Genomic DNA, 209,614 nt, shown 5'->3' with positions numbered 1-209,614 from the left:
CTGAGCACAAGGCTCACATGATTATGACTGGCTTTCCCGCCATGTGGCAGCTTACTTTCACAGCTCCAGAATCATCTTCTTTCTCTAGGCTAAAGAATTTATTTCTTTCTCAGGAGGAAATAATGTATCAGCGTTAAACAGAGAGTTAAGCAATTAAACTTAACTGTATTGCTGTTGAGAGGCTCAGCTGAGCTCTTTCAAACAGCCTCCACACTGCCTGCCTCTGGGAGGACAGCTGGAGTGACTAATGCTGCCTGGAGTGGAGCTCACAACTGTAACCACTGTAACAAAATCCAGAAGCAGAAAGAACAGCTCTTTTCAAATACCTAAAAGCAACAAAAGCTCACGTAGCTTTGTGATGTGCAAAATGCCTGTTGGCTCACATAGGTGACAAGGTGCTGGGGGTTGATGCTGGCCCAATCCCAGGCACCCACCAAAGCCACTCAGTCCCCTCTGCAGCTGGACAGAGGAGCAAAAATTTAGCAAAGGCTTTGTGGGTTGAGATAAGAACAGGGAGAGATCCCTCAGCAAATGCCATCATGGGCAAAACAAGCTCAACTTAGAGATACGAAGTGAACTTATTACTAACAAAATCAGAGCAGAATAATGAGATGTAAAACAAGCCCTTAAAAACACCTTCCCCCCCACCCCTCCCTGATTCCCAGCTCTGCCTCCTACCACAGCAGCACAAGGAGTCAGGGAATGGGAATTATGGTCAGTTCACCCATGGTTTCTGTTCAAGGGGAGGAGTCCTTCCCCTGCTGCACTGTGGGATCCTTCTCACAGGAGACAGTTCACTGAGAAATTCTCCAATGTGGTTCCATCTCATGAGCAGCAGCTCCCTGTGAACTGCTGCCATATGAGTCCATCCCATGGGCAACAGTCCTCCTCAACCTGCTGCAGCATGGGTCACACTCCCATGCTGGGTTGCAGTCCTCCAGGGACAGGCTGCTCCAGCGTGGGAGCAGGGCCCCTCTCCCCACAGGTCACCCACAGGATTCACAGCCTCCTCTCAGGCATCCACCTGCTCCAGTGTGGGCACATCTACAGGCTGTGGGTGGATCTCTGCGTCTCCCATGGACCCCAGGGGCTGCAGGGCACAGCTGCCTCACCATGCTCTGCACCCCAGACTGCAGGGGAATCTCAGTTCTGGTGCCTGGAGCACCTCCTCCCCCTCCTTCTGCATTGACCCTGCTGGCTGCAGAGTTGGTCTCTCACATGTTCTCACCCCACTTTTCTCTTGCTGCAATTGCAACTGTGCAATAACTTTTGCTTTGATTTAATCTTAAATCTGTTATCACAGCAGCATTACCACCATTTCAAAGGGGACCAGCTTTGGCCAGTGGCACATCCATCTTAAGAGCCACCAGGGATTGGCTCTGCTGGACATGGAGGAAGCTTCTGGCAGCTTCTCACAGAAGGCACCCCTGTAGCCACTCCTGCTACCAAAAACCCAGGCCAAGCAAACTCAATACACAGGGGCACCTGCAAGGGTTTGTGAGCTGGATGCCTGTCCTGTCCATGCTGGTGGCCACTGCTGGCACAGCCTGGAACGGGACAGGGGCAGCTGGGGCAGCTGCACCTGCCTAGTGCTGAGGAGGTGCTGGCCACCACTGAAGCATTTTGAGGGCTTTCCTCTGGCAGCAGTGTGGCCCTGTAAAGTGGATGCTCATTGCCTGCTTAAAAAAAAAATCTCTTGGGGTGATGGCATGTGAAAAGAGTGATATTGTCCCCAAAAGGAGTGATTTTGTTACCTGCTCTGTTGTGAGAAATGAGGTATGGCAAGGGACAATGACTAGAAAATTCACTTCAAAAGTGTACTTCTGGTCTGAACTATAATTGTTTTATAAATCCAACCATTTGAGTGGCAATGCAGTGCAGTGATGGAGCCAAGGTATGGGGCTCATAAATCAATTATTACACAGGTATTCAAGTTGTCCTTTGGGAGATGTAGAATACAATTCAGCCAGTGGCTTGTAGTTGATCTGACCAATCAGACCTGATGCTAGGCCTTAGTACAAGAAAAATTCTTCTCTAAATTCAAGAGTTTTTTCTGCATACAACTTTCATTTAAAAATGTATGTGTGGTCTCTTTAGCTGTGTGATTTGCAGTGGTGTTTTTGCAGTGTCATGGATATGAGAAAGTAACAGGTAACAGCTTTTATTGGACTAGATAGAGATGGGGATGGTTGTAGGCACACAGAGTTTGGGAAAGGCTTTAATGCAAAAAACATTAAACAATTTTGTATGCTGCAAAGACATTCAGAGGAAAGCAAATATTAAATGCCACTGTTGAAACACATGTTAGCTAGATATGAGAACAAGAGAGTCAATCCTGGAAAAAATATACCTTTTTATTTGTGGAAAACAATCTTTCTTCTCCATTCCAGCTATCCTCTTGCAGACTAACTTCTGTCTAGAAACTACTTAGCCAGCATAAAAAAATTATTTGTATATTACTTCTGGCATCTCTTAAAACAAGCTTTATGACTGTCCAGCTTATGATGTTAAGACTGAGTCTCCTGTGTTTTTCAAAATCTAAACAGATTTTAACTGCATTTGGTTTCCCTGCACCATGAGGAGGGGAAAACACATTTTATCTAGGCATGGTGCTTGTGTCAGGAATCACTGCAAGGGGATGCTTTATGCAGAAAGTTAATAGCAATCCTGAAATGTTTAATGTGATATGGAAAGAATTTCATTCCCTTCAAACAGGAAACATCACCAGGCTAAAACATCTGTTGCTTTTATGCATAGCTTTTGTTTCCAAATCCTTGCTATAAAAGCAATATGCAGATGTGTTAAGGAAAGAAACCATGTGTCTTAAAATTAATTTTCAATGTTCCTGTTAACTTTACATCTCTCTTCCTCCATTATTAGATTTTTTTTGGCTATGTGAATTCAAGCCTGCATTAGCCAGTGGATTATGCTATTTTAATCACTGGTAAATCACAGTGCTGCAACCTGTGATTAGGTCTAAGCACACACTCCAGCACTGTTCACCTCAGTTAAAGGAAAGGAGTAAATCCTGGGCTGCCTGAGGACCACGGGACTGATGTGGTGCTGAACTGGCCACTCTTACTTCTCGCTAGCAGGTGGAGTTATTTGCACAGTCCTGGGTGATGTTCATGTTGTGTGACCAAGACTCCTAGTGAGGAAAGGAAGGCTGTGTGGAGGCAGCAGGGGAAGCAAAGTCATCTTCACTGCAAGTAAGTAATGGGGAAAAGTGTCAGTGTTTTTGTCTGTACTCTCAAGCTGGGCAAAAGGGCAAGGAACAGCCATACCAGCTTCACACATCTCACGCCCAGGGGATTTTATAAATTCAGCAGAGACTCTGGCTTGGAAACAGGTCCTGCCTCACCAGAGCTGACTTGCTGGTGTCATCTAACAGGGCAAATCACACCAAAGTTCCTGGCTGCTTGAGAATGAGAAGAGCTGTCCTGGGGGAGCATGGATTGTGCCACAAGGGTCCGCCAAACAGATACACAGCTGGCAGGGAGGTTATCTTTACAATTTCATTAGGTGAAAAATGAACCTTGGAAATGCTTTTGGAGAGAAGAGAGGATCCCAGCCAGTCCATCCTTTTGTCCCAACTTTGTCCATCCTTTTGCATTTTGTCACCTTTCCTGTCCAGACCTCCCAAAATGTCACTTGGAGAAGATGTGACAGCCTTACTCTCCTTACTTGTCAGTTCCTGTGAGTCTTTGGGGCAGCAGGTCATACAGGCCTCTAGACTGACCTGTAACCAGCCCCACAGCTGTACAGTTGATTTGGGGGATTCATTATTTTAAAGCATTGATTTCAAGCATTGAGGCTACAAGCTATTACCCTAATCCCCAGGCTGAGGTAAACAACAGAAAGCTACTGACTACATTCTCTGCATAGGATAAAAATGCAAACTATTGCATTTCTATAGCACACCTTAATCCCGTTTTTCATTAAAACCTTCCCACATGGAAACAGCTTATTCTTATGGTGCAAAGGATGACTTCTTAGGCTGATTTATAAACTGGTTTTACTATTCTTAAGGAATCTGAATCTGCATATTCAGGGACAATATAATCTATTTTTTTAGGGTAACAAGTTTGTACAATTTACTTTTCTTTCAGGGAGGAGTGTAAATAGCATCTCTCATTTTCCATTTAACAAAAAATAGCCTTTATCCTTCATCATGTCCTTCCTCCTCGTGCTCAGCCAGCCTCTTTCTAGAAGAGTGGGAAATTCACAGATTTTGCTTGGGAGGCAATGAAAAGATTAACTAAATATCAAAGACATACCCAGTTTTGAAATGAGTCATGTTTCTACAGTGTCTGTGCCTCCTAATTCACTACTCTCAGTTTCATTCTGGATGAGACCCACAAACTCATCAAATATGTTACTACAAAAATAAAGAGGAATTACTGCTAAATGGGCTGGGAGCTTTCACTTTAAGTGTTAGTCCTCACCAAGTCACTCATAACGGAAGTTGTGATAATAGCTTCTGGCATTTTGTAGGAATTTAATGGTATGCAGAAATAGTGAGCTGTGGGGAACTGGAATGGAGAAGGAGATGTGCCCTACATTCCTTAAAAAAAAAAAAAGAAAGAAAGAAAAAAGAGAAAGCAAACTAACTCTTTAATATCTTTAAATACTTTTAATGATCAACAGTCATGTTCAACACAAATCCTTTTTAATTACAAGTGAGTTGTTCTGACAGGACTTAATGCTTATCAAAAGGACAATGTTTAGTTATTTAAATATTATAATCACAAGAAAAAAATCTGTTATAGCCAATGTGAGCTTTTCCCAAAAAGCAGAGACCAGAACAGAGTACCAAAGAGAATTGAAAAGAAAATATATTAATTGCTTAAAGAGAGAGAAACATTTTGAAAAATAATTGAAGTCAAATGGGCTTTATTTTTTTGTCAAAGAAAAGCTTTCTGTTTTACGTAAATATGTTAGTTAAGATATTTCCTTTTTGGGAATTGTAACACACAGTACTCCAGTTAAGTCAGAGGAAATTCTGCAGGTTCTGGCCTACCAAGATAAGAAACTTGAGGAATAGTGTCAACAGTAAGAGTTACAGTGAGTAGATGTGGTGGTAATTGGTGTTCAGGGGCCAAATATACTATCTGAAATCTCAGTAGTTAATCTCCTTGATGGGGATTTTGACTTTGCAAATGTACTTCCATGCTTTAAGTTATTTTTAAGAAGAGAGTGTTAACTGTGTTTACTTTTACATGTTCAAAAGCAGACGATATTATTTGCTTAGAATGCTGAATTCCCTGTTGTTGAGAGTACAGTGGTTTTGGGATTCTAACTGTGAGCACTTGGGCTCAACAAGTTTGGTCTTAGAAAATGAACTAATGTTGTGGCCTCTTGTGTAGAGACCTGAGACAGGACATGAATTTCCCTGTGCTCATATTTGCCATTACTCCTTCCCCCGCTCCACTGAAATTAAACCACTTCACACGAGCTGGGAATTTCAATTTTGAAGTCATACAGAGGGAAAAGGAATTAATTCAGGACACAAGTAATGAAGAGCCTGAATGGTGTTTGGAAGCAGGGTGGGGCTGGCAGTGTGTGGCTGCAGAAGGGCAGCTCCGCAGTAGCACTGCAGGTTCTCTCTACTTTGCAGGCTGGGCTGTGGTGCTAGGGTGGGTGAAGGTTGAGAAGAAAGATTGTCCTTACATTCCCTGTCAGACCTTGCTCCTCTGGGAACTGTCAGCACTGAAAAAACCCTTGCAGCTTCCTAAGGATATCATGATTTCAGTAGAAGTGAGGGAAATGATGGTACAAACAACTCATCCCTGCCTATCAGGATCAGTAAGAAGATTTTTGAATATTAAAACGCAGACACCTTGTTGGAAAGTATCAATTGCCATCTGACTTGCTTTGTTAATTTTCTTTTTCTTTGCATTAAAATTCTCAAGCAAAGCAAATTCATTCTGCCAGTTTAAACTGAGAACTGACACCTTTCAGAATTTACTCTGTTTCTCTGTCACCCTCATTTCTTGGTCTTCCCTCTGATTGCTCCCGGGAAGAACCCAGTGCTCCTCCACAACTGGGAGGGAGAACACAGATTAGGGCTAGCCCTGACAAGGGTCAGACTGGACTGTGATGGATGAGGACAGGCAGGGTGCAGCAGCTTCCCTTCTATTGCCTTCCCATGAGCAGTTCCTGATTCTTTTCCTGCCCACACCACCAGCCCTGGTGTCGGACTGCCTGCTCCACCACGGCCACCCCTGTAACTCCCCCTGGGCTGCTCTGTAGGACAAGTAACAAGAGCTGATCCTGGGTGATTATGTGGGGAGTTATTTCCACAGGCTTTTGTCCTGCTTTGTTTTGGGATATTTTTTTCTGGTTTGGGTTTGCCTTCCCCCCCCCCCCAATTTAAAAATTAAGCCAGAGCTGATGAAACAAACCAAAGCCACAGACAAAATGCTTTGAACAGATGTAGCTGGCTGTGCCTTGTGAATAATTTTTTTTTCAAAAAAAAGTCTGAAATAAGCATTCTTCAGTTCTGCTGTTCTGTAGCTATTCTGAAATTTCATGTGGAAGACAAGGCTTTTGACCTCAAGTCCTATAAATCCACTCCAGAAAGTGGATCTAACTCAGCATAGATGAAAACTTTCCATTTTCAGTGTCCCCAAAAGTGCAGCACAGTTCAGTCCAGCACAACACAGGTAAACAAGGTGCTGTGAGACTAACCATGAGAACAGCCAAGCTGTGACTGGGACCTGTGCTGCACAGCATTGGTGTTTGAGTCTTATGGAAAAATTTATGAAGCATCTTGGCTGACAGTCAGTCCCATCTTGGAAAGATTTTGTTTCGTCTATGCTCAATTTTCCATGGAGATTTGAGACTTCACTATTTTATTCATTTCCATTTGCAAATAATGTATATATTTGCCTCATTTGTTTAGCTTCTAGAAATATACTAACTGGAAGAAATACTAGAGGGTTTCAGCTAGCCAGGGGCATAGTACACAGCTGACTTGGTGACAATGGTGATGAAATACATACTGCTCCAAAACGTTACAAGGGCAAGGTGAAGAGAGATGATCTTCTGAATCTTCAGCTTTCTTACCTTACCCTAAGAATCCCTACCTTTCTTAAAAGTAAGAATAAAACAAAGACATACTGGCTTGCAGTTTTCTTTTCCAGTTGTATTTGTTGGGTAACTATGGTTATTCCAAGGTACCCATCTTTAAATGTGTCTTCTAGACATCGTCTCAGTATAAATAATTTCTGCTGCCTCACAGATGGCCAAAAAGTAATTGAAATCAAATATTGTTTTCTGAGTTCCTGTCCATTATCTCTGAGATCTTCTTGTGTTTTTCAAGAGTAGTTGGTTTTTCTTGCAATTTCCTTCTGTGGACCAATAGCACTTTATTGATAAGCTCATAAAGAGCTGAAACACAGTCTTGCCAAAACACGTGTGCATTCACCTACAATTCTTACATTGGTCTCTAATTTCACTTTGCCCTCTAGTGCCCATTCTGGGGGTTTTTTTCTGTGCTGCCAAGTACTGTTTTGATTGAAATACATCAAAAAAGAATTTTATTTGGTGATGAGATTTTTAAAGACAGCTATAAATTAAAAAGAAAACTTAATGATATGAGAGTTTCTGAACAACTAGTTGGCCATAAAGTAACATATTCCCATTGCAGACATGTAAGGCAATAAAAATTGGAATCCCTCATGAGAGAGCAGTTGAAAAATATTTCAAGCTATTTCCAAATTTTGGTAAAAATAAGACCATTTCGATAACAGTTTAGTGCATTGCAAAAGCCACCCAAGGATATCAGAACCAGAAGGGTAAGTAGGCTGAATGTAATTTTATTATATAGGTTTGAAGAAGTACAAAAAACAAACAAGCAACAGAAATGAGATTTGAAACAGTCCCAAGGTGGATCCATTTCAAGTGCTATTAGTTACAAAGCCCAGGAAATATGTATTTTGCTGTAACATTAGTGGCAGGGTGTCACCAGGTGGAAAAATTACTCTGATAATTTACTGTGGTTTATTTATTTATTTATTTATTTATTTATTTATTTTTGTTGTGAATCATGGTGAAGTTGCTAGCTTGATTTATTTCTGGTATTTCAGCTTCATCCATGAGATCCATATCTCCCATCTCTTCTGTACCTTGCATCCATGAGTGGTAGGGAGGACAATATGTACACCCTGCAAAAGAGACCTGTGTCATAGACGTGGTACTGAGACCCCATGCACCATTGCTGCTGCTCATACCAATCCATTTTTTGCTGAGATGCACCTATCAGTGCACCTCCCCTTTCAGTGATACTCTTTAAAATCACTGGAGATCAGGAAAAGCTTTATAGTGTTTTTTTACCTGATGCTTAAACCAGCCTCTGGCAATTTCAGCCCTCCAGGACTAACACCACCCTCTTTTGGGAGACACAGATGTGCTCTCTCCTCTGTTTCTTTATGCCAGACCAGAAACCTGTGCCAAATGTACATCAGGGTGGCCACAGAGAGACTTACTATGCTTTTTCTAAAGTTGTTGGGGTTTTAGCAAACTTTTGACTATATTCTTTGGGTAAAAGAGCCTTGGTATGTTCCCCCCATTACTAACATAGAGCAAGTGGTTAAGGAAAGCACACCATTTGAAATGGAGTTGCCCAGGGACAATTTCCCAAGGGTAAAATCCAGGCCCAGTTTATTGCAAGCTGTTTTAAAGAATTTGATTATATTGTAATTACTACTGAAGGCTGTGTGGTTTGGAGGGGAAATTAATTGCAGTAGCAAGGGCTGTACATTTCTGAGGTTCAGTTTGTGAGCAGAGGCAGATTTCATGCAGCGATGGTGAATTTTGGTGAATTTCGGTGATGGTGAGTGGATGGTGAATTTTGAGACTGCAGTAGCCAGTATGAATATACCCATGAGCAAGCAGAGTGCCACAGGCAGATGTGGCTTTAGGGTACTTTTACATAGGAAAGTTAATTCAAATATTCTTATGAAAGAAGTTGAAGTGAATTGGAAACACTGCAGCAAGGAGCAAAAGCATCACCCCCAAATAGTTAGAGGCAAGCATATTTCAATTAAAAGTAACACTGTCCAATTGGGAAGTTACTACAGAAGCAGTAACTACTGCAAAAAATATACTATGTAGACAAATCTTTCTAGAATTATTTTACGTCTTTGAACAAAGTAAATGTTGGAATTACTCAAATGTAAAAAAATTCACATGCCAGGAATAGAAGACACAAACTTTTAAGGAAAAATGCGTTTTCTCAACCTAAGTCAGGACCACTTAAATAAACAATGTACTTCTTTATCTCTGAAGCAGTCTGCATCAGTACAAATCTAGCAGTTCCTGTAAGGCTCAGGTTGTGTAGTTCATTCACAAATATGTGATTCTCTACACGTAGGTGAAATAGAGATGGAAAGTAGCAGCATGTTTTCTCAGCAGAAAATACTGTAAGATGTCACTATCTGTTTAAGGTTGCAGTCTCTTCCTAGCAAGTACCCCTCACTGAAAATTCATATGGATTAATTTATAGCTAGAGTAGACACCTTGCTTACCAAGGAAAGGAATTACATTACATTGAATAATGCAGCACATTTCCAAAAGTAAATTTCAGAAGCATAATTATTTAAATACAATAAAAATTTACCAGGCGCAATGCCACAAGATAGATAATAGAATAAATAACAAATGTTATTTATAATATTTATTTATAAATGTTATAAATTATGTGAGGTTAAATTCTTTGTACCTTAGTTTTTAAGCTTCCTTGTCACCTTATCAATCAATTGGAGGCATCTCCTCATTTCTGCACGGCTGATCTCCCAAGAGCACAGGTCATGTTGTTTGTCTTCAAGAAAACAGTCAATTTTTTGGAAGTACTTCTTCAGTTTCAGCCTGCTGACTTCTTTACTCCAACAGTAGTGTGTGTGCTTTTTGATTACACATGTCTCCAATTGCTCAATAAGCTGATAAAGTCCATTCTGGAACTGATCCAAAGCTGTCCCATCCCAAGCAGCTAGAGTCACATTTTTGCTAAAGATATAGAAGATATGTTGGAAGATCTCTTCGATGGCAAGTCCAACAGTCTCTTTCTGCTTGGGTTGCAGAACCTGCGTAGGAAATCTGAAGGATCTTTTCTCTCTTAAACATTGTTGAGGAAACTTTTTGCTCATTTTATCCAAAAGTCGCAGGCTGTTCTCAACCACTTTTCTTTGCTGCAAAGGGAGGTGGTTGCATTGAAGGCTGGAGATGATGGTGGTGCATGACAGCATGAGGCCAATTTGTATCCAGCAAAAAGCATTCATGATAAAGACAAACTGTAATGTTCCTCCTGTCCTGTGTATAAATTCTGAGTGTTAGGCTGGGTGCTTTAAAATCATTGGTAGACTCCCATTTCTTCAAACCTTGACATTTAATTGTTCTGTGGGAGAAGTTTGCTTTCATCGTTTTTTGGTTTTTAAGGTTTTCCCCCTTGTGTATGCTTTTGACATCACTTTCATTTTCTGCTTTATGACTTCATAGTCCTTTTTTTGTTTTGCTACTTTCTTTTTATTTCAGCTGGGTATTAGCATGCAATACATATATGTTATATTATTTATTCTCTCTACTACTAAAATTCTGTAGGATGTATAACAAGAATTTGAATTAAAGAGTTACAGAAATACTAATTTTCTTAATATTCCAGCAGTGGAAGAACATGCTTAAAGCTGAAATAAAGTAACATTGTCAATGATGGGTCAGGGACCTGCTGAATACTACTACCATGCTGTCTCCTATAGCATGGTTTATACTTCCAAGCTTCAGTTAAGCTTTCTCTCCTTATTTTCTTTCAGCAAAAATATCTTCTTCCTCCTCACCTTTATTTCTTAGGATTGTTTAGACTCAAAGGATGGATACATATCATTTGGAGGTGCGTGGCTGTGGGGATGTGCGTGTGTGGTGTGTGTGTGTATGTGTGTGTGTATAAAAATGTCTATTAAAATGGGTGTTTTGATACATAAACACAGCTAATTAAATGAAGCCTTGATCTCACTCAGAGGCTGTAAATGCCATGCAAATACAAGCACTGACATGAGAAGAAGTTACATACTTGGATGAAATACTCTTTTTTTCCCCATATTAATAACTGAGCAATTATTAATATCAGCGCCAATTGAATTCAGATCTAAATTCTAACATTAAATGGGAGGAGAATGAATAGGGATGACAAAAAGTACAATTCAGCCATTTGCTTTCCCATGCTACATAACAGAGGCGGTTAGGATTACCACAGTCCTTTGGGATATCTGCCCCCTGTTCTTTATTGTATTTTGATGAAAGCTAGTCTTAAATTGCCATTTTGGTGCCTCCCCTGCCTCCTGTAAATATATACCTAATTGCAAAAGCATAAGTCTGTAGGTGATACTGTCAGGATGAAGGGGTCAGGTAGAATGGTTTTTCAGTCTGAGACCTGGCTGTGTGTTTGTTGCAAAAAGAGTATAGAAGACTGGCAGAAAATAAATCCCCTTGGTTTCCAGCTGGTCCCCAGAGAACAGAGGGGCTGAATGCAGCTGGGCTTAATTTCTGATTAGAACCAACTTGTCACTCGAGGTCTTGTCACACTCAGTGAGATCCCAGATGCACCAACGGTGTGGGTTATGCTGTAAGTCTGGTCTCATTCGCAATCACAGAGTTCTAAATAGAGCAGTTCACTGATTCAACATAGTCTGGCCAGGTCAAATGAGCACTTTCAAGAACCTAGGTGCACCAGTAGTTCAGTTTATTGGGGCATCAGGTTATAGTTTCTTGTTAGATTTCCAGAGACATGTTCTCTAGACATGAAAGAAGTGTTCAGTGCAGTGGACAGGTGTTCCCAGGTATGCTCTGACACAGCTGGATGTGCAAATCTTGCCAAAGAGGTGTCCCTGCTTTGGGGAGGAGAGAGGAGCAAGCCCATTGACTTGTCTGCAAGGTGCTCGTGTTCTCATTCTTTGCCATGAAGGATTTCAAATACCAGTTTATACATCTGGGAGAAGTGAAGGTGAGACTGTAGCCAAACACCCTGTTACTACCACCATGAATGCAGAGAGTAGGCACCCCTTTATATGGTAATGAGGGATACAGAGAAAGAGATTACAAAACCTGTGGGTTTTGGGCAAGGGTGAAACAGAACACAATAGGGACACCTTGGTGGCACTCCCTCCTCCACATGTCCAGTTGCAGCAGTAAGGGTCAGCTACAATCCTGATGACCTGTCATCCCATCACAGGCCATCATGCCCACAGCTATCTCTTCATGAAATACCTCATGGCATATCTCATGGCTGTAAGCCTCATTCCTACATTCCTATTTTTGTTCTGTTGTTGCACCCACTGCTGTGTGGTTGGCTTCTTTCCCAGTCTGGTAGTCACTCCAAGCAGATTGATGACACTCTTTTAGAGCTTCTTTTATGTTCAGCATGTAGGTATTTGGAAGGCTTTAGAAGGTTGCTTAAGCAATCTTGGACTGGATGTACTGCCAGCGTAAGGAAAAATATATCCCCTATCACCTATGACAATAAAGAGTAACAACATCACAGTGGGATACAAAAAGTGTAACAGGGGACCAAATATTTTCTTTTTATTTATGAATGGAAATGTTTATTACTTTGGAAAACTGGCCTGAAGTGCATCAGTATAAAATCAGTAAAAAAATGTGTACTTCAAGAAAATTATTACATAATGCTGCAACAATTTCCACAAATTATACACAAGTGTTTTTCCAAAACTGTAATCATTATATAAGTTTAATCCTTCTAGTGATTTAAACAGATAAACTTCGTCATATTCATTATATCTCCCAGACATTCCAATTCTTTCTTTCCTTTTGCAAAACAGTTTTGTCCAGGATTCCTTCTTAGTGAGGTGCTGGGAATACCATCCTGAGTGTCACAAAGGGAAAAGCAGAGATGGTCTCTTCCATATTTCTTAAATTTCCAGGGCTTATCTGGGCAGCCTGTTCCAGTGCCTCACAACATCACCTAAAGAATTTCTTCCTAATATCTAATCTAAAAATACCCTCTTTCAACCTAAAGCCATTGCCCCCTGTCTTACTACTACATTTTCTTGTCAAAAGTCCTTCTCCAGCTTCTTTGTAGACTCCCTTTAGGTAAAGGAGGGTGCTGTAAGGTCACCCCAAAGTCTTCTCCAGGCTGAGCAACCACAGCTGCTTCAGCCTTTCTTCATAGGAGAGCTCCTCCATCTCACTGATCATCTTTGTGGCACTCCTCTGGACTTGATCAAACAGGTCCCTGTCCTTCCTGGAAGCCATGGATGCCCCATCCCTGAAAATATTCAAGGCCAGGTTGGATGGAGCTCTGAGCAACCTGGTCTAGTAGAAGGTGTTCCTGCCCATGGCAAGTGGGGTTGGAGCTAGATGACCACAGGATCGCAGAATCACTTACATTGGAAAAGACCTCTGAGGTCATTGAGTCCAACCTTCAACCAATCACCACCTTGTTAACTACACCACAGCACCAGGGTCCCCATCCAGTGTTTTCTTGAACACCTCTAGGGATGGTGACTTCACTACCACCCTGAGCAGTCTATTCCAGTGCTTACCAACCCTTTCCATGAGGAAATTCTTCCTGATGTCTAGCCTGAACCTGAGGCTGTGTCCTCTCGTCCTGTCACGAGTTGTCTGCGAGAACAATCCCAGCTGGCTACACCCTCCTTTCAGGCAATTGCAGAGAGCAACAAGGTCACCCCGGAGCCTCCTTTTCTCCAGGCTAAGCACCTCCAGCTCCCTCAGCTGCTCCTCACTGAACTTAGAAGGTTCCTTTCAATCCAAACCACTCTCTCACCTCTAAGAGAGAAGACTGGCATACATAGCTGTGATGGAAAGCATAATGGAGAAAAACATTTTCTTTCAACATGGGCAGTGTCAAGAGGAGTGACCCTCCTCTGGACTCTCTCCAGCAGGTCCCTGTCCCTCCTGTGCTGGGGTCCCAGAGCTGGATGCAGTGTTCCAGGTGGGGTCTCAGCAGAGCAGAGCAGAGCAGAGCAGAGGGGCAGAATCCCCTCCCTGGTCCTGCTGCCCACTGCTCTGGATGCAGCCCAGCATACAGTTGGGTTTCTGGGCTGCGAGTGCACACTGTTGCCTCATGTTCAACTTTTTAGCCATGAGAACCCACAAGTCCTCCTCTGCAGGGGTACTCTCAGTGAATTCACTTCCCACTCTGTGCTCATGTCTGGGATTGCCCTGGTCCATGTGCAGCACCTTGCACTTGGATTTGTTGAACTGTATGATGCTCTTGTGGGCCCACTTCTCAGGTTTGTCCCATTTCCTCCGTATAGCATCCCATCCTTTTGCTTTTGTGTCACATGTACCTCTCAGTTTCATGTCATCTGCCAACATGCTGAGCATGCACTCGATCTCACTGTCTATTTGTAAAGATCCTGTCTTCCAGCTCAGGGGGCCGAGTACCCAGAGGTCAACTGGTCTTACTGTTAAAGACTGAGGCAAAAAAGGCTTTCAGTACCTCAGCCTTTCCTTACCACTTGTCACAATGTTTCCGCAGGAATCCAGTGAAGTTCTGCCTCTCCATCCTGGTTGGGGTGGATGATCCCTGAGGGAAATGCGCCCCTGCCGCTGCCCGTTCCCGGGCTGCGCTGCAAGCCAGGCGGCTCCGGTGGCAGCGCGCAGGTGTCGCCAGCGCCTCCCGCCGACAGCTGCCAGCCCCGGACGGTGTCCCCGCCTCGGGAACAGGCTCGTGTGCCGCGATAATCCCGATGGCCGCGGTACGGACCGGTCTCAAACAGCCTCTCTAAGGAGAGCGACCCCTTTGCTGCGTTACACCGCGTTTAAATCGATACATTTATTGTGCTCTGTGTATTGATACCACATGTTTGTATTATATTGGTATCATCTTTATCAATGATCTGGGAAGGGAACAAGTGCCCCCTCAGTACGTTTGCAGGTGGCACTAAGTTGATCTGCAGAGCACTCTGGGCAGGCTGGATCCATGGCAAGGACAGTGGCATGGGGTTCAACATGACCAAGTACCAGGTCCTGCCCTTGTGAACCCCTTCTTGCTGGGTCACAACAGCACCAAACAGCGCCACAGCCTGAGGCCAGAGTGATGGAAAGCTGCCTGGCAGAAAGGATCTGGGGATGCTGGTGACAGCAGCTGAACACGAGCCAGGGCGTGCCCAGGTGGCCAAGAAGGCCAATGGCATCCTGGTCTGGATCAGCAATAGTGTGGCCAGCTGGACCAGGGCAGGGATTGTCCCCCTGTACTCAGCACTGGTGAGGCCACACCTCGAGTGCTGTGTTCAGTCCTGAGCCCCTCACTGCAGGACAGACACTGTCCAGAAAAGGGCCACAGAGCTGATGAGTGCCTAGAGCACAAATCCTGCGAGGAGCAGCTGAGGGAGCTGGGGGTGTTTAGCCTGGAGAAAAGGAGGCTTACGGGTGCCCTTGTTGGTCTCTACAAGGGGGCTGTAGCAAGGTGGGGTTTGGTCTCTTCGCCCAGGTAACAAGTGACAGGACAAGAGGACATAGCCTCCAGGTGCACCAGGGGAGCACCTTTAGATTGGATATTAGCAAAAATCTGTTCACAGAAAGGGCTGCCAGGCATTAAACTGCATTAAACTGCCCAGGGAAGTGGCTAAGTCATCATCTCTGTAGGAGTTTAAAAGACGTGTCAATGTCCTAGGGACATGGTTTAGTGGTGTGCTTAGCACTGTTCAGTTTATGGTGCGACTTGATGATCTTGGAGGTCTTTTCCAACCTAAATGATTCTACATGTGAGTAGCACAAGTTTCCTCATCTGCTATGCATCCCTCCTATTGCTTCAACAAGAAAATTCTACCTTTTTTAAGAGAGTGTCACAGAATCATGGACTTCCTGAGATGGAAGGGACCCATCCACAAGGATCATTGGGTCTACCTCCAGGCCCTGCACAGGATTCCCCAAGAGTCACACCAGGTACCTGAGAGCATTATCCAAACACTTCTTGAACTCTGTCAGGCTGGTGCTGTGACCACCTCCCACGGGAGCCTGTTCCAGTCAGTGCTTAACCACTCTCTAGGTGAAGAACATTTTCCTAATACATAATCATATAATGGTTGGAAGGCATTTTATTTTTAGAAGACCATTAGAGAACCATCTTTCATACTGTATGATCAAAATAAATTTTTCTCTATGACCCTTTAAAGAATTTTTATTGTATAAGGATACAGAGCAGAAATGGTGAGGCAGAACTTAATACTCTAAAAGGCAAGTCCCTTGCAGGAATTCCACCATTTTGTATCAGTTTTAAATCACAGCAGATTTTAAAATTATGTTCAGAACAGTGTGAAGCACATCAACAATGATGTTTCTTAGCTACTTGAACAGAAGAGAGGAGACAGTGAACTGAAACATTACTCATGGAAGTCAGCAACTCTTGACTAATACTGTTCAAAAGAAAAATGAGATACACAAGGCTTGTCTAGAATATATACTTTATTATTTGCAGTTTGTGTAAATTTTAATAAGTGACTGAATTTCTACACCATTTTCTCTGTTTAAGCACATCCTGGTCTTTTCCAACCACCCAGTCAATTGCACCTTTATTATGTACAGTCAGTATTTATGAATATTGCATATGCATCTATGAACTTAGAAAAATAACATGCAAGGAAAATTGTTACCATGAAACTGATAAAAAATAAAGATAGGTAAAACAGTCAATCCCCTTTTTAGTGTGTTATGGCTTTGCACCAAGTATCAGATGTCAAAACAAACGGCTTCAGATGCTTCTTGTTAAAGGCACTTACTGTTCTTCAAATACACTTTCACATTTAGTTCTATTGCATTAGGAAGTGTATCTCTGGGATCATACTTTCATAACACAGCAGAACAGTCCAAAAAGGCAGCATTAATAAAAAGGAAAAAGGGGGGCTTATATTAAAATATGAAAATACCAAGAATTAACACAAACTTTAAGGATTTGGTCCTTATAAAACAGGCAACAGCATTCAGGCAATAGTGATTTCTTTTCATAGATGCTGACGAAATAATATCCCCAAAAAACGAACTCTTCCAGTTCCAGTGTATAGATATGTCTGAGTTGAGTAGCGTACCCTCTTAACACCACCCCCAGTAAAAATATAGCTCTTCAAGACTAACTACTGCTCCACTTTGGCTGCGAAGGAAGAAACCTCAAAAGAGTGTTAGACATGGACATACTAGCAAGCCTACAACTCCGTGTCTCTGTATCTGGCTGTCTGTCCATAATAGCCCTTCTTTGAGTGGTCTGCTAGCTGCCGGCGGTACTCCTCCTCCTCCTCCTCCGCTTCGCTGCCGTAACTGACTCGGTTCTCCAGGTAAGGTCTGACAGGAGGCTTCTGGGGCTCAGGAGGCCTGGAGCTAACACAGCAGCATGGGGAAGAAGAGATCATGTCTATTTCCATTACGAAAAACTGAGAAACAGTTGTACTTAATATCTGCTTCATGGCCACATACGGCTTAGAAAGACAGATGGAGCAAATGAAACCCTCTCTAGCCCATAAAAAACTACATGAATATGGTAAACCTATCTGGAAAGGCACATCATTTCCATCAAGCTGGAGGATGATGCTCCGATTTGATCTACTCAACCTACCTGGAAGAAGGCTAAATTTAAAATTTTTAAACACCCCTGCCCACACACAGACATCAATAGCTTTACAGCACTCTATCCCCTGAGCAGAGAGGTTTTCAGCCTTGCTACTACCCCTAATGACATTTCCTTTAATTAGTTTTGCACAGGAGTTTCTCTACACCTGCTTCTTCTTTTGCATCCTCAGTCTTGTGTTGCAAAGTCCAAAGACTTCTGTGACATTTCTTAAACTGGTAGCCTTTTCAATCAAGGCTCTCACAGAGGCTCTTAGCCTTAAAAGTGGGCAGAAATAACCACACATTTGCTTTTTATACACTGTGGTGCTATACATTTGACATGCCATTAAGCAGATATAGAAAAATAGAATCTCTCAAGGGAGGCTATTTCCTCAGTTTCAAAGCCCATGATTTTTGCAATCTATGTTCTAGAAAAACAAGATGGTATTGTCCTTACATCTTTCTCCCAGGGCTTAAATACTCCCTTCTAGGCAAATCATTAACATTCCTGTGAAAAGCCAACAACACTGATTTCTGCAACATAAGCAAACACTCTGCAAATGTGGTGAAAGATTTTAATTACTTTTATAAAGCTTCCAATGCTATAAAAAAGTATGCTTTCCTGAACTTGCCAAGAAATCTTGAAAATAACAGTTTTCCATTTTTGCATTTTAGATTATTTAGTGTGACATCAAAGCATTTGACTTGCTAGAAAAAAAAGTCCTATTTCTATTGGCTATTACTAAGATGCAAGAAAAGCTGAAGACTCCTGAAGAGCAGAAAACAAAACGCATGATACACTGTGTTAGCTCTTGCATGGGTGACTGCTCAAGTCATAGAAATGTGCAGTGTGTAGGGTAAGATGGTGCAGTGGTCAACCCATCCAGAACTCAATTTTAATGGAAGACTACTACTACTTTCATGAGACTTGATGGGTGACCTGGGACAACTTTCATCCTTAGTTTCCCTAACCGTACCACATCGCTGTAAAGAATAAGCATTTAAGTAATTAAGTGTCATTAGAGCAGCAATTATTTGTTAGGATGGACCAACAGGCATCAAGTATCTAGCACAGATAGAATGGACATCAGAGGATATGAATGCAGGCAAACTTCTGTTTAACAATGATTGGTGCAAAAAGCTGGCTCTGCAAATATGTCAGTGAAAGAATACAGTGTTTCTTGCTAGATGACTCAAATAAGCTCAATGACCTTACTATGAATGAAATAAAAGAACAAAAAACCCTGAAACAAGTTCACTGAAGAGTTCACTAAAATTTTGCCCCATCTTTACAATAATCTTTGAAGAACCACAACAAAATGATATACCAATGCAGGATGACTTGTATGAACAAAAACTGGCAAGATCAGTTTCCCTCCTGCTAGTGGCATCAAGAGTCAAGACAGAATGCTTGGAACTGGATACACCTTACCTCATTGGCTGGGGCCAGTTCTGTTCTGACTTCTGTGTTTTGACAGGGACAGCATAAATATCCGGATGCTTCTGGGCTATTTCAATCTTTAAAAGAAAGTAGAAGAAAATAATTTTTCTTTTTAACTCTATCCATTATACTAGGATCTAGGATCTAGCAGGTCACAGCTACATCTGAAACAATTAAAGCAGAAATTGATAACATGCTATCGGTGTTCCAACAATTATAACATCTTTTGCTATAGTAGTAATTCAAAACACACTTGAGAACAATGGATTGCCAAAAGCAACAGGATTATTATAAGCCAGGTTTTTAAAGTTACAACAGGAAACCTTAAAATATGACCTCTTTTTATATAAAAATCCACACAGCTGTATGTCTCTATGTGTGGTTTCCCAAACTTCTCCCTCCAAAAGCAATACAGTGCAAAGGGTATGATTTTAATTTTCAGGACTCTGGCTGTTCTATAGGTCACAAAACACAGGAGAGGGAAAATGCATCTCTTCATACCCTGGCATTTTGGGCCTCTTGTAGCTCTTGCATTCTTTGCATCCTTGCCTTGTGATCCATCTCCTCGAATATTTTTACTTTCCTCAGGACTGATTTTGGAGTATTTTCTTGTTCGCTTCCTTCCTCTTCCAACTTTGCCTCCTCCTCCTCCTCCTCTGCAGGCAGGACTGTTGGCTGAGAGTTTCTCAGAATGGGACGCCCAAAGACAGGTTTTGCAGAAACAGGTGGTGGTGGTGGTGCTTTAGCTGATACAGTTGAAGTCTCACTGCTGACAGCAACGTTACTCAGTTTGGAGTCATAGTTCTTGGGGAAGTCATACGGATCCTCTTTGTTTTGTAATTTTCCCTGCAAGTATAAAACCCACAAAGTTTACGTCAGCAACTTTATAATTTTAGTTTCAAAAGAGGGCTTAAATATGAAAGTAATCATTTTGCCTATGTGTTTGACAGTGTCAAACTTCATATAATGTAACACTTGAAAAATATTTGAACTGCTGCAACATTTTGGCCAAATGCTCATAGACTACACATCAGCCTATAGAAGACTATGACATTTAGACTTGTTTGTCCTATTTTTTAAGCATTACAGAGCTCTGTGTGTTAGAGCACAGCACAGAGAAAACTGATGTCTCAAATAATTTTTCACTACTACTTAATGTGGACTATCATGACCTGAAATTTAGAAGCGTACAGAACCCAATTCTGTTTTATATTCTAATTTTATTTTCTTTGCACATGTCCGACTCTGCACTATCTTCATTGTCAAGGCACACTTGGACTGTATTTTGAATACTTGAAGTATATGAGGGCACCAGTCCTCACAAAGAAAGGACTTTGGGGTCAGGTGAATTCAGAAATTTCTAGAATAGAACTTAGTGTTCAAACACTACAGTTTTTTCCCTCCTGCATAATTCCTGAGCAATGTTTAAATAAACAGTTAACCCAAATTTCTAGCGATGGTCAGGCAGTAGATTCTGGTTTTTTGCTTCACAGTTATAGCCATCAGACTTGTTTTTCCTGCTGATTAGCCTACTTTTGATCTTCCTGAGCTAAAAAAGTGCCTCTCAGTTTGTTAGTAGACACACAAAGGAATTTTACTCTTATTCCATATGGAAATTAGATATCGGAGATCACATATATTCGAGAAGAACTGTTACGCAGTAAGTCTTCTTTATGCTCGATCCTGCAACAGTTTCAGTCATTCCTTCTCTCCGCACTTAAAATCTTTTCTAGTCTCTGATCATCTCTATTGCTCTTTCCATTGTGCCACCCTCGAGAATTCCCCAGAAAGAGGACTTTTGTATTCAGACTTGTTTCTATAAATTTACCTTAGGTGGTTCAGGCTTGAATGCTGGAGGTGGACTTGGGTCTCTAAGGATCTCCCTGCTACCAGCTTTTCTCAACTGAGCCCTTGGTTCTGGAGTAAACTTTTTTAAACTCTGTGAAAGAAAATAAGAGATAAAATCACTGCAGTAGCTGGTAATTCAAACGTTTTTCCTCTCTCTCAAGTTTACAGTCTGGGGAACAGTAACCAGGAGTCAAAAGACTGCCAGTAACCTGACTACAGTTACTGCATATGTAATTGAAAAGCTCAAAGTGACGAGACATCATCAGGAAATCTATAAAGCTAGGCAGAAGAGCAAAGCTATTATTATTTTTGCTCTTCACAGTGTAACTCTGTAACACCAACAGAAGCAAGATAAATCTGCAGTTAAAAAACTGCCCTCTGATTTTTAAGCCATACATAAAGGGTTTTTGGAAAGCCCAATGGCCAGTCCTACTGAGAAATCCAACCATCTCACCTCCTCGTGATGCACAGGTTCAGAGGAGCGGCTAACAGATGAAATCCTTGGTTCCTCTGAAGGCTCATCAAGTTCATTGTCAGTGTATGCACCACCTTCTCCATCTGTATCCTCCAGGTCACTGATCAGCCGACTGTCACAGCTCAAATAGTCAGCACCCATGGCAGTAAGGTAAGACATACGATCATCTGCATCATCTTCCATGCCCTCCATCTAGAGAAAAGCCAGGAAGAATCAAGGAATAAAGATTCAATAAATTAGAATTAAAGTCCAGTTAAGACTCAACGTCAGGCCAAACAAACCCTTAGGAATGACTTTGCAGAACTGAAAGAAACTAATGCAGAATCACAACAAAAAGTCCTGTAAAAGTTTATACCGCATCATAATTCTCCCCTAGCCACAGCATTAGTAATGAAAGCTCCGAAGTGTAACAGAAAGAATAACATTTTTTGGCTATAGACAGACATCAACTGACTATTTGTTTAACCTATCTACCACTGGAAAATGAAATTTTAAACAATTTTCACTGGCAAGAGATACTTTGAGACATCTGTATAGCTTGACAGACTATGGACTGACTGTTTACCTTTCCTTCCGATACCCATACTGCTTCTCCTTGCTGTTGCTGAATTGTGTCCTTCAGGCTACCATACCAGCTATCGTTAGCTGAATTCAAATTAATGGTTGCTGTAAAAATTGAAGGAAAAAGTAAACACACACAGTAAATGGAATGCAATCCTTATTAATTCTTTGCTCTTTAACACTTTTCGGTTTAGGTACGTGAGAATGTTGAACAGCCACTTCATTTAGATAATTGACAGATACATGGTATTTTTATTTTATTGCTGGTCCATTTCCAAGCTTATTAAATCATTATCTTTTAATGACAGTACACCAGCTCACAATTTCTTTTGCATTAGGATTTGGCAAAACAAGGAATTTTGAAAAAATTCAAGGAAGGCATTACTCATGACCATACCTTCACATTCTTTTAGTTCCAGCCTGCATGAATTAATATGCAGAGTAATAAATAGCTGTCTCGAGACTCACACAGTCACATATTCTCTTAGTAAGCAGGTTAAACAAACATTCTTCCTTACCTGTAAAAAGGTGGGGACAAGTTTTCTTCAGTTTGTTTGCTTGCTCAAAAAGTTTTCTCGAGCTCTTGTTTGATGTAGGACACAGCCTTTGTCTCATGGTCTTCACACCCTGCTTACTGTCTGGGTTAAAGAAGACCACAATTGGAAACCACTGGGTGTAATTTAGCAGGTCCACTGCTTTAGGAGTGACATCCAGCAGAGCATGTTTATCCTGTTAACAAGAAAGGCCAGTCAATGTGGCGCATGTGCGAACAAGTGGAGGTGACTGGAACGTGGGATCCTAGGAAAACCAGGATATTTGTGTCCAAATAAGACCACAACTTGTGGGATGTATTCCCACAGTTATATCACATTTAGAATGTTATGACTAAGTAGAACATCGCATGACAGTAAAGTCTCCATGGCAAATTCAGAAAGCGTATAGTAAAACAGATTCTTGTCTGTCCAAATTTAGAATGGACTAGAGAAGAAAAATGTGATTTCTAACATCAGGTTCAAAGCTATAAAAATTACCAAAATTGCTGTTGAACAATTTCAAAACAGCTCTATCATTAAGCTTATTACAGAAATAGACAGAGTGAAAATTTGAGTACTCTGCAAGTTTTAGGAGCAAGCAAATCAAACAACATGCCTTTGGGCATACGCAATTTTCAGAGAAATGCCCTACCTGCTCAATGATTTGCCTCACAGTATTCAAGCGCACTACCCCAGTTGACTTCTCTGAACCTGCATCTCTGGGTTCTGTCTCTGCAAAGACAACATTTTAGCTTATCTAGAGAGGCCAAGCAGCTGTGATTATTAAGTTATCAATTCTCTCAGTTAAAGATGGAAAAGACACTAAGAGGACAACTTACTCGCTGTTTGGTACAGGTGAGGCAAATCATTTGACAACTTCTCCATAGCGACATCTGCAATAGGGCCAAATATCACCACAGGTCTCTTAAAACCAGCTGAAAGAAAAATATTTGGAGAAAAGAGAAGTCTGATGAGACTGGTTTTATATGTAACCAACAAGACCCCCAGTTACTATGCAAAGTTAAGTTGAAGGTATTAAAAATGTATTTAAAAAAATTTATTCCTCAGAAGTTTGTGCAACAGCATAATACAGAAAGCTACTTTTATCAGCTGAGAAAGTAAAGAGACTGTTTTAACAGCTTGCTTATGAAATTATATTTAGAAGATTCTACATCTGAAAATGTACAGCAGATCTTAATTCATCTTTCCATCCATCAAAACTGCATGAACCTTGACACAGTAGGTTTTGAGTGAATAAAGACACAAATGATAAAGCAACTGCAATGCATCTTGAAGAAACAAAGAAATGCAAAACTATGTTATTGCTCATGTCAAAGCAAGTGCAAACACAGTTCTCAGAGTTAACGCAGGAATGCCATTACCCCATGTCTTCATCTTGGTATCTGGGATCTCCTTTAAAATACTCTTTACTGTTTGTTTTGCTCCAGAATACTGCCATGTGCTAATAACTGAAAATCAGCTTGACCTGCTCAACATCACTAGTAATACAGCTAGTTTACAGTCACGGAGATAGACCACATGAATGACAATTACATTTGGACAATCTGCTGAAAATACCTGGGTTCTATTTGCTCTCAAGCTAACGTTGAAGTGGTGTTTATGAAGATTGGGATTGATCTTGGGCATATGAATTTTACTTTCAGAGCTAGCCAAGGAGCATCTGAGGAAACAAACAAAGCCCCGCTGTTTCATCCCTTTTTCATTTTAAACCTTGAAACTGGTGGGTGTAATTTGGAGACATGAGCAAACAACCATAGTTTAAAAGGGTAAAAAGCTTTCTCTTAGAGTAACTAATGGTATCCAGAAATTTCCACTCTGAGGAAAACCTCATCCCTTCCTAATTTATCATGAGGAGTTAGAAATCATTTTCTTAGCTGACCAAACATTTGGATGCTAAAGCAGCCAGCAATAAATGGGGAGCAGGCTCAAAGCAGTTTCACTTACCTTCACGTAACTGAACGCGCTCGTAGGCTGGGAATTTTGTGCTCACAGACACAATAGCTGTCAGATCTTCACGACTCTTTCTCAGATTCTTCTTCGCTCCAGATCGCTGGCCACGTGTTCTCCAGAAGTCTGCCCTATCACTTGAGCCATCTTTTTGGGCATTTTGAACACTGGCCATCTGTTCAGCTCTGACAGACAAAGCAGAGAGCACAGAATTAGTCACAGAGGGCAAGGGTGCTTTCACTGAAGAAAATGGATTTTGAATTTGCAATAAGTAATTTGCCAGTTAGATAGGAAGGAATGGAGGTAAAAGCAGACAAGTTCAGGTGCCTTTGCCTTGGACCAAACACATTGTCAGAATGCCCTGACTTGCCACAGCTAAAAGTTGCTGGGCAGGAATGAGTCCTGAGCTCTTAAACTCGTCACTCACAGAAGCATAAATGAACACAAATGCAAAGAGGTCGTGAGAGAGGGCAGCCCAGAACTGAAGACCTAAGAAATTACTGCCGCTATTCTCTTCTCCATTAGGCTTCATAAGTTAAGTTGCTATGGCATAGAAACAAAGGCTGGTTTGGCCAGATCAATTAACCAAGAGGAGAAAATGCGCTTACCAGGAAACAGACAGGTAAGTCACATAAGAAGCACATTTTGTAACTTGCTGTGCCATGAAATCGTGAGCTTTTTCTTCCACCATAAAACCACAACCACATCAAGAACTTAAAAGCTACAGTCTAAAAACACTCTAGTGGGGCTTTTTTTTCTGATTAGTTCTAACACTTTTACTCACTGTACATATTTGAACACATTTTATTACCTCCCATGAATTTTAACCAGGAAAGCATATTAAAGCAAAAATGTTGCTGTGGTTCACTCAATATTTCACACAAAAATACAGACTACAGCGCCCAAAAAAAAAAATTGCCTCAGAATAAATACTTAAAACACTCTCCATAAGGATTTACATAAGAAATTCAAGCACTGCAGTTCTTCTAAAAGATTAATCATCAGAGTATTCTTGCACAGAGAGTCATGAGCTTCCTAAGGTGAAGGGGTTTTGTTTGTCTAGTATTTTTGTTTGGTTGGGGTTTTTTGTTTGCTTTGATTTAATTTGCTGGGGGTGTACAGACAAAGAAGGCAGGGGAAAAAGCAAACGCAAAACAGAAATAGGACCCACCACCCATTTTCTGGAAGAGGAACTGAAGCAGCTAGTGATCAAAGCTTGATTGATTGCAGGGACAGAAACTCTAGGTCTGTGCTGCAAATACATGACCTAGTATGTAGATAACACCACCCTCTCTCATTGTCTCGTTGCATAATACCATGCTTCTAAAATCTGCAGTTTTTACAAGTCTTACAAAAGTAAAGGCAAAATAATTTATTCATTATTGTAGAGGGGAATAAAAAGGAGGAAAGGTATGACATATGAAGCAAAAATAACTTGGGGGGTAGGGAGAATCTTACTTACAATAATGGGTAGGAGGACATGGTGCCACCTTACCTGCTCTTATTTGGAATGAGGCCCTTTTCCAGTTCATTTCCAATTCTCACAGCCAGCCAGTTTCCCAGTTTGCCATCATACAGTGTATCAACTACTCTAAAGATCTCCCCTCGGGTGAATGCTAAGCTCTGCGGTGACTCTTTTTCACACTCGAAGTGACTCCTGATGAAGAACGAATCTCCTCTGCCACAGGCCATGATGTCTCTGTAGACTAAAACAATACCTCTCTTTTAGTTTCTATTTTTTTACACTCAAAAGAAAGATTAGGCTGTGGTTCTAGAGAATACAGCTTTGAAATTCTAAATGTCTGCTCACGAAGATGTAAAAACTAGACATTCATTCACATTCACATTCATTGCTCTACACCCACTTATCAGGAGTGTTCCATACTGTATGTGCACAGCCCTTACAGCTCTGGGGCAAGGAGGAACTTGCACATTCCAAATGCAAAAGACAGCTATGGCACTACAGTCTTGCAGGAGGCTGTGTCTCCCAACATGAAAGCAAGAGGCTTTGCTTGCTCCTTAACTGTTCATCAATAAAACTGTCCATTTGCTGCTGACCAAATCCTTTAGGACTGCCAAGGCACAGCAGAAAAGGAATGCTAACAGCAGATCTTCTGCCAGCTGCTACAGACAGAAGAGCAGAAGAAAAAACAGTACCTTTCCATTTTTCAGTATTAAGAGTTGCTTTTTGCTAGTAATGAAAGACATGGAGACATACTCTGAAAAACACATCACACATGCAGCCTTGTACGCATGGAATACAGCTACCTTCTCAACTACTGAAAAGGAGAGTAACTAAAATGCTATCAAAAGTAAGTACGAGAGAGATTATTTGTGGTTTCACTGACAAAGCACAGCTTAAAAACTTCGTAGATACACATACATTCTTTTCAAAGCACCTACCTTCATATTTGCTTTGAGCCAAAATGGTCACAGTTTCACCTTTGGGAATTTCTAAGAGATACAAAACAGCATCTTCCCGAACAATGCCTCTGAAGTCTTGAGTGTTCACCTATATACCAAAAAAAAAACCCCACAACTACTGAAAAATCAACCATAAAAGGAATAACCACAGATTTTTCTTTCATCTGAAAATATCTTAAGTATTCTCTTCCCTTATTACAGGTATATTTTTTAAAAAAGTCAATACAATTGTCTCTTGTGAATATTTATTTCTGCTACTAACAGTAATCTTTTGGAAATAACTAGGTTCTGGATGTACACTGCTAGATTGCTTCTTCAACTTTAACAGCCTCCAGAAGGGGCAAGAGAAAAGAGGTAGAAAGAAAATTACATTAGCCTTCCATGTGAATTTTCAGAAAAAAAGCAGAATGAAGGGATTAAGTGGCACAGATGATATAAATCAGCAACCAGAAAAATAAATCACCATAACCCAAAAAAACTGGAGAAAGATGAAAAAAGAAAATTACAATGGTTACAATTTTTCCCCTTTAAAGACTACGAGGAAGCATTCTAAAAAAAAGAATTAGTGTCCCATTTTTCATCATTTTTTCTTGATTAATATTTAACTACTCCTTCCACAACACTGTAAACAAACTAAAGCTTTGTATAGAATTCTCCTTCAAAAATTCATTTCTGTAAGATCCCTCTACCACATATACACCCTCCCAAAGCAGTAATTTGATTTTCTAAGCTCATGACTTCTCCCACACTTCCACTAAGAACCAAATCAGGATATACAGAAACTATTTGCATTTCAGAGACACATATTCATACCTTAAGAATCTGATCTCCTTCCTGCAGTCCCTCCTGATCAGCTGAGGTACCTTCTTGAATTCCAGCAATAAATATCCCTACATCATTTCCACCAGCCAGTCGTAGACCCACACTGTCCCCTTTCTTGAATCTCACCATTTTTGTATTAGGACTACAAGATTTACAGACAGAAAAAGGAAGTAAGGCCAGATATTAGGTATATAAAAATATTAGGATGCCAAAAGAAAAAAAATTGCAACCTCTCAGCAATATTATATTAATAATATTCTTATCCCCTTCCTTTTACTAGATAGGCTACATTTACCCAGATAACTCTACAGTGAAGACAGGAAGCAGAGAATTTGCATTTTTCAGAGTAGAAACTGAACTAGGAAGAGTGACTAAGTGGCATGCACAGATTTGACTGAGCAGGGAAACAGGTCCCTGCTTTTGAAGCCCCAAAGTATTTCCCTACCTATGGTATCCTCTCTCATATGAACACCTGGGGGTTTTGTGAAAAGAAGACTGAGTTATGAGTAATCATACTCATTGTTTTCTCCTCTATATTCTAAAGAACTGTTACATGAATTAAACTGATGCCTATTTTCTTTACTGTTAAACATGTTCATTAGAAGTCTTCTAATTTTCTTGTTATGAGAAATATTTCCAAGTATAATCTACTGATATATTAACAATCAGCCCTTTCACATTGCAGTGGGAGAGACTACTGGACTAGACTCAGCTTTTTTGCTCTCAGAAAAGCTGTATGCCTGAGTGACCTTCCAACACAGAGGACACTACTTATCTGTCAGCCATTCTCAGTAATACCCTAAGCCTGTATTATAAATTCCACTTCACCAAAATAATCACTTGATTAATTTGCACATCAATGACAACATATGCAGGGTCCAACCCAGAAGAGATCTGAGAAGAAAATAAACCAAGCTACAGAACATTTTCAAAACCTTGTCATTAGGCTTCTCCTTACAATCCCAACACTCCTACACCTTCAATTTCTGTATTTGGAAGCTCTCAAAAGAAAACACATAAATTCATTTCCTTTAATAAAAATAAAATAAAATTCTTGCACATGGTCCCATGCAAGCCCAGAAGCACAGGGTGTTCTATATCTTTCAGACAGATTCCAGGCAGATATTTCTAAAACTAAGCTGAACTCAAATATCATTAGTTAGAAGCCATGTCAGCTCTTGTCAGCATTAAGCTATGAACAGAGTATCACTCCAAATGAGAGAAAGAAGCCAAACCCATGCAGCCAAGAATCACGTCCTGGTAACTGGAAGAATACTGAGTGCAAAAGAACTCAGTGCCATCTTACCCATATATTGCTTCATCTTCTGGGCTTGGTTTAAGAAACGTTCGTGTAACTGCTTTTGGCTGAGGCACTAATTGTAAAAAATAAAAAAGACAAAAGAAGTTACTGAGATATTGAAAAAGTCACAAATGGCAGCAATTTTTAGCTATCAGATAGCAATCAAACTCTCCACGCCAAAGATTAATACAGATTTAAAAATCAAGCATGTCTGACAAAAATCCATTTATTTATATTTTTTTTAGTTTTTTAAAAATAAAGAAGAGTTCAGGGAAGGAATACACAACTCTTTCAGGCAAGCTAGATCAGACTTCATCCATCTGCTTAGAGCAACAGGCTAACAGCACATGTTCTAGGAGAGTACTTGCTTTTTTCAGGTGGTAATACTAATAAGCAAGGGCCATCAAATAATGTCAAGTGTTTCTTCCCTGCACATCCAAGCAAAGACAAACCTCTTCTCTGTGTGTCAGGGTGGGGCTGACATTACAAGCATACCAGCTTTGTCAGCATGGTTGAGGGAACAGACATTCTGTGACCAGGGGAAAAAAAGGCAACCATAACCTTCAGACTCTGACCTGCTGGTTCATCTTGGTATTTCAGTTCTTTGTTTGAGTCTACAGCTGTAACAGCAGAAGCAGCAATGTCACCAGTTGATTTGAATGGAGTAGGCATTGCTCCCATTCTGGACATCCTGCTGGAGGGATCATCTTTTGCACTGAAAGAAAGAAATACAGTGTAATGAAACCAGAGAAGAATGCATACATTTTAGTAACTGCTTTGACAAGCATGAGAAAAATTAACTAGAGAAGAGCATTTCTTACTTTGGTTTATCTTTCAGTTTTTCATTGGATGAATGTGAATCTAGATCAGAATGCTGTAATCTGTCATCTTGAGGGGAGAATGATCTGTTTGACTCTATTTCAGAAATATCTGTAAAGAGAGTGGCAATTCAAGCAATGCAGGATTTGTTTACACTATCTGCTCAGCTGATCACCACATATATTTACAAAGTTTTCACATATAGCATATACTGAACCTTTCACCCCACTCTCATTTCAAAGATTTGACTAAGGTTCAAAAAGAGCCTTTTGGGGCTTCCACCCCTCTACTCTCCCCAGAATATTTCAGGAAGGTTTCCCACCACCTTTAGGAAACACACTCACATCACACAACTACTTCAAGCATCCCACAGATGTGTTAGTTAGTGTTAGTAGGCTTTTATTTGAGGTGTCATGGAAGTTTCCAAATCAAAGACGACCTTCATATCAACAGTTCTTACATCATTGCCCTTCAGTGGCAAAGGAAACAAGAATGGCCCTCAGATCTGAACTGCAGGTCAGACTTCACAGTAAAACCTGCCAAAAGTTCCAGCCCATAAGTTCCAGCCCAAAAGTTCCTTTTCTGACACCAGAAAAGCTAGTATCTTGTTCCAAATAATGTAGCATCCTGTTCCCCAAAACTTTCTGAGCCCTTCCCAAAGCAAGATTACGCTGAGATACAGCTCATACACCTGTAAAGAACAGGTACTGGGAATAGAAACCAGTTATCCAAGGGCACTTAATTTCCTCTTGTCCTGACATTTCTTACTCCATTTGAATGCTGCCATGAATCTAAATACCCTCAGAAGGAGAGACCAGTCCAATGCACTTGGTTTTAAAACTTTTATTAAAGTAACTGATTTGCTTGTTCCAAGAAGACTGATTTTGCCAGAGCAACATTGGTTCTTTTATCTCTGCCCCTTCCCAAAATGTAATTATGTGGTTACTACAAAATTATTTTCACCTAAAGGAAGGGGACACTGTTGCTTAATTGGCTATTGCTTAGGTTTGTTTGTGTTTTATTCTTTTTCATAAAGAACCTAATATCACTCTACCGCAGCAAAACAATGTAAGCTCCACTTTGTCCTTGCACAGAGTCCAGAACTCTGGATCCACATTAAACCTCACCATCCATTTCTGAGTCACTGTCGTTCAACGAAGGAATGTTGAGCAGCGTCTGCTTTCGGTCCCTGAGAACAACCAGCTGGAGTTTCCCACGTGATTTCTCAATCAGTTTTCGGGCATCAGCTAAAGACATGTTCTCTGTCACTGTACCATTGATCTGGACATAAAAAGGCAACAATAACATAGCAGTCCACATTGTGCTCAAGTTTAATAGTGAACTTGACTGCAACATGACTTAGTTCATAATAACCACTGTAACCAGTGCCTGCCAGACTGCTAGCAGTAAAAAACCAGAACAGACCTTGAGAATGATATCTCCTTCATGAAGGTTGCCATCTTTGGTTGCTAGGCCAGTACGAGTCATTTCTTTTATGAAGATCTGACTTCCAAGACGAAGTCCATATTCTGGAACAAGTAAGATAATCCACTGTAGTTTAAAAGATGAGTGAGGATGCACTTTTTAAAAAACCACAGTGTACACACATCAAACACCATTTTATATACCATGAGAGGAAAAAAAAAAAAGAAAATACCATAGACCTAGTAAACCCACTTCACCTGAAGCCAAGTCTCCAATATCTGTGCTGCCATCACAATATGAAAAAGCAACAGTCCAAAACAAATTGCAGTTGGATGACTGGTCTGCACCTTCAGCAGCAAAATGATGCCTTTGTTCTGCAGCTGCTTATTAACATGTTGGACTAGATTCTCTCTGATTCATATTTTGCATGACATAGAGGGGTAAAAGGGTCAAAAAGCACTAACAGAGGTATTTCTTTTTATCAGTTGCTGCATGCTGACCCTGTCCTATCTGTACTCCAGGAAAGGCCTTGATTGTTTCAGGCAAAGGATTTTTTTTTCACTCCCCTTCCCCATTTTTCCTCTGTGATCTAAGTTACTTGGGTCATATATTTTCTACTTAAAAAGAAAGATGACACCCTTAAAACACATGCATCCTAGAACAACAGAATGTTGTTCTGCTTTAAAAGATCACCACATTTCAGCAAGCCTGCAAAGTAGCCATATGAATGGCAGAATATCATTACAATACAGCTAACTTTTAATAAAAGTTAACAAATGCACCTTAAATTTCTCTTTATTTGTATACATATCTGCATTATCTTTACAAGTGAAAACCTTGCATGCAGAGGAATAAGAGGAAGAAGAAAAATGTATTCTTGCCAGAGTCATTGGAAAAAGAGATTAGCTCTTGCATACAAAGTTTAATTAGCAAAAATTCTTACAAATTACAACAGGGCAGACAAGGAAAAAACCCAACAAGCACATCCAACCCCTCTAGAAATAAACCATCACCCTCCCCCCAAAAAAACCAACCAAACAACCAAACAAAAAACACCAGAAAAGGATGCACAACTTAATCTCAGATATGCTTTCCAGGACAAGTCTTAATTTCACAGCACACAAAAGGTCAGGCTTTTGGCTTTCATTTACACACTCCAGGACTCAGCAAAGAAAGGCTGAAATGCTGCTATTTCAGTACTTCACCTGCTGCTTTTTCAATATTCTTTAACGACCAGAACCCAACAAACTTTATTATTAAAGGCAGAGTCTACTCTTCACCCTGTGTAGCTAACCCTTTTGTAGAAGTGACAAGTGTAATCTGAGTCATGATCAGATCCATCAGGGTCTATCAGAACCAGAAGAAAAGGGCAGAGGAAATGGTAAACTAAGGACACAGCGGCTTGAAAAGACTGAAATTATGTGGGTGAACAAATCTTTGTTCAAAGGTAAAGTTGAAGGTGCTGGGGAAAAATCATCCCAAATCAGCTAGGAAGAATGAATGAACTTAAACCACCAGTTAGAAAAGTCCACATTTAACCTCTAAAAGCAGAAAGCAATTCAACTCTTTTCCTTTCCTCACCAAAAACCATGCTCTATTAGAAGTTGATTCCTCTCCTCCCCTACTAGACCCACCTTCATTGTGTCTGCCTTTTGTTAAGAGAACACTGATTGGTGCAGTCTGATCCTGCTGTCCCGTGTACTCATGCTGGTGGTGTATCTCAGGCGAAGGACTGCGGGAACAAAGCCTGTCCCGACTACGACTTCTCATTTCCCTCCCATATCTAGGATCAGCTGAAGACCCATGACTGTAACTGGGTGGGCTGTAGTCTCCTCTGTAGTCCCGTTCATAGCCACCATCCCTGTCGATGCTCCTTCCCCTGCTCCAATCTCTTCGGTAGTCTCGATCCAAGCTCCTGTCAACGCTCCTACCACGACTTCGATCGCGGCTGTAGCTGCATTCCCTGTCACGGTCTCTGCTTCGGTTACGCCCTCGCTCTTGCTCATCTCTGTAGCTCTGATCCAGGCTGTTCCCCCAGCTTTGGCTGCGCCCTCCATTTCCACTGTGCCAGCTTCGCTCACTATAGCCACTTCGAGCACTTTTGCCATCAAATTCTGCATGGTCATCCATGACATCTAAAGCTCTGTCCTCGTAGTCAAGGGACGGGCTTCTCTTCAACGCAGCAGCCTGCACTTTCCTTGGTCTTTTCACTACCTGTTCAGTACAATATGAAACAAGTAAACATACAAAAAGCCTTTCAAAGATCAGAAGGTGAAATCGAACAGATGAATCTTCTTCATGTTTCAAATAGAGTTTGGGGAAAAAAGAAGAGCAATGTTCTATTTATTACTGGACAGGATCTGTGTATGTAGAATATCATTTGCCTCTTCTCTTCTGTACCACTAGTTATTCAGTAAAATAAACAAAGAGGACGTACATTTTATTCTCAGTTTTTCAACAAGATAACTCTGTGATACTGTTGAAAAATTTCCATTTATTTTACCTGCAGAAACTGTATCTTTGTACTATTTATTCTATACTTTGTATCTTGCAGGGGACTGCTTTGCTTTATGCCTTTAAAATACACTTAATAGAGGAAAACCTAAATCTTGACTGGTTATGCACACACATACCACTGTACACTGAATACATTTGGAATTTACTTACAATGGTGGCCACTTTTCCACTTTTCCTAAGCTGCTGAACTGCAAAAGAATGTAGAACATTTTCCATCGGTGTCCCATTAACTATGACCACTCGGTCATTTTCTCTGCAAACAGGGGGAGGAAGAGAAAAAAGGGGATTTAAGAGGGGTTCATCATGAAAACAGCAGAACAAAATTTCCTTTTCTTTTTCAGAGGGAACCTATGGATTTCATTCAGTTTAAGAAGGAGTTTTGCTTTAGAACTGTTTGCTATAATAAACACCACAGTATCTGAATACCAGAAGCAGCTTTTGATAACATCTAACAATTAGACTTTGAGCAACACTGTGTATCTTTGTATGCACTGTGTTCAGCTTATGTGCCTTGCCATAATGTTTTTTTAAAGAATATTTGTGATGAGTACTAATTTTATTTTTTTTTTTTAGTTCTTTCAAGACTCCTAGTTTTTTACACCTAGTGCTGGACTTCTTCCACATTTCACGAAAGCTTCGAACTGCTGCAGCCATACTAGTATTTAGGCAAATATTGACAAGTACAACTGCAGTATACTTTTCTGAAAGTCTGGTGTTCAGGTCCCATGTACTCTGTAGAAAGGTGATTGGGGGGAAAAAGCCCCAACAAAACTGTAATGCACATGAAGTCCTCCCTGCACTAAAACACAGGCCAACTGAGATTACTAACTCATCTATTCAGACGTCCAGCATATGAGATGGACAAAACAACACCTAACTCAGTCAGCCCTATGAAATAGCACCATAAGGCTGATTAATTTAAACCCATAAATTTCATAAATGCATTTCAACACAAAAAGTGCAAAAGATTAGAAGAAACCCAAATTACCACTCCTCATACTCCTCACATTAGTTTTTTTTCTGGTGACTCTTTAGTTACTAACCTTACAGTCAGCATTAGCTCAACTTATTACTGGTTACTTTGCCATTTTCTGCTAGATAAAAGAAATTTTTGGTACCAACTATTTTATCTTCATTATAATCAAATCACATCACAATCTCCTTTTTAAATACCAAGATTATATACTCTAAGCCTCCATTTTTAAGGCACTCTAACTCCTAAATTTTCATGCCTCTTTTCATACTCTTCCAATTCCTTTTAGTGGATGAGTATGCCAGAACAGCATGCCATATTCCAGTATCACTTTCATCCAGATGTATGCATGAATTAAAATAGCTCTCTGGACACTCCATACATCCAAAGGCAGTACTGAACTTAATACTGTAATATTACACCAAGAGGTCCATCTGCTTCTACTCATTTTACCCTAAAAAGATGACACAATTGTATTTCCCATACACTCTGAAGGTTAGGCCTATATTCCTTGATTTGTTTGAGCTCTGCCTTCATTTTTCTTCAGAATGTGTTTTGTCTGAAAATGCCCACATATCTTGGTACTGGCTTTGCCATCATCAGTTTATCTGCAATCTTTCATAATTTGTGGATGTGATTTTATTCCCAAATCACAGGTGATTATGGAACAAGGATGATGACAGCAGTGGTGTGCAGGGATCACTGCTACAAAATGTAGGATTTGTATACTTATGTTAAAAATGGTTTGTTACTTGCTTTACAATATCCCTTTTATTCAGTTATTCAATAACAACTCCCACACTAGCCATTTCATTACCTGACCAAAAATTAATGTTTGGCAAAAGGAACAGAATCTACCCTCTTGAATTATTATTACTGCACAATTATTTGGCAGCAATTCTTTCAAAGGTCAAAGTATGAGAAAATGATGGAGGATAGAAACTCTCAGCCTACGGATTTAAAATTATTTATCTATGATAGATGCTGCCTCACCAAGGATGAAGTTACCAGAAAGACAAAGAAACTCTTTATTTCTGTAATTTTTTTAATTTCAGATATAAAATAAATATTTAGAAAATCTTCTTTGGGCTGATTTAAGTCATTCTTGGAAACTAATGATTAACCACTACACATGTCTACCAGAGGAGGAACAATGAGGATGTTTTAAGATACTAAATATTTACATTGTTTCTCTACATGAAATTCAATCTTGAAAGAAACACACTCAACAGTTAAAGAATTTTTAAAAACACTGAAATTTAATGTCTTACTAAACAGCAACTAACACTGCTATGTATAATTTACTTGTTTTGTTACTTGGGGTTTTTTTGTTTTTTTTTAAAGAGACATCTAGATTTTCAAGAGGGCACTAAAACTTGAGGGGATTAAATCACCAGCATTTCAACCAAGTCTGTCCAAAGGTTTTATGTATTCTACAGCCACGACCCTGAAAATGCCAGACATAGAAGAGATTGCTTACTGAAGTAATCCATCTGCTGGACCACCTGGGAGAACATCCGAAATGACTATCGATGTTTCACCATTTTCAAAATGAGGGTTATCTCTGCCTCCAGAAACTGCAATCCCAAATCCTCGTTTTGAATCCTTTACAAGAAAACCAAATACAACAAAACTTGAATTACATTGTCAGGAATTTGGACAGGGAGAAAGCAGCAGAACATGAACATTCCTGTGATGACACTCTAAGTGGGTACTATTTTAAGTATGATAGTTGCATGTGGAGTGCTGCAGAAGCACACAGTACCTCTAGATTTAAGAAAGATTGTGTTTACACATCTATGTAACCAAATGACAAGTTCTTTTCTTCCAAGACTTTTACAGCCTCATGATTATAAGTAATTAAGTAAAGAACTCACTAAATTTGCCTGCATTTTGCTTTACCATCCCACAGGTTATTCATACCAAATCTACTGTGAGGTAAATCTATTTTGTTAGTGATGCTTGGGAAAGTGGAACAGCTTTCCAAGGATCTCATCTTTCTTATGATTGCTAAGTAGTTTGTAAGAACTACTTACTCCTCAATCAAACTAAACAAGATCATGGTTGATTACAAAGAGCAAGTAGTGAACCTGTGCATTGTCTATAATCCTCTTCTGTCACTATCAGCTGTTTTACACATGTAAATAATGTCAAACCTGTCATTACATAAATCATAGAAGTCCTAAGAAGGCAACCATAAAATCAAAGAAATGTTTCACAGAATGCCAAGGAAGCATGTTGATAGCTCTAAACCTGACAACTGTTTGCATAACTGAACTGCTGACAACAAGGTGAGCACAAAACCACACAAGTTTAATTTTATCAGCTATTTAACATGCACATCATATCACTAAAAAAACCCAAATTATGCTACATTTGAACAAAATATTTTAACACAGTGGCAAAGTAATACATCAAATTAAGGTAATGATTTTCCCCCAGCTCACACTCAGCATGTGTATAGTAAATCATATGCCAACTCATGTTCCACTAATGCTGACATTAAGTGATTATTTCTTTGAGGAGGGAAAAAAGCAATGTGATTTTCTTTTAAAACAGCACTTCACTTGCTACACCTCAGTTTTACAGGAAGCAGTTCAATGCTTTACACCAAAACAATACCAGTTCAAAATAACAGAAAAATTCAATGGCAGTGGCTGATACAGCAAGTTCAGTAGTCCTTTGCCATCTCAGTAGCCTAAGTCTGTCTCTGTGGTAAAGAAGTAATGCTCATTTACACAATATCTGAGATCTAAAATGCTGGAAATTACAGGAACTAAGATCTTCTTCTGCGGTGTTTCTCCTGTCTACCTCTGTAACCTAAAAACCAACCCTTTTCCACATGAAACAAGCTATGTAGAAAAGATTGCTATTTCACCTTGGGTAATTCAAGTTTCAGTTTATTGGAGAAGATCTGAAAAGAAACTTAGGCAGCTCAGTACAGGCTGCTCACTGAACCCAGAATATCAGAACAGCTGGGAAGACCACCAGCAGCAAAGCCAAAGTGCACACCTTGTACTATGGCGTGGCAGCCTAGCTATTAAAAAATACAGACACAAGTGGTCTGCTTTCTTTAATTCAAAAGGACTCCACTTGATGAGATACTTCCTGTTTTCTTAAAGGAACTGTTCAAAGTGACACCTAAAGTCCACCTGTTTTCCATGTTTTAATGACAGTGGTTTTCCACTGGATTCTACCGTGGTAGATATTAAAGTAAATTACAAAAATAAAATCAGTGGAACCCTGTTCAGTGATTATTACAAAGCTTGGACATTAACCGCGAACTGCTTGATAGAACCATCTGTTTTATTTTTAAGGCTCTTCAGTAATGAATTTAGCTATGTGGTTGACATGTGGTATATTACACTGTCATTAGAAAGACCAAACAGTAGCAAATATAGCACTTACATTGTTAATTGAATTTACTCTTAACATTAAAGAGTCATGCTATTGTATGAGTAGCAACTAAGCCTTAAAATAAAAAACATATCTGATTTGGACAATTAATTAATCCTATTCTAGACTCAGATAGTCCTAATAACATCTATTGCAAAACATATTCAGAGTAAACCAGTACTTGAATATTTGAAAACTAAAAATATAACAGGCACTCACTCACCTTTTGTAAGGTCACTGTGTACTGTTCCCATATCAGCTCTTCCATGCCTGGGGCCTGTTGCACACAGAAACCAATTAGTAAAACACACAGCATACAACTATTTAAATTAAAATGTGAAAAACCCCACTAAAACACAGGTTTAAAAATAATATGCATATTCTGATATTTTGGGAGAATTAGTATGAAATCTATGTATTTCAATAAATGACAATTTTTCTTTAAAAAGGCAAAAATATATTAATAGGTCCAGGGTGGTAGAATCCCTTCACGTTTCACTGATTTAACAGCTCATTCTGATTTTCTGGAAAAGCCTTATTCAGCAAAAGCATTTAATTCAGATCAATTAGCATTCTATAGCTCTGATTCAAACACACAAAATACTTATAGAAAACCTTTCAGTCCCAGTATGCAGTAAGATTTGCAGTTGAAACTGAGGGTTTCAAAATGAACTAGACTTCAGATGTCTTTCTTCTTGTTCATGTGGATTTAACAAAATGTTTTGTCCACTATGAATTACATAACTAAATATTTAGGTTCCCATCAAGGAATTAAATTTCACAGGAAAACAAAACACAATATATCACTATACAGTACAGGTATAGCCATTTCTGTGACACTTCTGAGAAACATTTTTTTCCACATGTCCAGTTAAAACTGATCACAAACTTTATCTTATATGATATAACCAGAAATTTTTCCAAGATCACAGCTTAAAATATAATACAGAATAATCACCCGGCTGTGATGCAGCATATAGTACACAGCCAGCCCCTTCAGTGCCTGCCCTGTAAAACCAGGAGAAAAATGAGCCACATTTAACACACTGCGAACATTTCAAAATGGAAAGCATCCATTGCACAAGAAAAATCCAGGCATTGTATAAGTATGTGCATGCACATACTCAAGCCACAGGTTGTTTTTTGTTAATGGAAGTGGCCTTCCTTTATCTCAGAAAATTGACTTACAGACAGAACCTGAGTTCAGGCCAAATGGACTTTTTAAAGGCATCACAGGGATTACTGACAACTAAACTCCTGAGCAGTAGACAGAGAAGTGACACAAGAAGGTATGCCTGTACTTTAAGGCATCCCTTGTATTTTCGGAGTAAGACTTCTGGCAGTGCACAACTGTTCAGCAAGCTATGGATGTTATTTCTCACATGCAAAAAAACCCCTTGATGCATAGCTCCAGTTGATTCTGCACACCCCAAAGAGGAACTAGATTTACATTTTCCATTGCACATTAACTTAAAAATAAGTCTGGCTCAGAGATCCTGAGAGAATATGCAAAACATTCAGCATTTTTACCAGGAATTTTACAACATTGAACAGTGTTAAATTTCCACTGTTCTGCCAGAAAATGAACAATGCTTTCCAGTTTCCAGAACCTCTGGGGTCTAATTAAAAAAAAAATTAAAAATAGATGTAGGAGATGATGGCTTATATTAAAAATACATAAAAGTAATTGTTTCTAAATTTTGACTTGTTTAGATCAGACAAGAATGTGAATACTATTAGTATTAAAACACATATATCTGGGGGTCAGTGTTGAATGTGCTGAATCACAGAGAAATTATTTGATCTGATACTCCCATTTAACCAGCTGACATGTCTAAGCTTTCAGCTATCTGAAACTGAACTGTCTCACTAGATATATTGCCTTACACAGAGAATCTTTTCCACAAGTGAAAAATTCCTCCTTAACTAAGCTCTTTTTTTGAACTGCTGTGATGCTGCCGTAAATGGAAGCAACTAGGCTGGCTTGTCTGGCATGTAGGAAACAGTTTACCTACAAATGACCCTTGGCTATACCATTACAGTCCTGCTTTTCTACACCATCTTTTTAAGCTCTGCAAAAAATGAGTCTGTGCTGAAGAGAGGCCTCGGTGTAATTTAAATTCCAGCTGACTTCACTGAATAAAGTTTTAGAAATGAAAATCAGTACCAAATGATGGGTAAATTTTGAAGGACAAGCAGGTGGGTTCAAATTTTGTAGAAGCAGTGAAGATGGAAAATCTTTTCCATCCTCCTCACAGTAAAAAAGCCTCAACAACGTACACATGTAACATGAACATCACTTAAATTCAGTTTGCACTGTATGCAGCTTCTACCAGCACTACCTCCCAGCCAAGAATACTGAGGCCAGCTCTGAGCAAGTGCAGGAGCAAGGCAGGAAGAATGCAGTCAAGAAGAGCTTACTACCCATGGGGACAAAGAAAGGCCTGAGAAATGACTGCTTATTCAGTATAACACCGCAGGAAAAGGACTGAGGAAAGCATTGTAAAGGTCTCACAGATGGATGTAAGGGTATGAAACAGGAAACTTACGGGAATTTCCTTCCAGAAAACTAGGCCTTCCATGAGCAGGGGCATAAGTATAACCTTGTGCACAAGTGGAGAGATGTATTGGGTAGTAAATCAAAGCATCACAAGCCTACAGAATTAAGTTTACTTTGCTCTGACAAATAAGTCTCATAGTCAAAAACGTAAGTAGTAAGAATGAAAGAGAAACTACTGCCTACAGACACTGTAATTAAGGACATGCAAGATGCTGAGCCTACAGTATCATCTCATTTTTGCCTAGAAAAAGTTCCTCATAGTACCAACAACTGTTTCAGGTACATTCCATGTAAATTTTGGGTGTTTATTTTTACCTTGAAACTGCTACTGAAAATTAAATAGAAGATAATTAAGCAATTCACTTCTAAATTCACAAAAATTTGTTAAAGTAATCCATTTTTTGAAACTGCTGCTTGGGAAACTGTCTCCCATTTGCTGTATGCTACATTAGGGAAGGAAAGCACACTATGTACTTGCAAAGCTGATTTTGTACAATGTAATTACCAAGACAACACAACTACTTCTGCTGTACTGATAAAACAATGCAGGCTCTGCAACACAGTTCAGAGAACTGAATGGTCACCTTGGAAGCCCATAAGGCAAAAACAATCTCTAAACAATAATCCCTTTAACATTATAAAATGTACTGCTGCTTGCCATTGTCACAATGCTAACCCATACCGTCAGATTAATGGAGAAGACAGAGAGGGAGAGACTACAAATATTACAAATCATCAGTCGGGGACTTGATCAAAACTAATATCTAAGTCTCCCCCCGAATTGTGAAATTCCTGTACTCCACATTTAATGATGTGACTCTCCTCTGAATGCATCAAGTGATGAGTTATGAAAAGCCTTCATCACCTTGCCAATTTCTTCATACTTCATCTGTAAGGAAACACAAAGGGATCCTGAGCAGCTTGTGCATCCCTTACAGGATCGCAGTTTCACTGCAAGATTGCACACCAAAACACTGGAGAGAGAAATGCAGGCAAAATGGTTAAGAACCCCACCTCCAGTTACTAACAGTAACTGTTTTACAAGTCCACCCAGGTTTCACACAGACAACAGGCTACCTGCAGTAAATGCAAATTACTGTAATTAGCTAGTCTAAATTCATTAGGGACTAAAGTCAGTCCATTTCTAATTAGAACACTATAGTTGGGATTTGCTTAAATCTGTCTAATACTCATATCCTAAAATGACAGGTGCTTTCCACATACCCAAAATAGACTGCTTAGCAGAATCTTTGGCAGGAAACTAGTCAAAGTGCTAAAATCGCCTGTGTGCTACAAACAGGCAGCTGTTGCAGCTCTAACTGGCAGACATCAGAGATTTATGCAATTACTTGCTACAGAGAGATCACCGAAGACAACTTCATTCACGCTGAAAGAAGAACAAAACCAGAAGACCTGCCACAACAATCATCTGGCTATAAAAGTGAGTTGGAGAGGGGAGGGATGCACGAGGAGAGGAGGGGAAGAAAAGACTTGGAGCAAGATGCAACAAAAAGCAACTCACGTGCCCTTTCAAAATCCCCAACTTTTTGACTGCATGTGACCACATTCTCTGCAGAGCTTGAGCTGTCTTCATTGTTGCAGGATATAATCTGTGCGGGAACGCCGTACATCCCGTCTTTTCATCTGTTTCCACCACTCAACATGGTTATGTAATTCTAATACAATAGTGGCCTACATACTCAAACAAATCCTGCCGTCAGTTTCACACAGAAACACATCAAAACCACAGCAGGGAAATGTACTGTGAGTTTCACTAACTCCCACTTTAAGAGATCCCAGGAAAATTCAGTGCTGTAATCTTATGTTTGTTTGCTTTTAAATAAAGTGTCAGAAACAGATCACTATGCAGCACCTCATTCTTCTTCCAAGCACATACAGGTTAACCCCACCAGGAACCTAATTCAAACTTAAAAGGAAAAAGACCTAAGAAGCACAGTGCAGATGATTTGAAAATTCATATATTGACTATAATATTTTACACTTTTTGCAGAACTGTGTAGGGTTGGCTCCAGCAAGCAAAAAATGAAATAGAGACAAAATTATAATCACTGCGAAGAACAGTGTTTGCCCTCAAACATTTAGCAAGGTATTTGTAAGAATGATAAGCTAATCATACAGCCAAACAGATAAGTTACTTTATTGGAAAATAGGTCATGCTATCACTCCCATTTATGCTGCATGAATGCTGTGAAATTTAAGCCTCAAGTGAACTTTTCCCCTAGACTTTATGTAAGTTTCACAGGCAGTGAACAGATAGGAACACATGCCAAGTTCTGTACACAATGCTAACCAAAACCTCCACGCACAGATTGCATTTTGCACTAATAGAACAGTTTTAACTCCTGAAGAGTATTAATTCGGACAGCAGTGGAAAACGTGAAGGGTTGTGTTGTTTGTTTTCTGTTTGGCTGTTTGTTTGGGTTTGGGGTTTTTTTTGGGGGGGGAGGGGGTCGCTGTAAAGGGACAGTGCATGTGTTCAAGTTCTTCCATTCAAAAAGAAGACTTAATTCAGCAATCTGTGTTTTGACTGTGGCCCCATCTCTGCACTAGCCAGCAGAACTTTGATGAACAGAGGGTGCCCCTTCATCATTGAGCTGCCAAGAGTGAATGCCAAGGGGATCCACGAGATGCACACTGACTCCAGCCCCTGACTTGGGCTTCCCACTTGGATGTGAGTAGGAGTTTTATTAGAGTTTGGTCAAAATAGTTTAGAGTCTCCATCCACATTTCTAAAGAGCAAACACGTTCGTCTCAACAGACTCACATTCACAGCTTCCAAAACTGTTGTTTATTTATTTATTTATTTTTACAAAAAGGGCAGGAAAAAGAAACAAATATAAGTATGTCTTTGAGACTTCTCTAACCCTGTTTTCTTTGCTTTTCTGCCTTCCCCCTTTGCCTTGAAAAAGCTTCAAAAGCACTCCAAACAGAGAAAAAAAAGACTGCTATGACATTGAGAATAAAAATGGCGAAACATCGTCTGTAAGCTGTAGCAGTTATAACAGCAATGACTCTTTTTTCTTTGTTTTGGACTATCTTCTCCTCTACATGAACATAATGAGCAAAACAGATGGACTGACTCAACCAAAATTTAAAATGAAATGTTCCTGAAAGAAAATTGAAAAAAATAATCAGGACATCTAGGAATATTGCTGTAAGTTAAGAGACCAGATGAAGGTGTTTGCATTTGGATGTTTCATTCTGAAGGAAAACAGTATCTCCAGAATAGAAATTCTTCCATTCAATTTTCTTTACATGAGATGGAAAGATTTTTATTTTTTTTAACTAATAAACAGGCATTGTCCCAGACACTGTCCTTTCACCTTGCCTGCATATCTCTTTACAAAAGCTAACTATAAAGGGAAAACATAGCCTAACTGCACTCCTAGCACAAGATTACAAAAGCAATTACAACCCTTTTACATATCACACCTATTATCCACAGGCATTTAAAGATGAAACTCTTTTTAAAAGCAAGATCAATTCCAATTACAGATACACACTCTGGTTCTTTCTGGGAGTCTATTCTGAGACAATAAAATGTTTGTGAATCATGTGGGGAAAGAAAACTAAGCATGATGATGTGGTTTATAAACTGAGAATGTGAAAAGAAAAAGAGATCTCTCAGAAAACTCAACAGAGCAACCTCAGAACATCACAACAAAATGTTACATCTCACCACTCACCCTGGTGGAAGTTTTATACCTAGCACTATGTTTTGACCTCTTCCTCTACAGTGAAGGGATGCTTCCCCACACATAATCTATACAAGGCTGTCTAAGCAAGCAGAAAGGGCACCTGAAATGGTCTTGTTGGCTCCCCTATGGAAGTGACACAAAAAAAGTGTTCTTTGCCCTCCACGTTTTCCTGTCCCCCTTCATCTGCTACTGTTGACTAAAGCATAGACACATTGAAAGCTGAGTCTAAGTTTTCCCTAAGACAGACTCCTACAACAAAGATGATCACGAACTCAAAGCTTAACTGAAAGCCACCCAAGTGTGAAAAACAGAGGGGCAGGGACTCTTCTGGCCGCTGACAGGAGCAGCCAGGTGCAGGGACTCTGAAGCTGCATCAAGACATCATTGGTATTCTTGGTCTCAAAGACCAGGTACACTACCAGGGGAATCAGAAACTGCCCTTACATGTCACCTGCCCTCATAAAGGCAATTACGACAGACAAAAAAGGATGGCCCCAGATTTACAGGCTTTCAAAGATCCTGATCCTCTTCAATATCTGGACAACGCTAAAGAAATGCCCTCTATAGGGTGTGGAGGCTCAGGGAAATGAGAAGCAATCTGAACCTCTGTTTGTGCTGTGAAGGACCACACCTCCTCATTTTCATCTGTCTGCCACAGCCTAGGTTATCAAAGATGTCTACAAAACGATGATGATGTAAGACAAGTTGCACAGCCAGAGCTTACAAGTATTCTTAACATAGTGAAAAGTGACTGAAGAGGAAGAGGACCTTCACCAGACCCTTTCCCTGCAGTGTGGAAGCCACTTGGAAGAAGTCTCCAACTGACATGTTTCCATGAAATATCTGAGTATGACACAGCAGATCTTTCATTAGGATCCAGGAAAATGAGTAAATACCACTTTTACCCATGGATCTTTCACAGTACAGCCAACATCTCACACAAAAGGAGGTACCTTATTTTCTACCGATAAATGCTCTGATTCAGAGAAGTATATCTTATTTTTCATATAGATTCCTGCACCAATACAGCAACTCCCACAAGAATAAAAGATCCTCCTAAAGAAACAGGTTCCCAGAATGATGGATGGCTCACAATAAAGGAAGAGAAGTGATAAAAAATGGTTTGTAAACGATATCCACTAGAAGTAACACATAATTGCTCTTCAACAATGGCAGAAACTCCTTCTCCTTCCTCCTAAGGGCACGAGTAAGAAATGTAAAGGACAGCTCCATGTTAAAAGATCATAAATTCCACTTTCCCATTCCAGTAAAATCAAAATGGTTGTTAACATCACAGTGGGTCATATTATCAGGATGCAGGAAGTTGGGGAAAAAAATCACATACTGCACAAGTAAGTATACTTCTGCACTGGAATGGGAGCTTTTGAAGGAGAAGAAAAAAAAATCATATGAAATGAGTAGTGCAGACAATCTTTTTCCCTTTAATAGAAAATTATCAATTACATTACATAAGGTTTGCTTTCACCTAAATTACTCAACAAGAACAAATATTAGTGAAATACTTTTGCTCTACTGGCAAGGTAACAAACGCATTCATCAGCGACCTGCTCTAGTGAAAGTTGTCCCTCTCATGGCAAAACACATGGAATTAGATTATCTTTAAGGTCCCTTCCAACCCAAATAATTCTGTGATTCTGTGTATTATCAGACTTCATGTGATAAACATTTTTTTACAAAATGCATATAGATACAGCAATCTGAAGGGCTGCCTAAAAAGACCTAAAGAAAACATAAATTGAGCATAATGTTTCTAAAAAACTGTTTTCCACAGATTTTGTAAGTTGAACACCACTATACAGAAACACAAACCATTTTTCATGGAAAAGAAGTGATATTGTTAAACACTTTCCTTAATCATATTTCACTCAAAAATTATACCATTCACTTGCTATAAATGGTAAATTCAATCCTAAAATAGTACTGGCAAATACTGCATGAAGTACAACAAGCCTATTCTGGGCATTCACAGACCAATCTTTACTTCTTAAGTGTCATGAAAACGTTTAGAACTATCAAATGTCAACAAAGCAATAATGAAGGGGTCTTTTGTTTTACTTCTTTCAGGAATAGTATGAATCCATCATGAACAATGCCCACAGTCATTACTTGACACTGTGCTCAGCACTATCTCACTACGAATTTTGCTTCCAGTTAGCAAAACTACTACTTACAAAATACCCAGTACTAAGGCTCTCAGCTGCAGAGCCAAGAGCATAATTTAGGTTTCTTGACTTCAAGTCAAGTAGCTGTCTCCCCTGAAAGGTGTTGTGCAAGGAAGCCAACACAAAGATTTCCTCCATTTGTGTCAAATACAAATCTCACAAGAGAACCTCCCCTGTAATCGGAAAACAGGGATCAGCCTTCTCCCATTGTGGGAGTTTTAGCCAGCTAACAGTTGAGGAAAAATTCTAGGGTGGCAGAACCTGCATTCATTTCTACCTCCTGTTGCATTATGGCACAACAGTTTCCACACTGCAAATGGAGCTAGAATCCACTCCTATCCAGAACTGGGGAGATGAAGGGCAAGAGCACTGTTCACCAGACTATTGAGAATATTAATGGACAAATGCATCTAGGTCTCATTTGCATTGTAGCCTTGATATTAACATTCACAGCATAATGCCCCAGATCTCCCAGTGCACAAAAAATTGTTTAACGAATAAGCCCAAGGGGATGGAAAAAGGTTGCACATACAGAGAAGATCTATGCTGATCTGGATCTTTGACAAGCCGTGTGCTTTTTAATGCAAAACATATCACTTCATCTATCTCACAGCATTTCAATGACAAACAATGCTTAATGTAATGAAGGATATCACACAATCCGCTTGGGGCAGCAGCCCCTGCAGTAGCATTCTTCCAATGGCTCACAGCATCCCCAACTGAGAGAATTTTTGCAGAAATTTGCCCAAGCACAGGAAAAAAACACACATAATAATAGAAGCATAGGATTTGAGTTTTGTACATATTTAATTTTTCTGCAATTCCAAAATAGAAAGGGACTAACTTGGACACTGAAATGAAGATCATAAAAAATGTGCCATAAGGCATCATTTTGCTGGGTTATGGCATAAAATACATAATCTCTGGATAGTTTTATTTGTTTTGTTTCAACTCTGTATTAAACAAACACCTCAATAAAAATGGGGAGGCTGCACATACAAACATGAGTAATGCATATACTAGACTCTTTGGGGAAGGAAAAAAAAAGCAACTTCTTTTTACGTATTTTTTTTTCTGTTCAAGACAGTAAGATACTGTCTAGGAAAACTATATTTCCTATATATTTTTAAAAGACATTTACCATTTATACGGAACATTTTTAGAAGGCAGGACTTCTGAAAAGGACTTTTCTTTAAGCGCTTTTAAAGGAAGAAAATGGAGAATGAGGATTTTCTTAAAATATTTTGAGGTCAAGTCAAAATTCACCTTAGAAATAGCTTATGGAAATCTAAGGGGGGGGGGGTTGCATTTTTAATTTGTTTGTTTGCTTGTGTTCTAGTTGCTTTCTTCTCCTCAGACTTGTCGAAGTTTCCTTGCCTCTAAAACCGGGCACCGTTGGAAGGTTCTCAGGAGACCAACACTCTTTTTCATCTTTGGCTATGCAGTTGTTTCTTCCCAAACACACAACCTCATAGGCTGGGTACAGCTTCACGTAGTATGAACTAAACAAATTCTGACCATTCCAATTTCCACACTCCTCCTGCTTATTTACATGCAGCCCGTGACTCACTCTGTGAATTCTGCTGTTTAGCTCTTTAAAGCAAGCCAAGGCAGCTTTCTAAAGCCACAAAAAACCTGCTCATTTTTTTCCTCACTGAATTACTCTCTTGCCATTTTTCTGAGCTGAACTGGCAGGCCAAGGGACATGGCAGAATAAATATTAGAACTCTGCACCTAAGATCAACTCAGACAACAGATGAGGCTCCATTTTTAGGGATGTAGCAGGAAAACAAGATTTTAGGAAAGGGACGGATTAAATCATAGAATTATTTAGGTTGGAAATGGCCTTCAAGATCACGTAGTCCAGCTGTTAACACTGCCAGGTTCACCACAAAACTGCATCCCTAAGAGTATACCTACATGGTTTTTAAATACCTCCAGGGATGCGGACTCAACCACAACCCTCGGGAACTGGTTCCATTGTTTGATAACCTTTTCTATGAAGAAACTTTTCCTAATATTCAATCTAAACCTCCTTCTGGCACAACTTAAGCCTATGTTCTCTCATTTTGTCACTAGCTGTCTGGGGTAAGAGACTGATCCCAGCTGGCTACACCCTCCTTTCAGGCAGTTGCAGAGAGTGACAGGATCACCTCCGAGCTTCCTCTTCTCCAGGCTTCCTCTTCTCCCTCAGCTGCTCCTTGCAGGACTTGTGCTGCAGATGCTACACCAGCTCCGTTGTCCTTCTCTGGACATGCTCCAGCCCCTCAATGTCTTTCTTGGAGCGAAGGGCCCAATACTGAACACAGGATTCGAAGTATGGCCTCACCAGTGCTGAATACAAGGGGACAATCACTGCCCAGCTCCGGCTCACCACACTAGTGCTGATACAGGCCAGGATGCCATTAGCTTTCTTGGCCAAGTGGACATACCCCGGCTCATGTTTAGCTGCTGTCAACCAACAGCCCCAGGCCCTTTTCTGCTGGCCATTTCCCAGCCACTCTGCTCCTAGCCTGTGTTGCTGCTTGGGGTTCTGATCACAGTGTAGGACCTGTCCTTTGGTCTTGTTGAAGCTCATGGATCGAGCCTGCCCAGATCCCTGTACAGAGCCTTCCTACCCTCCAGCACATCAACATTGCTGCCCAACTTAGTGTCATCCATCCAGATCATCAATTAACATATTAAACAGGACAGGACCCAGTACTGAGCCCTGATGAACACAACTTGTTACTGGCAATCAGCTGGATTTAACCCCATTCACCACTATTCTTTGGGACTAGCCATCTAGTCAGGGGCATGGAAACAAACAGGAAAAAAAACCCTTTTAATGCAAAAAAGACAGGAAAACAGACATTCCCAAGTGGCTTTAAGACTACTTAAAAAGTATGAGGAGAATATATTATACATTTATTGATTGTCCCATTCTATTCTAAGCTGACGTGGCCTCAGTTCAAGTCCTGTGTGCAGTTTTGGGCACCACAATACTTAGAAAGATATAAAGCTATTAGAAACCATCCAAAGAAGAGTCACAAAGATGGTGAAGGGCCTTGAGGGGAAGCCATATGAGAACCAGCTGTGGGCTTATGCTTGGACCAAGACCCAGAACTTGGTCTGTTCAGCCTGGAGGAGACTGAGGACAGACCTTATTGCAGTCTGCAACTTCCTTGTGAGTACAAGTGGATGGGTAGGCACAGATCTCTTCTTTCTAGTGAGCAGTGACAGGACCTGAGGGAATGGCCTGACGTTGTGTGAGGGGAGATGTAGGTTGGACAGTATAAAACTGTTGCTCACCCAGGGGGTGCTTGGGCACTGAACAGCCTCTTCAGGGAAGTGGTCACAGCACCACCCTGACAGAGTTCAAGGAGTGTTTGGAAAATTGTCTCAGGCACATGGTGTGACCCTTGGGGGTGCCCTGTGCAGTGCAAAAGGTATTTTTTCATCTATACACATACACACGCTAAATATATCTGGCCCCACGGCACAGACGAGCAGAAAGCAAGCCCGCTTCCTTCCCCCCACCCTGCATGCTGCATGCTACAATGGCTCACAAGCACCAGGAGCAGCGCTGTCCCTTCCTGCTGAATCTGCAGGGCCCTTTACAGCCTGAAGCAGACCCCACCAAGAGCAGCAGTCACCCCAGCGCAGCAGTGCGGCCGTGCAGCAGTGCAGCTGCGCAGCAGTCACCCCCAGCGCAGCAGTCACCCCCAGCGCAGCAGTCACCCCCAGCGCAGCAGTCACCCCCAACGCAGCCGTGCAGCCGTGCAGCCGTGCCCCGCGCTCCGGCGGGAACGCCGCGGTTGTGCGAGCGGCGGCAGCGGCAGTGCCCCGCGCGGCCGGCAGGGGGCTCCGGCGGCGCTCCGCTGGCCGCTCTGCCGCCCGAAGGATTGCCAGCGCTACCATCGGCACAAGGCAAAAATAAAAACACTGAGAATTCTCATCAGGCCAAAATCCTATTGCAAAACTTTCCTAGTAAAGAGGACAGAAAACGTGGTCATTTTCCAATGAAAACAAATTTGTTAGGTGCTTCTTGCTCGCTCTCTTTCATCTCAAACACGTACCCCGTCATCACACAGTTGGAGTTGGGTTGTTTGGTTTGGTTTTTCATTGATTGCAGTTTTACTAAGCGCCTTTTCACCACATTTATTTCAAGAATTAATCGCACTGTTTATAAAGAGGAAATAAACCTATTCCCCATGCAGTTCCATGTTCTGAAAAAAAGAGAAACATCTGGTACTCCAAAGATAAACCACGCACAAATGTGCACAGAGACTCCAAGGCACCGTGAAAACAGGTAGCTGGAAATCAGCAGTGCTTCATTTTAGTACTTAACAATAAAGAGCAGAGCTATAGTTACATGTTCAGAGAAACCTTTTCTTCCAAACTACTTTTCACCTGAACTTAAGCAGTTTACACTTTCAGAGAGTACTGTAAGGTTATTTAAGGTCCTGATTTTGCTGACATAGAAGAATAATTTCTCATTACACCTGAAAAGTAAACAACACACACACACACAGATTTTCTAAAATTAATTCACCTGTATTTCACAGTACCTGTGATCTCTGCAACAGTTAATAATTTGAATTAAGTATGCAGAATTTACTAGGAATTCTGTGGTGTCTTTTAAAAACTGTGATGCTTATTGAAGAAACTAATATTTTTAGCAGAGATTTCCAGTCTCATTCCCTCTTTAATAACTGTGGAAGGGGGTTACCTACAAAAGCAGCCACCTGAACTACTTTGGTGCTACCAGGAGCACATCAACATTTACCATGATCAGAGGCAGAGATAGGGTAATGGTGAGAAGGGCAAGAAGCAGTATTATGCAGCAGAGTGTAACAAGTTCCAAACATTAAAACTCAGCATCAATTCACAACCCCCATATGTTATGTCAATTGAAAGTACACACATAAGACTTTTCTGGAACGAGTGGAAGGCATGAATGGAGTAGTTTGCACTTGTTACAGCTTCTACAGACTTCTACTGCTTACATATGCATCACTGAAAACCAGTACAGTATCCTATTAAAATGAAACAAAAGCCAGTTCAGGATGAAGAGGGGAAAAGAAAGAAACTGGTTGAATTCAAAACACAGCTGAAATATACTCATGTCTTACCTACTGATAACCTAAAGCTCAGAAATTCAGTTTAGATCTATTCCAGGAGCAAGTTCTCTTCTCTAACTTTAGCCCAACAACAGTCCTATCATTGCCCTGGTAAAACTTTTCCAGTGTTCCCCCAACAGGAAGCAATTAATTCTTCAAAATTTGTGAGGAAACTGCTTCAACTGAAATAGTAAACTGAAGCTTGGGAAAAAAAAAACCAAAACAGATCCCATTTCCCTGTCCCCCGCCTCTACTTCCTCCCCAGTTAAATTATTTTAACTTTCAGAAAACAGGTTTTGCCTCTTGAGAAATAACACTCTAGCAACTAATATTTTTTTCATTAAAGTTTTCTTCCTTTTCACATATTGCTTCACAGAGGATAGCCAGAAGGTGTTTTTCCCAAGTGTTCTAGGACATACAGCACCAGTTCAGTGGAGGAGCCACTGGGGAAATGGCAATTTACTCTCCCATAGGTGTTGAAGGAGCTCTAAAGAAAACAAACCTCACCTCCTGAGGCACAGAATTTGCCCAATCTTGCAGTAAAGTAGATTTCTCCACCACCCCTTTTTGAAAAACTCAGCAAGGCTTGAGGAGATAAAAACCTGGAAGCCAAGTGATTTCAGCTGAAAATCAGAATTAATCTAGGTAAAAGGCTGACAGATCAAGTGTACTTGAATGTTTGATATGTATATACACACTGGAAAGTGAAGAGTTTATTTGCAGTTTCATTTTCTGAATGTTTTTGCTAGACTTTGACCCTGTCACACAGATCATGGTGCTAGGAAGGTTTTTTGTACACACTACAAGAAGGTAACACTGCTGAAGGGACAGTTCACCTGATCAACACTAGCTTTAAAGGCTGTCTCTAACTCAGCCATCCCCATTCATTTTGATTGTAAACCTAACACATTTCTTTGCAGTCACACTCTTTCTGTACCTTCTGGTGCTTGGGATGCCCAGACAAATGAAGTCTGAGAATCAAAATGCTACAGCAGATTGTGCATAAGCTGAGTTCAAGAGGACCCTTTTTTCTTGGCATAATAAAGAAGAAATTTAGAAGTTTGCTATTTTGTGATTGCAGTATCAGGATTCGATGGTGAGGTAAATTAAATTCAGTAGGTTTACATAATCAATTTCATTAAGTTAGATTTTATTAAGAAAAAAATTAACTGTGGAATAAAGTGCAGCCACCATTCCTGATGTGCCTCATTTAATGAATTATTTATTCTCTAAATAAATAAAGAATAAGCATAGCTAAAACATAGCTTTTACTCTTGTGGCATTTTTAAACAAAAATAAAACCCAAAAACAGCAACAAAAAAACCCAACCAACCAACCAACCACAACAACAAAAACCACAACAAAAAGACACCCACCAAAGCACCACATGCATGACATTGTCCAAAGTTCTAATTATAATTTTATTCAACTTCAGTGGTACACTTTGTACTGGCACTTTTTGAATGCTTCATTTTCCTGCATCTGTATTCAAAAGCAAACCAAGCAGTAGAAGTGACCAACTCTAGCACCAACAGATTACTATTCCATTGGTTATTCAACACCTGCAACTCTGGAATCTGAGAAAAACAAGCTGGGTACCTGACTACCACTTCCTGCAACTGGTTTTTAGAAGGCCAATTCATTACTGGGATACAATCCAATCAGGCCCGCATTTATATTTAATCATCCAGTCATAATGCAAGACAATTCAAACAATGGTGCAATTGTTAGTTTCCAAGCTTCATCCCAAACCAGATTTTCTTTCCCTGTTAAGGTTTCTAGTAACCTTTGTTCTCACTCTATTAATAGAAGAATGATATGCTGTATCCTTGGAAGCATTTTACTTTTAGTCAAGCATTCCTGTGTGTATGTTTAGTGTAAGTATGTAATCTTACTACACACTGTCACATTAGCTTTATTTTCTTGGCTGAAGGAAATAAACCTGAATATAGCTCTGAGTAATGCATAAAATTTAACGGTACATTTGATCATATCTAAGCTTAAAACCCCATAAAATTCACATATAGAATGCATTTCATACAACTACCAATGCCATATCACAAACCTCGCAGAACACAAATGCCAAATTGAAGGTCACACTGATACACAAGGTAGATAAAGGAAAGCTTCAAATGCATTTAAGTTTCCAAAACAGTAAGAACCTAATTCAACTTGCTATTAAAAAAAAATAGAAATTTGACCATATACCAAAACTCTATAAAATCTAGCTGTTTTGAGCTTGAAGTCATACTTTCAGCATCATTCGTATACATGCCACAATGGACAGTTCGATATATTAGCCAAATTTTCACTGTTTTCCAGTCACACTAGTCATACCAATCTACGTTCCTTTCCTTCTACCACCACGCTCCTGCCTTCAAGGTCTTAAGCAACTCACCTGTCCCTCTCAAGATGTCTCAACAGTCTGCTCAGTCATGCCAGAGAGCATTGCTGAAGTTCATTCCTAAACTTTAACATGTCTTGCACGTACAGAAAATGAAAACAAAATCTGTTGAAAAAGGGAGTTTAGCAATTTTTATTTCATCCAGACAGTGACATGCACAGACGCAAATGAAAATCTGGAGATTGCATTTGAAGGGTTTAGGTCTGTAAGTTTTATATTGATACCCCTCATAGTATATTTGGAAGAAGAGGAAACAAATAATCACCCAGCCCCTCCCAATACCTCAAATACCATGAGACAGTGGATTAAGCCAGCTGCACCTGCTTCAGTAGAACACATTCAGAATCCCTTTACTCACAGCAAAGTTTCCTCCTCAGAGCCTCCAAATGACTATTATTCTTTTTTCAAACAACAAAATTAATCATATAGCCACAGCTCTGAATTTTTCTGGGACAGTGTCACCAGCAACCTATCATCCAACATAAAGCAGTATTACACTAAAATTCACCCGTACCTGGAACACTGATAAAACACTTTGAGGTAAGAAAGCAACAAAAGGGCAGATGAGAATGGTGAAATTTTTCCACTCCTTCCCCTCAATCCTTTTGCAAGGCTGGATGTGAACTAAAAGTATACCACGCAGTTATGCACACTGTATGCATGACTTTGCTAACATCTGAACACACTGTTATAAAGAACTTACCACATATGCCTCCAGCTTATGCAGCAATTACTCCTACCAAAAATGTTAATGACAGCAGTCAACAAACAAGCAGTAAATCAACCCAAGAGGAAGAGGGGTGAAGTCAGCTGCCCCTTTTCTTTAGTATCAAGACAGTGACTTTCACGAGTCTGGTTCATTCCTATAACACTAATCCGAGTTTATCTGCAGCCATTCTTGCTTCACTTGAAAGGATGCCAGCAGAATATTTTAAAACTAGAGCCCTTGATGCAATATTTCTACCAAGTCAACCAAGTTCACATGCACGTAACATCAATGTAAGTAACTTCAGACATCACTCCAACCATTAAATGAAGCCAAACTCACACATCCCTATGAAATAGGGCCATTTCCACTGAACTGCAAACTGAGTACACAAAGAATAAGCTAACTAGAACAAGCTCAGCAAGTGACAGAAAAAATTTTATTGCTCCTTTTGCAACTTTCACAAACCACATGAGGCTTTGAAAAGAACTAAGGAAGAAAACAAGAGAATCCTTTTGCATATGAGGCTGAAGGGAAACTAAACAGCTCGGAATCATTAAGGTTTAGAAATGCTTCCATTAAATTACCACCCAGAGCAAATCTCATTTTGGTAGCCACTAAAAGTTCATTCTCAATCGAGATTTGGAATAGAAAATTTTCTTCTTGTGGTCTGAACCACATAAAAGAGCATTATATACTTCAAGAACCTTCTGACACACAAAGCAGAAGCAAACCATAATAAAATGTTCTGCTTTTTTCTCATCTGAAAGAAAATGAAGTTATGTACTTGCATAGAGATGAATAAGCTCTAAAAAAATCTAAAACCAATTTAATCCTTTTTTCAAATTACTGCGATCCAAGAATTTCAGTCCATCCTTATTGCTGCAGACGACATTAGGAATTTATCTACTGGTTTCTACAAGATAAAGCAGGAAAAGAAAGCTTAGAAAAGAAGCTGAAAATTAGGTCAAAGTATAAAACCAGGAGAGAGAAATTAATAGATAGCATTTAACTAATTAAATTCTATGGTTCACCACCACAGTAACATTAAATAGACATCACAATAACCTGTCAAACAAAAAGCCATTCAGAAAATGACAAAACATACTTATGACAACCACATATGTCAGAACTGGAGTATAAGTATTTCACATACACCAAAAGGACAGCAAGGAGGGATATATCAACAATACTCTGGTACAGGGGCTCTCACATTCTACCAAAAATTTAACAAGTGTCTCTGAGTTATACAACCCCTCCCCTTCTCACACTGTGCTAACTGATCCTTAAATCTTTCAGGTGCATTGGGCATTGCACATGAACAGCCAGGAAAGAATTATCACCAAATGGGAGTTGAGTGCACAGCAGCTATTGGAAACGTCAGTAGGCATCCACCTGCAATCAAAGGCTGACATTGGGATTTTTTGCCCTAATGTAACACATAATGAGGTAAAGCACATACAAGTATTTGTCAACTGCCAGCAACTGAAAGGGAGTTCCTGCCAAAGTACCAAGTCAAAAACAGCATCCCCACTGTAAGACTTCTAGGAAACTAAGCGTTAGAAAACAAAAATTTACAGTCAAACTATAATAATTACTTAGCCCACAGACAAAAGAATGCAAGTACAGTTCCACACAGAAAAAGGAGGTCTTATGCATCATCTAAGGAGCCTGCACACACATGCTACCAATTAGCTATGCTACTGTCACTTCAATTGCTTTAATAATGTATCAGCTCTACAAACAGAATAACCAAAACCACTGACCAATCTTTATTTCTGGAATAAGAATTACTTAGGAAAACAAAGAAATAAAGCATGTAAGTTATTTTTCATCCTGTTCTGTAACTCCTCAAAAAGCTTCTGAATACTGGCTGGACAGAAGAATCCTCAGCCATGGCCATTAAAAGAAACACACATTATCCACTAGGTTTTTGCAAGTGCTGGAACATAGAAAGAAGAGCAACCAGTGCCAAGCACTGACCCTGGCAGCAAGCTGCTCAGTTCAGTCAAAGGCCAACAATTTGCCTCTCACAGCTTTGTTTGTGGAGCCTAGAATGACAGTCTAGCTGGACATCCTGCATTCTCTCTGAAAAGCTCATACTGACTCAGAATCATAAGGGGTGAGTATCTGGAATGCTCTCTCATCACAGAATAGGCACGCATGTGCAAGCAAAAGATAGAGCAGGCTAAGTATATACATACTATTAAGTAATAAATAAATGAATAATAAATAAGTGCACCATTTCTTGTAGCTGTATTCAGATGCTGTAGATCAGAAGTGGTTTCTTTCCAAGGTGGCTTTTTTTTTTTAATACTGTGTTTTTTGACAAGAACCATCCAAAACTCAGTTATGAAACACTCACACAGAATTGTTTATCAGAACTAGAGACTCCAGCAGCAGAATACACAAAAAGATACTGCTCTCTGATTACTTAATAGGGCACAAGACACAAACACCTAGAAAGCTGCTGCTGACTATCTGCCTTTTCAGTTAACTGCTAGAACTGCAGGCTGTGAAGGAGCATTTTCTTCTTTACTCTGTTTTGAGGATGTGGGATAGAAATGCCTGAGGATTTCATGAAGGCATCTCTCCTACTATTTAGTAAGTTAGATGATGTTTTTGTTCTCACAAAGCATTGAGAAAAAATGCATTTACATATTGTTTTCCACTGTACACTCCGGTCAGGATGCACTCAGGAACATAATTCTGCCTTAAGGCTGGTATTTGCAGTACATGTCTGTCCTATCAGCACAGATCACATTAAAGTCTTGGAGAGTTCTTCATCTTCACGGTAAGAAATACATTCCATATTGGTTTTAAAAAATGAACTGATTTTAAGTTCATTTGAAGTTTTAACACAGCCATGAATTACAGTCAGAATTCGTAGTACAGTTATAAATTTTATATTGTTTGCACAGCTTTATTAGGAAAAATAAAGAGGGAGATAGAACTCACAGTGTAGTATCTCTCCGGATTATTTCCCTCTCTTTTTCTACAAGATAATGAGCAAACCAATATCCTTATGAGAGAAATGGAATTATGGCCTTATTAGTAACTGTATTATAAGGAATATAGCCATTGCAGTAGCTACACAGACAATGTCTCCCTACTTAAGTTCAGTCCACATAAGAAACACGAGCTTTCTCACAGCCTCACACAATAGCCAGAAGAAAAGATCAGCTAAAGCTCCCATTTTGCTGACAGAGAAGCTGGCGCTGAATTCATAGCCAACACAACCTACTTCCATACTGCATGGACTCGCAGCTGTGAAACAAAAAGAAGCTTTATCTAAATCAATTAATTCTTACTTCTTTACATGAAAGGCAATCCCTAAAATGGTTTGAAGACCAAACACTCAGTTGAGACCTGACAACCCACACTTTTTGCCAAGCCAGTACTGCCATTAACTTCCAAACAATTTCACCAATACTGATAAAAACAGACCAAGAAAAGGTTGCTATTTGAAACAAATGGAAGGAGACAGACAACACAGTCTGGCAGTACAACATTTGTTGGAATACACTGCAAAGTGTCTTACTTCAGGAATCATTCCATACTGACTAGAGTTTTGTTTAAATGGAGTATTTAACCTATAGCCATTTCAAGTGTACATCTGTAAATTCAGGCTTTGTAACTCCTGTAGCTCAAAAGTGCAGGAGTTAGACTTTCCATCCACCTCAGAACACCACATGTAAACCTCATCCCCAAGAGACTCATGCAAGGCAAGTCACCAGCACATTATTATAGTTGTTTCTATTTCTCTCACCAGAGCCGTCAGCAAATGATTACACCTACTTACCAAATGTACTGCAGCAACAGTGTCAAATACACTGGGATCTGTGTCAAAGAGCTTACAAGATGGATTAAGAAGAGATGAAACGCTCAAATACAGGTGAGGATGAAGATAACAGAACAAGAAGGGTGGAGTAAGTTACCACATCAACTGCACAACCTCTGTGGCCAGAAAAACCCCAACCAAACAAAACCAACAACAAACAAAACCCAAACCATCCAACAAAAAAACAACTCAAACACAGAGAGTCTGGAAATAATCACATAAAACAATCAACCGGTAGTTCACCGATGGCCAGTAAATACCACTAACATATGCAACATGGGACACTATCTAACACAAATAGATTTCATATACTACAAAGAATACTCTGTACTGATTATTCAACAAGCCACTAAACAAAATATGAGGCTTAAATAAGTGTTTATGGCTTCCATCCACATTCTCGTGGGTCTTGGGGAAGTGACTACAGATAAATTCTTTTTCTGCATGCCAGCACGCACACCACACCACCCCTTCACTCCTAATAGATGCTGCTTGCTACTCCATAGCCACATTAATTGCTGCAGTTCAGCAACTTACAGTCTCAAAAAAAAAAAAGAAAAAAAAGAAAAAAAAAACCAAAAAATAAAGAAAAAAACCCGGGACCAGTGAGAGGGAGAAGCAGGTTTTCTTTATCAAACTTGTGAATTTGTTCCTCCACAGAAACTGGGGTATTTTCGGATAAGACACTGACCTGAGCCCAACCAGTATTTAAAATACAAAATTACGTATCGCCTTCGGGCACCGCAGGAACCGGCCAGCGCTGCGGAGGACAGGCTGTCTCCCCGCTCCCACTTAACTGGAAAAAACACGGTATTCCCACCGCCCTCGGCTCCAGCATTGTCTCCGGCAGCCCGCGCCGGTGGGAAGCGCGGAGCGAACCCGCAGCCCGCGCTAAGCGGGTCCTCCCGCATCACACGCGCGTTCTCCGCCGCAGGGCGGGTGGTCCCGTCCCGTCCCGTCCCGGCTCGGCTCGGCTCTGCTTGGGTCGGCGATGCCTCGCGGCCGCAGGTGAGTCCGACGGGTTAGACACACACCTGTGGGCCGCTGCTACCCGCGCCCCCCGCCTCTCCCCTCCCCTCCCGTCCCGTCCCCTGGGGCCCCCGGCCGGGGCAGGGTGCCGACGGGGAGCCAGCCGGAGGAGGAGCGCGGTGGGTGCCGGCGATGTTACCGACCTGCTCCGCCCCCGCCGCGGGCTCCCGCGGGCCGCTCCCGGCGGAGCCCTGCGTCGCTCCCATAGTAACATCGCCGGGCCTGCCGCCCGCGGCCCGGGGGCTGGCGGTCCGTCCCGGCAGCCTCGGGAATGCTTCTCCCGCCTCCGGCCCGCCACGGAACCGGCCGGGCCGCCGGCGAGGGGCTGCGGCGGAGCCCCGCGGGGGCGGCCGGAGCCCGGCAGGACAAAGCCGGCTCTGAGCAGCCCTCCACAGAGAGACTTTGTCCTGCCGGGGCCCGGCCGCCCCCGCCGCCAGCCAATCATGCCTGCAAACGCCCCGGGGAGGCAAAAAACACTTCCATTCTCCCTGGGAAGAAAAGAATTGTTATTCTCCATTTAGAAAAATATTTCTTGTGTTCCTGCCCTTGGCAGCGGCCAGCAGCCGACGCCTGTCACAGGGTAAACGGGAGCGATGGGCCCGCGGCACAAGCCCGGGCAGCATTTCTGACGTGAGGCTTTCGGACAGTAGCCACAGCCCTGTCCTGTCCAAGGGGCATGCGTCCGTCACATCCACCTTTTCTGCTGGTGTGTTTTTAGGAGGACATGGATGTGAAATCCCCCTCACAGCTGGTGGACTCCTCACGTCCACAGCCTTGGTCAGATTTCCTTCCCACCACCTCACGGCCTTCCATATCAGTCCTGAAAGTCCACACCGCTGGTATTAATTCAGAGGCCAAATTGCTTGGTTTGGAGGCTGTAAATACATATTCTAAAACAAGCACGTTATTGAGTTAAATATTCTCAAAAGCTTGCAGAAATGAGTGGTCACTAAAAGCACTCAGGAAGAGAAGATGGGCAGAAATTCAACCACATTATATTCAGAAATAAAGACCTTTTTCCCCCAAGTGCTGCTGTCTTCCTGTATTTATGCTATTTTGGGTGGATGAGGCAATACTTGAATCAACTCTTGGAAGGAAGAAAATAAGAATGAGAACCAACTGTAAGGGAAGATCTTTCTTAAGCCAATGTTTTTAAAAAAAGTGCAAACAGCCTGTTACTTTGTATAGTCTACCCTCAATTTTGAAGAGAAAAAGCTCAAAAAATGCCAAAGCATGAACTTTGCTCTTCTTTAATCTTGTTCCTCCTCTCAGTTTTACAAGTGAGTGATACCATACAACAGATTTTTGCAACACTAGCAGTCTGGTGTATGAACAAAATCATATGCAAGGACTACTTGCAAAAATGAAGGACAGGAGGCCAGGTTCTTCACACACAGAGGATCCTGTGACAGCTGCTGGCATCAAGAACTTCTCCATGAGATACAGCATGGCAAGGCAAAACAGCTGTCATTCTCCATACTAGTGCACACCTCTGCAAACTGGAGGCAACTTTCCAAATAGCACTGGCAACGTCAGCATAGACTGTTATGTCACAGCATCAGCAGAGAAATCCACTGCCCAGTACTTGTTGAAATGACATGATACAATGAAAACCACATGATTTTGCTGCAGACAATTACACAGTTTTAGGTGCAAGAACAACATTTGTTTTAAGATGGATGGCAATATGTTTTTTTAAAAGAAGCATTTGTCAGACATGAGGTGGGACAGGGAATGGAAAAGCCATCAGATCCCTGTGACTGCAGTCTCTTAACACACATACCAAGTTTGTGGCGGCATGAAGTAGAGCACCTCCTGAAGCTGCTTCTGTCCAACACAGATTCTGGCAAAAGATGAAGAGCTACCACTTGATTCCCCCACTACACACAGCTTCTTGGGGAATGCAGGCAGTGCCAGTCAGAGCAATCTAAGGGTCTGCCTATCATGTCCAAGGCCAAGAAGGATTATTTCGTGTTCCAGACAAAAGCTGTGGCTTGACCTAAAGCCTCCTTTTGGCAAGTTCTGTGACTTCATCAAAGCCACGAGGTGTTATCACTAATAGAGGCTATACTTCCCTGAGCTGTAGGGCAGCAACCAAGGTTAACACACTTAGCTAGCCTGAGGTAAGCATAACACAGACGCAGGAACTGACCACAGTTATGCAAGCCAGATAGGCTGGTTTTCAATCCCTTACCACAAAACACCATCTGGGAAGGGCCTATCAGTTTGTCTCCATTTTGTTTCCTGCAATAACAGATGGAAAATAATTCATGTGGGTTTATGAAAGTATTTTCCATGTTTGTCCATAAAATTTCTCACTTGTAAGAGCAGAGTATACATTTCCTTCTTTCTTACTTTTTTTTCTCAAACTAAACAGCTGCTCTGCCACAATGGGCATATAAATCATACCATACCAGCCTGCAAATGTGAACACTAAGTGGCCTCTAGCGCTCATGCTCACTCTAGAGCTTGGCCAAATGCCCAGACGCTCATAGCGATGGCATGGACTGATGTAAGAAACAGTGTAGTAATGATTGCAAAGTTTCTTATCCTGCAACTGAGCCACCAAGAACAAACTTTCAGGCCTGCTCTACAAAGATGTCCTCCCAGGATAGATATGCAGGTAGGCCTTATGAAGGGAAGATGTTGCCAGCTAAACAGCAAATGAAAGAATACAAGATACTGGTGTAAACAGTGTGGAGAATTGTGAGAAATCCTCCAGCACGTCAAGTTTCTGCCTCCTGTGGTAGGAAAAGGGAGAACAGGTTCTCAAAGCATTCAATTCACCTAACAGCTATTCCAGGGGAGGACAGCATCTCCATTCTCTTCCCTTGCAAACCAAAGGAAAACAAAACCAAACCCCTGAACTGCAGCTCAGAGAAACACATAATTTACATTTAGATATAATCTCTCCTTCTCCTCAGCTTCCCTGAAACACCACAAGACACCCCAATGTCAATACAGAATACTTATAAACAAGCCAAAACACACCTAGGACAGCAACACAAGCAGGAGAGGGGGAGGAGGCCCAGCCAAATGATCTGATGTGTCCGTGCAGGACTCTGAGCACCCTGAGTGTTTGGAGGCATGGCTGCATGCACATTTCACTCATTGGTCTCCCTTTGTAATAGGAGGTGCAGGTCCAGTTGTAGTCAGTCCTGGAAGGGATACTGCATCATGAAGAGTACAGGCTGGGCACCAGCACCATGTCAAAATTATATGAACTGGGCTACAAATTTGCAGCTGTGTTCTCTGCAGTACTTAGGACCAGCTATTCTGCATATGCAATACCTGCACAAAGCAGCATCATCTGCAGGGCATTTCATGGAACGTTTTGTAGGTGTACAGAAATTTAAAATTAACTTCAATGACAAGATGATTGGTATTAACTTTATGAAAAACATGCAAATCATTTTCAGCAAACACATTTCCCGTTGAGATTTTCAGTTTAAGTAATCAAGGGAGACATTGTTTGCCTACAATCAGATTGAATCTATGGTCTGCGCAACACTAATTTGGAGTGATCACTTGCTGCAGCCTGAGTCATGCAAAACCTAGGACATATTCCATAAATTATCTAATGCTACTGTGAATGAAGCAGTTGTGCCACTTCCAGCATCCACAGAGGGAACACCTACTTAACACTACACTACAGGATGCAAATTTAAAAGAGGCAGCTACCTCTCACAGTTACTCCAGCCAACCGAGTAAGGCTATTCTGCAACCTTGCCTGCAGCAACCATGTTGTGCTTCAGGTTCTCTCCGCCTCCTCTCCACCATTAAAGCCTTTTAACCTGTCCCTCTGACAATCAATTATTCTTCTGTTTCTTTAAATGTTAAAGTTCAACACTTGGTAGTGCTGCTAGACAGCATGGCAAATAGGTAACCTCCTTAAAGAGCTGGGAACTGATTTCAGAAAGAGATGCTGGGAATGTAGGCTGCTAGTCCAGTTGTTGAACTATCAGAACACAGATGCCAATTCTGTTCTTGTTTTTAAGCAAGCGTTCATGATCCTGTCATGAGAGACACTGTAGAAGTTTCTAAAAATACCATGTTGCCAAACAGCCTTTCCCCCATCCCTTCCAGGCAATCTCTTTAGACTGCCATTTGTCATCAGCCTGCAAAATCACACAAATCAGTCAGCCCAGTCCTACTTAAATGATTCATAAATCCAATTACGTCTGCTTTATATAGTAAGCTGGGCCCTAACAGATTCAACCTTCAGGATTAGAGGATGTGTAGGTAGGCTGACCTCTGACTCTCGACCTGCTCAGGAGCTACATACATGTGGTTCAAACATGCAGTTCCAACCCGGGGCTGTCACATATATGGCACAGTAATCTTAATCTCTGTCTTGGGGAGTCTGGAGAAGAGACACCTTGAATACTATCTCAGCACTTGCTATTGTGGGTAGAAGTGAGTCCATCAGAGGGTCACCAAGATGGTGGGGGCTGAAGCACTGGCCCAGCAAGAGGAAGATGTGGCAGCTGGGTTTGTTTAGCCTGGAGGAAGGATGCCATCAGGACGCTCAACAGCAGCCCATTGGTGTTGATGGGAAGAGATTGAAGAGATGAGGCCAGGTTCTTAGCAGTAGTGAGAGGTGGATAAGAGACAATGGGCCAAAATTCAAAACAAGACAAGTTCAAATGTACATGAGGAGAAAAGATTTTCCCCATGCAGACAGACGAACCATGGACCTACTGCAGAGAAGCTGTACGCTCTTTGTCCTTGGAAGTTTCCAAACCCAACTGGGTAAAGCCCCAAGCAACTTGTTCTGATCTCATAGCTGACCCTACTTTGGGCAAGAGGTTGCACTAGAAACCTCCTGAGGTCCCTTTCCACCTGAATTATCCTATCATTCTGGAGTTACTGCATGACTCAAGTGCCATCTTAAACCAGAATGACGCAATTATTATCCTGCCCCTTGTCTCCACTTCCAAAGTACAACTTGTGATTGTGCAACATAAAGATTTTCGCATGCAGCTGCAGGGTCTGGTCTGTTGGCTGTGTCTGGTCTAGTGCAAGGATGAACAGCTACACCCACTTTCCAAGTCTCAAAGCAGCAATACTAAGGCTGCTATTTTAGAAAGCATAGATGTCCTGAGAAGAAACACAGAGCCCAACATAAACAGCATCCCACACTTCGTACATATGTTTTATGGGGTAATCAACAGAGTAAAATCCTCTGTCACTAACGAGACCACCTATTTTGATGTTCTCAAGGGCAGGATATTTTTAACTTTTTAAGCCTAGACATAGAGATTTACCTAGACACCTCAAACTCATGAAAATTTTAAAATGTAGATAAAGATTTAGAGCAAGAAGCAGCACTGTTCTAAGCCAACCATAAGCTCAGTTTCAAGTTCACAAAAAAATTTGAAACACTGCTACACACTGAACAACTAAGAACACCATTAGACATTAACAGTATGAAACATAGCAATGGATATATTTATTTATAATGTAATGTAATGTATATTTTCCTCAACAGTTTTGGACAGTCATCAGTTCTATTAGATCTCACACATTACAAGTTTATTCTGCTAAAAACAAGAAGACTGCTTGCTTTGTTGCTACTTTCTTTTCTTTTTTTAGCAAAGAATATGCCAATTAAAAATATAGATGTATAGTACATTCATAGGATAGCTAAAACAGCAGAAGAATATCCAGAGATTTTGGTAACAGTTAATAAAAATTACAGTTGGGAGAAAAAGAAATATAGTCTATTTGTTCTGAACACATTTTTATCTGAGCAATGTTTTAAATTACACTGCAGTGCCTTGAAAATCACACTAGTAAGGCAGGCAAATAAAATAGTTAGAACAAAAATAAAATAGTCAGAACAAAAAACTGCTAGAGAGCAAAACAGGGTCTTAACAGTGACTCTACCCGAACACACACACACCATCCCATCTCCTCCTCCACAGACTGCAAATTGAAACAACTTTCCTTGGCATATGCACTTCAACCTCTACTACTTTAGAAGCTACAAAAACTAGTACCGTTATTCTAAAGAATGAAATAAAAATGTAGTTTAAACAAGTCCAAACCACAAAAGTATGTACTGTTTCTCTCCCCAAACACCATATAAAAGTGTGTATCAACACTTGAAAGGAAATCTCTTCCCCAGCACCAACTTGTTCATTTTAAACAGCAAGCACATTCTGTTTGAACATTCATTTTGCTTACATCTCATTTCCTTCCTCTCTTCTCTGTGTTTCTTAATTACTCCTGGCAAGGCCGTGAAACAGTGCTCTGCTTTTAGCAATTTATCTGCCTTTACCCACTCTAAGTCAAGCCCTACGATATCAAAAACTTTACCATGGTAATCAACTGTTATGGCTCAAATTAATTAAGACAACACAATAAAGACAACAAAGATCCCATTCTCATGGAGATAATTTTGCTTATTAAAAACAAGCAAAAGAATATGCAGATTACACAAGACGAAACATACACAAAGACGTGTTACTTTTTTCTTGATATAGGGGTTAATTTAAAAAACAAAGCTCCAGACAGCAGTTCTTTAGCCAAGTTAGTTCTTTAGAGCACTAAAACTATGCTTCAAAGTTCTGCCTCTCCCCATCCTATTTATACTGGCAAACCTCCTGCTGACGAACTTATTAAGAAACAAAGCAGTTCTGCAGCCCTATTCAGTAACAGCAAGGTCCCAGCTAGGGTACTAATGCCCACTTTTGGGTGCTGTTTTTCACAAATTTCTGAAACGAGCTGGCAAGAGTCCAAAGGAGAACAGCAATCAGGGAAAAAGCAGATGGGCACAGCCATACCAGTCATTCACTTGCCACTCTTACAACTCCTAGAAGCTCACAGGCAACGTAGCTGGATGCACCTTCTGAGCCATTCTGACCTTGTTGATAAATGGTTCTGGAGTTTCTCTTGCTAAGAGCTGAGTTTGCAACTATCCACATTCCCTGGTGTTTGCAAAGTTTGCATACCCTACCACTGAAACCTTTTGTTTAGAGGAAAATGTCAGAGGCTGCTAGAGACTTAGACTGACACACTCCTGCCTAGCTATATTTCACTGACATTTTCATATTGAATTTTCCCTCACTCCCAGAAAATTAAACAGAGAAGTAGCTTTGGTTAAGTATGTCACAAATTAGAAAGTCAGGACAACTGATATCCACATTTCTAAGTAAATGACAAAAGCAGAAATAAGATATTAATCTCAAGAATAAAAGTTAAGTCAATTATAGTTTTGCAAAACATCAGCATAAAAACCTTTTCCTCTCTTAAAATCATCATCTATTAATGATCGAACAAGCTAAGCATGTTCGATCAACACATAAAACCAAGGACACATTTTATAGTCCTTCTGGAAGCACTTGAGAAAAGGTTTCAAAAGCAAGGTTAATATGCCAAAAGGATTATATTTACCTTAATGATGTACTGTAAGAAAATATGCAGCAAAACAACTCTCCCTGTGTGTGGCTATTCTGTTTCCCAGGACTGACTGAGTCACTAAGCAACTCCCATTAATATTACCCTTTGTGCTTAAAGTAATTTATTTATCCCCAAGTCCATGCTAAATATTTATATTTGCTGAAGACATCATCATAGATTACATCCATTCTTTACCAATGTTTAGTTAACAGATGAACTAGTACAGGCCTGTGCATTATTATTTGCATAACTTTAGCAGAATATTGACTTCATTGCAGAAACCTCTCCTCTTCTGGAGGCCTGTTGTACATCATCAAGCTTTCAGCAAATGTGCATGTAATCATTTTAAGTTTCTCAGAAAATCCAAGAGAACTAGTTCTAATTTCACTGTATTACTGTAGAGTTTTAAGAACAATTTCTTAAAACCTTATAAAAACATAGCTAAAAGTATATACATCTTAGCTAGCACATGACAAGAATACATCATTTTAAAGTAACAGGCAGGTCTAACCGATGCAATTTGACTAGTACCTTGGAAGGAATGACGATTTTTGAGTGCCGCTGTCGACTTGCGGTGTGATGCTTTGGGTTTGAGGTACAGCTGTGCTCCCAGTCCCACTCACAAGGAGAGGGGAGTGCAGTAGTTTGCTCCCTGAAAAACAAAGTTTCATTTTAAGTCACATATAACCACAAAAGAGCAATTGTGAAGCCTGGAACACTGAAGTCCTAGAGATAAAGAGGATATGAAATGTATTTCCCTGATTAGTTTGGCATGCTTTAGCTTCCCCAGCAATCAAGTGTAAATAGTGCTTGAAAAATGTAGATACTCAGCAATATTTACACACAAGCCTGCATACAAAGCAATCAATGCATTTTTTGCCAATGAAATAGGGTATTGACAGGAAGCATACTTATAGTCACTTTGTTGCAATGGTCCCTTCCACAAGCAATCTGGCTTTTTGTTTCAATTTAGTTTTCATCACAGTGTTCAGCTTGAACAAGACTGTACACAGGAAAGTTAGCAACAGCCTTGCATCTTGAGCATAACCTCAGTAGGAGCAATTGGATACATGAGCTCCAATGACATTTGGTGATAACTTAAGAACTTCAGTTGCCAAATGATAGAAAGAAAATAATTCCCAATGTAATCTTCTATCCTCCTTCCAATGCTCAAAAGGCTTTAGCTACCCCTCTTGGGCACAAGTAGCATGTTAGCTTCCATTCAGCATGTCTCTAATAGGGCTCCCCCTCTCCCTAACCCCTTGTCTAGTCCTTGATTATCCTCGGAAGGAAAAGACAAAATGAATGGTTTAACTAAGACGAAGAAGGAACTTTTGACAGAAATAGAAACAAGCCAGTGGTTGCGGTTTGTTGGTGGTTCTTGTTTTGTTTTTAAAAGAAAACCAACACACAACTCAATAAGTTTAATTGCTCTCTCTCAAAAACATCTTTCCAAAGTGTCCATCTTCAAAGGAGGGCCAGACTTCCCTAGAAAAGTACATTAGCCATACTTTTAGCAAGTTTGAGTTTGTTTGCTTGTTCCCCCGCACCCCCACAACATATAGGTGTTTTTTCATTGTGGCTGATACTCCATGAGCCATTTCTAGACAGCTTGAGAGCTGTAAGAAAGAGATCCTGAAAGAATTCTGCAGAACTTCCCCAACTGTCTGCAAGTCTGGCCCAAGTTTTGATGTGTCTTATGTGTGACACCCACTTCTTGCTGAGCACAAATATAATGAGGTCACAGGTTCAAAAAAGCAAAATTAAAACTTCTAAAGTATTAAAAAAATACATTTTGTTTCAGATTAACATTTTAAAACATGCAGCAATGCAAGCACCTGCCAGACATCACATTGAAACTAGAAGGTTATTTTCTCCCATGCTCTTCCAGCACAGAAATACCTTTCTAAAAGTAAACTGTTTTAAATCAAGTCATGGTCTCAGAAGTCACAAAACAAAAAGATGCTTAATGCGAGGTTATATGACCACCAAAGAACAGCACAAGCTATACTGTGTATTATGGACATACTTCAGCTTTATTGTTCCAGGCTGTGCACAAAATACCATTCTGGAGGCTGCAGAAAAGTCACACAAGCAAGCTAAACCAAACTACCACTGATGTCATCATTTTCCTTTTATCAAAAATTATAAAAATCAATCTATCTGTCACAGAAATCACATCATTATTCCAAGTAAAGATGGAAGTAGAAAAACTTAACTTTTTAATGTCTTTGATATGAAAATATAAATTAATATCTTAGCAAAAGAATGTATTTGTCTTTGCTGCTTTCTTTCGTACAGTAGTCTGGGTTTTTGAGCAGAATTCTCACACAGTTCAAGCAATGGCTCAGAACCTAGCATCACAGTCTAGTGCTATTTTTTATTTTAGCAGATGCTAAAAAAAAATAAAGAAAGTGTTTAATTGTGCACCTGAATTTGTGCAATGAGGAGCTGACAGACAAGGATCTGTATACCCTATATTCAGTATTAGTTTATGGGAAGTGTTTCATTATGTTACAGTTTTTTCCTATATACAGACACACTTTTATAACATTTTTTTTTAAAGAATGTGAGAGGGTACCTCTAGAATTCAAGTGATGATAAGCTGATGTTAGCAAAGTGAGTTATTAATGTGTTTATTCCAGTTGTATAGAATAAGCACTATGTAGCTACAAAAAGAACAACTTTTTTTTTCTCAACTTGGTTTACTTTGCTACAATTGCTGGTTACCAACCTTTATGTCCCTGAAAGTTTTAATAAAAACGTAAAAGGGTTCCCTCTTACAGTCCAATGACAACTGCTTTTCTGAAACTGTTGGAATGGCAAATCCAAACATAATCCAAACACATCTTAACCAGCTTGAAATTCCAAGTGTGTACAACAATCACATTAACTGAACCTCTCCCTGAAAGCAGGGAGATGTCTGAATAAGAATGCTGGAAATAAAAACAAATTTTAACAGTGTATTTTGTACTTTGATACTGACGAATACTCAATAGTAGATGAAAGACAAACAGTCACAGTTCCAAAAGAAATAGACATTACAGTTAATAAGTTTCATTTTTAGATGGCTTGGTTCAAGCTATGACTCTGGCCAGACTAACCTACTTGAAAACTAAGACGAATTCTACAAGAAATATCATTACTTTCCAACACAGCTTCTCAAAATAGCAGGAGCAATCATGAACCATTTTATCAACACAAAAAAAGCAACTGAAAAAATCAAAGAGATTCGCATGCAGATAATTTACATGAAACAATCAAAGGAAGTCACAGTGTAAGACACTGCTGTCCCAAGTCCAAATAGACTATACCGAGAATCCCTTTTAATAGGCAGGTTTTTGACAAAAAGTCCTACAAGCACTCGCTAACACGACTCTGGAAATTTAGGACCAACTTGAAGAACGGTTGTGTTAATAAAAAGGCACAAAACTGTTTCCATCCGTGCATTTTCTAGACTAGTTTTTGTGGTTCTGGTGAGAGATCTGAAGAAAAACCCTATAAAAACAATATGGTACACAGAAGTTTATTTGCTTTTACTGTTGCTACCACCACTAAAGAAAGCGCTTTTGTGGAAAAATTACAGGATAAATCTGAATTCAGTTATAGTCAAAAAGCCACAATTATAATCCAAGTTTTTCTTTGAAGTCTCGCTTACACAGAACTATTCCAAACCAATAGAAACATACTAATTGGTCTTGGACAAAAGCCTCTCATATTTTGCACTCCTCTGCAATGTCTGAAACAAGGTGACAATATTTTATTGTACTACAAAAATACAAGAGACCAGAAGGACTGTGAAGACACCCACCCATCCGTGCTAGTCATACAGGGCAGGTGGGAGAGAACAATAATCACGTTTCCCACACAATGTACATTTTTGGTGGAAACAGATACACACAGAAGGATTTTTCTGAAGCCTGATACTCAGGTTGTGTGGTACAAGAAAGTACTCTGAATTGTTTTTAACAAAATCAGAAAAACCTTCCTGTAGGGAAACAGTATTCCTAAGTATGATGAACTCCTGCTTCTAAGCAGAGAAGTCAAGTTGCCTGAACAGACAAAAGTGTTTTCCTTTTCCCATTTTAGAAACTGCTTCTCTGATAGATAAAAATTAAAATATGCATATTTTTATGTAGGGAGAGGGGAAACATACACATACACACATCAGGTCAGTAGAAAGCAAGAAATTATAAAATAGCCATTTCATTTTTATTCTGATTAGTATACATGTGTTTATCTTTTCTGTTCTTCAGCAAACTCCTGATTTAGAAATCACACCTTCTCCTACTTATTTTTATAGCCAAGGTCAGGTACTACACAGAAATCTCTAATGAAACTGCTAAGTTCAACCACAACTGCTGAAGATACAGAGCTTGGAAGGTACAAAAAAAAAAAGATTACCTGTTTTATGAATAATTCTCCTCTTTCTGATAAGAAGTTTTAAAATGCATGATTCAAGGTGAGCACAATTTTTCCCATAGTTACTCACTGATTGCTTTTTAACACTTACCCTGGATGTTGCCACAGATTTGCATGTCTACCCTCAGGAAGCAGTTCCCTCTTGTTAAGGGGAGTAATACCTATTGCTGCTTCTAAAATAGTTATGTATTTCTTGTACCGCATCCTGCCTTTCTCAAGAGTTCCACCACACTAAGTTATCATCCAAACGCAGATGCTGCAACTGAAGTCATGCCTCTTCACTTATCTGAAATGCTGCTTTTGAAAACATTCTGCAAGTTTGAAGCATAAAAATAATGCCTTTTCCCCCTCTCTCAGGCTTGAACAGTTAGCAGAAGAGAGAGAGAAACCAAAGAAAAACTCCTACCAGATTCCCCAGAAACGTCATTGTTACGTAATTCAATCTTTGAATAAGACACTAATGAAAATGATTGAAGAGACAATCACGGTTCTAAGCCTGGCCGGATAATGCACACTCTCCAATTGACTAATCCTTTGCTAAATCTCTGCTGCCTATAATCTTTCAACTGCTAATGGAGCACTAGGTAACTTCTCTGTCAAATCCATCCAGGGAATAAAAGAGATCTGCACAGAAAACTTGAGACCTTTTTAGACAGTGACAGACAAAAATAGCTTTTGCCTTAACTTTTCTCACCAGAAAGCATCAGGGCACCAGAAAGCTCTCTACATTAGAAGTGTCATGAGGGATTTATCTGATCTACTCAGAAAAGGCATGGAGAAACACTTCCTTACATGGCTTGTACAGAATTAAGAAAGCTGGAGACTACCATTATTATACCTAGTAGTCATTCCAATGTGCCTCACATGATGCCAGAAGCCACATCCCACATTAAAATTGTTCTGCCCATCAGGTAAGTAACTGTGTGTGCCAAAGAGCACAGGTATGAACTACAAAGGTGGAGACAGATACACATGTTGAAAGAAGTAGCAGTGACATTTCGGAAACACTGCAGTACCGTCAAATTGCAATATTCAAAGAGATGTACTTGATTGCAAAACTAATCAAGGAAATGTTGATGTAATGCTTCTTAGACAGTAAGAAATGAATGCTTGTATATATAGTAACATGTATAAATATTATGCACTTCTACAGTAATAGAGATAAAAACATAGAAAGAAGAGATGTGACTGGAAGACTGAAGCCTTGAACCACAGTTCCCTCTATAAACTGTGCATTTTAGCTATTCCCAAATATTATTAGGCATGTGTGTATTTCTGTTGGGGTGATTTCGTACTGCATGCTACTTATTTAGAAATCAAGATGAGAACAGCTCATTTTCATTTCTTGTGCTATGAAATATTTAGCTCTTAACAACAAGATTTGTTTAACTATTTCCAGGTCCTACATTACTTACAATCCTGCATTAGCCAAATTTGGTGTTTAATAATTCAATCACATTTGTAGGTTATGTTAGCACATGCATACACTAAACTATCTCAAATAACTAAATAAATAGCAATCCATGTGACAGATCTCAGAAGAGCAAAATCAAACACCTTTTAGATTCAGGGAATACCACTACAATCGTCAGAGGGAAAAAAAAAATTTCACCTACACAGTTGCATGCTGACAAGGAGTATGTAGCCTGAGATTCTGTGATGTGTTAAGAAAAATAATTAATATATTAAAACCATAAAAATTAAATTAAGCAAAAATTTACTTCTCCAGGTCCAAAAAAAAAAAAAAAATCACTTAACTACAACTTTAAACATCTGTATACAAAACATTAAGAAGCTTAGGAAAGCAGAGTACTACTAGAAGCCTGCAGCACAGCTAACGTCTTTAAGCCTGCACGCATCCTGGCTTCTGATAGCTTTGGTAGCTCTACCGTAAAGGCAGTACTGAGAAGAAAAAGACAAGACAAGAAGTGAGCACTTTTTGACAATTCCAGTTTTTAAAGATCTTCTGACTGTAGGAGTTCATGACAGCTCTATTTTACTCAAAAGCAGAAATATTTTGATAAAATCCAGTCTTCCCTCAAGGCTGCTTTTATTAACAACTTCAGTATTACCACACTTTCTCCTATGAAGTTTTGGTATTTCTTTCTGTCCACCCTCTCCCTTAACACTTTTTTAACTCTAAACTTTCCCCTTATAGATCGAAGAAATAGTTCTTAAAAAACTTCCCCACAGTAGTTTTCCAAGCCAATTCTATGCAGTCTAAAAAGCATTCAGTGCAGCTCTGTTCCATCTTCTGTCTCTCTGAGCAAAGCCTATTAATTCTGACCAGAAAAGCAGCCCCATGACTAGTGTTGTACGAAGAGAAGCCAAGCCCACACAATAAGCACAAGTTACTAACCAAGTACTGCTTTCGGTTAAATGATGCATGAAATCTCCAGGTATCTAGAGGGAGAAAGACTGATTCACAGTTTATCAACTTCCTTCAACTTTATTTGGAAACAGAAATTCACAGCTGCTAGTACATGCACTGTTAGTGAAGGATGACTTTTGTAAAGCAAACAAAAGTCTAACACGTACCTTCCTTCATCCATTGTTTCCTGCTTGAGCTTTATCATCCACTCCCCTTTTTCTGTCTTTGTATTTTTTCAGGAAGAACAGAAACCAAGTTTTATTTAAAGAAGACAGTGCAATTTTCCTAACTGAGAACACACAAGTGATGCCTCAGAAAATACAATATATTTATGAGAATGGGGAAAGAAAGACAGAGCTTTTTTCTCCATTAAAGAAACATTTATGAGATCAAAGCAAAAGCTTCCTTTTGCTCTAATCCTCGACAGATGAAAACAGTCATACTCTCTTAATTAGAGGTAGAGCATACTTCATGTAAACTGATGACAGAAGCATGATCACATCTTCAGTCACTTCAGACAGAACTACAAAAGAGACAACCATTGCCCAACACAGCCACAAATTACTTTCCATCTTGTGAAAAAAACAAAATCCTGTTCTTTCTCATCTTTCAACAAAAATCTGTAACAGCTACAGATCAAAGAATTCTCTTATTAAGAGAGCAAAGAAACAAGCATCTCTTCCTACATGCTTTTGTTCAGGTGATAAGAATAACTGTAACAGTCAATTGTTAACTTCCAGAACACACATATTTTGTTTGTGCCATACAGCTGAAGAAATAGCTTGAAAAATAACAAGCATATACACAAAGCTTGATCCGTTAAAAAAATCTTATGGTAGGGGAGCATCAAGGATCAGACTGGGACTGCGGGAGGCGAGAATGAAAAGAGAGGAGGAGGACCTGGAAACTTCTTCCACACAGCTTCATAGATTGCAGTTGCTTTTGGCCCCTCCTCAGAGATCGTCCCTTCCCTGAACAGTCCATATGTTCCTGGAGATTCTCAGAATCAGCTTATACAAAGTTGTGCTAAGGAGGCTAGAGACACCAGTAGTCAAATCTGCTGGCTATTAAGCAGAGCTAGATGATGAAGCAGATGTTAGAATAGAGAGTGCAAGCCAGACTACAGACAGCCTTACTGTTAAGAGTGATGTGCAGGAGAGATTTATGGGTTTTCTCTAAAGCCTTAAAAAAAAAAAAAAAGCCCAACCAAAAACGAATGAGGTAAAGCAAATAACAGCTAGCTTGAACCAACGTGTGAAATCTTGGTTATGATGAGGCTGCATTGTTAAGCTCAGGCTCAGTTTATCAATACAATGCTGATATTAAAAGATTGATTTGGTACAACAGCATTATGACAATACAATGCTTTTGGGAGAGGTATCACTGAACCAGCATTAGGAAAAAGCCACAGTGGCCCAAAAAATCTGAACTCGTGCCTATCTCAAAGAAAACATACCCACATCTAACTAGACATCCTAAATCTGACATTCACATGAATATGAACCACACCCCAAACGTTTGTACACCTTTAAGAAATCAAAAGAAATTTCTTAAAAGCAGTTCTAGATTGCTGGGACAAAACAAAAGCAGAGACAAAAGCATGAAAAGGGAGTAGGCATGGATAAAAAACAGAACAAAAGGGTTTTGTATTTTGCCTTGCACACTTCTTATTGACCCTACTATTGTATCAGGCAGTATTTCTGTCTGTCGTTTTCACGTTATTCATGTGAAAAGAGAGCAGTAATGAGTTTCGTTTTCTTCCTAGATTAGCAACCATGGTTATCTGAGGTTCCAACACTCAGATGCACAATGACAATGGTGACCTAAATTCAGGAAGACTTGGGTAGCTCATGTTTCCTAAAAACAAAGCCTGCAGCTGATGAATACACACCAGGGCAGATGCTGTACCAGATATCAAACCAGAGCTCCCACAGCTCACTCTATTATTACTAAGCTTGGATCATAAACATCCTAAATACATTCACAAATCCAAGGGCCATCTCACACTGAACAGAAAGGAGTTGACACAGTCTGCATTCTCATTTGGAACAGAAAACTACAATATCCCCTAGCGACATGCACTTTCAAAAAGCAACCTACTTTAAAAGAAAACAAAAAAACTAACCAAACAAAAAAATCCTAATAACAAGCTAACTAAAATCCAACCCAAACATTAACAGTTTAAGGTATTAAATGACCTGAGTGTACTTCACTGCTGCATGAAGCTGTTTAATTACTATGCTGCAGTCAGTACCTGTTTAAATTATGTAATATTTAAGTAAAAATAACCTCAGCCGTCTACTGTTGAATGCTGGCTTTGTCTGGTAAAAAAATAAATCTACTAAAAACAAAAAGCAAAAAACCACACAAAACAACAACAAAAAATCCAACTAAACAAAAACTCTACAAATAATAAATAATCAAAAAACCCTCCCAAACACTAAACAAAAATACCCACATAATTGCAGCAGGTTCCCAATCATAATTTGCCTACTCAGAGAAGAAAATTACTTTCTGAAGTGGGACCAGGATAACGCAAGTACTGCTAAAAGATCATTAAAGAGCAACAGAAGGTTTCTAAGACTCTGGGAACAAGCAGTAAACAAAGTTTTCAAGGGAGCAGACATAGGGATCCAACCCAGTGCTGTTCTTTCTGAGGAAGAGAATATATTTAGATAATTTAGGAAAGTGCCCCATGGTTGCACAGCTCTATTTTGACTGTGCAGGTCCTCAATGAATTTAGAGGACTTGGTCATGGGACAGAGACAGAACCTTTGACTCGGAGAGGTGAAGTGCACTAGTGCGTGCGTGCCAGCATGGTCATGCAAAACCAGTCATACCCAAGTAGTGCTCCAATCTATGTAGGTAACACACCATTTGCAAACATTCTTCACTACGGCAAGACCAACATATTAGAAGACAAAATTATGCCTTATATACTCACTGCCATAAATATTTGTTTTACAAATAGATTGTCTCATTTTTGAAAAGTTTTATGAAGTTCACAGAAATCCCCTGCAATTTAGGATTAAGGTCCACAGCCTTTCTGCATCTGATGCCAAGGAATAATTGGCAAATATAATAAATTATTTTTCCCAGCAATTAGAATTTTCATACCTCTTTGAAAATAAACCAGACTTGAAAATCCCTAACCTCAAAAACCTGTAGCTGTTCTAACATGTGAGTGCTTTGTTCACCCTATTATTAGAATGACCAATTCCAGGATTATTACAATAGGATGAAACTATATTGTCCCTAAGCACATAAATACTGTTATTTCAACAATTACAAGTGAAGAGTCTTGTAACACAAGATTTCCATTACCCTACAAGGAAGTTCTGGAGAAAAACAAAGTTGGTAACTATTAAAACACACACACAAACACTATCACCTAGACTTGCTTTAAGTTAAATGCAGTTTTCAAGTAGTCCTGGAGTATTAGACCATTCCCCAGTTCAGGATTACTATAGTCGAGGAACTTTCTAATGCTTTTAGGCATATAAGTTTTATAGAGATACAACACATCCCATTTTGTGAACTATGCCACTGCCTAAACATTGTTGTAATCACTTTTAAATCAGAAAGATTTCCTGGTTGTCCTTAGAAGACACTGAACCAGGAAAAGGAGGATTATGCAATCAAAAAAGTATCAGACACTTAATTACTTTGATGCTTCATTCTGAAGAGCTCTATTTTGATTATAGTTCACACGAAGTATTGAGATCACCCCAACTCCACTGTGTAATTCCCAACACTCACCTTTAGTCTCACAAAAACCCAGTGCAGTGGCACTGAGCACATCAGCAGTTACTGACAGTGACACAGGGCAACAGCAAATGACAATTACACACAGTTTCTCCAGTCCACAGTGACATCCTTTTGTAAAGGGAAGAGAAGTCACTGCCATTAGTTGACACCAATGTTTAGGGCTTAAGATGTTTGCATGTAACAGTCTGGAAGCAATTATAACAGTAAACTCACCTAAACGCCAAATACATGCAGTAAACTTCCTCAGAAGCCTGATGAGAGCCCACAAAATCCTTCTGATAATATTATACTAAGTATAAATCTTACTGACCATGTCTAAGTGGCACACACGTGCCTACTAAATGCAAAACATTTCAAGGTCTCTTAAAGCAGCCTGATGATCTCTCAATTAGTATTCATTCACACAAGCAAACTTCCTATACCTTCCAGTACCTGGTTCTTGCTATGTCAGGACTTCATGTACCCTGACAAGAATCACAATTTGGAAGAGCTTATAGTTAAAATGATGAATGCTTCATAAATGAAAGAAGCAGTTTTATCAGTCATAGCACATACTAGTTTCTCTTTTATTTTCCCTGAACTATAGGTGAATCACAGTTCTCAACCTTTAAAATAAAACATTGAGGAACAAAAGAAAAGGTAAATTATTTTGTTGCAAATGATGCGACCTTGATAATTACATGCAAAGGTCAAAACAAAGCAGACCTTTGCAGCCTCTGCTGGAGCACAGCTGTGGAGTCAAGAGCCCTTGAGTACCATCTTAACTGTGGGAACTGGTGTAGCTTTATAAACTGAAGCCAGGGAGCAGATAATTCAAAGATTCTCTGTTTCAAGTGAATAGCTACTAGAAAGCAACATTGGAGGCATGAAAGTTTTCTGATTGGTTATATGACTCTTACACAAGTATGTTCAAACAGCATGTACTTTCTCATGCTGGAAAAAATATGCAAACAGGTTTCAAGTAGGGGTATGTAAGGGCAGTGTTGTCTACTAAAGCAAGTGCATGCCACTGGTAGATCAACCTTGGCACTTCAGGATGAAAATCTTATGTACCTGGGCTCCAGCACGGCACTTTAACAGGGCAATTAAACATTTGTCTTCTGGAACTGCCTGTTCCTTTGTTTCACGGTTCCCTGTTAACTTGAAACTTCCCCTGACCCAGTTAGCCAAAGCCCAAGGCACGGCTGGAATCCACTCGGGATGTGCCAACATAAAGATTTCAGGAATTCTCTGAGCAACAAAGGCAGCCCAAGCCCCCGACGGCGGGGGCCTGCGCTGGCGGGGGACCGCCTCCCCCCCGGGGGAATAACCCGGGTAAACAAACACCCCGACTCGCCGGTGACATCTCTCCCACTTTCCAGGTAGTATCGCACTCTCCCGGAAAGTACTTATCACGGAAAAAGTCACGGAGAGCCGCTTAATCCCGTTAGAGAAAAGCCGATCCCCGGCCCGAGCGCGGCTGTTCGCGCCGCCCAGGTGCGCGGCGGGAGCGGGACCGGCCCGGGGGCCCCGCGGGGGCGCGGCGGGTCCGGCTCCCGCGGACAAAGGCGGCAAAGCGCGCCCGAGGAGCGCAGGCGAGGGGCCGATAAAAGCCAAAGCACACAAAGGGACGAGAGGAGAAGCCACGCAGCTCGCGGCCGCAGCGCGGCCCCCGGGGCGGGGAGCGAAGACAGCGGTCGCGGGGGAAAGGGGTGCCGGAGGGCACCGCACCTGCCCGGGCGGAGGAAAGCGGCGGGGAACGCGGGTTCGGGGCGGGAATATCCCGCGGGGATACTCGCCTGCTCGCGGAGGGCGTCCGGCAGCGGGAGCAGAGGTCCCAGAGGCGGCCCGGCGCTGGGACTGCGCCTTGCCCTGCCCCGCCGCCCCGGAGCGGGCAGATACGGGGGCGTCGAGTCCGAGCGCGGGGCCGAAGCTGGGACTAGGGCCGAGGCTGGGGCTGGGTCCGGGTCCGCTGTGGCCGCTCCCGCCGAGTCGGGCGATTTCCTGCGGGGAGCGGGCGGGGGCGGCGCGGCCACGCCGGGGCGGGCTCCCGCCGCAGGTGCCGGCCTCGCCCCCAGGTGGGGAGGAGAAGGAGGGAGGGGTGGGGAGGGGAGGGCAGGGAACAAGCAGGGAACAAGCAGGGAGGGGCGGTAGCGGCCGGACGGGGCGGGCAGTGCGCCCCCTCCTTAGGCGTGCCCCCACCTGCGGCTGCCGCCCCTGCGGTCCAGGGGTGCTTTAGCCCGGCTCCCCCCGGCCCACGCCCGCACACACCAACACCCGTGGCGGCGGCAGGGGAACAGGAAATACCGGTCGCAGCCCGGTGCTCCGCGCCGCTGAGTCACCGCGGCGAGGCCGCCCCGCCCCCGGCTTTTCTCTGCCCGTCCCGTCTCTCGGCAGGGGACCCCGGCTGTGCCCGAGGCACCCCGCTCCGGGCCCGGGCAGCTGAGCGGACCTGCGGGCGGGCACGGCGAAGCCCTGTCGCCGCTGGCAGGGTACACCGTCACCCAGCCCAGCACTTGGGTGTGTTTTCCGTTTACATCAGTGTTTTGTTTGGAACTTGGGATCGTTGCCCATCTGAACCTTCCTAACGGGAAGACCTCTGAGACAGCCTTTAACGCAAAGGCGCAGTGTTCCACGTACGCCTCTCAATCTGCTTTTGTCTGCCTTTTATCACAGAAGAGCTGCGGCCGCTTTACCGGCAGCTCGGTAGGGCTCTGTTCACACCATCAGTCAGCTGAAATACACAAGACTAGCAGAAGGCAGAGTAGCTCCATTTCCAGGCTGGAACACCCCGCCTCACTCCCCAAGTCCACCAACACTGTTCGTGAAACTGTAACATACCACGAGGGAAATACACTTCAGGCTGGCATTCCACAGGTATCAGCTTTCAGCATCACTGCTGTCCTGCAGCCGAGATGAGAAAGGCAAGGCCAAACAGCCCTGGCAAGATTCTTCGGAGTCATATTTCTTCTCCATTGTAAAGCACTAAATGTCACCAGGAATTCCTTATCGGCTTTCTTATCTGGTGGACAGTTAAACCCCTTACAAGCCCCTCTAAAATTAAACAGCACACTCCCACCCGTATCAGGCCAGCAGAACAAAATCTACTTACAAGTTTTCTGGTTTGTTACTAGTTGCAGGTGAGAAATATTCTAGATTCCCACAGCCTTTCCAATTCAGATAAATTTTGTTCTCAATAGGTACAGCTCATGCATGGTATCTCATACAGAAAGTAAGATAAAGAAGGCAAACACTGCCCTTCATGAAGGGGCTGGACTTTGGAAGGAGGCCCTGAAAGAGCCTATTTTATTACAGCAAATACGAAACAGGATTCAGATATTGCATGGAAAAAGCCTGCCTGTAGCATTGTTAATAATTAACGTGCATGTGCATACAATAGCTGTCAAATGCCTACTTCAGTCTAAAAGCCCCAACAGCAAAAATCAGAGGGAAAAAAAAAAAAAGAATAGTCCAGGGCAAAATCATAAACTTGAGGTTTTCAGTCATCTACAGGCTAACTCTGCAATCAGCATGTAATACAATATTGCATTCAGGCAGAATCAAGTAATGAGGAATGGAAATTTAGTCTTACTTCCAGGTATGTGTCACATCACTTGGTTTACAGTGTGGTGGGTGCCTGTTAACTTAATGAATGTTTAAAAACTTCATCTGTTAGTTCTCCAAATGTTTTCCTTTTTTCTGAAGCTTCTTTTGTAATCGTGGCCTTAGGATGCTTGGTTAATGGTTCTAAAATGCTGCTAAGAGTCGTAAGTCTGTGGACACATTAAATGTATCACTGATTTTTTTGTTTTTAGGAGAACAGTAGAGAACATCTGGAAAGGAACAATGCTTGCAAAATTACTCATTGTGTTACCAATCACTTCACATAATTACCATGATACAAACAACTTTTAAATCAATTCAGCAAACTGGAGAGAGCAGCAGCCTTACATGGCTTATTTTAAACATCTATTGTTTCATTATCTAAACTTGCCTGTTTTTCCTTAACCTGAATTTAAAAAAAAAAAGTTTGTAATTAGGAACTGTTTAAAGGACTTTAATTGTTCATGGCTCTGTTTATCCTATGCCCATTAACACAGTCTCCACTGGCCATCTCCCTTGGTAAAAGGCATGAATTTTGTCTTTGTTCCACAGTTAAATTTACATAAAATTTAAAACAGTAAAATTTACATAAAAGTCAATTTGAAACAGCGATGGATGTAACTCCACACAATTTTTTCTTATCTTTATAAACAGGATAGCAAAATCTTTAAACTCAATAGCAGAATGGCCTGGAACATGTTTGGTTACAATTATAAACCGTGGTGCAGAATAAGTTGAAAACACCATTCCCTAAAGGGCCACAACATGAAGAAGTTTGGCCCATGTCTCCCCTTGCCCTGCTAATGACATCAGTTGTTGGGCAAAGTTAATCTCTTCCTGATAGTCTTTGCTTCTGCCCCTCCCAGGCTTCCTTTACTATTTTGAATGTTCTTCCAGGTATTCTGGCTAGCCCCTGCCTTCCTTCCCAGGACTCCCACATATTACAGAGCTGGTTAGCACAGAGTTCAACCACTAACCAGAAGCTAAAAGTAATCAAACACAAACCTCTTTGTAAATCCCCTTTCTCTTATTCTGCTACCTCCTCATCAGCACAGGCCTTTATCCCATTTATTAAAACTGCCAAAAGACAGTGGGAATTTTAAGGAAATAAGATGTAATGATTTTATCACAAGGAACAGTCTTGCAAATAGGAGGTAACGTTTTCTTACAAATTACCGCAAGTGGAAAAGAAAATGATTCAACAAACACCAGACAGGAATTTAGGCACATAACTCCTGGCAAACAAAGTTTGCATTTTGCAAGCAATGCAGACTGCATGCAATTGCTGTAGCCTTGACTACATGAACGAATTGAGACTTCCAAAGAACTCTTGGGCACAGAGGAAACAAATTATAACAAGACTAGACATACTAGGTCTATCAGACTGTAAGCCAAAACCAGAAAAAAACCAAGGGTTAGATTAGCAGTTGGTGAAAACTCTGATATACCTAAAAAACCCCCAACACACCCTCATGTGCTGAGCTTGGGCAACCAGTAAAACTACCAATGGCAACACTTATCCTTCCAAAGTATTCTGCGTGTTCTCCTTCACTGACAATGGAGCAACTGTGTTGTGGTAAAAAGTAATGCCCATAACACAGTGGTTCTTATTGATACTGTCTGTCCATATTCTACATCCAAGGATTGTCCTTCAGTTACTTCTTTTGGGAGAGGTGAAGCAAGAAACTATTGACATGATGTCAGGTGGGGAACTATACAACAATCTTATTAAATTATGGAAGCAAAAAACAGTATGAAAATGTTACTTCTCTTGGGGCAATAGGCAATCTGACATTAGGATCAGAGCTCGTTCTGTGCCTCCACTCTATGAGTGTGATGGCTCATGGGACTCTCTTGCCCCTACCTAGAACTTGATGCAAGTATTAAAGCAAAAAATGAGTCATGTCCTATGATTCATTTTGTACATAGAGATAAAACTCATTCTAACTTGCTGACACTACTTATCTTCACCAGTTAAGATTAAATCCATTTGTTACTCAGATACCTAAACCCAGGAAATTGTTTGCATAAATAGCAGTAGCATTACAGATGAAGGGGAAGGCACATCAACTGTGAAAGCTGAACTGCTATTATAAAATCCACCCCAACTGGCCAAATATCTTTCCAGTACATGTTTTAAGAAACTGAAAGAATTCAAAAGCATACACATGTCTATGGCCTTCAGCCTTATCATCATACCCTCAAATCACATCTTGACATAATGAATTAAAAATTCTTCACGCAACTTTCTTTTGGTATAAACATTTGCGCCAGATGTAAGGGAATGGAGAATGAACCTCCAACTATGACTCAGATGCATGTTAGTGATCATGTTGCATGCAAATTACTTAAAATAATTTTTGGAACAGTAAATTGGAAAAAATAATTACAAGTGATCAGGCAAAGGAATAACCAGGAAAAAGTATCCTTGATTCAAAAATCAAATCATTGACTTCTACACAGATGTGTTTAAATAACTATCTGAAATTTTAGGAGATTGAGCTAAATATTATAAAAGTAACTACATGAAAAATACTTACATATGCTGTAAATTATTTTCAGTGTTCTAAAATCAAAACAGTAAAAATGTTCTATTTTTACTTCCTCGTAGTTTTAGAAAAAAAAACCTACTTTACTCTTACATTCATGAGATTTGAGGGTAATTTTATTTACCTCATCCAGTAGAGCTGAAATTTATATTGATTGTAAAACATGCAAACAGCATGCACCATTAAGCAAGAGCTGCTGCCAGTGAAATGTTCCTCTATTTAGTAGTGGGAAATAGCAGGTAACAATGCTTATACTCTAAATGCAAATATTGGGCAAGAACACTTTATAGTTATTGTTTTTCAATGACAAAATCAATCACACCTGTCAAGCTAGCTGCAGAATTATGCCAAACTAACCACAGTGTCAGAGAAACCAACAAGAAAAATATTTTGCACGTAACATCTTTTCATACAATTTACAATAGTATGGTATAATTGTTTCCTCATGCATTAGTCAACAACTTTGTCCTTCCATTTTATAGGCAATTAAAATCTGCAAGTGATAATAATATTAAAGTGCAAATGTTGAAGTGTTGCCTGTCATGATTTCTTTTAAATGTTTCTAAGATCTGGAGTATATAATTTATTTCCTTCACATTTTTAACAGCCTGACAAAGGCAGCTTCATCAGCCTAAGAACATACATGGTTCTGAGAAATTTCTGCATCAGCACAGTTCCAGGTGGAGTCTTGCTGTATCATGGTGATAAAAAGATAATGTAAGGCCACTTAAGAAATGCAGTAGAATAAAAACACTGTACATTTTGGCTACCATGAACTTAATTTTGCTCAGCTCACAAAAAAGAAAGTATGTATTTTTACTCTCTGAAGAAAAAAATAGTGGAGAAAGAGAAAAGCACAGTAACAGAATTAAATGTTTGCAGAGATATTGCTGTACAGTTTAAATTTCACATACTAGCCTTTCTAGTTCCATATCATGCTTAGAGCCACAGAAATCTAAGTAATTTAAAGTTTAGCTCAAAACAAATCCTAATGTTAAACAAACTAGAATTTAGAATTTGGAGAAAATAGAAAGTTCTGCAATACTAAGAGAAAAAACCTGTTATTACATTAATTATGACACGTTCAATGTGACTATGATGTGTTACAACAGACACAATTTTTGAGGCAATATATTCACAGTACCACAATTTATATTAGTGTAACTCATAGGCATTTTTTGTTTCAGGTGAATGTTTCAGCAAGAAAAGTTCAGTGTTTGTGTGCTGGTCAGAAGTCACCAGATAGGTCAGTCCTTACATGCAAACAAGTCTACAGACACTAAGAATTCATTACTTACTTCTGCAGAAAGAAAGCAGGAAATGAAGTGACAGGCTGGGTGACCTCAACCACCTGTACTACGTGGACAAGGATTAAAACAGTGACACAGAAAGACTGAGCACTAGAGAAAAAATATATTATTTTCATTTTTGTAGCACAACATATTGATGCCAAGAAAAACAACAGAATTAAGCTCAGGTATTTCAGCCGAAGAAAGGGCTTGAGGTTATAGTCTTTTAACTTCCATGAGGTAGAATATAATCAAGTATCTTCTTTCCCAGAATATATTAAGCAGGACAAATCCAGTTTAGTTTTTAAAGCTGTTGAAAACTCTTTTGATAGTAGTTCATGAAGAGATACTCTGTCATGAGAATACACCCAATTCCGTCCAGTCCAGTCATAGCGCTTGGGCCCACTAGAAAAAAACACAACAAAACATCACACATTGTCTAAGTACAGATTATTTCAGGAGAGCTGCTGGAAGCCTATATGTGTAATGTATGCCAGAGAGTGCCCAGAAACAGATAGCATGGGGAACGGCTGGTGGGCAGTCTGAGGAAGTGGAGCAGAAAAGGCCTGATATGTCAGGAACTACTGAGCCATCAAATATATCTGAAAGGTGACAAGATACATCAGACACTCCCAGGGGAGACAAGCACTTTCCCTTCCTGCTTTTGGCACTGATTTCCCCACAATTTCTTCTTTTATCCTTTTCTTCCCTCACCCATGTAATTTTCTTGCCCACAAATATCACAAGGGATATTTGTACAATGCTGAATTAATACCATTGATTAGTTCTTGCAGATATTCTAAGCACAGCAAAGCACAGTTTCTTTTTAGATGCAACAAAGTAATTTAGCACCTAAAAGCAAATATATTGGTGCGTGAGAGATGTATACATAAAATGCTATTTTTCTCTTCACTATCATATTGTTGCTGGCTTAATTTTTCAAGGCCTACATTAAGTAACGAGAAACAAATTTTAACACCTGGGTTCCATTCCAGACCTTGCTATCCACCTAGTTTTCCACATGCGAAACAGGAAAGTGACTGAAAGGCACTCACTGCTGTCAACATCAACCAAGCTAAGAAAATAGAAAGGAATGAAATGGTCATCAGGGATAAACAGATAAACCCCTGATCTTGTAGGACATATGCCCTAGAACACAGACAGTCAACACACAAAGTCTGCTGGAAAACAGACTGTCCTATACAAAAATGAGAACAATCTGCAGGTTTTCTCTCCAAAAGCATAAACACTAATCTGAACCTTGAATATCCTGAATTACTCACAATAGCCAAATGACGAACTTTCCAACCACTAATCATTGTATGAGCAGTTACAAAGACAAGCACAAATCCAAGTCACTTTCACTGAAATATCACTGGCTGTATCTAGAAGTGGTAACTATTTTAATCAGAATTATGTGCTCCTGTTACTTTACTTAGTATTTCTCACTTCACCTTTGCGGCACAAGCATATGTTTATACTCTCCTGCACCTAGAGAGCGATAGAATGGGATCCTGTCATTCATGAAAATCAGGCTAAGACAGACCATTTAATCAATGACAAAGAAACACGTATATTATCTGAACTGGTTTTAAATGTTATGCAGTAAATACCAGTGATAAGGTTAGCATATGAAACACCTTCATAGTTCTATAAATGTCCAATTTACTAAAACAAATGTGACTTTTAAATTAATAGTTTAAGCAAAGAGCTGCTGAGTTCTATAAAATGCCTACAAAGTCAAATATAGAGTAAATGTATTTCTCATGGAAAGTCTGCATACATTTTTCAACCATAAGAAAAAAAAATAAATAACGTATCACATTCAGGTATTGCTAAGAAAATACTGTGTAAGGCTGAAAAGCCTTTTCAGTTCAGTTACTCTAATCTCACTGCTGGCAGGTTGCACTCATCCCCTCATGTCCTTTCTTTGTAACTAAATGAAGTTTTCACTGCAGTATATAGCTACTCAATAGCAATCAGAAGGCCAAAAAAAATTCCATGAAAATGTCTCTCTCACTTCTTGAGAAATCTGTCTCCCTTGGAATGTGTTCTTAAAGACTCAAGAACAACATTTATTGTAAAAATGCCCCAAAACTTTAAATGCAAGTGATTACTGGCAGCAACATTTGCTTCTTTCACTTCCCAGAACACTGCAGTTAAGAAGCTGTCAGTCCAGATCATACAGTATTTGCTGGAGCTGCCTTTCAGAAGTTAGGAAGTGAACACACAGCATCATATTCCAGGAAATACCACTGTTTATCATAATACCAGTTAAGGGAGTATAAAATGGAAACATTTAACTTTTTTTTCTCAAACTCCATATTCTGGAGCACGAATGTCTTAGCTCAACTAGAGCTCAACAGACAGTAATTATCTGAATTTTGGTTTTCATAAATAGATGAAGCCTTTGTGTCAGTGACACAAAAATCTTGTAGGCTGTTTCCTTCACCAGTAATACTGATCAGCTCCCTGGGTTCTTTTCCAGGGATAGTGGCAAAGGGTACAGATTCTGGGGGGAGACAACTACAACATTTTCCCAATTATCTGCCCTCCCTGCTGAAGCCAAGCAGAAAACCTGGAATGGATAAAAAATCAGAAAAGGCAGCATTAGTAAAGGCAGAGGAAGCAGCTAGCTAAGGCTCCTGTGAAGTGCAGATGGTTGACAGAAACAACCAGTGTGGGCATACATAAACATATGAAGCAGGAAATCCCACAAGCTTAAAAGGGAAGGAGCCACCCTGTTTAAACACAAAGAGAGGTTTAGATCATGACATCATCATCACTCTTTTCCAACAGAAGCTTTGTTTGTTTCTTTTTAATCATTGCTGATTATTTTTCCTATGAGTAGTCTATATTCCTGTAGACAGTGGTTTTGGGCTAGAACAGTGTACGAAAATTCTGTGTTACACACTTCCTGTATTAATTTAGGTATGCCAACATACTGCAATGTGCTCCAAACCCCTACACCAAACCATTACTGAACACTTAGACTGTATCACATTTTGAGAATATACAGAGTAGAAGGCTTACTTATGGAAAGGATATTACATGATCTTGCCATGCTCTGAAAAGAGGGAAGTACATTTCAACCTGTCTGCAGATATTACATAATTAACTTACACATAACTTACCTGGTGGGTGAGGACAGCCAAATCTGCCGGTTTGGTGTTTGCTTATTGATTACATATGTTCCCATGTCTCCACCCAATTTAACTGTTAGGACTCCACTCTTAAAAGGCAAAGAAAGCAAGAAATAAAAAATTTGCATCCTGTCACTTTGGCAACAATTACTTCCTCTGCAGTGGCAGAAACTTACGTATCTCTATCACATTCTCAGCCACCTCCCAAACAAAAATAGCAAGGAAGAATTACGTATTAAAAACTTACTTTTTTACGTAAACTTACGCGCAACCTGCATATCTTTGAGTCTGATCTAGACTTTAAATCTTTTGGTCAGAATTTGATTTTACCGTATTTGTACCATTCATAATGGTACTACTTAATACTCTTGAGCTTGAACCTGAAATGACCAGACCATTGCAATTAATTTTGCAATTATTAGAACATCATGCAATAACAACATTTTTCTATTAATGAACAATTCAGAACCAGTGTGGTTCAAAGTCAAGAAGCTTTACATGTCATTGCTAGATTTCTGAGCCATGTAATTTCACCTTACTTTTCTTAAGTAACTGTAACATTTTAACAGGCAATAAGCACATTTTTTTCTTGATAATTCTGATTTGTACCTCAAAAATGTTTCAGTTCTAAACCCTATGAGGTCTGATTTTGCTTTAGTTATGCCACCTTTAGACTATTATCCTAGTGAGCATTCATTTTCTTTTTCTTGCTCACACTTCTCATAACTGACAAAAATACTTTCTGTTCTGACTTTAAGAGTGAATAAACTTGGACTGGAGTCAATCTAAAGATGATCTGAATTATACTAATTAAAAAGGGAAACATTTCTACAGAATGGAATGTGATGATTCAGATAATAATTTATTTAGTTTGCAGTATCTCAAATACTGCAGGCACTATAGCACAATGAAGCTTCTTTAAGGGTATCATACTTTTCATGCTTAAGTCAGAAGATACTACTAAAGCTACCTATCATTGCTGGGGCTATTTGTTATGTATAAACACTACTATGGGGAAAAAATACTTTCATGTATGAGTATCTACTGCCTGCAAACATACTCTGTAGCACAACCAACAACTCAAAGCTTCCTTCTCCTACCAAGTAACTTAGTGTTAGTTACTTAGTTACTGGGTTCTGACACATCTCAAGTATCACCAGGCATAAAATAACACTCTCAGGATCCAATTTTTTATGTTAGTTCCCATGCTATTTCTGTGCATGTTAAGGGATTTACATCTGTGATCAATGCAATACAAATAATAGAGTCCCCTGGTTAAAAGTGCTATCAGGTTGTCCTCCCAGTTATTTCTTTTGGATATTGGTATAGTGCAGAGAAAGACAAGAACAAGCCACTTCTCTGGTTGTCAGAATTTCAAGTTTAACATATATCAGTGATCTTAGAATTGCAGAGATACAGCAGAATAACTGCAAGATGGGAGATTAGGCCTGCATAACAATACACAGATTTCAGCATTCTTCTCTGTGCTTTTTAGCGGCATATTAAGTATTCAGCACAATATTATGCTATATGCTACAGACACACTGTAAGTAAATAGGTTTTCAAAGAGTTAATGAAAATTTATACTATTATTTATACATGTGCCAGCTGTTAGAGAGTACTGTTGCTTTATCATTGCAAATTAAATCGAGGTTAACCTCTACTACTGTGTTGAAAACACTTCGTCATACATTTTACAATACTTCTGAAATACCAGAAAATACAACTTGAGTTTTTAAGAACTTAAAACATGGTAAAAGTACCTTGCAATTTAAGAAAGACTACCGTATGTGTTTTGTACTACTGGATGAATGTTTGCTAGCTCCTGGTAACAAAAACATTCTCCTAAAGAGATTTTTTTCCTGAACATGAAGATATAAATTGCGCAAAGCAATCGTTTACAACAGGCGCAACAGACCTTTATCACGTTCGCCATCTTGTGGCTTCCTGCAGCACTGACCCTGTTTGTTTGGAATTAAAACCTGGGCTGTTTAACCTTCTGCTTTTAACAGAAACGACAGCATATTATTGTCATCACACAGTCTATACAATAAAGGACCATGGGTAAAAATTAAGATGTAAAAGTATTACCTTTTGAGCTTCACAATAAGTCAGTGTCAAACACAATCCAACAGAGAAAAAATTATGACGCAAGAGGAACTCATCAGCTTAACATAATGAAGTGTCTAAGAATATTAAAGAGGTAAATTTTAACCACTGCTAATTTTTGTCCTAAGCTAGTTACATCAGCCTAATAGGTGCTGATATCCTAAAACATGCTGAAGAGTAATGGTTAAACAATGCTTTTTACCAGAAAAGCAATTAGCTGCAACAATACCTATATACTTAATTAAAGTAACAGATAATATTTGTTAACAGAAAGCTAATAACAGTGTATTTGTTTATATCCTAGTTATCAGAAATAAAGAATGAACATTATGATGACAAAGCTACATAGAACCAAGTCCAAAACTACAGGGGCTTTGGATTGGTTTTGTATGTTGCACAGTGCAACCCAAACCATCCAACTCAACATCCTTGAGAATAAAACATTAACTGACAGTGCCAGTGCCAATCTATTTATGTTAAGACATGAAGTGGAAGCAGTAGTTGTGTGACCTCAAAAAAATGCAGTAATGAAAGACCTGTCTAGCAGACAGTAGCATACAAACAGAACTCTTCTCCAAGTCATGCTGAGGGCTGTAACACAAAGACCACTTCAGGAACTGCACTTACATAAGAACTAATAAATTCCCTATACAAATAAAACTGACATTTTTAATCTGAGTCTGTCACTACTGTAAAAGAATTTGAGTGGCTGACTACTGAAGGGTCCAGCCATGCAATGACTCCAGTGACAGTAGCCTTCTCCCTGTGTATGTTCCTCTCACTTCTGCAACAGCCTGTGCAAGCACTGCATTCTCTTGTTGCTACTCTCCACCAAGGCTCTCATCAGTAAAGCCATATGCTACCTGGTCAAGACAAACGCTGCTCCTCTGTATTTAGAGCAATCTGTATTCTGTATTCAGGGCAATCAAAGAAACTGCTCTAACAGTTACACGTGATGTACCATGCTATGCAGGCCTGTCCTAATTCTAGTAGGGCATGTAGGCCTACTGTTCTGGTACTCACCAGAAGGAACTGATTGTTATGCCAGATGTCTGTGCCTGTTTAGGTAAATTTACAGATCAGTGGGAAATCAGAAAACTGTTTCTGTCTCTTCTTTTGCTCATTTGTTATTCTACAGTACGTCTTTCTCTAAACATGAAACATTTAAAATCCCCAAAGCATAAAACAGTATGTGTTACTTTTTACCAGAATTGTTGCCCCCATCAGTATATAATAAAGCTGTAAAAACTCACTGTATTCCATGTGTCAGCACTAAGGTGACTAATTCAAAATATTCCTTCAAATAACAGAATACCCCCCTACAATAACTACAGTAGTAATATAATGTTTAAAACATACCCCTAAAGATACATCATAATCTTCTGGAGTAAAAGGCTTATCTGTCAGGTCCTCAAAGAAATCTGCTAAGGAGTCCAGTGTTTCTTCAGCCAGTTTTTCATAAGTGGTCTCATCTAAAGTGCTACAAATGACACCGAAGTCTATAATTAGAAGGAAATGCATGGAAAACAGCATTTTACCTATAATAAAAACATCCAAAGACCGTGACCTTGGATGAAACAGTAACCATGAAATGATCACATAAAACAAGTGGTCATTTTTCTTAAGGCGGTGTAGGTAACAATCCACCTTATAAATGAAGGTGGAATTTTGATATTAATTGGTATTAGAAATCTCTTAACTGAGGAAAATGTACTTATTTCCTTAGATATACTAACACCCATTTTAGTAAACAGAGTCAAGATTCAAAGTAATCCATTTTCATAAAAGGACTTATGTAAGAATTACTTTGTTTTGAACTCTACAAGCAGAGACAAAAGCATCTCCTGTTTAGAAATATTTGTCATTTGTCTCTACAAAACTTGCTGTTGCCATAAGCAGTTTAGAAACATCAATATCACATGCCATGTTTACATACAGCATTTGCCTTCTCAACTGGAATTACCAACACAGCCTGGTAATTAGATGTTATTTGAAGTGTGCTTATGAACAAACACTTATGAGTTACATTCTTCTCCAGAGAGTCTCAAAGCACCCTTGTGGCCATTACATAAAGCTTACAGCACCTGTGAGACTGTTTCTGTTTTCCTCTTTAGTGGAACAAAGTCTAGATCAGTTTAATTAACTAAATTTAATTAAATCACGTAAGTTGTTCCATCTGTATCAATGTCAGCTTTTAACTGTGTGTGTAGATGGGTAACTTCAGCAACAGACAATTCAATAAAATCATCTCAGTTTTTGCTAACACTTACAGGAATATGACAGTTACCCTGGGCTGAATATATAATATATATCAGTTTGTAATATAGAACATATTTTTTTTTTAAGTCTCTCTTTATCCAGTTACTGAAATATGCTCTATGCCACTTATGTGAGGGACATCACAGAAATGCCTTAGGGCACACAGAACAGAAGGCCTCCAGATCAGGTAGGATTCATGTTCAGGTTGAGGGTGCACTTCAGGTACTTAAAAGCAAGAGCCATTTCAGACATCTGCACAATCCTTCATTGTGTCTCCAACTGCTGCCTCAGAAGGGGAGAAGTCTGTAACAGATGCTGTGTCACATTCTCTCAGAACAAGCAGAAATTTCACATCCTCTAACATACATGGAATGGTGCTAGACACATGTGCTTAGCTACGTGAGTTATTTCCTAAGTGACTTCCCAAATGCACACAAAATGCTTTTAGCTAAAACTGTAGCTGTCCTTTATATCACATCAACACTGCATTGCATTTAGTAGTCTTACTATGTATATAGACAATGTATATAGTCTTACTATGTATATAGACTATGTATATAGTCTTACTATGTATATAAGTAATTTTAAAAATACCCAACGGATATTTTCATATGAATATCTTGAAATACATTTTACCTTGTGTCACTCAGAGTTCCTGCATTCCTCAGATTAATGAACCAAACACTCCTGCTCTTCACATCTGAAGAATACTGTAACGGCTGTTTAAAATAAGCACAGTAAAATGGAATAAAGTTAAAATGTAAAGAATTACAAACGATGTATTTATCATATATTTATCATATAAATTAAACAGTCCCTTTGAGTCCTGTTCATCCCCAAGTAAAATGTTCATAGTCTATATCACAGGGCTAACATGGAAAGAATTATGCACTTTTAGTCCTTTGATAATTGAAGCAATCTAGAATATCCTTGTCTTCCTCATACAAACCAACAGAAAAACCCCCACAACCTTTCATTCATAGAAGCGTGAACTACGAAAAGAGAACTACTCTAACTTCTCTATTGTTCTACCACAGAATTACTGAGCAACTTCAGACAATAAAATGGCTCAGGCCCAGATTTTCCTAAGTATCCACTACTCAAAAGCTGCACTATCAACAACACGTGTCCCTCTGCTGGAAGTCATGAACATATTAAAGTGAAATAAACACAAACCCTGAATCCTCCTTATGTACAAAAGAGCCAAAACTGCTTCAGTCCAAATTTCTCTGTAAAACAAGCCGTTTCCTGCCTCTTGGCAGGAAAAAGAAAAAATTCTAACTAACAAATCAAAATTATAGAAAAACCGTATCACCATACCAGCAGTACCAGACAAGGGAGCAAAATGGGTAACCCTTTTGAGGGAAACCAACACAAACATAACTCTAATCTCCAGGTCAGACGCATTAGCAGAAGTACTTATGCTATCCACTAAGAAATGAAGATAGCATGCTTTCCACTTCCTTCTTAAGTGGAGCTGACCACTTGGTTTAATGGTAAAACAGCATTCATGATTGCTTTTTGTGTAGTCTGAAATTCTGTATTTCTGAAAACTTCAGACCGAGTCGAAAAGCAAGTAATATTTGCAAAGGACCTATGACTGCCTCTCTTCAAACACAGAAGAGCAAAGCACAGGCCGATGTCCCTGCATGTGGTGTGACATGTATCCGCAGGCACCGCCGATGAGCAGCCCGTTAGTGCAAAACTACGACACAGGCAGAAAGGACAGAACGCGACACGACGGTACAGGCCGGCAAAGTACACCGCGGTGCTTACATATTAGACTGCACCCTTTAACCTGCAGCGTTTCTTTCATACACGCTCAGGATCAAAAGCAACAAGAGCACGAACCCGCTGAGGCTCTGTCCAGGCTGAGAGGCTCTGACTCCATCGGTGTGTGCCGATACTCGGTCTGTGAGTGGAGCCTGCCAACAGCAGTGCCGGCATGCCGCCGGCATCTGCCCCCGCGTACCACAGCCGGCTAAGGCCGGCCAGCGCCGCCTTCTGCGGCTGCAGTGGGGCAGCACACGAGTGCACCAGCTCCCGGGTACTTCAGCTCCCGGGGCACGGAGAGCAGGCGAAAGGGAGAAGGCAGCAGGAAAGAGGGAAGGAGGGAGGACGCGCCCTGCTGCCGGCCGGCCTGCGGGAGGCCCGGCGGCAGCGCTGGCTACCTTGGCCGCCGCGGGCTGACACATGTGCTTGCGCCGGCGGCCGGCTCGGGAACCCCGCCTGCTGCCCTGCCCTTCCCTTCCCTCCCTGTCCGTCCGCCCGCCCCAGCCAGCGCTCGGCTACGGCCGCCCCGCCCGCCTCCGCGCAGGCCGCGCCTCGCCCCCGCAGTCCGCCCGCCCCTCGCTCACCGTGCGGCCGCTGCTGGCGGCGGCTGCGCCCGCCCTCGGGGCGCTCCCGGTGCCGCCGCCCCGCCGCGCCCCCGCCGCCGCCGCCCGTCCCGCGGCGCGCACAGCGCTCGCCACCCCCGTCCGCCACATGGCGCCCGAGCCGCTGCGGAAGCGGCGGGGCGGGGCGGGGCGGGCGCGTGTCACCGCCCCTCTGCGGCGGCGCGGGGACAGCGCGGGGACAGTGCCGGGCCGCGCAGGCAGGCCTGGCCCGGCTCGATAGGCCGCGCCGGAGAGGAAGGGGGAGCAGCCCAATGTGGGATTTTCTCTTCTTCCCAGACGCTGCTGGCTGCTGGCTCCAGCCTCCGTGGCGCCACGATAAATTAAATCCAAGTGTGGTGCTACGGAGACAGCACAGGTGTATCGGAGCCGAGCGCGGTCTGTGCTCACGGCGAGGCCTTTGAGGCGGCGGCGCTGTCCCCGCCAGCCTTACCCCGGTGTCCTTCCCGCGGCACCAGCAGGGCCCGGCACGGCTGTCTCTGGGAAGCAGGTGCTTGGCCCGGCGTGCTGCTCAGGCTCCCCTCCATACCACAGAGAGCTCGGGGATCTCGGCCTTGGCGTGTCTCAGAGACAGGGAGCTGCCACTTAGCGCGGCTGTTCCTGCTGTGCGCCCTCACCTCGCTGCGCTTCCCAGAGCAGGCAGTAACCGCTCGGGGCGAGTCTCTGCAGGCATCTGCTCAGGCAGAGAGATCACGGTGGGTACGTTTACAAGGAGCTGGAGCCTGGGAAGAATAGCGGTTAGGAGCCACACGAGGCACCAAGCATTCACTCAGGGACCCGTTCTAAGACTATTTTCAGTGACAGGAACTATTCTGATCCAACACGCCCTGCAAATAATGTTTCACTGAGCCAGTGAAGAGAAAATAGAGCACGTAATTCATCACACCTGGCGTTTTCCACTAAGCAACATAAATGCTGGTGATGCCATGCTATTAGCATTATGTCAAAATGTAGAGAGACTCAGCCAGATATTTCTTGTTACTTAAACTGAAAAAAATAAATTAGGTAGATGAGAGGTAAGAAATAATTCCTGTACAAAGGTTTCTTTAAAAACCCACATAATTTCTATGGGAACACATAACTTTCACTTCAGAGCCTTCCACAGGACAGGACCAAAAAATGCAGCCATTGCAAGTAAAATCATAAATACAGAAAGCGTACAAGTATTCAGAAGCGTACTGCTGGTTACTCTGTGATGCATTTTTATATTTCAAAAACTCCTAATTAAAGCTGGGGCCTCTGAGCCCCCTGATCTAGTTGAAAATGTCCCTGCTTATGGCAGAGGGTGTTGGACTAGGTGGCCTTGACAGGCCCCTTCCAGCCCAAACTGTTCTATTGATCCTATGATCTTGCAATGTTTTAGGATATAAGTTATCAAGTTTCTCACCAGGATTTATAATTTTATAATATTCTATAAACAAAAAATATTTTATAGTACACAAGGGGAAAAAGCTCAAACAATTCAAGCCACTTGTGCAAATTTCAACTGAAACTATGGAGTCTGTTTTAGCTAAAAGTTCTCTGCATCAAACTGTTATCTAACTTAGCCAGCCTCTTGTCTCTTTTCAACAGACTTCTGTGTGTATCTTTGTTACCAGTATCTTCCCTTTTAGGAGTTTATCTTCTTGTTGTATTTTGTGGGGGAAGTTTTTATACATCAAGCAGATTTAAGATACTCTCCGGTTCCTTGAGGAACAACCCATTCTTCTCACTGCTGGGAGAAACTAGTTATGTTCCTAAAGTAATGATTTACATACTGAGATGAGGCCTTTCGGAACAAATTACTTGCATCAGACCACAGAATACATTAGTAAAGCAAATGATTGATTTTTCTTACTTCGGTAGGGAAAGGGAAAACTGCTAGAAGAATGGAGGAATACCTGTTCTTTTATGTAGTATTGAATCTATTTAAAGATGGTGCTTATTTCTATACCTTGCCTTTCTTATAAAAAGAACCTCAGGCATTTTCTGATATTATGCAACTATCCACTAATTCCACGGTGATTTTTCTCTAGTCATCCAAGTCACACAAGTCTCAATAGGAAATGTTCATTTCATGTTTATGAGATAATGACAAATCAATGAATTAGTGTGGATTAAATATTTTCTCTGGTATTAGCAATTTCACATACCAAATCTTATAAAAAGTTAACAACAATTAATTCAAGTGTAAAGTTCAAGTCAATGAATTTTACAAGATGCTATTACCAAGCATGGAGCAGTCACACAACTTCTAGAGGGCTCTAGAGGGATTATGCATTTTAACAATGATTTCTTAATGTTTTTCATCTTGATCCCTGTCCCTTAGGTTAGTGTTGTTCATACTGCAGTACTGGTATCAGTATCTTTTTAGGCTGGTGCAAAATACCTGTGAAGGAGTTCCAGATGAAGAAGCACTGCAGGGACAGGCACCACACATTCAGACTGGAAAGAGCTGATATTTTTCTTCAAGCAAATGCATGCGCCACTGGAAATGTTTCAGCAAGTGGCTACTACAACGAACAGGTGGAGTGCACTACTGATTACTCTTTTATCACTGTCTAGTGGTAAGGCTTTGGGAAAATACCATTGAGTTATATGAAATTAAATTACCTGAAGTATAAGCAGAGTCAACAAGAAAACAGATGCTGGGATTGGGGGTATTTCAAACCATTGAATTATAGTACCAGGACACAAAGTGGGGGGTTTTCTGTTTGCATGATTTTTTTGTTTGTTTGGGGGCTTTTGTTTTATTTTTTATTAACTGAGGGTGCATATTTGGTGGTGCTACCACCAAAAGCAAAACTTCCCCTCTGAATGCCATTTGATTAAGTCACAAGGTCAGATAACCCAAATTTGGAATTATTCCCTACCTTTATCTAAGCAGGCATCAACATGTGCTTTTTCATTCTGGGCTTCTTGCAGGGCCAAAGTATTAAGATACCACTCCCCACAGACAGCCTGTGTCTGTTACCTAATCCTTGTTTGCTCCCTGTGGCAAATTCCATCTATTTAGACATGGAGAAACAGACCAGTATGTTAGTTTAATACCCCAGGAAGTTGACTATGCCTTCTGTATATATTTTATTTTTACTTGACATAACCCACCTCATTAGCTTTACAGGTATGTTTAAACATCTTTAGATTTTCATCAAGTGCTACCAACGTGAAACATGAATGCAAGATGAAGAAAACTAAATACTTAAACATGAAACTTACATATCCCTATAAACTCCTGTGCTCTTTGATGTTTGAAAATTTATACCATTTCACACACTGGAGAAAGAAATGAGTTCCAAGTTATTATAATTTACCACACACACAAACACACATACACATGAACACACAGACACACACAGCTTTTAAGTGCACATGCTTTGGAGAGTGTTTCCCCAGTAGGCTCCACAGGCATAGAGGATTTCCTTTTCTAAATGTTAAATGACAGTTTTGATTTATAAATTAGTGTTCAAGGGATTGTACACTAAGGATGTCTCAGTTGCTGAATCATTTGGTATAGTCTTTCTGGTTTTGGAAAGAATTGTTGCAGTTAAGTTGTGTATTCTGTGGGTACTTCCTAAGAAGAAATGATTCAGATGCTACAGTTACTAGGTAGTGGGGGAAAAATTGTCATGTGTGTCCTTTATGAAGGTTAATCAGGTGCTCAAATATTTTTCCCCAAATAGGACTAATGACAAAGTATCTGCTTTGCATAGAGACACGTTCTAAATATCCTGTACATTGTGCGTGAAGGAGCAGACACTTGACACAGATGTACAAAATGTTTTTGCTCATAGGACGTGCATATTGGTTTTGCTTTTCTCAGAGGAATGCTGCAGAAAAATTATCTTGCTGAGATTAAGACTAATTTTAAAGCATAGAGAAGTGGTAATTATTGTGATAATAGCTGCAAGTTCCCCACACCCCTTTCTTAACGACTGTACTTGTCACCTATTGTCCTGCCTTCCCTACTCCACACAGTCCTAGCCACGCCCCCAGTTTTCCCTATTGGTTCCTGTACCCTAACCCCACGTGGCCCTGGCCACTCCCTCGGGTTTCCCCTATTGGTTCCTGTTCTCCTAACTCCGCCCCTGTACCTCCCCTGTGCCCAGAGGTCACTGGGCCTGTGTGCTGTCCCTGCCCCTCTCTGTTTCCCTATAAAACCCCTCACCCTCTGCCATCTTGCTGTCTATGCTCCACGTGTGTTTATGCTCCACATGTGGCTGTGCATGTGAGGCCTTCGCCCTCGAGGCATCTCTGCCTCGGGGAGGTCGTTGGCCTCTGCTGCACCATGTGAATAAACATCTTCCATGGACACAACGCATAGACCCTCCTCGCCTCCTTTATCACCGCCGGTTGTGGAAGCAGACGAACCAGAGCTAGCCTTATGGCTCCCCGGACGGTGAGAGCGCAGTGTCCAGCCCTGGGACAGAGGGTTTGGAGCACTGAGGCGCTGAACCAGGCTGGGTAGAGAAGCTCTAGGGTAAAGTCTGCTGTAACATCCTCCAAAACCACAACAGGTAATCATGAGCTACAGGCCCTAATCAAAGCCATAAACTCTGCATACTTGGAAAGCAAAAAACCCGAAGCTCCTTTAAATTTCTATGTTCTGTGCATACTTAAGGAATAATACCTTCTTACTTGTCAGGATTGTAGGATTATATCAAAGTAAAACAAAACAAAATCACCACCACCATCCCCCACCAAGCCAAAACAAAAAAAATCCACCACACCAAATCCTTAAATGAAAAATTCTTTGCAGGTACAAAGCATAATTCTAGGACTTGAAATGCCAAATTCTGGTTTTGTAAATTTAGCAAGTTTGCTACACTTACTCCTAGAAGAAATGCTATTACCAACAACAAAGTGACAACCTGGGAAAAATTTTAAATACACTACTGCATTAAAGCATGAAATCTTGGACTGATAATCACTGGCCTTTGGGATTATCTCTCTGTTACTATGGAAATTAAGGAACCAAAAGAGTTACTGTAATTATCTGAAAATTATTGCCCATACTGAAAAACCTGAAATGGTTTTATAAAGTAATGCCTGTTGAGTGTCTTACTTTGCCTTTTCTGCCTCAATTTGAAGATTCCTCTTTTCATTCTAGAACTGGTATATACAGATGCTATGTTTGTCATATCTCAAGAGGCCTCTTAAGATGGTCTCACAAAGGAAGAGAAATGCAAGAACAATTAAGTCCAGTATAGATCAATAGCAGGATGACAGCTATGATAGTCTTTGGAATAAATCTTTTATTCATCAATAAAACTATAGTTTACAGTAGTATTTTCTAAATAAATTATAGATCTTTTCTTTTGCAAGAAATAAAGCAAAATCAAAAATATTTCAAGGACAATATATGTACACAATGTAAGGCCTTGTTATAAATAACATTTTTATCTCCTTTTTACCAGCAGTGAAGGTGTCTTTAGAGGCTCATTTTCATATGGTATGTGCAGAGATGTGCCCTAACCCTCATATGACATCAGTTCCAATTTCCACTGATGTGGACCTAAGCGATTAGAACTGAGGGGGTCAAAAAAAAAGAAATTGATTTTATTCACCACTGTACTTATTTTTAAACAGGTGAAGCAGATAATAGATTTTGCTTGTTCATCGTTACAGAATGCATGCAAATGAAACTACTAGAGAACTGATAAGAAAATATCACTTTGAAGTGCAAAAAAGGTGATTGGCAATATTGTAGAAAGCAGCCTGAACACACAGTTCTTCACAGTTGAGCAAGCAACAGCAGATGACAACAGTGTGGAATGTTTCATGTCATTTTTGTCAAGTCCATCAATCCTTTTTAGGGTTCAAAGATCCTGACGCTTCTTAGAATAAGTTCCGTTGATTATTATTCTTTGACTATTAGGCTCAGCAAATTCCTCTTTCTTAAATGGGTGCAGAAAGTGCTCTTCATTAAACATGGTCACTTCTCTTAGTTTTACTCTTCACATATTCTTTGTTACTAGAAATACAGAAAGGACAAGTTAAGAGTTGTGTTTGCTTGTTGTTTTCTTACAGAATTAAAAACAGGTAATATCTTTCTTCTCCTAAAGAGGCTGCAGCACAATTTGGCAGTGATTCTCTTATGACCTTCACCCCTAATCAAAAACATTGGGTACAACAGCTACCCCTTATGCGTTTTACAGGCATTGCAGTACATTTGTATTACATGAACTGCAGCTACTTACAGTACTGCTGCAAAAATGCTGAACACTCTGGATTTCAGAGAAGACAGAACAGTCTGACAGCACTCAGCAATTCACAACAGCTTATTTTTATCTAGCAGAAATTACTGTGGCATTTATTACTTAAAAATGGCAGTCTTTTTTCATCATGAATGAAAGCGCTGTCAGCATCTGCATGATATTCTTTCCCCAGCTGAAAATCATACCTATCAAAAAACTTTCAGGCACAACTAATGCTCTAGACAATGTTGTAGTACTAATTCTACTTCACATACACCAAAATTACCTAATAATGTTAACGGATTAGAGTTTTCTACACTACCTTCATGTAATAGAAATAGTTGATCACTGCTTGGCATCCCTGTAGTTACAGATTAATTGAAAAGAAACTGTTCTTTGCTGAACATGTTATTATTACAAGTCAAACTAAGGATAAACTGACAGCTGAGGAGTATATTTCAGTAAATTGAATGCATCTCAGCTAATATATCCAAAATGGAGCAAGACACAAAATCAAAACAAAGGGATCTATAATGACCTTACTCTAAAAGCTTTTTAAATAACAATCCGAAGGTGTAAGGTTCCATTTATTAAACAGAGTTTTAAGGTCACCTTTACATTGTATTTTTTTATACAAACACTTAACTAACCTTTAAATAGTTTGACAACAGTCTAATCTTGATTATGAACAAAAAATCTCTGAAGGCATTTCTTAAGCTTGTCTTAGAGAAAAGATAACCACTATATTTACATCAATATTTAATTATGACTTCTAGCACTAGCCCTTGAACCTTAAGGAATGATATTTCAATATTGTTCTGTGACAACTTTTATACTTCCTACTGTATTGTGGACCAGTGTTAGAGTGTTCATAATCACTGATGCCAGTGAGCATAGCTCCAAATTCTTAGGGCCTGTTCTCTCTTTCAGGGACTGTGGTCTGGCAAGTAAAGTCTACTGCCATATTAGTGCCTGAATGTGCTAAGGCAGTAAAGTGCTTAGAAAATGCAGAATAATTTAATATGTGATCTTAAATTGTTGGACAAGGGAGTAAAATTGAAGTGGCATTCTAAAATTAATATGCTATAAAGCTAACAAGGACTTCTAGTTATTTTTTTTTGAATCAGTTTGGCAAAAAAAGTTGAAAAATGCTTGTACCAATAAACAAAATAATTTTATATGAAGCCAAGACAATTTTATCAAACTTTTCATTAGAACCATCTTGTTTCTGTCTGAAAGCTCAGATATGAATGACTGCAGATCCATTTCTAATATATATGGTGATCACACAGCTCAACATCTGACTATCTGCGCTTATTACTGCTTTTCACTAAGGAGGGTATTGGTATTGCTGATGCTGGTTTTATGCTATTCCAAAATGGAATTATGAATTATTCTTGTTCCCTTTCCTCTGATGCTTCCAAAGAATTTTGGTGATCAGAGGTGGAAAAAATTCCAATAAAATTTGCTTAACAGAGTTGGAGAAAATAGACCTGACAATAACTTGTAGCAACTACTAACTGTATGAGTCAATCACAGAAATACTGTTGATGGTACTAATGCCATTTTAAGCAGATGGGATTTTCAGATGTTCATAGTTAAGTCAGGTACAGTCTAGTACTGTGAGTATAATTCTGGAAAGAAATCCATCTATTTCAAGGTGCAGGACATGATCCTCAAGGCAACATTGTATCTACTGGACAACTTTTGGGGTTACATTGATAAACTTTTTTTTTTAAATGAAAACTGAGTTTGGCTGTAGCAATGTGGTCCAAAAGGATAAAAAAATGCACAAACAACACTACAGGATTCATTCCTATAATCACGGCCTGAGATGTCTCACACTGTGTATATAATGGATCGACAGTGTTTGAGCCTACTTGAGGCTTTTTTAGACCATTTTTGTGCTCCAGTTCTCTTTCCATGGATATGTTTTTGAGCTGATTGATTTCCTCTTATGGTGTTTTAAAAGCCCTGGGCATGAGAACACGTAGTTCAGTGATAAACGTGCTGGCATTTAGCACTTGGCTTACTCAGGCAATGTATTGCTTGTAATCTGAATTGGTACCTTTTTAATCTAATGGAGCACTTAATTCCCATGTCTGATTTTCATGCAACAATGACTGAAATGTTCCTTCTTACATAATGTTGCTTCTGCAAGAACACCTCTGCCAAGCTACATTCAAGTGCTCATTTATTTTTCACCTCCCACCAGCTTTCAGCTTTATGGGAGACATAGGCCTCTTTTTTCCTTTCTGGGATCATGCATGCATGGATACAAGGAAAACATAGATAAAAAGAGAGGAAAGGAGCAGTTAACCTTGCTGCATAAAACAAGCTGGTTTGCCCCTTTCAGCCTTAAACAAGAGTCTCTTTTGAGGAGAGTGCTTGATTTGCTCTACTGTGTGCACAAAACATTTTAAGGATTATTATGCTCTCAGGGGAAGGAAATGATGCCTGTAAGTGAGGAGGTCTTAATTCCTTTCTCATAATCCCAGAATTCAGCTTCTGTCTACCATGTCTTTCCACCAGTATCTTCAGAGGAAATGAGGCAGAGAAACAGAAGCTTCCGTAAAAAAAGCAACATAACAAAATGAGGTATTCCGTGCAATGTGACTGTACACCTTTTAGCTTGTTTTGACATGTATGCTGCCTGGGAATTGCTTTAATTTCAGCTGCACCTGCTAGTATTCCACAACAGCACCCTGAAGAAAACTGCACCCTGATTAGAATTTAATTGAAATTATGGGAGAGAGTATAGAGCAAGAGGAATACTGAAGAATAAGAAAAGTCAGACAGCTTTGACAGTTTCTAAAGAGGCATTTTATAGACCAATATTTGTAAATCTGGTTACCTATGCATCTACAGCAGCTTTGAAATGCAAAACTAATATTTAATATTATTTTAAGAATTAAAAATCCTATAATAAAATTGGCATTTGGAAATAAACTACACCATAATTTTAAATGTAATAGTATAATATATGCAATCCATCAGACACAAATCATAGCTACACTAACCAGGCTCTAAATACTCGGCTTGCTCATCACTACAGTTATGCCATTATTTTATTTTACTGAAGCCCTTATCAATCCATATCTTCAGTAGCAATGACTTTTAAATTATATATAATTTTTATGAACCATTCCTTTAACAATGAGAGGCAATGCTGTATTTCCATGTTAAAAACTCTGTATTACCCAAGAATCTTGCATTGCAGTTGCATATACAGAAGTATTCTGTAAGCAAAAAGAAATAATTAATGAAATCCTATAGGCAGGACATATATTTATTTATTTAAAATCCTATAGACAGGACATAAATATTTATTTAAATCCTATATTTACCTATGTTTGCCTATAAATTCTATATAATAATTTATCATAATCTATATTTTATCCTATAGATTTATCATCTGATTTATGATGTGGAGCACCACAATTGGAACAAACTTAAAAGTTTGTCACTGCTTTTGTCACACGCACACAACGTGCATGTCCTTGTTCTGTTGGAAGTGTATGGGAAATCAAGCCTGCTCAAAGTAAATCAATTAAAGAAATGCCTAAGCCTTACTACTCTGATTTTACTGACACTGTACTATAGTATATCAGCTATCTTTGTAAATAATTTCATGGGAAGGCCAAGAACACACAGTAGGATAATTTATAATTGCACACATTGCTTTTTCAGGAACAGAAACCTCAATCAAACAATTTGAAATTTCACTGCAGAACAAAAGGAGCAACATGATTTTTTACTTATTCCTTACTTTTTAAGTAAAATTTTCACTTTTAAGGCACTCCATAGTAACACTGGAGTAAACTCTTCAGGATCAGTTGCACTTGCTGACCAGAGATCACTGTTAAGAAACTTCTGCAAGATTGGACTTACATTTTTTACTAATTAAATGCCACAGAACACTGAGGTTCTGTTGTGTTCATTTAATACTTTTCTGCTCATATATCAGCTGACAATGCCTGAACTGATACCAATAAATAGGGCTTCAGGAGAATTTTAAAAAGATATAAAGTTTATTTCCAGAGGAAGAAGGAAACACTGTTTTAGTATCAAAGTGCTAAATAGAAGAAGAAAGAAAAAATAAACTTCTCTGTTTCTGCCTTATGTACAGGAAAACTATTTATCTCAGACAGTCTTTTGTTTTTAAGTGTCTGACCTATCATTGTATTGCATATACATAAAAGCAAGAAGCCTTTCATGTTTTAAAGTTACAAAGAGAAATGTCAAATTTACAAGTTTTTCTATATCTCCTATCATTCTGCCCTATTTAATTGATAATTAAAGTTACTTGTATGCATTAATCAGTATTGCAATTTTGTTACTAGAATAATTGGAAAAAATTTAGATTGATTTATACCTACTGCTCGCTGCAGATGATGCTTTGTCATATTCTAGTCATAAAAGCTAGATTTCTGAAGCTATTATCTGTGTTAAAAGCTTTGTTAGAAAATAAATCAATGTAACATCAAAGTAAACGTGGATTTGAGAATGTACCTAACAGTGCTGGTTATGAATGGCAGATGCACAGAATGCTAGCTTGAACTTGGTCCTTTTTTTTTCAGAATTAAGGAATTCTGGGCCCAGACTAGCACTCAGTTGTGAACCCAAGATGTCTCTGTACTTGTGTCCTGGATCTGTTACCAGGTACATTCTCAATTTTGACATCAGCAGCACAGTGTGAGTTTGCATGGAGTTCCCTTAATGTAACACCCCCAACCCAATACTTTTACCTGTAAGAGGAATTTTTTTTTTAACAACCTCAGTTTCACCTCCCCTTACTTGACTATCTGAATTTCCACACAAAAATGTTCAGAAAATACCATTTTAAGCTGCTCTTTATAGTAAATTAACACAATGTCATTTCATGACAAAGTTTTTTTTCCATTCATGAGACCAAAAATCCATAGCTCTTAATTTACTAGAGGACTAAAATTTGTCCAAGAAGTTGAGCATTTCAAAGCAGGACGCAAAGACATCAAAGGATTAGTGGTGACTGAAATTAAGCAAACTAAAGTATTTTTCTGTATAATATGCAGTGGGTAAGACTATAGCAGCTTACCTTGTGGTAGAAACACAGACAAGCACTATTAATCACAGAGTTGAAGGAAAATCTGAGAATGCCATTTAATCCTACATTTTTCTCCTTGTACTTTAAAGAGGGGATAATACATCTTATAACCTTTCCACCTGATGCAGACATCATTGATTTGCTTTATTTTTGAGACATACATTAGAAATTACTAGCCTATTCCTAGTGTTCTCAAAAACATGCATATTTTCCTTCTAATGTGCATTTGATCATCCTCCTATAAAAGCCAAATTGCCTTCTGCTCAGCACTGAAACTTTAGTATCATCAAGTTTTCCCAGCCACTGGCTAATTGTTGTTTCTAGGTCCACTGAAGGGTATTGGGGGCTATCAGGAAGTAACAGATTAGTAGACAAAGAGGCGTCCCGTTCCTCTTTCTTCCACAAACACCTCAGGATACCTACAAGGTACATGTGATTAACACTTCCACAACCATCTCAAAACTGTTAAGTAGGCATCAATACTGGGTGTGGGACATGAGAGAGAGTTCAGGGTAAGTAACTTCTCAAGATGAGTTTGCTTAAGAACCAACCTGTGTTTAGCTATGGTATCCAGCTTCCCAGCTGTCAGCTGTTGCATACCTAGCCAGTTCAGGTATGTGCCATTGCCTTGATTATTGAATTACAAGTTTGTTTTTTTCCGAGTGCAGAGAAAGATTGCTGCTAGGTCCAAAAAGCATCTGTGATTCTCTCCACTTACGACCTATTTATTCTGTGTATTTATATGATATCCAAAGCTGGATTTTAATTATTTTTCTGTTGATACTCATCAGTAGAAAACACATACACTTACTGCAGTCTCCCAGACATAATAGTAATGAATGTTCTACAAGCTGAAAACTAACTGGAGATAACCATCACACCTGAAACTCATACAGGCAGCTTTACAAAAGGTATTACCTATGCCTGTCACTGGATTTTCAGAACATCTACCATCCACCCTACAGACTTCAAACCTAAAAAGAAGTCTTTCACAGTGCTACGCAGTGTTATTGATAAATAAGATTGTTGCTTTATAAACTAAATTCAAAAGCTATCAACAAGAAATGGTTTCACTGTTTAAATGGGGCCAAGAGAGCCACAGAACAGCCCAAGTTGAAGGGAGCATAAGAGACCACCTAATCCAACCTTTTGCAGGAAAAGGAGTCTGGATGAGAATATTAAGCATTGCTTTGCCTTTGCATCTTGAAAACCTCCTGTGATGGGGAGTTTACGACATTCTTGGGCAGGTTGTTCCAGTGAATCATTATAAAATCATGTTCATTGTAAACCATTGTCCTTGAATCATTCTCATAGTAAAAACAGTTATTTCTTACATAGAGAGGTAACCTCCCTCACTACAACTTGAATCCAGTGCCCGTCGAGAAAAGGTGGGTCTCAATCCCCTTTGGTGTCATACTTTAAGTTCTGGAAAACTGTGATAAAGTTATCCTGAAAATTCTATGGGCTGAAAACACCTAACTTTTACAGTCTTTCCACAGAAGATAGGTTCTCCACACCTTTGACCTGGCTCATGGCATTAATTTGACCTTACTTCAGTCCCTGCACATATGTTTTGGAGCTGTGGGGGCCAGAGCTGGATGCAGTACATCATGTGCAGTCTGACAGGCGCTGATAAAGTGGGATGGTCACGTCTCTCTCTGTTAGCAGTGTCCTCACAGATGCAGCTCAGGATCCCCTTTGCCTCAGTAGCTGCAGCAGGGCACTGCTGGCAGGTTGTCTGTGTGTTGTCTGCCAGGACCCCCAGGCTCCTCTTGGCAATGCTGTTCTGTTCCACAACTCACAGGTCATAGCCTGGCTGGGCTCTTCAGCTGTGCCATCCCAGGAGCAGGACTCTGCTCTTGTCTTTGTTGGCCTTTACACAGCTCTTGTGGCCCAATCTTTCAGCCTGTCCAGGTCTGCAAAAGGTGTCTCTCCCTGCTGACATGTCCACCTGCACACCCAGCTTAGTGACACAGCAAACGTGGTGAGGGTGCTTTCAGTGCCATCGTCCAGATCATTCATGGAGATGTTACAACATGGAGCCCAGTGCTGATCCCTGGGGAGGACCACTTGTGACAGGCTGCCAGCCTCAGTAAAATACACTGATCATCTCTGAGATGATTCCTGCCCATCTCACACACCACCCATCCAGTTGCTATTTGACATTTGTCCAGGAGGAGGCTGTGGGAGACATGAGACATGCCAATTACTTTACTGAAGTCCAGGAAAGCAACATCCACTACTTTCTCCATGTTGACAGAAGACAGTACTTTGTTTTAGAAGAGTGATTAGGTTAGCCTGGCATGACTTGCCTTTGATAAATCTCTGCTGGATTTTCCCAGTCACTTGCTTCATTTAGTTGGTAATAATTCCTAGGAGGCTTGTTCCGCCACTTTCCCAGGGACTACAGTAAGGATACTGAGTCTCAAGTTTCTTGGGTCCTCTTTTGGGCCATTCTTAGAGACAGGTATGAGATGTGCCCTCTTTACTCATCAGGGATGCCCCCTGATCTTCATGAATTTTCAAAAATAAGGCAGTGCCCCTGCAACAGTGTCAGCCACTTCTGCTGATACCCTGGGGTATATTCTCTCCTGGACCTTGGACTTATGTGGGTTGAGCACTTGCAGGCCACTACTGGTGGGTCAATGTGTATGTTGTTGTAGCTACTTGATCCCAGGAGCTGTGGTCCAGATACTGGTGAAGAGGGAGGAAAGGAGGTATTGAGAGACTCTGTCTTGTCAGTATTATCAGTAACTCTTTTCCCTGCTTGGTCTAGTAATGGACATGTGTCTTCCCTGGGCTTCAATTTAACTTTTTATTTCTTCTTCTTGATAGCTCTGGCCAATTCTGGCCAATTCTGGATTTAGCTGAGCCTTGACCTTCATGTGTACAACCCTACATGCCCTAGCAAGGATCTTGTAGTCCCCAGTGGGTATCTGACCACCTTTCTATATGAGGGTATGCTTCTTTTTTGCTTTTAACAACACTCAAAAACTCATTGTTAAGCCTAGGTAGTCACTTGTTCTGCCTTGTTCCTTTCACTTAGTAGGCAATGGACTGTTATTGTGCTTCCAGTAGGATGTTATTTAAAAACTCCTAGCACTCACATGCTGCTTTGCTCTCCATGCACGCTTCCCATTAAATCCCTTGCATCTGGGCTCTGAGTATACTGAAGCTGGCTTGTCTAAAATCCAGGGCTTTCGTCCTACTACTGGTCTTTGGTATGCTCAGCAGGATCTTAAACCCACAATGTTGTTGTGATTGCTGCACCCAAGGCTATAATTTGAAGTTATGTTGTCTTTTCAGTTTGTGAGCAGTAAATCTAGTAATGCATTGTTCCTAGTCAACATGATCGGCACCTTTAGCAGGCTGCAGTGCTCATGCATTCCAGAAATCTCATGGACAATTTGTGCATTGCTGTACTGTTCTTCCAACAAATGCCTGGGTAATTGAAGTCATCCATGACAACCAGGTCATTTTGGCTCAATACTTGCTTGAAGAGACAAAATAAGGTTTTGTCAGTCTTGTCATCCTGGTTGGAAGGCCAGTAATATACACCATCATAACATAACATCATAACTCTCAGACTGCAGTTCCTCTTCTTGTTGCCCAGAATTCATGCTTTGGTGCACTTGAGGTGGTTGGACTTTGGATTTTTCCTTTTCAAAGTATTGGGAAGCATTCCCCACTACTCTAATACACCTACAGGCTCATCCATGCTTTGCTTATGAGCATGCAGGTGTCACAGCTCTGGATCCTACCCCCAAGTTAGTTAAAAGCATGGTTCATTAACTCAGCCAATCTGCTAGCAAGGTTAGGTTGTGTGTGATTAGTCATTGGTCCACTTCCCCTAACATGTCAGGATTTCTGAGTCCCTCTTTGTTCAACTTTATGATGTTGAACAGATGATTCAGGTCAACATTAGATTAGCAATGAGCCCAATTAATACAAGTCTTACAGGAATAGGTTGATTTAATGGGCTACTTGAGGTCACAGTTAACTAAGTCAATTCTGCATCTAATTGGCTGCTGGGACTTGCTGCTGTTTCATTTCGGTCGAGGCAGGACAGACATCAACTCCCCTAAGTGTACGGGACTATTAAATTAGTAGCTATTAACTGGGTATTATACATACTCAAGTGTTGCTGGGTAATAAGGAGAAAAGCATGAGTGGCACAGTCTACAGAAAAACTGGATGTGACAAATATGTTTCATCTCGATGTAAGATCAGATACAAACATGTTTTATCTCAACACAAGAAAATTCTTATCTGGACAAAAAAAAAAATCAATCACTGGAACAACTTCTGCAGGGAAGTGGCAGAGTTCCCATTGCTGGAGGTTTTTAAGCTGTGATGGAAAAGAGTGTTAGATAATCTTATGTAGGCTCCCTTTTCCACAAAATGTTGGACTGGGTGATCTCCTGATCTCCATCAGCCTACACTGTTTTATGGTTCTAAGATATTATGGATTTCTTAAGACGAAAATCAGGTAACCCTAGGGATAAGAAAAATAAAGAATGCATGAACTTTATCTAGAAAGGAAACAGCCTTGTCTCTGTGAAACATGTATTTGAAACATGAACAGACTTCCCTCTTTTGATTCTTCATCTCTGGTACAATTCTTGCCATGAAAGTCAAGGGAAATACTACTAGGATACTATCAAAATTGTTTATGATTTATGAAAATAAGCCTTTGGAAAAAATGCCATGCTTAACATACCGGCCTCCTGTATTTATACTTAGAATTTCAAAACAGCCTAGATGCACAAAACTTCACTCAACTGGAACTGGTGTTTGGTGCCTACTGCCTTTATGTCTGTAAGCTGTAGGTAGCAAAAGAACTTTTGAGACACAGGTGTTATGAAGTCCACAAAATATAGACTAGAGCTTATCTTTCAGCAGTCAGATAAACTGCTCACTAGGAACCAAAACAGCAAAGAAAAGATACATATTAATATATCAGCCACCACAATTGGACAACCCTTCAAAGCAGGACTTCACATTGAGCTCCACTTCATTGGCATCTAAGTCACTGATGTAAACACAGAACTTTCCTCTCTGAGAAAATTTAATTTCTACATTGTGGAGTATTCAATGTGAAGAGGAAAGATTTTGTTGTTGTTGTTTTGGATTTGGGGTTTTTATTCCTCCAATGGAAAACAAATAGGAAAAGCCTCCTACCATTAAAGAAAAACTGAAAGGTGTTTTCGCATACTTCATTATGAATGCAATAGTTAATAGGCATACAGATTCGTTACGAATTTGCTTTGTCAAATCATGGTTATGCAAACTTATGCATATGTTTCATATGAAAAATACCTCAACAAACCTCTGGATCTTGAAGTTAGGCAGGTATTTGAATCACTGACTGAACCTGAGTCAAAGGAATTACTGGTGAAAAAGCCCATCAGAAAAAGTCTGACAACTTACTAAGTAGACATCCAAAACTGAAGCATTATCATTTTCCATTTCCAGTGTGCTCTGTTCTGAAGTCAAATAGATGGCGCTGTCTCCCAGCGTGAATGTAGAACTCGAAGGTAACCCTTTACTGCAAAGAGAAGAGAGACTACAATCAACTAAAAATTGTATGTACAAAAAGCTCAGTCATAGCTGAAAATTTAAAAGCAAGTTTCTCTATTAAACATAAAATCTTCAAGTACTTGAAAAAAAGAAATGTAAATAAAGAAATATATATGTGTTGGCAATGTCTAGGTAATGGGAAGCTCATATTTTGACAAATGAACAGAAACCTCAGATTTTATTTTTGTATTTACTAAAATTTTATTGGAAAGTAATGCTATTCCTGAACTTCAGTATTTATTTAAGGAATGAAACTTTGTCACAGTAAATGTCACATAATTTCAAAATACATTATTTCCACATTACACGTGGCATAAATTTTGGCAATATTTCATAATTCAAAATGGGGAAAAAAAAAGACTAAGAGATTAGGTGCATTGTAACATTAGCAACATTTGACTTTTCCATGCAGACACAAATCCCTTGAATCCAAAAGTTCCGAAGCAAAAGTGGGAGAGCAAGAGTGTAATTAATTAATACACCTGTGGAAGGAAGTGATGTTTACAGAGCAGGGGCACTCTATAGCTTTATTAATGGACTGATTTTTGTTCTCTGCTTTTTGGAAATAATGTGAAACTGCAAATGCATATACATAGAAATCTTATTTTGTAACACACTTGGTCCACAAAGCTGAAACTCTCAAAGGTGATTTAATGGAGCCAGAGGTCCATTATCCCATGTCCTGCCTAGCTGCCAGAAATTAGGCTCCAGGCTGCCTTGAAAACTCAACTGTCAGTTGTGCAGAGACATATTTTAAAAGTTCTTACCTATTTACAGACAAGGTAAAAAGCAAAAAATCTGAATTACAACTTGGTATGAAAACAGAGTTACAGCCATCAGTCTAGATATGACTGATTTCCCCCTCTCTGCACTACTTTAAGTGTATTTCAGATGGGATATAACTTCAGAAAACTAGCGTGCAGAACATGCAAAAACTAGCATGTAAAGTTGAGATTCAAATGCTCAACAAAATTATGAATCAATGTTGTACTGGAGGAGAGCTTTACATTCACCACATTACAATGTTCCTTTTATTATATAATGTACTAGACATCTTTTCAAGAGCAAGACTATTTCGCTTGCACTTGGGTGACCCACATCCCACTGACTTAGCAGCACTATTCTCACACCTTTAACTTGAATTCTATTGAGCAGCATTAAAGAGTAAAAACAAAAGTCTTGTAATTAATCTCTTAACAGCAATACACATGCTGTCAGCAGGTGGTAACCAAAGTTCAAATTTCTGCAATAGCATCATCATAGTTGCATTTATTGCTAGTTTTAATGCAGACCAGATTTAATGAGACTGGTAAGGCAAAGAAAAATTGTGGTGGGAGGGGTGGCAGCGCAGGAGAGAACAAATGAAACCCTCACATACACAGACACAATGTCTTAGAAAGAATAATTCAGTGGAACAGAGTTTTAATATAGTTTGAACACTGTACTGAGTTCTCATCCTTAAATTTTAGGTTGAAAAAGAAAGAAAAGCCAAGAAAAAAAAAAACATATTTACAGATACTTTCTCCCATTCAGTAATGACCAGCCACAAGGAGAATGCTCAGCTGCGTTGCAGCTCTCCTGTGGCTAAAACATTCTACTTGATCTTGGTTCTTAATTAAGAAAAGTAAAAAAGAATCAAAACTAATTCCATCACTATAGAACTAGGAAAGCTTTGTTTTTCTTTAAGCAACAATTACATGTTGCTTCAATCATAGTCAAATTTTATTTCCCATGGGGATTCTCCCAGTGTCTCAGCGCATCTGTTCATAGCATTTAAGCTTTCAATTCTTTTTCCTCCACCCAACTGCTTGTTGTTGTGAAGCTTGCATGAATTTAATCTACTTTGAATCAGATTCAGACAAATTTGTCTAAGCTTCAGAAGCTAAGAGTAGTAGGTAGACAGACAGAACATTTAGACTTAGTGCACAAAAGTTTGTTTACATAGAACACCAGACTGGGAAAAGGGGTGCTTAATATTCCTTACAGCAAAAAAACCTATACCTACAAATACCTACCACTGGAAATAACAGCAAAAGATTTTACTTTTATTTTCTAAGCTCTCTTTGAAGAGGTTGTTTGACAAAATGTCAAGCCATGGGACACTTCACCTCAAAGTCTGGATGCTTCAAGAAGCTTGATGATATAAGACAAAAAACCCCACAACCCCTCAAAGCCTTCCAAAATTTCAAGTGGTCTCCACCAAGAAGCAGCAAAGGCAAACAAAAAGTTGGAAAGTATACAGATAAGAAGGAAGAAGAAAGATAAGGCAGAAGTCCACACTACATATACATCTTAGAGAAATGAGGTATAGAATGCATAAAGAGAAACAAGAATTAGACTTCATATAGATTTTTTTCCCTAGGCTCAGATGTATCAGAAGAATTCAACAGTCCCCCTTATAGAGCCCACAGTATCTTGCCATTGCACTAAAAAGAGAAGCCAAGTCCCTTTGCATCAAAGAATTTTGTTTGGGTTTGAGACTGGAAGCCATGACACCTGCTGAAAAATACGTTGGAAAGAGACATTCTATATTCTTGAAATATTTAAAACATGAATTTTAAAACATCTACAGTGTGAAACATTTTAAAATGTTTTAAAACAAGTTCCAGACATTTCCAGAAGCACCTGTAAAGGCATTGACTTCCTTCAGCTCTTTGCAATTCTAAAAGCAATGTCAAGTGAGACAAGAGTCATACTGCTTGGGACACTCAGATTTGTCATCTTTAATTTAATTTGTCAGTGCTTAATAGGCAAACTTTTCCTGGAAGGGGAAAAAAATCTGTTACCACTTCCGCTATAAAATAATCCCTAATATAATATGTATTACATTTCCTCAGATAAAACAAATAAACCCTTTCAAAGAAGTGGTTTTGTACTAAAAATTAAATTTTCTAGTGAAAAACAGACCCTTTAGATACTAAAATATCTCTGCACCAAATATAAACCTACTTGAGGAATGGAAAATATTTGAAAACTTTAATAGAAGCAATAAATTGTTAATTCTGTTCTTTTACTGAAGGAGTACTTGACATTGCTTATGACAAAAACACTTGACTGAGAAACAGCTTCACGGAACAGAAACCAGCTGTCTTTTGACAAACAAGAAAGCCTGTATTTGCTGAATAACATATGTCATATTTGTTTGGGTTTTTTTTTTTTTTTTTCCTTTTGTTTTTTAGGTCCAGTTATTTTTGTGCTGAAAAATATAGCCATTTCCCCCCTCCACTACTCTTTCATTCATACTGTTACTAATTCCTCTTCACACTGCCTGGATAGCACCTCAGGTTTCCTCTGCCTTTTCAGCTGAGGAATAAGTTGGTGAAAATAATCAGTTTGCAGACTGGAAAAACATTCCAAATAAGCTGTATGTTTATGACTGCTGCTCAGCTCTCTTTTTCACTTTAATCACAAGTCCTCAAATGCTGCTCCAAATTATCTACAAATTAGCTATGCTAGTTCTTATCTGTACAAAGACAGCTTTACAAAAACCCTTCCCACAAGACACAGCCTCAGGAGCTGGTTCCAGCACAGCAAGCTACCTCTGTCTGCTTAACCTCAGCAGCAGCAGTTTCTCCCTTTCTACCACAAATGCTGAGCACTCTCAAGGAGAGATGGTACTGATTGCCTTTCTTATGTTAAATGCCACTTGCCTCCCCTTGGGGAAGGATTACATTACTGGATAACAGAAACAGAGGGTAATTCTGAAGAAAAAACCCAACCCAAATAGAAAATACGGTGTGTGCTTTAAGATATCCAAAAGTATTACTGCTCTCTTTTTAATGAGGAAAATAACAGCATCTGTTTTCTAAGTGTTACTGGCACATGCTGCTCATTAGCACTAATAGGAGTCAAGGAACTGTACAAATATCACATTATTACTATGCACACAGGATTGTCCCCCTTTATTACCTTAAACCAGAAATTTCTGACAGGTTACAAGAAAATTCATGTACTCTCTACTTTGTGCTATTTTACTTTGAGGAAAAAGGAAAAAGCCTGAAGAAGAAAATACCAAACTGTAATTCCATTAAATAACAAAGCAGAATGTCATAGTTAATTACATATTTATCAATTGAAAGCAGGCTCATATTTGTAAACAAATCTTTAATTCAGACTTTGTTTCAAAGACTGCTCCAAGCTTTCTGTTTATCAGAGACACATGGTAAAATGATGAATCCCATATCACATAATTTTCTAATATTCCAAAAAAGAACTCAATCAAGAAAAAACTCAGATATCTATGATTCAGTGCATCATTGCAGCATGGGTTTTTTGGTGGTTTTATTTCACTGCGAGCTTTTCTCATGAGAGGACTGAAGTTCCCACAGTGAATCATAAAAACATAAAACTTTAGATAGATATATTATTTAGTGCCAAGAAGGAATGACCTCTCCGAACTGATGCCGCAAGCAGAAGTGGGTACAAAACAGCAGTGCCCGAAATCTTACGGAAATTAGTTCAATACTGAGCATGCTTAGCAGCTTTCTTAACTGCTAAGAGAAAGACACTAGCTATGACAGGGAAGATAAACCTCATGAATTATACATACTGAGATTATGACACACACCACCAATTAATGAGAATTAAGAACCACCACCAGGCCCTAGCTGAAAAGGGCACACCTAGACCAGCAATGATGTTAGTTGGTAAGCCCCCATGGCAGATCTCTTGGCTACAGCGTAAGATGCTTTGACAGAAGGTGTGGAGAGAACCACACATCTGTGAATGCTGGTACAAGGTCTGCTGTGTCAGAGAATGTGCCCTCTTGTACTGATGAAGTCAAAGCATGCATACCTGCACTGCAGAGAGTAATAATCTGATCTTGGAATATAAGGATGTGCATGCTAATACATGCAATATGTACTACATTAGAGGTTATTTTATTGACTGAATCACAACTGGAAAGTAAACGACTCTAGATATACAATCAAAGTGTAGACCTGCGAAAAACTTTATTTTAGAATTATTTTGGAGTATCTTTACAGGAAAGTATCATGGACTTACTCATAGGTTTTCTCTACAGTTAATTTATAGAGAATAAAGAAAATTTGAAGTGTTTTAACCCTGAACTCTTTATTCAGACAGCTCCACTGTTTTCTTTTCCTGACCGATACTGATACAAAGTTCTGCAGCTTTATTTGATGCTTAAAGCAAATAAAAACCTTCTGTAACTTTATTTCTATAAAAGAAAAACTTGGTAAAAGATCATTGAATATTGAAGTCCTATAGATAACTTTTAACAGAAGTTGAAGTGAACAAACTCTATTAATGCTTATTCATCAGTAGTTTTATTTCCTAGAGCTTGTGTAGAAACATTTTTGTCCTGTAATTAAAACTTCATCTTCATTACACCCCAAAACATACCTCATTCCAAATTTTTATAGCAAACCATTAGACATATGGAAGATGCCACATCAGTGATATTTATTTCAACCTAATGGAAGTGGAAGCTGTAAATATCACTTTCATCAAGTAATGCTGCAAGTAATTTTACTTTCTATGTAAGTGCAGTTGGCAAATATTTAACAGGAGGTAAAATCCTACTGCATCAAGATTGCTTTTCAAATAACTTGATCTTTCTGGGCAACATGCAGTTTACAGTAAAGAACTACATCTTGGTAAATGAGTGCATTTGTCAAGTTCATACACTGAGTAGTTCAGGATTCCAAGTTATTCCAAACAAGTTTCAAGATGCTTGAGTGTAGATGCTTGAGCTACCCTTCTTGATAAAACAGGCAAAGAAATGGCTCAGTACAACACACAGTAAAGGGATCTGCAAGCAGGCGAGGTGATACAGCATAGCACACTTCATGTGCACAAGAGAGCATACAGGCACACACAGAGACAATCTCCCAGCAAGACTTACTGGCTTAAGCATGGTATTGGACAGACATGGCTGAAGTATATTCAAGCCCAAATCACATTCAACCTAGCTCACTAGCATCTGCACCACTTTTCTTAAGACTTTCCGGTTTTTATCTTTCCCACATTAAATTCAAACAGTCTGTAATTGCACCCATGGATGAAGTTTCATAGAAATTCACTTCAGAAAATGGTTATTATGGAAGAATTTAAAGCAGACCATTCAGCACTATGCATTCAGAATAAAGAATTTTCTTAGTACATCACTATTTTCTGCAGCTCTTCTAAACTACAGCCAAGTTATGAGAAGTACTCCCTACCCTGACCTTACTGCAATTTGGTTTATGGTACAGACTAAGGCCTAAGCAAAGTTTAGATATCCAATTTATATTTGGAACATGAATAAAAATTCATATAACTTTTTTTTGTCATGTTTACGCTTTCTATTTTATGATACCCAATTACAATATGTATAATTACAAACAAATAAATGAAAAATCCCAAAGGCTTTTGGCACCCCTCCTTCACTGGGAAGGTTAAAGACTGAGTTACAGAGACACTTGCCCCATCTGCTACTTCTTTTGCAGAGCCCCCTTCTATTGAGCACATTATCAGACTTTTAGCAGAACAGTGGGGAATCCTCTAATACAGCCTTTACCTGCTAGAATAGAGCGTAGGTCGATCATGTTGACAATGCTCATCTACATTCAAGGAAGAAGAAGAAATTGTGGTTGCCAAGGAAGCTGCTTCAAACAGAGATGGAGTGCTTGGCACTAGATCTGGCTGGTGGTGTGAACCAAGTACTGCATATGCAGAAATAAAGAACAATGTCAAATTTCCTTTCAAATTGAACCAAGGAATCTTTATGCAAGTATATGAAGTCCCATAGTGCCCTCATCAGCTTCTTGAAGTTTCTTAATGTTTGAATTGACGATATGGTAATATTCATATGCCCATACCCACACTCTTTCATGTTACAGAGTGAATTTCAGCTGCTAACCAGTACATTTAGCAGAATACAGAGCAACTCCAAGGTAAAATATCAACCAGAGCTACGAGTCATGAATTCTTCTCAGTTCTGGGACTATTCTTGCGCTACCAGGGCTCATTTATCAGATGGGACTACGCAATTGGTTCTGCTTTCAACGTGGCTGCAGGCATGTTCTGAAAGGGGCAAAGTTGATATATTTTCAAAAAGACTCTGGGAACAATGAATGGAGCTTCAAAACACTTCATGTGACTTGCTTGTTTAGAAGTCAGTGAAAAGGATAACATTGGCTCTGGCCTTAATTCACTGCCTGGGCTAAATAATTTTTTTTAGGATGTCCTGAAACCCAAAAATTTAATGTTGTATTTTAAACTTTGATTCTGATTTCCTCCTGCTCCTGAAGGTCCATTTTGCTTAATATTATTAACTACTCTCTCCGTAAGAATAACCTGACTCTGATTTTGAGAGATCACCCATACTGGGAGATTTCTAATTTAGAACTTCTAGAGCTTGTACAAAATGCATTTGAAAACACTGTTTATGTTGTTGATTTGAAAGACAGTACCTTCTTCATCAAGGCTGGCATAGCTTTGTCCTTCAGCGAGAATGCCATGCTTTTCATCCTTCCACTCCTGGCTAACCGCACACACTATTTCCTGTGAGGCTGCCTTTAGGGCTGTAATGGAATTGCACCGTTTCTTTGAAGGTGAAGGCTTTAAAGCTGCATTACCAAATGAACATAAGTGTTGAATGATGCCATCTTATCTCTCAGCACATCTTTAACAGCATATAGAAAAGTAAGTCATCTAGAAAATCTGGGTATTGCATACAGATGAAGAACATGTCCAGACAGAAACATACTTAAAAACCATTATATTATAGCTAGAGCCAAAGGTATTGTTATTTGATCTGCAAGGGAAGTACTTTTGTCTTTTTTAGTTTCTTACTGCTTATTATAAGACAATAATTCAAGTCACTGACATCACTAAGTTAAAAAACTCCTATGGAGTATCAACCCATGTAATCAGAGACAGAATGATACAGACAAAAAAACCCCAAACCCAGGAAAACTGAAAAGACATTTGGAGTATTATAATAATTTTAGATGTTACAATCATTTTTTTGAGCTTTGAACTACTGCTATGTAATGACACTGCAGAATTTCCACTTCAGATTCATGTGTCAAACATTTTCTTTGGGTACAATAAACACTTCCAAAATCTTGATGCCCTGCACACTTAGGTATGAGCATCCCTTACAATTCTTACCAGGGCTTGCCTATTTAAAAAGCATTTTGAGTGAAACTCTAGGAACTGATCATTGCCACTACTACTGAACCATGACCCCCAACTGTAGTTCTTCTCCAGAAGGACTTCAACTAATTCATTTAGTGTTTTTCAGCCGCTGGCTGCTGATGTCTGCATTGGCTGCAAAGTTTCTTCAGATGCACTACAACATTCATTGCTGTACTACAAAGCTCAAATTAAAAACATCAAGTCACTTGGCCAAAGACTGAAGAAAAGGATCAGATGCATAGTTCCAGGGTATTTTTAAAAGAGAACATAGTAGATAGCTGCTGACCTAGACTCTGCCCAAGGCTAAATCTGCTTATTAAGTTTCTGTTGTTAATTGTGCATGGTTGTTGCGTGCACTAGGGGAAAAACATAGATTCAGAACAGGGATTAAGCATTTAAACTGAAATGTCTGACTCAAAGCTTAGAAATAATGTTCCTGAAGGCAGGAACAGTCTCAATTCTTTATTTTGTGTAAGAACGATAATGTATTTGAACCATTAATCTATATAAAAATACATTAACAGCCCTGTATACAGAGGAAATCAGTAAGAATAGGATACTAAGAAAGGTTAATAGCCTGGAAAAATGAGACAGATGAATTAAGATTAGAGAGAAAATTAGGCATTATATGCTTTAATTGTACATTGTAAGCTTCAAATACAGAACAGGTTGTGTCTTGTCCTGGAAGAAATCTAGCAGTCAGATTTAGAAAGAACTGGGGAAGAAAGACTCAAATGTTGAGGAAACATATATGGCATTTATTTTGTCAAACAGAAGTATCAAGTATCAAGAAAGGAGCAGACACTCCTTATTCTTTATTAATGCAGAGGAGTTCCTTTGACTAATGTCTCAGACAACAGAAATCCCACCAGTTTTCTGACAAAATTATGCTAAGATTTAAAGAGAACTGAGTCTTAGGGGACTCCTTTCTCCTTTCAGCTGAACTTTGCTTCATATTTTCTCATATTATATCAGGCTCTTGTATTTTCTTGTTAATCAATCTTTTCCAAAGGATTTAACACCTTCAATCATTCATTTATTCTAGTATTTGTAGTAATTCTTGTCTTTCTTAAATATCCTCTAGTTCTAGCATTTATATGTATTTTATTCTCCCTCTGTCCACACAGACTTGTTTCTCACTCCAGATAAATAATGAAAACGTTAAGAGACCAGCATAACATTGGTCAAAAAGTATTTGCAAAATACCTTCTATCAGTTTAAGACAATGCCATATGCTCAATACTCCTGTAGTATTTGAGCCAAGTGTCCATTCCATATTTTGACACTCAAACTCCAAAGCAAATACAGTTCCATGATCAGGACTATGAAACTGCTAATTCAGGTCCATTTAAAAGTACAAGTTCCTCTACAAACTAGATAGTTCTAGCCCATCAGTTTGTACTTCTTTGTCAAGAACTCTGCTTCATAAAAAAACCTTAAAACTCAGAAAACACTCTCTCCTAAATGGCAAGCAAAACCAGCCCTTCTCTTGCAAGAAAGAAAGAAAAGATGCAATTTCAGGACCACCTCCATGGGTTTAAAAAATAATCTTGTAGTAAAGCAGCAAGTTAGCATGGATGCACACTATTTAAAACACCTAATCTATATGTCTTACTGTGAGGTTTTACACCACTTGTGATAATTGCTGGAGAAAACCTCATTGCTCACATAATCAGAACAAAGAACAGCCCCATCAAACCTTTGGCTTTTCCCAAAGAACAGCCACATCAAACCCCAAGCACTCACCTTTGCATTGCCAGTATATGTATTAGGTCTTCCCTACAGCCTTCCTTACTGTACACACATTGAGCACATCTCAGCAGTTGTCATAGAATGGCTTGCGCTGGAAGGGATCTTAAAGATCATCTATTTCCAACTCCCAATGACCCCAGGGACACCTTCCACTAGACCAGGTTGCTCAGATTCCCATCAAAACTGGCCTTGAACACTCCCAGGATGGGGCATCTACAATTTCTCTGGGCAATCTGTTCCAGTGCATGATCAACCTCACTGTGAAGAGCTTCTTCCTAACACCTAACCTAAACCTACCCTTCTTCAGCTTAAAGCAATTCCCTCTTGTCCTATCACTATATGACCTTTTAAAAAAGTCCCTCTTCAGCCCTCTTGTAAGCCCTTTTTAGGTACTATAAGGCTGCAAAATTTCCCTAGAGACCTCTCTTCTCTGGGCTGAACATCACCAACTTGCCTTATTTGACTTCATAGGAGAGCTGTTCCATCCCTCTGATCATCTTGTTGACCCTCCTCTGGACTCTCTCCAACAGGTCCCTGTCCCTCCTGTGCTGGGACCCCAGAGCTGATGCAGTGTTCCAGGGCAGAGGGGCAGAATCCCCTCCTGGCTCTGCTGCTCACACTGCTCTGGATGCAGCCCAGGACATATCTGGCTTTCTGGGCTGTGAGTGCTCATTGCTGGGTCATGTCTGCCTCTCACCCACCAGCATTCACAAGTCCTTCTCCCCAGGGCTGCTCTCCATCTGTTCATCCCCAGCCTGTGTTGACACGAAGGGTTGCCCCAACCCAGATATATCACTTCGCAGTTGGCTTTGTTGCTTGATGAGGTTTCCCATGGATCCCCTTCTTGAGCTTGTCAAGGTCTCTTTTTTCCCCCATAACCATCCTCCTCTGCACTTGCAATGCTTCCGATTGAATTTCCTTCCAGTAGCATGATCAACTTATAGAGAAATTATCCATCAATTCATTAATATTGACAAGACTCCCCAAAAGTCTAATTTTCCTGAAAATAGAAATTTCCCTGTCATAACATATCATGAATTCAAGGGAATCACTGCTTAGGTTTAATTAAATTTTTTTTTCTTCAAATGTTCCTTCACTCTACTTAAAATATCTCAGTTGTTTTAGTACAGCAACTCTCAGCTTTTTCCTTTCATCTGTCTATCCTATTCTTATTTAGAATTGAACAAAATGCTTATCATCTACACTTCTGCCTTCTTGTTGCGTTATCAGTTTTCCCTCTTCTTTCATCCACTTTTTGACATAATAATGTATGTTCCAATCTGCCAGGCCTCTCACACTGGTTTTCATGGGCAGACTCACAATTCACAAGCTCCATTGGTCTACAGAAAAGTGGCATATCTTCAGACAACATGCAGAGCAACAAAGGCCTTTACAGTCTGAAAAAAACTGAGTTCCAGCGGTAGAAAATGTAGTGAAAATAAAACTTGATCTGAACTTTGATGGGAGAAGCCAGCATGAAGGTGTCTATAAACTTCTTTTAACTTATTTTCTGATTGGTAAGAGTTTAAATTAATTTCTCTGAGCTGAGTCAGTTTTGCCTGGAGCAGTAATTGCTGAGTGGTCTCTCCCTGTCTTTGTTTGGACTCACCAGCCCTTTGTTATAACTTCCCCCGGCTAGCTGAGGAGGAGGAATGATAGAGTGGCTAGGTGGTCACCTGAAGCCAACGTTTTTTAATAAATTAAAATCAGTGGAGGTATTTCTACAAATAGTAGCTACAGGACTGGACACATCATTAGATCATGAAACTTATCTTTATAATAATGCTAACATATAGGAATCTCTTTTACCTTTAGACAGACTGATGTGACAAAAACAGATAGCAAATAATTGTCTGTAATTTTACTATTAGGGTATAATCCCAATTTGCCAGAAATTTAGTTTCTTGATTTGAGCTATGAAAGTGCTACATGATGTTGAAGAAAGGCTTGCTTTATTGTCAAGATAGGAGCATTATAAAGTTATGATTATAAAAATATCTAAAAGACTAGAAGTCACTAATTCCTTACCTTGAACTTTTTTGAAAACTCTTGCATTCATAAACTTTAAAAATCTGTCTGCATAAAAACTTGGTCGATGAACTGAAACAGTATCCTACAAGATTGAAAGAGGTCTCAGTCACATTTTCCATAAGTAAATCACAAGTATCGTGTCAATAAAGAAGCTAAGCACCTCAGGTGAATGATATTATGCATTTCAGGCATAGTCAAAACTGAATAATTACCATTTCTTTTCCCTTTTAAAGGTTAATTCTTCAAGAACTTGTCAGGTATTTCATTTATGAAATGATGAGTTATGGATTATATGGCTCTATCCTGCAAAATCTCCCAAGCATTTGAAATCAATTTTTTCAAATTGTGTATATTTTTCTGTTACAGATTCATCAATGTCCTGCTAAGTGGCTAGTCTTGTATAAGTTCTAAGGACAAGCCGATAATATTAGTTGTTATTTGAAAGCTCAACAAATAAAATCAGAGCATGTATTGAGAAGCTTTCAGCAGCAGCTCAAACCACATGATGATGTTAGACTACAAATATACCAGAGCTAGTTTTTTTCCTGGTCAACATGAGTCAACATTCCACTAGCTATCAGCAGTTTCAAAAAATAAGATCTACTTACCCCATCATAAACAAGAGCTTTCCAAGAATGTTCCAGCTTCTTCATTAACCTAAGTATGTAAAAAACAAAATCAGAACTGCCTTATAAAATTTCCACTTCTACAAGTAATTTCGTCTTATTCAGTGGAAATTCATTGGAAGTTGAAGTTCAGCTTACCTGTAAGACTGGAGAATATCAATAATACCCATAAATAGAAGCAGTTTTTCTCCTTTATGGCTTTTTGCTGGAATACCTCCCATTCTGAGAGAAACAACATAGTTAGAGTATCTTTTAAGACCACCAGTTACCCACTGAAGTGTACACACTTGCAAACCCAAAGGAATGGACAACATTAAAGCCAGATGCCGCATTGCAAAGTCTGTTAAATGTGAGTCACTTAGCATGCAACGGATTTTAAATAGAAAATCTGAAGTATCTGGGACTCAGTGGTAAACATCCATCATTAAAAAAGGAGGAGTATTTTAATATATTTTTTGATAGAACTGGAAATACTCAGATGATCTGAAAATTGGAAAAAAGTATATATCAGTTTATTGCTAAGGAAAAGAAGTAATTTTAGATAAGAGAGGCAAGGAAGGACTCAACTTGTCAGGATCTGAGTAGCACTCTATTAGCTCAAGTGATCTAGGAGCCCAGGGTGGCAGCTAGTGCAACACCTCTGCTGTCATACAGCAGCACTGATGATCTTCTGGGTGAATGTGAGTTATAAAAATTAGTGAAATAAAGCTCTAATTTATATTCTAGAGCTCTCAACATCTGGAACCTCTCTAGGAATGCTAAATATCATAATTCTCGCATTTGTTTGCTGTAGGTTTAAGCACATTTTTCTATATCATTACTTATATACAGCTCCCTTGAGAACCAGGAGCTCCCTACACAGCTCCTTTGAGAACCAGGAGAAAAATAGATCCTTAATTTTAAATTAAATCCTCATTAGAATGAGGGACTTATTATATACAATGCTGAATGTTGAGGATAATGCTTGCACTAGCACTTAATATATTATGAAGGAAACAACAGAATAATGATTGTCAATGTACTCAAACTTCTATTACAGTTTTTGTTAGACAGAATAATATGAGGAAAGCATTTTAAGCAGATCTTAATCTGAGGAAATACCCTATATGACTGCACTTCAGTGGTTGATGATATCATTCTATGTATGGAATATAGTACTTCAAGATGAAAACAACTGCTATTGAAATATCCATTTCAATGTTAATTTATAGTTTTTTCTTCTTAGGTCTCACCAGGCTGCTTCCAGTTAAAATTAGATTAAAGCTGGGACTCTTGTAAAAGTTGTTTAATATAATCTCTTTTATACAATAATGCACTTGTGCATACATAAGTCACTCCGAGCTATCATGGTACAGTGTATTTAAAGATGATCAATCTGTTAATCAAGATTTCAATTTCCCTCTCTGTAGCAAATATTGATGATGCTGCTTTTGGAAAAAAAAAATAAATAAAAAGGCCTAATCTTTCACTTCCTGGAATGCAGCGTACTCATGAATGATTTGCCTGTTAATAGTTTTTAATAGTTTTAATAGTAATCTTAAAAGCAGGTTATGGCACTTACGTATTTGTTGCCTCTGTGGTGACAGAGTCTCCTGACTTCCCAGGGCCCTGTATAGATTCCATGGCTGTGGAATAGAGAACTTTCTGCCCTCCATGACGTTTTGCATCTGATGTGCTCTGGGAACACTCTCCTTCTTTTTCCTTCATGTTACTGCTCAATATGTGGATCCCCAGAAGCAGACTGTAATCCATGATCTTGAAACTTTCTAGAACCTACCGACAAAGAAGAAATGGCTACACTGAAACAAGAAAGGAATTACCCAGCAGGATTTTGCAAACCTAAGTGAAACCAGGCTTTCAAGGCACAAGCTTCTCTTACCAGGAAAATGTGTGAAATTACAGTTAAACAGAAACATTTTACTATCCTACACTAGTCAAAGGGCTAGTCATCTAATTAGCTCAATGCTCTTGTTACAACTGGGAAAGAAAGAGGCATAGCTGAAATGTAACTTGTTATTTTCTAGTCATGGAAGATAATTCTAGGCAGCACCTTTTCATTTGTAGCAAATAATCAATTAATGGCTCCATTACATATTTATGAACAAGAGACATTTTAAAGTAATTTCTAATCTGCGTTCCAGACCTTCCTGAGCATTTTTGCCTCTACAACTCTGTTATCTCCCCTCCACCTCCTGTTTATAACAGAAAGCATATTCTTGGAAAATTTTCAAATGTCAAAAAAACTGCATATTGGCTACCACCCTCTCATTAGCAGTGGGACCGGAGTACAAAATCATGCACCTCTCTACCAGGCTAAATAGGGCCTATCTAAACTCAAAAGACAAGTTTTACTGCTGAAGCATGACTTAAACAACCAGCCTTCTCATCTAGCTCTACCAACCATTTCTGTCTCTGGCAGCAGTAACGTTTCCTGTTTCTCTTGCACACATGTACTTCCATTTGTTTTAGTCAGCTACACCATTATGAAGTCTGGCATGCTGTCATTGGAAGGCAATACAGTTAAAGGCAACACCCAAACATGAACTAAAGCAAGCTGTGATCTCATCTAGTAATATAACCAAACTGTTCACAGACAGCAACTGTGTTAAATGTCTTACACAACAGCAGTGCTAAGGGGAGGGAGGAGCACCAGTAACAACCACGAGGGATATGCTGTGCCACTCACCTCTCCTTTACCTCATGAAGCTCAGTAGTGATTTATGATATGTTTTGGCACATAGTGCCCTAAGACAATGGTGTAATTTTTGTCACAGGATCAAGAGGCAATAGTAGGTCTTTTACATGAACAAGAAAAACAGTGATTTTACAGAGATGACAGAGCAGTAACTCCAGGTATGTAATTTTGATGAAGATTATCCAAGCATAAATATTTTTGGTTAAGCAGAAATGCACTTTTTTTTTTTCATTAAGAGAAAGGACAATTTCAGCACCTCTGAAGGTTTAAAAAAACAATTGGCAGTAAATCAGTAACTTAGTATAGATCTGTATGTCTTATTGTAAGGTTTTTATGCCACTTACCCTAATTGTTGGAAAAAATACTCTTTGCTCAGATAACCAGAACAGTGCTGAAACAAAGCATAGCACACTGTAATCTAAGTGCAGAAAGGCACAGCCTCATTCTGATTTTCAGACTCAAAGCATGACTTTAAGACACTGTGGGTTTACTCTTGCACAGAGTGATTCTACACAGTGGTGCCTTAGCTCAAATGGAACAAGAAAAAGCCGCTAATGTGTGCCCATAGTAGTCCACAGCATCTTCTGATGACAGAACTCAAAAAGGGTTTCAGGCACAACAAAAGAAGTGTATTTTAAATTACCATACCACAAGATTCTGAAATTTTATTGTGCATTGTGTAGAAATGCTGGTGGTTTACAATCATAAATTGCAAAAATAGCATGGCTAACAGGTACAAAGGCACTTGGTGCCAAAAAAGTTCCAATTTTCTTTTTTGCTTACTTATTGCTACCCTTTACTCAGACTTTGTCAAGAAGAAATTACAATATAAGATATTAATTAAAAATATGAAATCACTGAATGTTTGCCATCAAATACTGAAAGTGAATTCTGCATAGGCCAAAAAATAACGCCTTAGTAGTATAGTAAGCAACACTTTTCAAGCAAAGCCAGATTACAGCAGCTAGTCGGGCTCAGGAAAGGCATTGCCAGTTTTATTTTATAAACTACTGCTGCCTTCAATAGCTTCTTTAATGCACTTTGAATTAGGTCACATTAGACATATTATGATTTTACTGCACTAATTATGCAACCTATGTCTAGGATTGGATGTAGCCTCATGGGAGGTTGTGGTGTAATGTGCTGCTTCTTCTTCCACAGGGATCTCTTATGCGATAATATTAATCCTTCTGACTACATCAATTCATCACTGCCACTTAAACCCATACTACTTGTACAGTACAACAAACTATTCTGTGACAATTTATGATTTTGATGTAGGATTACTGAAAAACGTCATAAAACCAAGTAGGTATTTTGTTATTCCAGTTCATTATCAGACTGAAATACCTTCACATCCAATGGATTAACTGCAGTACAGATTCTTATGAACACCACCTAGCATGTCAACTCTAGCCCTTGTCCCCAGACACTCTGTTCACAGCCCTGCTCAGAGTCAGCATTGTCCTGTCCATGAAGTGTCTTCAGGATATCATATGTTCTGGTCCTGTCTGCCTGCAGGTTTGACACACAGTTCTGATTACCTCCCCTTAGAAATGTGATAACCAAACCAACCACTCCTTACACAAATGAACCTTTGTGACCATATCTAAGCATGCTTCACTTCCCGTTTGTTTCTAATGAAACTTCTGGTAAGAAATAAGTAACCAGAATAACAAGGAAGAATCTCATAAATCAGCACTCAACAAAAACTTCCTTTGTGTCAAACTCCCCAGGCTCTATTGAGACAGCAGTTTTACGTCTTGATAAAAGTAAATCAGTGGGATTTACGGCTGTATATATCAGAGGGGTACTCACATATGTATTTTTATTAATATTCAAAATACCAAATTGTGACAATTTTAAAATGTGTATGGTTTTCACATACAGCTGTACAAAATAATGTGATTCAACAAGGACAAGTTACAAAATGCAGAACATCAAGACATTTCTGGACATGTAGCATTCTATGAGAACATAAAAAGGCACAAGTCTTTTCTGATGCTAGGGTTTATTTGCAGACAGTTTTGATAATTTTAGAACTGCTTCTAAACTTTAGAACTGAGATGCAGCAGCAAGTTTTTGCTACAAAGGCACCAAAATGATAACCTAGCCTAAAGAAAAAACCCCACTCAAATAAATTACAGTATTACATGGTTATATTCATAGGTATATTCAAAAGGCAAAAGCCTGCAAAACACCTGACTCTATCCATGTGAGATCACTAGAAATTGACATTAACTCCTAGAAATGCACTACTTGTGTAGCTAAAGGGAGGAAAAACCCTAATCTTTGCTCATGTAACCACTCTGACACATACCTTGGTAGCAAAATGGCACTGCAAGGTTTCAGCAAGAATGGTCTTAACCATGCTGTGTACTAACCAAGTGTTGTATTTGATAATGACAAATAAACCTTCAGTTCATTAACTTGGCATTAAATTGTTCATCTTGATAGTATTTATATAGGTGTTAATTCACTAGCTACACAGATTCTGTCAACACAGTGTTGTCACTCAGTCACTAAGTACTGCTGGCACGGCTGACTTCAGCTGCTCTGAAAACTTCCAGATGGCAAGTGTCACTCACCCCTTGTAGCCTTAAACACTATTTTGTTTCATACAACATAAAAACCCATGGTAAAATGGCATCCAAAAATATGTTGTTTCAGAACAGGAAAAATAAACTCTGTGAATCAGATTTTCTTTCTTTTCTCAGAGCTAATCAGATGTTAAAGTATTCTTAGTGAATTCTTAGTGAAATAAAGTATTCTAAGTGAATCATCTTAGATATGGTTATGCTCCACTATCTTAGCCAGTGACTAACAGAGCAAAACAAGTATTTCTGCCATGAAATGTCATTTTTATTTTACATACAGCCAGCCCAAACTACGCACTGACAGAGAAATCTGCATTTAAATTTGCTATCCATGCAAAACAGCATGCAAAAAAAGTCGTCAGATTATTTTCATAAAAGGGTGAAGAAAAACACTACTCAAAAAAAAATACAAGCTTACGGAATGCAAGTACTAAAAGGATAACTGTGCAAGAAAGTATTTCCTCTCCTACAGGCATTTTGGAAAAGGGACATAGGAATTAACTCAATAGAAAGAAGACTGATTTTAAAATAAATCAATAATTACTCTTCAATTAAGGAGCTATATGAAATAAACACAAATTAAAGGACTGTGTCACAAGATAAGCATTTCTCAGGAGCAAGTGAACAAATGTCAATGCCTAAAAATGGGTATGGTTTAGAATAAATCTATCCCAAGGAAATGAATCACCACGTTCCCTCCAAAGCATATGTGGAATCACTTCTCATTTCAACAGAGTTATCAGAATACTGTAGTTAGATAACACTCCAAAAACTAACGATCTGGATTCTGATTTTAAAAGTAAAAGTAACAAATTTCTAATGTCAATTGATACTACAGGAGTGGTAATATATACAGATACAAGAGATCTACAGTATCATGCCATGGTCATTTTCCTCAAACTACCATTTCTGACAAAGAGGCCCTTCTTCTATGATTAGTACCTTCTCCATCTCTATGACACACCATGTCACCTTTTATTTCTGTCCTGTGCTGCCATTCAATATTTCATTAAGTTATGCCAACACCACTGCTTGCAAGGATATGCTGTAGAATGGGCCACTGAAGTTTTTTGGGTTAAAAAATTACCTGCTTTGATGCTTTAAGGTAGAAAAAAGGCAAAAATCTGCAACACACACTACACATACTACTAAGGGATTTGAAAAATTCTGTGAATAAATTTGGTCATACAAGATCTCCATCACAGTTGTTACAGGACAAAACAGGTGTGCATTCATACCATAAAACTTTTGCAGCCACTGGCTAAAACAGCAGTGATGAAAATAATACCCAAACCTCAAACTTAGGAGTTATGACCCTCTTTATCTTCAACTTTAAATTTTCTTGTCTTTATACACTTGTTAGTCAATTTTAAAATGTAATTTTCTCCAAAAAGTCCAGTGTTCTTTGCAATAAAGGTAAAATGCAGCCTCTCAAAAGCCATTAATTTCTCAGTAGTAAAAACATCCTGAAATTATTTTTTTGTTCTTAAAAACTGCATATCTACAATTTGCTTAATTGTTACTACTTCTGCAACAAGGCAAGGATAGGACAGCTACAGTAAGTCTCGGCAATAGTCTGGAATTTGAAAGCTAGTTCAAATTTTCAATTTGGCACTTTGTATGTATGACAAAATCACAAATGCTCCATCTTTAGGAACACTGTAATGTTTCACTCCTGGGCTCAGTTAAGGGGCAAAAACTGCAAAATTATCTGTGAGCAAAACTTTCAGACCCTGTCACATCAAGTGAGAACAACACAAGCAGGGCAAACAGCAGCTTAACAATGCTATCAACCTGTACCTGTCCCAGTGCAGATAATCTGGAGGCACCAGCCCATAAGGGATCACCACAAGCCACTCAGGTCCATTCTCTAACTGGGCAGGTCATGCATCTCCACACCAGCACCACAGGGAGGTGTGACAGACCAGAACTGATACTCCAGCAGTGCTCTACCACTGCAGCACTCCATTCCATGGGGAAGGAGTGTCAGCTATTGAGATGGTCTGTGTCAGCTGAGCAGATGGACCAGTTCAGCTAAGCAAGAAAGTCACAGCACAGCTTGAATGTGAAAAGGCAGCATACAGGACCGGGGAGGACAGAGAAGGTATGAAGAAGGAATAGAGAAACATTGCCTGGGCATCCAGGGATGGCAGCTATGGTCAAGGAAGCTAAAGGCTAGACAGAGTTGAGACTGGCAGAAAATATCAAGGCAAAAAGAAAAGCTTCTACTGCTAGGGGGAAAAGGCTGACCAATAAAAATGTGGGCCCATTACTGAATGGGGCAGGAGATTCAGTGACAGCATCACAAACCATAGCAGGTCCCCACCACCATTTTTCATCACCCAGAAGTTCTGCCAGGCTTTTGAACTTAGTGCTGGAGCTTAAGGAGGTGACAGGCTAGCAGCCAGGGATGTTTACATTAAAGAAGCAGGAGAAAAGTCCATGGCTTCCTGATTCTGATTGCAAATATGAACAATGGAAATGCAATCCAAATTTAAGGAACACAGAAGAGAATCTCTTAGTCTTCAAATACTAGAAAGATCAAAAATTTCCTTTCTTAAATGAATTCTTAATTTCAAGTGACAACATTAACTTTCTCACTTTAGAGTGGCAGTCAAAAGATGACAAGTTTAGAAGTCCTAAAACCTGGTCAGTTATCACTCATGCTAAGTACCCATCCAAACACCACATGGGCAGAAAAAAGCAGAGGCAAGACTGATGTACTTTTCGCAAAATGGATGGAATATTTCGGGTCTTTTTAAAGGCATAAGAAAAAGGCAGGTAGTCAGACCCAACCTCATTTGTTGAGCAAATTCAGCTATATGAGAGGCAACAGTGTCTGCTTCCTCTGTTTTACAATACAGAGTAAAACTTGTTTGAACAGAAAAAAAATGCCAGTTAACTTTTTTGTATACATATAACCTTCAGTCTATGTACATACATATATCTACAGATACACACAGACATATCCTTTATTGTGTATATGTGTATTTATGTATATACACTGATTACCATAGGATAATTTTCTTCTTTACATTTAATACTTTTAAAAGTTAGCTGGGCCTTTAAGAACTCTAGACTAATTTTAAAGCTGTTAATCTAAGATTACATACTGAAAAGAATTATATTAGTTCAGCATTCAAATAACATGTAGCAGAAGTTTTCCCAGACTTTCAAAGAACCAGTAAGAGTCCCTTTATATGTAACAATTAAATGATTGATTCTTGTTTTTACATTTCATTCCAGGTCCCTCTTTTAGATTCCCTTTATTATTTCCAATACAATAGATTCCCCCAAGCTTTGACTGGATAAGTAACTTTGGACAAGTGTGGGATGTACAGAAAGGCATCCAGATCCCCAGATGTGACATACTGATGCATTCTGTGTCATCACACATCATAAGAGCTCAGGAAATACTCACTGCAAGAGGCTGCAGAAAGAACAATGTGTGGTGTTAGATAAATGTCTCACACTGGATATGCAGCTGAACATTAGGTCACACAGCTTTACAAACCAATCACAAGGCATTGCAGACTTCTGTGATAGTAAAACAAAAAATTCTATTCATCTGCAAAAACAATGCTTTCCATCTTGTACCACAGGTGGCAATGAACAACAAACTCTGATATTCAGGGTGTCTCTTCTGTGTGGTGACTTCAGACTATACATTTTGCTTTTTTATTATGAAATTCTTCAGACAAAGCAAATTTTTTCTCTCCACAGCCCTATGAATCCTGGGAAGCTGAAAGATCTGGAGTCTCCCTTTTTCTACTTTATACTTTCTTAACCTTTCTACAGAAAAAAAAAAATCCATTTTACAGGAATTCCCTTTGTCCATAAGAGAAACTGATTCTATTCACCAAAGCCCTCTCAAAGAGCAATGATAGGTATCCCTCTCCTGTGCTGAAAATGTGATGTGGATGGCACTACTTCTCAGCTGAGGAAGAAATTACTTTGCTCCAGAAATAAGACTGCTGCCACTAGGCCTGCCTTTTCATTCCTCACTTACCAAGAGGTAGATTCACAGCAGCTCTGTGTAGAGTTTATCATATGTAACAATGGGTCCACAGAGCTAATTATGCCTTGAGAGAAAAAAAATTAAAATCTCCAAATTAATGGAAATAATAACAATAATAATCATAATCATCAAATCTACTGGACTTCATTCCTACATTGACCTGTATTGCCACAGATGGATCAGTGTAATCCTGGATGTACAAAGAAATAGAGGCACAGCCCTGGAATTTAGGTTTGTGCTAGATGATAAACTTAATGAGTCAGCAATGTGCCTCAGTGGCCAGGATGGCCAGCTGTATCCTGGGGTACACTGAGCACAGTATAGCAAACTGGTTTGAAAAAGATGATTGTCCCACTACACTCAGCATTGGTGCAGCCTCACTTCAAGAACTGCATGCAGTTTGGGGCTCCACAGCATGAGGATATAAAACATTAGAAAGTATCCAAAGGGGGGCAACAAAGATGGTGAAAGGACTACAGGGCATGACTTGTGAGGAGCAGATGAGGACATTAGGTTTGCTCAGCTTAGAGGAGACTGAGTAGGGGGAGCTAATCACTGTCTACAGCAACTTTATAGCAGGGGCTGAAATGGTGGTGCAGATCTCTGGTGCCTGGTGACAGGATGCAAGGGAACAGCTTAAAGCTGCATTGGGGAAGTTCAGAGTGGATACAAGAAAATGTTCTTCAGTGAGACAGTGGTCAAGCTCTGGAGCAAGATCCCCAGGGAAGTGCTCATGGCCCCTGCCTAGTTGGGGTTGAAGAAGTATATGCACATTCTATTCTATGATTCTATGATCTCAGACCACAACAGCTTAACTAAAATATAGGCTTCATCACTGTTCTGACATCTGTAGCTATCCTTCATTAAATAGCATGTAAAACAAATGGAGGTTAAACAACATATACTGAGGAAATTTAGAGCAGATGTGAACACGGAAGTTTAAGTAGTCAATAATTTTTACTTACTCGACAATCCCGCTGTAGTGTTTTCATTAGTGCACTGTGTGTTTCAGAGTCAAAATACAACCCTTCATGCATATCTTGCAAGAAATCCAGGTCTTTGAATGTAGGGTTGGACTTCTCCCTCTCTTTTCGTGATGCTCTCCGTTTGTACGTGGAGCCTTTCAAGTCATACGTGAAATGCATTTTCAAGGCTCGTGGCAGAACATTGTTCATGACAACAATTCTAATGTTAATACCTCCTGACTGAACGCAGTACAGCCCATAAAATTTGGGTAGAAGAGTCCTTGGATTCTGGTTCAGATTCTAAAACAAAAGAGATATTTTTAAATATGTCTAATTCCAATGAACTTCCATTCTTAAGAAAGGGGTTTTTTTTAATAGGAAAGGACATTAACAAACACAAAAAGAAATGTGTATGTTTTCTTATTCAGCATAGTTTCTTCAACCAGTTGATTTTTTTTGTGGATATCTATTTCAGAAAGCTAGTATAAGCACTGCTTTTTTGCCAGGAACTTGTATAGGCCAAGAGCAGAGCAGTAACTACATTTATGCCAGGTTTCTCATTCTCGCAGAAAACAGTAGACTAGACCTAAAAACATCAAAAAGACTTAATTTATCTTTTCTGACCCAAACAACCCTTGCATTATGCCTGCTAGAAGGAGTTTGGCTAAAATGTAGTTCTCATAATCTTGACTTGGATTCTGAAAAACAGTACCCTTTTCTCCATGAGGCTTTACACACTGACAGTAAGTGCCAAATGACTAAGTTATTTTCAAAGGAGTGTGATGTCATAACAGAACCACAACTGACCATCAGAAAAGTGTGAAATAATCTGAATTCCACAACAGGCAAAATAAATTAGGTAAGAGAGGATAACAGAGGTGAGAGAGAAAGTCCTCCTGAATACAACTGCTCTCAGTCATTGTCATGAAAAAGCAAGAAGGGGAAAAGCTACTTCATTACTGAAGTGATGATTACATAAGTTGTGATTACGAAGTCACAACATACAACTCTCAGAAGAAAGTATCACAGTGACTGAAGTTTTATTCTTTGGAAACCATTGCATAGCAATGAGAATGAAGTTCCCAGAAACAACACAAACTGGCCTTATGTGTACTTGTAATAACCCAGACTTATGCTGAGCGGATTATCATGACTAGAAACAACAAAAAAGTACCTGCCACCATTGCACCACTGTCCTTTGTGATGTGTCAGTACACGCTTTTTTTTTTTTTACACACATAGTGAATCCATGCTACTTTAGTGCAATGGCACCAGTCCTCATTTTTAGTACAAGTGAGAGGGTATTTTTTCAAGTATTTACTTCAGAAAACAAAGCAAGAAAAGAAAGTATGGTCTAATAATACAAAGTCCCACATACCACCCAAAAGAATCTCTCTTCATATGTATGAGTGGCTTTTGATTAAAAAAAAAAAAACCTACTTACTTTTTAATCAATGGTTTTCCCTTCTAAAGACACATAAAACCCAGTACTTAGAACTAGCCCTCAAAACGCTCCATTTAAATATTAACTTTTTAACAAATTACTTGGATAAAAATATCTTTTACATCATTGCTTTAATACATGAGAAATGGAAATTAGAAGTAGTTGGAAACAAAAGTGAAACTGACCGGTCTAGTTTCTTTGTCCACTCTGAGTGAAATGCAGAGGGTAGACAAACAAAAAATGGAGAAAAAAACTGAATTAGAAATTTAGAAACCTTATTTTGTTACTAGCTTATTAGAAGCAAAATTTGGTATCAAATCAGACGATGACATTCAGCTTCAACTTGAATGCTAAAAGAGCACCAATTCTTATGTTAAATATATTCTAGATTTATATCTATTTTTTCTGTTGGGTATGTGGGGCATGAAGTAGAAAGGCAGGTAAAAATCTGAAAAATATTACAAAAATACAATGGGATAAACCCAATGAAACATTACGAGACAAATGAAACTGAGATTTCAGAAGTGTGACATGAAACAGGAGAAACAGAGGTGAAATACAGTCTTCAATTACTTACCATATAATAACCTGGCAAGAGCTTCTGAAGGAACTCAGCCTCTTTGTGTTGAACTGTTTTGATGATGAATTCATCACCACTAGTTACAAAAAATAAGGACCCACCGGCACCTGGGTTGGATAATTCAATTAAAGGTTCACTGCAGATTGAGTACTGGAAGAGACAAAAATTGTTTTTCACTGCCAACGCATGCATTGACCAAACACAGGTTTAATACAAAGAACTGCAGGTTCAAATAGGCCCAAGAAAATCATGTAGCACCACTACTGCTGCTGTACAGAAAGCTGGTTCACAGTAATTTGGCTGCAGTTTGGCAGCACAGCTGTGGAAGGGCAGCTGGCAGCTGAGCATACAATCCCTCTTCATGTCCCACCACAACAGGAGAACGTTCCTTTGGAGTGAAGCCAGTGGTTGAGGTGGAAGGTGTTGATCCTCACTCTGTCAGCATAGCATATTCCTGAGTCAAAAACTTTCAGAACACATTTTCACTGCAACTGTTTTGTTTTCACATCCCTCTTTGAGGGAAAAAGGTACAAGATGGTAGAAAAATAAACTGGGAGTAGAGGTTTCTCATTATAGACAAATAGGCAAATCCTATTCTGTGAAATATGGATTAAAACTATTGATTAAAACTAATAATCTTGGTATAGCTATAGCTACTAATTTTAATATTGTTACTAATCTTAATTTTTTTTTACCAGTTTTCCGATTGAAAAGTGCTTGAAACAGAAAAAAAATCAATACCAGTAAGCAAGAAAAACTGGGATTTGGAGAACCATTATTTTGCATATTTAGACAGGTTTTCTCTTCCACAGGACACTTTAAGAATTACAATCACATTAAGGAGAAAGAATACACTAAAGACTATCCCTTACTAGTACAACCAGATATCACACAGCGACTAATGTACATGTATTAAATGTCCACTAATTTAAACTTCATTAAAATTAAATTGAGATCACACATTAGGCTCAAAATCACAGAAAAATCTGTTTGTATTAAACTCAAAAACAGTGATACAAGAAAATCTAATAAATACGTTCTTTTGTGAGCACTTGAACTAGAGAAGCATACTTCCTATGGACTCAATCCACTGCCTTAATGCATCTTCTAATCCTAGGTCCAGATGAGGCTAGCTGTTTCTAAGAGACTTTTGCATGAGACACAGATATTTGCTGCTCCTCTTCCTGCTTCTTAGTCTGCTCAGTTCCAATTAATACAAAATACCTTTCTTGGTAATCCTATAGTTGTGATTTTCTACAGACAGAATGGCCATACCAATCTGTAATGCTACAAACCATTAGACCAAATTAGCAGTTGTACTGCAGCACTTGCATGTAAGCACAGCTTACATTTTTCTTGCCAAAATATTTAAAGCTTCAAGAGTAACTGTCACTGTGATAAACATTTGAAAGCGAGTATCCTAAACATTAAAGCTCAATGGGAAAGTATAATATAAGCACAAGACATTGACCTACACTCTGTGTTGGTCATTCCACAGTGGTATGCATTTCTGTAAGAGTCTACCCACCAAATGCTGCTATACAAAGCCCCCACATAGTTTTGACTGGACACTTGTGAAAGACAAATAAAAACCAAAAAGTAAGAAAATCCCCAAGAACCTGACAAATGAGTACCTATGACGAAGAAGTTTCCCTGTAAAATGACAGTACTCCATGAGGTTTCCAGTGGCAATTTAGTTCCACCAGCTGTTCAAATGTATTTTAGCCTTGTTATCCTGTCTGACTCCTACAGTCCATTACCACTCATCTTCCTTGGAAAAGGTTATAAATCTTTGAGCTTTATCAATTCAAATTCAGAGTGTAAACTCATCTATGCTTGTTTTAATTTCTACTCTTCTTATTTTACTTCCCTTGCCCTTCAGCCACAGCTGGACAATCATTTACAACTTCCCACATACCACTTGTGTCTTTTGCTGTGCCAAGAGAAAAAAGAATCTGCAACAAGTTGTTTTTACTGGGAATTTCCCTCAGGGAATAGTATTTTTGTACTTAAATTGACTGTCACAAATCTTATTCACAGCATGCAGTCTTTCTATAATCTTTGACTTCTACTACTGCAGAGGCTTCCTTAGATGGAAAAGAAGTTGCAGGTGATAACAGCTTTACTCTAGGAAGCACCATCTTTTTAGCAGCTGGCAACACAGCCCACATACTTCATCTTTTGCCAAGTCCATAAAAAGAGAAGATAAATAACACATTACATAATGACACTACTGTCACACATGACGTTCTTGTCTCTAAACTGGAGAAGCATAGATTTGAGAGATGGATCACTCAGTGGGTAAGGAATTGGTCCACCCTAAGAGTTGTGGTCAATGCAAGGAAGAAATTCTTCACTCTGAGGATGGTGAGGCACTGGAATATGTGGCCTAGAGAAGCTCTGGATGGCCCATCCCTAGCAATGTTCATTAAGAGGCTGGATGGGGCTTTGAGCAACCTGGCCTTGTGAAAGGTGTCCCTGCCCATGGCAGTGAGGTTGGAACTATATCGTCTTTAAAGCCCTTCCAATCTAAACCATTCTATGATTCTGTGATTTATAAAATTCCTAAGCAATTTTATTTCCTTGCAACTACCATTTATAATTTAAATTAATTTTCTGGTTTTATATATAACTATAGTCATAAGGACTAGTAACACAAAAATCCATACATAGCACTGAAGAATTAAAATAAGACACCCACATGGAGACACCCACATTCAACCCAAATAATAGCAAAACCAGCTAAATTTTGCTTTCAGGCTTATTGTCCCTACAAGAAGAAAAAAAACATTCTAACACACTGGAACATAACAGAAGCAATATATTTAGTAGTCTCTCAAGTAATGTTTCAGAATAACTTAATCAGTTTTTCTATTTTACTTATTCAAGCTCTTTCAAACTCTTTTGTTTTAAAGAAGCAGTTTTCAATAATGGAATAAAATATTTTAGAACTCATTCCAAATGTGCATAATAAAAGTCTGACATATAAAGTTGCTAATTTGTACCAAGACTGATTTCCTGAGTGACCCACCATGAAACAAACTGGACATGGAGCAAGCATCTAGAAGACAATCCAGCTCTTTGCACCCATACTATCCTTCCAAAAGCAGAACTATAGGACAAATAAAATAGTGGATATTTGTCCTGTCAGTGAACAAAGTGGTTCCACCAAGTAAAGCTTGCTTTTAAAATGTCAGCAAATTCACAACTTTTTTTCTCAGGTAAACCACTGAACATTGTGAAAGAACAATTCATGAAACAGAGAGAACAAAGGAGATATTCTAAAATGTTTCAGTTTGTCATCCATATTCCTCAAAGCTAGACAGGAACATCTGTGGACATCACTTTGTAATGAAGTAACACAAATAACACAAAAGTACTTTATTAGACTGATAAAAGTCACACAACTACTGATTGTAACTTCTCTAGAAAAATTATCTGAATTATATGGATGTTGCTCTAATAAATTACAAAAGCAGGGTTTTAATACAAATAGTCTCAAAGACAAAGAATTAAAATTTTCCTAAAACATTAAAAATACTGACTAGGTACATACCCCTCCACACAAAATTTCTTCCTGATTTGGACACCCTTTAAGAATCCTCTTCTGCCACAATGAAATTAGCATGCTTTATAATAATTTGTAACTCAAAGAAAAACTGCAAGCTCTTACCAAATAGTCATCAGGCTTGATACCAAAAAGTTCTCTGAAATAGCGGAAGGCAAGAGGTGCATACGTCTTAAATCTAAAGTCAGGGTAATGATGAGCAGGAGTCAGATTGCTCCCTTCACTGAAAACAAAAATAAAGCAAATCAAATTATTGAGCAATTATTAGCAGCTAGTTTTACTGTAAAACTACCTAACTTGACCACTTGCCTGCTGAGACAAGTCGTAAAAGCAGATAAGCCTCTCTATCACCATTAATCACTGTAATAGAAATGTCTGTAAGAGACACTACCAGCAAACTCCTCTTTCTCATCTTAAGGGAAAATACTATTTTCACTACCTGTATGTATTTGCATAATGATCATGTTTAAACCTGAATAGGACAAAGTCTGCATTCCAGAAGTCCAGGACAGAGACTGACTCCACTGAGTATTGAAAATTTTATCATGTCAAGGACACTGTACCCAAGATGGCTCCAACCACGGTGTCTCCCATCAGCCCTTCTCTGTTTGTAAGCAACAAATCCATCAGGGCAGCTCCCTGGTAGGCTCACTTCCCAGCTATGTTGAGAATTTATCTTCACATACTCCAGGAACGTCCTGGAACCTTCTCCTCTCTGCTGTGTTGAGTTTCCAGCAGACATCTGGCAGGTTAAAATTTCCCACAACAACAAGGGCTGACGATCATGAAACATCAGCCAGATGATCATAGAATAGTTCATCCACCTCCTCACCCTGGCTGGGTGATCTATAACAGACTCCCACCAGGACATCTGCCGTGTTAGCCTTTCCCCTAATTGTCACCCATAGGCACTCAACCTTCTCATCACTGTCCTTGAGCTCTATGCAGTCAAAGTGTACATGATGTACATGTACAGAGCCATAATTCCTAATGGACAAAGCCACCCCACCACCTCTCCTCATTGCCTGTCCCTTCTGAAGAGCTTGCAGCCATCCAGTGCAGCACTCTGGTCATCCCACCATGTTCCTATGGTGGTGACTATGTCATAGCTTTTCTGCTGCACTATGGCTTCTAGCTCCTTCTATTTGTTATCTGTACTCCTTAGCTCTCTTCCTTGTTTTATATTTTTTATCTCCCTGTATTTTTAGGCTGCAGTTACAAAAGTCTTGAAATGAATACTACATTTAAGCTAAAGGAAAAGGTCAGCAGCAAAATCCTGCTAGATTTAAAAAAAAAAAAAAAAAAAAAAAAAAAAAAAAAAAAGGAACAAACCCAAAACATGCCCATGGATTCATTTATGATGGACACCAAGGGAGGGCTTTAGAGCAGAAGAATAAAATTCTACATCATGGTTTCAAAACAAACAAGAACACCTTTGAGACAAAGTTTAGATACTGAAATCAGCCACATAGAAACTTTCCAGCACAGTTTTGAGTATTAGAAGGCAGGCCTTTATTATAGCATGATGGTTGTTTGGAGAATCTTTCTTCTAATCAAGTGCCCTGAGAGTCAGGTGAGCAGAGTTTTTATCATACACACTGATTACATACTCATTAGCTATCCCCACTTCCTTTGACTTTGAGCTAGTCACACCCTTATCAGAAGTCCTTATATGATTCTTTGGCGTCTGTCTTCAATGTCCAGTGTCCTTTCTACATGGCTGTTACTCGACCCCTGCTTTTGAGTAAGTGCAACCTTGCTGTTTTGCATAACTTCTACTTTGTCACCCTTACAGAGCAGAGCTGGCATCCTGCATGCTTTTTGCATGATTTTTGTTTGCCTAAGTTATAGCCTTGATTTATTTCTCCAAGGTTGTGCTGTTCTGTTCTACTGTCCTTGATAAGATTAAAATGCTGTTCTGTTTTACTATCCTTATTCAGTTTGGCCAGTTTCTGAATGGTTTGATACACAGATAAATAAAAAATCCAAGACTTGACACAGTAGCTTTTCCAGCACTTCTTTACTGATTTACCTGAACGAAATTATTAAGAAATGCAGCATGTACCATTATGCTTGGCAATGAGAATATCTGAGGAACACTAAAAAGAAAAAAAAATGCTACAAAATCACACAGATATGAAAACCCATAAAAGGTTAAGCAACATTCTTGAAAAAGACTAAATTACATACAATGAAAGAATTTAAGAGTTTTCATCCTGTACAATTAAAATGTGTCATATGAACTTGCCACCTTTCATTAAAAGCAGATGTTTGATAACAACAGTTTGGTAACAGAAGCCTACCCAACCCACCTAGCTGCCCCTGCACGCACACTGCCAGACCCCAACAGTTGCAGTGACAGCAGGTGAACAAGCTTTCTCAGGCTCCAGAAACATATAAGACTTCAGACTCCTGAACAGCCAACACAAGGAGGGAAAAAGCCCCCCAGATTTCTGTCTGGAATTCACACATAAAAAGATGGTTGTGGATGACCAATGATACATACAAGAACAATAGAATACTGCTGCTTCTTGGAGTGCTAAACCCTGCAGGTAACAGTGAAGGCCGCCCAGTCCGAATGAACTTCTCTGATCACTTTATATCTACTGCAGTACAACTCCAAGGTAACCCAATAAAATCCGTATATGCTTTATTGTTCCATTATAGAGCCAAAAAATGGAAATCAGTAGGATACAAGCTAAAAATGGTAGTTTTCTTTACAGTAAAGATAGACTAATGCCTTATGCTCTTTCATAACCCTTTCAGCTTCCCCAAACACTGCCAGACTTGTCTGAACTTAAGTTTTATATAGCTGGTTGCTACTAATTGAAATTTTGAGTTATATGAGGATGCCACAGTGGTCATATAGCTACACTGGGAACCTGAGGTCATAGTTGTAAATGCATTTAATTGTCACAAGATGCAGATGAGAACAAAACAGTGTTCTTTACTGAAGCATCACATAATTATTAGGGAATATAAAGCATCTAAACTTTTTTATAAAGTCCTACCTTTCAGTACTAAATACTTTTATAAATCTGCTTCTTCCAGACATAACTTGAAAGCTTCTTCTGTGAAATTATGTCAAATAGATTACATGTACTTACTGTACCAGAACATGTACTGTCACTGGAACTTCACTAAGGTGAGTGAAGGTAGGAGGTTTGCTATGATAACAGCACAGCTCTGAGCCATTTCATAAGTGCATATGGAGTAAAATGACCAATGCTGGGTCAGCAGGGGCACCCTAATGCATAGCAAACGGGGATTTACTGCAAAACAGAGCAATTATTTTGGAACAGCTTCTGCACAGAGGGCAATTCCATGAGCACATGAGATTACTTTATTACAGATATGACAGTCAACTTCAGTATGCAGGCAAGTTTCCTTATTCATTACAAAATCATCTTTAAAAAATACCTTCTATTTAAAGTATACAGAGTATTTTATCATACCCTACTGTTTCTGTTAATCATATTAATTAGTTTCAGCTTCACTACTTAACAAAATAGTATGGATCCCAACAGAAAGTTCTTCTGTAATTCAAGAAGCAAGCTTGACACAAATTTAAGATTTTTTGCTAGTACTCTGGAAAATTGATCTAAAGGTTTTCGTGATGGTACTTCTAACAGAAAAAGCACCCTCATTTCCAGTAATTTCCTACAGTAATGGAAAAATTTGAAATTTCATATCAATTTGAAGTTCATATGACAAGTATGAATTGAGTATGGCCTTGCTCTTGCCTGAAAAGGACAAATTCCACTGTACAGAATGCTTGATGTAAGTACATCCCTACCCTATTTAGAATTACTCACATTCCACTTTATTAGCCATTGAAAGAATGTATTCTGTGGTTTCTCTGCACATTTTCTTGATGCATTTTACAGTTTCACTCTGGTAGGACTAAAGAACATGTGCAAAGCACTACATATAACAATTTTTAATCAGTCTAGGGAGTTTCATGGGGATGATTATGTCTTTGAAGTTGAACAAGAAAAATACCCATCATCTACTGACAAAAAATTAAATCTGCAAAATGTTGCTTTGGACATAATAGAAAGGATAACCATATAATTTTCCTCTCAGCCAGCTTAAGCACAGGTCTACCAGAAAAACAAAGATAAAGACTTTTAAAATGAGCTCTGATTCTTGAAATCTCATGGAATTCAAGTCTTTCTATATGAGCTATGACAAAAAAAAATACAGTCTTTGGAAAGATTAGGAAGAAATTGTAACTTATGAGGTATTTTAATAACCTTAGCAGTTAGACCACACAAAAGAAAAAGATTGGTAGGCAGACTAAAGAAGAAAGACTAAGCTTAAAATGCAAGTTTGGTTTAATACTTAAATTGTAATTTTTTTTTTATCAAGCACACCTAGAAATGACAGTATGTGCATCTTAGCCTGTTTCTTTGCAAATGCTGAGAGTGGATTTAAAGCAGAGGTGGTACAATATCAAACTAAAAATGAACTAAAACTACATTTTTAATGACTAACCCCATGGCTTGCAAAGTTTGCTAAACAAGACACCCAGATATGTTTCTTGGCAGCTTTTCTTTGCTGTGGCCTCACCCTGGTAGAATGTACTCAGGAGATATCACATGTATCTGAATGGGGAGAGAAAACCAGCTGCATATCTTGGTAGCAAGCCTTCATCATTGAGCCATATTAAAAGGCCCTGATGAAGCTGTTAACAAAAGAATTAGTCTCTAATTGTATGGATATGGATAACTTTCTTCTGTGTATTGTGAAAAAACTGAAGGGGAGGAACATCTCAGTTCTTTCAGTGAAAGCAACTCTTTTTTGATTGTAAAACCAAAATGAAATGTCTAGACATAAATACTCCCAACATTAAAAACCAAGAGTATCTGATATGCATTTCATTGCTCTTGGAATCAGCTGCTTTTAAAAAATTCATCAAGTGTTTCAACTCTACAAACTGCAACAAATAAACAGAAGCTGAAGGTCAGGTAGTGCTTTGGTATATTCATTTCCTGTATATAATTTCAGGAAAGCATAATTTCCCACATGATGGAAGTAGGTATCATGGTTACCTGTACAAATAGGTGTGTCTGTGTTTTCTTCATACTGTGGGATAAAGTCCAGTGGTAATATCCTTTTCTCTCACTTACGTTTTCCTATACTTTCAGTTAACAAATGCTATCCCAAGCAGTTTCCTGCAATGCAGCTTTGAAATACAACTAGGAATGGAAAGTATCTTAAAAACAAGTCAAGCCAATCATATCCATATAACAGCTGGATATAGAAGCACTTACTTATGATGACAAAGATATGACTATTTCACAACCAATTGGAAAAGCTGTTAAAATACAGGATCTCAGAGTACTTTAAAAGTAGTTTAAGTGCGTGTATACAACCATGCAACCATCTGGGTTATCAAGGATCTACCAGTAATTTGTTAGTAACAGAAGTAGCTGATCCTCGTAATTCATAACAGTGCTTTGCTTTTGTTGCCAAAGTATCCCTATTTCTAATATTTGTCTAGGATCCTCCTCTCTGTTCAATCACTGAACTCACAAACCATAAAAACTGTCAGAATTTGAGTCCTTTTGTGCATATTTGCAACCAAACAACTAAAGAAGGGCAGCAGCACTTTATCAAAATATTCAGGTTCCTTTATCTGTCTTGTGAAACTGCCCACTGGAAACACATATCATTGTGAAAGTTACTAACTGTATACTACAAATACGCTACTTAGTACATCAGCTAACCTATGATACAGCTTTGGTATGAAGATATTTCCAAGGATAAGTATCAGTTTTCCTTATTTTACTCAATTAATCCTCAAGAACACACTAGAAAGCAGTAGGCTTCAGTTTTAAATGTAGGGTTAAACTCAGACTAGCCCAATACACTAAAGATTTTTCTTTCCTAGTACTTTCTTATTTGGGCTGTCATCCAAATGCTGTCACAATACAATGGTAAACTTTTATAATTAAAGGCAGAAAACACTGAATAACCTTCATTAGCATAACAAGAAAGCAATTTGTAAATGAACCAGCTCAGAATACAGACTTTAACTGCAGAGCGCATACAGGGCATCAGTATCCAGCACACTTCCTAGCTCAACTAGAAACTGTAGCAGCTATTCTAAATAGGCAGGGTCTAGACCCTGCAATGAAAGTGTGTTAGCAAGGGAAGTGCTTGCTGCAAAAAAGGTCCAACTCAACAGCTGTGCTTAAAAGCAGCCTCCATCTAAGAAAACAAAAGAATACAGGCTGAAACATACTGTCTTGCTTGAAACACTCTGCATTTCTGAAGCTTCATAGCCAAAATTAGCTGATACAATGGAGCAGCTTCTGTTTGGCTTTTCAATCATCACCACAGAGAATGCATCACCTTATGTATCTGCTGGATGAGCTTAACAAACTGCCTACACGGCCAATTTACAAGCAGCTGCCCAGCCCCATGGCCCAGTGACAGGCTTGAGCAACCACTGCCTGCCAGAGCTAGGCTTAGAGACGAGCCTTTCTAACCACGGCCATCTCACCGGGACCCAGCGCCACAGGTGAGTCAAACAGCTGACAAAACATTGCTGAAGCCACATTGTACAAACGACTAAGCTGGAAGCAAATTGTGCCACCAGGAACTGGTTCCAGCCAAGGAAGACAGGGGCACAAATATGCCCAACACAGCTGAGTCACAGGACAGAGCACAGAGAGCACGTGCAGGATGCACAACCTTCCCATTTAACCCTCCAGCCGCAGCTGCAGCAGTACCAACACCAGGTAAGCACCTCTGCTGCTGAATTTCCAAAGTGGAGTTGAAAAGCCAGAAAACAGGTTACTTGGAATGGTTTCCTTTATGGTTTCACTCTATTCAGGGGGTAGGGTGGAGACTTGAGACACTATCTTCAGAATCAAGTGGGTCAGTGCAGGGTGCATTTTGTTTCTCCATCATCAGAGCACATATGCATAGTGCCATTTAAACTCTGTCTGGATGGTGGCTCTCAATGAATACCATTATAGCAGCTTCCAGTAGTACCTCGTTTTCCAAAAGAAAAATGTTATACAAACTCCTGCGGAGCTCGAAGAGAAAGGGATGAAACGAATGCCACAATGTGAAGCACGAAGTGACAAAGGCACTTTTCCACCCCCTGCAGCACTACAATGTGCAAATGAAGGCAAGCACCTTTGCAATTCAAATCCACCCACTGTAGAGAGACACCTGTACTTCACTCAAAGTCACTTCCAGAAATAAACACCTAAATTAATCTGGGCTAAACTCTGACCAATTTAACACAGTTACAAAGTAACTCTGGACCAGGAATAACCAGCAATCCAGAGAGCTACTCCTGATCTACATCAGTAGCTCTCATAATATGCAGAGCAATTATGTTCAGGTCTGACCTAACCACTTTTTTCTCTGGCATTTTTCTCCCTCATTAATGAATCCTGAACACTGCCGAAAGTGTTTTGCTATGGGTACTGAAGCAGAGGTATGGGCTGAGGGTTATTTCAGGGTCTGAGAGGTATACAGAGACTATCTTATTTAACCAATAAAATTCATAAACAAGAGTTAACTATTTCCCCCTAACTACAAAAGGGCACAGATAGCACTCTTCTGCTTAGTGGTACACAAGCTGGATAGCATTTTATTGAATTTCTACTAACTTAGGTCTGTCTTACCTCTGCCACCATAACAGGTGCTTTGACAGCTTCTGTTGCTGTCCAAGAAGCAGGTATACCTATGACTCTGAAAACAGCTGTCCTCTCACCTCACTGCCAGACACAGACAAGGGAGGGAAAACAAGGGAGGAAGATGGAGCAGAACATCATGTGAAGAGGCAGGTTGCTGTAAATTTGCCACAATTAAGGGAAAGTTCAACTGACAGTCTGTCTGGAGTCTCAGATGAATTATTTGTACCCAAAGCAAGTGGAAAAATACTGTGCCTTGCTGGGTAAGCACCTGTTTCAGCATCGCTTTTGCTGCACTGTTAGGTTCTCCTTCATCTGCAAACTTTTGCAAAAAGTTTACTCAACCTCAGCTTGCTCCAGGGTACTTCCACGTAGAGGTCAACCCACTTCACCTGCTGGTGGTAACTAATTTCCACTAATTGCTTTTAACCCAGACAATCGAAAGGGAACAAAAAAAAAGTCATTACAGTAATTACTTTTAACAATGCTGCTATCACATGTAGGTACCCCCTTCCCCCAAAACAAGTGAACAGCACCTGAGGCGCACCTTGGGAGTGCAGCCCTATCTGCAAAGAATGTGCAAACTTTGCTTTTTACCTCCAACATAGGCAATGAAGCTATCCATTGTTATGATTCTGGACCAATCCACATAATGCCATCATGAAACAACATCCCAATAGTCTCAACCAGCAAGAAAGAACCCTGTATTATTTTGTACAATCCTAAATTATTACAGTTTATGAACAGTAATACACTTCTTGTTGAATATATTTTAGATAAATAAAAGTGTGTGTTACACTGAGACATGCGTCCATAGCAAGGATTTGAAATTTGACATTTCTGTGCATCAGCATAAGGAGTCAAGTGTCATTGTTTGAAGAGATTGCTACAGATAGCCAGCTTTTAGTTCCACAGACAATGTTGAAAACAAGTGCTCTTTATAGGGATGATCATTGTTGCAGTCAAGATGACTCACTATGCTATATACTACTGCTTACTACCCAGCTGTGCAAAAAAACCCACCAAAACTACACTGCTTTAGCCATTACTTTTGTCTAATTTTCCTCAAAATAATTTTAATAAGAAACTGTCTGAAAAGATACTACTAAAGCTTTTTTAATCAATTTTACATTAGTGTAATCAGTCTCTTCCTTTTGCCTTTTGCTTTTGTTTCAAGCCAGAAGGGATGTCTCTTCCTTAAGATCAATAAAAAAGAAGGAAATCTCATTTCTGTGTGTACATGCATGCAAGTCTCACAGGAAAGAAGGCACATGCTATGCTATGGACTACAAGCCATTTTATTTTACTTGTTCCTATAAAACTATGTTTAAAAAGAAAGAGAATAAATTTTCTTTCTCAAATGTGTATAATGTTATAATACATGTAATAAAACAGTTTTGGCATGCGGGTTCCATTTCGTGTATGTTAAATCTGATATCATAGCACTCATAGCACGGAAGCCTCCATCACTCTTATAGGCAGACATTTTTCTCACCAATAACAACATTGTTACATGATATGCAAATTCCTCACCTTTAAATTGGACTTTTTAAACAAAATTTTGTGATTATGAAGTATGAAAGCACATGCATATAGTGAAATTCTCTATATCTACCTAATCTACGAGAGAAAGACTACTAACCTGTGCACAAACCCTATCATTAACACCGAAACAGGGATATAAATACCCTCAACTACTAGAAACTAGAGCATGTAATGTAAAACAGGAGTTTTATATTTCCCAAAATAATTTTTTTTCCCCTGAAGGATATCTCAGTTCAGTGAAAACTAGGAGTCAAATCAAGGAAATTTACATGAGGAAATATCAAAATTTAAAGTGCCTGCAATTATTTTGTACATTGTTAATTTAACTTGGTTTAGTGACACCAGTAAACACTAACGATTATAAATTATTCTAAGCATCTTATGAAGTAACATTCAGACTGCATATGAACAAAACTTAGAAAAACTGATAGAATTCATTCCCAAAGCTAGGAAATATTACATACATAGCATGTCCTTACTAAAATGACTGTACTTAGCATGTTTGAGAACCCAGACAACACTAAACAGAGTAAGACATCCTGGCTTTGAAATGCATTTCTCCTAAACGTTCTTCATCTCTTGCCAGCATATGTAACTTGGCAAGGGTACATGGCACTGTACTTCATCTTCTGAACAGCAAAAATCAGCACCATCTTGATATCTCTTATCAGCACAACTGTATTATTACAATTTTTATGCCATCAACTTGGCAGTGATACAAGCAGAGGTGGCAAAGCAGTAAAGGTGCACAACCTGTAATCAGCATAGCTTGTAGGAGCTGAGTGTTGTCACTGACTAGAGCCCTGGATAGAATTTTATAGTCTAAATGTAATGCAATGCTGTAGTATAAATTTTTATATTATACTTAAACTTCAGGATTTGAATTTTCATAAATTTTTAAAACCCCTCAACAAAATGTCACATATTATTCTCAATTTTTAGAAACTAGACTGCAATTAAACAAATGTGAATGTTGGATCCACAAATTACTTCAAATTCTAATTGACAGCTCCTTTAATTGAATGTGTCAAAATTACTTTCCCTCTCGATAAATGGTAAGTCTCAGTTCTTCAGATGAAGTGTGACCTTTCCAGTTTTCTCCCTACCTTCATTTTCAATGACAACGTGAAGACTGGATAATTTTCAAGTTTCTTCCATTATAGTTACTCTATCACAATTTTGTTAAAACGGGAAAACAATCCTGGTTCAAAAAAATGCCCAGTTTAGAGTTTAATTATGAAATTCTATAGAAGAAAAATTGAATATGCTTGTTCTTACCTTGGTAGGAAGACACTTTCCACTACATAGAAATCTTGCATAAGAACATCTCTGTCTGGTTTTGATGTAAGGTTTCCTACTGTGTATCCTATTCCCAACTGGATAGCACCTTTAATAGCTGAGGACGCAGTCTGTGTAGAAAGTAAGAATTCAAGCATGAGTTCGCTAAAAGCAGATTTCCATTCCTTATCAGTAATATTATAGCTAAATTCTTTGATAATTTTTGTAATAACACCCCTTCAGCTTTAACATCCTAGAATTCAGTGAAATAACTGATTTTTAATCGAAATATTTAAAAGAATCACTATACAGTAGCAATATATACAGTAGTGATATCTACAAAAATCAATTATCTGGTTTTACAAACTGAAACTTTTCAAATTGCCCAAATAGTTTAGGCATGGGATTCTAACCTGGCAGAGAATCACAGAATAGCAGATTGGAAGGGATCTCAAAAGGGTCAACCTTTCTTGACAAAAGCATGGTCTAAACAAGACAGCAAAGCACACGGTCAAGACAAATCTCAAAAACACCCTATGGTGGGGAATCCACCAATTTTGGGGAGATTAGTCCACCAGCTGACTGTTTCCACTGTGAAATATTTCCACTTGTGTTCAAGTGGAATATCTCCAGGAATAACTTCAACCCATAATCCCTCATATTCTCCATGTGACCCCTTGTAAAAATAGAGCCTCTGTCTTCTTTGTAGCCACCCTTTAAATTCTAGAACACGGTGATAAGGTTCCCCTCAACCTTCTTTTCTCAAGGCCGATCAAACCCAACTCTCTCAGGCTCTCATCACATGGCAGGCTTCCTACTCCTTTGGTCATCTCTGTGGCTCTTCTCCCCACCCTCTCCAGCCTGTCTGTACCTTTTTTGTATAATGGGGACTAAAATTTCAACAGTATTCCAAGTGCGATCTGACAATTGCTGACAAGAATGGGATAATCTCTGCTGGTGGTGCCCTTGTTGAGGCAGCCCAGGATCCCACTGGGTTTCTTTGCTGCAGCCACACACTGCTCACTCATATTGATCTTGTTGCTCACTGGGACTCCCATGTCCCTTTCCATGAAGCTGCATCCCAGCCTTGTGCTCCCAGCCTGTGCTGTGCTCCCGGTTTTCCCAGGCATAAGACCTTACACTTGTCCTTGTTGAACTTCATAATGTTCTTACTTGCACACTCTTCCAGCCTGTACAGGTTTTCCTGCAGGGTGGCTCTCTTCCAAAGTGTTCACTTGATCCCTGAGTGATCATATCTGTTCTGGATGACCACTTATGAAGACATGAAACAGTGTTGTGCTTAACACCAATGCCTGGAGGAACCCCACTTGTGCCAGGTTGGAAAAGAAGCCATTCACCTGCACTCTGGGTGCTGCCTGTGGGTCAGTTCCTCACCCACCACATGGACAACTTGGCCAGATCGTAACACAACAGCTTCACCACGAGGCTGAAGCCACAGAGAAAGCCTTGGAGAAACAAGGTAGACAATGTCCATGGCCTGCCCCACATCAACCAAGCAGGTGACTTTGCTGGAGAAGGCAATCAGGTTTGTCAAGCACAATTTGGCCTTGGTGAACCTGTGCTGCCTCTTCCTAATCATGTGCTTCATCTGATTTGCGATGGCTCCCAGGAGGATTCTTTCCATAGCATTTTCCTTTCCCTTAAGTACCAACCTTCAGAGTACACAGAAAGACCCCACAAACTCCACAACATTGTGCTCACTGCAGCCAAAGCTATCACTAACAGAGACAGCACAAACCTGGTTTCCTTGGTTTGTGAGTAGCAAGTCAAGCAGTGGTTGACTGCTTGGAACAGCAGATAGTATAGTACAACACTTCCTGGTTAACACATCTAACATTTGTAAGAGGGAGCTGTCTTCTATGCATTCCATAAACCTGATGGATGATGTGACCTACTGTATTGTTCTACCAACAATGCCTGGATAGTTGAAATGACCTGTGAAACCCAGGATCTGTTCTCTAAAGCTTGCTTAAGTGACGCTACCTAAGTGCTTCTTTGCCCATATCCTCTTGGATTGGAGGTTGTTAGCAGATGCCTAATTTAAGATCCCCCTCGGAGATGTCCAATTCTGATCTTGACCCAGAGGCATTTGGGCTTCCATATCCATGTAGTTGACTTCTACATGTTCATGATTCACTATAACCCAGACCACAAATCCTCCTCCTCTACTTTCCTGTGTGTCTCAAAAAAACCTATAGCCATCCTTTCTGATCCCAGTCTAACTTGACGTTCAAATTGCTTCAGTTTGAAGCAGCATGCTTTACATTCTGGAAAAAAACAGTCACAAATTCCAGGTGATTGTACATGCATGCTAAGGCACCAGTATGCAAGTTTATGGCTTAAATACTGATTCGAGAGGGAAATGTATTTATTACATTCTGCCTAACAGTCAGTGCAAGAGATGCATTGAGTGTGGGGAATCCAGAGAAAAATTAAATTGATGGGGAAAGCAAAATACCTCCATAAAAATCTACCCTTATAGTGTGTAATGACTAAATTCAACAGCCAGATCTTGCAGGACAGAGAAGGCTTCAAAACAACTGCATGAAATTGTGATACTACATATGTGTAAATTGAGATAATCTCTGAAAATTTCCCATGCTGGATCAACAGTCCTGCTGCAAGGATTTAAAAAAAATGGCAGAACTGATTCAAAATCAGAGACTAGTAAAGAAAGGAATTTTTAAAAAGGATGGAAGGGGTGACTAAAGAAAACCATTGGGCAGAGAAAGCAGGCTATGGGGAACGAAGTGTCATCCCTTGCATGATCACCAGTTTGAAGACAACATTTTTGGTCCTTGTTTTCAGGTTTTACCTCCTACCCACCAAATAAGCAAGAGACTAAGAGTGGAAGCAACGAACACCAGAAGTTTCATGATCAGAACCACTTCAGCACTTGAACAGAACCATTTCAGGAGTGGAAATTACGTAAGAAGTGGTTCAAGCACACAAAGCTAGTCTTGTTACAATTCTTGGAACAGCACATACTAGCGTGGCTGCTTATTTTTAGAAAAGAAAAGACAGAGCTGTGTAGTTCTTAAATAATTAGGACTGCACACCAAGCAGAACTTACACTTGCATAACAGTTTAGAACAGGCAATTTGATGGAAACAAACAACACTCCATTCTGAAAGTGCTACTTTGACTACTAAAAAGATTTGGCATTGTGTCATAAGAAGAGTCACATTTTTCTTTCCTTGAAAGGCTTCTATTCATGAATGATTAATGGCCAACAAAAGCTGCAATTATGTAACTTTGATCAAACCAATACACATACAAATAGTTTCTGCTTCATTGCTGGATGCCCATCTTGTTCACTGCTGCAGCAAGTGACTATGTCTGAAAGAACAGCAGATAGTACAGTACAACAGAGGACATGCCATTCCAAATAAACCCTAAAGAAACCCACCACACGTCAAAAAAACCCAAGACAGGTAACCTGGCAATGTGATTTCAAAAGGAAATCTCTAGGTCGTCTTTCAAGCTCATAAAAAAATATCTGTAGTATTTTTTTCAAATTCAAAAGAAGTCCTCCAGACTTACAGTCTCTAGAAGGAAAAATGTAAGGCCTTCTACTACAATGACACAAAGCTTTCCCACAAGGTTACCTCCTTGTTAATTTCCTCTCCCGTTCAAGAGTGTTATTAGTAACCACCAATCATTTCTGCAGCAATCACAGCAGCTAGTTTAGCAAAAAAGGAATGTTACAAAATCATTCAGAATACTTTAACAACTACTTTGAAATAAACTAATAGTGGCTACAGTACGCTGAAGGCAACTGCCGGCCCAAAGTCACCTCTTTGTCCATCATTACTAACACCAAAAGCTGGTCCCCCAGCATCCCCTTAGCAATTGACAAGTTTGTTTTCATAATCCATGAAATAAAAACAAAACAAGCCTTGGCATTTGTCTTGAAAACATCACTTGTCCTAATTTTTTTATTATTATTATCATTAAATCCAATGAAAATATATGTAAGCTGTTTCTCAAGCCCTAGGGTAAATGTTCTTGAAACATCCACTTTATTACTACAAAAATGTGTTTATTGGAAACTGCAAATGCAGCTGGGAAAATGGAAGCCTCTTGTGCATTTTTCCTTACTCAGGCACCTTTTTAATGCGCATTAAGGAAGGAAAATCTGGTTTCACACCTAAGCCCCTTATTTATTTCAATTTGTCTTGAATAATCTCCTGCTGTAGAGCAAACAATAAAATTCAGCAACCTTCTGTGCCATGAGTTTTTTTCAGTCTTTTAGAGACTGAAATAAATTTTTCTTTCTACTAGCCTCATGAAGAGGTTCAGAAAATGGCCCTGAGACCATTTATCAGCTGTAAAAATAAGGCTGACAGTGCACAGTGACAGTATAGCGACTCCCTGTCTACTATGCAGGTGCTTCAATGTTTTTATTCCTGCATAAAAAACTTAAACTGCCTTTATTATGATGAAACATACCTTTGCCTCTTTTTGTCAAAAAAAACTATATATTTTTTCTATATTTGTCATACGGCTTTGCTAAAAGAGCTTGAAAATACAAAAAACTATATGCAGACTCAAAGCATAACAGGTTACAGGATGAAACAGTATATAATATAGAATATAGACAGGTATATGGAATATTTGCATTACTGATAAATAGTCTAGAACTCCACACACTGTTCTTTCAAATTACTTTCTCTGCAGATGGGTTTTCCACTTGCTCTACATTACTCTAAGCTGAAATCCTTTTTCAGAGTAGCAAAACAAATGAGAACTTAAATCCTCTTAAAACAGATCTTAAGTTTGCACATGATCCCACAAATATACTAAGCAGGATTTAGACATTGTTTTTCCTATAAATAATTGCTTTCAGGTAGTTCTGTAAAACTTGAATTTGTTATTTTCATAAAATAAAGGTGTTAATCAGATATGCATAATGCACATAAAGACAGTCCACATTCACGTAACAAAAAAAAAAAATCAACTAACTGAAATTATCTAACAAGTGTTCAAGTTAGGGACAAGGCTACTGAAAGGATTGAAAAAGTCTGTCCTTTAAGTAAAAGAGAAAAAAAATTCAGGAATGGCAAAAATATGAATACTATAATTTCAGAAAGTATATTATAAATTGGCCAATAATTACTTCTGTTAGAGTGTGAAGATTGTAAATAGCTGGGAAACCTAACAAACTACTAATGTGTCAGTAAATGTACAGCGTACATTGTACATAAAGATTTTAGCTATGTTAAATAGATTTATTCTTTCAAGTAAGTGTCCTTATATTTTCTCCATGATTGGATAGGACTATTAACAGAATAAATCATTTAACAAGCCACATGCAAAGCAGAGCTGAGCAAGAAGGCACAGGCTTCATCTTAATAGAAGCCTTAATAGATATTCATCTTAATATCTTAACTTAATAGAAGTTCTTCTCTGCAGTGATTCACAGTTATTTTTCCGTTCATTTTTTGGCTCTTAATTGTTCTTTGCTAAATCTATGTGCATTTCCCACAATATGCTCATGAAATGTAACTATAATATTCTTGGCTTCTTCAAAAGTAGGCATCCTAGGGACACCCTTTAGGATGACACAAATCATGAACTTTGTCCTTGCTTATGTGTTTTCCCCTTTTACAACTCACTTTATTGCAGCTGAAGTTTGACCTACGAACTTTCTGGGGCAAAGATGGTGATTTTTACAGAAGACATCTGGTTTATTGCAGGTGCTATAAAGATGAAGAGACATTAACTCTGCCTCAGAAATTCTACCTCATTATCATTCTGGAAGGGAAAATGATAATTGTTTTATTTCACCTTCTCTACTACTGTCACTCAAACAGGTTTTAAAATCTGCCTAATGAAATGGCAGAGACACCTAGACACCACAGTTCTGTGTAAGAGATGGGGAGAAACAGACATCCGATCAGAAGCCTTCACTAACTAGTGAAGTGGTTAACACTCCTTTGCAGCCATGCTTCCCATGAAATAGTTGTCACTAGTTCATTTCTCTGCGCTATTGTATGTGGAGAAGTCTGCTTTCCTCCCTCACTATCCCACTCTTCTCCTTCATGGAACAGTGAATCGGACTGGGGTAGAATAGTGCCTGTCTTCAGGCAACATTCTCAGTGAAATAAATAAGAAAAATATTCATAGGTCTCACTTGATCAAAATTATTCAATCCACATAGCTTATGACAGATCTGAATTTTGCACTGCAAGTAGGCATTTCATCTTCAGTTTTAGTAGTTACCATAAGTACCAGGAATCTGCCCATACTATCACTTCCATGCAAACCGGTTTATCTTTTCCAGACTTCTGAGAAGATACATCCTGCCATAAACTGCATAAACTCTTAAGCCAAACCATCTGAGGAGAATGGCTGTTGCAAAACAATACTTTTTTTTCAAGCAGTATTTAAAAAGAGCTCATGTAGAACATTAGGAAATCACAATTAGATTCAGAAGGTACATGTGATTATTGCCTAGTCCATTGTTCTGCATTAGATCTGTCTTGCTTTGAGAGCCTGCTGTGCTTACAGTCTCATTGAAACAACAAGTCTTACAGCTGCTTCTACTGAAGCTTCTGGATGGAGGTGGTTATGCCATCTCAGCATGCTTTTTGCAGCTGACATACAATAAATCACAAATACAGACATACAAATAGAGTTACCAGAAAATCCCATTAAAATAACTAATCTTATTTCTCCACAACTTGTAACCATGGGTCACTGTGGCCACAGTACCCCTTCAATCTTCCTTCAGTTCACACTGTTCCTCTCTCCAGCAAATGTTTGCCGACCTTCTGCAGGTCACACTTCATAAAGGTGGACTTCTGTGAACCATGTGTATGTTTGTGTGATTGTTCCAGTTCAACTGCAATTAGAATGATTTTCTGATCCAAGCTGAATCTGATCTCCCTTCATTTTTCAGAACTGGATTCAGGTGACTCCATGGCTTTCAACTAATTTTTCTTCCATCTCAAAAAATTTATACTGAAGCTTCAGGAGTAGCCATGAACCCAACTACTTTGGTTGTTCTATCCTTGAGGAAAAGAATTTGAGACCTCTGAACTTGGAAGTAACCGTAGCTCTAGGCAAAGTCACTAAAGACAGCCATTTGTGTCTTTGTTGATGCATAAAATCTGCCATTGAGGTCCCTGTGCAGCAAAACCTCCAGTGGTGAAGTTTCACTGCCTACAAGAAAAAATACCCTACCTGCAGGCATTACATGCAGGGCATAAGTCAATGCTGCTTACACATGTTTGAAAGCTCTAACAATAAGTAGCTGGCTTCCTTTATCCTGGCAAATCCCCCTTGCTCCTGGCAAAATGATTCACACGATATGCACTTTTGAACAGCTTACATAAAGTGCTTGTAATACACTAGACAGAGGAGCCACAAGATATGTAATGACAAGAAACAAACCCTAATTATACACTTGTGTGGCAGCCTTCAGACTAAACGTAGAGATTGTGGCAATCCAGTAGCAGTTTTTCCACAAGTGCACATTTACATCTACTTTATTTTCTGGTGTGATTTTTTCTACACACTTAATGTGCTTTGACAGACCTGTCTGTGCTTTATTCTTGCCACCATCCTAGTATTAAGCATCAGGATGCTACGGAAACCTGATTTGACAGGGAGCAGACTCAGGGACTGTGTGATTGATGATATTGCAATGCAAAAGCTGCATGTGTGTCAGCAGCTTCTCACAACAAAGTCTGCAAAATAGGGACAAAATTTAAAAAACTGGCAACTACGTACTCTAGATGTCAGTGACAAGACTGTGACGAATATTCAAGAGAAGCTACAGTGTGATGACTGAATTTTGTTGCAAGCTCCCTCACTACTTTGCTTGAGAATGCAATGGAACAAATAACCAGTTTTTTTTATGTCCCTTACCTTGTTTCTCTCTGAAAAAAACACAACAAAATAACCCACAAAAAAAACCCCAAAACCAACTAACCAACCAAAAAAAAAAAAAAACCAGAAAAAATAAATAAAAACCCCAAACCAAAACCAAAAAACCCACAAGACTAACCCAAGCTAATCAACAAAAAAAAAAGTCCACCATAAAAGAACTGGCCACAGTTTGTACAATTTACCATTTCTTTGATCTCAAAGTTATTTTAATCCTCTACCTTAAAAGCTGCATTAAATATATATCTGTGAAGTGTCTCTTCCATTAACTAAGTTCTTTGATCTGGGTGACTGAAATACTTAATTGTTCATATTCACACTGCAGACTTAGCAGCTTCACAAAATTCACAAACAGAGAGAAAACCCCTAAGTAGTTTCAGATTATAATGTTTGTAGCAAATGCATGCAGCTGAACAGCTAGGAAGCCCCATCTTAAATTACACCATTTAAAAGAGAGAAAAACACTCTGGTTTTCAGAAGGAGAAAACCAAGCAAACAAAAAGAAAAAACCCAAAACCACTAAAGAACCCAAAAACAACTAAACAAAAAGTTGTGCTCCCTCTTCTTTCAAGACTCTGAATAGATAATAACAGACAATTAAAAGCCAGAAAAGCATTTTTGTCAGAATGAAGCAGCAGAAAAACTGAAAGCTAAAAAAGAAAAGAGTGGGAAAAAGAAACATGATTCGTAACAGAAATCACACTCTTTCCTGGTTCAGTTATGCATTTCAAAGTCTGAGAGGATAGAGTAGCAATGCTCATGGCAAGGCCTTTCACAAGGCTGTAGTAATGTAAGAAATTTCTTGGAACTTCAAGGTGTTTACATTCATGCAGCTGGGAAGTCATCTGACTGCTGTAGGAAATTGAAGAACTGGAGATTTCATTAATTCAGATAAAGATGTTACCTACCTCTATTTTATCTGAGCTGCACAAAATAATAAAGAAAATATTGCAAGAATCTAAAAGTTCCAGAAGTGAAACTGATAGCCTGACAAACAACTTACTATTCTGGAAAGCTTTATCATGGATGAAGTCAGAGATGCTCTCCTGGAGAAAGTTTGTTTTCACCTAACTGAGGTTAACTGAAAGCAGTGAAAAACAGTCATTACTACAGAAGTTTGTAATATAGGGATAACTCTTATAATTAACTGACATAGATTAATGAACATATGGAACATATTGCACTGCAAAAATTCTAGAGGTCAGAAAGAAACTTTTCCACTACAAACAAAACTCCTTTTTTTCCCCATGATGAACAAAGAAATAACTTCTTTGGGAGCTGTAGCGCAAGCCGAGGTACTGATCTGTGCTTTTCTAAGCTCAGGGGTACAAACTTCTACACCTTTATTGTGCTAAAGAAAAGGCAACATTGGAAATGAAGTCTGTAAACAACGAGAATAGGTTAGCAAGCACAGTCTGCCTTCTGCACTAAATGAGTATCTTGCCCAAGTGTTTCCACTGTGGCAAAGGGCAGCAGTAGATTGGAACAGAAACTGCCCAAGTAGCTGAAAAAGCACCAGCTGAGGAAACAAGCTCTTCCCCAGCCCAGACTTCTGGAAATAGCGGCACAGGAAGTCACAGGAACTCCTGCAAGTATTTTTCAACCAAACAAGTGTAACAATACATGACTGGAGAACTGTAAATGCAACTCCTGTGGGCAATTAAAGATCTGTGGGATCTGAACTGTAAACAAACCTTCTACGGAGCAAGATCTCTCTGTGTATGTTACCTAACAACATGGAATTAAATGAAAAATGGCAAGAAATGCCTCTGATGAACACAGGTCCTACCAGGCTTAACCCATAACCTACTTCCTGACATTTACCATTGAGTCCTCTGAACTTCCATTAAAGAAAAGAAACCATATATATGAAACATCTGAAGAAGGTGAGGAGCATGGAATCACAGAGTGGTTTCGGTTGGAAGGCACCACCAGTGGGGTCATCTCGGCCAACCTCCCTGCTCAAACAGAGTGTTCAAGATTTAACAGAAAGTGCAAGGTTTCTAAGGAAATTTGCTCAAGAAAAGAGAGGCATTGTTAAAAGTGAGGCACCAGGCAAGTATATGCTACCAGTTAGCCCTGCATGGATAAATTGTGAGATCATAATTTATTAATATTTTATTAAAAATATCACAAAAAAGGAGGAGCATGATGACAGTATTCAGTGATAACACTAAACTAAGGGACATATGCAACACAGGATCTTGAACACAGACCAAGTGAGGATCTTGAACAGCAACAACAATTATATGAAAAGGAAAAAAATTGATATAAAATACAACCGGCAGTTCTGAACTTGGAGATGATAGCCATCATCTGCCAGTGTGATGCGGCTGTGAATCCTAGGACTTGTCAGAGGTGCTTCCAGTAAATACACAGTAGAATTTGTGCCATAGTGAGAAGACTTTACATAGCTTCCTCTGAAAGACTGTGAATTTATATTTGAAAAGGTACAGAGAAGAGTATGTGAGATGATCAGAGAGAATAGAAGTTTACCTGTGGTGGCTACTAGTCTGGTCTAGCAACAAAAGCCCACAGAACTGTTCAGGCACTGAATTTTTTTCCTTCTTCATATTAATTGTCAAGAAAAATTTAGACTTTTATATTCTAAAGTCATAAGCTGGGAAATTTAAACTAACCTGTATTTAAAACAAACACTATTTCCTTTCATTTCTGAGAAAATTATCTGGAATGCTAAGACCACCCAGGTAACTACCAGGAAAAGGAGTGGGAGAAGTACCTTATTAATCTCTTCGACTTTACCAGCAGTACTGTAAGCAACACCTAGAAATTAGAAACCCTAATCACTAAACCCTAATATGTACTGCAGAAGCATGTGAACCTATGTTATAGGTTACAGAAATTAATAAAAAACCATAATCACCATTTTTTTGAGATGATCTGTCAAAAAAAATACCAAATTCAATACCTAGCAATTTGATTGCACAAATATGTATAGAAAAATTTGTATTTCTAGCTCCGCTTAGTTAACAAAATTGCTAGTGGACCTAAATAATGCTGGTCACAGACAATCACTGTCAGACAATCAAATCCCAAACCACTATCAGCAATATCTAAATGGACCCTTAATGCATGCTCCCACATTAAATATGTCCTCTCTTAGACAATCCTTCTTTAAAAAAATACTTAGCAAACAAACAGTGGTCTGCTTGGCAAAGCACTGAAAAAGTGCTTTGCTTTTTGAGTTTGTAGTCTAGACACATTGTATAAACATTTAAAGCATTTGGAAACTTACTATACTAAATTTCTTACAATAGTATGAAATTTATGCCCAGAGATCTACCTGTCACTAAGAGCAAAGAACTTCTATCAATCTAGCAAGATGGTATACTTTAAAGCTGGACTGAACAAGCTTTAAATAGTGAGCTCTGCAGGGTTTAGAAATACTTCATGATTTCACAGAAGAGATAAAGTACTTTCAAAAACCCCATGGAACATGCTTTATTTGTTCTTGGTTTCAGCCAGTTTTGAAATATATTTCACTTACAGCAGGTGTGAATTAACATAAAGGGAAAAACGTACAATAAAAAGGCTGAAAGTTTTATTTACCTTTTTATATGTTTTCTCTTCATTTGGCTTTCCAGTAGTAACATCTCCATTTTCAGTAACAGACGACATCTAACAACAAAAACTTAAGTTATAAAGAAGGTATGTGCTTTACAAAAGTAATTGTTCAGGAAAATCATATGATTTATTAACCATTTTTGCTACATTCAAACTTTACAGAGGATACAAGCTACTAAGATCAGTGATATATCTAGGATATTCCTGCAAGTATTTTCCACAGACTAAAAGGACAGCACCGCCCCAGGAATATGTCCAGCACATGACTGATTGTACACAACTCTGTTTCTTTTCCCCACACCAGTATGCAGTGAAATCTTGCTCCTCAGCCCACTGCATGACACGTTCTTGGAAGGTCCAGTGACGGGCAAAATTATGAAGCTTTTGAGCCAGATATTCAGTGGCATGTCTGAGAAGCTCAAGGTCTTTGGCTGCATGGATATGCTGTATCTCCTTAAAATATTAAGGAGAACACAGAATCACACAGGTTCACAGAATAGTCTCAATTGGAAGGGGCCCACAAAGACCTGGCTGAGTCTAGTTCTTATATGAATGGCCCATACAGGGATCGAAGCCACAGCCCTGGCATTATCAGCACCATGCTCTAGCCATTCCACACAGCTGTAAAGTCATGCTAGACCAAGGATAAACCACTAAGCTAGAGATCACCCTGATCAGACACTCAGTGTGCCTGTCAAAGCAAACAAAACAAAAAGCTACAATGACATGGTTTAAAAGTATTCTAGATTTTACTTTCACAATGGAAATACACTTACCCTTACGAACAACAAGACAGGTCATCTGGAGCTGAAAGTGGAGATCAAGCCACTCATTGGTGGTGTTAATGTTTTCCTATTAGAAGAAAAAACTGTCATCACTATGCCTTAACAAATTGACATCTCACGGAACAGCTGTAGATTTCCTTTTGCTATTATTCTTTGGAACAAGCACTCAGCTACAAGTGAGGCTTTTCAAGAATCATATCAAACAACTTGGTTACTATACTTAGAACTTACTATACTTAGAGTATACTATACTTACAGCATACTATAACTTGGTTAATATACCCAGAGACCAGCAGTATTACACAGGAGGGAATCAGTGCAGTCTAATTTCCTGTTGCCCTAGATATTTCACCCCTGTGGCATAAGAAACTGTACAATAAAACACTTATGTAGAGCAGTACATAAGTGTTGGAATGTTGTGTAATTAGACATGTAATTAATCTTACAGCCTTATAATCTCCAATCATTTATAAGAAATATGACGGTTTGGAGGAGAGCACACTTAAAAGTCATAGATAACAAACTCATTTAGGAAGTTTTCCATAATGATAGTTACTATCAATAAAATTTCTGTGAGTAATCCTGTTGAGAGAGATCTCTCTCATAGTTAAAATTATTTGACTAAACACATGAGAAAATACTACATAATCAGATGCTATTTGATACCTCTTTGGAATCGGCTCTCCCTCCCATCTTCTACATCCATTTTAAATCACATCAGTAAAGCTATTCTTCAGCTTAATTTCCCAAATATATCAAAGAAAAACACTAATTTTGTATTTAAGTAGTATAAATAGCACCTTGTACATAACTAAAAATTGGTTTAAAAACAAGTATTCTTAGGCCTCATTCACTGAATTTAATTTTTCATAAATCTAAAGAGTATACTTAACACCACCAAGAAGCCTTTTAATAAAAGGCTTCAAAGTCAGTATTTTCCTTTTCTTCAGAGAAGCATCTGAGGCAGAAAAACAAAAGGGGAGGGACACAACAAATAGAAACGGATTTTCTTTGAATGAAACAGTGCCTCCTTAGAAGCAACTGCTTACATTACATACCAGCATTTTCTTACTGCAGCTAACTGCATTTTTCAATGTAGCCTCCATGTAAGCAATGTGTCTTAATCAATTTCTTCATTTGGATGTGCATTAGCAGTATACTACAGAGTGAATTCCTACTTATAGGCAACAACTTGGCTTTGATAGGTTTTTAAATTTTGTGTAGTTCATCTCACTTACATATATTCATACTTTTAATATTAATACTAACACTCATCCATGCTTGCAACTCTATCAGTACACAAACACAGGCATCAAGAACTTGCTAAAACAGCTTTTTTAGGAAGACAAATGTCCTTTTAATCACTAGTAGAAGTGATTTTAAATAGCTGATCCCTGGTTAAAACACCAATACCTGCCCAAGTTGTTGTCCTCCACAGACCCCTCAAGACTACTGACACAATATGATGTTCTACTACACATAAAGCTTCCTAAAATATAAGCACACATACTCAGCAAAAGCCAAACATGAGTGCAACATGGGAGCTTTCTTTCTGTAAGTTAGCTGAAGAAAGCACTCATGCCAGACATGGAAAAAAACCCTGTTTTTCCCAGCATGGACAGACAAACTATTCAAGAACACTTCATTCATGTGAAAATATACCCCTGTAATTGTGCCAATGACAGGAAAACAGACAGTGAGAGGCCAAGTTCAGTAACTACCAAGTACAGAAACTCATACACCACAAAGAAGGTAAATTTTTCCTGTGTGTGTAGGCTTATTGCCTAAAGGCATCTAGAATAGAATTATTTTGGTTATAATCTTTTGAGAAACAGAACACACAGCTCTATCTTAACTTGGTTAAACAACCAAGGTTGTGTTAAACAACCTTCAAAATCCTTGCTGTGAAAACCATCTCTTGTTCCATGCTAATGATTTTTTGCAAAGCAAGTATTACTTTATGTATTTTCTCCCTGCCCTAGAGCTACTGAAATGGTACACAGTACCTTCTCACATGCTTTATAATGGGGCAGAGCAGCAGCTACTGCCCCAGTTCTGATGAGATTTAACAGTTCAAAGACAGGTCACAACTTACAGTCTTGGACTCACTTCCAGGCTAAGCTACAACTATTTATTTTTTTGTTACCATAGCGGGAAAGTACTGTAAATAAACCTTTGAATCTCTTTATGCACCTGACAAAGGAAAATCTCACAATAAACTAAGACACGGGGTAGGGGCGGGTAGAGGAAGAAAACATTCATTTTCAAAAATACTGTGGTGTGCTGACTTTGGCTGGGATAAAGTTAATTTTCTTCACAGTAGCTAGCATGGGGTTATGTTTTGGATTTGTGCTGGAAACAGTGTTGATAATTCAGAGATGTTTTTACTCTTGCATAGTGCTTACACAGCATCAAGGCCCTTTCTGCTCATCACAGCACCCCACCACTCAGTGGGCTGGGAATGTACAAGGAGCTAGAAGGGGATGCAGACAACTGAACCCAACTCACCAAAGGGATATTCCAGACCATATGGCAGCATACAGAGCTGGGGGAAGAAGGAAGGCAGAATGGTCAATGTGACTGTGTTTTTCTGCCCAAGTCACCATTAGGTGTCATGGGGCCCTGCTTTCCTGGGAATGGCTGTACACCTTCCTGCCTATGGAAGACAGTGAAAGAACTCTGTTTTGCTTTGCTTGCATGCACAGCTTTTGATTTACCTATAAAGCAGTCTTATCTCAACCCTTGAGTTATCTCATTTTTACCCTGTGGATTCTCTCCCCCATTCCACCAGGGGGTAGCAAGTGAGCCAGTGTGTGGCACTCAGTGGCTGGCTGGGCTTAAACCATCAGAGTGAAAGATGACTATAAGAACTCCTCTTTAGCTTCTTAGATGCTATCATCCTGCCTGATGACAGAACAAGAGCAACATTAAAGTACAGCAGGAATTTAAAGCGTATTTTTCCCAAATACTCTTGAAGAGTCAACATTTTGGTCACAAATCTTAAGTGCAGCAAAAACCTACTGTGACATGTACAGCTCCTGAAGAACCCTACAGTTCCAGCCTTCTGCTCTGAAAGTCCCCTAGTCCTAAATGCAGACTCAAAAATTTAAAAAAAGATCACATCTATTCAACGTACACTTCAGACAAAAAAAAAAAAAGTTGTGTTTCACAGTTTAGATTCTTACACCAGAATCATAGAACCACAAGCTTCTTAACTAACACAAACTGCAATTTCTATCATTCTTGGGGAAAAGCGCCATATGCATTTTCCCCTGGAGCTGCAGAGACACCTTTTTAATTTCTCTGATCAGACAGAAGCCCACAATGTCAACACCACCCTGCCCACTGCACAGCTGGAGTTTTGAGCACTGAGATGACAGACAGCAAATGCGAGCTTCCTACCCAGTTTTGAGTTCTTGTTCTTGAATTTTTAATTCCATGTTCCATATATAGCCAAAATATATCTTCTACTTACAGCAAAAGGTATTTATCTGCCCATACTATAAGTAACTACCCATTTTTACACAACAGTTGTTGCTGAAGCCCATCTCACATCAACAGGTACTGGTACTTACACCTGAATGGCCTCTCAGCTGAATTTCGTTGACTTTAGAACTCTGAACAACTTCAGTGAAAGCCAGCATCCATGAAAAATGCTATCACTGGGTTCCTACAGGCCTGTGCTCATTCAACCCAAAATCAACTCTGCCTTCTTTCCATTACCATGAAAACATTTTTTTTTTTTTTAAGAATGCATTTCTTAGCATATTTAGATCAGTTTCTTAAACAAATCCTCTTTTAAAAGCACTAATAAAACATATTGTTGAGGAACCACATTCCAAATAAAAGCCATGTAGCTTTTCACTACATGTGCCGTTTTCTTTTGGCTGACAGTTAAAATTGATATATTTTTCTAGCTTTTAGAACAGGCATCCCTGCGTGTACTGCTGGCAGGATTCTGCAGTTAGTACAATCAAAAAGTGAAACCTTACTCAAAACACATTCATAACTTCTCACTGGCGTAATCTATAATTTTAAATATGAGGAGTAAAAATCAAACCAAAACAAAAACCTAAAATTAAATGAAGACTTAAATTTTCCAGTGGGCATAGGGAGAATACTAGAAATTAAAGAATAGCAGAAATTATGCATGTTTACGATTAATAATAGACAAATAAAAGAGACTGTATGATGCAGATTTTTCAGCCTGAAACACACAAATGCATTTTCATGAAGCACTTTGGTTGAGGGTGTTTTTTTTTTTTGTAAGTGAATGCATTGGGATGGAATACACAATATTGGAATTAATCCAGAAATGTGGTTGTCATTTACTCAGCTGTTTTCTAATTCTTGAACAGTTCTCTTCCACCAGGATGACACAAGCTCCCCAGAATGTGACAGGTGACTTTTCAGAAAATCACAGTCTTATATCAAATTTATACTAATGATACTAAGTCAGCACCAGACAAAACAAAGATGATCAGAAGAGTAATTTTATCTGTCCTAAGTAACTGGGAGTTTACAAACCAAGACTGCATTCTTTCTTGATCACAGCAGTTTGTCAGCACAACAGGTAGGGATGCTAACAAGAATTTCTAGTTCTACAAACAGCATTTATAGTGAATTCCATTAGAAAGAGTCATCAGGTTACATTCCTTGGTAGCCCCATCTTCCCTCTGTTACTACTTTTAAAGCACCATCTTCTAATACAACTATGAAAACCACAGTAATTTCATACTGCAAAATTCACTTTTACTGGTAAGATTTGTCCAGACGTATTTTCCTTGTAGAAGTTGTGAGAGTAGCTTTTAAAGTCAGTTCTTCAATTCACTAAAAGGACTTGCAGTTCTATATGGCAGCATTCTTCCACGAAATCACACTGGGGACAGTCATACACTGCTGGATTTGAGCTCTAGTCTGAAACTGGATGTCGTTGCCACACAAAGTTTTGCCAGAAGGGGCAAAAATTCTAAACCTAAAATGCTCCTAGAGTGGAAAAATCCACAAACACATATTCATTAATGAAAAACTACTCTTTACATACTTATTTTCTTGTGTTTCCCCTGCCAAGTACCCAAAAACCATTCATGGTATTCTTGGAGCTACCTGAAAGAAGCACCGAGATCAAAAGGCACTATTAAAGCTAACTCGTCCACTTCTTTGAAATTATGAAGAGCGGAGCTCACACCTTCTTAGGCACTGAACAAACTTCCCTTGCAGATGATAAATTTATAAAATCTCCCTTCTGTCTGGGTTCTCTGCCAGCTAATACAATATGCACATCTGCACTGGATTTCCAAATTAGATATCATCTTTTCATTTTTATTATTCCATGAAACTTGCTGGTACTCTAGAGCACGGTCAAATTTAGTTGACAAATTTAGGTAAACCAAAACTGTCAATATTTTTTCCCCTACCCTCTCCAGTAGAATTTGAACAGTAGGATTATTTATCAGATTATTTGTAAATGAAGGGGCTTGGGACACAAAAAACGTCCTCTGACACACATACAAATTGCCTACTTTGAGTTTCCACACAAAATCCAACTAAAGACATCAGCATACTATCAGCACTATCATCAGAATGCTCAAGAGGGAGATGAGTTGTTAACTTCAGGTGAATAGTGGGACATATATTGGTTTTATTACATTTTAGCTTCTTAAAAGAGCTTTTCTCCATGCATTAAAACAACGCTGACTATAATTTTCATTATTTAATTGCCTTCATTCTGAGTTTACCAGACAATGAAGAGTGGTGCTTAAGAGCCTGCAAGCATTGCTAGGCAGAGTGCCAACAAGCAGATCAAAAGAAGTGAAAGGAAGCATAATTTAGAGCACAGAGTGGTAAAAGGAATAACACATCAAAGATCCTACAGCTTTCTCAACCATCATCACAAGTTAACTCCCTCTCCAAAAACCTTATGTCTTTTAATGTTGGAACATTTTTTATACACGACTGCTTGGGCATTTACATAGCCCTCAAATAAAAATTGAGGCAATGTATGTCACCACTCAGTTATAAGAAAATATATACATATATACACAATTCAGCTATCTATTTTTCTTCTGTTTTACTCCTCCTCTTTTTCTTTAAATAATATCCCAAACATTAGTTTGTGGGGTAGATTCACATTGTACCAGAAGACATGTAGCCATCTGTGTAAGATCAAACCTGTATGCCCCCATACCTGAAATATCTCAGGAGTAAAAAAGATAATATGAATTTTTAAACCAATATATCCTGAAAATGAAGTAAATGTTTACATGTTGCAATGGACTCACCAATCATTAAAAATTCCTGAAAAGCTTCAAACCTGAAAAAAACTTTTCCTCCACAGGTTTTCAAATTAGGATTTTCTATCTGAGAGCACTTAATCCACCCAATCCCTGTAACGCTTATCAGCCTATTAAACCTCTACTGTCCACTGCTGTGACTTCCACTTTTCACAGAAGCACTGAAGGATCTCTTACATCTTACTAGGCATCGTTGTATAAGCAAGAGAAAACTTTTGACTTCATCATAAATATCATTCATTTATGCCACTAAAAAAGTCATTAAATAAAATCTATCATTTCTGTTTATCTGGCAGAAAAAAAGATGTGTCATATGCACGGTAAAGGAGAAGGAGGGAAAAAGTAAAGAGAAAATCAAACAATTAGGTTTGTACCTCATCAAGTTCTCCCTACCCACAATTGGTTATGGAGGTTTTAAGGGTGACCGAAAGCAAAATCTTCTGGGTAAAATTTGTGAAAATATTATTGTTGCATTTGAGAAAACTGGAAAAGGCTGTTCTTGCTCATTAATGCTAGGATGAACAATTTCAGAGTGAACAGCTGAAAAATGTAGATCAGAAATTGTACAGCCTGTGATGTCTAACAAGAAAAGCCAACCAACCAACAAAAAAACAAAACAAAATTTAAAAAAAAATCTGCTCACGTGGTCCAGTTGCAAGCCCAGACAAATTAGTTTATCTATCTGATTTCTTTTCTATTTTGTTTCAAAAATAGTAAGAAGATGAAAATGAGAAGTGGTAAGTAAAGTGATGAAATTCACAAATAAAGTAAAAGGGAAATAACCCCTCATCTTTCTCCTGGTCTTCACAACACCATCAGGACAGCACAAATGCTACAGAGAAAGCTGCAAGCAAAAACCAACACAAAACTGCCATTTAGACTGTTCATCTACTATAAGTCATGTCAGCTGTTCACACCGCCTTTATTTACCCAGCTTTAATAACACACATTAGTTTCAGTGCCCTGCCAGATCTTTTAGTCTCTCAGCAACTAATCTCAGTACAATGCTAAGATTCTGATACTGTTTGATTTCTACAGTTCCCCTCCCCTTCTCCCCCCAGTTTCAGGAATATGGCACAGTACGTGGATTTCTTTTAAAAATCTGGTAATAGGAGTAGTTTTGATTTAAAAAGTCATTTATCAAGCTATTCATACATTAAAAACATATATTCATATTGTAATGTTTTGATTTACTGCAAGAAAGGTCAGATCATCTATCTTCCTCCTTTAGCTTACAGAAGGGAAAAAAATGAAAATGGAGAACTTCAGAAAATACTGCCTCCATCAAAGTTTACATATACTGAGAATACATCTGATTATCCGGATGATTTGACAACCTGCAAGAGTACCTTCTCTTCCACTTAAAGTGGCACTCCTTGTTCATTAACTTGTTCTTCAAGTGAAACACAGTACCACTGTAATATTCAGGGTCACAGAAACAGCCCCAACAGCATTACAAACTATCATTACAAGTCATATCCTTCCTTTCAAAAATAATCTGCTGTAATTCTTTCAGATGGAAACTTTCTTACAACAATGCAAATAAAACTGAAAATTCATTGAAGGAACCACAGTCCTTGGATACACAGCATACTGTGCTCCTTCAACAAAGCATATAGATTTTTAATTTGTAACTTCTGTATTTTGTGACTTATGCAAGTCACAGATAACTTGCAAGGAAGAGATGGGTTGGTTTTTGTCCCCCTCCATGAATTTCCAAATTCAGAGCTTCACTTCAAGGGTCTCGAATCTACCACACTCCTCTACTGCCTATTAACTCCTCTACTTAACCTTTCAATTACTGTGTCTTCTGCTTTTCCCAGAAGCACCTAAGGATCTATTATGTGTTTCCAATGCTGTCTGTAAAAGCAGGGCAAACTTTCTACTGCGTACTAGATGGTGTTGATGTATTAATAACTAAGGGACTTTTCCGAATCAGTGAGCTCAGATCAGCAATCAGAAAGAACAAACATTTGAACTCTGACATAATTGACGTCACATTGTGTATCTTGCAGAAACTGTTAACAGACCCTCCCTTTACAGAGTGAAATAGGCCCATTAACTTCTCATTATTTAGTAACAGTCTGAAACCATACAAAATAGAAAAGCATATTTGTACACAGACAGACTTCTCAATTGCTACTTACGTTTTCACAATTCTCATTTCATGCGCCAACAACAGTAGCTTTTAGAAGACTAGCAATCTTTTTATAAAGCCGTCTGGAATTACAAATTAAACAAATTTGTCAAGATGGGGTTTTCTTTGAAACAAGTAAAAGAAGGAAACATCTGCATGCTCTATATAATTGTCTGCAATAGAAGTTAGGGTCGTACCACAGTGAAGGGCACAGGTAGAAGATATTGCAGAGCCCAGAATAAGTGTTCTGCTCCTTTACTTTGGCAGCTTTGATATGGCAGTGGACTGCTGTTACTAACACATACCAGACACTGCACTTTGAGATAACACCACCACATAATGCATGCTGTCCAATAAAATACTGCAGCATGCTGAGACAAATGGTTGATAAGGAAAGCAAAAGGCACAAGCAGAGGGAAAATTCTTCTACATTTGTCTTTGATGGTACATGCAAAATTGAATGACAGGGATCATGTAATACTGTGGTCATGATTTTTTGAAAGCAAAGCAAGGCAAGCTGCATGACTCATATAATCAGCAGGTAGGAGCCACAGGGAATGAGATCTCATGTACAGCAAAAAGGAGATCAGCGAAAGTGTCAATTTCTGAAGGAATGACATGAACAGAAATGCAAACTATCCCACCTTGCTGGGTGGGGAATACATATATATATATACATATATGTATATATGTATATACATATATATATATATATATGTATATATATATATATATATACATATATATATATATATATATATGTATAAAGGAATTTGGTCAAACCAAAAGCTTTTGTAATCTGAAACTCCAGAAAGAGTCATCTGAGAAAAGGAAAAGAGGTCAAATGGACCTTGGAAAAGGGTAAGTATAAAAAGAATAGACTGAAAGAAGACACAAGATAAAAAACAGAAAAGCACAGGACAAGTTACTTTGGTAAGAAATGTGTATGTAACAACAAGAACTTCACAATATTTGTAGTGCTCACTTTTGAAACCTTTATCTTTTTTACCCATCCACATTTTTCCCCCTCAACAGAAGCTCAACCACACTCAAAACTGCCATGCAAACATAACTTTACAACAGAAGCAATAATAAAAAATGGCAATAGGACTTCCTTGCTTTAAAGAATATTGAGATTTTTGGGTGGACAACACACAAAAACTGTGGTCAAAATAATTTGCATGCACTAAAACAGATGGCAGAATTTGTTCATCAGTTCTACACAGGTAACTCATAAATGAAACACTACTGGGAATTATTCAGGCCACTTGCATATTAGCATGTAATTATTCACAACATAGTTTGCAGAACGATATCGCATGGAAGCCCTGAACTAAATGAATGAGTGGATTATTATGATCTTCAAGTTCTCTATGCTTTCTTACCCTGGGTCCCGTGAGTATAATTTTTGTGCATACAACTTTTAATGAATGCTAGCTAAATTAGGCTGTTCAACAGTCAGATCATCCAAAAAATTCAAGTATTTTAAAATTCCTTTTTTGTCTCCAAAAATTTGAGGGCCATTCCATACAGCTACAAACAGACAATTGAAGAGTAGAAGAGATTAACTTGGAGGACATGACAGGTAATATCTGAGATTTTTTTTACAGATCAGACAACTGTTTAAAAAGTAGTTGGTACTGTCTTGAAGGAAGGAGGAGGTGCGTTTACTGTCATGACTCCTGCTGGTTTCCATTGTATCACCCAGACTGGATAGCTGCAACAATTTCAGCTGGTCCAGGCTGGTGCTGATGTGGTCCTGCCTTCCGAGCATGCATTTGCTAGTATCGTTATTATGCACCAGTGCTACTCCAGCCCCAAGAGAACTCACCTAGACAATAAAACTAACCGCAAAGAGTAACCTGCCAAAGAATATTAATCATTATGGAACTCCTTACAACAGCTTTGACACTGTGCCTGCTGAGATCCAGAAGAAACTTAGGAGAGGACGAGGAAGGTAAGGAAAACAATTAGGCCCTTGGTCCATGATGGAAGAGAGATCAATTGTCTCAGTTGTTTCAGTCACATACTTTTGGTAACCTCAGAGTCACCAAACCACTAGTGATAATACCAGGAAGCAAGACTGAGAGACAGACAGAAAGAAGCATCAGCAGCAGTGCTGATGGGCCACGCAAAAGGACCTGAACTGAGCTCAACATTACCTTTAGTCAAATAGTAGTGCATGGCTAAGGTTAAGTTGCTGTATAAATATACATTTGGAAACCTGTTTTTCAGGTGCCTAGTTTGTGTGAAAAATAAGGTCACTCAAGAATGGATATAGAAGACTAATGTAAGCACCAAATTCAAAAGTTGTGTATAAATTCAGATGAGTTGCTCTAACAAATCATAAAATCTATTACAACCAACTAAGCCCTCAACCACTATTTTCTTTCAGGAAAGTTAAAACTGCAATTAGTAGAAGTTTTCCTTGGACCCCTCCAAGTTAATTTTATTTAGCATTTAATAGAAAGCTCACTTTATTCTTGAAAACAATTTTCAAAAACTGTCTTGTACCAGCCTCAGCAGAGAACAAATCCTACATCACTAAAATTCCTTTGACTAAATTAAGAGCTAACAGTTTCCTACAGAGCAGAAGTTCCTCATATTTCTTTCCCAAAATCACTTGCAAAGCTATAGAAAAGGAAACTATTATCCCATTTTATGAAATGCTCTACAAAGCACAAAAGCTGGAGTATTCTTAGTTTAAAGGAGTTTTCTAATGACTTTCTTTTTAAATTACAGAGAAAGCTTCAAGGGGAAAAAAAGAATAATTTCAGAAGCTGCATAGGACAAAAACCTCAAAAAACATGATTAATACAATAAGGTGAAAATCTGAAACCAATTAAGAACAGCTCAGCATGGAAGGAAAGAGTGCTATTTGTTGGAACTCCTGTCATTTTACAGCCACTAGAGTAGAACTGTAATATGGGAATCAAAATAACTGCCAGTATTTTTAAAAAGCTATTCCATTCTCTGACTGGAGTGTAGCTGCTTAAACGTAAAGGTTACTACTGCCCTTATAAGGAGACATACACTTCTGCTCTCCAAGCCAAGTCTTGGATGGATGGACCAGAATGAGCAAGTGACTACTTCTTTTTCCCCAAGACTATGCTTTGGCACTCATCTGAATTATGAGCATATTTGCACTGTAATATTCAAATCCAAGACACATCAACACACCTATCTACCCTACTGACATTAAGCAACATGAGGTGTACCGTAGTAAGATATATGTACAATTGTTTTAAGTTATGGACACCTAGTAAGAGAATTTTTAAATGGCAATACAAATGTTTTCAAACAGACATTTATAAATAGCTATTTCCAGCCAAATGACATAAGCAAATTGTTTTCCAACAGTCTTTCACTTGCCAAACCAAATTGAAAAACCTGTCCCTGAATATTTTTGGCAGCAAGAAAGTAAAATGAAGTCATTTCTAAATGTTTTTGCCAGTTCTGAAACACTCTATTTTTCTTCAGATGTTGTTTATACTCTACCTATAGTTGCACTACTATGAACATTTTTGTATTTTAAAAATGCAAGTTAATAAACAGTATAGAAGTATCACCACAGTCTTCCTCCCCAGGAATTTCTCTGCGAATGACTAGCTGGATTTCTTTAAATAACCTAGCTGGAAATATTATGGGAAAATTCAAAATATTAAGCTATCACTGTAAGTAAAGAACATGTCTACACATAAATTCTCCTTTTCACTTAAAAGTGTCTTGAGAAAAGGACTTAAACCAAAAACAAGACAGTTCAGCACCAGCAACATGAGTAAGCAGTGGGTGATTGCCTTGTAGAAGAACCATACACAACCTGATACCAGAACCTGTGAGCTCTTCCAAGGAGAATGAGTGTGAACTTTCCCACTAATTAAGTCAAGAATTAGGTCTCTGAATTCTTGAGAGGCTTGAAAAAGAATCTCCTTCCTTCACACAAAAGCCCTTTGAAACAGTATCTACACCTCTCAATGCATCATTATAACTGGGTTGGAAGCATCATTATAAGTAGGTTAGAAAAGGCATGCAGTATTATCTGTAAGTCAGTCAACAGCCCACACCATAGTTTTCAAAAGGTAAAAATACAGCTTTCGGTATTTAGAAAGAAAAAACCCACACCACTAATCACAGTTTTTGCTCAATGCGTAGTGTTTTATGAATCATTAACTAGAAAAAGAACAAGATTCTGACAAGATGAAACATGGCTATGAATATTATTAAGATTCCACAGACTGAAGTGAAAAAAACCCAACAATTCAGTCAATGCATCCCCCCAGGAACACAGTGTTCTTACAATTTAAGGTATACAATGCAAAAGCCTATTTTATGATATGCCTTACCTGGCACTACTCAGCTGGAACACCTGATTAAATAAATTAAATACCCTTTTCAGCCTATGATTTTATTGGCTACTGTATTGGGTTTTTTTAGTTTGAGATGACAAAGATCAGTATGCTCAACAGCACATGCATTCAAATGTATTTATAGAAAATTGCCTTTCAAAAGTTGCTGTTAACAGTGTGTAGTCTCTGAACCTCTCTGTTTTGTATCTTGTTTCCAGGAATAAGCACCCTGATGATTAGTTATGTAAGAGGAAAGCAATATTCATTAAAATTTCAGTCTAGCTAGCTATGCATTTACTTTATAGAAATATGGAGACTGGTCTTCAGTTTTGCTTGAAATGTGGCAACATAGTAAGAGCACTGAGGAGTAGCCCAGCACTAGTTACCAAGGACTGCCAAATAAAGGGCAAGAACACCATGAGACAGGAGCCAGCCAGACAACCTTGCTTGCTCACCCTTCATCATCATTCTAGCAGCAAGGATGGCCACAGCACAGACAGATGGTCCCTTCATCGCAGGAGCAGGTGCAGCCAGTCATCACAAAAGTGGTGATGGTGGTGTGAACAATTTTCCTGCAGAGCACTGTATTACACTAAAGCTTGTAAAAAGCAGCTTAAGAAGAAGTTTAGTTTTAGATCAGCTAAAAAGCTTTACTGAGGTTTACCTGTTCTGGCTGGTGCGTTTGTGCACCCGTGCGCAAGTAAATGTGTGTAAATGCAAAAGTGACAGAGAGGGAGGCTAGACACTAAGATGCCTCTCAAGGCCAGACTGAAGGTGCCATAATCACATTTAAAAAGCTGTTATTAACAAGCAGTGACTAAGACTGGTCTGGCATAAAAGCTGAAAAAAACTGGACATTATCCATATGTCCTTTCAAAGCAAATGGTTTTCAGTAGAAAGCACTGGTTTGGAGATAAAGGTCTGAGCTTGTAGTTTTGCTTGAGAGGATGAAGGAGTTGCTAGGTGATGGTGAAGTGAGACTATGACAGAAAAAAGACACACAGACTTAACACAGCAGTGGATGGCAAATCCCTCTCCCCTCACAGGGGTAAGGCAGTAGTCAAGTAATGTTTTTTGGTAGATGCTTCACTTGCGAGTTTCTGCAAATCATGGCAAAAATGACACATTTTTCTAATTAGGCTAACTAATTAGAAAAAAATAATTTTACAACTAACGCTTGATTTCTTGTTCTAACAAAACATTTACCCATTTTGGTACACCTGTCTCTGAACAACCTCTTGTATCTATGAGCCCAGCATGTCACAAACTGGGGTTTGGAAGGATCTCCTTCCATACCATTGAGTTAAAGGTAGCAGAGATCCTCTGCATAAAACATACAGCTCACAATAACTATCATATATCAGCGTGGATGAACAGTAGAGGAATCTCTAGGAGAATTTCATACCTGCATAGTAATCATCTCTGTGAGCCTGTGTACCTTTCTTTGCTCAGAAATCAGCCAAAGTTCCTGAAACTTTGTCTGTCTCACTCTGTTCATTTCCTTTGCACTGTTTATGTCCTCACAGCAAGAAGAGAACTAAATCTAGCTGAAAAGCTTACTTCCTTTCATTTTGAAGACTTTTATGCATAAAATAGACAGGAAGGGTGCAAGTGAATATAATGAGCAATTTGGGATGGGAAACAAAGTGAAAATAAAGTAAAAAAACAGGCAAGAAGGGAAAGGAGAGTTTCAACAAGAAAATGCACAGTTGAACTGAGAAGAAAGAAGGAATGGGAGGTAGTAGTAGATGAAGAGCAAGGGAATAAAACTAGAAGAAAAATACATATTAACAGGAAACACATGCATAGGAAAGGATTTCTGCTTTGGACTGCTAAAAACAGGCCTTCAGTGCCATTAAATTTGAATAGTCAAAAGGATACTCAGGGGATGGGAAAAATAAATTTAAAAAGTCAGTGAAGAGCTGATTGTTATATCATAAGGAAGAAAGCAAAGGAAACAAACTTCTTTCATTTCTTTAATTACGGGAAAAAAAAAAGAAAAAAATCCCCAACCATATTTAATGCATTGCTGTGAGGAATACATCAAGTACAGCAGATAGATCAATCTAAACAACTAACTGTATGCACAGCTTTTGCTGAAACAAAAAGCAATGATGCATACTGAAAAGTTCCCCACAATATTAAACACTGCTACTACTACACTGTCAATACTGGGAAACATCCTCCTGCATGGCTATTTAAATACAATGATCTTTAGTAGAGATGTTGGTAAAGCATATTTTAAAATCCTGTCAGGCAACTGAGATTAAATTACTGTTCACATTTGTGATGACCCTCAAAATGGTGTTTTACCATGCAAAACAGACACATCTGGAAGTCTAGGAGCACACTGATCTATAGCAAAAAGTTACATTTGCATACTCTCTGTTTAGATAATTTGATGGTTACAAAAGGAACCTCTGAACTAAGGCAAGCAGTCAAAGGAGCAAGATGTGAACTTCCACTTTGCAAAAGTTCTCTGTTACACTCTTCTTACATATTGGACAAAGGCATAAATTTCAATTTCTTTCCTACCGCTGCTACCAGGGGTCAAAATTAGCCTCACAGGGGTGAAAAGCCCAATCACAATAAAGCAGAAAAGGTTTGAATGAGTGTAGTTACCTCTGCAATACTTTTTTTTTTTTAATAAGAGAGCCTTTACCATGGACACCTAGTCCCCACACACCCTTTCTTTTCCTCTGTCATTATACCATGCAAAAGAGATTGCAGATTAAAGAGAAAAGAAAATTCAAAGTTTGTATGCATAGGTTTTTTTCTTCCAAGTCAATTACGAGCTTAACTATAGGCCCTGAGATATAAATACAGCTTATCACTGTTGTGATTTATATCTCATGGCCACAATTCCAGCAAAGAGCATTCATGTGTGAATTTTAGCATAGCAGTTTATAAAATCATAGACTGGCTTGGGTTGGAAAGGATAAAGATCCTGTTGTTCCAACTCCACCAGCATGGCATCTTTCACTAGGCCAGGTTGCTCAGAGACCCATCCAACTTGAGCCTGAACACTTCCAGGTATGTGACATTCACAAGTTCTCTGGGCAACCTGTTCCAGTGTCCCACCACCCATGTAGTAAAGAATTTCTTCCTAGTAGCTAACCTATCTTCTTCTGGTTTAAAGCCATAATTCTCTGCCCTTGTCACTACAGGGTTTTGTCAAATGCTCCTCACCAGCTTTCTTGTAGGCCCCCTTTAGGTACTGGAAGATGCAATAAGGTCACCCTGGAGCCTTCTCTTCTCCAGGCTGAACATCCCCAACTCTTTCAGCCTGTCTTCAAACGAGAATGCTCCATGCCTCTCACCATCTTTCCAGATACCTTGCACTGGATTTGTTCATAGCAGTCTGGATAGGGAAGTTGTTGTCCTCCTACTTCTGCACTGACAAAAGTTGTATATGTATACAAACAAAATACTTCACAAGAAAGTATTTCTATCACTGAATCAGGCTTGTATTCTCTCACTCTTATATCCACGCTACACTAGCGGTATCAACCTGTGTATGCTTTATTAAAGTAGAGAAGGAGCCCACCTCTTGTACTTTTGCACAGACCTCAGTCCCAGACTGTCTGTTGCAAGGCCCAAACATGAAGTACTACACTCAATATGCAGTGCCTCAGGTCTCTGTTCCTTGTCCCACAGAAGGGGAGACACCATACAGAGGCCTGAATTTTTCTCACAATGACTCATCCTGGACATGATGACATAATTCCTAGCTTCAAATATGTTATTCATCAGGTTTGTTCCTTTGTGAGCTCAGCAAAATTTGTAAAAAATGATTTTTTAACATTCTTTCCTCTTCAGCATCTGGACTATCTGTAATTTCAAGTGATCTACAGTCCTGATAGTCATTTTCTATCTTAATCTCCAAATTTCACCATTAACTATACTAATGCTCTCAGGATAACTTGAAACACATTTGTTTTTCACATTTTGCAGCTTGTTGTTATATAATTCTTACCAGGAATATACATATTTAATAATAAGGGAAAAAATACAGCATGATTTTCCCCCCACGCTAACACCCTGTGTCAAAAGAAATTTATTAATATTTTTCAACATGAAGACATTCCATAAATACATTCCAAGTAGGCTTTTTGCAGAACATACCGTTTTATCAGTGTTAAATTTGAGATAGTTGTATCCCAAGTGCTGCCTTTGCAGCTCATTAAATCAATGCTATTTTGACAGTATGCTGCAGTATGTATGCTGCTATATGAGAAAGCTTCACCAAGACCTTCTTGCACTCTAACTTTGTCATTGCACATGTCTCCCAATATAGTTTCCTGCTATCACTTGGCACCATTATTTCCACTCGCCTGTAATATTTCCAAAACTGCAGTGATAATGCCAAGACTGACTAAGCAAATTATGAAAGATCCACATCCACTCCCCTGAGGTGTTTCTGGACAACATTTATAAAATAACTAGGAACAACTTTCAGTATCAGAAGAAATGGCTCAAAAAGAAGAGAAGCAAGTTGCTTCTGAAGAAACGTGATTTCCTTACTTTCTGCATTACTATGGCCTTAGTAAAATTGCTTTCATGCTTGGCTGCTTGCAGAACCTGGTCCTCAGGTTGTTTTTTTAAATTTACAAAAAAAAAAAAAAAGTGGAAGTACTTATGCCACAAATTGGACAAAACCCCCACCTCTGCTTCAGTAGCTTCAGAAGTAACAGCATAGACTAGGGACAACAAAACTAATCCTAAGGAAACCATATCATAGCACTTTGTTAATAAATGCACACCATAGTTTTGTTGCATTACTTATTAAGGACACAATAAAGTAGTACAAATCCAGTGTCTTCTAGACTGACAAAATTCAGCCCTCATTATTATTCGTAAAAGCTACTTTTATTATACATTTACATATACTTAAATAAAAGTAGCATTTATTCTCACTTATATGATCCCTCTCTTATCCCCATTTTAGAGCATAAGTAGAGAAAGCCCCAAGTTTTTAATACCTAACATGGGAGCCAGGCTACATAGATCTCTCTAAATCTCCCAAACAAGTCTATTACCCAAATCTCAAGAGGGTAAGACAAACAAAAGAAATAGGAGAGACAGGTTCACCACTCCAGAAAATCACCTTGCTAGATATAGTACAGGCAAGTGAGTTATTGGGGCATCTTGATGCAGTGAAGAAGAGTCAGAGGAACAAAAAGTGTGATCCTGCAACTGCCTACAAATTGGAAGCTTTTTTGTCCACCATCCTCAATCTGATACTCTCTTTCCCCTCTAAGATTTTCTATTGTTAAAACTTTTTATTGTCAAATGACATGCATGAGTTACCAACAACTCACAACCCTACAACAGGCACTTCGTCTCTGATGAATGGTATTTAAGGAAACTCCCTGATAAAGAAAACTAGAGCTATCTCACATGAAATTTTTTAAAAACTATTTTGTCTTAAAATAGTAGTTTTTGAAGCCGCATTTAGCACCAACTCAAAACAAAGTCCTGGAGTTAAGAAATAATGGATTTGAACAGCTGAAAAAAGACAAGGCCCAGGAGGCTGCACCTGCAATATGTCATAGCTCCAGACAGGACTACCTGTACCACATCTTATGAGAGGCCAGCAATAAGCATAGAGGAGATATCCTTTAGAAACTTACAAAAGCAGCAAAGTTTCTTACAATCCTGTACAAAAACAGTGTGTTTTTAAGTTTTAACTGTACTTACTACAATTGCTTCAGGAGTAGAGCATGCTTCTTGAAATGCCATGGTGGACAAGAATCTTAATTTTTCCTGATTTTGGTTGTCAGGCTTAACCATCAGTGTTTCCAAGCTATCTTGGGTACAGCTTTGCTTACCTTTCATGATAACTGAGAATAACTGAAAAGGGAGTGCTTATTGGTTTCATGCCTGCCCAGCAAAGCTCTACTAATGCTTCAACAGTGCAACTGGAAAGAAGATTTTTGAATTTCAGTGTCTGAGTTGCACAAAAAGTACATGAGGAATTCTAACTTGCTTACAATAAGCTCTCTTGCCTTACAACTTCAAGGAGGCCCTGTGCACCTTACCAAACAAATAGATTTCCTTCTAGCAGTGGGACAAGTAGCAAGAGACAGAATCATTCATGTAGCTGAAGCACAGACAGTTATAGGCTAAACCACTTGTAAAGTTCATACATTCACTACTACAGAATCATGCAAGAGGTGTTCAAGTTCTTATAGGGTCAAAATTAGACTGGGGGAAAAGGTCTCCTTAATAATTCACACATTTTCAAAGAAAATGTTGCTTGAAATTATCTCCTTAATAGTCATTTCTCCCCCTTCATAATGTAATTCAAGACAGAAAAAAACTATACTATAACTACTCACAACCTTGTAGTCATCACTTCAATTTTACTAGAAGCAAACTGGAATTTAAATCTACTGCTGCTTTGAGCAGACTTTTGAAAAGAGCATATTCTTTTCACCTCTGTGAAAGCACATTTTTAAGCCATTAGGCAGGCATATTGTGACGAAGGAAATACATAAAATGTAAATCCTGCCTGAGTTCAGAAAAGCCCTTCATAAGGAAGCCGAAGAATGCTTTTGTACATGCATATACATTTTATATACATGCATATTACATATACTGTCTACATTATATGACATACTACACACTACACCATTTTGTTGTATTATGAAGATCACAGAATGGTTTGAGTTGGAAGGGACTTTAAAGATCACCTATTTCTAACCCCCTGTCAGGGTCAGTAACACCTTCCACTAGACTGATGTCACACAAATGTATACTACAGATATATATATATATATGTGAGTGTATATATATATGTACACATATATATCTATATGTACATATACAAACATATGTATATATATATACACACACAGAGATAAAGCTTAAAAAATACAGCCCATTGCTAACATGAGTGACAAACCGAGAAACATTCTCAACTGAACATAACATCAGAACTGTGAAATGGAAAAGTAATTTGTTCCCATAACTCTTATACTAGAAAAGACACTTTTTTACTGAAGAGCAGTATCAAAAGCGATAGGAAACTATATAATAACTGCAAAATGAAGATACATTCTTAAATATATACTCTTACAATATCTGAAATGCAAAGGATATCAAAGCAAATATAATACTGTATTTTTAAAAATCATTGCATAATATGAAATATGAATCAGTGAGTAACTCCAATGCATAGCTGATGTTGGAAACTTGTGAATTTTCATCAAAAGAAATTGATTTAAACTTTTAGTCTTATGTTGTATTCAAATAAATTAAAATTTTATTGTGTGGCACTGCAACAATGTTAGATCTGAGTGACTCCTGGCTTTCAAATCTCTGTCTTTATCATATCAACTAAACAGACAAACTACTTTTCATAGCATCTTTTAAGACCTCGATTGCTGCCAATTATTGGCATTCTTAGGCCACATTGCTACACAAAAAGAAAAAAATTCTTGCCAGTAGGAGGTACAGTGCTGCAGTGCCAATCACATTTCATGGGCCACATCTAAACCAATCCAATTCAGGCTGAGCAGGATTGAGAATTTCTCTTTACAGTGAAACCCAAATATGTAGGGATACAGTTTGCCACTGTACACAGATTTTTAAAGATGACCATGTGGTGATTTTCGTTGGTATCTTTGGTTAACTTTTGGTAAAGTTAAGATTATTTTATCTTGTACATACAACTCCCAGGATACCAAAGAGTAATATTACTTGTAAGTTGGCTTTTGCTACTGTTGTCACCCACCTTTGCTATCTGCTATCAGTGCAGCAAAGTTTAAACTGCAACAAAAGGAATCATTCTTCTCCCTCTACATTTAATACCCACTGCACACATTTAAAATGCCCTTTCACTGTCTGAACATTAGCTTCGCTAAAATATTTGCTTTGCCTGCAGAGAGCCTAATTCTCTTGAAGATAATGTAAAAACGAACAGATGGAAATATCATGAATGACCTTGTAACTTCCCAACATCACTGCTGGCTTTGCAAATTATTCACTGAACACCAGGTCTGATCCTCACTTACACGCATAGAGTGTTGTGTGTCAAGAGAATACGTGTGGCAGAGTAGAATATATTCCCATATTTCATAGGTACAAATAAAGTCACTTAATAGAATATTTACCCCTGTATTCACGGTCAAGGCCCAATAGATAACACAGACGTTTTACAAGTGAAATCAGACTCTATGTGCTGCTAGAGTCTCTTAGAAACCCTATAGCACAAGCAGGTTCACAGCCTGTGTTTGCTTACTCTGCGCACAGACAGGCAACAGGCTCCCCTCTCCTGCAGCAGGGTGACAAACCACAGGAAACACACAGCATGGACATGGGCCTCATCAGAGGATGTGACACCTTCCTGTACTCACTATGCTGTGATTCTTCTGTAAGCCCGTAAAGGTACATCTCCTACAACTTGTTTTTTTTAATCCTTATGACTTGTTTGTTTAGTCCTTAAGAGTCTCTCACATAAAAGGCCAAGCTTTTGGAACCCTCACTTCTGCCAGAAGAAATAGCAGTGACTCAGCAGGTCTTTTGGGGTTAGCCCTGATTTTCTTCTCATATCCCAGGTTTTATGGGAAAGCTTGTTGCAGAGGATTGACAATCTATGTGTAAGTTTTTAACAACAAGCAAAAATTTATATAGCCCAGGCCTTACATACTGCACTTCATGAGATGTTTTTACCTCCAGCGCATTATACAACAAATGTACACAAACAGAATTGAGACTAGAAGAACCACCTGCATCTTGCTGAACTACTAATTTCCACACAACAGCTAGCTTCAATTCTTCAGCAAAATGAAAAGTAGCTCTATTAAAATTGTGTTTGAAAATTTACATTGAATTTTAATGGTGAAGACATGGTGTACAGAAAACTTTATAAAAGCTTTAAAAAAACCAATGAAGATTTTATTCCTCATCCTTCCAAGTTTGGGGATGCTCCTGCAAATTGCAACCTCCAGTATACTGAAGACATACTACTTTTCTCACTTTGTCGATTCATATTGTGCGGTGTTTCTCTGAGCTTGCAAAGCCCATTCTAAATATCACTTACAGCTGATAAGTGGAAGCAACAAATTCACACAATCAATGTTTTTACTGAATATTTCTGAGGTCCCACAGAAAGAATCTGAACATCCATCTCCCTATATCAACAGCTGCTGTTCTTTTCAATTAGCCAAAACACCTGAATCAAACACTGTTTGCTTTCAGCCTTTTCAACCAAATCTTTGCTGCTTCTATAAGCAGTAGTCCCCCCTGTGTCAAAAACACTCTTCATAAAAAGATAAACAATACAAAAAAGCACAGCAAGCAAACATCCAAGTGTTTCATGTGATTGCCACTAAAATAAACCTTAAACCCAAGCAGTAACGAATTCAGACATTGAGGTTATTGCAAATGCAAAAATTGTCTCAATTTTTACTAAGTCTAATTACTTGCTCTGTCAAACTACTTCATAAGAACATATATTTTTAGCAGATTTCATGTTATTTGTGATGTTTTAGCACAACATTACAGTGTTAAAACACTGAGAAAAATGTTTACATTTCAACAAACGAATTAAAGCCCTGAAAGAAGCTTACGTTTCATAATTACTTACTTCCCTGTAATTATACCTCAAGTTTCAAGCTAAACTCTTTGTGCTTTGAAGGTCTATGTAAAAATCAAGAAATTGTTCAACAGCAGCCAACAAAAATCGCCTAAAATATCTTTTGCTTTTAACTTGACATTTATGAACCACACTTCTCATCATGAACTTTACCACCATTTATTTGCAGGTAAACTAAATTCTTCTATTAATGTAATGATGTTGCTAAGAAAAAAAAAAAACAAAAAAAACCCCAAAAACCAACAACAAACTAAAACCAAACTAAACCAAACAAAAACCCAATCAAAACCTGAAAACCAACCAACCAAAAACAAACACCAAAAAGTCCACAAACAAACAAAACAAGCAAACATAAAAATAAAAAATCTCCAAAACAAAACAGAACAAAAAATCCTCACGGCCAAAAAACAAACCCCAAACAACCCCAACAACATGAAGCCAAACAAAAAACTTATAAATTGCTTCCTACCACAGTATGATATTACACATCTAGCTTCATCTGAAATTGTCATTGGCATTTTAACGTCCAGTTTAACCATATTAAACAAACTATGTACTTGTGCACTTTCATACTTGCCTTAGGTAATGATGCTATCCTGACATTGCATTTAAGTCAGAAATATACTGAACATTAAGTCTGACTGAATTTCAGATGATATTTGTTAGCTACATAAATTCAACTCACAGTTCTATAGTACATGTACAAACAATATATGAATAGACAGAATTTCAGATGAAAATAAACTGAATGTGATTATTTTAGATTTAAGCTCTTCCTTGAATTCCAAGCAACCATGGGAAAGTCCCCTTGAATTTTGGAAAGAGCTACAAGCAGCTTGACACTGCTGTGCCCCTGTGACTTCCAAGACCTTTCTGATCACAAAGTCAGCCTATCACAGGGATGCAGTCATAAAGAGGTAAAATTCAGCTCTAGAAAGTGCTGCAATAATGCCATACATAGAAGTTTTCAAGTCATCTTATCTTAATTACTGTGGCATATATTTCTGAAATAAACCACTCCATTGGTTTTGGCAGCCTGTCTCAGAGTGAGCAAGAAAAAACAACATAAAAAAAAAAAAAAAAAAAAAAAAAAAAAAAAAAATCATCATCTTCCTTTTAAAAGGCAATCTACATTGGATTATGACTTGGCAATATATGCCAGTATTTAAAAAAAAACTAACTGAAGCAAATTAACTACTAATACCAATTAGTACAGATAAGGGTTTTTTTCCTACAATTCACACTGCCTTAAATTAATAAAAAAGATGTTTGTTTCCTAGCTGCTTTTTTTCCAAGAGAGCTTCTAATTACTCAAATAAAACTTGATGTGAGAAAAATGAAACATGAAAAGCTACACTCCTTTTCATAATATCACATCATAACCAAAGAGATCAGACAGTCCTCTAATCACAGGTAACTTTCACTATTCTTTTTAAAGTTTAACAAAGACCCAAATCAGACAGATTATGAATGTGCATCAGGTCTTTATGGAACCATACCCCAAATACCCAACTCCTCACCATCATTCATCTGCATCAACCCTTCATTGATGTCTGCCTTCTGCCAGCCCTGTCTGGGGCACATCTGCCCAGACACCGTGCACAAGGCTGGTTTATGGCACTGGCAAGGTTGCCCTTGGGAAAACTAGTAAGGGCCAGAGGGGTTTTTGCCCACCTAACAGAAATGCCAGCAAGTAAGGGAAAGCTATGACCATGTAGAAGATCCATTTCAACTTTTGCATTAGGACACACACCTGTCCCCAGCAGGGTTTCCCTTGTTTGTCCAAAGAATACCTAGATTCAGATCTCTCCACTTCAACTCCTACAGGTCTCAGAGGGACAGAGTGTGGAGGAGGCCAAGCCTGTGCAGTGAACTAACAAAGGGCACCCAAACAGTGGGATCACACGAAAGGCTCTTGATCATGTTTCAAATTTCTGTTGTCTCAGATTGTCACTTCATACCAAGCTTGGCACTGTGATCCAAGCAGTAAGTCGCAAAGGGCAATTTTGAATTACAGATAGTCTCTGCAATGTATATAAACTGTAAGGAGTAAAGATGAGTGATACAGGTAACTGCACTTAGTAACTGTGCATATGTTCCTGGCTGTTTACTAATTAATAATTGACCTCCACATATGGTCAAACAGCTGTTAAAATTATCATTTTTACATCACAGGTAAATAAAATCAAGCACCAAAACATATGAGGTAGGATATTCCTATAGGAATGACTGCTTTGGGACTGCACCAAAGTCACAGGTTGATCACAAATGCACTTAAACTACAGCACTCTTCCTTGAGCAGGTTCAAAGAAGAGTTCCACAGTACACGATTACTATAAGAATCCTTATACAACATTTTCCCTGGAGAAACTACAGTAAAGAGAGTACTGCTCTCAGATGATCATTTTGATATGTCAATCCTCCACCCTATAGAGTTTCTGTCACTTCTGTGACATAAAGAACATGAAGCAGAAGCTAGGTAGGTTCAAACAATTATCAAAAGTGTGAAAAGATTTATAAAAATAAACTCAGAAGCCAGTAACATGCAAGACATATTCTGTTTAGGCTTTACTACAATGGATTTCAGATCCCAAAGAAATACATTTCAATGTAGGTACTGGAACCTCCAAAGACAGAGCACACTATGGCTCTCTATGTTTCCATTTTAAACATTTCTAATTATTTTTATAGTAAGAAAATACTGTTAATGTACATTGCCGAAACACAGACATAAGCAATCTCCTTTCTTGGTGTTGCATTGTACATTCGTCTTACAACACTATCTGCCTTCCCACAGCAAGCAGAGTATCTTTTAAAATTAGGAGCGAAACGAGTGCTTGTCACAGATTCTCCTTTAGAAACAAGCCTATAAGAAAAGTCAGAATACTAATCAGCAAAGTAATAATTTAGTGACTTACTGGGTTGCTACTGAAAAGAGGAAGTGAATTGATCAGTTCAGCTGCTAAGAGAATGCAATAATCTCAAGCTGGGAACCAGTAACTCTGAAGAATAGTTTCAAATGCGTTTCTTCTTTTATCCTGAAGCTTTGTATGCTCACTTTTAATAACAGCACAACAGGAAGGCCTGTGCGCACATAATTATAACAATAATAACAACCTGGTCTGCTGAGGTAAGCAGGCAAAAATGAAGGAAACACTGCCCTCATTGCAGGATGCATGGGGCTGTGGATGACTCAAAGTATTCATTTGCTGCTCAAAGCCTCCAGTTTTGCTGCTCTGCTATAGAGAGGTCTTAGAAGGGGTCTGTTTGCAGTAGCACTTCAGACTCCAATATAAGTGCATGAAAAATACAACAAAGGTCACACCTTGATAGACACCAACATACAAAAAAAATGGTACATTGTCTAGCAGGATAGTAACCTAGAGAAAGAGAAACAAACTTGTAAACATTAAACAAAGGCCTGCAACAGTCATACAAAACACCCAGTCCTGCTAGACACTGATGTTTCTTGGCTATTTTGCATGAAAACACCACAGTACACCAAATCTACTCTTTCATATGCAGACAATTAAAATATTTCTCCACAGACAGGTCAAAATTAGTTGCCTGTGTTCTACATAAGTCCAGACAGAAAGCTTGGGACTGAGAAAAGATCACAGTTTACAATAGTATAAGACTTAATTAAAGCTTTGCATGCTAACAAGTTAGGACACTCCTCCTACTGTTGGAATTTCTTTTTCCCAAACATTTAAGCATGAGATTTTGAATAAGATATCCTTAGAAATACATTTCAGATTAGAGGCAGTACGTGAACCATCTTAACCTAAATATTTATAAACTACTCATTCCTTAGACCTGACTCTGAAAATATATTTATATATTTTTTAAAAATTAATTCAACAATGACCATTTTAACAGGTATTCCTATATAAACAAGACAAAAGCAATTTGCCATCCACATTGTCAACTAAGACCTTCTGATTGGATGGATTGTTTTATTGAAAAGGTCTCAAACTCCTCTTCATTATCAAACTACAACTTTTCATTGTTTTGTCTAGTTTTATCAGAATTTTAGAACATATCTCAAAATTATGAAATTACACAAAATTGTGCTTCAATTGTAGGTACTTTTAATATCTTATACTTGGATTCCATTATTTGCATACTGTGTAATAACATTCTGTGTGTGTTTTTCTGCCTAGAAAACAGATGCCTCTTTAACAATGCCGCCTCTGCTTTCTGCATACAGTAAGAATCACCACAGTGACAGGCCTGAAGATTAAAGTAATCCCAGAAGGACCATATCTCTGTATGCAATCAGCACCACAAATTTCAAGGCTAACAGCCACAGAAGAAGTAATCATGAAAGACTACGACCCTTACTCATCCACATTCCCAGTATCAAACCGTTTCTAGTGGAAAGACCAGCAAAGCCCCTAAGCAAAGGAAGTTTCCAATTTAGGTTTCTATTGCCCCTGAGAAATACACAATGTTCTTCCCATTGCAGCACTTAAGAGTCCTACTATATCAATTTATGAATAGCTGGTAAAAAAAGTTTATAGTGTACACGAAAACTGATAACATTAAACATACAAGTATCACTATTTAACAAGATGACTTGTTACATCATCATGTTTGTACTAAAAACAAAACCAGAAACTGTGGACTCCCATGAGAAGGTTTACTGTTTTCTAGCCAGAAAGCTCTCAACAATACTTCCTTTGTTTTCATGTTGAACAAAGTGACTAAACTTGGTGGACATCTCTCTTCCCTCCCAGGAGCTGCCATTACGACTCAGAACATAAAAGTTTCTTTCCTTTAAAGTTGAGTGGGGTGTAAAGGGCTGAAGTACCAGTCCCTCAAAGGCTTCTGTATGTGCCTGCATTTCGTGCACTGTCGCATACCTTATACAATTATCCATACTGATTTCCACATTACTCAGAATCAAGCAAAGACACAAGTTTTGGCAGAAACCGGGTACTCAGTTTTGTTGTAAGAGTGTGCTCCTTCATGCAAGGTAAGCCACATGAGCCTTTGTCTTTGCAAGATTACTTGTTTATCCACAGAAACAACACAGAATCTCTCTGCAGCCTGGTGACCAGGAGCTGGGTTGGTGCAGTAACAGGCAATCTCCACACCAGACCATCCCCTCTGCTCTGTGAAGAGTCTCACAAAAGCATATCACAAAGAAATACAGAGGAGATCCAAATCAGCTACTCAAATGAAAACCTGGCTTCTTCCAATTTTTCTGGCTCATGAGTGTTTAGGATGTTTTGCCAGCAACTGAATTTGCTTGGGGAAAAAAAGACAAACAAAAACCCCACATTTTCCAAATTTTGTAAACCAGCAGATTACCAACTGCCCTCCAAATCACTCAGAGACCAGCAGAAATGTTCAGTAAACCAACAAGAGGCCATTTGACATAGAGCCTGTGATCCTATGATTGCCATTAGTAATGAGCAAATCACAGTTTGAGATGTGCTATGTCATTCAGTTAGGCCTCTTCATGAACTGAAAATAAATCAATGTTTGATTTGGGGAAAAAACAACCGTTTGTAATGAATCCAAGAGCAAACACTGCTTCTCATGGTCCAGTAGCTTATGGCAGGAGACTTCACAAGATTTTACATAACTAAATAGCAATGCCATTCCAGCATTTAGTGACCTTTCTACACATGCCAGTCAGCAAGAGCTGCAAACACAGATCGGAGATCAGCAAGAGCACCCAGCCTCAGTACAGACCTGGGACTCCCATCAGGTTGCCACTGCTGGTATCTCCCTGCTCCCCAGGCAGCTGCTTTTGGGAATAGCTATGCTGAGACCTGGAGAGTGACAGGCATACCCCTGCTACAATTAATCATAGAATGGTTTGGATTGAAATGGCTCTTAAATATCATCTAGTTCCAACCCCGTCAGCCACAGGCAGGGACACCTTCCACCAGACCAGGTTGCTTAATGCCCCATCCAGTCTGGCCTTGAACACTTTCAGGGACAGAGAAACCACTATTTCTCTGAACAACCTGTTCCAGTGTCTCATCACCCTCACAGCAGAGAATTTATTTGTAATATCTATTCTAAATCTACATTCTTTCAGTTTAAAGCCATTCCCCACTGTCCTATCACTACACAACCTTGTCAAGAGTCCCCACCAGCTCTCTTGCAGGCCCCTTTTAGGTATTGGAAGGCTGCTCTGAGGCCTCCCCAGAGCCTTCTCTTTTCCAGGTTGAACATCCCCAACTTGTTCAGCCTGTTTTCATAGGAGAGTTGTTCTAGCCCCCACATCATCTTCGTGGCCCTCCTCTGGACTCACTCCAACAGGTCCCTGTCCCTCCTGTGCTGGGACCCCAGAGCTGGATGTAGGGTTCCAGGTGGGGTCTCAGCAGATCAGAGGGGCAGAATCCCCTCCCTGGCCCTGCTGCCCACACTGCTTTGGATGCAGCCCAGGATGTGGTTGGGTTTCTGGGCTGCAAGTGCACATGGCCAGGTCATGTCCAGCTTCTCATCCACCTGCATTGACAAGCCCTTCTCCTCAGGGCTGCTCTCAATCCATTCTCTTCTCAGCCTATATTTGTGTTTGGCATTGCCACAACCCCCATATAGGACCTTGCACTTGGCCTTGTTGACCTACATGAGATTCACATGAAGTTCTCAAGCCTGTCACAGTCTCACTGGGTGCCATTCCTTCCCCCCAGCATGTTGACCACACCACACAGCACAACTGTTGGGTTTGTCAGCACAATTGCTGAAGGTGCCACTCCATCCCACTGTCCCTGTCACCAACGAAGCTTTTAAGCAGCACAGGTCCCAATACCAACCCCTGCTGGGGTACCCTGATGAGGGCACCACTCATCACTGCTCTCCACTTGGACATTGAGCCATTGACCATAATTCTTTCAGTGCAACCATCCAGCCAATTTCTTATCCAGCAAGTGATCCACCTATCAAATCCATGTCTCTACAGTTTAGAGACAAGGAACAGTGGCAAATGTTTGTGTAAGCCCAGGTAGGTGGCGCAAGTTGCTCTTAACCACCAATTCTATAATCCCGTTACAAAAGGCCATCACATTTTTCAGGCACAGAATGCCCCTATGGTGAAGCCATGTTGGCTGGCACCAAACACATCCTTATTTTCCATGTGCCTGAGCATAGTTTTCAGGAGGATCTGCACCCTGATTTTGCTGGGCATGGAGGTGAGACTGTATGGCCTGTAGCACCCCCTCTAGTTAAGCTATCATCTAGCTGCATGGATGTATCCTCTGGCATTTAGCTGATTCACGCTGACACTCATGCCAAGAACTCCTTGTGAACACAAAATCACCTGGAACAAAAAAGCAAATTACTTTCCCCGATAGTGAAGGATGGGAATCTCTGTGCACAGCCCCAAGAGAATACAGCCCATTCGCTGCCTTGGCAGACAACAGTCTGACCATGGGCTTTGCTACTGAGTAGTAAAAATAGCTAATTTTGCTACAAATTAGCAGCAACGAGAAGAAAAAGCCCTGATGAGCACAGAAACTGAGATTCAGGCTGGGGACATGGTGAATGCAACAGTTGTTAAAATCAAGCAGCAACTTTCTCAGCCTTGACTAGATTACATGAGCACCAACAGCAATCTCACATAATCATCTTCTCAAGAAAAAGAGAAACTAACAGGTCTCACTCTATGAATTCCACTTCTCTTATGCCTGCCCACTGCCATTTACACCCCTCACAGCACAACCACAAATGCAGGTTGAACCTGCAAATTGCGCCAGCTGAAAAACAGCTGCCCTTCACACTGATTTCTCTTGTTCTTGCAAAGTTATCTTTAATTCATATCAGTTCAGTGATCCGATATTATCAAAAAGTCTTACCAACAGTTGTGCAACCACAGCCAAAAAGGTGGCAAACTGCCTAACAGTTGGAGCATTTTTAGTCAGCTTTGGTGATGAAGGCAACATCTCATTAAACTGTACTGCTCAGAAAGCTGCAATCTTAAATGGCAGCAGTTTCCTTCAGTTCAAATGGCACAGTGACGTTTCTGGAGTTGCTAACAAGACTCAGTAACTGTCAACTGCTGCAAATTACACCAATATTTCTACTACTGAATGCTATTGATTTTAAGTATTTGTCCAATCAAAGGATCTTTGTGTTCATTATGCTTAATATAATTGTGAACCTAAACTAAAAGCTCCCTCAAAAGGACATCAAGACAGACTTTCCAATTTATATTTCCCCATGCCAAAATACTGACAACTCCTACATTTGCACAGAGATAAAAGGAGCCAAGAGAAACCTGATTCCAAAAGCTAGATACTTTTTTCATAGGATGAGTTTTATGATTCATAGTGAACCTTTAGGAGAGGAAAAAAATCATCTTACCAACACTGGGTCTGGATCTGCAGTCGCACACTTCTGATACAGCACTGAATGGACCTTTCAGCCTCTTTGCCTCAGCTTCAGGGTGGGTAATATGTGTGTTCCCTGGTCTCAAAGAGACATTTTAAAAGGTACATCACCATCTATAGAATTTCAAATACTGCAATAACAAGGATCAAATAAAACCAAAGAGTACTAAACACAGGGGGCTGGCCAGGGGGCATGCAGTCACAAAACACATGACCTTGAGCTAAAAGACCTAGCAACAAAAATAAGCACAGTTAATAAAATAGCCATCATCCAGCACCTGCTTTACTGGACAAAAGCATTCTATGACTGTGCAAATACACAGCACCACGAAATTTTTTCAAGTAACTTAGGTTTTGATTATGATGCAGATCATAGCCATGACATACTGAAGAAACTACTGCAAGCTTGCTCTTACTTTTAGTTTTTTTAAGTCTCATATATAAAAATACAAAACACAAGCATATCTGGACAGTACTGAAAATATACAAGGCACTTGCAACACCTACAGCTTCCCCCCACTTTACTGATCACAAATAAAACAGACCAGTTTTACTGGAAATAGGAAATAAAAATAAAATGGTAAATTGTACCTCACAACAGGTTGATATGGTTTTCTAGTCACAACCGAAGAATGAAGAAGGAATGTAAAAAATGGAATTTCCAGCTCACTGAAGGGGGACTTCAAGCTTCTTGCTCACAAATGAGGAAAAAGTCTCTTTCAGGACTGTACAAATGTGAAGAATAAGACAAGACACATGATCACATAACCACAGGAGGAATCTGCAATAACAAACCAGACACTTGATCTATTTAGAGAAAATAAAATTTAGAGTATCAGTGGTGTGAGCCCCTAACAAGTAGAGACAGTACAAAACAGATTCAAACACAAATTACACTTAGAGGAGGAAAGGTCCAAGCTGTACCTAAGCCTGAATGGCAGGATGTACAGCAGGGAAGACATGAAGACCACATTCCGAATCCCTGCCTAGAACTGCCAGGAAAGATTTCATTTAAAAAAGCACTCCATTGTAGTTCACTTGTGTAGAGCTTGCTGTAGAGCAATATAGGGTTTAAATCAATAAAACATATATGCAACTGCTTATCAATATGCTCCTAAATGCACATTTTATTTTGCCTGATCACTGAAGTTTGCTTTTTAGCTTCTACAATATATAAACTTCAAATATGCCATCACATAATTACCAGCAGTAGAATCATAGGATCATTTAGGTTGGAAAAGACACTTAAGGTCACTGAGTCCAGCTGTTAACCTGACCGTGCCAGGTCCACCACTGAACCATGTCTACACATCTTTCAAACACGTCCGAACATGATGACTCAACCACTCCCCTGGGCACTCTTCTCCACTGTCTGATAACCCTTCCAGTGAAGAAATTTTTCTAATACTTTATCTAAACCCTCCCTTAGTGCAGCTTGAGGCCATTTCCTCTTGCCTTATTGTTTGTTACCTGGGAGAACAGAACCACCCCCACTTGGCTACACTCCCCTTTGAGCCTCCTTTTCTCCAGCTTTAACAATCCTCATTCCCTCAGCCACTGCTCACTGGACTTGTGCCCTTCACCAGGCTTGTTCTCCTTCTCTGGACACACTCCAGCACCTCAATGTCTGTCCTGCAGTGAAGGGCCCAGAACTGTATGCAGAATTTGAGGTTTGGCGTCACCAGTGCTGAATGCAAAGGGACCATCAGTGCCCTGGTCCTCCTGGTCACACTGCTCCTGATACAGGCCAGGATGCCATTGGTCTTTTTGACCACCTGGGCCCAGATGGCTCATGTTCAGCTGCTGTTGACCGGCACCCCCGGGCCCCTTTCTGTTGGATCCCTTTCCAGCCACTCTGCCCCAAGCCTGTAATACTTCATGGAGCTGTTGTGACTGAAGGACATGCACTTGGCATGTTGAATCCCATACCACTGGCCTTGCCCATCAATCTAGCCTGTCCAGATCACTCTGCAAAGATCTACCCTCCAGCAGATCAACACTCCTGCCCAACTTAGTCTGCAAACTTACTGAGGGTGTGCTTGATCCACTCATCAGTTCATCAAAAAAAAAAAATCTTAAAAAGAACTGGCACCATTAATGAGCCCTAGGGAACACCACTTGTGACCAGCCACCAGTTGGATGTGACTCCATTTACCACCACTCTCTGGACCTGGCCATCGAGCCAGTTGTTTTAACCAGCAGAGAGAGCACTTGTCCAAACCACGGGCTGCCAGCTTCTCCTGGAGAATGCTGTGGGAGACAGTATCAAAGGCTTCAGTAAAGTCCAGGTAGGCTACATCCACAGCCTTTCCCTCATCCATTAAGCAGGTCACATTCTCACAGGGGGTGATCAAGCAACCAAAGCAATCACACTGCAACACCAAGAAGTATACATTCTTCAGTCTCTCTGTAAGACAAATCTTTGGGCAGACTCTCAGCAGTTGCTAGCACAGCACTGTATTGTGCAGGGTGATGAAATGTGCACAGAAGCTTTGCCAGCTCTTATCTACCCTTAAAACCAAACGCCAGCTGGAGCAAAAAGGGGAGGCAGTGCCTTACAACCAGCTGCCCAAGGAAAGGTTGTTGCCAGTATCTACTCCAAAGTAGCCAAGAATGCCAACACACCTAATGTGCCCTGGTTACACAGAACACAAACACACAGATTAGGTACAATACATTCAGGACTGGAAGAATCACTAAGCACATTTTCAGCAGTACATGGAGCACATTACAGGACCACAGAGAAAGTAGTTTTTACAGTTTCTACTCCATTCTGCTGGTGTCAGAAGTGAAAAAAGAAACCCTTTAGTTCCCTACAGATTAGATAAGAAAGAGAGAAAACAACACCATTCCACAAATACATCCTATTACATTAAAACATGTGACCAAATGCTTATTTTTAGGCACATGTTTCAATTCTCCCAATATCAAGAATACCCAAATCCACAACTAAAGACAGACTTTAACTAGTACCTAATGAACTTGGAGAAAGAAACCTCCTGCTGCTATTAATGGTTTAAGGATCAATTCCTAGACTTAGAACATGATTTTCAACTCCCTGTTTTATCTAATTGTGGGAAAGGAAGAATCCAGGAAAGAAATGTAACACAGTAAAATAAAAATAAGTAAGATGAACATTTCTACAATCCTGTCTCATTTTCTCCCAATACATTAATTACTAGACACTGACCTTTAAGAACAAAAGAGATTTGAATAATTGTGTTCAGTTTTGGTTTTTCTGAATCATTTTTGAAATGGCTATAAGGAAAAAAACAATAGATAATGGATAGGAGAAAGTATTTGGGTGGAGAAAGGGATGTGACAAATTAAGTATTATGCTCTGGAAGAGTCGGAGTAACAACTGCATTAGGCATTCATCAGAATATGCATTCTCTGCTTTGAAGATGGAAGAATTTTGAGACACAATTTAATGAACTTCATTATAAAGCATCTCTACCACAATAAACCATGAGATAAAGATCCTATAAATTTACATTGCTACATAAAAAAGCCCAGTGGGTGCTACAATATATATTTGCAAATTTCAAAATTTCTAATGCTCCTTATGTTAGGTTAATTTTTAGAAGAATTTGTGAGGTTTTATTTTTAATCTAAGCTCTCCTCACCTTACATTATCCAAATGTTAGTGTCAAAACATCTACATAAACACCTAACTCTAACAAAATAGAAGGAACAAAGCTTCTGTTTCTTCACCTTAAGCAATATCCTTTTAGAAGCAACATGAAACAAGTATATATACATTTCCTTAGGGAGAGATAACAACATCAGCACCAAGTTTTCCTAAAGCAACAGCAAGTACCATAGCTTAGCTTTTAAGAGGCAGCATTAAAGAGAAAAGCAGAGGTGGCAGAGGACAACCCAAAACCCTCTGATCACCTAAGCAGGGTATTAGAAGGATTACTACTTTACGGAAACCACTTTATGGTACTATCAGGTAAGTTCACTACTTAAAGACTTTCCTGCTGTCGGACTCTACTCAGCAAAATCAGCGTCTTGGGCAGAAAGGTCTCAGTCCAGCCCCGCTCTCCCTGCGGCGCGCAGCCGGACCTGCCCGGGGATGGGCTGCGAGCACCTGGAAAAGCCCGTTCAGCCGCAGCAGAGTTCAATCCCGGAATACCCGGCGCCTCAGGCATCCAGGAATCGACCTCTCACCATTCCCCCACATGCAGTTGGGTGCCTTTTTTCCTTAAAAAGCTGAAATCCCACAATTAAGAGACTTAAAAGTCCGTGGAAGTTCATAGAGAAATCTTCCCCCTCCCAAAACGAACACACACACACAAACAGAGACACAGAGAGGGAGAGCACAGGAATGAGACACGTTTTCCGCCGGTCCTTCAGGCTTCGGGTGCCGGCGGGGCTCCCAGCGGGGACAGGGACCCGCCGCTCCCGGTGCGCCTCAGCACTTGCCCCAGCCCGGCTCGGGGCCCGCCGGCCTCAGCCCTGCGCCGCCCGCCTTCCCCCCAGCCCTCCTCCCTGGGGCCGAACTCAGCAGCCCTAAAAACACAGTCAGACAAACCCGGAGAGCCCGCGCCGCAGTCCTGGGGCACGCCGCGCCCGCCCGCGCCGCCGCGGGGGACACACGGCGGGGGACACACGGCGGGGCAGGGCAGAGCAGAGCAGGCTCCGCGCTGCCCGAGGCCGGACCGGGAACGCTCCTGCGGGGCGTCCTCTCGCCGCCGGCGCCCCGCCGAGCACCCCGAGCACAGAGCACGGACGGAGCTGCCGCCCCCGGCGCTCCCGGCCGGCACTGCCGCGCTCCCTCACCTCCAGCGGCTGATGACGGCGAGAGGCGGTGCCGCGGGACGGCTCCTCCCGCCAGCGGCTCCTCCCCCCGCCCTGCCCGGGGGCGAGGCGGCAGCACCGCTCGCTGAGTGTCCTGCCTGCCCTCCCCGCCTGTCCCCGCCGCCTTTCCGGACCTCTGGCCGCTTCTCCTCGCCCTGCGGATGAGGGCGCTCTGGGAGCTTGATTGAGGCGCGGGCCGGGCGAGCGGCTGGGCTCGGTGGGTGCGCAGGAGGAGCGGCCGTGAGGGGCTGCGTGCCGCTCCGCTGTGCGGGGCCCTGGTGCTGCGCGGCAGTCACAGCACCTGTTGGCCCGTTTGTGACAGAGGGGCTCTGGCTCCACCGCTCATACTACGAAATTGCTCACTAATGTCTAACTAGATTTCATCTCTTTCAATTTGTACGCATAACTCCTTGTCTTATCATATTTATGTGTCTTCCTGACAAAGAGTTTTCCGACTTCCCTACAGGCACCCTCAAGACACTGGAAGGTTGCTATGAGATCTCCATGCAACCTGCTCTTCTCCAGGCTGAACAGCTTAACTTTCTCAGCCTATCTTAGCCCCTGTTCTCAGCCCTTGTTAAGGGCTGAGACTGTCGGTCTAGACCAGAGGGTCGCCTTCCTTGCCTCTCATTTTGTTTCTCCGGGGTCATTCTCATTTATCATGTATGAGCTCCAAGTTCTGTTTCTCACGTAACACTACTTTGGGGCTGGTCACCAGCAGACATAAGCACTCTGAACAGGACCACAGAAGACCAGCCACTGACAGCATCTGCCTGGTCATTCCTATCTATGCTGAGAAGGCAAAAAATCCAGGTTGTTTATTCCCCCAACAGGTACTTTCCATGTTCAAGTTTTTCAGGCCTCAGGGGAAAATTGAGGGGGAAGAATTGAGGAGGACAGTGAGGAAGGCTATAAATCAGTGCAAATGAATGACTGTGGAAAGGAAGCTGTGAGAACAAATGTGCAAAGATTTCCTGCTGAATAAAATGGGAGGTTGCTGGGACTTCATCTGCAACACTGCTGCATCCAGGAGAATGTCTCTCCTACAGGGTCCTGGGCTCCTCTCAGGGAGCAGAGTGCTGGGACTGCATCCCTGCTGTGTGAAGCAAGGCTGCACAGTTGACTGCCTGCTCACTGCTTGAGAATGGTTAAGAACCCTAAGCAGCTGCTCAAGACCTTTTTGTTCCTGGTAGAACAGACTACTCCCAAGCTACACAACATGAGTGCATAATAGCTCTGCATTTATAGCTGTAATTGCTGATATCGGACAGGCTGACTCATGCACATTGAATTCCGAGTGCAGAAGGAACTATTGTATGCCTGCGTGTATTAAAGAGAAGAAATAACATAGCGTTTCAATGTTCTGCTTCCATTTCCCTTCCATTTTGTTCAAGGTCCTTAATTCACTCTGTTTTTTATCTTCCATGGTATTTATAAAACAACTTCATCACATAATTCCTGAAACCTATGTGCAATAGTTACACCACTTAAAGACAATGGCTGCCCAAGGTCAGAGCTGCAAGAGACATTCCTGGTAAACTAGCTTCATCCACTGATGCTTCAGTTCCTGCTTTTCACAGCAGTAGGAGTACAGTGTCTTATATACACTGCAGTCAGATGTGCCATCTGGCTGAGCTCTGAATCTTTAGAGTGGATGGCATTTTTTTAATGTATTCAAAATCTGCAGCATTAACTAGCTCCTTTTTATATGAGTATTTGCAAGACAGAACAATGGAAGATGAAAGATGAGAATAATCTAATACTATCAGGTCTTCTCGAAATTTCTGTTCAGATTTTTAAGGTGAACTGCTTCATATTATATTTCACCTCAATTGGCAAGACTAAACTGTCATACAGAACTCCTGCAAAGGAAGTTTCAAGGACTGCAGATGGCAGTGACACTGGTTATTTGTGATGAACATTACCAAGTCCCAGACCCAGTTCCAAGTGTGGGCAGAGCCCCTGAATACTCTACTTGGAAAACAGCATTCTAAAGTAAGAGAGAGTTTCTTCTTTCTTTCTTCATTGTGCTGAACTATACACGTACCTGAATTTTTTTTTCCACTCCTGCATATACTCAGTAACAGTGGTATATGATGTAGATAAACTCTCAGTAAGTGACAAGTTATGAATCTCAATGACTGTGTTTTTCTCCTCACACTGCCCAGCTGTCTTCACAGCACTCTGGGTTCAGCCAGCTGCATGCAGATATATGAACACCAGACAGGTAGGATAGGATTTGTCACTAGTTGTTGTAGTAGATTGCTTGTTAAATCTAATTTTCTGCAATTATAATTTTGGTAGATTACCCTTGTCATGGTTTATCTTCAGCTGGCAATCAAGCCCCACACAGCCACTCACTAACTCACCCTCAGAGTGGGAAGGGGGAGGAAACCAGAAGAGTAAATGGAAGAAAACTCATGAGCTGAGATAAGGACAGTTTAACAGGTAAACCAAAAGTCATGCACACAAGAAAAGCAAGACTAGAAATTCACTCATTTCCCATGGACAGGCAAATGTTAAGCCATCCCAGGAAAACAGAGCTCCATCAAGTGTAACACTGACTTAGGAAGAAAAACTCCATCACATTTAACATCCCAAGTCTTCCTCCTTCTTCCCCTAGCTTTACATGCCAAGCATGATACCGTGGTATATTGAATCCCTTGGGTCAGTGATCCCCACTGTGTCTCCTCCCAACTTCTTGTGCACCTTGTTGGTGGGGTTCTGTGAGGAGCAATACAGGGCTTGATGCTGCGTAAGTGCTGCTCAGCAGTGACAAAAACATCCCCAAATTATCAACACTTATTTCCAGCACAAATCTAACTACTGTAAAGAGCATTAACCATTCCCCAGCCAAGGTTCCATGCTGAATTCCATGATTTGCTGCTTATACCAGCAAGCTAGCAAAAAATCTGGAGCATTAGGTGGTAGTCAAACACATTTTGTTTTCTTTCTATTATCACTTTTTGATGGAATTGATGATGTTTATGTAGAGGACATTTATGACATCCCATAGCAATCCATTTATTTTACAAAATAGCTGAGATGGGAAAAGTACTATTATTTACTTTTACAAATGTGTGACTGAAGACATGTCAGTTTTACGACTCATAGTTTCAGATCAAAAATGCTGTGGAAGAGTGATGATCTGGTACAAACACACTTTTCTCGTTGAGACTCTTTCAGACAATATATATGAATTAGCTTTACGCTGATGAGTTTTTTACCTTTTTCACCTGAACAACTCACATTTTTGATGGTATGGCGAGAAATGTAGTTGTATATCATGCCTAAGACAGAACAAGTTTATGCTACCAGGAGACCCAGTGGTGCACAGGCCCAGGATGAAGTTTGATGAAACCATCAGTAGTTGCAGCTGGATCATTTTGCCAGTGCAGAATATTTAACATTTTTCTTACATCTTCACTTTGTTAAAACTTTTGCATAAGGATGCCAGTACAGAGTGCTCAGTCACTGCAGGATACTTACTTGTGTTCTAGTTGTTTCTACTAGGGGAGTTAGATCAGATAATCCAAGTAATTTTTTTGTTTTTAAATCCATGAACCAGTGTTGATCTGAGCTACTAACTGGAGAAGTTCAATGTACAGATTCTAGCACATGCACAGATAATATTTTAGGCCTACATTAGTAATTTGAGTTTTACTGTCCTTTGGTTTTATATATCCAGTAAATATGGACTAATTACACACAGGAAGATTTATGTTCTTCAGCCTTAAAAAAAAATTCAGAAAGGATTTCTAGGAATCTGCAAATGCAGAAATGGGTGCAACTTAGAATCTTCTGAGTAGCAGTGGAAAATAAAGACTTTTGCATTAGAAGCCTCTCTCCAGAACAAGACTTACGCAGGAGGTAAAACTTAACATGCTGTTTCAAGACAGACAATTCTGTGATATGTTATTTTGGAGATATTTTTTTTCTCCTATAAATGTATAGCATTTCAAAGAGTTCCATATTCTATTTCTTCTCTTAATCAAAATAAGCAATCTTCTTTACTATGTTCATCTCTCACCACGAGCAAGCAAGACTATATTAAAAACCAGAACCAGAATGTTTTCCACTTCTACTGATTTGATCAGCTTATAAAAATAATTAAAGGATATATATTAAAATAATATTAAGCATGCTCATTACGGATGCATTTTACAGTGGATTAAAATTTATTGGTTTCTTATATTTGTCTGAATAGCCAAGGACATCTTCTCCTTTCTGTCTAGTAGTTGCAGATTTTTATTCTTACATACTATTAAGGAGATGTGAGCTATGTCATATCAAAATGTCAACACTAAGCCTGAATTTGGTCTGCTGAAAACAAGGACAGGACACAAGGCCTTATAAAAGGGTCCTGAATGCTTTTGCGAAAATATACTTTATTCTATTGGGATTACCTGGATTTCTGATGACTGCTTTCAGATGATCATGAATCTTTGGAATCTAAGAACTGATTGCTTGTGTTGTCCCACCCCTGCCCCCTCTCCCTTTGCCTTTTCACTTGCTTTTTTTTTACTCCACAAACAATGTAGATAACTGAGAGAAATAGGCACTCTGTTTTGCTATAGAAATCAGAGAGCTCTTCATAAAGCTACTCACATGAACCACAGTCATTTAAACAAGCTTTGTCTATAAAATGACAAATCAATCATCCTGATCTCTTCCATAGGAAAAAACCCATCATCCTACTGTTCACAGTACTATCCTAAACAGAACAGGTGTGCTTTTCTGAAAGCAGTGAAAGATGGGAAACTGTTTCCTCTCTTAATCACTTTCTTCAGCTTTCAATCCAGCCAAGATTACAAACATATTCCATTTTTCTGGATTCCTCATCCATGACTCCATCCCTTTAGCCACCTGCATATCCCTGCATTTGAGCTACTTGGTGAACAGTTCTGCACTAAGCTGGACTTTTTCAATTATTCTTGTAACTGCAAAGCTGCAGTGCATGCTAACAACTTGCAGACAGGACTTTCAGTCTGAGTGTTGCCATTATTTCCTATTTTCTTGAAGAAAATTGCATAATCTAAGACAGGTCCACAAAGGAAGTTGTATATAAGACAAAAGAAGTTGTAAAAACTTTCTGAAAGTGAAAGAAGCATCTAAATAAGTTAACATTCCAGCACTGCCAAATAGAAATCACACAAAGTTCTGCAAGTTAATTAGTTATGTTTTGCCACATGTTCACTTGAAAACTGAGCAGTGTTGGGCTCTCCTAGCAGCCAAAAACTAGGTGACATTGATTCTGTCTCCCAGCTTAGGGCATGCACCTGAAGTCACTTCATCTCTAGTAATTCCTGTGAAATAACAGTAATGGAGAAAATCTAAACCAGTCTTTCCTTTCTTGCTAATTTTATTGCTTAGAGGATATAGATGCAAACTGGTTGAGAGAAGGAGAAGAAATTAGGAAAACACTCAAGTAAATGTTGTCTGAACGTTTTATTGACTAGTTTTCTAGTTTCATGCTCTTTAAAATAACAGTGTAAAATAACAGTGTAAAAAAATAACTGTAGATTATTAAAAATAAATGTAAAAATGACTGTAGAAATATCATTTTAGATAGAAGGATGATTTGTATTCACCTTTTTAAAAAAAAATCAGATTTAAAGTGAGATTGCATTTTGAAAGATTTTACACATTCAGCAATTATACAATCATCAATTTACAATGAGTTTTGTTATTTGGAATATAAGAATTCTGCTTCATATCTGAAGTAATATGGAAAATGAAATTTAGAATAAATGTTTGCATCTTTAAATTCTACAACAGGTACAATGACACAAAACAAACAAACAAAAGCAGGTGTTGGTCTGTAGCATGCACCCTGGAGACTTTGTCTGGTTTTGTGGCTTTCTCTTTCTCAAAGCTGTGTTTTCTCTCTGAGACACTGAAACAAAGTACACTTTGATCTGAGTGCATCCTTCAAGTTTCTCTGACAATAAAGTATAAAATTCCCAGCTTGCTGTCTGGCAGGCCAAGACTGTCTTTCAGGGAAATTTAATGCCACTGCAACATCTTCCATGTAGAGAGATGCCTTCTACCATCCTTGGGATTCTGCCCTTTCTGCTAGTGAATAATTTGTTTTTAGTTTTTCAGTGCTGTTTTATGTTTTTCTAAAACATAGTTTTGAAGAGTATCTCATCTTTAGAGAAAAATATACAGGATTTATGTCAGAGAACTTAACCATGAGAGTACATTTTCAATGTGTGTTGATACCATGTTACTGATAAAATCCTGTTCTTGAGGTGCACATGTGTATATAACTGTGCTCACAATTATTGCAGAGGGGAAGAAAATTCCATTTCTAAGAATACTCAGTAGTGGATTGCTTAGGTATCAGTGTAATACCATGCTATGTCAAAACATGGAACTGCTTTTGCAATATACAGACAGTTACATGCAATTTCTATTGCACTTATTTCAGAAATATCTTCAAAGTGTGGGTCTGTAGCAGTTAGTAACAGGTTGAGAAGATATTGCTTTTTTCCCTAACTAAATAGGAGTTCGAAACCATGAGTTTTATCCTCTGCTGGATAGAGGTAGAGATCAGGTCCACATGGACTTTTTTCTTCCAGACACATTCCTGTACAACTACACAGAAAGAGGGTTGCAGTGTATTTCTCTTTCTGTTGCTGTATCACATCATCATGTTGGAGAGCAAATGTTGGTTCATTGTATTCCTGTGGTAAGGCTATCTCCTGTCTCTGTGGCACAGCACGGTGCTGTGCAAATACACTGGAGAGAACTTTGGTGCCAGATACGATAGAGTTGCACAGGCAACTGAATTAGCCCAGACAAAGGGTGGTCCTGCACAGGTGAGGTTCCAAATGCAATGTCTTTCAACACTCTCTGTAAATCGTGATAATTAGGCAGAGTGTGACTTGCTGACACTGCATGAGATGCTGCATTACGCTTTGTGAAAAATCAAGCAAGTGTTCTGTGGTTAACAAGCTACTGCTTCTAAGTCAGTGGAAAATACAAAAAAAAAGTGTTAATAATTGTTTCCAGTCAGGAAAGAAAGAAAAAATAAATAAACATAGCAGAACAAACAAAAACAGAGGGACGTGAAATCAGTCTGTAGGATGTTCATAATTCCTTCTCCTCCTCTGCCTAAAATCCAGCATGTTCAGGACTATTTCTTTCAGAGTGCCTGCACCTTCTTTTGATTTCATCCAGTGGAACTGTTTATCTGGAAAACCTTTAATAACCGAGACAACTATCATGATGCTTCAAAAGTTTTTGCTACTGTTCTATTGCTCAGTGATCTCTGTTCATTCAGAACTTGATGTCTGAACAGAAGGCTGTCAAAGGTAATGGGACAAAGATGCTGAAAATGTATCTCTATGCAAAAGCCATCAAAGAACTGTGCATAAAATTTTGACTATATGTTCCTGAGCTGCATAGGAATTTCTAGAAATTGCTAGGTTTTATCATACTTTTGATTGTTATATCTCCTGGAAACAGTGGAATAAGATTATGTTATAATGTTAGATTATGTTAGATTATGTCAGAAGAACTTTTTCGCTTTAACTCTTTAGTTTTGCTGTAGATAATGGTGTCATTTCTGACATTTCTGCTGAGGTTTTCTGCGTTATCTCGGTATACTGGTATTCAAATGCTATTTAAGAACAACTTCTAGAGAAAAGAAACATTGAAATGCAGAGAAAGATTCAAATTCTGTTGCTTTTACACTCATGACTGCAATTCATGTCTCTGTAGATGAAGACGAATTTGAAGAAGAGACCAGGAAAATTTAATAGTGGATAGGTCTGCATGTCTAAAAATTGGATTTCCTTCACCTAAAATCACGTGGATACTTAGGAACCTGCTCCATCTATTGCAGAAAAAAAAATATGCTAGGCTCATATTTTTGTTAGTGCTCTTGCTTTCCAAAATTCATTTGAGTTCTTCATACATTAAAAGAAAACCCGTCTTCATTTCGTGTGAATTCTACCATCAGGAGAAAAGAGCAACCAAGATGGTAGGAGATAATAATTTTTAAGACCTGTAAGGAACAAAAAACCTGTTTCTTTCACCAATGGATATGTTTAGGGTGTCACTTTCTTCAGCTAGACAGAACTAAAATAACAGAGTGTTCTCACTTGCTACTGGCTTGGTTAGAGCAGTTAATGTCCTTTTGCAAAGATTTTCGCCTTTCAAATCATTATATCCTCTACGTAAATGTAGAGTTTCAGCAAATGAGAATTAAGGTATCCTTACACACCTCAGAGCAAGGTTATTTTTACTGCAGAAATTTTTTTCTAGTGAAGTGACTAACTCTCAGTGTTAGAAAAGAAAGGGCCATTTTCTTCATACTCACACATGATGACCTTCAGTCATTGAAAGGTTGATTTCCCATCTGTTTATACAGCCCCACGACTTGCTGTGGACATCTCAACAGAAAGAGGCACTAACCCCAGGCATGGGACTTCAGGATTACATCACATAATCATTTGAGAGGAATAGGATTGTCATTATTATGAAACAACCAATATTATTAACTGTAGTAATCCTGCATAATCAAGATCAATCCAAATTTTGCTCATGAACTGCTACTACATTGCTAAAGCCTGAATTCATAAAAGAGCTTTTGCACATTACTGGTTCCAAAAATAATTTTTTTCAATGGGGTGAAGTCAGATTCCTGTAGTGCACAAGCACAAGGAGAAACACACTTGAATTCCAGATGATATGTAAGTATAGCTCTCATAACTGTATCCTTTACTTGGATAAATCCCCAAAGTCTTTAATATCTTACCTGTGTTTGGTAAGTTTGAGATAATATTGGGTTTTTCATCACATAAGCCTGCAGATGCTTGAAATTTCGCTCTTAAACCATTACTGCTTTTATGAAACAGAAAATGGATTAATCTTTGTAACTGTTGCATACAGAAAACGTCTTTAAAACTAAACCACACTACCACTCTCACATACAGAGTACTGAACAATTAATTATCAGTAGAAATATTTCAAAATGTGTACATAAAAACTTGAAAAAGTTATATCACTGGGGTTTTTTCATACTTATCATCCATATTTCAGGTTTTGGAATTATTTGCATTTTGATTCTTTTTATGTTCATTATTTTTTCAGCTGATTCTTCTATTCTCCAAAGTTTTCACTTGAGTGCTGTTTTTAACAATAAACAGTTACCAGGTAACTGTTTTTATTTTGTTTTTTCTTAACAATATTTAGTTGTTATTATATTGTTACTATAATTTAATTGTTATTATATTGTTCAAGTTTTGTTTTGATTTGTAGAAATATAGTTTCTCAAAGTGTTATGGATTCATAACATTTTGCCTTTTCACAGAGTCACAGAATAGGTCATGTTGGAAGGGACCACAGGGGTCCAACTTCACTGCTCAAACAGTGTCAATGCCAGAGCACAGGATATACACAGGATTGTGTCCAGACAGTTCTGCTATGTTTCCTGTGAGTGAGACTCCACAGCCTTTCTGGTCAACCTGTTCCACTTTTCTTCTATAAAATACTCAATTCTCTGTTAGGTTAAGGGTGTACAAGTTTATTTATTTTACTTAAATTTCATAAACCATGTTGGCTATGTGGGTGGAGCAGTAATCAATGACTAAATGGGAACTATCTAAGGACTATTTCATGGTGACTCCCTTCTTTGAACTTTGTACTTGGAAAACACTTCCTGTCATTATTTCACTTTCTCACTCAAAGTGATATAAATAACCAGAAGTGATATAAACAACCAGAAGAATAATCAGAAGCTTGCAAGTAATAAGCCCAAATGCTTATTACTTTACTATTTAAAAAGGTTTATCAGCTTCCTGACAAAGAAAAGATCTACAAAATTTATCTTAAAATTCCTGCTGCTGAATGCCGGCACTGTGTAAAATCTGAATTTATGCAAATAGAGAACTTCCTTGCCTGGACAGCTGCAAAAGTCAAGTCATGCAGTATGCCTGGTTTTCCACATACAAGGAGACCCTGCAGTGAAACATCATAATCTAAAGCTCAACACTGTGCAACTTTTCTTATATAGGATTGCTGAATCTGTAGTAATATATGTGTATATGTGTACAAAAAGATCTCACAATTGTTTGTTTGTGTTATAGATCATCATCTTCCTCTAATTTGGTGTTCATGTAAACAGGACAATGAATCCAAAGGGACAACTTAAATTTTTGGGATGTACTTAACCTTAGTTTAGATTCTTCAGCATTCTGGATCATGTCCCCACATCTATAGAGAACTGTTGAGCCGCTTAACCTTCTAATAATGAAAAACATTAGATAGAGCAGTAGCAGTTAATATACCTAGCAAGAGATATTTTCCTATTGTAGTGTTCTAATCAATAAATTGTATAACCAGCTATCCCAGGTGAAATCCATATGAAAACTGATCACTTTAAATCCAGTCTTTAAGTCTATAAATGATTATCAGTGGATTAGCTGAAATATACTTGCGAGGCAATGAAAAACAGGATGTGAAATTAGTGGGGTTTTTTCTGAAGTTGTAAGTTAGTTCACTTTTCAGGACAGTGTTCCCATAGACAGAAATTCCAAATTTACCTGCCATTAAATTGCTAACCATTTAAATACTAAGTCTGGTGTGTTTGCTTTTTTTACAGAGGTGGGATGACACATTTTCCTCTCAGTTCTGTAGTGCCAAAGGCAACAGGAATCTAGTCTAATTTGTCATCTACAAATTTGCTACAGTGTATTTCAGACCATCAGTTTCTTAGGAGATATTTTCAGATTATTCCAAGTTATCATTTCAATTCATGTTTCCTGAGGAAGCAATGTCCATGTTGCTACAAAGGTTTCATGTTTAGCGGTCAATAAGCTGATATTCATTCCTATGAAGTGAAAAGGTCAAAAATAAGCTATATAAACTGTATTTGTTATCATGCAATTTTTCCCACTGTGAATCTAGGCAGTAAATATTAAATTTTTTAATATTCCCTCAACCCAAAAAACTATGTTTAGAAAGTTTATTTTATTTGGTCTAGTCATTCCTTGGTGTTAGTAGATTAAATGATAGTCCATTAGCACAGGAAGTCAATAAAATCTTACTGCAAATACTCAGCTGCAGGTTAAAAAAATACACATGATCAGAATGTTGGCGTAACCTTTTTTCATTATAATTTTGTGTTTCAAAAGTAATT

The 209,614-nt window shown here is 39.2% G+C and overlaps 4 protein-coding genes and 1 long non-coding RNA gene across 14 annotated transcripts; 1 reads left to right on the top strand and 4 right to left on the bottom strand.

Moving 5' to 3' along the window:
* Window positions 1-9,725: 9,725 nt before the first annotated feature.
* On the bottom strand, window positions 9,726-10,280 carry LOC146424761 (interferon alpha-2-like). The gene has a single exon (XM_085043302.1). It carries the CDS (start codon window positions 10,278-10,280, stop codon window positions 9,726-9,728), a length of 555 nt encoding a protein of 184 aa, XP_084899428.1.
* Window positions 10,281-16,422: 6,142 nt separating this feature from the next.
* Window positions 16,423-80,812, bottom strand: TJP2 (tight junction protein 2). 5 transcript variants are annotated; one of them, XM_085041889.1, is made up of 24 exons: window positions 80,677-80,812; window positions 67,556-67,676; window positions 38,300-38,353; window positions 36,161-36,285; window positions 33,858-33,960; window positions 32,825-33,404; window positions 31,191-31,294; window positions 30,893-31,046; window positions 29,768-29,876; window positions 29,522-29,661; window positions 28,953-29,019; window positions 27,638-27,788; window positions 26,804-26,912; window positions 25,896-26,106; window positions 24,398-24,585; window positions 23,272-23,367; window positions 23,085-23,164; window positions 22,418-22,628; window positions 21,904-22,004; window positions 21,318-21,530; window positions 20,844-20,954; window positions 19,517-19,861; window positions 19,007-19,092; window positions 16,423-17,346 (listed from the first exon to the last, which is right to left on the bottom strand). In XM_085041889.1, exons 3-24 carry the CDS (start codon window positions 38,342-38,344, stop codon window positions 17,175-17,177), a joined length of 3,501 nt encoding a protein of 1,166 aa, XP_084898015.1. In that variant the 5' UTR covers window positions 38,345-38,353; window positions 67,556-67,676; window positions 80,677-80,812; the 3' UTR covers window positions 16,423-17,174. The 5 variants fall into 5 exon arrangements, with proteins under 5 accessions (XP_084898015.1, XP_084898016.1, XP_084898013.1 ...); XM_085041890.1 differs by lacking the exon at window positions 80,677-80,812 and adding an exon at window positions 79,360-79,496 and having other exon boundaries at window positions 67,556-67,672; XM_085041887.1 differs by lacking the exons at window positions 67,556-67,676; window positions 80,677-80,812 and adding an exon at window positions 59,764-59,979.
* A 2,574-nt stretch (window positions 80,813-83,386) lies between these two features.
* Window positions 83,387-95,034, bottom strand: FXN (frataxin). 2 transcript variants are annotated; one of them, XM_085041895.1, is made up of 6 exons: window positions 94,874-95,034; window positions 93,153-93,235; window positions 91,617-91,737; window positions 88,140-88,237; window positions 86,003-86,080; window positions 83,387-85,410 (listed from the first exon to the last, which is right to left on the bottom strand). In XM_085041895.1, exons 1-6 carry the CDS (start codon window positions 95,000-95,002, stop codon window positions 85,257-85,259), a joined length of 663 nt encoding a protein of 220 aa, XP_084898021.1. In that variant the 5' UTR covers window positions 95,003-95,034; the 3' UTR covers window positions 83,387-85,256. The 2 variants fall into 2 exon arrangements, with proteins under 2 accessions (XP_084898021.1, XP_084898022.1); XM_085041896.1 differs by lacking the exon at window positions 86,003-86,080 and having other exon boundaries at window positions 83,815-85,410; window positions 94,874-95,028.
* An 87-nt stretch (window positions 95,035-95,121) lies between these two features.
* Window positions 95,122-118,278, top strand: LOC146424758 (uncharacterized). Of its 3 annotated transcripts, none has more exons than XR_014846683.1 (5): window positions 95,122-95,604; window positions 97,263-97,414; window positions 105,666-105,747; window positions 111,647-111,756; window positions 113,809-114,104. It is a non-coding gene; the product is annotated as an uncharacterized LOC146424758 (long non-coding RNA). The 3 variants fall into 3 exon arrangements; XR_014846682.1 differs by lacking the exon at window positions 113,809-114,104 and adding an exon at window positions 114,114-118,278 and having other exon boundaries at window positions 95,123-95,604; XR_014846681.1 differs by lacking the exon at window positions 113,809-114,104 and having other exon boundaries at window positions 95,127-95,604; window positions 111,647-111,780.
* Window positions 100,429-198,446, bottom strand: PIP5K1B (phosphatidylinositol-4-phosphate 5-kinase type 1 beta). 3 transcript variants are annotated; one of them, XM_085041893.1, is made up of 18 exons: window positions 198,200-198,446; window positions 195,691-195,912; window positions 194,254-194,387; window positions 193,637-193,743; window positions 162,929-163,004; window positions 162,138-162,206; window positions 150,654-150,784; window positions 140,278-140,395; window positions 136,602-136,754; window positions 134,581-134,880; window positions 125,867-126,078; window positions 124,444-124,527; window positions 124,288-124,336; window positions 123,677-123,761; window positions 119,167-119,322; window positions 118,272-118,416; window positions 111,602-111,719; window positions 108,174-108,865 (listed from the first exon to the last, which is right to left on the bottom strand). In XM_085041893.1, exons 6-18 carry the CDS (start codon window positions 162,204-162,206, stop codon window positions 108,803-108,805), a joined length of 1,683 nt encoding a protein of 560 aa, XP_084898019.1. In that variant the 5' UTR covers window positions 162,929-163,004; window positions 193,637-193,743; window positions 194,254-194,387; window positions 195,691-195,912; window positions 198,200-198,446; the 3' UTR covers window positions 108,174-108,802. The 3 variants fall into 3 exon arrangements, with proteins under 3 accessions (XP_084898020.1, XP_084898019.1, XP_084898017.1); XM_085041894.1 differs by lacking the exons at window positions 108,174-108,865; window positions 198,200-198,446 and adding an exon at window positions 100,429-100,862 and having other exon boundaries at window positions 195,691-198,130; XM_085041891.1 differs by lacking the exon at window positions 195,691-195,912.
* Between the last annotated feature and the right edge of the window lie 11,168 nt (window positions 198,447-209,614).

The sequence above is a fragment of the Lichenostomus cassidix genome, chromosome Z (genome assembly GCF_008360975.1).
Source record: "Lichenostomus cassidix isolate B80296 chromosome Z, HeHo_3.0, whole genome shotgun sequence".
Lineage (NCBI taxonomy): Eukaryota > Metazoa > Chordata > Aves > Passeriformes > Meliphagidae > Lichenostomus > Lichenostomus cassidix.
The sequence above is the reverse complement of the archived record's forward strand: the minus strand, read 5'-3'. Positions and strand labels throughout refer to the sequence as shown.

Excerpts from the sequence above, each read along its gene's own strand:
- TJP2 (XM_085041886.1), bottom strand. The coding sequence starts at position 42,230 with ATGAAGACAGCTCAAGCTCTGCAGAGAATGTGGTCACATGCAGTCAAA. Across the intron at positions 33,405-33,857 it reads GTGGAAAAGTGGCCACCATT|GTAGTGAAAAGACCAAGGAA; the intron begins GTAAGTAAATTC and ends TGTACTGAACAG. Across the intron at positions 26,107-26,803 it reads GGCTCAAAGCAAATATGAAG|TCTACAGAGACATCATGGCC; the intron begins GTAGGTGCTTTG and ends GTATTGTTTTAG.
- LOC146424761 (XM_085043302.1), bottom strand. The coding sequence starts at position 10,280 with ATGAATGCTTTTTGCTGGATACAAATTGGCCTCATGCTGTCATGCACC.
- FXN (XM_085041895.1), bottom strand. The coding sequence starts at position 95,002 with ATGTGGCGGACGGGGGTGGCGAGCGCTGTGCGCGCCGCGGGACGGGCG. Across the intron at positions 93,236-94,873 it reads CCGCCAGCAGCGGCCGCACG|CCGTTACAGTATTCTTCAGA; the intron begins GTGAGCGAGGGG and ends TATTTTAAACAG. Across the intron at positions 88,238-91,616 it reads ATTATGATGTATCTTTAGGG|AGTGGAGTCCTAACAGTTAA; the intron begins GTATGTTTTAAA and ends TTGCCTTTTAAG.
- PIP5K1B (XM_085041893.1), bottom strand. The coding sequence starts at position 162,206 with ATGTCGTCTGTTACTGAAAATGGAGATGTTACTACTGGAAAGCCAAAT. Across the intron at positions 124,337-124,443 it reads GATATTCTCCAGTCTTACAG|GTTAATGAAGAAGCTGGAAC; the intron begins GTAAGCTGAACT and ends TTACATACTTAG. Across the intron at positions 123,762-124,287 it reads AAGCTCTTGTTTATGATGGG|GATACTGTTTCAGTTCATCG; the intron begins GTAAGTAGATCT and ends TCAATCTTGTAG.